Genomic DNA, 288,358 nt, shown 5'->3' on the forward strand with positions numbered 1-288,358 from the left:
CCTATACGTAAATACTTAAAACATCTATATTCATAATTGCAAAACCTGGAAGAAATTCATCTGTCCTTCAGCTGGGGAATGGACAAAAATAATGTGGCATCTCCATAAAATGGAAAAATATTTAGTAATAAAAACGAACTCCTGACATATGCAACAACATGAATGAATCTCAGATGCATCAGGCTGAGCAAAAGAAGCTACACTCAAAGGCTATACACACCATATAACTTCATTTACATGACAGTCTGGAAAAACCAAAACTGCTGGGACAAAAAACAGATCAGTTGTTATCAGGGCCTGGGGTTGAAAGGAGGGGCTGACTACAAAGGAGGATCTGGAAAATATTTGGAGGCAAAGGAACTATTTTATATCTTGCTTATGTTAGTGGTGGCTACACAGCTGTACATATTTGCCAAAACTTGTAGAACTGTATGCCAAAAAGAGTGAATTTTACTGCCATCAACTATAATTTACAAATTTTTAGAATTCCCACTCTCTTGTCATACTGTCTTACTTAAACTTTATGTTTTCTCTTCTTTCTGTTATGTCCCTTGCATTTTTGACATACTTATATTAAAATCTCTTTATGTTATGATTTCTACTTCTTGAGATATTTTATCTTCAGCAGTGGTTCAATTTTTCTTAATGACTTTACCTATGGTTCTACCACCTAATGTAATGTAATGTAGTCAGTGTGAATTTGGACCCCATAGTCATTCAAAACACAGACAGGGTTTGTATATTCTAGCGCTTGACTTTTCCCACCAAAGGCACTAGAAAATGCTGGTTTATCATTGCTTCTCAGCTAGCAGATTTTTCCTGTGTTCAACTTCCTGAGCACAGCAACCCTTTGTAGCTCAGTTTCAGTACCCCAGTTTGCACAGATTCAATTCTCATCACCTTTGCCTATAGATATTAAAACCCAGGCATCAAGGTCCTGAGACCTCCCGTGAGACATTCAGTTTCAGTAACCACTTACTATTCTACCTGATTTCAGTCTTTGTTTCTGACAGCTAAGTTTTCCATTTCTTGGATTCACATTGAAATATGCTTTTAAATTATTTTATTTTTTTCCTAACATTGTCTGTGCTTGGAATAGAAAGTGATTGGGTGGTATGTCACATCACTTACGGCTGTCATCTTGACTGAAAGTCTTACAGGAATATTTCCTAACATACAATTCTAGCATCACCTTTTTTTTTCTTTTTCATACACAAAAAAATGAGTTGGAACACTGAGTTAGTTGTACATTTTGAAAAAGAAATGTTCACCTTGATTTTAGATATTTTATATTTTAATTACCTGTTACATGACCTGAATTTTCTACTAAATACTTCATGTTTTAGTAAAAGTTTTATTGTTGTTTACATATTGAATGTTATATTATCTGTAATATATTAGTAACCCATTCAGGTAGATTCATGACTTAACCAATAGGGTCACTGATTTAATCAATAAACAGCTAAGACGGCTTTATAACCCACCCTCAGAGCTCAAGAAAACCTGAAAGTTGAGATATATGAAGTATCCACATAATGAATGCATTCTTATTTCTTTCAGAGAGTTCAGATTTGTAAATAAAATTATCCAATTTTAAATAGAAAGCAGTTTTAAACAATGTTTATCTCCTGTTTGTTTTAAGAAAAATGTTATACTTCTGAAATAATTTATAGAGCTGCCAAAGGATAGATAAGTTAATAATACTGTATAATAGATCACTGGATTTAGAACATCTAACTGGAAAAGCTGGAAATGAGAAGTTTAAAGTTCAAGGAGGTCTGAAATCTAACAAGCTTAATCAAAGGAAAAGATGTGAAATGTTCACAAAAAGGAGTCTGCAAAGCCACACACACAGAAAGACTCTGCCAGTGTGGGAAAAGAATGGCAACTTTTTCCTATTAAGAAAAAATAAAAATAGGTCACATTGTTGACCTTGGCCATCCTCTAGCATAGTCATGTCACAGTCACAACACAGAGCATAACATAAATGGCCAAGGGGCTCTCAACATGTGAGAACAATTTCTGAAAAGGGGGTAGGAAATCAATTCATACTAATTTTAACTCCCTCTTGTTTCTGCAAAGCCTCATCTTGATTTCTTGGTGAACTTTAACACTCTTAGACTCCTTGACACTGTTCAGTTTTCACACAGTTCCCCTTAGACTACAAAAGAGATCACTGGACCATAGACAGTGCAACAGATAAACATGACCTATCTTGTACTAAAAATGAGTATCTCATACTGAGCTGAAAAGAGAGAATTATACAGGGTAAATATGTGCCAGGTGATAGGACTAGAGCACAGGCAGAAGGGCATTAAGATTTACCTTTCAAAATGGCACAGCAACTCTTTATACTCATCATCAAAAACTTCCATCAGAAGACATCTCTAAGTCTAATATTAAAGTAAACTTCACTCCAATATATCATATATCACTGACTAGGGTTGCACAATAGCTCACACATCTACCAACCACTCAGTCAGTCAAAGAAAAAACACTCATTAACTATAAAATCTTATCTGTATTTTACTGAGCACTATTGTGAAAATAAGAAATGTATGGAGAATATCTTACATTTCAATAACACTTTGTTATTTATAAAATACTTTGATTGCTGTTAGCATGGGAGAAACTCACAGTATCTAGTATCTTCCTCGCATTTTTTCCTCATTGTAATAGATACACGCACACCAGATTAAACAAAAGAGAAGTAGAGAACACAAACCATATGCTAAGTGTATGAAGAGGGAAGAGTTGGAAAGAGGAATTTTATGAATTTTTCTGTCTGTAGGGATGGATGGAAAAAAAAATACATGCTTGACTATCCCAAAATCCACTTCCTGAAACAGCATAGCATAGATTACCTGAAAAAAGACTTTACCTCCTATTCTCAGATTCTAACATAAAGACACAGAGCCTGTATTTACCAGTAAACTGGTGAACATTCTTCAACTGTAAGAGGCAAGCCTTCTGAGTTTGACAAATTTTACCAGTAACCCTTCCCTTCACCAGTGCCTCTGTTTACACATTCATTTAGGCGCTTGAGTTTTTTAATATTCGCTATAGTTCTACATTTTTATTGTAGTGGTAGTTACGTTACTATATGCATTTGCCAAATAAAGAACCATACCTTTTTTTTTTTAAAGGGTGAATTTTAATCTATGTATATTATATCTTAGTTAAAAAATAAAATATGTACAATATGATAAGGAGTGACGGGAGGCGGGGCACTGATATGTAAAATCTGGATAGACTTACCTGAGAAAAAGCACTATAAATAAGTATAGAGACAGATGAACGCTGGGGAGCCAACAAAGTCTACGGAAGTAAACTCTACTCATCCCATAGCATTTACCAAAGTAGCGCCCAAAGAGTGTGAATAGACATATAAAAATAACATATTCCTTGAAAGTAAGTTTAGCAAAGTCTGATTTTAAGAAGAGAGATTAACAAGCTTCTTTGTTCCAGGACCTTTCCAGGTGCTTCATAGTGCACTTCCAGGCGGAGAAAGTAGTACATTTTATTTTCTAAAATTATTTAACCTTTGAACACTTTTAACATGTGTGAAATTCTCTCGCAGTCCAATGGCCACCAGAGATTGATTTGACCCTCCAAAATAGTTAAAGGCCCTGAAATTAAAACTGCTGTGGAACAACAGACCGGTTTAGAGACTGTAAAATACTGACTTTCAAATCATGGACAGATCTAGGTGCAAATTTTCTCAGAGCTAAAATATCCAGTTAAGAGGACTAAAGATACAGATGTGTGTAGGCGTGCACACCTGTCTAGATGTCCCTGAGTTCAAGGATAGACAACAAATATATATGTAAATATATGTTACATTAAAATACATAAATATTTATATGTATAAAAAATACTGAAACATAAGAAAAAACTTGGAATAAAAGCATATCACTGAAATTGCTTCCTACACAAAACATGAGAATACTTTTTTAAACATTTATTTGATGTAGCAAAAAAAATCTAAGCTGAGTTCTATGAAGCAGAAGCAGGGAGTTATGAGAGAGCGATATTGTGAGGCGTAACTGGGCAAAAGAATGGGCCTGGCTACAAAATAAGCAAAGAAACAAATAACTTTAAAAAGTGACAACAGAATAAAAATTAATGATTGCATCAGGAAAGCCAAGATTGTCATAAGAGAAAACCAAATCAATAAAATGAGGACAAACTCAAAAGGTTCTCTAAGCATTAGAAGGAATGGATAATGAGACGTATTGGCGTAGCATCCAAAATTCATTACAAGCTGACCTCTGCCTGACTCCTCCTTTTACCACCATCTCAACCCCTTCACTTACCACTGCCCACACTTTAGCCTTAAATGATTACTTACAACTCCCTGAGTGTGATGCCACCCTTTCATTACCCTAATTTAAGAACTACGGAGTGAAAATGCCAACTCAAATTTCAGTTCTAATTACTAGCCTTATGATCTTGAAAAAATTATTTTTCTATGCCTCAGGTACTCCGACTGTAAAATAGGGATCATTCCTCAGCTTTTAATGTTTGTCCTCTTCTGTTCCAAATAGCTAAATCCTACTCTTTCTTTAAATCTCAACTCAGGGTTTACTGTCATTCCCTGGTCTTCTAGTCTGCATTACTAAAAGGCACCTGGTTTTCTAAAACAAGGTCTATGTCGCTACTATTTTATCTTCTAGCATCTAAAAGAGAGTACATGAAAAGCTCCAATAAATATCTATTGAAAGTGCAAATATATGAATAAATGAGATTAACAAAATAGCAGAAGAATGCTAAATTTCAGTCAAAACAACAAGACATTAGTCTAGCTTAAGACAGTAAGAATTACTAGCTAAGGAGAAGTTTATGAAGAAAAGATATTGGGCACCCTTTAAGAGCCTGTTTTCAATCAAAAGCTAATGGTCTCAGGGTTGCTCAGTAATTTCTTGATTTAGATAAAAATTGTACTAGAAATCCTCCGTGTTCCATTCCAACTCTTAAATTTTGGGAGACTCTGGTTTTTAACAGATTTGGTTTTATGGAGAAAATGAAATTTGAAATGAGCATTAGAGAATGGGTTGCATTTGAATAGTAAAAGGAGGAAGGGCCTTCCAGCTTAGGGAACAACACGCACGGAGGCACGACTATGTCAGTTGTCTTACAGTGAAAGGGAGATGAGTCAGTGAAGTTAAATACAAAAAATAGTTAAAATTCCATAGCTGCTGACAGAATTCACTACTGTTTATTTATGATCTGCTATGTTTTGACTACCTGGAGAGACATCATAGTGTGATAGTTAAATTCATATTCTCTGAAGCCAGTCTGCCTGCTTTCTGATCTCACTTCTGACACTTACACAAATAGTCTTGGACAAAGTTTTAAGACTCTTAGTGCCTTAATTTACTCATCTACAAAATGAGTACAGTAAAAGTACTGACCTCACAAAGTGATTCTAATAGTTAATTTAGTACACGCAAGTCACTTGGAACAGTGACTAGCACATTTAAGTGCTTGATAAATATTATCATTTAATTTAAGAACATGAGACATTCCCATGAAAGTTAGATACATGTCTTTCAACATTTAGCATAATTAAACTCAATCTTTTCTAATTCAGAATTATAGTGGCTCACTGTCATTTTAAGACAGGGTCCAGCAATAACAACACAATCTTATTTAGGATAGCATGGTGCTTAACATCATGAAAGTCAAAGGAAGACTAATTCCTCTGAGAACACCCCATTTGTTCTCATCGACAGCATTCAGAAATCCCCAAGACCATTGCATTAGAATTAGATTGTGTTAATCAATGGATTATTCCTGAAAGCAATAAATCCCTAGAAGAAGTGAGAAGGAAGGAAGGGAGGGAGGATGGGAGGAAGAGGAAAAAGAAAACAGAAAGAGGAAAAGGAGTTTAGACCTTATCCCTCCTCAACCTGGAAATAAACATGAAGCAGGAACTGTTTAAACACTCTAAAAACTTCTCTCTAAATCACACTGCACATGAGTCATTGCTTTTGTTTGTTGCCTTAGACCAGACTCATTCAGCGAAGTTACTGAAATATTAATCTGATCTGTGATTTGGAAAATGTTTCTCAATAAAAATATTCAAAAGCCTGACTGCTTCTCAGCTCTCAGATGAATTAAGATTTAACTCTGACATGAATTGAACCTCTCTCTGGGGATGCTTCTCTTTACGGGGGCTGAGATCACAGAGTTCATCCTTCCCGCACTGGCGGCTCTTTGATTTTTGTCGGGGAGGCCTGACACCAGAGCGCAATGCATAGCAACGTGAGGGTACATCTCCCATGTTCCCTAATGAAAAGCTAGCCTGGAGAGTGGGGGTAGGTTGGAGGGTAAATTTCAAAGAGGGGAAAGGTCAGTTCTTGGTCAAAGTCTGAAGAGCTTATGGAAGAAAGAAAACTTCGAAAATAAAGCATTAACATAAATTACTGAGCACAGGCTTTCAAGTTCTATAGAAAGAGATGAAGCAATGCTACCACGATAAAGGCTCTCCTTTTTAAAGGATGTGTCCATCTTTGTCCTCTTCTTATTGCTTCAGAAAATTATCAGAAATGTCGGTAGATGATTCTGTTTGAGTTTCTTAAAGATAACTTTACAGGCATTGAAATTTAAAGAGATCCCACCTCTTTAAATCAGAAAGGTGTTAAGGTCATGGTTAGCTTTCTGGAAAGAAAATAAAATCTAACTTTCCCAGGAGAGTAGCTTTTACTAATTGAGGGGGAAATAGTTAAGTTGACATAACGTAAAACGCCTCAGTTCAAAGATATAAGGACAAAAGTCAGTTTCAGTTATCTGGTAAATTTAATAATCTGTAAGTAAACTAGATCATTATTTTCCCAAAGTAAATACTGGGGGAGGGGCTGTAGTCTACATAGTTTGAAGGGATGAAATAAATGGCCAGTCTCCATTTTCTACTATTGTCCCACCAGGATGTGTGATAGAAGGCCAAAAATACTCAGAAGGATCAGAAACAAAAACTCAGCTAAGCAGAAAAGATGTGGCAAATACTTCAGATCTTTGCAGGCGAGAAGTCAGGCGTAGTGGCTTTGGTCTCCAGACCCCTTTTGAAGACCCCTTCCAAAGACCATGTATATGGATTACATATTTCAATATTTGTTCTTTTAGAAATTAAACCTGAAAAATGTCTGTATAGTTATTCATTTAAAAACAATAGCAGTAAACTTATCTATGTTAATATAACATGCATTTTTACCAAAATTCCCTATATTTTCCCACACACAAAAAAATTTTTGAGAAGAGTGACATTATCTTACACTTCTGCAAATCTCTTTTAATATCTGGCTTAATAAAGGCAGCTGAATTCTCTCTGCTTCTGTATTCCATCTGTTGTGATATCTTAATTTTAATTAAAAATATCAAGAAAATCTGGTCTCACACAGAAATGTAGTAGGAAAAGGGTGAAGCATTTTAACAACCTTTTCAGATAAATTTGAGTACTCTTCTCTGATAGTACACTAATATCTGACAAGTCATAGCTTCTCAAAGTTAAGCTGCAATGTAAAATCTGAGACCACATCAATGGACTTTCCACACTCTGCTACTGATATGCCACAGATATGCCACTATCTGCCACACTGATATGAAACTTCGAATGGGTCTTTCATCCATGTATGATTTGTAACATCACGCATTTGTCATTTGGAAAATATTAGTTTGCTGAGTTATGCAGATCTTCCATTACAAAATACATTTTAACAGTCACATTCATTAATATCACCCCTAATCTCAGCAAAAAAATACTTCAACTATTGAGAAGCTGTCAAGCTCACAGTAGTGGAAAGGAGTTTTCCAAAAACTTAATTTGTGCTTGAAAGTTTAAATTTTATTATTGGTGACAAATACTAGAAGTGGTTTCCTTAAAGAGATACTTTCACTCCATTCATTATCGAGAAAATAATTGCCAAATACCCAAGTCTACATAATCATGGTTTTTCTGTCAATCATTCTTTCAAATAAAAATGAAGCTCCGTGAAAAATAAGTGTCTAGTTCAGCTCACTCAAATACTCACATAAGTTCTTTTGCCCAAGAGAAGTTTCAGTATGTAGCAAAAATGCTTTATGCATACTTCCTGCCTTGTCATACAATATTAAAAAGAGGTGTACTCAAGGGTCAAGATTTAATACTGTAGTTAGTTTTATTTTTCATCAGTAACATGCTATGTGAAATTAGCTTTTTTAAAAACTGTGAGTCTAGCTTGGCACTACTGCCTAGATTCATGCTAAGGTCCCAACAGTTTTATCCACCGTCTTTGCTTTTTCACCCTCCGTGCAAATGCCAATACAAGGAAACAAGCAAAGTAATGTCTTAGTGTTGTTACAAAATATTTTCTTTTATTATATGTTTCAGGTATAGAGCATTAAAATTCGACATCTGTACACACTACAAAGTGATCATAAGCACAAGTCTAGTTACCATTCATCAACAGACAGCTGACCCCCTTCATCCATTTTGACCAGCCCCCAACTCCTTTCCTCTCTAGTGAACATTAATCTTATTCTCTGAGTCTGTGAGTTTGTTTTTGTTTTATTCGTTTGGTTGGTTTATTGGTTTTTTTTGGTTCCATATATGGGTGAAATCATAAGGTATTTGTCATTCTCTGACCGATTTATTTCATTTAGCATAATAAACTTCAAGTTCCATGCATGTTGTTGCAAGTGAAGGATTTTATTCTTTTTTATGGCTGGGTAATATTCTATTGCATGCACACACACACACACACACACACACACACACACACACACACACATATATCATATCTTCTTTATCCATTCATCTATCAATGGATACTTAGGTTGTTTCCATCTCTTGACTATTACCTCACAAAGCATCTAAAATGTCTTGTGGACTCTAAAAGGTCCAGAAATCATACTTTAAAAACTGATGAAATAAAAGTTGGCTAAAGCCCAGAGAATAAGCAAGTACTATGAGAGGCTGTAATAAGAGCAGGGGGAAAATCTCCTGACTTTCTTCTTTTAATACAGATCAATTAGGGAGGGAAATTGGGGGATGATAGGAGTTTGTCACATCCTACGGGAAGGCAAACATGTGCAGCCAACCTTTTTAAATCTGTGTCTTAAGTGGAAAGAGGAAGAATTGGCTACAACTGATTGGATATAACTATATCCACAAGGTCTAGGAAGAATTTAAGCCCAAATTAGAACAGGAAATCTCTGAACTCTAGGAGGAATGTCTTTTAAAAAAGAGAGAGAAATTCTAAGCAACAGACAGAATGAAAAACAAGCTAGTAATATGATAAAGATGGCTAGCATGTTCTTGACTCAATAAGAAAAGAAAGACAACTCCAGGCTTTAGACAACAAACAAACAAATAAACGATACAGGAAATCCTGATCCAAATAAGATGCAAACAAAGTAAGATATGATTTGAGCAATCGATGGAAGGAAAGGAGAAAGAAGCCATTTTATTGATGCCAGGAAATTCCTCTTTTAAGTTGCTCAGAGATTCTGACTTTGGATTTGTAGAGAAGGAAATATTTGCATAGCTATAATGATATAAATACTGTTTACTCATTATAATATATGTATATAGCTATATATAATTTTGTCTTTAGGTTAATTATACATATATATTTCACCTAAATATATAATTATATATATGTTATTTACACACATATGTGAAAATATATATATATATTTTCACATATATATATATATGTATAACTGAAAGACAAAACACAGATTTCAATATGGTTGCAGAACAAGATGTAAATGTTATCAATATTATGGAGGGAGGGCAGAAGAATGGTAGAAGCCTTAAGAATATCTTCAGTAATGGGGAGTCAAGAGATGCAATTGAACATTAACAGAATGAGAAATACAGGGAGACTTTAAGTATCTAAGTAAAGTATTATTCAACATTATAAAATTAAAGTTAAGAGATTTAGAAAATCATACAACTATCACAAGTTGGGAAAAGTAGGAGAGACAGGTATTGTGAATGAGCTAAATTTTCTTTGGTAGTGCTGACTCAAGAGATAATGACTGGGACATTGTGCTATAAACCAGAAATTGACATATTGTAATAGACTATACTTCAATAATAAAAAAAGATAATATTTAACTATGACAAATCCAAAGAATAGGATATAAATTATATTTAGACAACCTTACTATTAAAAATATTTGATAATTAATATGGCATGGACACATAATGATCAGATCAGAATTCTATATATTCACGATGGAGGCTGACTAGGACACACTGACTATGTATCATCTCTGTTTTTAAAAAAGAATTAAGGAAGTAACAACTGGAAGAAATAAAGATAGAAGCAGGCCAGGTAGGAAATTATTGCTTTTTATTAAAAGCCTTTCTGTGCTATTTTAATTTTTACTGTATGCATGCATTACTTTGATGAGAAATAATATTAATATATAAAAAAGATTTTTTCATCCTATTACTAGTTAGGACCATTTAAATATTCTGTTATTCTCTTTAAAGTCTATCAGCAGTTGATATCCAGTAGAAATAAACTTAATAAAACATAATGGTAAACATTTCCGTGGTTTGGTAACGGATTTTTTAATGTATCCTCATATATTTTCTCAAGGATATATAATGGAGTTACTTCAAGTTTTAATTTAGGAGATAATTCATAATTTTATTTCTTTTTCATGATGACGGGGAAGCAATGGCAAGTATCCTAAAACATACAGCTTATCTCTAGGGCACATTCCTTTAAAAGTTATCAATGCTTTTAAACAGTAGGAGATTCCCTTACCAAAATTAAAGATGATGTTGGGAATTTTACTTTACTTTAATGAATGGGCCCCAAAGAACCATAACTTATATCTATATGGCACAATTAACTACTCTTTCTGTTCTTTAGATCACCACAGAGAACAGGAGGCCTACAATAATTACTAGAAGATGTATTTCGAGGACATTGCTTTACTTGAATTTATGAGTAGTACAATTAGTCACAGATATTGTTGGCTACAAGAAATAAGTCCATGAAAAATAGTCTCCCAAATAACATAGATGCCTGTGCTAAGAATTATTTGCATGTTGGACTAATTCAGTCTTCAGGTATATAAAGTCAGTAAAGGAAATTATGTAGGTAAAAGTTATCAAAAAAAAAAATTACGTGCAATTTCCATGCTTCAAAACTTAGAATTTTGTAAACTTTTGTGTACATCAATCAATATGAAAGAATGTTTATATTATTGGTCAGTTGTTACATTACAAGGCATGAGAGATGTGGGAAATGGACAAGTCAGGGTCCCAGAATGCTTGGGTTCATTGGAGGAGGACCTGACACAGAACAGTTTTGAAGTTATAGTCCATTTAACCAACACCTCCATCTTAAATCAACTTCCTCACTGTAATATAGCAATATCTTTATGTAGTATTTTGGATCTCCAGGGTCAAATAAAATAGCATTTCGGGTCACATGGCATTCTCCTTTTGTATGTTTCAAGCATTCAAGTTGTAGTTCCTTCTTTACTTTTGTTTATTATTTAATGTTTATAGATCCTATGCAATATAAATGTAATATTTATCCACAGTTTAGTCATACATATCAGAAATAGTGGAATTTCTGCATGTATGCATGTAATGTAACTCTGTCAGAAATGGAAACGAAGTCTTACTAAAGTGAGCAATGTTGAATTATTCAAATCAAATAGCTTCCTGTTTGTACACATATGTCTACAACAATCTAATCAACAGCACAGATACAAAGTTAATAATTCAAAGCTTTGGTTATCTTTAATCAAATAGGTGGACTTTGGAGGCTATAAATGTCATATATACGTAAATGTATAAAGTATATAGATATATAAAAGTCTGAGGGAATATTAGTAGAGGCCTGTATGTTATTTAAAGTACTGATTAAGTCTTGTTGTATGTTAAAACCATGAGTTCTAGCAAGCATCTGGAGGAAGGTACCAAAATTAGTCTTTAAATTTAGTATAAGTAGTTAAAGCAACGAGGTTACATAAGTCATCTGTACTGAAGCATTTGTTTCTCTCCTATAGTATTAAAGTATTTGAAGCAGAGTTCTTAAGGGTCTTAGGACATAACAAATGAACGTGTATTAAAAACTGTTTTAAGCCGTATTATTTCTACCTAAGAAAGCAAATTTAATGCACTAGCTTCTTCCCCATTCATTCAATTATTTATTCATCCTTCATCTTATAAATATTTATTGAGCTCCCTGCTCTTAAACTACTGTAGAGAAGGCAGAGACATAAAACCTACGGCCATAATACTGGGTGGTAAGTGCTCTGGGTTATTTACCAAGTTAGGCCACTCATGAGAACAAATAAGTTAATTACAAAAAGTCCCTCAATAATATTACTTCCAAAGTAACTGGGTTTAAAAATAAAAAGTTGCCTACATTAGGCTTCATTATACCGTAAAAGAACTGGCGAGTGGAAAACTCTAGAATTATTATATTTACATTAACGAAAATTAGGCAAGATGCCTATCTTCTTAACGTTATATTCTTTTAATGGACACCCATTCTTCATCTTTTCTCTTCAGTTATAGAAATACTTGAAAGGCATTATAACAGGTTCATTTTAATAAGAGAGAGGACAATCATACAGAAAATGACTAAATTATTCTCAGTTTAGGATTTCGCTCTTTATTTATTTATTTATTTATTTATTTATTTATTTATTTATTTATTTTTGCCTCAGGCTTTGGGGACATTAAGGCCATGTTATAAATCCTGGTCACTGCTTTTTCTAAAGAGCAAAAATGAGAGTTTATTAGCATCTCAGTGGTTGCCTCAATAATGACAAAACAGTTGCTCATTACTGCTCATTAGTTTCATATTAGATTCATTTGCAATAGCAATACATCTTCTATTCATAGTCGATTGCAAAACACCCGATATGATTTGACACCTGCTGTACAATAGAATTCATTAGATAGTAATAATACAAATAGAAATTCAGGAGCTGGATTTCTATTGCCTCTCTGATGGCTCTGTACAGGAAAGGGCCTCTGAAATCATCTTGGCTAGAATAAGATAAATATGCACAGCAGATAATCAAGGTTTTCAAATACTGAATTCTCTGTTTTTCTGCTACAACGACGTTCCATATACACAACGTAATATTTTAATGAGTGGCATAATTTCCAAAATAATAAAGCACTTCCTATTACGCAGATGAAATGAAATGTTATTCTAAAGAACCATATTGAATAAGAAACAAGCCTGAAATCTCTGTTTTAAAGCTGCAAGATAAACTAAATTTGTTTTTATATATTTCATATTTTTCATACATTTATGCCTTAATCCATGAAAGGAATCAAGTTTCAAAATGTACCTAATCATTATTTCTGATATTCAATTATATCTGTTTACTTGAACTCCTGTGGCTATTGCTATGTCACTGCATATAGTAAAGGAAGAGACTTTCAAATATTATTCTTTTGTTTAGATACATGTCACCTAAATCACCTGAATGCAGCGCACAAATTAGAAATGAAATGACTGCTCCTGCTTACCAGAAGTGCTTCAGGGAAATCTAAAGTGCTTTGCTTCAGGTAAGAAAGTCAATTGTTAATTTTGTTATATTTCCATAGAAAAAAATTTTAAAAAGCTACATTAACCAATTCCTAAAATATATAAATCATGAGAGATCTTATACTGTTCCATTTCACAACCATTTTGAGATATCCACAATATTCCAGGGGTTATGAGGCCATGATATGCATACTTTTTTGCAACTAGAATTTAACAATGCTTTGCAAATTTCCATCAGATTATAAACTCCGAAGAATCTCAATAATGGCTGAATTGCTACCACATGGCATAGACCTGGAACGTGGTGGGAACCCAATAAATATTTGTTGAATGAATTAATAAATGAGTACTGTGAGAAATATAACAGAGGACAAGAATATTTAATTGCCCCTTAGTTGCTTATAACTCTGGTAGAGAACCAAGAGAATTGAGACATTTTTAAGTAAAATAAATCAGTATTTTACAATGTGTGAGAATGGATTATGGGGACCATACCTACTTAGAGAAGACAAAAAAATGAGAGATCAACATAGGTCGATATCACAGGGGATTCTTTTGTTAGTTAATTATAGCTTCCAAGATCTGAAGGATGAGCTGAATTTGGATAGGTGGAAGCTGGGAAGCAAATACTTTAGGGCAGGGAAAAAAATTGGCCTAAGTTTAGAGGCAGAAGTGAGCATAGGAAAAAATATTGATTCTACAATAGCTATTTTACAATCTATTTAAAGTTTGTAAATAAGGTATTTTGACATGCGCGCTGCCTCTTCAGACATCAGAATACAGTGGTCCCCCTTATTCAAGGTTTTGCTTTCCATAGTTTTAGTTACCTGCTGATCTGAAAATATTAAGATGGAAAATTTCAGAAATAAACAATTCATAGGTTTTAAATTGCATGTCATTCTGTGTAGCATGATGAAATCTCACACTGTCCCACTCCATCCAGCCCAGGCTGTGAATCATACCTCTGTCCAGTGTATCCCACCAGTTAGTCTCTTAGTAACTACCTGGATTAGCAGATTGACTGTCAAGGTATCACAGTGCCTGTGTTGAAGTAACCCTTATTTTATTAAATAATGGCCCCAACGTGCAAGAGTAGTGACACTGGCAATCCCAACTTGGCAAAGAGAAGCCTGTAAAAGTGCTTCCTTTAAGTGAAAACGTGAAAGTTCTTGACTTAATGAGGAGAGAAAAATGATTTTATGCTGAGATTGATAAAATCTACAGTAAAAACGAATCTTCTATCTGTTAAATTATAAGAAGAAAAAAGAAATTTGTGCCAGTTTCGCTATAACATCTCAAAATGCAAGTTACAGGCACAGTGTGTGATAAGTGCTTGGTAAAGATGGAAAAGGCATGGAATTTGTACAATAAGATTTCTTGAGAGAGAGAGAGGGAGATGCCACATTCGCATAACTTTTATTACAGTATATTATTATAATTGTTTTCTTTTCTTATTAGTTATTGTGTTAATCTCTTGCTGTGCCTAATTTATGAATTATGTATGTAGGGTTCAGTACTATCCGTGGTTTCAAGGCATCCACAGTGGGTCTTAGAACATATCCCCTGTGGATAAGGGGGTTCTACTGTAAGGTTGTTTCAGTTGTTGAAACATGCTTCATTTTGTATCCTGAAATGAGTCTACTAGAATCACAAAATAGAAGGTTTTCAAGCAGACCTGTAGGAAGAAAGCCAAGTCAAAGAGTCATAATGCAAGTAAACTCACACCACTTAAATACAATAGCCTTAGAGATTAAGTAAATTAGAATGCATAAAATGAGTTAATAATCATAGTTCTTGTAACATGTTTACAATTTTCCATAGCAAATGTATGTAAACAAATTTTATAATAATCAAAGCCTTGAGCGTTACTTCTTATAAAAGACAATACAGTTCTTTTACAATAAAGAGCAATAGATCACGGAAGACCTTGTTTTGTAAAAAGCAAAAACTACCCAGAAATTCACTTTTATAATGACTAAATACAGACTGTGTATAACTACTAGTTATGTAACCTCACTGTCTAATAACTATTTATACTTTATGTCTTAATTCTAACTGATTAGAAACTATATTTCAACACTTTTTCTGATCTGGCCTTCACACGACCTGGCTAATTCTTTTTTTTTTTAATTCATGGATATCTTTCAATATTCTCCATTATTCTTTAAAATATTAGTTATAGAAATACAGAGATTCCAGATTTAGCAAATACAAATATAGGATCCCCACTCTAATTTAAATTTCAGATAAACAACAAATAATTTTAGCATAACTACAATTTGGTGTAAGTATAACAATAATTTTATAGTGTTAATTTTATAGTGTTGAATATATGTCCCAGATATTGCATGGGACATTCTTATGCTAAAAATTATTTGTTGTTTACCTGAAATTCAAATTTAACTGAATGTTCTATATTTTATCTAGAGATGCTAGTCTAAATCAGTCTAAATCATCAACATCAATTGTTTCAGCAAACTTCTTTTCTTCTTATCAAATACCATGTTGTCTTGTGGTTTGTGATTTCAGCTATAATTCTAATCCAGGCTAAATCAAGATAATTGGGACTTACACGTTTCTATTTGCACAAAATTATGTTACACAATAAATTGTTAACTTTAACAGGTTAGATCATGTCACTGAGCCCTTCTTTGTAGATTGGATTCTTAGGGCTACTTTTATCTTTGCCCTATTTAGACCAGATATTCAACATTCCTAATTCTAGACTGCCATCTTTCATACGTGTGAAAAGACATTTTCTCTTCATGTTACTTCAAAGATTAAAAGCTTTTGTAACCTACTCAGAAGTGTATGTTTAATAGTCAAAAAATTAACTGTCCTCTTTTCTTCTGTTCATTTTCAGTCTCTCTTTCTGTCTCGCTCTCTCTCTTTTTCTTTCACACACACATGAACACACACATTTCCTGACCCACCACATACCTATGGGAATACAATAAACTTGTGACAATTTCAACCATGTTAGTGTTTGAAGCCACAGAAGTATTAAGTTACTGTGTATATTATCTGAAGATAAGATATGATTTTATAAATTGATTTTAAAAAATTTTATTACTCAGCAGATCAATGGAAAATGAGTGAATCTGTTTTTCAAGATTTGCAAATGAATCCTTTACCAAAGATTTTATTAGGATGGCAATTGACTCTTTTCAAATTTGCAATTGTAATGATTTTGGCCTGTGAAACAAAAGTGAGCGACATTTGAAGTAAAGAAGTTAGAACATGAGCTTCACAAACAACCAGAGAGATATACTCTTGATTAGGCATGTGTCATTTGTACTGAATTTTATTCATAAAAAATATTTTATTCCTTTAATATTCCTCAATAATGGTTGATTGCCTTTAATTTTGTCTTCTATCCCAAAAAAAGTAATATTCAAAGCAAAGAATGTAAATGTTTCTAACTCTTTTACATATGTGATTGTGATAGGCTAAATTTTAATAGGCTACACAAAGTTTCTTTTACCTAAACATTTATCTGGGTGCTTTCACTGAATCAAACAAGTAAAACAAACATTTTACTTTGGGAAACATCAAAATATCTGAAGCTGACCAGGGACTATTGGGACATATACTAGTTCTTCCAGTCCAGTGGAAGACTGTTTCAAAACCGTGTTAAATAATCGCCTGTCAAGTTCTCAGCAGTTACAGTGAATGTAAAGACTTAAAGACTAGTTAGCTGGTCACTATTCTAATTCTGGAGACCAGTTAGTTGGCCATTTAGTCTCATTTCACAGTTGAAAGGCAAAGAAACGTATAAACATTCAAGCATTAACATTCATTCGGTGAATAAAAGGTTTGCAGTTTTACTGGTCATCTAGAAAATATTCAGCAAGAACTGTCTAATATATTGTATTATGTTTGAGATGTCTTTATAATTAGCCAGATCAGTGTATAGGGATTTAGATGCAAAAACTATTTTGACAGAAAATTGGGCTTACATAGGGATTAATTTAATAAGAGAAACAATATCTAAGAAGATAAAGATATTAATGTATTCAAAATGGATTGCTTTTCATTAAAATATGGATTTTTTTTTCCTTGCAAAGGTAATAAAAACCCATGGTAGGAAATTTGAAAACCATAGAAAATGTACAGATTAAAATTAAAATAATTTCTTACTCCAACATTTTTTTAGAAAGCTTTTACCTTTTGATATATTTGTTACTAGTCTTTGAAACATTAATTTTTTTTGCAAAATTGAGGTCATATTGGATGTTGTTTTTCATAATAGGATAATTAAATGTAAAAATCAATAGGTGAAATTAAAAGCAAATTAACTGAATAAAAGTTAAGATGCAAAATAATCTAGTGAAATGATATAAACATCTAGTAAGAAGAAAAAATATAAAACATACAAAAGAGGAATTTAAAAACTTGGAAGAACAACTGAAAAGGTCAATAACAACATTCAAAAAGATAGAAGGCAAACATTCTTCCAGAGTTGTTGCAAACATCAAAACGCAGTTTAAGAATGCCAGTCAATCTTAAACAGAATTAAAATTCATACTCACAACCCTATATATCATAGGTAAACAAAAGAAAAACATATTTTAAGAGAAGATTTCAAAATTATCTGGGGATGGTACTGAAAAAATTGATTAGGGAGTTCCATTTCCAGTAATTGGGAAGTTGGATTTTTTGACCAGTCTTCCTCTGAGAACAACTAGGAAATTTGAACAAAAGGAAAAATCTGTTTCAAATCATTAGAAGCTAGCAGGCATTGAAAATTTATGTGACAAAGATAGAAAACTAAAAAGAAATTTAGAGAGCGGAACCAGGCATTTGGGGCTGCTTTCCCCTGAGACGTTTATACTGATTCTAGAAAAACTGATCCAGCTGAGTAACTGGGCAGAGCTTTCATTGGACTTGTGAAGACATAGAGAAAAATTGGTACATGTGGTCTGCAAAAATAGGGAAGCTGGGGAACTGGAAAGTTTACTGGGCCACAAACAAGGAGTAAGGATGAGTCAGATCAATCTTCCTTTATAGAAACTGAAGCTCAGTTTTGAATAAGCCTAACATTTGACTGACGTGAGGTAATCCAAGATTGTTATTTATTTCTACTAGCTTCCTACCAGAAGCAAATATAAATCCTCTGCAGAATATAGCAACATTTTTTCCTATATCTCAAATTATCTTAATATTTGTCACTCAATCAATAACAGGTATATATATGAAGAAATAGGTAGGATTGGGCAGAGAAGGGGATTTTCACTTCAGTCACAGCAAAGCCTCTAGGACTGGTGCAGCGCATGGAAGTTGTGCACACTGAGGCAAAGGGGCCAGGTCTTTGTGTTCCCACATGAGCTGGTTATGTGATGTAGGCTGTCCCCAAAAGGGAGCATGGTCTTAGGTGAGATTGCATCCTTTGACTGAGAAATTCCAGGAGTTGTGAGCCATCATCAACCAAAAGTGCCAGCAACTGGTGAACTGCATCCCTCTGTCCTAAAGGAAAGATATAGAGAGTCTCCCATAGCATCCATTACACCCAGTCCCCAGACTGTCCTTTGTTGAAACTGACCTAGAATTTTAGCTTTAAAGTTTATATAAAATTGACCTCATATGACCTTTAGCTCACAAGATGGATTGTAATTAGACTAAACCTGTCAGCAGAATCCCAGCAAACTTCCTTGCCACTATATTTAGTCATAGGATGGACATATCAGCAAATAGTATTACCTGACCAAAATAATTTCTTTGAGGTGACCAAAGTCACCACAGATGGTTCAATCAGAGCAAAGACCAAAACTATCTTTCAATCAGTCTCTCTCCTTCTCTCAACATAAACAAGGAAACACATATCCCTCTGAGCTGCTGGCAGCCATAGATATATATATATATATATATACATACATACATCAGTATCTATCTATCTATCTATCTATCTATCTATCTATCTATCTATCTATCTATCTGTCATCTATCTATCTATATTTGGATTAGGAAAACTAGCCATGGGGGCACTAAAGTATATAAGCTTTAGTTAGTTAGCAGTAGAGAGCAGGGATCAGGATAAAGCTGACACCTCAGAAAGAAGCAGAGATGTGGAAAAAGTCAGGTTCTGAGGTGCCGGTGGACTTCTGGATAAAAACAATACTCTCACTATGAAGACTATTTCTGCCCTTAGGTGAGCTAAAAATTTCTCATATTGTTTAAGCCAGTTTGAACTGTTCTTTGATCACTTGGAAAGTAAAGGGTTACTGAGACATCTGACATGGAGACACCTATTCATATTTCTTGCTAAAGTTTCTGTTAATGTGCAACCATGTCTTTCTGTAAAAATACTTTTTCAGCTCGTTCTTGTAAACTTCTATAGAGTCAAATATTTCCTTGTTTTCATTTGTCTTGTCCTCTATTCTAATGCTATCCACACTTATACATTATACCCCGTTAGTAAAAAAAAAAAAAAAAAAAAAAAAAAAAAAGAGCTAACAGCTTACTAAGTGGATTGAACTGTCAAACTGGACTCTGGCTAATAATGGATATTAACCAAGTTATAACCAAACTTTACTAATGCTTCAAAGGATACAGGCAAGAGCTGGCACAGAGGTAGCACATCTTTCTAGAAAAGGCCAAATCCTTTAGCTTACAGTTTTCAAAAGTATCACTTTTTCCTGAATTAGCAACATTTGGGTTAAGATAACAAATTCTGAAGAATGCATGTGGAAACATCTTTCTCAAAGAAGCCATTTCAATTTTTGTTGTTCTCCAGTTTTATACTCAGTTGCACAGATAAAGCATATCTATGTTACCATATCCCATTTTCTGGCAAGCCAAATTACAGGTTGATTATAATAAATAGTCTGCACAGATATAGCATTTTCCAGATAGGCATTCTTCAGTATCTTTCCCCTAATAAATATCATGAGCAGGTTTTACAAGGAGTTCTGGCCAAAGTGGTCAGAGTAGGTTAGGAGTAAGTCACAGCTGGGCTTGCTTTACATCACAAAATACCTCTATTTATTTATTAAAATCATGTATATGTACTATATCATAAGTGTATGCAAAGGCAAAAAATTAGAAGGCACAAATAAGGATGTAATAAACATTTAAAATACTATTTTTACAAATTTAGAGCAAAAGTTTTTATGCCCAGTCTAAAATATTATTTATAAAATTTACAATAATGAGACATTTTTAGTGCAGCAATATCATTGATTATGTCTCACTGATTTGGAAATTTTTGATTTAAGACTTTCTGATACAGTGTCTCTAAGATCTAAGTTTTGAATACTTGCTGTCAATGGCTAACATAACTAAAAATAATTACATTCAAAGATAGACGATCCAAGTGGGTAAGTGCTGAATTAGCTGTGCTTACTGCTCTGTAATATTCACTTTCAAATTCCCGTCAACTAACAGTTTTTCTTTTGTTAAAATTTGGTTTCAGTTAAAATGTTAACAGATTTCAAAATGCACTGAAACGCCTCAGATGGAAGATTTTTAACTAGGATAGAAAATTTTGTTTCCAAGTTTTTTGAGTATGGAGACATGTGAGTTTTTATCAATAATACGTTTACATCATTATCAACCACACACAAACACACAACACATCATGATGGAAATATTTCCATATATTCATATTCAAAATCTTTTCTCCTTATCGTGAGTTTAAAAAAAACCTTACTTTTTCACTTGTTGAGAGAAGTCACTTCCATGAAGGAACAAGTTAAGAGGATTATTTTTTCTGGAATATATACCAACTAGCAGTCCTCTGACAGCCATTTGTCTTCATAGAAAATCTGGAATGCTTGTCTTTTTATAAAAGAAAAATCTCTAGCTCGTGTTCAAAACCAACAGTTCTCTTCAGTATTCTGTCAGAAGGTAACCAGTACGAAAGTTTATCATAGCGACTTCTCAAGTCCTGAAAAAAATAGCCTATGATTTAGGAAAATGCAATCTGTGAGTCTATTTAACTGGGCACGTAATACATTGTGTGGGCACATATACACATTGCTATATGCAAAAATAAAAACAAAAACAAAAAACCTGCCAATCTCTCAGGCTGTACATGGAGCTTTCTCTCCTCCTTTCTCTTTGTACCACTTGTACTGAATGTCATCCGTGATTGTGTGCTATACTAACAGATAGAAGCCACCAGTGTCATCTGTACAGTAACTATTGGTAACGATTGATTTATTATTTATTTTTAGTTTGAAAATAATATAATTAATAGATCTACTATGTCTTCTTACACCTCAGTTGATCGTTTTGTTTTCACATCGCCTGTGATGTTCCCACCTTGAGTTATATGCACGTCTTATATAATTGCTAATTTGATTTCCTGCAGGGTCAGTTTTGATCACTGCTGCTCTTTGTGTGTCATCTGACAGACCACTCCATTTTCATCTCATTCCTGTAGGCCATAGTTTATTGAAATTGTAAAGAGTACAACAGAGATACTTACTAAAATATTTTTCCTTAAGTAAGTAGTGTTTAGATATGCTTTGCCCATTGTGTTTAGGTTCATGTTTTACTTATACTGTATGAGAGAGTATGTTCATTGATTCCTCATGTTGATTTTTTTTTCTTTCTGAGTCACTCCTCCTTTAATGAGGAGCAACCAGTCTATCCAGGACTACAGGTTGTTGACAATGTGACTACGTATAGTAAATTTTCTCCTACTTAGTGTCCACTGGGATGCTGCCAAAATTCTCCTCTCATATCTTAATCTGGAGAACAATAGATATATGCAGAGTACCCTAAAATTTGTGGTTTCTAGCAGATGCTTATCTGGTCCAACTGAGACAGGACTGTTTTGTTTACCTCCACTAGCTGGTTCCTTTACAATAAGGAGGCAGTCTGGTGGCTAGTGTAATAGTGGACTGTCTTAAATAATACTGCCTGGGTTCAAATCCAGCTTTACAACCTATCAGAGGTGTGACCTTGGCCAAATCACTTTACTCGTCTCTGCCTTAGTGTCTCTAAAATAGAGATGATAATCTTTACCTCAGTGTTGCAATTCTGTGGCAAATGAGTGAGTGAGTGTTCATTTATGTTTGGATCTACTTTTTTACTAAAAATGCCAGATGAAAATAAAAATCTCTATAGAGTACCAATTCCCTGTTTTTCCTATGTCTACTCTTACAGCTGACTTAATATCCAGGCATTATGGGCCCCACCTATCCCTGTTCATCCCTGGGCTATTTTACATTAGTCTGTAACTTTCAGACACTCAATGCATAATGGAATTTAGAGTGTTGGTCAACTTTGCTTGCCCCAGCAGGGGAATAACGACCACTCTTTGATTGAACATAGACCTGTGTTTCTGATATGGGGATAGGGGACACGGGTAGGGGGCCCTCTCCCATCTCCTACCTGCCTGTCCAAGCAGTCCTTCTGGAGGCCCAGACGTGGTGCCCATCTTTCTCAGTCTGAGACTTTTGCATAATTAATACTTTCAGAGTTTGCCAACTCTATGTATCCCTCCCATTCACACCTTCTAACATATTATGTTAATTGTGTCCTGTCTGCCTCTGCCCTAGCTAGAATATCTCTAAAAAGGCAGGACATTTTCTCTGTATGTTTACCTAAACAGTGCCTGGCCCAGAATAGGCCCTCAAGGGGCCTATTTAACACATTAATCACTTTATTTGCAGTATAATGGTGACTCTACAAGTCTTCCTTTGTTTTCAGTGGGGAACTCCATCACACAAAGCTTAGCTGACCATCATAACTTGGAAGTCAAGTGCATTATTTTAAGAGCCAATCATGTAGTCTTTCTCCAATGCGTATCAGTGTTTTAAAATATATATTTAACAGCCCAGGGCATTTCTTTGGTAATGTCAGAGGAGACAATTGAAGTCACTGAATTTGCATTAAGAGCGGCAACTTTCTGTCAAACGACAGCTGCCTTAGGGCAAGGACAAGCCTTCAGCAATGTTGGCTAGACCCGATGAAAAACCTGATTGGGCTCAGACCTTGCTCTACGTATATCATCCAATGAAATTGGCTTTGGTTAGTGGTATTCAGGGCGTTCCTTTTTTGGATTTCTTCCAATTCCTTTCAGTTCTAAAGTTCTGCCTCTATTTATGATGATTCCAACTGCCAGTCAAAAAGCTTCTATCTAAAGCTGCTAGCTGAGAAGATACCTGAGCTTGAATTTCTTTTAATAAGTTTCATAAACAATGATTTAATGTCATTCATCTAATACGTCATATTAAATATGGAAGAAAGACACAATGTGCTTTTCCCTCTTGATACATTTTTTCCTTCCTAATACTAGCCCTTAAATTGCTAAGATAGTAAGAGAGGTGTTCATGGCATTCATGCCTCCTGATATTTCACTTTTGGGCCTTGTTCCTATACTGGGAGATTAAAACCAGTTCAACAAAATGAAGTTGTAATAGTTGAAATCCAGAGGTTCTCATTGCTATGCCACAGATTCAAATCCACAATGTCATTTGCTGTTACATAAATGCTATTACTTGAACTAAATATTGCTTGCTACATGGAGAAGAATATTTGTCTGTGATTTTCCAACAGCAATTTTCTAATTCTCTGATACCAACTGGGTGTCATACAATTCAATCCTATTCTGACACTAACTACCCAGAGTTAGCATCAGACTTCATAGGTTTAAGGGCTGCACTCACTGCAGACACCAGTCACAATTACTGGGTCCCACGGTTCCCTGCACTTCTGTCAGACTTGGCTAAAAATCAAGAGCTCTCACAACCCACCCCCACCCTCATCTTCAATAATTATTAGAACGATTTATAGAACTCAGGAAATCAGTGTACTTGGGAATACTAGTTTATTATAAAGGATACAACTCAGCCAGATGGATGAGATGCACAGGGCAAGGTATGAGGAGGCAGAGCTTTCATGCCTTCCCCAGGAGTGCCACCCTCCCAGCACGCTGATGCGTTTACCAACACGAAGCTCCCTGAATCTCCTGTTTGTGAGTTTTTTAAGGTCTCATTCCTTAGACCTGCTTGATTAAATTGTAGGTCATTGGTGATTGAGCTCTATTCCCAGCCACTCTCCCCTCCAACATGGTGGCCAGTCTCTCCCTTAAAATTCTCTATGGGCCACCTTGAGTCACCTCATTAACATAAACTCACAGTGGAAAAGAACTCATTATTATCAATAACAAAATACACTCTAGTCACCTAGAAAATTCAAAGGGTTTTAGGAGGTCCGTACCAGGAACCAGGGATAAAAACCAAATATATTTTCATTATACAATACTAGGTAAGTCATATTTACTGACAAAGATATTTTGCATATTATATCTAAGTAATATGAAGTATTGTAGCTAACATTAGGTATCCAGGTACTTTTAATGAGAAAAATAAGGTTTAAGTCTTCTGGTATATTTTAAAGTGTCAATAACTTCGTTAAACATTCCAGTATCTGAAAATTCAAACTGTGAAAGGTTTTCAGATCATTTAGGGGGACATAGGCTTATGGAGAAGAATAATCTTTCAAAAAAAAAAATAAATTTTTTATTTAGAATGGTGTCTGTTTTCTATTTTTTAAAATAAATTATTTTAATTCCAGTTTTAGATGAATAAAATTAACAACCCCCAAAAAAATCAAGAAGCAAAAAAATTATTAAAAAAATTTTTTTTTGGTGGGGGAGGTAATTAAGTTTATATTATTTATTTTTAGAGGAAGTACTGGGGATTGAACCTAGGACCTCATGCATGCTAAGCACATTCTCTACTACCGAGCAAAACCCTCCCTTCCCCCCCAAAAATTAGAACCCCTGTTCTTTAAATGTCAACACATTTGAATGGTGAAATATGAAAATAGACATAGTATAAAAAAATCTTTAAATATAATAATCAAAGTTTGATCATCACCACAAGATAACCTGTGTAAATGCACTTACAGAAGGCATTTATGTAACTTCCAGCCACATTTACTTGTATCTGTTCTTTGCATTTACTAAGGCATTAAAGATGCATAATGAGAGAGCAGTGGCAGAATACTTGGTTTGGATAATATATTTACATATTGTGGTTGCTAATACACTATGTGATGTGAAATAAACAAATAGGTTAAAATGTTCTTCCAGTGGTAAACTTGTAAAGAATTTAATTTCAATTATCTAAACATTTTTTAATATGTAATTCCCCTCCAATATGTTAAAAATAAGTAATGGTTGCTAAAGAATTTTTTTTTTTATTCTTATTTTGTACTGAAGTGTAGTCGATTTACAATGTTAGTATCAGGTAGACAGCAAAGTGATTCAGTTATACATATACATACATATGTATATATTTTTTCATTTTCTTTTCCATTATGGCTCAGTACAAGAAACTGAACATAGTTCTCTGTGCTATACAGCAGGTCCTTGTTGTTTATCTATTTTATATATAATAATGTGTATCTGTTAACTCAAACTCCTAATTTGTCCGTCTCCTGCCCTTTCTCCCTTGATAATCATAGTTTTTTTTTTTTCCTATGTCCGTGAGTCTATTTCTGGTTTATAGCTAAAATTTGTACTTTTTTTTTTCGGATTCCACATATAAGTGACATCATATGATATTTGTATTTCTCTGTCTGATTTATTTCACTTGATATGATAATGTCTAGGTCCATCCATGTTACTGAAAATGGCATTATTTCATTCTTTTTTATGGCTGAGTAATATTCCATTGTGTATATATACCCCATCTTCTTTATCCATTCATCTGTCAATGGACAGTTACATTGTGTCCACACATCTTGGCTATTGTAAATAGTGCTGCTGTGAACATTGGGGTGAATGTATTTTTTTGGATTATATATGCCCAGAGTGGGATTGCTGGATCCTATGGTAAGCATATTTTTAGTTTTTTTTAAAGAACCTCCATACTGTCCTCCATAGTGGCTGCACCAATTTACATTCCCACCAACAGTGTAGGAGGAACCTTTTTTTCCACACCCTCTCCAGCATTTATTATTGTATTGATGGCCTTTTAAGTGATGGCCTTTCGACTGGTGTGAGGTGATACTTCATTTGTAGTTTTGATTTGCATTTCTCTAATACTTAGCGGTACTGAACATCTTTTCATGTGCCTTTTGGCCATCTGTAAGTCATCTTTGAAGAAATGTCTATTTAGGTCTGCCCAATTTTTTATTAGGTTGCTTGTTTTTTGATATTAAGCTGTATGAGCTGTTTGTATATTTTGGATATTAGTCCCTTGTCAGTTGCATCATTTGCAAATATTTTCTCCCATTCTGTAGGTTGTCTTTCTGTTTTGTTGATGGTATCCTTAGCTGTGCAAAAGCTTTTAAGTTTAATTAGGTTCCATTTGTTTATTTTTGCTTTTATTCCTGTTACTCTAGAGGCTGGACAACCACATGTAAAAGAATGAAATTAGAACATTCTCTAACACCATGCACAAAATTAAACTCAAAATGGATTAAAGACCTAAATGTAAGACAGGATACTATAAAGCTCCTAGAGGAAAACACAGGCAGAACATTCTTTGACATAAATCAGAGCAATATCTTTTTTCAAACCACTACCTAGAGTAATGGAAATTGTTTTGTAAAAAGAGACAGGTACAATACTTTGCTCAGTACAAACTGATAAAATTTTTCATATTATTTTTATATTGAACTGCAGTATTTTCTCAAACTACTCAAATTTCGCACATATTATAGGTTAATCCTTTATCAATACTTCCATAAGTTAGTAGAAATATCACCTAGAAAATAACATCCCAATGTTTCTGTTTTCTCATAGCAGGGATTTAATAGCAGCTCTTCTTAGCAGAGATAATTCTTTGCTAATTGGTTCATCTTATCAGTTTTTAAATTGATATATATACTAAAAATTTGCACACAAACTTGGGAACATACTACTTTGCAGTTGCTCTAACCAGTGTCCTTTTCTATCTACTTAAAGAGATAAACCATCAAATCTATACAACATATATTGGACAACAGCCATTCAAATTATCAATACTACGTGGTCAAGGATAATTCCAATTAATACAGTGTCCTTTCTGCTGTATTTAAATATCTATCTCAATTCCTGTTATGAGATTTTCTTTGATTACTGGTTCTCTGTTTACTCCTTTTTCCTTTTCTAGAATTACTCTGTGGGTTCTTGGGTTACATTGCCTAGCTCTACCATTTACAAATCTTTGATCTTTGGGCAAGTTGCTTAAATGTTTTGTACTTCTGTTTCCTCAACTGTAAAATGGAGAGCATACTGGCATTCATCTTATAGTGTTGTTGTAAGGATACCATCTCTTATTGCACATAAAGGATTAAAACTCTGGCACATAATGAGTTCAACTTACATTAATTATTACTAATAGTATTTTAATCATTGTCCTGTAGAACTTCTAATTTACAGATTCTCCATTGGGTTTTAATTTTGAGTAGAGTTTGCACCTAAATGCAATCTTTTTAAAATTTCTCAATTGCTGCATTTGTAGAGATGCCACATTTTCTAGACTCTTGTAGGGAGTACAAACTAGAGAGTTTTAAAAATTTGCTCCTGTTTCTTGGAAAAAAGTCTGTTTTATTTCCCCCGGAGGACATTTGTTTTATTTCCTCACAATAGTTTTCCTCCCCTGAACTACTAAATATTTCCTTTCACCTGGTGATTTTTTTTTGTTTGTTTGTTCAGCTTTATAGAGTGAGACACATTCAGTTGGGGAAGTTGATATGGGATCAGCCAGCAATTATGTGGGTTTCATTTCTAAGTTTTAATTCTAGTCAAAGGAGAAAAGAAAACCTCTTCATTTCCTGTAGTTTTATTTTGCTGGACCTGAGAGTCCCAAGTGCCTGCTGTGAGCAGTACAAGAGCTTCTGGGGAGGCAGGCACCTGACAGAAAATTTTCTGGTTTGGTAAGAGGGTTTCTTTTCCACAGTTGTTGAACGACCCCAAATTAGCTGAGCACCCGTCCCTGCCTTCTCCACCTGACATAACGGATCTCGCCGGTGGTCTGCTGTGTCAGTGCCGACCCCAGCCAGCTCTCTGGCCCTCTAGTTTTTGCCCTCTGTTCACTACCAGAGGGGACTCAATCCCCAGCTTCTGTTCAGAGATTGGATTTTGCAGAGGAGGCATAAGGCAATCCTGTCTTCCGATTTCACAGGTGGACTTTTTTCGTCATAAGTGCGTTAGCAGAGACTAGTTTTTCTGGCTCTCCATTTGCTCCCGTCTGCAAGAGATTTTGTTGGGTCATTCCTTTAGCATGGGTCTCTTACGGCCTTCTTTCTTGTTATACAACACTGTTAATGATTTTTTAAAAAAAATTATCCCATCATTTACATTTCTTTGATCAATTCCTTGGAATTTAGGGAAATGTTAAATATATGGGCTCACATTACTGTCCTGAAATGCAAATCTCCTGTTTGTTTGTTTGTTTTTAATGGAAGATCCTTACTTTTTCAAAGCACTAACATTAGTGGATAAATGAAGCCAGATTTGAAGTATGTGATTAAATACGTAATACACCTCCTCGAAAAAAATCAGTTACTTTATTTCTTGTTAATTATAGTAAAGCCACTCTCTTGGGTTTGTTGTTGAATTTCTGTTAAACAAATAAATAAGCCAGATAACGTGAAATTTTAAAGCTGCTACTTGATAATTATATGAAAATATTCATAGAACATGTTTCCTCAGGGTAGATGAGAGACAACAAATATGTAGAAGAAGATAATCTCCCTTGAATATTAGAAAATATATTTTTAAGACTAAAACCTTTAAACTCATTAAGTCCAGTTCTTCAATGAGAAAAAAATTTTACTTGGTCCATCTTACTTTGTAAATTCTAAAAGATTTTCATTTTATAAATCATGTATATTAGTGTTTTTCTTCTGTCTAAAATTCATGTTCCATTTTCCAACAAATATTTGTCAGGATCTTATGTTTCTAAAATTTACATTTCAAAAGGTTTTTTTTTCATTTATGAATATAACACAATATTGTAATGTTGAACTATACTTTTTTCCCCCCCAGATTATAACACTCCTGCAGAAATTCTGATATGCCCTCCAGGCTACTTAAGTGTATACAACTGACTTCTTTCTAATTCCTCTGAATAAAAATCCTGGTCTACATGGAGACACTGCATCTAAACCTTTGTTATGTTTATTTATTTTTATAGCAGAAATACAGTCTGGCTAAGAATCAAACTCTGATATTTCCTTTTAATTCTCCTCTGTGTGATCTAGGCGTCGCTGACCACTTCCAGACCTGAGGGTACAGATGAGAGGTCCTCCCTATTCTGCAGGTTTTATTCCATCTGCCTGAAATGTAGGACTTCAGCCCTGCCTAGTCTACACCCTCATTCAATCCCAATAACCTCTACTTATCCACAGGTTATGTGCCCCCTTGTGTGGGAAGCTTTCCTGAACCACCAAGCTGGGCTTCTATTACCTGTATATGCTCATATATGCTCATCACTGTTACAGTCCTTTTCACACAGTGTTGAAAATGCCTCTTTAAATGCCTTTCCTGCCAAATAAATAAACTCAGAAGACAAGAGCTATGCCTTCCTCAAATTGTATTTAAAATACCAAGCATAACATCCACGCTCAAAAATATTTATGGAATTAATGACTAGATAATGTTACCGTGTTAAACATGAGGACACTAAAGAGAAAATTTGAACACTGCTATCATAAAGCTGGCAACATGAAGAATATCACTATTAGTACTTTAAGTGTGGGAGTAATATATGCTTTAAGGCTAATCAGTAAGTATCTCTGAGTTTATTTTCTAAGACTTCAGCAGTCGTCATGTAAATGACAACATTATGTAATGATGACATGAGTTAAAATTTAGCCATGACTCCTGTTCATACTAGGTTTTCACAGCAAATGTGCCATAGAGAAATGAGACAATTATCCAGGAAACTGAGGTATGTGATGGGGATGGAAAGCTTTGACCTAAATGACAATGAGTATATGATTTAATCCAGCTTTGATTTTTTCAATTGTGACAGAAAAAAGAAGTAGCATTCTTGTTATTCCAGAATCTTTCAGGCTTCCTAGCCTCCTAGTTCTAGTGCAGACTCTCCTTTTAAACAAGTGCTTTGCAGTCTTGGCAGCAGATAAGCATGACCTGTGGGATTCTGTTCATAAAGCCACACCTCTGAGGAGGACCGGGCATCTAAGGGCTCCTCAAAAGTACACTAATTCCTTTAATACTTAAAGAGTAAATGGATATTATTTTAAGAAATAGAAAATTGAGTATATTATACAAAATTATAGTTACAGAGGAATAACCAGAGGAACTGGCAAAACTGTATGCCTTCAACTTTTCAAACAGCTCAAACTTTCAGAATGAAAAGACAAATATACATGCAAAACAAAGAAACACAGCTCACTAGGGGTGGATTAAAAAGAAACATTAAAAATAAACCAAACAAGCATCAAACAAGGTGACATAACTAAGAGTAAACATGTCAAAACATGTGGAAGGTCTATACACAGAAAATATTAAAATGCTACTTAAGGGCATTGTTTGAAATAGTAAAACACAGAAGGCTAATTAAGTAATGATCAACAAAGACCTGGTCAAATTAGGTGAGGTACTTCCATATAACTGAATGCTACATAGCCATTACAAACAGCAAATTCACCTTTTTCTTTGTACTGATATGGAGCAATTGCCAGGATATACTGTTAAGTGACAAAGCTAAGGTACAGAGTATTGTGCAAAGTATACTATTATTGGTGTGATGAGCAGAAAAGTTAACGTCCTATGTAATTATATGTTTGTAAAGTACAATATAAATATATTACATATATTATATGCTTAAATTTGAATAGAATTTTGGGAAAGGCTCATAGGAACTGGTGGTTGCTTCTGAGGAGTAGCGTTTGGAGCAAGAGTTAAGAGTGGCTTTCCTTTGTATAATTTGTTGTACAACTGAATGTTTTTTTTAATGTGCATGTATTATCTTTTCAGTTTTTTTAAATAATAAGGTAAAATCTCTGAAGTAATTCTGCTACTTAAGGTTAAAAACCACTGGTCTAGTATAAACATTTTAGACCTTAAAAATCCACTGTGTAGCAGAAGTTCTTAACCTTTTCTGTGCCATAGACCTCTTTGACAGTCCAGAAGAGTTTTGGACCCATTCCTCATAAATTTTTTTATATTTTTAAGTAGATAAAATAAAATAAAGCACACAGGAGCAGCAAGGAAATAAGATCTATTAAAAGTAGTTATCAAATATTTTAAAACTTAGAACTCACAGTGGATCAGACTTTTGTGGGAGTGATGAACATAAATGGTATTTTGAGATGTCTATAACTGCTCTATTATGATATGAAAACATCTTTAATTTCTTTTGGTGGAAAAATCGTAAGTAATGCTAATACTACTTAGTTTGTTATATAATTACAGGATATCCTAGATTCCAGTGAAAATAAAGATGTGATTTTTTCCCCTCCCTTCCAAGTTCTCGGATTGCTCCTAAGGTCTATCCAGGAATTCACTGAGTGTCTATGGACTCTAAATTAGGAACCTTTTCTTTATAAATATTCCCTGGGCTTACCTTCTTTCAGATTCAAAAAAAAACCCTTAATACAGATCTTTGTCATAGGGGTTTCAGATGAGTAGCTAATGTGTTAACTGTAACATTTTTCTTAATTCCAACTTATAAATATGCTTGGAATAGTAATTTTTCCCTAAGATATTGCAGTCAACAAGTTAGAGATATTGCAAAAATTTTGTTTGAGTTTATGCTAATGTATGAAATGAAAAATACATCATCAGATACCCAGTGACTCCTTTGCATGTAGACATCTGTTAATATTGATTGTAGCCTTTTTTTTTAAATAATTGAACTTCTTCTCTTTTATCTAACCTATCCTAAAATTAGTGAGTGTAAGTTTTTAACATTTACTTTACTTTTAAGCATAGGACTCAGCCAGTAACAGCTTGTATACCTCTCCACACCATGACGGATGGCTACTGAAACCTACATTTTCATTTGACTTTATGTAGCATCACATTTTTCAGCCTGGGGTATGTGATTGAAAGAAATTGCTCAAATTTCAATGCCTGTGCCTTTTAAACAATCGTTGCTTCTTCCTTTTGTCTCGGCTGTCAAAGCTATTAATACTTCGAAGCCTCTTTAAGTTGCAAAATGTCCACTTGAAAACCTTAATCAGTCAGAAAGTGTGTAAATTATACCTTCATGCTATCCATATTGAGTACCCATTACTCCTGGACATAGCACATTAACTGACTCATTAGCTACTGCAAACCATATGGACGTGGGTTTGGGTGGGTCATTTCAATAATATCCTGAGGTGAGTTTCCTAATTATTGCAATTATGTGATCTCAATCATGAGGCCAGGCTCACAAAATAGTGTCAGTGCCTTTAGAATGAGTGTCAGTGCACCCAGACAATGACTGAGAGGAGCAACAAGCTCTTTGGTTGTTATAAGTCCCTTGATACCCAAAAAGTAATTACTTGAAAAGTTCTGAGAAAATGCCAGAAACTGTCTGAGAATCAAGTAAGCATGGAATGTTGCAGTGGGCTTGACAATCATGACTAGATGGGCCACAGCCGGAAGTGGGAAAACTTGAATAGCTTAATGTTGATGCTGTTTAGACATTATGTTCCTAATACAAATCTCAAATAGTATTTTAAGCAATGGGTAGATTTTTTTTTTTTTTTAAAAAGGAGTGAGAAAAGAGCAAGTGTAAAAATTATGTTGTCTATAAGAAATTCTGTGATGATATCAGAAACCAAAGGTTGGAGGTTAGAAGTTCATATACTGGAGGTGGAGGGAGAGAGCAAGAGTTTTTTTTTTCAAATAACTGAAAGATTTTTATTGCAAAATATACATGAGTTATTATTTTAAAGTGTACAGTTTTGTGGCACTTAAGTGCATTCACGTTGTTCTGCAACCATCACCACCATCCACCTCCAGAACTTTTCATCTTGCAAAACTGAAACTCTGTACCCATTAAACAATGACTCCCCATTCCCTCTTCCTCTGGGCCTCTGGCAACTCCCCTTCTACTTTCTGCCTCTATGAATTTGACTATGCTAGGTACCTCATGTAAGTGTAATCATACAATAATCTTCATTTGTGACTGGCCTATGTCACTTGGCATATCTTCAAGGTTCATTTGTGTCAAAATTTTCCTCCTTTTTTAAGGCTGAATAATATTCCTGTATATATATGTAATATTCCTGTGATACATATATATATATTATCACTGGAGATATATATATATATATATATATATCACATTGTTTATTCATTCATCTGTTAATGGACACTTGGGTTACTTCCACCTTTTAGCTATTAAATATGAAACAGAGGAAATCCCCAAAGCTTATCACTTCCTTTCATCTTTTTGGTTTCTTTACATAGCAGCCAAACATTAGAAGTCAGAAGTTTCTGTTCCTAGGGCTCTAAGCTATATATGAAAAAATTAGCACAATCAGAGCTGCTCAGGTGGGAAACCTGGGGACAATGCCTCAACACTGCAACAAAATCAGCACAGAAGCTTTGGAGGGGAGTGGTCATGCTCAGGTGGATATAAATAAACAAACTGTTGAAATATGGAGGTTTACTGGCAAAAGGAAAGAAGTCTGTAATCCCACAGTTGAATACAAATGATGAACAGATAACTAGTTAGTAAGAAATATTTTAAATACTTAAAATCTAGAGACACAAGAGCAATTTCTGAAATAAACATACATTTAGGCTGAAAGTGTGGTCAGTGTGAGGAAGTCAGATTTGGCAAGCACCATTGATACTTGTGAATAGCTTAACAATTCTGGACAGATATTTCCAGTTTAGAGGTTGAAATAACAGGCTTAGAAATCAGAATAAATCAGAGGAGTCAGAGGTGAGTATAGCTCAGTAGTAGAGTGCATGCTTAGCATGCATGAGGTTTTAGGTTCAATCCCCAGTATCTCCATTAAAACAAACAAACCGAATTACCTCTCCCCCCAAAAAAATTTTTAAAAAAAGAAATTAGAATAAGTCAGGAATTAGTAGTAATTTCTGTGTGTGTGTGTTTCATTTTTCATTCTGTTAGAAGAATTAAAGCACTTGATAGAGTGTAATATCACTTGGCAGTGGGAATCTCAATTCAGTGGATGTATGTTTTCAATAGTTGGTACATGGAGAAGACTCTCCCATTGGCATTAACCATTCTAAGTTTATTTTGGTCAGGAAGATAATCATGGCCTTCTTAATATTTTATTTGGGATTGTTTGTTCTTCTAAAATTACACCTGTCCAACTTTATTCCTAGCTAGCCTATTCATAGATCCCACTGATGCAATTTATTACCTAAGTAAGGGCCAAATACCCTGAAGACGTTTTATTTCAAGGTTTTGATGCTCTCATAAAGACCTGACTCATAAAATACTAACTAAGCTCTGATGATGTTACACAGTATTTGGGTAATGGTGCATGCTGACGGTGCTGAATTTAGTTGCTTAATATGACAGTAATTCCATGAAAAGGATCAATAATTTTTGGAAATACGGGTTATCTAAAGAGCTTCAAATATAAGGGGAAAAACCTTTACTAGGAACTAAATGTAAGGCGATGGACCTTGTTTTATCTACCAAAGAGTTAGTTTGTAGAATAAAGGCAGAAAGACTGGGTAGTAAGCCCTCTCTTCTGGACAAAAGTCACCTCATATGGCCACAGTCTAACTGAGCCACCCTTGTCCTTAACCCCATGTTGCACAGAACGTTGTATGAAGTGTGGTAGAGTGGTGAAGAGTACAGTGCAGCTAGACTGCCCGGGTTCAAATTCTGCCTCTGCTGCTTTCAAGTTCTGTGTTCTTAGGCAAGTAACTAAACTGCTCAGATCCTCAGGTCCACTTACTGTAAAATAGGAACAATAATATACATAATCTCATTTTTTAAACTAGTAAATGAGTTAATACCTATAAAGCAATTAGAAGAGGGTCCAGGGCATATTAATAGCTCAGTATGTGGTTAAGCCATTACTATTGCTCTCACTGTGGCTTCCTTCATTCATTTGACTTTCCAACAAGAATTCAAAAACCAGTTTTTAGAGAAAGCCCACATTGAAGAATCAGACAAAGGAAGAAAATCAGAGGCTAATTTTTTAATTAAAATATTTGTATATTTCAATCACTTCTAAATCTTTTATCTAACTTCACGTTCATTGCTCAGGGCTGTTATGTGAATTCTGCTCATGCATAAGTCATGCTTTATCTTATTACCTGTCTTAGAGCAGAGGGACAGCCAGGAACAGTGGCATGAGCTTTTCTTCCAGGGACAGAATGAATCTTCTAACTGGACTAAAGATGCCCTTCTACTTTGGAATCTTTATTGTGGCATTTTTCGAGGTTGGTTCAGTTTACCAGAGCAGGGATGCCAGTTGGGTGGCTTTTGTGGAAAAGGTAAGCTTCTGCTGGAGACACTCAAAAATCTTTCACCTGACCTTTGCGGATCACTGGTTGCTGTATTAGCCTTTCCAAGTAGTGCCTCCTTTATCTAGCTTTTGCTCCCATACTTCTAGTCCCTTTTCATCTAATTTATAAGGGGTACAAAGCATTCATCAGTTTGTAATGGTCCCTGTGATTTCAGCATAGATGACTACTTTTCATGCATTAAATAGTGTTCTGTAAAACTATGTGTAAATGAAATAAAATGTGACTCTGCTGGGGGATTTTAATACTTCAGCTATTGCAAGTCTTCCTTCTTTCAATGTACTCTATCTCACTTGTTCCATTACATCATGGAGATGTGCTTAGCACGTTTTCGCTTCCAAGAGAATAATGGAAAGTCTTTCAATTAATTGCTGAGAGTATTGGAGTGTCTATTACGTAAAACTGAGTGTTGCCAGTGAGACCAGTGGCATGTATGTGAAAGAGAAAGGGGGAGGGGAGGGAAGGAGGGGGACAGTTTAATATGTAATTTAATATGTAATTAATTTCTTTAGCATGAAAATGTTTTATATATTTAGCTCAGGAAAGTTGATATGACTGCTGAACACTATAGATCCACAGCACTCTTTCTATGGATATGAAACCATGAAAAATAGATTTTTAAAGTATTTGAAGGTCATGAATGAAGCTTGTCAGTATTGGCATGTGCTATATGTAGAAGAGTGAGTATGGTTCTGTTTAATTTGTAGAATGCATTGACCTTAATGGAATAAAAAAGACCATTTAGTAATTTTTTATAGACTTGTGACAAAAGGGAAATATTTCTTTGTTGACTGCTGAAGAAATATAAATATAAAAATTTTAGTGGATTTCAGCTAACCTATGGCTGATAGTTTTAAACTTTTATTTAAATAAAGTTATAATTAGATAATAACATTCTGTTAAAATTAAAGGTGCCTTTCCCTTTTTCATCTTTTCCCTTCCTAATTGTCTAGTACCTCTATCGCCTTATATTCCAAAATTAAGGACACCAGTTCAGAATGCCCAGTAAGGCAGCAGAATGAGAAAAACCTACTAGAGGCCAGTGAGAACCCAGGGTATGATATAAGGAAGGACAAATACCTCCCCATCCAGCTCCATGAACGTAAATCAAATCCCACAGGATTTAAATTGCACCCAGGGAAAGACAACAGGAATGGGTAGTGGTGAGACAACTTCTGTACAGTGAGAACAGCAGCTATGGTTGATAGTGTCACCTCAAAAATGACAGAATGTAAATCCAAAGGAGTCTTTTAAACAGCAGGAGACTAGGTTTCCCCTACTTAACAAACTTATGGTTTTTGTTTGGGTCATGTGTTAGTTATTAGTGGCAGTGATGGAGGGATTGGTAGAGAGGGTATAAAAGGGATTGGTGGATTTGTACATCTGAGTCAATGTGTACAAATATTGATTCTAATATAGACAGAAATATTGACAGAATTTTCTTACCGGTGTTTCAGATTAGAAAAATTATATTGGCTCCACCTACAAAACTGATAGATATAAGTATCCAACATGAGACCAAAAGAGAGGATAGTAGAAATGGTCACCTAAATAAAGAGGGAAAAACCCACGCTGTCTGTCCTCTGAACAAAAAATGTGCTTGTATTTCCATGATTTTGGCCAGTATTTTAAGAGAAGTCAGGGGCTGGGGGAGGGTATAGGTCAGTGGTAGAGCACATGCTTAGCATGCATGAGGTCCTGGGTTCAATCCCCAGTACCTCCATTAAAATAAACAAACAAACAAACAAACAAACCTAATTACCCCCTCCTCAAAAAATAAATAAATACAAAGTAAAAGAGAAGTCTTATGAAGAAGAATTTGATTTGGCTAACTGACATAGTTTTAGCAAAATGTGATCAATACTACAGTATTCATCTATCTGGAGGAGAAGGGAAATCCCATGGCTGGGGTTTGGTTCAAATGAAGAACTGCCCAGTAAGGAAGACACTGACTGTCTGTTATTAAGCGGAGCTTGAACAGTCTCATAATCTGGGTCTTAAATCTAGATGCAAAATGTCTCAATACTGCATCTGGACTCACCAATTATTTTTAAGATTCAGAGCAGAGGAAATTGTTTTTATCTTGGGACTTCTATTGATTTGGGTTTAGTACTTTGTACTCCAGGGTTCCCATAAAGAGGGGACTCTTTTAAGAGCAACAACCAGTAATATCATTTCCTGGTCTTGTCTGTAGTTCCTGTTTACCATAGCTCTATAACGAGGGTTAGGAATATACAAAAAGGGAAGCAGCTCCTTCCAAATAGTAATCCAATAGAATAGTTTCTGGGTTCTTGAAACTCTTGACAGTTACACTGAAACACTTAGCAATTTGATCTCTTTTGAAAAATACCTGCAGACCTTCTGGAAGATGAAAGACCTAACTGCAGTTTAGTCATTCAGTAATTCCAAACATGCTAGCTGAGAAGTCTATTCAGTAAATTCCCTTAAAAGCCTAAAGAGCTCTATGGAAACGGATTAACTATTTTCTATTTCTTTTACAAACCAAACAGAGGGAAAAAATAAAAGGCAAACCTCCAGACATGAAGTGATCTACGTAATCTGCATCTCCAATTTTCCTCCACCTTCAATATTTTTTTTAACCTATTTTGCCCACTTCTACCATTATTGTCTGTCTTAGGCCAGTTTCCTCACCACTGGACTTAAGCTCTCAGAGGTCTCTGATTTTCCCCTCTGATGTTGCATTTTGTTTTGCATTGATTCAAGTAGAAACTCACTTTTACAAAACAGACTTTTACTAACCTTTAAGGGAAAGTTAAATGATTATATATTAACCAATGGAGACTTAACCAAGAGCTAGTAGTATGGCGGGCACAGCTTGCAAGATCTTCTCCTATTTCTTTTCTTAGCCACAATCTTTTCTCATGACCAGATTTAATTATTCAGATTGCTAGCCTAAGGCAGACATAGGCTGCTTCCCTTGTCATATTGATGTTCTTACGAGGTTTTGTTTGTTTATTTGTTTTTGATTTTGTATCAGAATGGCCACTTTAGCTCTGGGCTCTGTTGATCTCTTGATCTATAGTTATCGTTGACTATTGACTGTTACCTTTTATAGTCATCTAACTTTTCTTGAGTATCTGGATGAAGAAGTCATCTTCCTATGTGGCCCCTAACGATGCTCCTGATGTTCTGAAAAAAACATCCCACACAGCACTTTTCATTGTTATTTGCCCTTATTTGAATATTATTTGAGCTGTAGTCATTAGTCTGGTCCTCTAGTCCAAACATGTGAGTGATCAGACCTTCAGATGGTTCTAGCCCTCAGGCTGTCAGTCATCCCCAGCCTGCAAATCATCCTAGCAGGGGCAGGCCATCCTCTCTAAGCTCCTGACACACAGAATATGTGAACCTAAAAGTTTAGCCATGGTTTTCTGCCCTGAAGTTTGGAGTGTTTGTCATTGTAAATGGTAACTGAAGCAACTGGGGTTATAAATTTTGGAGTTCACAACACATACATTGCATTTAAAACTTTGGGACCAGATGGAATAAAAGATGCTCAGTGTCTGTACCCTGAGTAGAGGCTTAGCTGAGACAGATTAAGCAAAGTAGATTTAGGAGAAATAGCCAGTGGTCTAGAAGGAGCACCAGGAGAGTGTTGGTGTCATGAAAGTCCAAGAAAGAGGACTGAGATTGGAAGGGAAACAGTTTTTGGTGATGCAACCAAGAGTATGGTTGCTGATTTGCTCTCTTTCCTCAGAGTGACTGACTTCAGTTGATTTGACTTCAACAATGGACTTCAGTAGGAATGGAGAAAAAAAAAACATTGAAATTGAGACATCAAATAAAGAAAAATTTTAAATACATTTTGAAATGATATTTAAAACAATTATTTAGACTTCATATCATTAATGGTTACCACCAGTATCTTCCTAACTGTAATTCCATAATTTACATGCAATCCAAATGGTAACCAGGCGCTTCCGACTCTTTCAAGAAAACAAAAAGAACTCAAGGCCTGTTCCTAAAATTTCTATGGATTTTCAGGGGCTTGTGTTCTCATGGCTGCATCTGGTCTGTTGTTTCTTCATTTGCCATTTCAGTTTTGAGTCACATCTACTCAGGTATGGAACATGGACTCTTCAGTTTACATACTCACTCAAACAAACTAAAAAAAAAAAAAAAAATGGGAAGAAGGTAGAAGAGGAGTTGAAATCATAGCAACCCAAGCAACATTGAGTGAAACCGTGGACATTATCATTCTTGAGTGGTCCGTGGTCCATCCTACAACCAGTGTCTCCACAGTGATCTCTTACCCCATCCAACATCTAGCTTCATACCATTTCTCTTGTTGATCTCTTTTCCACATTTTGTCTTGCTTCTCCTCTTTTACTCTTGGAAAACTCCAAGAACTTAACATTTTTCTTAATTCTATAGAGCAATTTTTCCCTTCAAGTTGTCCAGCAAATGAAGTTCTCTTCCAAAGGAGGTGGTATGGTTATGAATAGATAGAAATGAAACTCTGTTCTTACTTTTGACTTATTTTTAATGTTTTTTTTTTCTTCCAGGTTTTTAGTTACTTTATTCAAGAAGGTTTGTTGGTATATGTTCTGACTTTTACATATTTGAAGGTATCTCTATTCTTGTCATCATACATAAGAATAACTTGGCTGTGTTTCGCATTCTTAAGTCACAGTCATTTTATTTACAACTCTGTGGTTGACACTCTTTTTTCTTCTTTTATTTAGCGTCTTAGAGAAGAATCTTTGAGGCCCATTTAATTTTTCAGGTGAGTAGATTTTTGTCCTGCTATATTAGGCTGGTTTCCCCTGTCTTTAAATTTTTTAATGTTTGTTTTGAATTCTAAAATATTTATGTTTATCTTCTACATAACTAATGTTGCCTTTTCTCATGTAACAAATTGGGTTACTTTCATCTTTGGTTTATAACTTAGAATTATGTTATTTATTTCTTTTTCTTTGGTCCAAAATTAAATTTTTCTTTATTCTCAGAAAGCTTTGTGGTAATCAGAATAAGGACACACTACCCCCACATCTCACCTAAGATGTTCCCATTCTCATCCCTGGAAACTGGGAATATGTTACTTTACATGCAAAAGGAACTTTGCATATGTGATGATGTTAAGGATCCTGAGAAGGGATCATCTTGGATTGTCTGGGTGAGCTCAGTGTATAACCAAGGGTCTCTATGAAAGTGATAGAAGGGTCAGAGCCAGAGAGAGATACTGGAAGATGCTTCACTACTCGCTTTGAAGATGGAGCATGGGACCACAAGCCAAAGACTGCAGACAGCCTGTAGAAGCTAGAAAAGTCAAGAAATGGATTCTCCCCTACAGTGTCTAAAGGAGCACACCCAACTGTCATCTTGATTTTAGGATTCTAATCTCCAGCCCTGCTGGAGAATAAATTTGTATTGTTTAAGTCACAATTTTGTGGTTCTGTATTAAACAGTAACAGGAAATTAATACACACTGTCCTTAGCTTCATAATTTAAAATGTCCTCTTTAATTTTTATCGTACATATGAATCAAAATTTTGTAGAATGGTTTTCTGTTTATTGTAGTAATTTCATTTTTTTAAAAAAGGTAGTTTTGATTTGGCAAAAAAAGGGATGTAGTCTAAAGTATAGGCTCTTTCCTTAAGGATGGTAATTTTTCTTAGTTTGGTCATCCACAGAGGGCTAGTTTTGTTTTATGGCTAAATCGAAATAAATATGGTTCTGTTAACTGGACAGGATTTTCTTACTAGTATCTCTCCTGTCTAGATCAAGTGATAAATGGAAAAAGTTAAAATCTAATAGTGTAACTCTGATGTCGTCCCAAATCTCAAGATTTTTGAAATAATTCTTACCTGTATCATAGAAATGAAGTAACTCAGGCTCCTATCCAATGCAAGTGAAGATAGTGTAGTTGTTTCCCAAATAATTTCTGAGGTCTAGGTAAGTGCTTACAGATTTTAGTAACTGTTTGCCATTTCCCACCAGGGATCATTTAGAGTATGATTACTTAGTATCAAGAGTAATTTTAAAATGTAGATAATATCATGTCATTCTCTTGTTTAAATTCTGCAGTGGCTCCTCATTTCACTTAGGAAAAAGACAAAAATCTTTAAACTCACAAACTTTGGCTTTATCTGTCCTGTGCCTACCTCTCTAGGATCATCTGTTGCTGTCATCTCTCACTGTCCTTTTAGGACCTTAAATACATCAAGTTTTTTCCTACCTCAGGACTTTGCATAAATCCTTTCCTCCATGAAATGTTTTTTTTTCCCCACCCCTTCTGCCTACTAACAACGCTTCATCCTTCAGGTCTCATTTAAAGTGTCATTCCCGCAAAGGTTTCCCGTGACCTTGCCTGCCAGTTAAAATTAGCTCCTACTGTTACAGCTTCTAATAGAATCCTATAAATTTTCTCAGTGATTATTTAATGCCTGTCCCTCCAAAAGGCTATAAGTTTGGAGAAGGCAAAGACTATGTCTTTTGTTACAGTCTGTCTCCAGAGCCAAGCCCGAGTCATATTTGAGTAAGTGAATGAATCTGAATTGCTGTTTCTGGCTTCTCCATGGTGATTTCTGGCCATTTCATTTCACTCTCTGTTCTATTCCATTAATCTGTCTTAGCCTCAGAGCATGAACAGCATCTCTCATTCTTGTTTTTCAGTCCCTGAGTCAGTGCTAAAGGAAGGCTGATGGCAGGTTTGTTTTTATTTTTAAACTTCATTTATTCATTCAAAATATTTGTGCTAGGCACTATTCTAAATATTTAGCAGTTCCTTCTTGGTGTGGAGAACACGATGCCAGCTCATTGCTCCATGAGGCTTGTGGTACCCTTAATATGCTCCAGATTTTTTTGGTCCATATACTTGAGGTTATGCTCCTGAAGATGTAATGCCTGGGTTTCAGGTTTAACCCTAATACCTCCAAAGTCCAGAGGGTGGTCGTATTCATTGGCCAGTGTTTGCTTTAGTGCATCGTGGGTATATTGCCCTTTGCCTTCCTTTAATACAATTCTACCTGTACTACTTTTAACAGAAAGGCATCAATGTTTCTTGCATATGGCCAGTATTCATCTTTGCTTTCTGGTGCTAAAGTGGATTTTTTTTTCCTTCTTTCCCATTTAAAAAATATTGCATTGGGCATTGCAGTCAGAATTGGAATGCCGGGAGATAAAAGTCTGCCCTTGTCATTATCTTGTGCAGAAGCTGCCAATGATTTCTTCACCAGACTATGGTCTCCTTACTTGCTATCCTGTCTGTTGTATATTTATCAGTTTATTTTTGTTATGGGTAGGAGCTGCATTCTAGGAAATTATTATGTATATTAAAAACTCAGGAGTATTCATATAGTATGAAATATCCTGTAATAGATTGTCCAGATAGCTTCAGAGGAAGGATTTCATGACTCCAGTCACATTTGCATTTCATAGTTGATTGAGTACCTTGTGAAATGAATGAGCACTGTCATGAATACTTCACACTGCTGATTCACTCCAGTGTATTGGCATTTGAATGTTCATCACCCCTATCAAATCAATTCAGCATTACTAACTTCACTTCTAAGGAATGGGTTTTTGCAGGCTCCTTCTCTGTAACTTGGAGGAAGAGAAGAGAGAAAGCTCCATGAGGTATGAAAGAGTGCTAGAATCCCTCCATTGTATAAGTGAATTCCAGCGGTATCAGATGAAGCCCAACCGCATACGTGTGCAAATATGAAACACTAAGGTGTGGATAACATTCAGATATAAAATGAGATCACTGTCCTCACACAGAGTTTTTTTGAACTATATCATTGGAGAATAATCTTGGAAAGAAGAACTTCGAACACTAGTTATGGCTGTAATCCATTAGAATGACTTCGTAAGAGTGGCTTATAAATATCCTCTTAAACATACTTGAATAAGAATAATTTTTCTCTTATATGCCGGAGACAGCTAAATAAAGCATAGTCTTTCCAGAGCTGAGGCAACACAATATATCATTAATTTTATCCAATTGTTTCCTGAAGAGGCCCCAATTAAATGAGTTTTTTTCACCTAATATTTTTATTAACAGAACGTAGAATATAAGCAACATTATAGTTCATCTTCCACCAAGAAAAGGGAGTTTATTTTATATAATAGTATTATGTTGGACCCTTTATATTTAAAAAAAAGAGAATGTATATCCCTTAAAACTATAAAGTCTCTACATTCAACTGGGTGTCTAATTACCTTCCCTTAGGACTTTTTTTAAAAGAACAAATATGATCAGGCAATGAATGTATCATTAGTTTCATTTTATAGAAGTAACACTTATGCATTTTTCTTTGTCATGGAAAGTAAAACATTTCAGAGGTCTAAAACAAAATATTAATCTACTCCCACCTTTCTTAGTCTACATCCTGAGATAACCCAGTGTAATCAGTATCAGGGTGATGTCTATCTTTTACATCATTTTCTATGTTTATACAAATAAAATTAATATAACAATATATTGTGATGTGAAAATATCCAAGACAGTATTAAAATAAATTAAATCTATTATAAGATCACTGTAATCAAAAGAATATGGTATTGGCTGAGGAAAAGACCTTTTATATACACACTACCTATATTCTGTGAGGCTATAATACATGGGCAGTTAGTGTTAGCCAGGTCTCCAGTGAGTATCCATTGTCTATAGCAGTGCTGTCCAACATAAAAACTGTCTACGGTAATGGAAATATTCTGTAACCTGTTCTATCCAATAGCGTAGCTACTAGTTACCTGTAGCTATTGGGCACTTGAAACATGGCTCATGAAACTAAGGGACTGAATTGTTAATTGTACTTAATTTCAATTAATTAAAGTGTAAATGTTCACAAGTGGTTTGTGGCTACCATATGGAACATGCACAGCTCTCTAATGTAAAATCCAAACTCCTTATCAAGCATTTAAGATCCTCCATAATTTTATCTCAGACAACCTGAGATCAAGGCCTCTAGAGCCTTAGAATAAAAACTGTAAGAGTCGGGGCTGGGAATACTTGAAAGGAACGCCTGAAAGCATGGCCCATGCGACACAGGGGAAAACCTTTCTTACCTCTGCTTTCAATACGTCATCAGTTCCCTTCTTCCTGAAAGCACAGCTTCTGCTTAAAAATCATTGGGCCAGTTCCTCTTCCTCCTTTTCCAGCTCATATTTTTGATTATTGCAGGCATGTCAGTTAGGGAGGAAGAGGATGTAAAATGTGAATACAGTCTTATGATTAATTAACCTTTTATGTTGCTTGTGTTAGGGAACGGACAGGGTAGGACTAACACAACTTTTGGCTAACTAGTATTAGATTTTACCATGCTCAGTCGTTTGGGAGATAATTTGATACATATTTACTGCCAATTGTTTGGCCTCAGGGCCAATTATTATCTCTGGGAAAGATTTTATGGAGCCTGTTGACATACTGACAAGTGAAATAAAAAATTTTTTTTTGTATCCTTGTCTTTCATTTATATGGACAATCAAGAATTAGGTCTTTTAGACAAAGAAGTTCATACTGGGTAATGGTCTTGTATGTAAAGAATGCAAAGAGCATAGCTATTTCCTCTGATTGTTTATCTGATAGCTTTGAGGTTCCATTTATCTGAATACTATTATTTTCAAAATTTCTATGTCAGTAACTGCTTAGCTGTCCAGGGATTGTGCGTTTATGAGTGCAAATGGCCTCCTGATTTTTATAAAACAAAACCAGCTTCTTTGGCAGGGAAAATGTTTCCAATGAAGTGATCTCCCTTTCTCACATTAAATAACAAAGATTGGATTTTTCTGAATGTTTTGTCTATGCAACATCTTTAACACTTTAATTGATTTGAAATGATCTTGGCCTTGTGAAGTATGCTTACTCAATGGTTAGGTTTTTTCCTCTTTCCTTTGAACCAGCATAAGCATTTCTACAGCACCTATTTCTTTGAAAAGCAGAACCCATACCATACCTACAAGTTGGCACACGGCCAAGAAAGTCCTTTTGTGTGTGTGTGTTTGTGGTGTATCATTCATGGTTTGTAAGATCTATCAAAATAGTGTTGTTTGAAAATCTTGTTTTCCCTATTTTTTTTCTTCTGATGCCTCATACTTCAGTGCTTTCATGTCTAGATTCTCTTTTCTTTCTTGTTTCTCATCCTGTTCATTCAGAAGTTGTTCTTTCACTAGTTCCAAAATTTGTATTTCTATATTCTGTCAGTTTTCATCTTGAAACATACACACAGCAATATGCTCTGAATCATAAAATTCTGCATTAAATCCCAACCCTTAAGAAAACCCATGTATTCTCAATACAGATTTACCTGTACTTCTGTTGCCATTTTTATTTATTACAAATTTATTAACATTTTAAATTCATTAGTGCTTGAAACTTTATCTGTTAGGAACATTTTGGCTGTAAGAAACATAAAAACTGATGCTAAATGGCGTAAACAATAAGGATACCTGACACCCCATGGATGACTATGAAAGGTAAGGTGGCTGAATGAATAGTTCAATAAGGGTCTCAAGGACTCAAGTTCCTATCTTTCTCTTCAGCCATTCTTTTCTTTTAAGTCAGTTTTATTGAGGCATGACTTACAAATAATACAATTCATAAATTTTAATTGTATAATTAAATGAGTTTTTACAAATGTATAATCATGTAATCACTGCCACAGTTGAAGAATGAAACATTTCTGTCATTCTGAAAAGTTCCATTAATGTCTTTGTAGCCAATCCCATCCTCCCAGCCCAGTCCCTGGCAATTTCAATGGAATTATACAGTATGTACTCTTTTGTGTCTTCTTTCCTTCAAGAAGCATCATGCTTTTGAGATTCATCAAGGTTGTTGCTTGTATCAATACTTTGTTCCTTTTTATTGCTGAGTGGTAGTCCATTGCATAGGAGATATGTTGCATACCACAATGTGTACACCCATTCGCTAGCTGATGGAAATTTGAGTTCTTTCCAGCTGTTGGCTATTACATAGGAATATGTTAGAAACATTTACATCATTCACATACAAGTCCTTGTGTAGACATAGGTTTACATTTCTCTTGGGTAAATACTTAGAACATGAATACTGGGTCATATGCTAATTATATGTTTAACATTATAAGAAACTGACAGTTTTCCAAAGTAGCTGTACCATTTTGGATCCCCATCAGCAGTGTAATAGAGTTCCAGTTACTCCACATACTTACTAAAACTTGATATGCAAGTGCTTTGTGAAGAGCAAAAAATTTTACTTTTTATGAAATTAATTACCAATTTTTTCTTTTGGGCTTTCAGCTCCGCCCCTCCCCCAGGTACATTCTAATTACACAAACTCAAAGATTACCAAGACTTGCCAAATCCAAGATCATAAAGACTTTATTCTAGATTTTCTTCCAAAAATTTTATAGTTTAAACTCTTACATTTAGATTTAGGTTTATGATCAATTTTAAGTTAATTTTTATGTGGGTATGAGTTAAGGGTTGAGGTTCTGTTCTTTCTTTCTACATATATATAATAGACAGACAGACAGACAAATAGATCGATAGTTTAAGTGTTCTAACTTTATTTGTTGGATGTTCTGCAGTTTCTGGTGTATTAGATTTGTACTTTGTTCTATATTCATGATCACAAGATGACTGAGGAAATTCTAGGCAGAAGAGACCATCTCTTTATAGAAGTGTACAGGAAACTTTTTTCACCTCTTATTACCTACACTTCATACATGCCTACTTCATACATCTAAACCAATCACTGGAAAAGGGAATGGTACCACCATGATTCATTTATTCTTTTAAAAAGAAAATAGTATGTTTTCTATATGCATTCTAGGGGCTGGGACTACAGTAGTGATTAAAACAGTAAAATATGTTGACTGCTCTCATGGAGCATACAATTTACTGAGGAATATTGTGTGTCTATTTTCAGAATAAATACGTAATCTATATAATATGTTGTTTTACAGTATTAAGCACTAGGAGGGAAAAAGGAAAAGGGGCTAGGAAGTATTGTGGGTATAAAATTTTAGATAGGATAAGGAAAGGTCTCACTGACTTGACTTTTGAATAGAGACCTGAAGAAGGTGATAAAGCAGGAGATACAGATATGGGATTGAAGAGTGGTCCAGGCAGAATGAAAAGTGCTGAAGTCCTGAGAACAGCAAGGAGGCCCCAGTGGTTGGAAAGAATAATAGGAATGGGGGAGGTGCAGAACATTTGGATTATTGTAGGCAAGTCAGTCTCAACCAGCAATGATTTTTAGCAAAATTTACAAATTTTAGTAATGTCTGGGGGACATTTCTGGTTGTCATAACTTGGGAGGAGTGGTACTGCAGAGGCCCAGGGTTCTGGTAAATAACCTATAATGCACAGGAGAATCCACCTTTTGACCATCCTTCCCTTCTCAACAAGGAATTATCTGGCCCAAATGTTAATAGTGCCAAGGTTGAAAAACACTGTTTTAGGTTATAGTAAAGACCGGCTAACAGTGAGTGAATTAGTATTTTGAGTTTGTGAAGTATTTTGAGCAGAGGAGAGATCTAAGCTTTTAAAAGAGGTCATGTGGCTATTTTTTACAGATAGACTGAAGATAGGCAGAAGGGTAGGAAATAGGATAGCATTTAGGAGGGTACTACGAGTATCTAGAAAAGATGTGGGTTTTAGACCAGGATGATAGCAGTAGGGGTGGTAGAAAGTGATGGATTCTGGATATATTTTGAAGGTTGACCTAACAGGATTTACCAGATTCCATGGACTAAATATTTGTGGCCTCCTAAAACGTGTATGTTGAAATGTAATCCCCAATGTGATGGTATTTGGAGGTAGGGACATTGGGAGGTAACTGAGTCATGAACTTCCCAGCCTCAGAACTGTGTGAAATACACTTCTGCTGTTGATAAATGACCTGGCCTATGGTATTCTGGTATAGCAGCCAGAAAGGGCTATGACGCTAACATATTGGTATAGGTATGAAAGAGAGGAGCCACGTACGACCCTTGAAAAGTAATGTTCTGCCTGATGCTGGAGCTGCATCTTCCCAAAGAAAGTAACCTGGGGAAGTGGGTAGAAACCTGAACCAATTTGGTATGGGAGATTTAATGCCCATATAAATGTTTGGATAGGCAATCAATAGCGTTTATTATACACACACACACACATCCTATGGAAATAAGAATGAATGTTGTTAGGTTAGTAAATGACAACTTTAAGGGTGGGATTATTCTATATATAGACTGTTGAGTTTCTTTAAAATGCTTTTATATCCACAGCATGAGTGCTTTTTAAGAAATGTCTTCTCATGCCATCTTTCATTTGGTGACATTTTGATAGATGTAGGAAATCCTAAAACCTTATTCTGTCAAAGTCATTACAGGATTTTGATTTTCTTCTCAGCATTTGCATCCCAAGCAATTACTGACTTCCTATATAAGATGTTGATGTATTGTTTAATAATTGCTTTCTGAACATTTGTTTTCTCTACCCTGAAATATTATAAGCTCATTACGAGTCCTTATTATATATTTGAAAACTACTTATTTCTTTCAGTTATCATAGTATTCTTATAACTAATAACTTGATGGAGACGCCTCCCCTTAACCGAACTCTACTTAGGCTCCCCTGAACTCTTTTTAAATAGGCCTTGACTTTTGGACTTCCATGTTCTTTCTACATTGTCCAGTTTTAGCAAATATCCTTTTAAGTTTAGCCAGAGTTCACCATCCTCCATCTCTAATCCAGTTCCTCATCCTCCACCTCCCCTAGTATGACATATGATTAGCCTGGCCTGCCTTCAACAAGAATTCTGTTAGCTCAATTTAGCCAGAATTCTCTCCTCACCCCTGATATTTCTTCTTAGTAATTTTCCATCTACTGGCCCCCAACCTACTCCTTGAGTATAAACTCCTACTTTTCTTTGTTGTCTTTGGAGTTGAGCATAGCTCTTTTTCCTATTGTTAAGTTTGTAATAAAGTCTTCCCTACCATTTTGAAAAATGTCACAATAATGTTTTTCCTTAACAGAGCTTATAACCTAAATAGGTTTATTTCCGTTTCACAAACAAAAATTTGAAGTTTTGTAAAGTAATTAACGTTTAGTCAAGATTATTAGACTAATAAATGTGTTTTGAGCCAGTGTGCCTCTGAGAACGTAAACGCTGGGTCACAGGCCTTCCTGCTCACACCAGGCTTCTGGCTCTAGAGGCCTGGCTAGATGACTAGTTGCCGGGTAAATGCTCAGCAAGGGCCGGCCATTGATTTGGAAACTCTAGGTACTGAGATCATGGTACCAGAGACCTGGAATTTCTTCTACGCAAATGCACCCGAGACTGATCTGATGGCTCATCCTCCAGGCTCCGGCGGGCCAGGGTGGATGGTAAAAAACACAGCTCCCATTCCAGATGTAGACCCGCCGCTGCCTCTTCTCGGCGTCCGCGAGCGCAGACAGCGTGCTGGGAGGAGAGCGCCGACTGCGGCCTGTGCGAGGCTCCGCGGGCCCCGAGGCCGGCGTCTCCGCCCTCAGCGAGCGGGGCCGGGCGTGCCCTGCGCCGCGGGCCCAGGTGCAGACAGTTAGTGTAGCCTCTTCCGAGGGCCGGCTCGGCTCCGGGCCCGCCTCCCCGCGGGATTGGAGGCCCGCCGCCCCGCCCGGCCCAGTGAAGGCCCGGGAGGCAGCGCGCGCGGCCTGGCGGCCGGGACGCCGAGGGTCTGGTCAGCCTTCTCTCGCTCCCGAGCCCCGGGCGTCGCGGCGGGCCTCCGCACTTCCTCGCCCGGCTCTCCGCCTGCCCGGCCCTCGCGGCGCCCCAAGCCCGGGGAGGAGCTGCCGTCGGAGACAGACGCCCGGGCCTCCGGGCAGCGCCCCAGCCCCCCGCCGGCGGGGTCCAGTCTTCCGCGGTTGGGTCTGACTTTTTCCTAACTCGGAGCGAGAGCCCGGCGCCCCTTTGCCTCGCGTTCTCCCGAAGCGCCGGGCGGAGGAGGTAGGCGGGGGAGGGGGTCGGGTTTCTCTCCGCCGGTCTGGGGAGAGTTTGAGGCGGGAAGTGAGTCCCAGACGCCGGCCGGCTTCGCGGTGTTTCGGGCCGGCCTGGCGGGGGTCCCGGGACGCCGAGGGGGGACGGGCGGGCGGTCGGCTGCGCGGTCCCCGCCCCTGCCTCCGCCCTCACGGTCCGTCGCCGCGGCCACTCCAAGCCCGGGCGTGGCTCGTTCAGGCCTCTGGGTACCAGTTTGTTCCCGGAAACTCGAGCGGTTTTCATCGTAGCTCTGGGAAGGAACCCCGGAGCGGCAGGGCAGAGACGCTCAAGTCGGGCTGGCGCTTCCTCCTGTGAACTTAAACTCGGTACCCGTGCCCAGGATGTGCGTTTTATAGTTAGAGTCGCCTTTCAGGGCTCAAGTTCTGATAATGCTATGGACTTGACCCCAAACTGAGTTTATCTTTATACTGATTTAGAATTTAGACTCCACTGCAAAGTTGAAGACTTAAGGTTTTAAATCAGCAAATATGTGTTGGATACCAGTTTATATGAAGTATTGGTCAAGGTACTGGTCGATATATATAAAGTAGCGGTCAAAACTTCCTATTTTAGGCGTCGTTCATCTAAATTCCTGGCCTCCCTTGTGTTCTCATTAGGAGGAGGACAGGTGAATACTGTTAAAGATTTCAGCTGTGTTCCTTTGCTCTATCACGGGTGGTGCTAAGTAAAAACAGGGCGTTGGATTAAAGTTAAGTGAAGGAGGGAAAACCTGATAAAGGAACCGAAACCTTCTCATTCAGAAATGGATAGCTTACACAATGAACACTAACTTTCATTTCAAAAGTACTCATCAGTTTTTAAAATGGGATAGGCTATAGAGAAACAGAAAGAAGCTGAAAGAGTAATGTGCCAGCCCTGAAACTGCCCAGTGCTCTGATGAGTTACACATCTGTGAAAATCCTGGGCTCATTTACGAAGTACTTACTGAGTACCTACTCTATGTCAGCTGCTGACCTTGGTAATGATGTATATTGCTATCATCCATGTCTTTCCAATCCAAAGCTGTATTTTTTCTAGTGACGGAAGACCTCACTTTGACACTTAGCATTCTCAATGAAAGTATTTTCATATACATGAAATTTATTTTCTCTTTGTAATTGGGAATTGTTAACTCATTTCTTAAGGTGTATTCTGCACTGTTAATAGGTATTTTGACCCCCTAATTGAATTTTGCAATGTTAAGTGAGGTTCAATAGGATCATTGTTTTGTTTTTTGACATCAGTGACTCTTAGATTTCAATATTGTATTGTCGGTGACTCTCCAGTTTGAATGTAGTGTGTGAGTTTTCCCAAACCCAGTTGACTTTAGAATTCTAATATCTGGAAACCCGGGAAAGTGCCCCACAGAAGACATTTTGAGAAATGTGTTTTAGCTGGAATTTTCTTTCTTGTTTTGTTCCTAATCACCATCTCATCCCTTATGCCCGCAGAAGTGATGCCACCAAGAAAAAATGAGAAATACAAGCTTCCTGTTCCACTTCCAGAAGGCCAGGTTCTAGATGATACTGAAGGAAAACAGTGGATACTGGGCAAGATGATTGGCTCTGGAGGATTTGGTTTGATATATTTAGGTAAAGTATAACTATAAATTACCAAATAGTCTCATATATGTGTCTGTGATTACTTAATAATTTAAAAATTAAAACTTTGAAATAAAATAGAATTCATAAATGTATGTTATTAAGTACTATGAAGATAGTTAAGTAGAATATCCAGGTTCAAGACATGACTGACCTCAGTCCCTGTTGTTCAGGTCTTTCTTAAGGACTCTTAGAAGTGTTCTCAGAGCATAATTAGTTTTCAGCCAGGCAGAATGTTAATGTTCTTTCTAGAGAGTGTATTTTCCTGGAAACACTGCTTTTTACAGCTCAGGGGACACAATTGTATGAATATAAACACTTTCCATTTGTGAATCTTAATCATTAATGTTTAAGTAGTACAGGGTTCTGGTCATTTCTTGACTAGGCGCCACTAGAGAATTTAGTCTTGAATACTTCAATGCATTTATTGCATGGAGTGAATTCACTTCTCTCCTATACATTTAGAGTGGTACTAGTTATGTATCATCCTTGGGATAATTAAGAAAATAGACAGTCAAATTTGTTTTCTGTGTTCTTTGGTTCAGGGAAGGAACCTGACCTGAGTATACTTTCACAGTACATTTAAAAATTTAAAAATTATCCTACATTTAAAAGGATAATTCAGAGCTACCTTAAAAAATCTGTAGTTTAATGACCAGGGCATATCCATTATAAGACTAGATTTAATAAATAAAATAAGCTAAATATTAGTGATTTTAAAAAAAGTTTCCTCCAGGTTAAGTTCCGCCAAATGTACTGGCTCATTGCATCTGTTAATGTAGCAGTTTAAGAAGTTGGTAAAAGACCTTCACTGGGGGAATCTTGGTTTCCTTATTAAACATTTCAAACTGTAGGGGAGGAAAGACTTTCCTTCTACCCTCCTAAATTTCATAGCTGAGTTTATGAAATAAACTGCCAACAAGCAGATTCACAGGAGAAAAGGTATATAAATTTATTAATTTTTTTAATGTTACTTGCACAGTGATATCACAGGGAGAAAAGTGAATGCTCCAAAACATGGTGAGATTTGGGAGCTTATATACCTTCTTAGCAGGGAAAGGGGAAAGTGGATATAGGCCACTTAAGGGACAGTAAATGATTTTTAGGGAAGATGAACGGGCCTTTGGAAGGATAGATGGGGGATGATAGTTTGTGACAGAGTTTGTCTGGGAGTGGTGTCAACCTCTAACGGCTTCTTCTTCTGCGATGAGTCAGTCTTTCCTGGTTAATGAAATTCCCCTAGAGGGGATTTATAACAATTGAGGTTTTTTTTTTTTTTTTTTTTGGTGGGGGAAGGGCAATCTGTCTTTAGGCAAATAAAGGGATTTCAGAGAAGGCCTGTCCCTGCATTTGCTATTTTTCCAGTGCCTTTAGTTCAAAATAATCCTTATGTCAAAGAGGCATATTTAGGGTGGCATGTTTTGCCACCCTTCTCAAACAAACATGGATCATGAAGGATAAAGCTCCTTTTCTGATACAATTAAGATTGTAGTTTTGAACAAATGGATGAAATTCAGTCAATAAGTGACTTCTTTTTAATCACCTCAGTGTCTAATCTAGTTGGAAAGATAAGACCAACATAAAAACATTTTATGTGTTAAATAAAGAACAACTTCTCTATTTAAAAAGTTTGAAGTGCTGTGACTCTGAGGACTAGTTTGAATGACATAGGCAGCACTTTGAGTAGAAATGTAATGCAAGCCACATGTGTAATTTAAAGTTTTCTAGGAGCTGCATTAAAAAAGATAAAAAGGTGAAATTTAAATAATAAATATTTAGTCCAATATATCTGAAGTATTATAATTCTAACATGTTATCAATATAAAAAAGGGAATATTTCATTTTTTTAGTTTTTAAAATCTGGGATGTATCTAGTGAGATTTCAGGGGCTTAACAGCTACATATAGGCAGTGGCTACCATATTGGATAATGCAGATAAAGACCTTGAGAGTACTTAGAATCCATAGACAGTAGAATTCTTTGTAGAATAAGTGTTGGTTGAGACTCTGAATTAGTGATTTCTCTAATATAGCAAAGAGCTAAGATCTCTAGTATATTGTCTTGACTCAAGGTCAGGGAACTGAGGTTGAATAAATTATGTCTGATGTGGCTGAGCTACAGCTTTGGATCCCACAGCTTATTAGTTATACTTTAGTTTTCTGATGTTTGACCTATTTGAGTAATTTCAAAGATTATAATGATCTTATTGCTTTTCTCTTTTCAAATGTAAATAGTATATGTGTTAATATGTATTTAAATTTAAGTGCATGTTTAAATACATGTCTATACACATATACATATATGTATATATACGTATATGTGTGCACATACCTACTACTTGTGTGGTTCCTTTTGTGAAAAAGGAATTTATTTGCTTAGGTGTGTGATTTATTTGTGCCTATTCAAATACAGAAAAATCTCCTTTCAGTCTAAGTACTACACATATTTTTTTACTTATTTCTTCTCATTACCAAAATAATATTTATTTTACAATTTTCAACATTTCATATATTATGCAGTCCCCCTACTATCTGAATTTTAGCAAGTGTACACCATTGAGGAAGGACTTTAAAAAAATGTTCAGCTATTTTGAGGAAAAGTCTCCATGCTTCAGAATATATGATAAAGCTGTGTGTTCCAAATGTTGTCATTGTTCCACCAAAAGTGGCATTCATAAATCATAAAATCAGCTCTCTAGTGAGATGCCATCAGCAATAACTTCATTAAACTTGGTTTTTACTTATTATTTTCAAAGCTAAGCAAATCTGTATGAAATTATATCACGTTTTTACATTTTACCATAGTTCTCATCACTTCCTGTATGTAAATGAAGTAGATAAAGTCAAGTTTCCTTAATACCTTTATGTCCAGCCCTTTTAAGCATGATTTTTTCCAAATATGCTCACTCTTTCAGCAGACACTTGAGCATTTGCTACTTAAGGCTAGGAAGAAACCAGCCGCTGTGTGGAACTCATTGTGCGTGTACAGCTGTCTTCTAGCTCTGAGACCTATGGCCAGGGCCTTTCAGTAATCAGCGAAATATAAAGGGGAAGTAGCAGAGATGTTTTGTATTTACTCTTGACCTGGAGAAATAATGTGCCTGTGGCATTAATAGGAATATTTAGGAGAGGGAAAAAAAAAGGCTGAATACAAAATAAAGTTCTTTCTTTGATTATGAAAAGAGCGGGAAGAAAAGGATGAAAGGAAACTGGTTTAGGGAGTGGAAAAAGTTGCTGTCGTATTAGTATCAAATGAGTGAAAAACTTTCTAAAACTCCAGGAAATGAGAGAGAACTAAGAGTTTGAGTTCTGTGTGCTAGGTATAACATAGGACCAAGCAAACTAGGGGAGAAATGCATAAATAAAAGCATGGGTTTTGGTATTAGGCAAATCTGAGTTGAATTCTTACCTAAACCATTTACAAATGGAGTGACTTTCACCTGGTCATGAGTTGCTTCTATTGGTGTAATTGGGACAATTGTGAGGATTAAATGAGATAATGTTTTTAAAGAACTTGAAACTTGGTAAGCATTTCAGTGTAATTTATTTATTTAGAGCTTACCATCCTCAGTGTTAGCTGAGTTCAGTGTCTCGTGCTGCAGGAGATTAGGATGGTAACAAAGACATTTATTGGAGGGTTTTTCTGTTTGTCTTGCCGTGGACTGTGATGGATTTAGCTAATGTGGTAAAACTAAGAACAAAGAGAATGTCAGTGGAAGACTATGACATTTTACTTACCAACCTATATTTGTATTTCCCACTAAAATTTGCAATAGTGGCCATGATGACATAGTGAAAACTTCTCACTTAAGCAGTATGTATCTTATCTACTACAGACATAAAAGATACCGTGTTTCAGAAATTACTCAAAAATCTAGAAAAACAGAATTATAGGTAATAAACTTCAGCAAAATTCCTTTGAAGGCTTATTATATGAGTACAAATAGAAATGATTTATCTGTGGAAGTTTTAGTTTTTTGAAGTTGGGCATAGCTATGATCATTTAGCATCTTTGAAATATCAAGCACAGACTAGATGTTCCACAGTTATTTGCCTGAGAAATTGAGGCTGAAGTTGGGATTCTTAACACACACAAGCCAGGTTGCTTTATTCTCTTCCATAATTATGGATGTTACCCTTAATCCCAGTTTGAAATCTTAGAGATATACTCTTAGTCACAGGAAAAACAGACAAATTAACTATTATGATGTCATCTAAAAGCATCCATATATGCTTTTTTTTTTTAACATTTTTTATTGATTTATAATCATTTTACAATGTTGTGTCAAATTCCAGTGTTCACAATTTTTCAGTCATTGATGGACATATACACACTCATTGTCACATTTTTTTCTCTGTGAGTTATCATAACATTTTGTGTATATTTCCCTGTGATATACAGTGTAATCTTGTTTATCTATTCTACAATTTTGAAATCCCAGTCTGTCCCTTCCCACCCTCCACCCCCCTGGTAACCACAAGTCTGTATTCTCTGTCTGTGAGTCTATTTCTGTCCTGTATTTACGCTTTGTTTTTGTTTGTTTGTTTTTGTTTTTGTTTTTTAGATTCCACATATGAGCGATCTCATATGGTATTTTTCTTTCTCTTTCTGGCTTACTTCACTTAGAATGACATTCTCCAGGAGCATCCGTGTTGCTGCAAATGGCATTATGTTGTCGGTTTTTATGGCTGAGTAGTATTCCATTGCATAAATATACCACATCTTCTTTATCCAGTCACCTGTTGATGGACATTTAGGCTGTTTCCATGTTTTGGCTATTGTAAATAGTGCTGCTATGAACATTGGGGTGCAGGTGTCATCCTGAAGTAGATTTCCTTCTGGATACAAGCCCAGGAGTGGGATTCCTGGGTCATATGGTAAGTCTCTTCCTAGTCTTTTGAGGAATCTCCACACTGTTTTCCATAGTGGCTGCACCAAACTGCATTCCCACCAGCAGTGTAGAAGGGTTCCCCTTTCTCCACAGCCTCTCCAGCATGTGTCATTTGTGGATTTTTGAATGACGGCCATTCTGACTGGTGTGAGGTGATACCTCATTGTAGTTTTGATTTGCATTTCTCTGATAATTAGTGATATTGAGCATTTTTTCATGTGCTTTTTGATCATTTGTATGTCTTCCTTGGAGAATTGCTTGTTTAGGTCTTCTGCCCATTTTTGGATTGGGTTGTTTATTTTTTTCTTATTGAGTCGTATGAGCTGCTTGTATATTCTGGAGATCAAGCCTTTGTTGGTTTCACTTGCAAAAATTTTCTCCTATTCCGTAGGTTTTCTTCTTGTTTTACTTCTGGTTTTCTTTGCTGTGCTAAGCATATATGCTTTATTGACAATAAATCAATAACATTATCTTCTAAAGAATAATATGTTGTTTAAGTAAAATGAACTCTGGTGAAGCCTTAAGATCAATCATTTATCCATGGATAAATGTTTAGACTTCATCCAAGCTACTGCCATGCATTTTTTGGATCATGTTCTCAGATTAGCTCAGTTTTGCTCTTTAGAAACTGAAGAACTATGTATGTGTGTGTATATGTATATATACATATATATACAGAAAAATGTATGTAATTTTTTTTTTTGGCAAGGTCCAGAGGAAGAGGATAGAATAACTAGGAGTTTTAGAAATCATCAAAGTTTAGCTCACTTATTTTATCAATGAAGGAACAGACTTCTGTTTATGAAGAAATAGAAAAGATTATTTAAACATTTGAAATTTTTACTTATTTTACTTTCTGTGCAGCTGTACTGGATTAATACTTTAAGGTACGCAGAATAATGTTCAGAAGAGCCTAAGGATAATGCTAGCAACAAAGTGGAGTTATTTGAACATTTATTGCTTTATTACCTATTGCTGTGTTAAATGTTGTTTTGACAATGTTTTACAGAGAAGGCTTTGAGATAAGCAGTTGCTCTTATCTGACAAAATACAACATTATGGTGCCACCACACTTGTTACTAGGAAAGTTTGCAGATAATACTGTGGGGGTGAAAAGAAGAAGGGAATAAATATGAAGTAAGAATAACTTGTGCTAGAAACTGTAGCATATAGGATAAGTTAGTTCTCAGTTGAAGATGTTAAAGAGATAGTAGGTGATATAAACTCAACAGAGGAAGGGATCACTTGGGATTTTTGTGAATTTGATACACTTGTACCTTTCACAAGAATTAAAAGCCCCTAGAAGTTGTATTTTAATTTTGTATGTGCTGTACATAGGTTATTAATTTTGAATTTTTAAAGAGAGAGCAGTGTTTATTTACTTATCAGTTAAGAAATCTAAGTATCTACAAAAGTTTGAATTATTTATATAAAAAAGAAGAGTTATTCTAAGGCTGACTTAGCCTTTGCTTGTCTTTTTCATTTTTTTAAGTGTCTGATCTTCTTTTCAACATATATTATAGATCTTCATTTTCAACATTTTTACTGTCAAACTCTCATGCCTTAAGGGAAGATTTACAAATGGCTCTGTTCTTCAATGATTTATATGTTGTGTCTCTTCTATTGCACCTGTTACTATCTTGTAACTGTTTACGGTGGTCAAGGTTTTTAAATTTGAAACCTATCGCTATAGGGAAATTTCATCTTCATGAAATAAGCTCACCTCTACTGCCACACAGTAAAAGAATTCTCAGCTTTGAGAGCTTCTGGCTTCCTTATGAAATATGGATAGACTTTTGCTTCTGAAGTGTCTTTTTTTTTCTTTAGATATGGAAGAAGGGGAATAAATAGGAGGAGGTATGGTCCTCCTTTTAAGGAACAGGACTATTTATCTTTGTGAAATAAATGAAATGAAAATTAAGAAACTCTAAAGCTCTAAGTGGGAGAATTCACTAGAAATTAGCTATTTGGATGATGAAAATTTGTCCACCATCCACAATTAACAATGATTCAAAAGTTTGTGGATCTTATGCTGCTTTGGTACTTGGTTTTGCCGTTCGTGCTTCTTCGGAACATTTGTCCTTTGTAACTCCATTACATGAACAGAGTACACTATATAGTATTCTATGTGAAAGTGTATTATAGGAGAAAAGACACAAAACTCAGCAATTATTTGAAGAAAATTGCTGAAGATTTCCATTGTTTGTTTTAAAAGGATGTACTTCAGTAAGTCAGGTAGACTTCTCTTAAGCTTCTCCAATCAAGTAATATTTGGAGAAAAAGATTCTGTAGAAAGACATCCATTGAAGGCCAGAAACATCTACAGATGCAATGTGATCCCAGGCAATGAAGCATGTGGCCCTTCATTGGCATTATATGATAACAGGAGGATCTTCTGGCAGAAAAGCTGACTTTTGCTGCGTTCTGCATGCTGCCCCTCCAAACCCATCTTTGATTGGCACCTATGCCCTATTGAAACTGGCATCACACCTTCTGAATGGGCACTGTGCCAGGCTAGCAGATGGGTATGGGCAAAAGCATGCCAGAAACCCAGTATGTGCATCAAGTTTAAGTATCAGGGGCCCAAACTCCCATCCAGGGATATAAAAATTGCAGTCTGTTGAGAGCTTTTTGTGCTTTAAGGTTAAAGGACATGCCATTTCTACTCCAGCTTAGAGGCTGATTAATTTTGAAAGTCAAACAGGAGCTCCTGTGGCTGTGTCAGGCAAAATTCTATCTTTGGTGAATGAGAATTACTACTTCATGTAGGGAAGAGAAAGTATTGTAATGAAGTTTCCAGTGAGAGTTACTCTCCTGCAAGTGCCTCTAGCACTCAAGCAGCATGCATTCAGTGGAGATGAATATTTCTATTCTCCAGCAGAGCCAGGTGCACTCAAAGCCAGATCTTCAACCTGCTGCAGTAAAGAACCCTAAATTTAGAAAGGGCAGGCAAAGTTTGGAAGAACTCCTTGGTGGCAGCACTCACCATGAGCTGATGAGGCTCTACAAAAGTGGATAAAGGGGATGAAGGAAAAACTCCAAACCAAAAACCTTCCAAATACTTCAGCCTAAAACAGAAAGATCTTTAACAAACCAAAGGAAAAGTTTAGTCCTTTCTCGTCACTGCAGAAATTCTTCTGAATTTTATATCAATAAAAAGTTAGTTTACCAAAATGTTAGAACCAACTTAATGCATAAGTAACAAAGCTTCCTATTCTAACATTTATTTCATTGCATGTCTATCATGTATATAAACTTCACTTCTTGAATAATGGATTTTGCATAAAATTGAGTTCTAAATATCATATTCCTTATGATCGTCTCACACCAACTACAGCACTGGCCAAAAAAGAAAAAAACAGAGGGCATCATTCCTCGTGATCACTTTAATCATATCCCCTAAATGCTCTTAAATTTACAGGAATGCCTGTAAGACCAGCTGTGGCCAAGAGAAGCTTTTCGTAATCGCCTTATAGCCATTGCTTTTTCTTTTCCACTGTGTAAACTTTATCTATGGAGCAGATTCCATGAGACCATTGTGAATACTTCAACGTATTCAAAACATATAACTGCCACAAATTAAACTACTAAAACTAAAGCTGGTGCGTTGTAACTGCCAAGTAAAACTGGCACGTCCCTCTGTCAGACTGCGGGAGAGTATGCCATGCAGTCCTCAGAAAACACAATTCATCCAGAAGCACTCTTGTCACTTGCTCTGATATTAAACCAGAGAAAGTGACATTAATTAAAGAAGTGACATGAGCCAACAAAGGCAATGAAATTCTAAGCTTTGGCTCATGTGCAGACCTTACTCCAACTTGCTCTGCTTAGGTACTGTGGCCATTTCTGAAGAGCGGTGTGGCTACATCCACCCCTTCCTCCTCATCTCTCCACTCTGAAACATCATTTTCAAGCAACTAAAATTTCATATGTAGGTTTGGACTAGCCATTTGGTACGCTAGTGGTTGTTGCAAGGTTTCCGAAAATAGTCGTGTGATGTCATGTGATGCATTTACTGCACTTGGTAACTGCAAGACATGGACAACTAGAGGCTGAGGAGTGTGGGTCTTACTGAAAGGCAGGCGACAGCCAGATGGAGCCGAGTACCTAGATTTGGGAGGCTGGGAGCTAGGGTAGTCTCTTGCTAGGATCTCTGGTGGAAACATGGTGGCTGGTGGGCCTTATGAAAATTTGGACATGCTAATGAGGCAAGCGGGGAGTATCCACAACTTTGCTCACGCTCTCCTTGTTCCTGCCCATGGTGTGCTCTCAGCAAGCGCTTACCTTGTTGTGCACGATCGGTGTTTGTATCCTACTCACCCCCTACCAACACTAGATTATAAACTCCTTGTAGGCCTTGCATGTGATAGCTTTAAAAAAAAAATAATTGGTTAAATTAACTCAGAAACTAGTCTATTAGGGAAAAATAATTTTCCTAGCAACTAGGTTACTGAGATGAAATTTTGTGCCCCATATAATATAACATGTGGTATGTGTGTAAGGTGCTGTCCTTTTAGACTTAGAGACATTATGTTGTATATTTGGGGGAGTTTGGGAGTGGGGAGAAGTATCTGTTCATTCTCTTTTCAAGTACATTTTTAAATACAGGAAGCCCTGAACTTAATCCACAGATGACCAGAATTCATGGGAAAAGTCTACTTTGCTAATACATAGTGCAGGGAGGGTTAAAAAATGGACATTATATTAAGACTAACCAGTTTTGTATTTAGAATAAAACAATTCTACTGAGTAGCACTTCATTTAAGTAGGCTTAACAGCAAGTATAAACTTCTGTGGAGGAAATAGATGGGGTTTAACGTTAAATGGATTGGCTTGTAGGCATGTAACATGCCTAGGAAATCTACTTTTCAAAGACTTGTAAACACAACTTTAACAGAAAATAAATTATTGGAATTTCTTTTAATCCAAGTGAATGAAAGTCTTGATTTAGAGTTTTATACTTAGTCTGAAGCTTTTGTTATGGTTTCTAGGCATGAGTATTTTATATTTGAGATCAGGAATTTTCTATCTGTGTAATTAGTCGTGAAGTTTAATGTACATTTTTCATATCGGGCAGAAACAATGGCTTCAAAGAGACAGCAGCACTGCAAAGGAGCAAGAAAAGAAGGCCAAAGTTGACACACACAGAGGCAAAACAGTGTAGGAAAAATCAACACGTTTTGCAAAATCAATCATGGAAAATGTGTCAGTGTTCAGGAGACTGTCTTTAATTTGCAATCCAAGTGAAAAAGAGTATTTAAATATGAGAGGCAGTATTATTGAGCCCAGCATGCCTGCTACCACTTGTTTGACTAGCTCAGAATAGAACACTGAGAGGCAAGGGCTCAAAGTTAAATGAACATTTATACATTTTAAAATCAAATGAAAGATTCAGAGTATATTCATGAATTAAATTTTTTTCCAGAACCCTAAATTTAATCAGCTGGAATTACTTTTAAAGTGTCATTCTATTTAACTTTTGGGAATGATGAATTTGCCTTTTAATAGGGATGCTGTATTTTATCATGAAGATGAAACAAACTGTCTTTTGTTAATTATTCCCCAGAGACACTGGCCATTTTTCTCTCCTATGCTTAGTTTGGAGAAAAGGCAGCTTCCCGCAAATTTATATCAAGCAAGAGCAATCAGAAGCTACAACATGTGTGAAAGAGGCTCATGGAGGGCATAGCTTCCATTGTAGGTGTTCTGAGTGCCACCTAATGAAATTCTTAGAGGTAGTATTCCCAAAGGCTCACTGTGGAGGCCATGAACATGGGACATAGAAAAGCAAAAAGGAATGAAAGGGAGCATCTCTGGTAAAGGGTAAGTGTCTATCTGGGGCACACTGCTAGGGACAGTTCTTGAAATGGTTTTCAGGAAATCATCATCAACTACTACTAAAATCTTTCCCTTAGTGTGTGCCAAGCTTCGTGTTAAATGCGTTATATGCATTATTTCATTTAAACCTAGGCCTAGGGGTGTTAAGTAATTTGCCTCCATGCCGCAGTTTTAATAATCTTCTCCACCTACATTTCAACTCAGGTCTCATTTGCTCTCCTGATTGATGTCCTTTGTCAAAGAACACTTTGAATTTATTGCTTGCCAGAGAAAATAGTGGCAAATGACATGCTAATGACACGCTCATTTCTAAAATAACAGTGAAATGTCTAATTGATGGTATTGGCAGCTAATTTAAGAAATATGTTAGTGATGATGCTGGTAGTGGTGTCATTTTCATTTAAATTGACAACTCGAGGTGTGGAGCATCCATGATATGTTTTTAATGTTAAGTTCACAAAATCTGTGAAAGAACATCTGATATTTATAGTAAATCTAATGTTAAGAACTGGAAAAAATACATTAAAAATGTACTATACCTAGATTAAACAATATTTTTATGGGAAAAAAGTGAGAATAGTCAGTAGTGCATACAAACTGTTGAGAAAGATTTGGTAGATTTTTCTGCTTTTTAATAAAATGAATAAATCTGTCTCATCTATACGGATTTTATGCATTTGTTTTGAGGCTAATAACCAACAGGAGGATTAAAAGAAGCCTCTTTAAATCCCTATGATACAATTTTGATGAACATCATATAAAAATAAATATTTTTACAAGTATTGAATTATTTTTGACCATGTCTTTTTCTCATTGGATAATAATTTAAAGATGCACTATTAAGAAAACTAGATCTTTTAAGAATAAAACAAAAATAAATACTTGGGTTAGTAGAATCTTGATAAAGAATATGTTTCCTTAGAGAATTTGTTCAGATACCAAACTATTTTATTTATAATAGAGATACAGTTTTTGAAAAAATTATTCAGGTTTATCAACATTTTATTACATAATAGTCATTATTATGTACCCATAGATGATTTTATGAAAAATAATAACATTTCATATAAAGGTAATTCTTTAGGTATTTTTGTTGGAGAAGAGATTTGTCTGACATTGCGTGCTAGTTTTTATGCTATGATACTTTTTTCTTTGGAGTATATACATAGCAAGGAAAAGAGTGAATAAAATATAATAATATATTAGAATACCTGTTTTTGAGCACTTAACGGTGATACAAAGTTATTAATTGCAATTTCTGGAGAATGTGAAGAAAAGCTATTATACTATACTTGATCTTGCTTCTATTCAAAGATCATATGTTACAATTCTAACATAGATCTCCAGTGTCAAATGTGAGTATTACAGTTGACAATTGAGTATTAGTTATGTAAACCTTCTATGGTACAAAGTGTTAGGAGGGTGGTAGAAGAAAAAGTAATAACACCAACTCAAAAATCCCCACACAATAAAACATTTCAAGAAAAGTGAAAAGAAAGCAAAACAAAATTGCATATATAGTAAACATTTATTCCTGTGTGATGAAAAGGAGAAGAAAACAATTGTAAGTCTTCTGTAATATCAGAGTTTCTACTCCAGCAGAAAACTTTTGAACAAGTACACATGTTCTGAAATTAACTAGTTTAATGTAAATTGAATGCATTATGAATCAAAACTACAATGAGGTTATCACTTCACACCAGTCAGAATGGCTCTTAGAGAGTCTACACATAAATGTTGGAGAGGATGTGGAGAAAAGTGAACCCTTCTACATTGTTGGTGGAAATATAAATTGGTGCAGCCACTATGGAGAACATTATGGAGGTATCTTACAGAACTAAAAATAGAGTTACCAGATGACCCAGCAATCCCACTCATGGGTATATATCTGGAGAAAACTCTAATTCGAAAAGTACATGCACTTCAATGTTCATAGCAGCACTATTTACAATAGCCAAGACGTGGAAACAACCTAAGTGTCCATCAAGAGGTGAGTAGATAAAGAAGATGTGGTATATATATGCAATGGACTATCACTCAGCCATAAAAAATAATGAAGTAATGCCATTTGCAGCAATGTGGATGGATGGACCTAGAGATTGTCGTGCTAAGTGAAGTAAGGCAGACAAAGAAAAATACCATATGATATCACTTATATGTGGAATCTAAAAAAAATGATACAAATGAACTTATTTACAAAATAGAAACAGACTCACAGACATAGAAAACAAACTTATGGTTACTAAAGGGGGAAGGAGAGTGAGGGATAGATTAGGAATTTAGGATTAACAGATACACACTACTATATATAAAATAGATAAACAAGCAAAGCGAACTGTATTCAATATCTGTAATAACTCATAATGGAAAAGAATCTGAAAAAGAATATATATATATATAAAATAATTATTATATATAATATATATATAAAACTGAATTACTTTCCTGTAAACCAGAAACTAACACAACATTGTAAATCAACTATACTTCAATTAAAAAAATAAACTGAATGCACTATGGAATCTCTTAAAAATAAGAGGCTTTTATTGTGGGAAGCGTTTTTAATTTCCATCGGACCCTGAAAATCTGTGAGGTCCAGAAGATGAGAGATAGTGAAACATGGATAGAGGCTTTAAGGAAAGAATTGACCCAGCTGAACAAAGAATTAGTTATATTAATAATTAGTAAGCAAAACAAATCTAAATCATGGGAAAATGACATAAAGAGGCCAGCAAGAAGAAAAAATAATGGTTCTATTATCTGTTTATATAGTATATTTTTGGATAATAAGAATATTACATGAAAAGGTAAAAACTTGCAAAATAGACACCATAATGAAAGATGTAAGAAGGATTTATATTATGTTTTTTATTTTTTAGATTCTTAATATGGTAGATGACACTGATTTTTTTTTTTATCAATATCATGAGGGGAGCATATTGGTGTTTATCATTCTTTTTTTTTTTTTTTTTTTCTCCATACTGTTGTTGTCTGGTTCTGGTTTCAGGGTAATGCTGGCTTCATAAAATGAGTTGCAAGGTATTCCCTCTTTTTCTGCTTTCTCGAAGTGATTACGTAGAATTGGTATTTTGTCTTTTCAATATGTTTTGTAGAATTCTACAGTGAAGCCATCTGGGCTTAGAGGTACCTTTTTCAGAAGAGTGTGTGTTTGTTTAGAACTTGATTTCACCTTCTTTAGTAGTTATGGGACGTATCTGGTTATTTGTTTCATCTTAGTTAACTTTCAGTTTGTAGTTTTTAAGGAGTTGCTGCATTCCATTTGAGTTGTCAAATTTATATGTATAGAGTTGTTAATTGTATTAGTTTATTATACTTTTAGTGTTAGCAGGTTCTATAGTTATATTCCTTTTTCATTCTTGATTTTTTTATCCTTTTTTTGTCAGTCTTGACATGGGTTTATCAATTTTATTGATAGTTTCGAGGAAATTTATTGATAGTTTCGAGGAAGTAGCTCTTGGTTTTGTGGATTTACTGAATTTTTCTGTTTTCAATTTCACTGATTTCTGCTTTGGGTTTAGTTTGCTCCTTTTCCTCTAGTTTCCTTAGGTGGAAACTTATTTGAACCTTTCTTCTTGGTAGTTTAAGTATTCAATGCTGAAATTTCTAAGATTTTCTTTGGAAGCCTACACATTTTGTTGTAGTTGTCTTATATAGTACATCTATATTAAAGTGTCTCAAAACATGTTGTAATTTTTACTTTCACTATTAAATACATTTTAACTGAAAAAGAAAAGCATAATACATTACATTTTCCCATATATTTACCATTTTTTCTCTCCTTTTATTCCTGATAGTTCATATTCCCTTGTATGATTTTTTTCTTTTTGGAATATCTTTCTTTAGCAATTCTTATATAGCAGCTCTGCTGGCTGTGGATTCTCTTAGGTTTTTTTTTTTTTTTTTTTTTTTTTTTTTTTTCCGCTTGAGAATGTCTTAATTCAGCTTTAATTCCAGAAGGATATTTTCGCTGGATATTGGATTGATAGTTCTTTTTTTCAGCACTTCAAACATGACTCTTCCCTCTGGTCTTCTTGGTTTCTGTTGAGAAATCCACAGTCATTTGAGTCATGTTCCCTTTTAGTTAATTTATAGTTTTACTCAGGCTCCTTTCAAGATTTTTCTGTGTTTTTAGCCTTCAGCAGTTTATATGTGTCTGGGCATTGAATTCTTTGGGCTTATCCCATTGGGGATTCACTGAACTGTAGGCTTATGTGTATATAAAATTTGGGACCTTCTAGCCATTACTTCATCAAATATTTTTTTTTCAGTACCACACTCTTAGTTCTCTACTTCTAGAACTCCAACATTATGAGTGTTAAATGTCTCATTATTGCCTACAGGATCCTGAGGCTCTGTTCAGTTTTTTCACATTCTCTTGCTGGTTTTCAGGTTAGATACATTTTTATAGATCCATCATCAAGTTCAGTGGCTCTTTCAGATGTCATCTCCATAATCCTGAGCCCAATCATGGATTTTTAAGAAAAAATTTTGTCGTTGTATTTTTCACTTTCAAAAGTGTTATTTGATTTTTTTGTATCTTCTGTGTCTTTGCTGCATTGGTCTATCTGTTTGTTACAAAAGTATTTGTCTTTTCTTGCAGGAGCATTTTTATAATAGTTGGTTTAATGTCTTAATCAGTTTCAAATCTGTATAATTTTGGCACTGGTGTCTTGAATTAGTATGGTGCATTTGTTACAATTTATTATCTGAAGTCTAGTTTACATTAATGTTCACTTATATAGTACAGTTTCATGGGTTTTTACAAATGCATGATGTCATGTATCCACCATTATAGCATCATACAGAGTAGTTTCACTGCCCTGAATTTCCCCTGTGTTCCATCTATTTATCTCTCTGCCCTCTGTCCCTAAACCCCTGGCAACTACTGGTCGTTATACTTTTTCCAGAATGGCATAGAGTTGGCATCATACATTATGTAGCCATTTCAAACTGTCTCCTTTCATTGAGTAACATGCATTTAAGTTTCTTCTATGTCTTTTCATGGCTTAATGTCATATTTATTTTTATTGTTGAATAATGTTTTATTGTGTGATTAGACCATGGATTGCTTATCCACTCACCTGTTGAAGGCATCTGCATTTTTCTAGTTTTTGACAATTATGAATAAAGCTGATATAAACATCCATGTGTAGATTATTGTGTGGACATAGAACCTAGGAGTGTGAATCCTGGGTCACATAGTAAGACTGTATTTAGCTTTTTAAGAAACTGCTAAACTGTCTTCCAAAGTGGCTGTACCATTTTACATTTCCACCAGCAATTAATGAGTTTCTATTGCTCCACATCCTTGTCAGCATTTGGTTTTGTCAGGGTTTTGGATTTTAGCCATTGTAATAAATATGTAATTGTATCTTGTTTTAATTTGCAATTCCCTGATGACATATGATGTTGAGCATCTTTTCATATGCTTATTTGCCATCTGTATATCATCTTTGAGGAGGAGTCTGTTTAGATCTTTTGCTTGTTTTTAAGTAGGTTAATTTTCTTATGATTGAATTTTAAGAATTCTTTGTATATTTATACAAGTCTTATTTATCAGGTATGTGTTTTGCAAATATTTTCCCCCAGACTGTGGGGGAAAATGACTGGGGTCATTTTTTTCATTCTCTGTATGGTATCTTTTGCAAAACAGAAATATTTAATTTTAATGAAGTCCAGTTTTCTTTTTCATAGATTATGCTTTTGATGTTGTATCAAAAATTAGTGATACATGATGTTGTATTTAGAAACACATCACATCTAGGTCACCTAGATTTTCACCTATGTTATATTCTAGAAGTTCTATAATTTTGTGTTTTACATTTAGGTCTGTGAACCATATTGAATTAATATTTACTAAGCTCAGTGTCAACTTTCATTTTTTGCATATGGATTTTCAATTCCAGTACTGTTTGCTAAGGAGACTATCCTTGTGTTGAATTGCCTTTGCTCCTTTGTAAAGATCAATTGACTGTATTTTTGCAGGTCTGTTTCTGGACTCTATTCTGATCTGGTGATCTATTTATCTATTCTTTTGAAACTATTACACTTTCTTAATTATTGTATCTTTGTAGAACGTGTTGAAGTTGGGTGTTGTCAGTCCTCTGAATTTGTTCTCCTTCAGTATTGTGTTGACTGTTTTGGGTCTTTTTCCTTTCCACGTAAACTTTAGGATCAGTATAGTATGTTGATATCCACAAAATAAACTTATTGGTATTTTGACTAGAATTGTGTTGAGTCTATAGAAGCTGGGAAGAACTGACATCTTAAGAATATGAGTCTTCTTTCCATGAATGGGATATATCTATCGACATATTTAGATCTTTGATATCTTTCACAAGACTTTAATAGTTTTAGTCATATAGATACTGGACATATTTTGTTAGATTTATACATATTTTTTGCTGCTTTTTTCCATCTTTGTTGGGGTACAGTTAACAGAAAATTGTAGTATATATAAAGTGGAGAATGTAATGATTTGATATAATTTGAAATTGTGAAAGGGTTCCTGCAATTTAGTTAATTAACACAGCCATCACTTCACATATTTACTTTGTCCTTTTTTGTGTGAGAACACTCAAGTTCAACTCTCTTAATACATTTCAATTATACAGCACAGTATTATCAACCTTAGTCACTATGTTATACATTAGATCCTCAGACCTTATTCATCTTACAACTGAAAGCTTATATCCTTTTACCAACCCATCCCTGTTCTACTTTCTAGCAGCCCCTGGTAACAACTACCATGTTGCTTTGTTTCTATGAGTTCAACCTTTTTTTTTTTTTTTTTAAGATTCCATGTATCAGTGATACCATGTAGTATTTATCTTACTCTGACTTATTTCAGTTAGCATAATGCTCTCCAGGTTCATCCATGTTGTCACAATGGCAGGGTTTCCTTCTTTTTAAAGACTAAATAGTATTCCATAGTGTGTGTGTATCATTCATCCATTTACACATATGTTGTTTCCATATGTTGGCTATTGTTAAAAATGCTGTAAGGAACAAGAAAGTGTAGATGTCTCTTCAGGATAATGATTTTGTTTCTTTGAATATATACCAAGAAGTGGGATTGCTAGATCATTTGGTAGTTCTATTTTTAATTTCTTGAAGAACCTCTACATTGTTTTCCATCATGTTTATTCCAGTTTACATTCCTACTTGAGAGTGTACAAAGGGTTCCTGTTTGTTACCTCTTGTCTTTTTGATAAGAGCCTTGCTAACAGGTGTGAGGTAATAGGTCATTGTGGCCTAATTTGCATTGCCTGGTGATTGGTGATGGTGAGTGCTGTTTCACGCACCTGTTGGCCATTTGGATGTCTTATTTGGGAAAAAAAATCTGTCAGATCCTTTGCCCATTTAAAATTTTGGTTATTTATTCTTCTGCTGTTAGGTTGTATGATCCTTGAATATTTTGATACTGAATATGTGGTTTGCAGATGTTTTCTCTCATTGCATAGGCTGCCTTCTCATTTTATTGACGGTGTTCCTTTGCTGTGTAGAAGTTTTTTAGTTTGACATAGTCTCAGTTACATAATTTTGCTTTTATTGCCTTTGCTTTTTGGTGTTAAATCCAAAAGAAATTATTATGAGGGAAAATATGAAGGATCTTACCTGCTATGTTTTCTCTAGGTCTTTTATGGTTTTAGGTCTTACCCTCAAGTCTTTAAATCCATTCTGAGTTGATTTTTCTGTACAGTATAATACAGGGGTCCAATTATACAATACAATTAATTATTTTTTATGTGGCTATCTAATGTTCCCAGCACCATTTATTGAAGAGCCTGTTCTTTCCCTATTGTATATTCTTGGCTCCTTTGTCAAAACTTAATTGACCATGAATGCATGGATTTGTTTCTGGGCTGTCTATTTTGTACCATTGATTTATGTGTCTGTTTTTATGCCAATATCATACTATTTTGATTATTATAGCTTTGTAGTACAGTTTGAAATTGGAAAGTATGATTCCTCCAGCTTGGTTCTTCTTTCGCAGTATACTTTGGCCATTCAGGGGTTTTTGTGGTTCCATACTAACTTTAGGATTTTTTTTTTTTTTCTGTGAAAGATGCCATTGGAATTTTGATAGGGATTACATTGAATCCATAGATTGCTTTGGGTAGTATGAACATTTTAACACTGTTAATTTTTCTGATCCACGAGCATATACTATCTTTCTATTTACTGTGTCTTCTTCCATTTCTTTCATCAATGTTTTAAGGTTTCCAGTGTACAGATCTTTCACATCCTTGGTTAAATTAATTCCTAAATAATGCATTTTTGATACTATTGTAAATGATATTGTTTTCTAAATTTTTTTTCTAATACCTCATTGCTATTGTATAGAAACATATTGATTCTTTGTATATTGATTTTGTATCCTGGAGTCTTAAGGGTTTTCTCTATAGAAAGTCATCGACAAACAGAGATAATTTTACTTTCTTCCCAATTTGGATGTCTTTTATTTCTTTTTATTGCCTAATTTTTCTGGCTAGGACTTCAATACTATGTTGAATAAAAGTGGCGAGAGTGGGCATCCTTGTCTTGTTCTTGATCTTAAAGGAAAAGCTTTCAACTTTTCACTATTGAGTATGATATTGGATGGGGGCTTCTCATACTTAGTCTTTATTATGTTGGGATATGTTCCTTTTATACAGTTTTTTTGAGTTCTTGATCATAAAAGGATTTTTGAATTTTGTTGAATGCTTTTTCTGCATCTATTGAGATGATTGTATGATTTTTATTCACTTTGTTAATGTAGTTTATCATATTGATTGATTTACATATGTTGAACCAGCTTTGCATCCCCAAGATAAATCCCACTTGATCATACTGTATGATCCTTTAATATACTGTGGAATTTAATTTGCTAAATAGTCTGTTCAGTATGTTTATCAGGGATATTGGTCTGTAATTTTCTTGTAGTGTCTTTGTCTGGCTTGATCTTTTCTGTTGTCTGTCTAGTCTGTTTCATTTATTTCCACTCTGATCTTTACTTACTTTTTCTAATGATTTTGAGTTTCCTTTGTTCTTTTTCTTGTTCTGTGAGTTGTAAAGTTAGGACATGCTGAATTTTTTCTTTTTTCTTAGTGTAGAAGAAAATTATTATGAACTTCCTTCTTGGAACTACTTTTGTTGTAACTCATAAGTATTGATATATTGTGTTTCCATTTTCATTTGTTTCAAGTTACTTTTTGGCTTTTAAAAATTTTCTTCTTTGAGCCATTGGCTGTTCAGGAGTATGTTGAATCTCTACATATTTGTGAATTTTACAATTTTTCTTTTGTAATTGATATTTCATACCATTGTGGTCAGAAAGGATACTTGATATGATTTCAGTTTCTTAAATTTAAGACTTGTCACCTAACATGATCTGTCCTAAAGAATGTTCTATGTGTGGTTGAGAAGAATGTGTATTCTGCTGCTTTTGATGGACTGTTCTGTGTATGTCTGTTTGGTCCCTCTTGTATAACATATAATGTAAATCCTATATTTCCTCATTGATTTTCTATGCAAATGATCTATCTGTTGTTGAAAGTAAGGCATTGAAACCCCCTACTATTATTGTATTGCTGACTATTTCTTCCTTTAGATCTGTTAATATTTACCTTATATATTTAGGTGCACATATGGATTTATACATATTTACAATTGTTACATCCTCTTAGTGAACTGATCCCTTTATCATTATATAATGATCTTCATTGTCTCTTGTTACAGTTTTTGGTGTAAAGTATATTTTGTCTGAGATAAATGTAGCTTCCCCTGCTTTCTTTTGGTTCCCATTTATGTAGAACATCTTTTTCCACTCCTTCACTTTCAATCTTGTATGTCCTTGAAGCAGACGCAAATCTCTTGTAGACATCATATGGTTGGGTCTTATTTTTTCATCCATTCAACCATTCTGTCTTTTGATTGAAGATCTTAATGCATTTACATTTAAAGTAAATTGATAGATATGAAAGTTTTTGGTAATTGTTTTCTGGTTGTTTTGTAGTTTCTTTGTTGCTTTCTTCTCTTGCTCTCCTCCCTTGTGATTTGATGATTTTTTCATAGTCATGTGCTTTAATTTCTTTATCTTTTGTGTTTTTGCTTTGGAGTTATCATAGAGCTTACATGAAGCATCTTATGCTTCTAACAGGCTATTTTAAGCTGATAACTTAAATTTGAAAACAGACAAAGACTCTGCATTTTTACACTTCCCTTCTACGCATTTTATGTTTTTGTCAAAATTTACATGGTTTTGTCTCAGATATTCATTGACAAGTTATGTTATAGTTTTTAATACTTTTGACTTTTAACTTTTATACTAGAGTTATAAGTGATTTATCCACTGCTATTGCAATATTAGGATATTCTGAATTTAACTATATATTTACCTTTACCTGCTAGTCTTATACTTTTATATATTTTATATATTTTCATTTAATTTTATTTTCATATTTCATTTAATTTATTTTCATATAATTTTCATTTAATAATTAGCATTCTTTTGTTTTTGCTTGAGAACTCCCTACCTTAGCTAGTTTCTGAATCTCTTTCAGAAGGAATTACTCTGTGTGGCTGTACACTTGGTCGATCCTTGAGTGGAGGGGAGTGCAGGAATTTCTTATGCCATCTTAGGTACTCCCTTGGTTTCTTAAAATAAAAATTTTAATAATATAATTTTTTTTCATGTACTAATTCATTATTCATTCATCAAATTTTTAATGACTGCCTACTAGGCCCTATTATAGGTGCTTGGGATACATCTAAATAAAATATTTCTGTCTTTGTGAAGATTACATTCTATCAGAGAAAAATGAGCAATAAATATGCACTTTAACTGCATCCTAACTAATTTAAATACTATATTTTAAATATTATTTAGTCCTTTGTATTTTCTAATTTCCATTGTGATTTCTTCTTTGACATAGGGACAAGGCATTAAGGCCACAGAATGTAGCCTTAATAACCCTAATTCCTTGATATTTGATGAAACCTGCTTTCTAGGTAAAACTATGGGCAGTTAAAAAATGTTTTATGTTAGTTTGAAAAGAATGTATATTCTTTCATTGTTATTTTTAATGTGGCCTTTAGATAAAAACTGTGTTGTTTCAATTTGTTTTTGTCTGTTTGCCTATACATTATGGAGTTGCATTTAAAGTCTTTCATAATTTTTATTACTCTGCCATTTTTTTCTTGGAATTCTGCTGGTTTGGGACATATATTATGAAGGTACATTATCAGATGCTTTAAAGTTCATAATTTTTGTTTTTCTTTTGAATCATTTCTTTTATGATTGTGCTAAACTAACTTTATATCTAATTCTTCTTTCTTAGATTTACGTAATTTTGAAAATATATATTACAGCCTTCTTTCAGCTAATTTTGGGTAGTTTTTTATTTTTATCTTTTTATTTTGTTTCTCTTCACCACCAAGTTTTAGTTGTCTTATAGTTTACATTTATTTATTTATTTATTTTAACAACCTTACAGTTTCTTTCCTTAGCTGGTGAGCTTAGTCTACTCAAATTTATTATGATTACTGGCATATTTTTTCAAATGTAAGATGCTACTGATTATAAGGTATATCATTTTATATATGTATATTAAGTCTCCATTAGGTGCTTAAAAGTTCAAAATTATCTTCCTCTTGAACTATTCCTTTTATGTTTATGTAAGACCTGCATTATATGTAATACCTAATACTAGCCATTAAACTATGACACTATACCTGTAAAATAGTCTTACATATGGAACACCTAGTTTCATCTCATTCATATCTAATGAATATTTTTTCCACTAATAGCTAATTTATACTCCATTCCTCTGTTTTGGGCTGGTTAATTAGTTAATTTTTCTATATATACAAATCATATGACAATTAAACTTAACATGTAATACTACCAGCAGTGTACATGGTTCAGTTGAAGTGAAGGAAAATAGACACCTGGGACTGAGTTTGTATCTGCACAGGCAGTGTCAACTGTCGTAACTATTAACAGCAACTGTAAGATGTCTTCAGTTATAAGATGCATTCAAATTTCAGAGATATTAAAATATGAAAAAATATAGTTAAAATTGATATATTCAAGTATTTTATTTCTATTATATTTTCTGTTTTCTATTTATTCTGCCTTTTTTTTTTTTTTTGAATCTGTTCTTTCCCTGTTTTCTATTAGATTTTTTGGATTTTCTTTTTTCTTTTTTTATCTACTGATTTTGAATTTTATGTCTATTATTTTAGCGGTTACTTTTAACCTATCAATATACTCTCTTGGTTTAACCAACTGTGAAACTAATTGAGGTCTTTCCTTTTCTCCTGGATAAATACTTGGGCATTGCAACACTTTTAACTCTAGTCGCTATACTCCTATCTCATACATTATTTTTGTCAATGTTTTCCATGCACCTTCTAGATTGTTCTAGATTGATAATTGTTTTCTCTCAACATATGAACATAATAGTATTCAATTGTTTTCTGATTCCCTTGTTGCTATTGAGAAATCTGTTGTCACTTCATCTATCTTTTGTATGTAATCTAATCTTTCCTATTGACTTCCTTCTTAGAACTTTGTCATTAATGTTCTTTGACTGTGGTGGGCTGAAGTTCAGATTTATTACTTATCTTGTTGGGGGCTTGAAATTCTTAAATCTGAAAATTCATGACTTCCAATTCATGATTTGAAAGTTATCAAACATTTATTCAAAAGTACCTGTACTTCATTCTTTCTCTTCTCTAGCTCTGGAACTTTTGTTAGGAAATTGTTTTTCTGTCACATATTCCCTTCGTGTTTCATAATCTCTTCTTCATATTTTATGTCTCTTTATTTCTGTGTGCTGAATTCTGGGTTATTTCCTCAGGTCTAATCTGGTTCCCTAATTCTCTTTATAGCTTTATCTAATCTTTTTTTTTTTCCTGTTCATTAGGTTTGAAATATTAATTATTATATATGTATTGCATATATTGATATAAAGAAAAGTGCATATAACATATATGTATTTTGTCAAAAAGCTATAACTGATAACAAAACACTCACAATCCCATCCAGGCCAAACATACAATATATCATAACATAATCAGCACTCCAGTAGTTCCAGCACCTCTTTGCTCCCTTGTAGTAGTAACACACCGTCTAGACTATTTATGGTTTTTATTTTATTATTTTTCACTATAGTATATATATGTACCCATAAATGAGTATAATTTGTGAGTTTTAAATTTATATAGATAGAATCGTAAGTATGCCTTCTGTTTTACATGGTTCCTTTCATTCAACAATATGTCTTCAATATATATCTATGTTACTATAGTGTCTGTAGTTCATTCATTTTCTTTGCTGCAAAGTATTCAATACTGTGACTGTAATACATTTTGTTAAACATTCTACTGGAGATTTGGTTAGTTTCCATTATTTGGCTGTTCCAAATTCAAGTTTACTCCCAGATTTCCACTTGAAGTTCTTAACGTATTCCCTGTTCTTGGTCAATATCTCTTAGATCTCTGATGCTTTTTGAATTACAACCAATTTGTTTACTTGTCTTCATACTGCATTTCATATTATTTCTTGTGTTATTGATACCTTTCTTTGTGTCTTTTATCACTTTAAGCATACATTCAATCTGTATGGGAGGTTTTAAGTTTCTTGGGGTTTATGCCTTTTGTTTTCTCTCCTGTTTGTAATTTTGGATCATTAACTCATCTTTAGCCATGCTTTATCTCTGATAATCCTGTGGGTCCAGTATGTCCCTTGAAGGAGATTAGTTTTTTGCTTTTGCCAGGTGCTCTGGATTATTAATTGACTTTGAGTTCCTGTACCACACTGGTGTAAATTTAAGCCTCAAATTCTTGATGGCTGCTTTGGGATGATAAATTATCAGGACTCTACTTTTTCTTATACTTAGGGTTTCTGCTAAGACAAGATTTGTTTGTTTGTTTTCTTTTTTCTTTGTGTGGTAGATTTTTTCCGTCTCTCTCTCTCTCCCTACTCTGCACCCCTCTCTCCCTCTCTCCCGCTTTCCCTGTCTCCCTCCTGTCTTTCCTCCCCCTTTCTCCTGCTCCATCTCCCTATTTCTTTCTCTCTCTTTTTTTTTTTTTTTAATGCTCCACACTACTAAGGATGTAGCACTTTGAAAATTCTGACTTTGTGTGTCCATCTTAACTTCAAATTTCTGCCTCTTGCAGGTCCAAAGACTTGTCATTTTGCCAAGAGAGTTTTAGCACTCAAATCCTTGGTTACGCAGCGTGGGCACCCTCCTCCAGGGCTGCAGCATGGCCTCGAACATCAGTGCTCACTTACATCTCCTTCTTGGTTTTAGGCTTCTCTGGTCTTTGGCTTCCTCGCCTTTTTGTTTGTTTGTTTTTTTACAGATCAACTCTGCATTTGTAAGAAAGTTTGGTTTATTATATTCAGTATTCTGATTATTTTATAGAGGAAGTTTTTTGGTTTAGCTAGTATGCTAGTCTATTGACATTCTTTTAGACTCCATCATATTATAGTTTTTCCAGTTGCCTTCTATGAAAGTCTTTGGTTGCCAGTGTTAGAAACTCAAATGAACTTAAACAAAAGGGGGATTTATTAACTCTTGTAACTGAGAAGTGCGGGCCTTTTCTGGCTTTAGATATGGGCAGATCCAGGGCTTCTGCAGTGTCACTAGGGCTCTTTCTCTCTCTCTGCCTTAACCCTACATTCCTCAGTTCTGGATTTTATTTTCAGGCTTTATTTTCCATTTATCTGGGGAAAATTATCTGCTATTTCTAGAACTTTGGTATCCTTACAGCTTATGGTCTGTCTTGTGTTACTTAGCACTTAACATTAAATGCTAGGGAAGACTTTTATATGCCTAGTTGGGGCACTTTTCCCTTTGTGAACTGGTTATGGTGGCCAGTGGGCTTATACATTCCAGTTAGGCAGGCTTGGTCATGTGCCCGACTCTGGAATGTAAGGGAGAGTACACTGTGATAGGCAGGCCTACCAGGTCTACAGGATAGAGGGAGGTTTCATTCCTCAAAGAAAAACTCAGATGAGGTTCCCAATGCATAGAAAAGAAATGCTAGGAAGGTAAGTATCATATATGTGTACAGTTCTTTCCTTACCGGGTCTTCAGACCTCTAATCAAAAATTTAATTGAAGATGTGAGACTACTGTACTTTCAACACTATCACTGTCTGTGATTGATCATTCTTCTCAACCCCCAGTAGGTAAGTCAGCTGTAACCTACCAGACTAGATCCCTTTCCCTCCATGGTTAAGTCCTATCAGTTTCACTTTCCGAAATCTCTGGAATTGCTCATTTTCCTTTATGTACCGTTGATACTGTAGTCCAATCTATAGTCCTCTCTTCTCTGATCTTTCAAAATTAAATCCTTACTGATATGTCTCTGTCTACTCTGGTTCCCCTTCTGTCTGTTCACACTGTAGTATAACAATCTGCTCAGAATGCACATCTAATTATGTGTTTCTTATCCTACAACTACACCTCAAGCTTTTAAAACCTTTCATGGACAGAAATTATTAGTCAGATTTGCATCTGGCCCTTCACCATGTCTCTATTCTTGCTCAAGCATTGCCTTTCACATAGATTAAATTATACATTCTCATAGTACCATCTACCTCTCCCTTTAACATTTATTATAATTACAGTTTTACACTCCTGTATGAGTATTTGATGAATGTCTGATTTTTCTACTAGACTATGAAAGCAGATAGCACGTCTGTTTTCTGTCATCATTTAATTTCACTAGCTAGGATATGATTTGGCTTACAGTAGAAAATAAATATTTGTTTAATTAATTAACTGATTGATTACTATAAAGAGACCTCCGTGGTAACTAGGGCAATTTATTTGTTCAAGATCCATCTCCAAGAGCTTTCTAGTCAATTGATTTTAGATTTAGGCCCTCCAATATAATCTGACTTGAAAGTTTATACAGAATATTGTGTAGCTATCAAGTGACAAGTGTGGGGATATTTCAAGTATATGTCCACACACGATTATGTTCATTTGAAATAATATGAAAGGAAGATTCAGATTATAAAGTGGTAAAGATATACTGATTGAAATCAGCAAGGAATAGGACATTGGACTGATTGTATATCTTTTTTCCCATTTGCAACATAGTAAGTTATTTAGCTAGTTGAAACCCCCATTTCCTTTTTGTGCTTTTCTGTTTCTTATGTACTGTTGGGTTTAAAAATTTATTTGCTGCTATGGCTACTTGCTTTCAGACAAGAAGCAGGGAGTTTCTACCAACTTCTACTTTAGGAAGCAAAGACCATTGCCTAGAGTCAGTACTGACTGAGTTGACCAGAGTTAGGGCAGCCCTGTTTCTTTCCAGCCTTGGGTACCATACTGATAAAAATAGTTTGCAAGGGGTGCAAATAGGGTGCAAGGAGGGGCTTTTCTCTTCCTTTCTTCTATACTAGGATTGGACCTCTTCCTCTTTATATACTTTCTTTAGTTTTTCCTTCCTTAGACATGGATAATCCACTCTTCCTGAAGTTTCCTTGGGACTACTGCATGGGTGAAAATGAAATGACTTTATATGAATAAAGATGAAAAGAAAAATTTAATTGATATAAATAAGTTGAGTTTCTTTCTTACTGTAAAATGGTCTGGGTTCACAGTTTATATCTAATAGCAACTAAAATTGAAGTGATCTCTTCAACTGGCTAACAGCATTGCTTACATCAAAGTTTTGGAGATTGGTTAACAGAATTGTGCATGAGTTGGCTTAACTGTCAAATAGAATTTATATACTTTAGTAAATTTATAATGTATTTTTTATATCTATTAAGAGAATTAACAAGAGAAAATAAAAATTGATAGAGTTAGGAGGAAAAGAAAAATGTTAGAAGTAGCAATAAGAAGACAGCATTTTGATAAGTATACTGAAAATATACCTGGAGAATTTGATCTTCTTAATCTAAGTGCTGGTTTTCAATACTAGTTTGACCCTTTTTTTTTCCCCTTTCGCTTTCCTTTAAACATCATTCTAACACTTAACTCAGTGCCTTGCCTATTCTGGCCTCTTGATAAATAAATACCGGCTAATTGAATGATAAAGGAATAAATGGATGAAGATTGAATAGAAGAGTGACAAAATTATAGACTTTCACAACACAGTAGACACGTTAACTTCTCTTAATTAAGATTTGAAAATTAATCTTTAATAATTTAGATAATGTAGATGAAAGAATTGATTTGATTTAAGAATTTGAACCATGGAATTTTCAGAAGTTGGATTACAGTATCTAAAATGCAAGTGGTAAATAATAAGATGAAGTATGATAACTTGAAATTTAAATGAGCTGATGTTATGAGATACACAATCTTTAATTTAGGAATAATTGATTTTAATTTAGCAAAATTGAATCAGTGGATTTTTACTATATATTATTTATTGGATTCAAGACAATATATCTAGAAAATATTTTCCCCTACATTTGGATCTATATGATTAATATCATCTATTGGTGTCTATGTTTAAATACGGTTTATGGTAAAAAGTATGGGCTGTGGTGTCAGATTTGAGTTTCAAATCCCAATCTGCTACTTCTTAGCAAATTATTCAACTTGTTAAACTTTAGAAGGATCTTGTATAAAATGGATGAGACCTACTGTAAGAGGTTCTTAGCACAGGATCTGGGATATTGTAGACATTCAGTATGTGAGAACAGCTATTTTTTTTACTCACTGTCTCTTGTTCTGCAGCTTTCCCCACAAATAAACCAGATAAAGATGCAAGACATGTAATAAAAGTGGTAAGTGTTGCTTTTAAATTTGTGTTTCACATATATTTGACTTTTTTATTTTCTGCTTTATTCATATTATTTTTGTGAAAAAATGTTTTTCACCTTAGTTTTACTTATCAATACACCTAATATTTTCATATTATTAAAATGTAAAGGCTGGAGAATCTTGTCCTTCTGTGTTGACATTTATCATCCTTGTATCTTACCTACCTGTCTTATCACTCTCCCTCTTATTTCCTCTCTGCTCTAGATGGTGAAGTCCTTAAAGGCAGGGATGAGGTTTTATTTTTGTTTGTATCCCCTCTGCCTAGTACAATGAATGAAATATAGGAGATACTCATTAAAGGTATCATGTATGAATGAACCACCAGGGTAGTTTGCAGTGTACCCACCCTGATGTACATGTTGGTACACGTTGGGTGTCTGTGTATGTGTATAATTCACAGTGCTTTTAGGAAGTTCTTTCCATAAGATTGCTTTCATGTGTAAAACTGTATAGAGGTAGCTTTATAGTATGTGAAATTTAAAACTGAGTTTCTTCAAGTTTATTTAATACTTTCCTGAGTTTTTTTTTAGTGGAAATCTGGTGCCTGTGTTTTATGATAAATGATTCAAGTACTATTATATATTGCATATGTATACATATTTTCACAGTTGAAATACCAATTCTGCCTTTAAGATTTTTTTCTAATAAAATTAGTTGTTCTTTTCTTTTATAGGAATATCAAGAAAATGGCCCATTATTTTCAGAACTTAAATTTTATCAAAGAGCAGCAAAAAAAGACTCTAGTAAGTAGAATTAGCAAAGTTAGCTACTTCCATATATATGTTTACTAAAATGGGTGTTAATATTTTTGTCTTTTTCTGGCCTTATGGAAAATTCTTTTCAATTAGAAATTTTTATTGTAAAATGATACAGTTAACTTATATAAAAACAAGACAGATGAAAACTTGAAGTTAGTTGTAGATGGATATCAGATGTAAAAACTACCAGTTAGAGGATTTCAATGTGAAATAAATATAAGCAGAGCTAAGAAGAATAAAAACATTTTATAAATACTACGTGATACAGGTGGACTAAGTAAAAGTTAAAGGAAGCTGATATGAGTAACGACTATATAGTCAAAGTCCTTTACATTATGTTTAGGAAAAAGAATGATGAGTCTAGCCTCAATAATTGACTTTGTTTTCTTTAATAAAACCTTCTAAACATTAAGACTGTAGTCTTTACTAACTGCTTAAACTATGCCAAGGTGACAAGTAGAATGCATTAAACTCATTGTTTATCAGTAGAGCTGTCTTCAACATTAAACATATATGGAAGAAAGGTGAAAAATTAAATAAGCTACTTGATTGTTTAAGTGAATTTGATCTTTTAAAATGAAATTTAATCAAAACAATTTCCATGTAATGTAATTTCAGAGTAAGATGATTTTTCTGCCCAATTTTTACTTTCTTTTTCACTACTGTAGCTTTAGATTTTTAGTAATAGGGAAGAAAAAGCCACCTTTTTACTGGTCCTTTAGTAGTTAATATATTTTATATTCAAAAATTTAACAAGCATATAAGAGAATGAATTTCTTAATGAATGAAAACATTTGTGTAAATGATAGCAATGCATTTTATGACTATGACTTTTTGTTTTGGTTATAACTGATTTAATTTAAAATTTAAAAATGTTAGAAATCTGTATATGTTTTTATGTTAATTATAGTGATAAATAGAATTTGAAACTATTAGCTAGATATATTTGACTTTTAAATTTTTTAAGAAGGTCTAATTTCTATTTAGTTTAGCTAAGTAAGTTTAAGTGTCTATTCAAAAGTAAGAAATATCTTCCTAAAAATGTGTCTTTTTTTCCTGTTTAATTTGCCTTTGTAGTCAAAAAATGGATAGCACTCAAACAACTTGATTATTTGGGAATTCCTCTGTTTTATGGATCTGGTATTACTGAATTCAAGGGAAGAAGGTAAAATGGAATTGTTATAATTGATTATTGTCCTTAACTATTTCTTAAGTGGTCTGTTAGTTATTTGTTGCTATATAACTAATTACCTAAAATGTGATGGTTTATAATGACAAACTGATATTATCTCAGTTTCTGTGGATCAGCTATCCATGTACAAAAGGCTTCCCTAGATGGTCTGGCTTAGGACTTCTCAGGAGGATGTGGTCAGATGTCTTTGGGGCTGCAGTAATCACAAGGCTGGACTGGGGAAGGATCTGCTTTCAAGATCACTCTTGTGGCTGTTGGGAGGCGTAAGAAGTTCTGCTTCTAAATTCACTCATGTGATTGTTGGCAGGCCTCACTTCCTCACCAGGTAGATCTCTCCATAGGCTGCCTGAGTGTCACAAAGACATGGCAGCTCGCTTCCCATAGAGCAATTAATTGAAAGAGAGGAAGAAAGACAACACACACTAGAGCATGCAACCAGGAAGAACATCACAGTCTTGTTATGATCTGATCTGAGACATGATATCCCATCATTTCTACTCTGTTCTCTTTGCTAGAAGCAGGTCACTAAGTCTACCCCATATTCAAGATGGAAACGTTAATCAAGTTCCATCTCTTGAGAGAAGCAAAGAATTTGTAGAAATATTTTAAAACTCATCAAACATGGCTAATCATCACATATAAATAATTCACTAATAGTAATTTTTAAAAAGAAAAAATTCTGTCATTTGTTAGGTACCCATTTTTATTCTTTCAATAGCCTTTTAAGACAGGTGATAATATTTTTTTTTTCTAGCTGGGAAGATAGGCTTAGAGGTCAGTGCTTTGCTCAGATGGTCTTTAAATGCTATAAATAAAAACACAATGAATCTTGAAACAAAGTAAAGGGCTACCAATAGGGAACTGAAGTGTCTGAATAAATCATAATACATCCAAACCATGTAATACTATGCAGCATTTTAGAAATCAGTTAGAGCTCTACCAGTTGATCTGGAAGGATTTCAGTGAGATTATTGAAAAAAGTATGATGCAAAAAAGAGCATGTAGTAAGGTCGCATTTTTGTAAAACAGTCAGAAATTCCCCTATGTCTGTGTTTGTGTGTGTATACATAGATAGATACAGAGTAGGGGCTGATGTGGGTGTGTAAGTGAAGGGAAGAAAAGAAGGGGAGGAGGTCCTAAACAGACAAGAAAAGGAAGAGCTGCATTTAAAAAAACACATGTTTATAAGTGTATAGAGAAAGTAAATATGATTTATAAGGTCAAGAAACAAATAGAAATAAAATTTCCTGTATGGACAAATAATTTATTCAAGGCCATAAGGTGAGAGAGAATGTGATGGAGTCAAAATGAATTAAATTCAAGACTATTTAATTTAGAAAGACTCTTCTCTCTTCATGATCTAAGACAGTGTGGGTAGTTCAGCACAGCATGTTCTTCTTTTAGAAAAGTAACTGCAAAGTAAATACTTAGTATGCTTTTGCAAAATAACAAGATTATTCATGTACATTCGTTCTCTTATGGTTGGGATTGCGTCATTCCTTATTGTTAAGTCAGGGGTGTTTTCCCTTGTTTCAAATTCATAAATAGACAGTTTCAGCATTGCTGTCTTAACATCTGTTTTTGACTTCTCCTTCTTACAGTTACAGATTTATGGTAATGGAAAGACTAGGAATAGATTTGCAGAAGATCTCAGACCAGAATGGTACTTTTAAAAAGTCAACTGTCCTGCAGCTAGGTATCCGAATGGTAAGAAGGAATGACTTATTTCCCATGCTCCATTTTCAGATTATTTACTTGTTACAACATACAAATTGTTGCCCTTTGTGGAATTATCAGAGAATGAAGGATTATTGCCCTAGAAATGTCAGTTATTGAGAGTAGCTGCTATTTTGGTGAAATTGATAACCGTGGGCTCTGTAAGTGACAGAATGTGCTGCGTTTGGCACTACAAACTCAATTAGGCTTTGGTTCTACAGTCTGATTTTTTTTTTCTCTCTCAGTTTTGTTTTACACATCAGAACAAGCTTGCATTGCTATAAGAATAACCTCTCTTTTGTCAGTTATATTTATAACAATGCAAACTGTGGCAAAATATATTATTTTCCATACTACACACATGATGATAAGGAGGGTGCTATAAAGTTTTTATTATGAGTTTGGGATGGTGGCAGTAATTAGTGTGGCAATGAATAATATATACTTTGCCAAATAAGAAGCAATGAAATCTTAATAGCACCCATGCACACATTTTGTTTATACCACATATTTGTCTTATCTTGTTTGTGTTTGGTTTGCCTAAGCTCCATTTTATTTTTTTCCATTTTAGATAAAGTGCAACTACTCATGCCAGGTTGGGATGTGGCAAATAGAACTCATTAATTTTCCCATTCATCCTCTAGCCAGCCAGCAAATGTTTATTGAGCGCTAGGTACAGGTAATATGCAGGTCTCCTGGGTTTCACAGATGAAGCATAGGTGTTTTCTGTTACTCCACAGAGAGAGAATGTGTTTCTCTGTGCTTGTGAACATGGGGTTTTGTTATGGGGTCCCCAGAACTTACTTATAATTATTTCTTGAGTGAGGAGTTGCTGAGTGGGCGTCATGATTACTTCACTTTACTGTGTTTTTCCTCTTTGCACAGTGTGATTTGGCTCCCAGGCTGTCGGGAGCATAGGCATAGGCATTGTTGAAGCTTGGCTTCCTCTTCATCAGAGGTTCAGTTAAAACACTTGATATATGAGGATAATTTTATTCAACTTTTTCCCAGGATGAGTGACCAGCACATGTGATAATTTTAGAATATGTAAGTGCATAATTGTGAAATACATCACCTTGTTGTTGTTAATATGGAAAAATAGATGTTATTCTCTATTTAAAATGTTCGGGTTGATCATGAATTCCAAATAGACATCAGTATAATCTTATATGTCTCCTTCCACAGTTGGATGTACTGGAATATATACATGAAAATGAATATGTTCATGGTGATATAAAAGCAGCAAACCTACTTTTGGGTTACAGAAATCCAGATCGGGTAAGTACAGTATTAAGCTTTTGCTGCTTTAAAGTACCATACTGAGACATTCGAAAGACAAATTCGTAACCTGGAAGAGTTTGCAGATGAGGATGTAACATGATGAGTGTTCTAATTTATCGTATCTTGCTTATACAATTTAATGCGCTGAACTAATAAGTGATTAGGATAAGGAAACTGAGACTCAGAGAGGTTAAATAATATGTTGATGAATATGTAATTAAGAAGTGCTGAGCAGGAATTTGAACTTCTGAGCAAATATAAACAAAGAATCATCAAAATCCAATGAAAGATGGGATGGATTTATGCAGAGATTTTAAAAAAGCTGTCACATTAGTTCCTTTTCCATTGTATAAACAAGTTTTAAACAGAGCAGCATTTCCAATAGAACTTTCTGTGATGATGGAAATATCTATGTGTTACTGTGCAGTATGGTAGTCGTTAGTCACACATGGCTATGAAGCACTGGAAATGTGGGCAGTGTACCACCAAATGCTGATGAGAATGTGGAGCAACAGAAACTTCCATTCATCGCTGGTGGGAATGCAAAATAGTATGGCCACTGTGGAAGACAGTTTGTCAGTTTCTTACAAAACTGAACATATTCTAACATGATCTTGGCAGTTATATTCCTTCGTATTACCCAGAGGAGTTGAAAACTTGCATCCACACAAATACCTACACACAGATGTTTATAGCAGTTTTATTCCTAATTGCCAAAACTTGAAGCAGCCAAGATGTCCTTAAATAGGTGACTGGATAAATAAACAGTGGTTCATCCAGACAATGCAGTAGTACTCAGCATTAAAAAGAAATGAGCGGTTAAGACATGAAAAGACATGAAGAAAACTTAGATGCATATTACTAAGTGAAAATCTGTGTGATTCCAATTATGTAACTTTTGGAAAAGACAAAACTATGGAGACACTAGAAAGAACAGTGATTGCCAAGAGTTAGAGGTAAGGGAGGGGTGAACAGGCAGAGTACAGAGGACTTTTAGGGAAGTGAAATAATCATGGATACATGTCATTATACATTTGTCAAAACCCATAGAATTTTCAACACCAAAAGTGAGCCCTATGTAAACTATGGACATTTGATAATAACGGATTTATCAGTGTATGTTCATCCATTGTAACAGATGTGATACTGTGTCATGGGATATTGATAGCGTGGGAGGCTGCATTTGGGGGCTGGGAACAATGGTATATAAAAACTTACAGATTTAATGCAATTCCTATCAAAATTCCAATGATATTTTTCATAGTAATAGAAAAAAATAAAATTTGTATTGAACCACAAAAGACCCTGAATGGCCAAAGCAATCTTGAGAAAGAACAAAGCTAGAGGTATTACACTTCCTGATTTCCAACTATATCACAACAGTGTAGTAATCAAAACAGTATAGCATTGGCATAAAAACAAACACAGCCTAATGGAACAAGATAGAGAGCAATGCATATGTGATCAGCTAATCTTTGGCAAGGGTGCCAAGGATATTCAGTGTGACAAAGATAGTTTCATCAATAAATGGTGATGGGAAAATGGGATATCCACATGCAAAAGAATGAAATTGGACTCTTACAAAAATAAACTCAAAATGGATTAAAGAGTGAAATTTAACACCTGAAACCATACAACTAGAAGAAACCTAGGGGAAAAGCTTAATTTTAATTGATTTAAATTTCAACAACCACACTGTATCAGCAGAGATTTAAAAAGTTAAAAAATTGAATCTATAAAAAATTAAAAAAGATTTAGCTGAATATTTAACTGACCTGTACATGAGGAAAGAAATTTCTAAATAAAAATACTCCCCATCTTAGAAAATATTGAGAAATTTCAAATTTTAAGATGTCTGTATATTTTAAAAAATTGAAAAGTGAAAGGCACGTGAAAAACTGGAAAATATATTTATTTATTTTTAATATTTTTATTGAAGTATAGTCAGTTTATAATGTGTCAATTTCTGGTGTACGGCACAATGCTTCAGTCATATATGAAAATACATATATTCACTTTCATCTTTTTAATCATGTTACTACAAAATATTTAATATAGTTACCTGTGCTATATAGTATAAACTTGTTGTTTATCTATTTTATATATATTAGTTAGTATCTGCAAATCTCAAACTCCCAATTTATCCCTTCCCACCCCTTCCCCCTCTAGTAACCATAAGTTTGTTTTCTATGTCTGTGAGTCTGTTTCTGTTTTATAAATAAATTCGTTTGTCTTTTGTTTGTTTGTTTGTTTTAGATTCCACACATAAGTGATGTGGTATTTTTCTTTTTCTTTCTGGCTTACTTCACTTAGAATGACGTTCTCCACGTCTATCCGTGTTGCTGCAAATGGCATTATTTTATTACTTTCTATGGATGAGTAGTATTGCATTGTATAAATATAGCACAGCTGCTTTATCCAGTCATCTGTGGATGGACATTTAGATTGTTTCCATGTCTTGGCTATTGTAAAGAGTGCTGGTGTGAACATTGGGGTGCATGTATCTTTTTGAATTAAGGTTCCCTTTGGATATATGCCTAGGAGTGGGACTGCTGGATCATATGGTAAGTCTATGTTTAGTCTTTTGAGGAATCTCCGTACTGTATTCCTTAACAGCTGCACCAAACTACATTCCCACCAGAAGCGTAGGAGGGTTCCCTTTTCTCCACACCCTCTCCAGCATTTATTGTTTGTGGACTTTTGATGATGGCCATTCTGACTGGTGTGAGGTGATACCTCAGTTATAGTTTTGATTTGCATTTCTCTGATAATTAATGATATTGAGCATTTTTTCATGTGCCTATAGGCCATTTGTATGTCTTCATTGAAGAATTGCTTGTTTAGGTGTTCTGCCAATTTTTGGATTGGATTGTTTGTTTTTTTCTTATTAAGGTGTATGAGCTGTTTATATATTCTGGAAATTAAGCCCTTGTCTCACTTTTTGCAAATATTTTCTCCCATTCTGTAGGTTGTCTTTTTGTTTCATTTATGGTTTCCTTTGCTGTTCAAAAGCTTGTAAGTTTAATTAGGTCTCATTTGTTTATTTTTGATTTATTTCTATTGCTTGGGTAGACTGCCCTAGGAGAACACTGCTGAGATTTATGTCAGAGAATGTTTTGCCTATTTTTTCTTTTGAGAAGTTTATAGTTTCTTGTCTTATGTTTAAGTCTTTAAGCTATTTTGAGTTTATTTTTGTGTATGGTGTGAGGGAATATTCTAACTTCACTGATTTACATGCAGCTGGCCAGCTAGGAAATCTATTTATGACAAATATTTTAGGATATATAGCAAGCTCTAAAAAATTAGTAAGAAAAACAAATACTTTCTTAAAACAATGATTAAATAGAATAAATAGAACAGAGAAGAAATATGACTGTCTGAGAAATAGATGAAAAAAGTCCCCCATCACTAGAAACTAAGAGATATGCAGATCAAAACAGTTAAGCAACATTTTAAAAGAACTTATCAAATAGGAAAAGTCTAAAATAATAATCTGACAATATTGAGGCTGCTGTGGGTGCAGGTACTTGTAGAATGCCAGTGGGAACGTAAATTAAATGGGAGTAGGAGAAGAAATTAAGTTAATGGCAGGGCAATTTGCCAATATATATTAAAAGCCTTTAAAAGTCTGCATACTTTTTTAAGGTTAGGTTTATTGAAGTACAATTTACAAACAGTAAAATTCTTCCTTTTAAATGTATAGTTTGATGTGTTTTGACACGTTTCCTGTAACCACCACTACAATCAAGACAGCATTTCTATCATCCTCAAAATTCTCTCATCACCCTTTCTAGTCAGTCCCCTTCTCTTGCCCCCTGACGATTAATTCTCTCGTATTTTTTTTTGTGTGTGTGTGTATGCATTTTTAGGAATGTCATGTAAATGAAATTATAGATATGTATTCTTTGTATCTGGCTTCCTTCACTTAGCATAATGTTTTGGAGAATTATCTGTGCTGTATTTCATAAGTAGTTCATTTCCCTTTAATGGTAGATAGTGGTCCTTTGAAAACTACTACAATTTCTTTATCTGTTTACCTTTGGATGGGTATTTGTGTTCCTAGTTTTGGGCAATTAAGAATAAAGTTACTGTAAACATTCATTTACAGGTTTTTGTGTAGGTGTGTTTTAACTTCTTCTGGGTAAATTACTAAGAGTAGAGTTGGAAGTGTATGTTTAATTTTAAAAGAGCCAAACTGTTCTCCGGAGTGATTGTACCGTTACACATATCCACCAGCAACATGTGATAATTCCAGTTGCTGCACATCATACCATCACTTGGTTTCATTCATTTAAAAAATTTAGGCCGTTATAATAGATGTGTAGTCATATATAGTAGTGGGTTTTTTAAGTTATTTTATTTGTCTAGTTTTCTACGGGCAGCAGGAACGTAAATCCAGCCATTGTGTTCCCTCATTGCTAAAAGTAAAATAGACCAGTTTTTAAAATTTCTTTATTTAATTTGAATTGTCTGCTCATGTCTTGTGCCCATTTCTCTAGCTTTTTTTTTTTTTTTTTGGTTTTTATTCCCTTGATTTTGAGGAGTTCTTTAGCTATGAATTATATTAGCCCTTCACCTATTGCATATTGTGCAAATATTTTCCCCAAATTTGACTCTTGTTTTTTGATTATACTTATGGTGTTTCATTGCCATGTAGAAGGTGAATTTTTAAATTTTTAATGTGGTCAAATTTATCAATCTTTTATTAACTGTGAATATTGAGTCATGGTTAGTAACCTTGTACTACAGATAGGTTTTATATGAATTTTATTATATAATACTATTTTTTACATTTAAACCTCTTATTCATTTAGAGTTCTTTTACAAGAGGTATTGCCCAATTTTGTCTTTTTCTGAAATGGTTTTCCAGTTTATAACACTATTTAAAAAAAAAAAAACTTTGCGTCAGTGATATTAGATGCCACTTTTATCATATATTTAAATTTCCTTATGTACTTGAGTTTATTTGTGTACTTCCTATTGGACCCTTCTGGTTTAACTGTTTGTGCTTCATTGTCATACTAGTGCATTAATTTCTGAGGCTTTGTAATGTACTCTAACATCTGGTAAGGCTGGTAGTGTCTTGTAGATTTTCTTTTTCAGTATTTTATAGCTATTCAAATTTTTCTATATTCTGTTGTCTGGCTTCATTTTAAAAAGTACTGCTGATATTTCCATTGGAATTTTGTTAATTTTTTTTCATTATTTAGAGAATATTTATGTAATCAAACCTATGTAGATAAGACTTTACATAGTTAATACAGTGCATTACCCCTTTTAAAATTAATTTAGGGACGACCTGACATCTTTATGGTGTGTAGATGTGTTCTGTTCAACAACAAGGAATGTTTTTGTTTCCACCAGTTATTACTCTTGTATCTTCTGGAATATTTTAAAGCTTTGCTTATTTTAGTTTTGCACATTTCTTGTTACACTTAAATATTAAACCATTTTTGTTTGTGTTGTCAGTGTGGTTTTACTCTACCATTTTATCTTCTGAGTGATTGAGTTTGTGTATATGAAAGTTATTTATTTTTAATACATTCATTTTATATCCTGTTAATTTACTGAATTTGTTTGAGGTACTTTTCATAATGATTCTTTGGAGTTTTCTTAGGAAACTGTCATATTTTATGCAAGTAGATACAGTTTTCCTTCTTTTCCAGTTCTTATATTTCTGATTTGTTTTGTCTAAGGTGCATCCAGTACATAGTAAGTAGAGGTGAAGATAGTGATCATTCTTGCCTCTTCTTGATCTTAGTGGAAATGTCTGTGGTAGTACCTCTTTAAATGTGATGCTGTCTTTAGGACTAGTGTGTCTGCATATGTGTGAATGTGTGTATGTGAGTGTGTGTGTCTTTATATGAAGGAAATAGCCATCAATTCCTTTGTTCCTGAGCTCATGCTTTGTTTTTATGGAATGGATATTGAGTTTTGTCAAGTGATTGTTTAGCACCTATGGAAATGATCATGTTTTTCTCAGATCACCTAATTATTGCTATGCCTCTAATATTGAACCAACCTTATTTCCTGGAATAATCTGACTTTGTTATGGTATATTATTTACTTATTATGATACTGAAGTGTGTTCACTACTATTTTATGTAGTATTTTCATACTAGTATTTATAAGTGATGCTGGTCTGTAAGTATCTATTTTTGTACAATTTTTATCAGATTCAAGTATCAACATTCTAATTGCTTCATAAAAAGAATTTGCAGGTTTCCCTTCATTTTCTGTGTTCCATACCTATTTCTGTTATGTTGGCACCATTTGGTTTTTAAATGTGAAAGTTTTTTGGTTCTGCTGCTTTTCTGTAGGGAAGTTCCTTGTAACTCTTATTTTTTCCTATGGAAATTGGTTACAGCTCTTTAGCTGTATTTGGGTCAGTTTTAGTTGTTATCTCTTGTCTAGTTTTTCAAATTTATTTGTGTGGTGGTCTGAACTATAGTCTTTTATGACTTTTAAATTTCTTCTACTTTAGTGGTTGTTTCCTTCTATAGTTTTCACTTTATTTTTGCTTTTTCCCTTTTTTCTTTTCTGATGAAAGCGGCTAGTTTGTTGTTAATTTTTCAGCAAACTTGGATTTTGAGTTATTAATGAGATATATTGTTTTTCTCTTTTCTATTTCACTTCTGATTTTGCCTTTATTATATCTTTTCATCTGCTCTTTTAATTTTACCTTTTTATTCTTTTTCTTGGTCTTCTATTTGGGATCTAATTAATTTATTTTCATTTTTAATCTTTTCTACTTCCATAGGTATTTAAGGCCGTGATATTTCTTCTGGTCACTGTTTTATATTGTACCTTATGGATTTTCATTGCACCGTTTTTATTATCTTTATTTTTTAGAAGGTTTGTATTTCTCCTTCACTCAAAAGTAGTGCAATAGAAGGTCTTAAAATTTTCATGTAGAAGGACCTTTTAAAAATTGTTATTAAAATCTAGACTTGTGACAAGATGGTCAGAGAACTGCTATAATAATTTTACTCTTTGGAATGCACTGAAGCTTTTATTATGACTTAGGATCAATTTTTGTCAGTCTTCCATGTTTTCTTGAGAAAAAGGTAGTCTATATTTTCATAATGTAAAGTTTAAAATCTGTCCAAAAGATCTACTTTATTGACTATATTATTTATGTCATCTATACCTTCACTTAGTTTTTGTCCACTTAATCTATTTTGTACCAACTTAAGCCTTCAGTGATTAATGTGTTTTTGTTTGTCTCCTTGATTCTCCTGTAGTTTCTGTTTTATAAAGTCCACTGCTGTACTATTTGGTGAATAGTCATAATTATATTGGCTGTGTTTCTTATGTCTTTTCTTTACGCTTATTATATTCACTCAGTTTTTTGGAGGGAGGAGGAGTCTGTTAAAGTTTATATTTTTGTTTGTAGTGATTATCTTGGTATTTATACCTTTTAAAGATGCTTTGAGCCCACTCTTCTGTATTTAACCTTCTAGTATTACTGTAATAGTCTTTTATGGTTTTTTTTTTTTTTTACCACAACTTTAATCAGTTCACTGTTACTGCACTTACTTTCTTTTCCTCCTTTCCTTACCATTGTCTCATTTTTCAGTCATACTACTGTGTCAGAACATGCATATTTATATATTCTTCATTCATCCCTAGCCTTGTTTTTTAATCTTAGATCATTAAGTATTTTAAATGCTCACCCTTCTGTCCTTTTGCCTAAGTTACTCATCTTTTGATTGGATGAAACTAATCTTCTAGTAGTTTGTTCAAGAAGTGCCCATGGGTATAGTATTCCTTTGTATGTGTAAAACTTTTTCAATAGCCTTTGATGCTTGAGGGAAAGCTTGGGTGGATTTAAAATACTTAGTTCATAATTTTTTCCATTGAATTTCTTGAAAATGCTGATGTATTTTTGCCTTGTTTTGCAGTTTGCTTTTAAGAAGTTTGCTGCCAGTTTACTCCTCTTACTATTGTATTGTATTTGTCCTTTTTGCCATGCTGTCTTTAGGATTTTTTTCCTTTATTACCAGGATATGTTTTAGAATAGATCATCATGTGTCGGTTTCCCCAGATATCTTATGGGGCCTTTTGATATATAATCAAGCCTTTTATTTCCAGAAAGTTTTCTTGTTTATAGTTTTAAATATTAGCTCTCCCTTCATGTATGTTTTGAATTAGAACTATGGAGAAAGAAATTTTAGCAGTAAAGTATTTAAGGAGCAGAAAAAAGTGAGAGAAAAGATCCAAAATTAGAGAAGATGCTGAATGGTTTGGCAAGAGAAAAAAGCAAGAAAAGTTGACGTTTATATAGCTTGTATCAAAGGAATAGGGCTGTAAGGATTGAGGTAAAATTGGGAAGTAGATAAAAAAAAGAGGTACTGGGTAAGAGTAGCTGCTGTGTTAACTAAGGTGGGATGGAAAGGTCCTGGCGGAGATAATAAAGTCATGGCCTGGATAGCCCATTGAGGACACAGTTGATGTTCTGGGTTGCTTTTATTTTATTGGCTTTTTTTGAGAAAAAAAAATTTCCCCAAATAATATTTATAGTGGGATCAAACAATGTTTTTCTTTAAAAATAGTCAGATAGCCTCATTGAGAGTTTGAATGGCCGATTATAGATATTGTGAGTCTTCTCATCTCTCTCCCTGTATCTTAACAGCATTTTGGCCTTTTCTTACTAATTCATCTCATACTATCCAAATTTAGAATTTTTAAGACTCTCAAAGTGTACACATTTTACCTTCTTTCATGATTTTCAGCATTTTTATTAAAAGAAAGAAATCCCAATTTCACCTGTGGAAAAATCTCATTAAAAAAATCTGGAATTTCTTGTGTACTTCTTTACATCCTCTGTGTTTTAGTAAGATATTAAAAAAAAACTTTATTTTAGGCAAAAGTTTAAAGAAAATGCTTTAGTGCTAATATTGTATTTGGTAGGAGAAATAGAAATCAAGTGTACTGGTTTGCTTAAAAAAATTCTTTAAATTAAAATGATGTTACCAGAAATAATACCGAGTAGTGGTTTTGCTAATGAGTACCACCCATTTGGCTGCATCTCCCAGTGTCACTAGTGAAGGAAGTTGAAGCATTTTAACTAAAATCAGGGTTTGTACCCATCTTTTTATTTCAGTGGTGCTGATGCTCTCCTCACGTATGGAAGCCCGGGCCTTTGTTTATCAGAAAGAAGCACATTGTTTTTTCAGGCAAAGATTACATTCGTACTCTTCCAGAAAGCCTTTCTTGATGATTGTGGTCTGTACTGATCTCCATTTCTAATTTCCTTTAGCTTCTAATGTGTGTTTGAAACACATGAGCACTCAAGTCTCACTTGTCTTGTGTTGTCTTATATTCTGAACTAGAAGGAACTCCCTGAGGCTTACAGGTAGGTATATTCTCTTCCTTCTTTTGTGTTCCTCACAGCATCTAGGTTAGTGTTCCTTTTGTAATAAGCACTCAAAAAATTCTTTGTTGGCTTCTCAGATCATGAGGCTAATACCCCTCACTTAGAACCAGGACCACCTTGATTGTTCTGCCTCTTGACCCCACCATGCTCCCTGTGTTTCTGCCCCAGAGTTGCCTGCTAAGTCAAAGAGGAATGCCCTCGCAGTTAGAGAAGAGCAGTTCATGTCAACATCGGGAGTGATAAGTAGACTGTGATTTTTACAAATTCTTGTTTGATTCCTGGGATTGTGTTGGACTCAAAGTTGAGAAACCAGGTTCTAGTCTCAGCTCTGACATTGAGCAGAATTGCAGCTTTCAGCAAATCATTTAACCTGTGTGGACTTTGGCTTTCTGGTCCATAAAACGTGGGACTCTAAGTGATCTCAAAAGTTCCTTCTTGCTGTAAAAGTCTGTGATTCTCTGACAATATGTTTTCCAAGTACTTAATGCTTATTGCTGAAGGTAATATTTCTTATGTTTCCAAAGTGTCTTGTTTATTGTGCATAGTTAGAGAAGTTTAAATTCAGAAAAAAATTTAATGATCTGGGAGCAGGAATTGTAGTACCTGACCTGTGTCTGGTGGCAAAATACTCACTTTCAGATTCCCTAGAATATCCATCGGGTAGGGTCATAAGCCTCATTAAAGCTGCTTGTTCACTGTTTGCTAGAGGGAATTCTAACATAATCTATTTATCAATCACAGTTACTTGTAAGATGGAGTGACTTTGTGTTAGTAAGAATTTTGCATGGTATGTGCACATAATATGGTTACCATTTAGAGAGAGCATTTCCTTTGTTGAACATATATAGCCCTGGTAACATACTTCTGTATTTTATTAGCTCCAGAGTAGCACTGATGGTCTTAGCTTGAGGATGCCATAATATTACTACATGGTGCAGATGACAAGGCTATTTTAAAATACTTTGATATCGCATGTACAGCTTATATTGTAGGTTAAGTAACATGGTGCTGTTTATATTCACTTAAAGCATGCAGCAACATACGTGTTATTTTCTTTCTTCCTAGTAAGATTCTGCTATATTTTTTCAATTAAGCAAAGAGACTTTGAAAATTCCCCCTATGATTTTTTGTTACTTGAACTTTTAAAATTAGTATTTTATGAGTTTTATATTAATAGAATTATTTTTAAAATATATACTTTCACTGAATTTTTTATCTCAATATAATTATTTATCATATGACTGTTTATGAGATTCAATAGATTGTATGTATCTGGTATTCATAGATCAGTTCTACAAACTTACTGTTTTGGGATTGTTTCAGAATGATTTGTCCAGTAAAACTAAAGTCAGCTCCAAATTTTGTTTCCATCTAACATTCTGTAATGTGTTAGTACTACTGTGTTTTACTACACTCCAATTTATTACTTTAAAATTATTATAAGTAATTAAACATATTATTAGCTCTGTATCTGATACTTCATAGTGTTCCTATCATTAAAATTTATTCTTAACATGTATATATTAAGATGTCTGATTTTGAATCAGATTAGGTCCATATAAAAATTCTTATTTCAGAGCACTATGCAAATGACAGCTATATGAATATGGGCTACTACAGTCTTATTATTGGAGGGTGGTGATGGGGGGAAAATACTGAAGAAAACATCATAATAATTATAATTTGGAAGCCATGCTTTCCATGTTTAAAATTAATATTTCATGAAGTTTATTTCCCAGTGCAGAGACTCTGAGAACCTGTGAAGTATGTAATTTTGCCTCTTGGAGGACAGTTTTTTTAACCTTTATTAAAAAAAATTTCAAACAACAACTTTCAATACTGAAAAACAGAGAACTCTGTATACTTATCACTTTGATTTAAAATTTAACATTTTGGAAATTTATTTTATCTATCTTTTGGCTAAAATGCTTTAAAATGGAGATATGGCATTCTGCCTCAAAATACTTAAGTATGTATGCAAATAGGATAATTCACTATATTATCACAATGCTTTTACCACACTTAACAAAATTAACAGTCATTACTTAGTATCAGGTATAGTTTTACTTCTACTCTCTTCTTTTCCCTAAAATTTAAGAGAAAATGGGAATACAGACATTTTTGAATTCCAGTTATACTTACTCTTTTTTCTTCTTACTGTTTATCGCAGTAGACTTCTCTGCCACAGGCTCCTTTTCTGTGAAGTGAGTAGCCTAGATCATATGATCTCTTTGGTCCCTTTTAGTTCTGAGTCTCTACCTGGATAGAACTGGTTGTTAGCTACGAATCTGATTTAGGAAACTGCTGTTACAGAACCAAGTGAGCATGATTTTTTTTCAGTTAAATGTCCATCAGGAGAGCATGTTCGTGGTCTTGTAAATAGGAAAGCAGGAATTATGTTTTATTCACTGATGTGTATCCAGCAGCTGGCACAAAGCATGGCATATAAGCACTCAGTAAATAAACGGTGGGTGAACAATGAGTAATCGAATAGGCTAATGCACAAATGAATTGATTAATTAGTCTTTTAATGTTCAGGAGTAACAGGTAAAGCCAACCAAGTATAGTTGGATATAGTTTAACAAGTACAGCAGCTAAGCTATTTGTACATTTCTTAAATTCCTGTTGGGAGAAGTCTAACCACTGTGTCAAGAGATCTTTACTACTTAATATAGTCATTATGAGTGTTTTCTTACAGACAGAGTTCTGTCAGCATATTCACAAAAAGAAATGAGAATGGGGACTGTTCCGGGTTGAATTGTATCCCCTTCAAAAGATGTTAAAATCCCAACGCACCAGTACCTGTAGATGTGACCTTATTTGGAAATAAGATCTTTGCAGATGATCAAGTTAAGATGAGGTCATTAGGGAGGGCCCTAATCCAATATGACTGGTGTTCTTATTAAAAAATTTGGACATAGAGACAGACATGCATAGGGGAAAGAAGATGTGAAGAGACAGGGAGAATTCCTTCTAGGAGCCAAGGAACACCTGAGACTATCAGAAGCCAGGAGAGAAGCATGAAGAAGATTACCCCTCACAGCCCTCAGGAGGAGCCAGCCCTACCAGTACCTTGATTTCAGACTTCTAGCCTCCAGAACTCTGAGACAATACATTTCTGTTGTTGAAGTCATCCAGTATGTGATACCTTGTTATAGCAGCCACGCAGAACTGATTCAGGGACCTAGACATAAAGCTTTGAATGGAGGTTGAGATAACCAGTTTTCTAAATAATTTTAATAAAAACCCCAGGGTAATGTTCTGTTCCATATAAGTTGCTAAACACGTTAACATGGATGCCAGCGTATTTTGGCAATATATGAGCTTTGGGTACTAGGATAAGGAAAGAAAAAGAAAAGGGGAAAAGTAAGAACAGAAAGCACTTTTATTTTACGTAGAGCCGCTCCAGGCAGGGCCAAATTGGTAGTGTGTCTACCATGACTTGTTCTTACACATGGGATCTCCAAGCAGTTAGTTCCTGAACACGTGTGGTGGAATCTCCATTTAATGATATACACAGTGTGCTTGTTGTCCTTGTTCTGGATCAGAAGAAGATATTAAAAGAGGGGTATTTACCGCCTCCTATTCCCAGGCAAAAGTTTGTTAGAAGTTTGAGACTATTTGCATAACTTTCAATTATAATGGGGATTCAGTGTAGAATAGTTAAGGTTGTGAGCTGTGGAATTCTCAGGTTTGAGTTCTGGCTCTACCCCCTTGTTAGTTCCGTATTCTTAGCCATATTATTTTACCTCTCTGTGCTTCCATTTTTAAATTGAAAAAAAGGATAATAGTACTTGTTTAAAAAGGTACTATAAAGATCAAATGATTTAAACATACGAAAGGTTTAGACCAGTATCAGGCACATAGTAGAGGCTAGAAAATAATTTTTTAGATTGTATTATTTTTAAGCTTATGACAAAAGAACCTTTATCCATGCTCCCTCGAAATTGTTTAGATTTATGAAGAAGGACATTTGATGTTCTGGTTAGTTGTTAAGAAAATGGTAATGAATTGGATTTAAGAAGAGTAATTCTCCCTGGTGTGCAGGTTGATGATAGATATCTCTTAAGTTGTAGAGAACAGCATTCAGGGTCTGTTTTCTATATAAGGGAGAAAGATTCCCATTTTAGGAATTTAGATGCTCTGTAAGTAAAGGGTGGTCTATTTAACAAATCACCTATCCCCAAGAATATAGTTCCAAAGGAGTTAATGCTGTTGAAAAATTAGTGTTTGACTGTTCATAATCAATACATATTTATTGATGCCTACTGGGTCCCACTGGTCATATTATTTATATTTCTAAAGGCCAGATGCATACATGACTAAAGAACTGTGTATGACAGATATATTTGAGCATTTTAATTTATAAAGGGCTATGTATTTTTTTTTCTAGTTAGTATGGGTAAAATGGTATTTCTGAATTTAGAATCAACTCACTGAGCTGTATAAATCGGATGGATTAAGAGGTACATATGTTTAGGGGTGCTTAAAAGAACTGTAGATCCCCAAGTGGCTGTGTGTTTAAGAATGGCATGATTGCTGGCAACCTCAAACATTATTTTTGAAATCAAAAGAGTTTGTAGTTAATGTAGAGCAAGGAGACCTTTTTTATTTTATGTTGGATAACTGTTTTATGTAGAGAAAACTTACATGTGGTGAAACTTCATATATGACAGTCAAATTTTATCAGCTAACGTTTTGTGAGTACCTGTTGCTTCCAGACATACCAAGCTTGGATTAATGCTTATTGACATATTGAAAAGTCTTAAGCTCCGATTTGATTTAGACAAGAAGACCATAAGTTGGATGCAATTCAGATTATCCTCTTCCATTGCCTATTTATTTTGTTGAAGGACAGACACACGTTAGGCCTCTCATACAACGTTGGAAATTATAAAGAAAGTATTGTAGCTTCTTTCATGTAATCTTGGAGAACTTTTGTCAAGAGGACAAATGGGAAGTTGACTATAGCTGGAAAGGTTTTTTTCTTTTGTAGGTGAAGGCATTTTTAGTAAAGAAGCAGTTGCTGGCCTGTGAGTTACTGAGGGGCTTTTCCCGCGAAGTCTGGGAAGCATGTTAAGTCGCAGCCATGTTGGGCCACATAGGCTTTCACGTACTGCTGAGGGAACCAGGGTGGAATAGAAGAGCAGGTCATGGGGTCAAAATGCTAGTAGCATTTGGAAGACGGCTAAAGATAACTCAGTGTTTGGTTATGATGCTTGAATTTATGGTGCTATTTAAGGGAGTTGTAGACTTGGGCCTGAGGGTGTGAAGAGAGATGAGGTGCAGCTTTCTGCTATTTCTTCATATGATAAGTTCCTGGGTATGTCTTCAAGTCTCACTCCCAATGAGCATTAAATGTGAAGGAAAAAAAGGATAAAGTTCCAGATTTGAAATGTGAGTAGGTAGTTGTGAGGTCCAGGAGGGAAAAAAAAAATCCAACATATAAAGCATGTTTAAAAAAATGTAAGACCAAACTATATTTTTGAAAAATATATTTTCATGCTTATTTGAATAAACATCGTATTTTAAAAGTGACCTGGCACCTTTTAAAAGTTGTATTCTTTTCTCCAGGCTGAAGAGCAGTAATGAACACATAAAATCCTCAGGCACTGTGTCACTGGCAAAAAGGTCGAGAAGTTGAGGAGAAACAAAAAAGTACCGTATAATAAAAGAGTAAAAAGCACAGATTTATATCAGAATGTAGTAGCATCTATGAGGCTACAAGGTTTTAAATAGATATGAATGACTTTTGTGAACATAAACATGCTGCTTATTCACTCCATGCTTCGTTCCTCTTTTGGCAGGTAGTGATTTCCATTAGTCAGTAAGCGTTTGGTTTATTGTGAAGATTTTCACATTACAGTATCTTGTTGAAAGAATAGGAAAATATTACGTGCTATTCAGTAAGATAGATGCTGGCTTTTTAAAAATAAGAGCCTTTAAAGTTGCTGAATAAGTCTATATATTTTTCCTAGAGTTTTTAAAGTGTTTTCTAAATTACCATTAAACAAAGTCATGAATAGTGACTGTCTCTCTGTAGTATAATTTCCATCAGTCTCTGATGAGAGTTTAAGACACATTTCTTGCTACAACAGGGTATGCTGATTAAAAGGGTTTAATTGTATAAAATAGTCTAAATGATGATAAGGTGATTAGATTATACAACAGGAAAGATTGAAATGCTTTAAAAGTGAATCACATTTTTGGGCTGTATATGCTTCTGTTCTCTAATGTGAATCTGCAAAACAGAGGTAAAGTAGTAATGTCGTTTAGTGGGGGATCACATCCTAGTGGGCAATGACATTTGTCCATATTAGCATCTTCTTTCTCTTCCAGCTCCATCATCTCTTGCACCCCTTCTCCAGCTCACATTTTCCTGTCCATCATATCCAGTGTTGAGAAATGCTTCCATTTGAGCCATTCTGGCTGCTCCATACTTAGGGTTCCTGGTTCCTTGAGGAGCAGGAAGGCAGCAGATTTGACTCTTGATGGGAAGGAGGGCCTGCCTTTACTTTTTCTGTCAACTTTGAGTCTGTCACTCAGTTCTGTATAAACTGAGAGAAGCAGGAACTGGTTGGGCTAGAGTGTTAGCCATCAATCAACCAGTATGCTTTTGGTACAAAAATGAGTAAGTCATTTTCTTTCCAAATTTCCTCCTCTTCCTCTTTTTGTCTATTTATTGACTCCTCACTTACCCAGCCAGCAACACTGTTTTCAGAGTTATCTTTGACTCTTGTCTCTCAACCCTCCTGTCCAATGACTGGTGGCTCTCTTCTTAGTCTCCCCTCTTTTGTTCCCAGTGTCCTAGTCCAGCCTGCCGTTGCCTCCTGCCTGGACTATCATCATCTTCTCCTAAGTGGACTCTCCACTTTCATTTCCTCATTGTGATGCTGCCAGAGCTGATAATATTCCTTGCCAAAAACTTTTGGTGACTTCTTTTTGCCTACAGAAGTTATGTTCCTGCTTCTTAGCGTGGTTTTCTATAAACTTAAGCTAGCCAGCTTTTCTGGCTTGTGTTGTTTCCAATTACCCCTTCACTCATGACACACACTGACCCATGCCCTGGTTTTCCTTGTGTATCTCTTCTTCACTTTCTCTGTTTGTGGAAATCTCATATTTTTCAAGGTCCAACTCAAATGTCATTTTGTTCTCTGGGTCCTCCAATTTAGAAACAACCTCCCCCTACTCTAAAGTGTTATTAAACTTAAATCTGTATACTTTTGTCGGAGGAGACGTTCCCTCTCCATGTGCTGTGTCATCTCTCCAGCCTCTCTGTGGGACACACGTGGAAAAAGCTCAGCCCTCTGGTCACACTGATTTAAGTTGGGTGGGATCTCAGCTTTGCCAGTTACTATAAGCATATTTGTTTTGCACAGAGCGCCTAACCTCACTCGTCATATTTTCTCATCCTTAGTATATATTAAAATAACATCCTCTTAGGGTCATGAGGGTTAAATGATTTGACTTCTATAAAGCGTTTAATGCCTTCACATAGCAAGTATTCAGTAATGTGCATTTGTTTTTCTTTTTTTCTTTCCTTTTTAAAATGTATGATTCTTGATATTTTATCATATTTGGCACTTAGGTGTCTGTTGAATGGAATTTACTTCAGTTTGTCCAGTTACTACCATCAAGTCAAATCAATAAAATTTTATTTAAGCCTACTGTGCAGAAGGCCTCAGAGTAGATGTTGTAATGGATACAAAAATGTCCATATATCATCCTAGCCCTTTGTCCCATAGGAGTTTACAGCCTGTAAATGTGAAGCCAAGACGTAAATATAAGCTAAGTAAGTTAGTACATTTTAAAATGGTAGATCCATCTGAACACAAATGAAAATCCAATGAGTTGTCTTGTGGTTAAAGGATCTACTCAGGTATGAGTAGTCAGTCTAGGAAGTGAGAAGTGTGAATCCAGGAGGTGTGGTAGGAAGGGGAGAAGAGCGCTTGGAGTATCCCTGGAGTGGTGCTGAACCAAAGGCAAAGGCCCTCCTAATGGGATTCACTGCAAAGCAGAATTATCACAGGGTGCTCTTTAATCATTCCTTTCACTCATCCATTTGGAAAAACAAAGTGGTGTAAACCTACAAGCATAAGAAAGCAAGGAGAAGGGAAGTAAAAGTTTCATTAAATGCAGAACTTGAGAATGTGGCCTATGTGGTTGTAAATCTGGCTAGGTGAAATAGGAAGTTGATTTTTTGAGACAGATCTGTTAGTATAGGAAAGCTGTATTTTCATGATCATCAAAGGCTAATTTGTTTTTCATCTTTATTAGTTTAGTGCTTTTAATCAAGGCTATGATTTACTGACCACCTGTGTCAAATTTGTTTTTCAGAGAGGGAGCTGCTGAGACAGCATTAGGAGTGCAAGGGCTTTACTGGGGGAAGTATAGTACCTGTATAACAGAGACATAAAAGGAAAGGAGACAGGTTTGGACAAGGGAAGCTTTCAGAGTGGGATGTTGTAATGATGCTTTTGGAAGGAAAGAGGGCAAAGAAGGATTGACCAAGGAGAGCTCAAACCATGATGCAGTTCTGAGAAGTCTCAGCCAGTCTGTTAGGAAGCACCAGAGCAAAAGGGTCCCAGTAGTAGAGTCCCCAGTTGGGCAGAAATAGCCACACAGTATTCCTGCCATGATCATTCTTTAGTAGAAGCTGCCCAGGAAGAGTGTTTCCTTGGCTCACATACTTCAGTGGTTCCTAATGGCCCTGCCCCTGGAGACTGTTAGCTTAGTGCACTTCTCACAAGTGAAAGGCTAGTTCTTTCTTCATGGGATTGTACCTCAATGGCTACTACACTGCCTTTTCAGTAATAAAATATTAAAATTCAAAGCCCTTGAAAGCATTAGTTCAAATTAGGTGGGTTTTGGGGGGAGATTGGCGGAGGGTAGGCAGCTGAAAAATTTATTAAAACAATAAATACTTTTGTAAAAGCTGAACTTAGTGTTGGAATAACTTGCATTATTTGGGTATATCATTTTTTTCGTCTGTTAAATGTGTATAATGACACATCTTCCCTGCCTACCTTGTGAAGTCATAAAAAAAAAAAAAAAGAAAACCAAAAAAAAAAAACAATCATAGTACATAATTAAGAAAGATAAGAAAAGAATGAGTACCACGTGGAAATGTGAGAGGCATTATAATGTGATTGAAAGATCTATGGGATTGAAGTAAAGAGAAGAGGGCAGGGCTGTTCTATTCATGGAGAAAGGAAATGGTTACTAAATTCAGAAAAATTGCATAAAATTTATTTAAAATATATTAGCTAAATATTTAAATTTTCCTGTAACTAGTCTTGTTATAATGTAAATAATAACCCTCTACCTGATCTTGGTGTTCTTGAGTTTCCCACTATAGGCTTGTCTAAAATAGGGATATTATATATATTTATCCTTAAAGTGAAAAATATTAATGAGTTGTTCTTTTTGATTCCACAGAAAAAAAAGGTTATTGAAAAAAAGTTAATTGAAACTAAGTTTTACTTTAGAGGTCAGCAAACTTTCTCTGTAAAGAGCCAGATAGTAAATACTTAGGTTATGTTGGCCACATATGGATCTCTTTCTCATTCTTCTGTCTTTCTTCTTTTCTTTTTCTCCAATCATATAAAAATCAGTCTTAGCTCAGCAAAATTTCAGAAATGGATAGAACCCCAAGTTTGGTACTGTATTAAAAAAAAAAAATAGAATGGACACAGTCATATTTGTATAAGTTTGAATCCTGCTTCCATTCTTTGCTAGCTTTGTGACTTGTGCAAGTTATTTAACTACTGGAATGTTCAATTTGCTCACTTGTAAAGTGAGACCAGTGCTACCTGGCTGGGTGATTGCCTGGATTTAATGAAATAATTTCTGAAAGGTACTTTGCCTAGTGATTATCACATAATTTAAACCTCAAATGTCCCAGCTCCCTTTCCTTCCTTCCTTATCTTGTTTGACAACAGTTCCTAGCCATTTTTTTTCTTTCTTTGAGTTGTCCTGACAAAATTCTAGACTGTATATTTCTCTTAAGTTACCTTAGTAGAAACTCTGATTTTGACCTCATTTGAGTTGAATTGATTTTTCAGTATTTTAATTACTTGGATAAATTTTGACTTTGCTTCCCCTTACATCAAATGTCTACTCACCAAAGGTAATTCCTCCTAAGTTTCGTCAGTAGTACACGCAGTCTGTAATTTTAAAATATATTTATAGATGCTAGTGGTAAAACTTTCATTAGAATTTTGGAGAATGTACCCAATTCTCATAGAATCTATAAGAATATAAATATTTGAACCATTTGCTACACTAGTAGATAAAAATCCAAACTAAAAATAAAAATTTATATAGGTGGGTGGAGATAGATTGTTGTTCATTTTTCTATAATATTCAGTAGCTTTACAATAATATAGGGGGCCTTAACAGCGGATAGGTCATCTAGACAGAAAATAAGGAAACACTGGACTTAAACTATGCATTAGATCAGATGGACCTAACACATATAGACAGTCCATCAACAGTAGCAGAATACATATTCTTCTCAAGCACACATGGAACATTCTCTAGATCATATGTAAAGTTAGAGAACAGCTCAATAAATGTAAGAAGATTGAAATATTAGGCATCTTTTCTAACCACAGTGTTATGAAACTAGAAATCAATAACAAAAAGGAAACTGGAAAATTCACAAATATGTGGAGATTAAACAGTATGTTCCTGAACAACCAATGGGTCAAGAAGAAATCAAAAGGGAAATAAAAAATATCTTCAGACAAATGAAAATGGAAATACAACACATTAAAACTTATGAGATACAGCAAAAACTTACGAGATACAGCAAAAAGCAGTTCTAAGAGGATAGTATATAGTGATAAACATCTATATTAAGAAACAAAAATCTCAAAACAACCTAACTTTACACCTGCAGGAACTAGAAAAAGAAGAACAAACTAAGTGCAAATTAGTAGAAGGAAGTAAATGATAAATTTCGGAGTGTAACTAAGTGAAATAGAGACTAAAAGTACAATAGAAAAGATCAATGTAATTGAGAGTTGGTTTTTTGAAAATATAAACAAAATTGACAAACATTTAACTAAAGTAAGAAAAAGAAAAGACCCAACTAAGTGAAAATAGAAATGAAAGAAGAGATTTTACAACTGATAACACAGATATACTAAGAATCATAAGAAATTGCTATGAACAATTACATGCCAACAAATTAGATAACCTACAGAAATAAATTCCTACAAATATGCAACCTTCCAAGATTGAATCATGAAGGAATAGGAAATCTAAACAGACCAATTAATTGCTAGTAAGGTGATTTAACCGATAATCAAAAACCCCTTGACAAAGTCAAGTCCAGGACAGGATGGCTCCACTGGTAAATTCTACCAGATATTTAAAGATACCCAGTCCTTTTCAAATTCTTCCAAAAAATAGAAGAGGAAGGAATACTTCCAAACTCATTTTAAGAGTCCAGCATTACTGTGGTACCAAAGCCAAACAAGGACACAAAAGGAAAAAAAATTACCAATATTCCTGATCACCATAGGTGCAGAAATTCTCAACCAAAAATTTGCAAACTGATGTCAACAGTACATTCAAGGTGTAATATACCATGTTCAAGTAGGACTTGTTCCTGGAATGCAAGGATGGTTCAAGATATGCATGCCACTCAGTGTGAATCACCATATGAACAAAATGAAAGCCTAGAATCATGATCATGTCAGTAATGTAGAAGAAACTTTTGACAGAATTCAACATCCTTTCATGATTAAAAACACAAAAAAATAAGGTATGGAAATAAAGTACCTCAACATAAAAAAGGCCAGTTATGACAAGCCCACAGCCAACATCATAATCAACAGTGAAAAGCTGAAAGCTTTTCGTCTGATATCAAGAATAAAACAAGTATACCCACTTGCATCACTTTTATCCACTGTAGTACTGGAAGTCCTAGCCAGAGCAATTAGGTAAGAAAGAGAAATAAAAGATATCTAAATTGGAAAGGAATAAGTAAAATGGTCTCTGTTTGTGGATGACTCTATATTATATAGAGAAAACCATAAAGACTCCACCAAAAAAATTGCTAGAATGAATGAATTCAGTAAAGTTGCAGGATACAAAATCAATATATAAAAGTCAGTTGCATTTCTATACCCTAACAATGAGCTATTGGAAGAAAATTAAAACCATTCAATTTACAATGGCATCAAAAAAAAATGAAATATTTAGGAATAAATTTAACCAAGAACATGGAAGATATATACACTGAAATCCACAAAACACTGGTGAAAGAAATTCAGGAAGACACAAATAAATGGAAAGATATCCCATGCTCATGGATTAGAAGAATTAATAATGCTAAACTGTCCATACTACCCAAAGCAATCTATGGATTCAGTTTAGTCCCTATCAAAATTCCAGTGGCATTTTTCACAGAAATATGTAAAAAACATATTCTAAAATTTGTATGGAGCCATAAAAGGCCCTGAATAGCCAAAGCAATCCTGCAAAGGACAAAACCAGAGGCATCACACTTTTTGATTCAAACTATATTACAAAGCTAGAGTAATCAAAACAGTATGATATTGACATAAAAACAGACACACAGATCACCTGAGCAGATTAGAGAGCAGAAATAAACTCACACATGTATGGTCAATTTTTGATAAAAGAGCCAAGAATATACACGGGGAAATGTTAGTCTCTTAGTCTCTTAAATAAATGCATCCATATGGTAAAAAAAATAAGTAAAATTGGGTGGAAAACTGAGCATCCACATGGTAAAAAAAATAAGTAAAATTGGGTGCCCCCTTATTTGACACAAAAATTAACTCAAAATGGATTAAAACCTTGGACATAAAACTTGAAACCATAAAATTCCTATAGGAAAACATAGGCAGTACACATTTTGACATTAGTCTTAGCATAATCTTTTTAGGTATATCTCCTCAGGCAAGGGGGACAAGGCAAAAATAAATAAGTGGGACTACATCAAACTAAAAAGCTTCTGCACAGCAGGGAAACCATCAACAAAACAAAAAGACAACCTACTAAATGGGAGAAGGTATTTTCAAATCACATATCCAATAAGGGGTTAATATCCAAAATATATAAAGAACTCATACTACTCAGCAAAACAAAACAATTTAAAACATGGGTAAAGGTCCTAAACAGACAGATTTCCAAAGAAGACATCCAGATGGCTGACAGGCACATAAAAGGGTGCTCAGCATCACTAATCATCAAGGAAGTGCAGATCAAAGCCACAATGAGATATCAACTCAACACCTGTTAGCAAGGCTATTATCAGAAAGGCAAGCGATAACCACTGCTGGTGAGGATGTGGAGAAAAGGGAGCCCTTAGCTACTATGGAAACCTGTATGGAGGTTGCTCGAGTAATTAAAAATAGAACTACTGTATCATCTATCAGTCTAACTTCTCAGTATATATCCAAAGGAAATAAAATCATTATCTCAAAGAGCTCTGTACTCCCATGTTCACTGCGGCGTTATTCAAATGAGTTAGTGTATTCTGAGTCACATGGTTAGTGCATGTTTTCTTTACTATATTGTTAACTTCTTGTCTTTATATTAAATGTATATCCTGCATTGCCCTTCAAAGTTGGACTAACCCAGCACTACCTTGAGTTCCATAGCTCAGTGATGACCAAGAAGGCCTTAAAGTTCTGCTCAGCTTGACTAAGCTTTGGTCAGGTTTCCTCCTAACTATAGCCCCCTGTCCTCCCGTTTCTTACTGCATTTACCCAAGAAAATTTGAAATTGTAATTTCTTTCTCTGCCCCTTTGAGATGTGATTCTTTTAGTGTCTTGCCAGTTTTACAACCCCGGAATGTCTTTCTCAAGGACCTCTAGCACCTAGGAGTCAGGAGTCATCTCTTTAAAATGTAATCTTTAAGAAAGAGTGTGCTCCTTTCTCTTCAGTCTTTGAGGGAGGCTAGGAGCCTAAGCACCAATTATCAAACATAGATGACCTAGTCACGTTGACCAGCCTCCCCTTGATGTTCTCCAGTACTTTTCACTAGCTCAACCTCAGCACTTAAAAACTCCCACATTTTGTTTCGGTTGAGTTGGGTTCACTCTTCTCTATTGCAATAGCTTTGAATAAAGTCTTCCTTATCTATTTAAATCGGATCTAGTGCAATTTCAGTTTAATAGTCATTAAGATGAAGATTCTGAAGTTAGACTCTGGCTCCATTTTACTGCACAAGTTACATAATGTCACTAAGCCTCAGTTTGCTTAAGGGTAAAATGGAGATAATGGTACCTACCTACAGGATTTCTGTTCGTGGGCTGATAAACCTTAAGCTCTTGGCATGCTGTCTGGTGCATATTAGGCATAACCATATTAGAGCCATAAAATAATCCATAAATTTTAGGGGTTTGTTGTTGTTAGTGACTGCATGAAAAGCTTCTTGATAGCTGTCTTTTAAATAGTGAACTACTGTAATGTATTTAAAATGTTGCTGATTATCAGTATGTACATTTTTGGGATACCTGTTTTGCAAAGTGAAATCTATTGAGTGCTTGAAATAAAGATAAAAATGCATCATAAATAGTGAAGGCAAGCAACCAGTTATACATATGATCCTGAAGTCTAGTTCCTTTGGGGAGTTACTTCTGAGGCCATGTTGAGAATTGGCATCTGTGAGTGGGAGACAAAACTGAAATACCATGTTTTCAGACACTAGCAAGCTATGTTCTCCAACCAATGAAGAAAACTGTGCTGTTTATATTTTGAAGTTCAAGATATCTCCTACTTAGGCTATCCTGGAACCAAACACTTAAGCTAAAATTTAATTTTTCTTTAATAGATATATGTTAAAATACAAGTTGTATTGCAACACTTCATTGCCTGAAGCTATATCATGAAACGTTGCCTCAGTCCCTAAATTTTAAGAAATGCATGTGAAACAACACATGCTTTAACGCTGAAACTGCTTTCTTTAGGTGGGGGAGCATGGTAACATACAGCTGGGAACTATGGTAGTGTGGCTACATGTCAGTATAAATGTCCTGTCATAATAGTTCCCTGTTCAGTGTGTGCTCTATCTGTAAAACTGCTTCTCCCCCTTCTTTCTCTCTCCAAAAGTAATCTGAGAAAAATTCACTTGAATTGCTATCTGACTTTTAACAATCTATATTCTGTTTGGAAACCCTGCTTGCAATTCTGACTGACTTACAAAGATAACAGTGATGATATGGATCGGTCTGAAAGGCTAAAAGTACTGCATTGATATTCCATTCTTAAATACAGACAACGTGATGGTGTGTTTGTTTTGTTTTTGTTTTTGTTTTTGTTTTAAAGAGTGGTTACCTCTTATAGTATGTTCATTGTTTTTGTACTGCCCGTTAAAGGAGACTCCTCTAACATTTGGTTAATATTTTTAGATTGTTTGCTCTCATCTCCCCTCCCTGTTTGAAACAGTTTTATGTTACAGGAAGGGGTTATAAGAAAAGGCAGAGCTCATCTTATAAGCTGTATGAATACAGATAAAAAGACACATTGTGGTTTATGATGTCTTCATGCCCACCTGGAGGAAAGGGAATTTAAGAGCAAAATAAAAAGACTGGAAATCGAAGTCAACTCAGAAACAAGCTATGCCTGTGATGAAGTTGGAAAGTTATTTGTTATGGCCCCCTAGTTGTATATATTTTATCCTAAGGCACCATTTGGGTTACTAAAATGTAGGTCTGTTGCTTTCTTAACCTATCAGTTTCTTAAGACTTAATTATAAAGGTTATATTTTCAGAGGACAAAAGCATTATTATAATCATTTGTCTGTTCATGTCTTCCAGGTTTATCTTGCAGATTATGGACTTTCCTACAGATACTGTCCCAGTGGGAACCACAAGCAGTATCAGGAAAATCCGAGGAAAGGCCATAATGGGACAATAGAGTTTACCAGCTTGGATGCCCACAAGGGAGTAGGTAGGTCTCTCTTTTTTTCCCTTATTTTTGTTTTAGAAGAGTAATTAGAGCAAAGAGTCCTAGGCGCCATGAAGTGACTTTGCATAGTTAGTTTGAAGAGTGAGAACATTGGTGAGATTTTTATCAAAAGTAGTGAATTCCTGTATGCCAGTGAGTATTTCTTCTAACAGAGGGAGGAGATAGAGACTTTGACAAGTGAGTAATGAATAAAAGGGTGTCTAGTAAGCAAAACTTGATACTCATTTGGGGCAGGAAAGTACTAGTTTGTTTAGGTTAAACTTGGAGGTCAGCAACTGAATGTTTATGCTATAGTGCGTATTGCAGATTTGGTACAGATACATGTGTGAGGAAACACGTTATTCCCGTTTTTCATGGTGCCCTTGTCAGGGCTTTAGAAGATACCATCTCTCAATAAGGAAATCTTTTCTGAAACTATAAAGTGTTAACTTGTGGAAGTCTCTCCTAGTCGCCTTTCATATATCTTACTTATTTAAACTTGCTTTGATGGTATTGGAAACACATTTGCAGGTAAATTACATACATAGTCCTTTTATTGGATATTGATTGTACTGCCTTGCATTCCAAGGCAGACTTAATTCAACAATTCCCTAATTAGTTAAAGTCATAACCTATGTCTTGTATTCATTTACCATTAATTAAACCTTAGCTGTTTATTACACTGCAGTCCAAATCCAATAGCTGACCCGGGAAGCCATGGAAAAGGAAGTAGGAGGTCAATATTGAAAATATATGGTGCAGCGTCCCACTGATGGTTGCTTTGTTCACAATCAATATGGTCAATGCAACTGTACTTTCTTAGTTGCTCTGTCAGCAAGACAAAAAGTCAATTCTAATGTTATGCTAGTAAAAAAAATGGTGATTATTGAAAAACTTCGGCTTTCAAAATTATATTTTTTGTAAAGTTTGTTTGTAAAAGTATTTTCAAGTATGCTAAACCATAGAAATAATTTTTAAGCAGCTTCGAAAGGACCACATTGTCACTAAAAGGCAATTAGACATTTGCACGTGTTAATGGCTGTTGAACTGTTACCCTAAACTGATACTTTCTAACGAGTTTTAGTTGGTGCAAACAACTGTATATTATTGCCTTTTCTATTAAAAGGGCCATTGACCATGTAATGTAGAGGGTCTTGATCATTTTCCAGAGCAATTAAAACCCACACTAGTTTAAGGTAAGCCAATGAAAAAGTGAAACAAGTGTGTCGGTTATATACCTTGTTCCTTTCCGGAAGAAACATATGTTACGTTTTCTGGAATGGAAATTAACTTTTATACTCCTGATCAGAGTAAAAGAAATTACTACATTTTTTTTTTTCAAGGATAGTTTGGTTAGAAAAGTAATGGTCACTCAGAAATTTAGTAATATTGTGTAGTTTTTCACTATTAACATTGTTAATGAATCAATGAGCATTTTAAAAAGATATAAATGGGACATGGCTTTAATTAAATTAAGAAATGTAAGAGTCAAATAGTCACTAATAGTGGGTTTTCTTTTTCAATGTAAAGTTCTCAATGAATTTTATTCTTTACTTTTGCCAGATTTATTAGTATGAAGGAATTTTTAGAAACCTGCAAGTACTGTTTGATACTGGCATAACTGGAAGCTCATCACACAGATTCTTCAGCATTGGTCCAGCTACGTTCATAATGTTCCTAGCTTACGGTTGGGCCACTTAGTTCACCTGGTAGCGCCAATACTGGTCCAGCTGGGTTTTGACTACTAGCATAGCTAGGAACCACCGCGATTGTGGAGTGGGAAGGTAGGCTTGTTACATGTCGGTCTGCTGAATGCTGGCACTGCGGTAAATCTGAAAAGTCCTCCTCAGTTATTGCATAGTTTGGGGCAGTATTTTCGTTGTGCTGTCTTCATGAAAAATTTGAACAAATTTTTATTCTACACTGCATTTAAGTTTTTTTCTCCCTAAATAATAATAATACATGTTGAAGAGTTGGGTAGATCTCACTATGCTGGGTCTCTGGGGAGAAGATTGAACTGAGAATGATGGTAGAAAGATACTATCTCTTTGGAAGGACTCTTCAGGGGAGCGCCTACATTATATATTTTTGGTATTTGCTAGAAAGTTATATGCTGGCGTGAATATTTATTTTTATCACAGGTTTCACAAGATTGCTGTAAAAATTAGATTCCCTTAATACATTTGAATATACACTAAACTTCTAGATATATCTATATTTACATATAGATATACATATATGTATATATGCATATATACACACATACTTAGATAGGTAGACTTACAGTCATAAATACATATGTATGCTGAGAATTTAATATGCAGTTTTAGTCTAGTGTAAAAAGTAAAGAGTTTGGTATCCTCAAATGTTTGAATACTGTTCATTCCTAATATTTTACATTTAATTTTCCAAAATAAAACATTTCACTTGAGGATTTTATTAGAAATGAAATAATTGTTTTGTCATATCTAGAAAATAGGATAAACAGGGCCATAAATCCTGTAGGTAAATACAGAAGGTCAGATTCATAAATATTCACATGTTTACTTTCAGTACAGTCACTATGTAGTTTAATCTCAGAAAAATCTTTTCTATACCAGTCTAGCCATGAGATCAAATAAATACGGAGGGAGATAATGCAAGGGGAAAACATAAAGAGCAAAACAAGGAAGAAGAACCTCTAGCTGTCAAAGCATTTGCTATGTTTTAGGTTTATCTGTCTGATGAGGCCCAGAAAAATATTCAGCCTTCAGTGTAAAACTGACTGTGAATTACCCACTTAACAGAGGTTGTTAACCCAGTCGGACTGCATGGTCGCTGCTTCCTTTGTTGTGGTTATTCAGAAACTGGAGCTAACTCTCGTGTTTCTGTGAATTAGTTAGGTTTTTGTAGTGAAGGAACTTGTATGAGGGGCCAGGTAGTTTCACCTAAGCATCTTCTGGTTCAACTTTAAAAAGGAGCGTAGCTTATATTATTACAAACCGAAAACTATGAATAGAGGTAGAGAGAGATGGATGGACGGATCACTGAGTGGGTGGATAACTGTTCCTGGAACTGCTGTACATCTATGTATCTGTAGTTTTTTAATTGCAGTTATTCTTCCAAACTCAGTTCTCTTATATGACCTTTCTGAGTAGCTACAATGCTTTATATAGTGTACAAGTAGAGTAATATATTGTTGGGCTTATCTTGTCTATTATTAATTTTTTATTCCTCATAAAAACCAACATGTATAAACATTGACATGTTTTGGGCTTGTTGCCTGATAATTAAAGAGAATTATATCTGTGTCAAACACACTATTTTAAAATTTGTTACATTCTTAGTAATGTTAAAAAGCAATATTTGGATCAATGTGTGGTATAGATTTTTGTAGATTTTTCTACTCACTGAGGCATGCAGTCAATACCTAATTTCTCTAGGGATGTACTGCGCTTAACAAATGGAGCTTTTTTAAATACTTCAGACCTGTGCATTGAGTGTATAATACCTGTTTTAATTTGACATCATAGATGACCATAGAATATATCTAAACTGCATTTCAAATGTCTATTTGTTTATATAATATATTCATTGTCAAGGAAAGAAATGTATTACATCCCTTTTTTTTTATTTTTGCCAATTGCTACAGTATATGAAATCCAAGTCTTGTGTTATTTCTTGCATGGCTTCATTTCACTCTAATTTAGCGCTCCAACTTACAAAATATTTGCGAAATAAACTGAGAATGTATTTTCATGCTACCAAACTTGGGGGAAATGACATGGTTTACACAATATTTACCTTCTTAAACAACAATTCATGAAAGGGAACCCACTTTTCAATTGTAAGGTATTAAGGTAAACCATCAAATTATTGACATGCTCTATTGAATCTGTTAGTAGTCAGAAAAACATACTATTGATTTTTATTTTTAGGTAAATTTCACTGCTATAAATGTCTTTGGTTGATGTATAAATAGATAATAATGAAGACATTATTCCTTCTATGTGGCATAACTCAATTTTGACATTAGACATGATTTTCAAAGTCTTGACACAGATCTTGAGCTATTTGGTTGGGTTAAGAATCCACATTGGCCAAATGTAAGATACCTTTGCTGTGTTGAATAACTTTTCCTAAGCCTCACACGGTAGTATTTCATAAAAAAAAAAACAACTAAGGCTTAGAATATATAAAGTACTGAAAAAATAAGAGAGACCTATTTGAAATGTGATAAATTGCATTCTAGTTTTCTAGCATCCCTTTTGAAATTGCAGTGAATTGCGGCCAACATAAAATTTGGTAGCTCTTTATACATCTGAATTCACAAAATTGCTGAATAACATAGGTTACTAGTTAGAAAAGATAAAAAGAAACTTTAAATTTGTTCTGCAGATAGCCACCACTCACTTCTCAAATGAGCATCTTATTCAGATGTTTTCTGCTTTCTTATTGTCATTTCTAAGTATTTAAACTAGTATTTTGAGCATTTAAACCCTGTCTGCTTGAGGCAAAAGTTTTCAAGTTTATTATTTCCTACCAAATCTTATTTTTCTTCATACTTCATAATGTTACTGTATATCAGAAATAAAACTAAACAGAAGACACTTCAGACAGATAAGCAGATCTGTTTGGGGTTTAACACATACACTTTTCTTTTTCTCCCAATTCTACTTTCATTGCATTTGGTGAATCACACCCAGATAATTTTACTGCTCTCTGATTTGAGAATAAGGACCAGTTCTCCAGTGTAACTTCTCTGTTGTTCTCTTACCAGATTGGAAGGACCATTTAACACTTTATGAATTAATGTTTTAACTAGACTAACTCTTCTTTATCAGAATGAAGTAGTTTGAAAGAAACAGCTTCATGAAAGGACAGTTGGATGAAAAATTTTGGTAGTGCTGCAACTAAGACCTCAATATCTGCTGCTTACTTATTCCTTGCCAAAACAACTGTCTCTGCATCAGTTTGTCTTTGGGTGTTTTAAGTGAAAATGCCTGCTTGAAGTACTTCTCTAACTATAGAAGTAGCATATGTGATGTTGTTTAAATAACAGTAAAACTAACAATGGAGGCAAAGTAATTAGATTGAGTGTTAGCTTTGGATTCTGAAAGACTTGGATTTCAATACAGAGCTCTGTGAATTTTTGCTCTGTGATACTGAACAAGTTACTTAACCTCTCTGAGCCTCTATTTTCTTATTGATCAGCAGGGTTAATGATACTTATATTATTGTTAGGATAATTAACTTAGATAATATAAAAGCAGCTAGAGTGTCTGGCACAGTAGCAGCTCCATAAATCATAGCAATTGTTTTCATTTTAATTATGCATTCTAGTGTCAGCTGTTTCTGGAATCTGCTTTCTAGTGTAATAGAATTCAGGTCTCACTCTACCTGTGCCTTTTTTTTTTTCTCTTACTCTTGGCAATACTTTATCATTTACAGTTGTTGAGCAACTGAGAGCACCACAGGCTTTCAATGGAAAGAGTCATTTACATTGCTCCATATTAATAAGCTAAATAAAAATTAGATGCTAAATTTTATTTAGGAACTAACAAGAGAATGTAGAAGAAAAATATTAGTAATGAAATCTTGCTATATTTCTAAGCAGTAGTACTGTAAAAAATGATTTTTGTTTTAAGGAAATCTATATGAAAATGCACTGTTAATAATTATGTTAATTATCAAATACAACTGAAAAACCTTATACATTATAATAAATTAAACAGAAATACAAATTACACAGAAGCAAAATAATCCACAACTTTCCACAAAATATAATCCACAAAATATTTCAACTTTCCAATTAAAAAGAATTATAGATATTAATAGTCTTCTTCAACTATGATCAATTCTTATTTTTTATTTTCATCATTTTATTTAATTGTTTTCAAATATACAGGAAATAATAGAATAATATAGTAAATATCCAAATATTCTATCCTCGATTCAACACTTACCATTTTTCATATCATCTATATTTTGATGATGTATTTTAAAGATACACGATCAGTTCATTGTGTTAATTACATACCCACACAGAGATGCTAATATTGTCATCTAGAATATTTATTTTTAATTAATTTAACAGATGTTAAAATTACTCTTCTGTATACAGTGGACAGAAGGAAGACATAATCACTGGGAGAGTCTTTGAGTTAAACTCCGAAACACATCGAACTTTGCACTTTGTTTCTGCAGAAGGGAATTTCAGGGAGAGGTATTTACTTGGAAACATTTTTAGTCCTTTCATCTCACTGTTTAATGGCGGGAAAGAGTCACTACAGGATATTTTTTTAACATTACATGTATTTCTTTAGAACTTAGTGGAAACAGTGGTGAAAGGTTTACCTAATCATAGTTATTAATGTACATGTGCAGCGAAAGGAAATAAGTAAAAGGTTGAAAAATGTGATAGTGTATTTTAATTAGGTAAGACCAAACTAGAATAGCGAAATGAAGTTAACTCTCGAAGGGCTATTTCAAATGAAGACCAGTTTATGAAAAGATGGACTTCAGAAATCTAAATGACTTGTCATTACTTACAGCTTCGTATCAATTAATCCCTCAGTTGGGGGGTGGAGGGAAGTGGCTGGGAAGGTTCATTCCATTTTAATTCTGATTGTTTTTCCTGAAAGGGCCTCTTGTGTGTAGCTCATGTTGTCCACACAGGTACCAGAATATAATTTTTCTAAAATTAGAGGATATGAATTTTTTTTAAGTGGTGGTAATCAGAAACTGCCATAATGGAAAAGGGACTTGTGAACACATCCGTACAAATGGAACCATTCCGTTATTGATGGGAGATTTATTACTGATGATACCACTCCAAAACAGTGTGGTAGAGATTGTGTTTTTATTTTAATAGGAGAGCCAGGTCTTGCATTAGGACACTGTTGAAGCTTGTGCAGAAATTAGACGGCACCCACGGGACTGTGGCATCTTACTAGATTGAAGGGCCTGTAATAATCCCATACTTTGATAGCGCTCAAGATGGAGTATGTGCAAGAGCTGGCCTTGTCTCCTGCTTTTACAATAACTTAAGTACAGTGACCAAAAGTAGTTATGATCTGCTAGCAGCATTGTTCTCAGTAGATGACTTTTTAAATTAAAAATAAGTTTACTGAGTGACTTTTCTGAGTTTATTTAATGAAACATAATAAAACAAGATACCTGTTTACAGCAGGTTTAACAGCTACATATTGCACTTAGGAGATTTTATATCCCTACACAGATGAAAGTTCAGCTAATGGTAGAAATGTAAATACCAGCCTGTTGTTTTATAACAGTTTGGGAATGGTTATAAAAATGAGTTTATTTTGTTGGATTTTGTTTGGTGTTTTCATCATTATTTCAGTAGTATTTGTTATATTTGACATGTTTCTTACATTTCATTGTCCATGCTTTGAAATCAGTTACTTTAAAAAATACATAAAGTTATGATAAAATTAGTCTTGACATTTAATAGCTTTATATAAATGATATTTATATTGGCCTAAAAATATTCTTTTACTGCATTTTTTTGTGAAAAGCCATGTTATACTAAATTCTGAAAGCCTCTCTTTGACTTTAAAATCGACTTCCCACCACCTCCGCCCCATCCTGTGCACTGTTGCCTCACCTTTATCTTTTTATTCAGGATATTTGACCAGAATTTCAGCTTAGTGTTGCTTAGTTCTGAAAAGAGTATTTTTACAATTTTAGATCCGTGTACCCAAAACAGGAGGCGTACTTTATCCTGTACTTTGATCTGTGTTTTAATACTGCACACTAGATGGCAGTTTTGTCATATTCTTCCAATTTCAAATGCTACTAGTATGCGTGGAGCAGGAAAGGCCATCAGTGTTTAGTCTGCACTCAAAGGGTCTCTGCATGACCAATGCAGACCCCATGGACTTCCTGGAACATATGTTAGCAATTTAGCTGCAGACATTTATTTCTTTGTTTTACTGCTTGGCTCTTTGAGAAAGTGTTGGTGCCAGGTTATGGGTTGTCTGGATCATGTCAGAGGCCATGGAGATCAAGTTCATGTGACAGGCCAGACTAAGGAAGGATGAAGTTGGAGGAGGTGAGGAAACTGACCCTTACTTTCAACAGCAACAAGTCACTGCCTGTCTGTGGACTGGGGCCAAATGCCTGGGCGTTTAAGTTTTACTCCAGCTGAACAAACAAAACACATCGCCCATTTGGCTTTTTCATATTTCATCAGTGGTGGTTCATTCAATGATTTCTCTATTTCTCAAAACTCGCTTATCCCTCCTCTTTCTCTCTTAATGCTTATTCCTATAGCCCTGTCCAGACGAAGTGACCTTGAAATCCTCGGCTACTGCCTGCTGCGGTGGTTATGTGGGAAACTGCCCTGGGAACGGAACCTGAAGGACCCTGTGGCTGTCCAGACTGCTAAAACAAAGTACAGATTTTCAAGTATTCCATCATGTACAGCAGCAGGTCTGAAGGAACACACTAAAGGGAGTTAACCTCCCAGAGAAGATTGCCATTCAACCAAATGATAGCTAAAGCAAATTTCTTAACTTTGAAAAATATTTTTTACAAAACCAAACAGCTTACAGACATAAAACAGTTTACAGACATGAATATAACACCTATGAAATCACATGTACGTGAGTTGTAATACAGAATTTGAAGTGAAATATTTGTTCCTTTACATGGTGTTTTCCAAAGCTTAGATTCTAGGTGGTGGTATTTTCAAGGAGGAGTATTTTCAAATTAGCATTGTACAAGTAGACGGAGGTGGTGTGAGCTTGGTGTGATTGATACTAACCGTGCAGAGCCACAGTGTGAAATGGGACAAATAGGGCTTATATTTTTCAAGTGAAAGAAACATACCTTTTTCTTAATCCTGTGTGTTGGTGGGAGTATGTTTTGTTTCTTAGGGAAGAAACAAACAAAATTTGTTTATGAGGTGTTTATATAAGAGATCATCTTGTAGCCACAAAAAACACTTTTAGTATTCCACATTCAATTTTTATCACCTAAACTCCATTAGCATGAGAATTAGATTAGACTGAGAGCAGAATGGGTTACTATTTCACTGTTTTTCTCACTGATCAGGCCTAAGGAGAAGTCAGTTGCACGCAGCACAGCATAGCCAGTTTTTCATTCTGTGCCGAGATATGTCCAACAGTAGTTATCCACAGATACAGTATCACAGTGGGAAAAAGCAGCTATGTTTTAAGTAGGGCGAGTCACCACAGAAGTTTCCAAAAGAGGTGGCTGATCCATAGAAATGTCTTCAAATTCAGTGTGGTATCAGTTCTTAACAGAAAAGCTAGCTTGCAGATACAGAATAATACAGATTACATTTGTAAATACTGACATATATTATATTGAAATAGTTCTCCACTTGGAATCTTGATCATCCCAGTCCCTTTCCCAAAATGAACTACATTTACATGTCAGTTTATTAGAGCTACCTCACCACGTGTTTACTGCAGGGATCGATGTGTCCGTACAACCCTCGTGTAACTAACATGTTTCCATATATGGGTCAGATCAAAGCACAGTAATGGGCATATGTAAACAGTCTTGGCATCCAAATTTTCCACCTTAGTTTACCTACTTTGAATAAAAGACTTTATCTAAAAGAATAGCATTTTACTTCTAATGATCATATGTATGTTTTTCTTTTAATAAGACTTAACTAATATTATTTTACTCTTTCATCAATATGAGTATGTAGATGCATTCATTGTAGACATCTCTAATGAACAGGCCCACATGGTGTATAGGGTATCATGTAAATAATAAAATGGTAATAAATATAACCCTCATTTATATTTTGGGGATCTTTACATATATTAATATCTTCATTTTTACTTGACTACTAATATAACCCTATAGATCAGTAAAGCTAATATTGTACCATAAAGCTTATAATTAAGACATATGTATAAGACATATTTTATATGTGTATATAACTGAGGTGTAGACATTTCCAAACTTCTTATGTAATACATAATCATAATTTATTCAACTTGCTGAGAAGCCATAACACTGAGACTTCCCATACAGGCATGCATGCGTATTCAACCATAATACTGTATCTCTCTCACGCCCTTTGTTTTCCTGACATGGGGTGATATTAGATCAGCGCATTTATTGCTGCAGTTCTGCCTGTGCCTGAGTTTGTGAATCAGACATTCATGTCAGTAATTGTAGTTGAGTGTTTATGTATTTGTAGCTGAAGCAACTTAAGAGATTTGTACTTGTTCAGTCTAAAACACTGGAAAGTGCTAAAATAATGGGATTTTTTGTTTTGTGTTGGGGATATTTCTTGTTAACTTGTGAAATCATAGGATGGCATAAAACACTGTCCAATGGAGAACAGTATACATAAATAATTAAATGATTTGCCCACCCCAGTGGTAACCAGGTGAGGAAAAATCCTGAAAGTCCAGATACAATTTTCTGTGTATTTTTTCTTGTTTTTAAGGGGGTGGGGGAACCATGTGTCCCTACTTGTACATTTCTACGTGTACAAACTCTGTGTTAAAGCATTTATACTGTAATTCTCATTTAGTTTCTAGGCGATGGATATAAAATTGGTCAGTGAGACTTGAGGGATTGCTTCCCTCCACTTACCCTCTTAGCCATTCCAGGTGGGTGAAGAGAAGTATGGCAAGTGACCCACCAACACAGAACTTGAGTTTTGTTTTCTAATCAAAACAGCGATTTACAAGATTGCAAACAAATTAATTGTGCTTTACTCTATTTCTTTTTAGTCTGCTGGATGAGCTCCCTGAGTCAGTGCTTAAATGGGCTCCTTCCGGAAGCAGTAAGTCAAATGATAACTTCCACCTTCTGTGTGATTTACAAGCCGTCACATGTGTCACTCCTGTTTTGTAGCTTTTGCTGCACCCATTCCCACAGAGGTGGGAGGAATGTCTTCAGGGTTATGGATAGGTTGTTAGAGAGGAGAATGTTTAGATCCTGTTTCCATCAGGACACAAGAATGCTGCAAGAACATATTCAGGCAGAGTTCTCAGCTCTGTTGAATGCACTGTTTTCTTTTAGACACACATTTTGGGACCCATGCACAGATTTAATGGTCAGCCATATCTGGTATTTCTAGAGCTGACTTTTTGTTTTTGTTCCTCCATATATTGTTGAAAGAAGATAAAGTTTATCTAATAAGAAAAGACTAGAGATAAGATTTGAGTGATAGAAGAAATGATGGGAGGAGTACCAGGTTCCTCTTTTTCAGTACAAGCCATTTGAGTCTATACTATTATTTATAAAATGCAGATTTCTATTTCTAAAGCACAAAATTTCAACTGACAATTTAAAAAACCAAACCATTCAATGCTGTTCTGACCTGGGTTACACTCTGACTGAACAGCCATCAAAAAAACGGGATTGGCAAAGGCATATGTCCTTGGGAATCGGAGGTCTATTTCGTTAAACGGTTTTCTCTTACATGTTAGTATGGACCATTTTGGAATTCTTTAATTGACAGTATTTTCAGTAAGAATAGTAAGTCAGTTCAGAACTGCCCAGTGCCGTGTGGCATGTTGTTCAGCACCAATGTAACAGCCGAGTTAGACTGTCTTGCAGAAAGAGCCCGCCTCTGCTGTCAGGCTTGCTTTCTCCTGGAGACAGAGAAGCAGAGTGTCTTGTTCTCCACTTACAGCAGGCATTTTCAGAGTTAGCTTTTACCTGACTTCTGAGAGTAAATATGTAACTGACCCTCTAGCTAAGGTCAAATAGTGTCAGTTTCTACCTGAGAGTTTCAAAGTAGAGTTAAGTCATCTTAAACATATTTACAGCCCTTCTTTGACAAGAAACCACAATTTTCATTTCCTTAGGAGAAGAAAGAGGAACCACCCCGTTCTGCTTTCCCACCTCCGTTTCCCAAGCCCCATAAGTCCGCCCAGCGTGAGCCTTCTCCTTCCCACTCTCTGTTGTCCCTTTCCTTATGACCGAGCGAGGCAGACGGGAGAGCAGTGTTCTCACCTGGGGGCATGGGTTGCAAGATGAAAGTTTTTCATTTATGTAACTGCACTGAGTAACTCTGTCAATATGCCAGTACCCTTTTTGGCTAACATTCTCATTGGTGTTTTTACCAAGTCATACAGCTTATGCTTCACTCAATAGGACAGCAAAAACGAGAGGAAAGATGTTTAAAAATTTTTTTTAATCACGTATTTCTCTTACTTTTCCTGTCCTTCCTGCACGAAAGGTAACTGTTCAGTTTAGGATTAGAAAAAAAGACCTGAAGCCCTGGATTGTATAAGATGATTGCTCATGGGCCCGTGTATATTCTGGGGCACTGCTGTTGCTAGAGATAAGAAAATTTGAGTGATGGAAGAAATGACGGAAGGAGTACCAGGCTCCTCTTTTTCAGTACAAACCATTTGAGTCTATACTATTATTTATAAAATGCAGATTTCTATTTCTAAAGCACAAAATGCCAAAACTTTATTAACTGAGGATCTCAAGTTAGTTGGCTGTGCTTAGAGTGGGTACTGCTAACATGAAAATTAATCTGACTTACAAAAGGTCTGTTACTGAGATATTTTATGAAATAGAACAGCTGAGAAGTTTGCAACATACACATCCAACTCAGTGTAGTAAGTTTCAGAAGTTTGTGTCTCTTGAAAGGATAGTCAGTGATGATACTTGGCATTTCACTAGCTTAAAAAGCAGGGGATTCAAGAATATCCTAATTTTGTACTACTCAAAGCATTTTGTTTTATAGCTCTGGAAATAAGTTAGTAAATTAAAAGGTGTACCTCATTAATAAATCCAGATCTTGAAAGGCTGACATTTAAACCAGTACTGTATCCCGATAGTCTAAGCTTCAGGCTTATAATAATAAATTTATAACAGAGGTGGCTCTTGTCTTTTTCTGCCTCTCCCACCTCACTGGTACCTTGGTTTTTCAAGGCCCAGCCCCACGAAGGCTTTGCCGCACGGCTGCTAGAGTGCCAGGAGTTTGCCGTCGTCTTCTAACAGGGATTTGTGAAAAGTGTACCCAGCAAATTCAGCTCTCTTCTCCATTTGGGAGATTTGGGTTAATAGAAATGTCATATATGCCAAACTGGGCTTACCAGTCTTGCAAGAGACAGAGAACAACAGAGTGTTTATATTAAAATTGTAAAGTGGAATTTAATCTTTTTTTTGATCGTCTCTTCAGGAATTGGATGCCCCAAAAAGGGCTCCTGGAAGCATGAGTTATAATGTGATGAAGCAGCAGCACTTGCTAGTTAATAGAGATCTGGTTGAGCGAATGCTTGATAACAAATTCGTCTTGTACCTCAGAGAGGACAAAAGGAGGTTGCAGAATCACAACACCATCCAACACAATAAAAAAACTCTGGAGCCAAGAGTTTTCATCTTAGCCACAACAGCCTTATGTTCCTAGAAGACAGCTGTGGACAGCGTAAACTGTCACTCTCTGACTTTCCTCGGGGGGAGAGATGATGACTGCTTCCTGTGGGGTTTTTCCTGGAGGGAGTGAAAGCCAGTGTGTCTGCTGTTGCCCACTCAAGTGGAGGTCGGCCTGGAGGGGAAGTGAAGGCTTAGGAAGCCACTGTGCCAGCCCAGGAAGCTTCGCAGGTTTCCCCGCCGTAGGACATAAACAACTCAGTGAGACAGAGGAACTTGTGTCTGGGTCAGGAATAAGCTTTTGAAGAGGAAAGGCTTGTAAAAACTAGGTTATGACGTATCTAAATGTCTCTGTGAACAAATGAAAACAGGCCAGTTTTTAAACAGTGTACAGTATGATCACTTACTTGTATCTCAGATTGAACCTCCACCTGAAAAAAAAACGTCAACTATGCTTTAAGCGGCTGTTTGTAAGTTTTGGTTACTGATTCCACTTGTACTGTATTAAAGTTTCTCATTCACAACTTTTTCATGGGGCGAGAGTTAATATATCATTCTAGGGAAGGGATTATGTTAGAGAAAAAAAGGTGGCAGCTTTTCATCCTTGTGCTCTAAATCAGGAAGACTGTGTGGTCATTGCACTGGGCTAGCTACGTATGGAGGATTTGAGTGAGGTTTGGCAAATTCTAAAGTCAGTCACAGCTAAAAATGTAGAATTCAAGGTCATTTCTAAATATACTGTTGTAATCTCTAAATCAAAGCCTTAATTAAAATTTACAATGATTTTTTTTCCTTTAAGGAGGTTTATAATAAGTAACACTTGTTTTTAACTGAATTTTAAAAACTTCAACATGAAAAGTTATGAAGCATGATTAGTCTATTATATTATTCATGTAGTTCTTAGTTGTTGCACCCCATAAATCAAAATCACTATGATTTTAAATATTTGCTTCCCTTGATAAGATTAATGAATTGTAAACATATCAACAAAGATATGTGGGGGAAAAAAAGAAACCCACCAGTTTCCCCCATCTTATCAAATCTGTAGGTCACTGTATTCCAGTCCTTTGAGGGTATTATTTAAAAAGTGCTTTTCATCGAATTGTTCATTCTTAGTTTCTTCAAGGTGTGTGTGTGGATGTGAGTGCACGCATGTGTAAGAGAAAAAACAACCGAGATTTTGCGGATATTGGAGTCTTGACAATTCTTGCCAATTATGAATGACATACTGAAAAAATGTGATACTTCACAGGTGAAATAGCGCAGTATTTGCTGTGTGCTCGTGATTTAGCATACGATGAAAAGCCAAACTATCAAATGCTCAGGAAAATTCTGAATCCAGATGGAATGCCATTAGGACCACTGGAGTTTTCCACTAAAGAAGAGAGCTTAAATATGCCTGCTCCAAACAATCCAAAGGTAAGTAACTGTCCCTGGAATTACCTTCTGTGAAGCTTTTCTACCAAATGAAGTTTTTTAGGTGTCAAAACGAGTCTGACAACCCTGTTTCTTGCTTAGTATATTTAATTCGCATATCTCCTAACTCAGCTTCAAGAAATTTTGTGGAAAGTTCTTTTGACCTATTGTCTCTTAGAAAAAAAAAGGATCTGTGTCCTCTTGTGCATCTGAAAGAACTAAAGGACTCTCTGATGTCAGAGAGGCAGGTCTCAGGTAAGATCAAAGGCCAACCCGACCGACTTCATTCATGAAAGCCTTTTCTTGCTGCTTTTCTTCGGATTTTCTTTAGTCACTCCTCTGTTTTTGCATACTCGTTTGGCCATAATTTGGTGGTGGTAGTAATATTCTTAGATTTAACCAATTATTTGTATGTGCAGATATTTCAATCTATAGAAACAATTCTTTTTTTTAAAAAAAGTTACTTTCAATTTACTTCTCCTTTACTCTGTCTTCCAACTGACTCCCTCACAGCAACATTAAGAAAAAAAAGAATTAGAACTTGAAACAATACGAAATAATTAAGAGGAAACATTTTTTTAGGAGGGTGGGGGAAACCTGAGACTGCTCTCAGCAACATTACTGGACAGGCAGCTAAATATCCAACCCCACCTTGACACTGCTCATATGTTTAAAAAAAAAAAATAGGGCTTTTTTCCCTGATGCTTGTACAATAAGGTAGGGTCAGGATGCCATTCATTTTTAATATTTCTTATGAACTTTGGATCATCACAAGTGTTCACGAGCCAAGAATGCAGGATGCAAACTAATGTGACTGATAGGCTGCTAGATGAATGGTGAGTCAAGTATCAGTGCACAGATGGTTCTGATTTGCTGAATTTTGTAGCTGCTGCAACTGAAGACATAAAATATCCTTCTAGTCATAAATTAGCTCTTTGGAAGCAAAACCTTGGCACCAGAGCTTTACAACCTTCAATTAGTAGGGAAAGAAGTATTTGAATGACTGTGGTATTGACATCTGTAGGCCTGCATAGTAATCATTCCTAATAGAAGAGAATATCTGTTTGAGGAGGTTTTGCATGGCTAATTAACTACCAGTGAGAATATGTAATTTTTTCATGATCTCCTGATTGTCACCTTTCTCTCATGATACAATTACATTTTATTGTAGCAAGTGCCTCACAAACCAATTGTCAGCACTATTTACGTATTGCAGAAGGCAGAACAAAAGTTCATGTTTAATAAAAAGCCACTGGATTTTGATCTTGGTAATTACTGAGACTTATTTTAACAGTTTTATTGACTTTTGTGTTTTTATCACTTTTGCAACAAAACAAAGAGCTATTTCCTTGACGTCGTATTCCCCTTGCAATAATGGTCATCACTTAATCTGCGCTAATTTAAGTAGATTTTTCCTTCTTTGTAGTTTTTCAGTTTCATAAACTTAATTGAAATATAAAAGAAGCCATTTTAAAAACCGATAGCTATATCCTCTGATATAAAATTCTAATTATTATCCACCAGAATTTTCAGTTTCATCAAATTCAAAGGATGTTTGTTGTGAAAACATTTTTATATGCAGAGATAGAAAGTAAAACATTTTTCCAATGAGATTCAGTCGAAAATATTTTATTTTTCCCTTTTGATTGCAGCACTTTAACACTAAGAATAATATGCACTCCTAAGACCTTAATATCTGTTAACCATATGATCAACCTCAGTATTATAGACAGTAAGATGAACTGGGGATATTTTTCAAAGCAGATTGATATTTATTGAATAATGACTTTATTTCTTGAGTATTTTGAGTACACTAATATATTTAATAATTACAGTATAAAATATAGGCTTACCATATGTGAACAAACCTCTTAAATATCTTAATTTTTATTTTAAAAGTTTACAGATTTTGTAATGCTGCAAAAACCAAACTTGAAAATGATCAAAAGCAAAGTATGGCAGTATAAACTGTCCTAAATGATACAAGTACAGGATAGTTTCCACAACTAATTACTTCCATAACAAAATCATTTTTAAGTCCAGAATGAGTTTCACTCACATAGCCACACATTTCTCTCTTTTTAGACAGACTCCCTTTGTTAGTAGCTAAAGACGTTTCTAATTACTCTGTACATGGATCTAGTTATTTAAGAGAATAAAGAATGAACTCTGGACTTGTACTTTATGGATAAAGATACTTAAAAAGAAGTCAGTGGGCCTGAAAACATTTAGCCTCTAATAAAATGTTTCTACAATTGAGTATTCAAAGGAAAGTCTTAAATGTTTAATTTTTTTAGTGTTATTTTCCTAAGTATAAGTGTTTTGTGCCTTTTAAATTTAGCAGTTATAACAAAAATATGTTTTGGTTAGGTATTAGAAAATAGCATATCACCATAAGAATCTCAACAAACAGCATCTTTTCACAAAAGAAAAATGAGGTATTTTTCCAACACCGGGCTTTACTTACTGGGCACCATGAACTGTTCCCTATTACTGAGCCTTCTTCTTGAAGTCCTCAAATACATTATTGATGTTAAACTCTCCAGATGGTAGAGACATTGTTTTTTTTTTTTCTGAAAAGCAAATCTTTGGGGGTATTTGCCTCAATTGAAATGAGCGGTGTAGCTGAGTGTAGCTGCAGTTACTTGCCAGTGGTTCTGACGGCTCCTGAGGTAGCTTTGCCAAATTACAGGAATCTGTCGTCAGGGCCACCACAGTCCAGCTATCCCATCCACTGGATTTAATGTCCAGAATTCACTGAAGGAAACCATATTCAGTAAGAATGCTTATCGAGGTGAGCCAAAGCTCTAGGATTCCCAGAGGAAAATGCTGAAGCCATGCTGGGAACTAGCATTCCTGGAGGCCCCAGCTGAACCCTTGAATAAGGTGTTTCCTCCACGGTGCTGGATCCCTTTATCAGTTTATCAGTATCTCCCTCCTTGTATTGATACCTGAATCCATAGCATAATGGTTATCGACAGCCGCATGATGAGCCATCCTCCCTACATGCTTTACCTGGCAGAGGAGTAGCTGCGGGGTCATGGTTAAAGTGTTCAAGCTGTCCTATGTTTCAGGCGGAAAGTTAGTTCACCCTAGATCTGAGGGTTCACATGGCAAGTCCAAGGGTGAATATATTATTATCGGTAGTAGTAATCTTTGTATTGAACTTAAAAATTTACAGAATTCTTTCTTGAGCTTTAATTCTCAAAAATAGTTCTGTTAAACTTGTTTTTATATTTATTTTCTATGTGTGAGAAAGAGGATATAAATTCTTAATTATAAGCACATTTTTGCTTTAGGAGTCCAAAAATATTGCTTATTTTGTAGAACAGGGTGGCATGCCAATGGAAAATTAAATGAAAAGTACCTTATTTGAATAGCCACTGTCTTGAAAATGACACAGGTTTGGAGAGTATCTTTCTATTTGATGATGTGGGGTGCCTGGCGTGTTTTCTATATTTACTTTTATATCTTTAAGAACAAGTTTTACTCTGTTCACAATTAAGAGTTAAACTTCATCATCACACTTCACTTACCATTTTAAAAGTTTCCCTAGAAATAGAAATTTTCCATAAACTGGGTATCATTTTGGTTATTAGCTAGAAGTGCTCATGGCAGCACAACTTAACCATCCAGCCAACTGACAGGAGATCCAGGAGGCCTCAAAGAGGACTGAATACATTAGACCAAATTTTGTTTGTATATCAGAAGCTCCTAGGCCAAAAAACTGTTATGCCTCAAGTGCCTCGCATATAGGAGGCTCTAAAAACCTCAATTAATATCTCAACGAATCCTTTATATCGCAGAACACATTTCATAGTGATTGGCAAGCCAGCATTTGATTAGGGTAGAACCGTGTACTGCAGCCTTGGGAAACCCTTTGTTTCACACTAGCGGTATGATGGGCATTTATTACCAAGATGACTTCAGTGGAAAACTGGCTCAGAAGGTGGTTACACATGGATTTTCCTAGGAGTTGAGAGGTAGAAATAAAGAACCCCTGAGTGATCAGAAAGCAATTCCAATTTTCAGGTTACTGAGAAGCAGTGGCTTTGCTATCCTTTGAGAAGCTTGGATCAGGGAGGAGGGGTGGATAAAGAATGGTGTTGTGACAACTTAGACCTAGCCACAAAACACCAGCATATTTTAAAGGGAAGGAGTGAACACACTTGGCAATAGAAGCTAAAAATTGAGACTACAAATTAAGGCTCTGCTTGCCCCGCCGATGTAATTCATTCTCCAGTTTGGCACTGGCTACTCCATTATTTCCCCTCGTGCTGTTCCTGTCTTCTGCCCCCTATTTAACCCATGAAAAAAGGTGATGGCACTTCCAGCTGCTGTAAACATGAAGCTGCTGAACAAATAGTTCACATAAGGATCTTCACTGTGGCTTTCAATCTTCCAACTGTATTGTGGGATCTGCCCTCCTATTTCTGTGTCTACTTCAAGGTTATTGAGAGTCAGTCATCCCCCAGATAACACCATGGTGTGAAAAAGAAACCTTAGAGACAGCAAGCTCATAGAATTTAACCTCTGATACTGGTACACAGTATTAGATGACATGGACTGTTATCCATCTGCTCAAAGGTTAAATTACCTGTGTAAGAAAGTAAGCAACATTGTAAGCTCCTTTCATATGTTCACATTAATTAGGCTCACTGCAGTGATAGAAGACTAAGATTCTAATTAATAAGAATTTAAACTAAAAAGATGTACTGGATCTACTCCCAGCAAAGGTTAATAATGAATTCATGTGCAGTTTTAAAATGTGACAGTTTTCTGTAAAAATGCCGTTTTCAATAAGCAAGTTATCTGTAGAGATAATTTCTAAGGAGTGCACAACAGTGACACTAATTTTAATTGGTCTTGTCCTACTGATGAGAAAAGGCTTGGATCTTGCCAACGACTATATTTTTCTCTGACTTCCATTTGTTGGTTTCCTCTTTACTTCTTCCTTTTTTTTTTTTTTTTCAAAGCTTGGCAAGTACAGAATTTTCAAGAATCTGGACATGAATGCATTTTTTTTTATAAGTGTCGAAAGTTTTCATTATATACTACTACTTACTCTGTATCAACAGGTTGATTCACGAAAGGCTACAACAAAGCAAGTCAATCAGATGCAAAATAGGTTAATAGGAAAACAAGGCCCCAGTGAGAGAAGTGCCGAGTCCTGCGCAGCGCGGAGAAGAGTGCAGGGAGAGGAGGAGCCTTCGGGGCTGCCCAGCCGTGACCCGCCGCAGGTGAGAGGTGTGCTGCTGTCGCTGCCGACTTCTCCCGTAGTGTTAAATTCGGATATGCCCTTTGGGAGTGAGGACGTTTTATTTTCTCTTGGGGGCCAAGGTTTTGTTAAATGAGAAAGGACAGAAAATACCCTATCCAGTGGATAAAATCAAAGCAGCCAAGTTATCATAGAAACAGAATGACAGTGAGCACATCTGCATACAGATCTGATTTCTTTCTTTAGCCTGAGAATGTAATGTGCGCTGAAATTGTTAATGCCTCCTTTGATCCATAAGTGACTCCTCATATTCCATACTTTTGCATTAGACTTTTACATTAGACTGGTTCTTCCAGTCTAACTCATAATCCAATGTGAGAGTGTCTCTGTCAGTATGGCTGTATTTTTAAATGATGTATTTTTTATATTATTCCATCATTTGTCTGGTGACTCACCTTTAGCAGATGACTCATTCAAGCAACACCAAAAGCCTTTCTTAATCTAACCCTTTTTGACAAGAAAGAGAAGCATGCAAGGTATTTATACCTGCAATGAAAAAAATGTTTTTCCAAAATGGCCAACATTTTATATATAATTTACACATCATTTTCCCCAAATGATTTGAGGTCATTTACAATATGGAACAAGATAATTTAATGCCCCCACCTTCTATCTCCCAAGCCTCTCTAACCACCCCCTGAAAAAAAACTGGTTAATCAAGCAGTTGGGATGTTAATCACTAAACTGAGCATTGAATTTGGCTCTGAACTTCTGGGCAGCCAAGGCAAAAACTAGAAGCATACAAGTTAGACATGTCTCCTCTAACCAGCAAGCATACAAGTTTATCTAGAGAGAAATGCTTTTTTTAGTACTAACAGGAATCTTGCATTTACTCTGATACAGAACAACTGTAGCATCATTTGTTTTGTTTTTATTTTTTAAGTTGATATGAAGGAATCCACTTCAAATGGACACTTTTTATAGTTCCCATTTATAAAATCAAAGTCAGATATCACTTCGTGACAAAATTTAGATTGAGTGCCCTTTTTCAGCCTTTAATGTGCACCAGTATCACCTGTGTGTGGAGGGAGGCAGGACTATAAAAATACTGATGACCGGGTTGCAAGCAAAGAAATGGATTCATTTTCATTGGGGTGGCAATGCAATAGGTGTGTGTAGATTTTATTACTCCAGAAGGTTCTTTGTTCCTTTTCTGTCATGTCAGTCCCCTTCTCCCGGAAACAACCACTTTTCTGATATTCTGACTTTACCACTAGATTAGTTTTGCCTCTTCATATAGTCTGTGTCTGGCTTCCTCCTCTCAGCATGTTATTTTTGAAATTTACCCACACTCTTGCATTTGTTCTTTTTCTTGTTGAGTAGTACTCCGTGGTATAACTACATCATAATTTGCATATCCATTCTCCTGTTAGTGGACACCTGGGCTGCACCTGGCTGTAGCCACCATGAATATAGTTGCTATGAATATTCTGATGCATGTCCTTCTATGGACATGTTTTGTTTGTCCTGAGAAGTGGAATTGCTGGGTCATAGGGCAGATGTATGTTTAACTTTGTAAAAAGCTGACAAATACTTCCCATTTTATATTCCCACCAGTAATGTATGTGAGTTCCAGGCACTCCACATCCTCCCCATTATTTGGAGTTTGTCAGTCGTTATTTTAATTTTAGCCACTCCAGTGTGTGTGTATTAGTGTCTCATGGTGATTCCAATTATCATTTGCCTGATGACTAATAATTGTGAGCACCTTTTCCTGCTGACTGCCCATTCATATATCTTCTTTTGTGAAATATCTTTTCAAGTGTTTTGTCCATTGTTGTTTGGATGATTGTCTTTTTATTAAGCTGTAGAAATTCTCTCTATATTCCACATGTAAGTCTCCTGTCCAGTATCTATATTGTGGAAATGTTCTCCTAGTGTGCAGCCTGCCTATTTGTTTATTTAAGTGTCTTTGATGAGCAGAAATTTTTTTATTTGAAGTTCAGCTTATCAGTTTTTTTTTTCCTTAGGTTTCTTTACAGAAAAAAAAAATTAAGAAATCTTTGCCTACCTCAGGGTCACAGAGTTATTTTGCTGTATACTTTTTAGAAGGTTTATAGTTTTAGCTTTCATGTCTGGGTCAATGAGCCATCTCAAACAAGCTGGGTATGATGTGAGGTAAGGGTTGATATTCATTCTTTTGCATAGAGAAAAGCCAGTTACCCCAGCTCTGTTTGTTTAAAAGATTTTCCTTTTCCTAATTAAATTTCTTTGGGGCCTTTTTCAAAAATCAGCTGACTGTATAAGCATGGAACTATTTCTGGATTCTCTTTTCTATCAATCTATTTGTCTGTCCTTAAACCCAAACCGTACTGCACCAATTACTATAGCTTTATAGCAGGTTGTGAAATTAGGTAGTTTAATTGGGTAGTTTAAGTCCTTCAGCCCCTTTTTTTTCTTCAAAGGTGCCATAGCCATTTTAGGTCCTGGTCCCCTCCATAAAACTTAGGAATCATCTTGTCAATTTCTACTGAGCAGCACAATGAGATCTTAATTGATACTATACCACATCTAAAGATCAGTATCAGGGGAAGAAATTCCAACAACACTGAATCCTCCAATGCATAACCCTAATACTTTTCTCCATTTATGTAGATCTTCTTTAATTTATTTCAACGTTTTGTAGCTTTTAGTGTAGATATCCTACACATTAAAAGTTATCTCCAGATATTTTGGTTTTTAATCCTATTGTAAATGTCATTTTAAAAAAATTCATATTCCATTTATTTATTGGTATATAGAAATACACTGATTTTGTATGCTGACCTCGTGTCTTGGGACCTTCCTAAAATTCACTTGTTAGTTCTAGTAGTTCTTTTGTATTCTTAGGATTTTCTGCATGGTCAGTCATGTTGTCTGTCAATAGAATCTTCTTCCTTTCCAAGATGTATGCCTTTCATTTACTTCTTTTATGTCTTATTACAGCTGCTGGGACCCCTGATGCTATATTCAATACAAGTAATGAGAGTGGGCATCCTTGTTATGTTCCTGATCTCAGGGATCTCTCTTCTTTCCTTCACCATTAAGTGTGATGTTAGCTGTAGGTTTTTCCTAAATGCTCTTTCTCACACTGAGGAAATTTCAGTGTATTTGTAGTTTGCTGGAGAATAATTTTAAGTCATAAATGGGTAATAAGTTGTTTTTTGTGATCTGTTGAGATGATCATATGATTTTTCTCCTTTACTATTATAAGGAGTTACATTGATTTTTGAATGTTAACCTTTTATTTCTGGAATAAAGCCCACTTAGTCATTATGTGTTGTCATACTGAATGCAATTTGCTATTTTTCTATTATGGATTTTTATATCTATATTGATAGATATTGGTCTGTAGTTCTCTTCTCATAGTATCCTTGTATGGTTTTGTTTTCTGGTCTCTATATAAGTTACATGAGAGGGAAGTGCCTTTTCAGAAGATGTTTTTATAAGACTTGTTTTTCATAAGTGACAGTATTTAGCAAGAAAACCATCTAGGTCTAGAGTTTTGTTGGAATAAAATTTTAAATTATGAATTTACTCTCTATCACAGATAGTAGTGATAATTAGATTTTCTTGAGTCAGGATTGGTAATTTGATCTTCCAAGAAATTTGTCATTTCATCTAAGTTGTCAAATTTGTCAGCTCTATATAGTTCATGATATTCTCTTATTTTGCATTTAACATCTTCAGTATTCATTCCCGATACTGGTAACTTTTCATTCCTGATAATGGTAACTTGATATTCATATTGCTTTATAGTGACACCATCTCCCCAGTTCTAAATCCTGGCAAGCATCGGTCTGTTTGCATCACTAATCTTGCCATTTGGGGCACGTCAGTATAAATCAAATTATAGACTGTGTAACTTGTTGAGACTGGCTTTCTTTCACCATAACACCTGTCACAGCCACCCAAATTTTGAATGTACTGATAGTTGATTCCTTTTTATTGCTAAGTTGCATTCTGAGGTATGGACGTAGTGTTGAAGAACACATGTGAGTTGTTTCCAGTTTTTGGCCTCTCACTGTTTAGTGTGATGTTAACTGTAGATTTTTGGTAGATATTCTTTGATAAAGCTGTTGATGAAGCTCCTCTCCATTCCTAGTGTATTAAGAGTTACCATGAATGGGTGTTGAATATTGTCAAATGCTTTTTCTGTATCAATTAATATGATCATCTGATGTTTCGTCTTTATGGTATTACCATGGTGGATGACACTGATCAGTGTTTGAATATTGAACTAATCTTACATTCCTTGAATCAACCCCACTTGGCTATGGTGTATTATTCTTTTCATATGTCATTGCATTCAGTTGGCTGGTATTTTGTTGAGAACGTTTGCATATCTAATGAAGACTACTGGTCTGTAGTTTTCATTTTATTGTCTTCGTCTGGTTTTGTAACCAGGTATTGCTGGCCTCACAGATTAGTTGAGAGATCTTCTAATTTCTGGAAGAGAATGAATAGAATTTCTTTTTAGATATTTTAGAGAATTCTCCAGTAAAACCATCTGGACCTGGAAATTTCTTTTCCTTTTTAACTATGAATTGAATTTTTTTGCTAAGACTATTCAGATCATCTATTTCAAGAGTGGGCAGACTCTCCTGTAAAGAGCCAGACAGTAAATATTTAGGTTTTACAGATCCCATATGGTCTCTGTTTTATTCAACTCTGCATTGTAGTGCAAAAGCATCATGTACAGTAGGTAAACAAGTGAGTATGGCTGAGTTTCAACAAAACTATTTATGGCACAAAAATTTGAATTCCATGTAATTTTCTAGTGTCACAAAATTGGCCTGCAGACCACAGTTTACCAACCCCTAATCTATTTCATCTTGAGGTAGTTTTGATAATTTGTGGCTTTCTAAGAATTGGTCAATTTTTGTCTAAGTCATTATATTGTTATGTGTAGAACTGTTCATAATATTCCTTTATATAAATCCTCTAAGTGAGATTGAAGCTTATAGTAATATGCTTACAAATATCAGTAGTTTATTATGTTTTCTCTCTTTTTTGGCCAGGTTTATCAATTTTATTGGTCTTTTCATAGAACTAGCTTTTTTGGGGTTTTTTTTGTTTTTGTTTTTTTTTTTACTATTTTTCTTTTGTCAGTTTCATTGATTTCTGCTCTTGTTTTTATTTCCTTCATTCTGCTATGTATTTATTTTCTCTTTCTAATTGCTTGAGGTGGAAACAAGCCTCAGTTACTGAACTGAGACTCTTCTAATATAAGTACTTAGTATTACAGATTCCCCTTCTAACACTGTGTTAGCCATGTCCCATATATTTTGATATATTATGTTTTCATTTTCATTTAGTTTTAAGTTCCTCTTGGGTTCTTTGACCCAGTCAGAAGAGTTTTTAAATTTTTTTCATATATTTGGAGATTTTCCTTTTCTTTCTTTTAGCTTGATTTATTTATTTTCCTTTTTCTATTTCAGGTGAAAAGTTTAGGCTACTGATGTGAAACTTTTTTTTTCCTAATAAAATTACTTAACACTATAAAGGGCCTACTAAATTCCATTTTAACTGCATCCCATAAATCATTATATATTGTATTTTAATTTTGTACTCTCCTGTGAGACTTCTTTTGATGCTTTAGTTATTAGAAGTGTGCTGCCTAATTTCCAAGTGTTTAAAGGTTTTTCTGTTATTGATTTCTAATTTATATTATTGTCTGAGAACATACTTTGTATAACTTTGTTTTAAATTTGTTAAGGTTTATTTCATAACCCGGGGTAAGGTCTATCTTGGTGAATATTCCAATTGCAATTGAAAAGAACATGTATTCTATTTTGGGGTGGAGTGCTCTATAAATAATGGTTAAATCCCATTGGTTTGTGTGACCTAACCTTGTTGTCCGTCTATCCAGTAATTACTGACAGCAAGGTTTTCTAGTTAGGAGGATGTGGAATGCCGCCTCTTTGCAGTCCTTAATGCATGGTAGTGATGGTCAGTAGGGCTCCTCCCTGCAGTATTTGAGGCCAGTGGGAAGCAGAGGTTTACTTTCTCTTTGCCGATGTCTGCTTAATGCAGCGTGGGCACTGTCGGTGTAGGGCTCTGCTGCACAGTACAGAGTCTGGGGTGAGGGATGGAGGCACTGTTTCTGCTTGTGTTAATGCAGGGAAGGATAGTCTACAGGGTGCTGCCCTTTGGTCTCCATAGTACGTGGTAAGGAGGGAAGTGTGCCACCTCAGTAGTACAGTTTTGGAATGGTTGACAGGGCTGTCTCATAATTTCCATAACACCCTGGGGCAGGGTACCACCTTGTTAGTGCGGGGATGGTCTGGTTGACAGGGTTCCACTCTAGTCTCCTTAGTGCTTGGTGGGGAGGAGTAAGTGCACATCCTGATTATTAGCACAGGGCGGTGTACTTGATAGGACTCACCCCAGTTTCCACAGCACCTGGTCAGAAGTGGGAGGGGTGCGGTTTCTTTCATGGTGTGCACCTAGAGTAGAGCAGGTGTAGTCAGAGCGTTCTGTACTGTAGACCTGGCTTCTCCCTGGTCCACTGTTTGGAGAGAGCAGCCTTTTTTCTTTTTCTTTTTGTCTATGCATGTTGTTTTCAGGGCTGCTTTATGGCCCAGGTTTGGATGCACAGGGGGATTAGGGAAGACTCATGATTAGTTCATTTCAAGTCCTGATGTCCCTATCCAGTCCGCCTTCTATTAAACAACTTTGAGGATGTTCTATTAGTTCCTTTTTGTCAAAAGTCATTAGTTATAATTAGCAGAAAGTATAGAGTAGAATATTTCTCTTGTCTGGAACCAGATGCCCCTCACCTTCATTTTGAAGGCTTCGCTGGGTATGGAATTTTTCATTCCGAACTTTAAATATGTTGTTCTCCTGTCTTCTTGGGTGTGTTTTTTAGAAGTTAGTAGGTATTCTTATCATTAATCCTCTGTCTCTCTTCTGGCTGCTTTTAAAATTTATTTTTTAATCTTTAGATTTTCTAGATCTTTGGTTGTCTTTGTGTTTATCCTGCTTTGAGTTCATTGAGCTTCTTTTATCTGTGGGTTGACATTTGTCATCAAATTGAAAATTTCAGCCACAAGTTGTGGCTCATACTTCTGAAATCCCAATACATGCAAGTTAGACTGCTTTACCTTTTCTTACAGACTCTGAGGTTCTGTTCACTTTTAAGATCAGTCTTTTTTATCTTGCTGTACTCCAGTTTGGATATCTTCTTTTGTCTGGCCTCTACTTGATTGTTGAACTGGTGGTTAAGCCTAGCCAGAGAATTTTTCATTTCAAATATTGTGTTTTTTCACTACCAGAAGTGCACTGTTTTTCCATTTCTCTGTTCACTTATTATGTTTAACTTTTCCTTTAAGTCCTTGAACATATTTATGTAGATATTTTATCCCTGTTTGATAATTCTGCCATCTGGTACATATATATGTCCATTTCTGTTCTTCTAGTTATGGGTCACATTTTCCTGCTCCTTATGTGTAGTAAAGTTTTATTGTGTGGTGAACAGTGTAGATGCTAAGTTCTTAAGATTCCAGGTTTTATAGTATTCTTTGAAAGAGTATTGTGTTTTGTCCTGGCAAGCAGTTAACTTATTGGTGGTTCAACTTGATCATATCCTGATTTCTGTTTAGGCATTTTTGGACTGGTCTAAAATAAGTATCTTAAAGTATGGCCTTTCTGGGGTCTGGGTTGTTTGCCTTTTCGTAAGAATCACAGCCCTGGTTGTTCGCTATACCTGACAAATTGCTTCATAAATTCTGTGCAGCTGTATTGTTTTGTATTCAATTTATAGGCTTTTATAGCAGGAGGGGAGATCTGATACCCATTATTAATGGCCAGAACTAGAAATTCTGAACTGGAGTGTTGATAATTTCATAGCTTCCTAATTTATTCTAATGTGCATTCAAGACTAATAACCACTCCCAATGCAGGATTTCTTGACAGCAACACTATTGGCATATTGGTTAAAAACCAACGCTCTGACAGAATAGACTAATTTATGCCTTATGCTGTTGCTACTCAAAATGAGCTGTGCCAGCCAGTTGCACAGGCATCACCTGGAGCTTCTTAGAAACAGAATCTCAGGTCTTACCTCAGACCTTGTGAATGAGATCTGCATTTTAACAAAACCCAAAAATGATTTGTATGCTTTTTCTAATGTTTGTAAAATGATGCCATAGACCAGGGGCCAGCAAACTTTCTCTTAAAAGGTCAGGTAGTAAATATTTTAAGCTTAAGGTCCCATCTTTGTTAGAAAATTCAGTGCTGCCATCATAGTGTAAAAGGAGCCATGGACAGTACATAAACAAATGGGTGTGATTGTGGCTGTGTTCCTGTAGAACTATTCACAAAACAGGTAGCCAGCCAATGAGCCACAGTCTTCTAACCCAAGCCATAGATCTTTCCCAGTCGGAGCTCTCAGTAAACTGAAGACAGCTAAATCCCTTGACGAGTGCCTTCCCATTAGACATCATTTGTTGTTGCTTAGAGACAAGGTGTTCAGATTACATAGGAGATGATTCTATCTTGAAATTTTAGTAGTTTTTCTGTTCTCACCTAGATAGGGATTACCAAAGATGGTCCACTTCCACTTCCAGTTACATGTAAATGCAGCTTAAGTTAGTTTACCTGTGGCTGGTAATCAGCCTTCAGAATTATGATTTGATGGTTTCTTTCTTTTTTCTTTGTGGAAGAACAATGCTTTATGGGCCTACTGGAATAACCATTAATTCATTTTACCTTTAGTGAAAAGAGCCGACAGAATTTTAGGAAAATTGCATTAGTGTGACTTTGTTAGCTCTCAGGAAATAAAGAGTAGTTTATAGTTACCTGACTCTCAATTTCTTTTTAATAGAAAAGCTAAAAAGCCTTTAAGACATCTCTTTTGACATAGTGAAACTAATTTGTATAGACTGCTTGATTTCTTTTTGCCTAGATTAGTGTGAGCATCTTTTCCTGGATCAAATTTGTTTAACTAGAACCCATTTGTTTGTTTTTGCTTTTATATACATTACTCCAGCAGCTGGCTTCTTGTACTTTTTCAAGATTTTTTTTTGGCTATTTGGGTTCTTTTGTGTTTCCATACAAATTTTAACATTTTTTGTTCCAACTCTGTGAAGAATGTTGTTGGTAATTTGGATAGGGACTACACTGAATCTGTATGTTGCCTTAGAAAGTATGGCCATTTTAACAATATTGATTCTTCCAATCCAAGAACACGGTGTATCTTTCCCTTTGTTTATGTCATCTTTAATTTCCTTCATCAGTGTCTTACAGTCTTCAGTGTAAGGGTCTTTTACCTCCTTGGGTAGGTTTACTGCTAGGTATTTTGTTCTTTTTGGTGCAATGGTAAATGGTATTGTTTCCTTTATTTCCCTTTCTGCTATTTTGTTGTTAGTGTATAGAAATGCAACTGATTTCTGTATGTTAATTTTGTATCCTGCAACTTTACCAAATTCATTGATAAACTCTAGTAGTTTTCTGGTCACTTCTTTAGGGTTTTCTATGCATAGTATATCATGTCATCTGCAGTGACAGTTTCACTTGTTTCCAGTTTGGATTCCTTTTATTTTTTTTCTTCTGATTGCCATAGCTAGGACTTCCAAGACAATGTTGAATAAAAGTGGCAAAGGTGGGCATCCTTGTCTTGCTCCTGATCTCACAGGAAATGCCTTTAGCATTCCCCATTAAGTGTGATGTTAGCTGTGGGTCTGTCATACATGGCCTTTATTATGTTGAGGTATGTTCTGTCTATGCCCACTTTCTAGAGAGTTTATCATAAATGGATGTTGAATTTTGCAAAACCTTTTTCTGCATCTGTTGAGATGATCATATGGTTTTTATTCTTCAATTTGTTAATGTTGAGTATCACATTGATTGATTTGCAGATATTGAAAATCCCTGCATCCCTGGGATAAATCCCACTTGATCATAGCGTATGGTCCTTTTAATGCATTGTTGGAGTTTATTTGCCAATATTTTGTTGAGGATTTTTGCATCTTTATTCATAAGTGTTATTGGCCTGTAATTGTCTTTTTTTTTGTGCTATCTTTGTATGGTTTTGGTATCAGGGTGATGGTGGCCTCATGGAACAAGTTTGGAAGTGTTCCTTCCTCTGCAATTTTTTGGAATAGTTTCAGAAGCACAGGTGTTAACTCTTCCCTAAATGTTTGGTAGAATTCACCTGTGAAGCCATCTGGTCCTGGACTTTTGTTTGCTGGGAGGTTTTTAATTATTGATTCAATTTCTGTACTGGTAATTAGTACCTTTCTAAGAAATTGTCCATTTCTTCTATGTTGTCCTTTTTGTTGACGTACAGTTGCTTATAGTAGCCTCTTATAACCCCTTGTATTCCTGTGGTGTGAGTTGTTAACTTCTCCTTTTTTATTTCTGACTGTAGTAATTTGAGCCCTCTTTTTTTCTTGATCAGCCTGACTAAGGGTTTATCAAATATTGTTTATCTTTTCAAAGAACCAGCTTTTAGTTTCATTGCTCTTTTTTTTTTTTTTAAGTCTCTATTTCATTTATTACTGCTCTAATCTTTGTGACTTCTACTAACTTTGGGGTTTGTTCTTTCTCCAGCTGCTTCAGGTGTAAGGTTAGGTTGTTTGAGACTTTTCTTGTTTCCTGAGGAAGGCTTGTTTCACTATAATCTTCCCTTTGAGAACAGCTTTTGCTGTGTCCCAGAGGTTTTGGATTATTGTGTTTTTCATTTTCATTGGTCTCAAAGTATTTTTTGATTTCCTCTTTGATTTCTTCAGTGATCCATTGGTTGTTTAATAGTATATTGTTTAGCCTCCGTGTGTTTGCATTTTTTTTTTCTTGTAGTTGACTTCTAACCTTGTAGCTTTGCGGTCAATTCAGGAGAATGTTCCATGTGCCCTTAAGAAGAATGTGTATTCTGCTGGTTTCAGATGGAGTGCTCTATAGATATCAATTAAGTCCATCTGGTCTAATGTGTTATTTAGGGCCTGTATTTCCTTATTGATTTCCTGTCTGGATAATCTGTCCATTGATGTAAGTGGGGTGTTGAGTTCCTCCACTATTGTGACTGTTGATTTCTCCTTTTATGTCTGTTAACTGCCTTATATATTGAGGTGCTCCTATGTTGGGTGCATATATATTTACAATTGATATATCCTCTTTTTGGATTGATCCCTTAAGCATTATGTAGTGTCCTTCTTTGGCTCTTACAACAGTCTTTTAAGATCTATTTTGTCTACTCCGGCTTTCCTTTGGTTTCCACTTGCATGGAGTATCTTTTTCCATCCCCTTTCTGCTTGCATGTTCTCTAGCTCTGAAGTGGGTCTCTTGTAGACAGCATATATATGGGTTTGTTTTCATATCCATTCAGTCTGTGTCTTTTGGGTGGAGCATTTAATCCATTTTCATTTAAGGTAATTATCAATAGGTATATTCTTACTGCCATTTTGTTAAATGTTTTGGGTTTGTTTTTGTAGTTTTTTTTTAAGTATATTTTTATTGAAGTATAGTCAGTTTACAATGTATCAATTTCTGGTGTAAAGCATAATTTTTCAGTCAGACATGAACATACATATATATATTCATCTTCATATTCTTTTTAACCATAAGTTACAAGATATTGAATATAGTTCCCTGTGCTACACAGTATGAACTTATTGTTTATCTATTTTATATAGTAGTTTGTTTTATATAGTAGTTAGTATCTGCAAATCTCCAATTCCCAATTTGTCCCTTCCCACCCCATTCCCTCCCCTGGTAACCATAAGTTTGTTTTCTATGTCTGTGAGTCTGTTTCTGTTTTGTAAATAAGTTTCTTTTCTTTTCTTTTCTTTTTTTAAAGATTTCACATATAAGTGATACCATGTATTTTTCTTTCTGGCTTACTTCACTTAGAATGACATTTTCTACGTCTATCCATGTCACACTGCAAATTGCATTATTTCATTATTTTTCACGGCTCAGTAGTATTCCATTGTATAAATATACCACAACTTCTTTATCCAGTCATCTGTCAGTGGACATTTAGGTCGTTTCCATGTCTTGGCTATTGTATATAGTGCTGCTGTGAACACTGGGGTGCATGTGTCTTTTTGAATTAAGGTTCCCTCTGGATATATGCCCAGGGGTAGGACTGCATATGGTAAGTCTATTTACAAGTCTTTTGAGGAATCTCCATACTGTTTTCCATAATGGCTGCACCAAACTACACTCCTGCCAACAGTGTAAGGAGGGTTCCCTTATTTATTGTTTGTAGTTCTGATTTGCATTTCTCTGATGATATTGAGCATTTTTTCATTTGTCTATTGGCCATTTGTATGTCTTCATTGGAGAATTGCTTGTTTAGGTCTTCTGCTTATTTTTAGATTGGTGTTTTTTTGGTTTTTTTTTTCTTATTAAGTTGTATGAGTTCTTTGTTCTTTTCTCATGCTTTGATGACTAGAGAAGTTCCTTTAAAATTTACTGTAAAGCGAGTTTGGAGGTGCTGAATTCTTTTTCAGCTTTTCTTTATCTGTGTAGCTTTTGATTTCTCCATCCTGGATAGAGTATTCTTAGTGGTAAGTTTTTCCCTTTCATCACTTTAAATATATCATGCCACTCCCTTCTGGCCTGAAAGGTTTCTGCTGAAAAATCAGCTGATAACATACAAGGTTGCTTTTCTCTTACTGATTTTAATATTCTCTCCTTATCTTTAATTTTTGTCAATTTGATTACTATGGGCCTTGGTGTGTTCCTCTTTGGGTTGATCCTCTTTGAGACTCTGTGCTTCCTGGACTTGGGTAAGTTTTCAGTTATTATGTCTTCAGAAATTTTCTCAGGTCCTTTCTCTCTCTCTTTGCTTTCTGGGACCTCTATAATGTGAATATTAGTGCTCTTAATGTTGTCCCAAAGTCCTCTGAAACCATCCTCATTTCTTTTCATTCTTTTTTCTTTTTTTCTGTTCTGCAGTAGTGATTTCCACTAATCTCTCTTCTAGCTCACTAATCCATTCTTCTGCCTCATTTAGTCAATTCTTGATTCCTTCTAGTGTGATATTTATTTAAGTAATTCTATTCTTTAACTCTATTTGGGTATTCTTTATATTTTCCAACTCTTTGCTAAAAACTTTGCTCTGTGCATCTATACTCCTCCTGATTTCTCTGATCATCTTCACCATCATTATTCTAAACTCAGGTAAATTGCCTATCTCCTCATCATTTATTTCTTCTTCTGGGATTTTATCTTATGCCTTGTTCTGCAAGACATCCCTCTGCCACCTCATCTTGTCTGTCTTTGTATTTTTAGGTAGGTTAGTTACGTTTCTCGACCTTGGAGAAGTGGCCCTCTGGGATATGTCCTATGAATCCCAGCAGTACACTCCTCTCTTGTCACCCAAGGGTCAGGGGACTGTTGTTTTCTTATTTCTGGTGGATGAGGCTGCACTAGAGGCTTATGCAGGTTTCCTGGCTGGAGAAGCTTGGACCTAGACCTCCGGTGAGTAGGGCCATGACTAGAGGTGTTTGTGGCTTAGGAAGTCTGCTCACAGGTGGGGCTGTGTTGTTTGGCCTGAGGCTTCGCCTACAGGCTGTCAGGTGGGGCTAGGTCTTGTTGCTAATGATCCAATCAAGATGTCAGCCTCTAGGAAAGCTCGTGTAGGTGAACATTCCTGGAATACCCACCTGGGTGAGCTGCAGCCATCCCCTACCTCCCCAGGAGAACTTCCAAAACCAGCAGGCAGGTCTGACCCAGGTTCCTATGAAATCACTGTCTCTGGATCTGGCGCATGTGAGATCCTGTTCTCCCCTCCCCAGTCCCATGGGGCTCCTGAAGTTAAGCCCCACTGGCCATCAAAACCAGATGTCCTGGGGTGTCTTCCTCCCAATGCTGGAACCCTGGACTGTGGAGCCTGACATGGGGCTCAGAACTCTCACTCCTGTGGGAGTGCCTCTGCAACTTAATTGTTCTTCAGCTTGTGGTTGCCCACCCGAGGGGTATGGGGCCTGATTATATCGTGAGCACGCCCCTTCCTACCTTCCTGCTGTGGTTCCCTCTCTGTTTCCAGTTGAAGATCTTTTTTCTTGATGGCTGTTCAATAGTTGGTTGTGGTCGTGTTATAGTTCTGTTGTAGTCGCAAGGTGAGGCAAGCTTATGGTCCCAATACTCCACCATCCAAATAGTTTTACCGGGTCACTGGTTGGCGCCACTCTGTGGGCACAGAATACTTGCACCAGTACCTCTAGCATTATTCATTATTACTGACCAAAAAGCCTTCTAATTGTATGACAGTCTTATCCCTAAGCCTGGTTTTATTTTTGTCTTCCAAAAAATTCATTTTTTTAATATTCTGTCCTATTTTTAGATTGTAAATTATTTAAGAAATGGCCTACTTACTTACTGGTTTCAAAGAACCAGTCAAATTAACCAGATTTGGTTGTTTGATGTTGGTAAGTACTTTTATATATACACTTGAACATAGTAACTTCAGGAAAAATAAAAAGCACTCAAAAACTTAATCTTGTACAATTTGATCTTGTATAAAAAGTTTTACTTAGCATTCTTATAGAGTACACAAAATAAATACTTTGATAACTCAAACCTTACACAGCTCAAATTTAACACACAATGTATGTATTTGCCCATAGGAAAGCACAAGGAGAAGACAAAAATACTGTGAGTCTCAAGAATGTCTGAATGCAGTAAAAAATTCTCCACAAATATCCAGCTGTGTACAACTCCCAAATTCATTTTATGAACCCCATCAATATTTTACCAGTCCAGATATGTTCAGTAAGTCAAGATCTCCATCTTGGTACACAGACGCTTCTACAACTGATATGGAGGTCACAGAATTAGAAAGTTCTACAGGACTCTGGCATACTCTTAGTGAAGAGACAAAATCAGATGTATATTATTATGGCATCACCATTGTTTTTCTTTTCATATTAGTATGTCTTGCTTTATACTTTCTCTGAAGATACCAAATAAAATCCTTTTTAAGGTTTCCAGTTTTTCACAGAAATGTTGCATTCTTATTTCAGGGTTTTCTCCCAGACATTTTCAAGGTAATTGGCTTATAAAAAGAGAATGTTTTATATTAGAAATGGTGTAATGATACAGTTTGGAAAATACTTTTTAAGTTTCATATCACCTAAGAAATCTAGATAAGGGGTTAACCTTTTTTTGATCAAAGGAGAAATCTGAAAATTAAAATGTTGATAGGGACAATTAGACATTTTCTGTTTTTTAAAAATACATAGATTAACAAATGTTTCAAGAAATTTTATATAAGCTGACATACTATATAGATATCATCTAAAACACATTACTAAAAGCTAGGCACATTTTATGAAATGTAATAATTTGCTTACCTTACTACAGTATGGACATTCACCAAATATGATGTTAAAACTCTGTCTACTAGTCAGCAGTCCTCTTAACCACTGAAGATTTTTAAAAATAAAGGGAGCAGTGTCAGCATGATTTCAAAATTACAGAAATTCCAAATATCATTTCCTTTCTGAGCACATTATATTTTTATGCCAGATTTGCCTTCTTTATTCTTTTACAAGAAATAAGGGAGACATTTCCTGAGCCAATACCTAACTACTAAAATTCTGAATAAAAAGGGAAAACCAGTATGGATGTCAAGGTCTATGCCACTATTTATAGGCCCTTTTAAGAATCTGATGAAAATAAAGCCATCTTCTCTACCTCAAAACAGATATACACAAAAATAACGCATTTAAGTCCATGGCGTTCACAAACCCTACTCAAATCCGTTAATCACAAATTAAGAACTCCTGCTGTAAAATATAACATAGGCTCTTGAAAATTTAGGTCTTAATTCTGGTCTTAATCACCAATAGTGGGTTAATTCTCAATTCATTAATTATAAGCATGAGACAGTCCATTTTTAAAAATTAAATGAATATTCATTATTACAAAAGAAAGTACATGCTCCCTTAAGAGTATCTCTATAATTAGACTTGGTATTTTATGATTTTATATAAAGTAAATTGACATCTCTACCTAAGTTCTCCATTGTTACACTGCAGATAGCACCGGCTGCTATCTTCAATCACAAAAATCAAGAGGTGATATTAAGGAAGTCTCTGAAAACTGAAAACACTATATATAACTGCAAGGTGTTTTGTACATAGATGCACATATAGTTAATCATAAGTCAACTCTGGCCCAAGATGAGTACTACAGAGAGCAAATGACTATAGACAGGAATGAAAGCAGATTTTACGGGTAATCAATAGTAAATAAAATATCACTGACTTAGTGTTGTCAGATATTCAGATCACAAAATGCTTTCTTCTCAATACCAAAAGTAGGACTATTACGTTTATTCTATACATACATAAAGCCTGAAAATTAGTAAGTACTCCATAGTGCTAGCTCCCTTTACCTTACTGCCACCGTTAATCTCACCTGGATGAATATACAGCGTTTACATGAGACACTTACTGAAAGATTCCAATTACCATCAATTTAATTTTCTATGCATCAATAAACAGTCCATGAATATATTCTAGATACATTTTCCCCCTTCTTGGATACTTTAGGACACTTCAAAACTCATTAGTAACCATGATGAAGAAATGAAGCACACGGCATTTGGAATAAACCGGTAAAGGAGCTAAATCACTACTGACAACATGATTTAGATTCTGTATATTTCAAATACGCATACTTCCTATGCCACATTAGTCTTGCTGGTATTTTTAGTTTTACCTCATATAAGCATATTTGATGGAAAGACTGTCCACACTGTGAATTATCACACACGTGATCAGGAATGGCACCATCAAGTTGATAGGCATAACAAATTCCGCAATCCATAGAAAAATCCTTCAAAAGAAATACTTATAAGCATATGTGTTCAAAATTTACAAGGTGAAATTTTAAAGAAACGAATATGGTATTAGATATTACATTTTTATAAAATATTTATAAAGGTTAACTATATTGCTAAATTATAGAAAATACAGTCTATTTAACACCTTAGAAAAGCTACTTGTAGAAGAGTGCTTCCTTTTTCATCCAGTAAATAATATAGATGTACTAAAAAAGTCTATTTTTGGCTCACAAGATGCTTGGGCTTAAGTAACGTTCCCAATTCGTACATCAATATAATGCCACTATAGTACGTAAAGACAGGAAATGACATTCCCTAGTGACTAGTTACAGAATTTTGAAGTTTGGTATAAAGGCAAAGGAAGAAAACATCCCCACCACTTCAGTAGTCTACATCCTCAGCAGCTTTGTCAAAAATCAGTTCTAAGTTTGTTTTGCTGTGTAGTGGTGTCTATTCAATTTTTAAAAACTGTACTGCCATCCTTCACAAACACTTCTATCAAGCTAATTAAAACTTTATTTCAGTCACCCATAAGCTGACAGTATAGAAAATCCAAACATCTCATTAGCTACATTGGACCTTTCCCCCTATTTTTAATACAGATGTCTGTCATTAATCACTTCACTGCTACGAAGACCATGAAAAAATACTTATAACCACCAATGAAGGTTAACAAGTTCTTCGATGCAACTGTTGCTTACAGTTCAGAAGTCTGTAACAATATTCTTCCAGTTCCTTTCCTTTCAGCCCCATTTTTCCTCTAGTGTCTAAAATAACACTTAACTTTCATTATGCAACACTGTTTGGAGTATCAAAGCACTGATAAAACTTACAGATTTTTCCAGGATAGCACGAGCTGGAAAATCAATTTCTAAAACATCTTTCAAATTTTGTAACAGACTATTTTCTGGATCCCTAAAAGCATGAAAAAAATTGTTACTGATTTGTAAAATCATTAAAAAGTAAGAATTATATGGCAAAGATACCTACCACAAATGTATGTTTCTGCTCAGCTTAATTCCCAGGGGTTTTATCACTTAAAATATTAAAAAAAAAAAAAGTTTAATAATTTAGGGTTTGCTGCTCATTTTGTAAGTCACATTTGGCACAGAATTTCTTTTTATTGAGCTTAACTGACAATACTGTATTACAGTTTTAGGTGTACAGCAGAATGATTTTGGCATATGTGTACACTGCAAAATGATTACCACACATTCACAACTATCACCATGCAGTTAAATTTTTTACATGGGATAACTTATAAGATCTACTCTCTCAGCAACTTTGAAATATATGTAATATTGTTAATTACAGGATTTGTTTCCTAACCACCTCAATAAAATACCTAAATCATATATATTATATATTCTAAAAACACAGAAATACACAGTTCAAAATTAGACATTTTCATTTAAAATAATTACCATTAATACGTTAATAGAACACTATTTAATTACAGTGGTAGACAAAGATTTTGTGATCTGTTAAAAACGTTTAAGCCTGAGGTCTCATACCATGGTCAGCTCCAAGAAAGCAGCACTCAGGAAGCATAGTAGGATGTCTGGGGTCTACCTCTATATTTATCGAAGCATTATTCCCTAGAATAAAAGAAAAGTAAAGCTTTTAGGAGTAGTATAGTGATGTCATAAAACAAAAACTAAAGGAGTATCTGGGTACTTATTTCACTGTATACCCAAGGAAAGATTAATCAATTGTTTAATGTACAGTTTTTTATAAAGGTAAAATGTATTACTAATTCAATTTAACTAAAAGAAGTAAATTTTAAAATTTTGATCATGACTAAAGACTTGGGAATCCTAAGTTTCAAAAAACAGCCAATCCATAAGTTAATATAGATTGAAATTCTGGGCAGAATTCTATTGAAGTTTAAATTAAAAATTTCTATAGAGTGACAAAAGAAGTCTTTAATATAAAAATTCCAAATCACAAGTTTAAGAAATAAAGATCTAAATGACATCATGACTTTCTTGAAAAGTAACAGAAGAAACATAAAAGACTAAAAATACAACAAATGGTAAAAATAAATGTTTAGGATTTGAGTTTTATGAAGTTTTATGAAAACATTTTCTGAATTTTTTTTATCACCATGTGAAGCTTTCCTATATAAGTTCAGAGTTCAATTCATGTTAATTTTTTTGGAAACTATTCTTTTAATAACAAAAACAACTTAGTTTGCAGAATCTAAGAAAAAGCTATTTCTACTTGGCACTAAATTCTTTCATAAATTTTAACTGTAGTATAGTACAAATTTCGTAAATTTTACTGCTGTTTTTTGAAGGCACATCGTATAAGGTTAGCACATGTAGTTTAAGGTTAATCTGGATTTCATTTTTATGGTAAAAATGTCTTAATAAGTTCTATACACCACAGCGTAAGCCTTTGGCCAAAGTTGGCAACAATATAAATAGAATTATTACAGATCTAGCAAGAAGGTAATCAAAGTAAAACAGAAAATGAGTACAAGTAATTCAATGAGAAAAACAAAATTACAAAAAGTTAACTTATGATCTCATTGGTTAATGCATTTTTTACCATAAATATAAATTCCATGTTAGCCTTCAGCAATGTCATCTTCTAATGGCTCCAGAAAGTACTTTCACTTAACAACAATAACTGTATTAACTAATTAATTAATAAATTAACTATTAATTAACTGTATTAACTAATTAATTAATTAATTAATTAATTTGCTGAAAACTTGGTCCTAAAAAGGCTAATCAATGCCTGAAGGAAAAGAGGTAAATATTGAAAGAGTGACTAAAAACCAGGTTGTTTATGCTGAAGGATGAGAAATATAGTAAAAAGTATATTTAATCATAACCTGATAAAAGTAATTGGTTTAACGGGACCATTAAGATAATAAATTACACTTCTTTGAAGAAAATGTTTTCATTTTAGTATCTACTTGTTCACAAATATCCTGTAATTTGGTTAATTATTCCAAATTAAATACTGTTAAGACTTCCTCAAACTGGGTGAGGAGCAGCACTATCTGCAGAACTGCTGCACAGTGACACTTCACTCTTCTCGTAAGAACATGCCACACTTTTCCCCCGGATCATCTATCATGCCTGAGTAGAAACTATAAAAACTGCTAATTTGGATATGACTGACATCAGAATTCCAAAATATCCTTCATAACTATGGTATTTACTGTGAACTCAAATATAGTCTAAGACATCTAAAATCTTGAGAGGCTAAATTCTAAAACTGACTTCATGTACTGCCTGCTCATAATGAGAATACACAGAACAAGCATTTCATAGTAAAGAGTATGGTAATACTGCAAGGAATGTATTTATGGTTATTCCACATCTTACTAATTTCATGTATTTAAAGAAAATACTTAAAACATATTCACTTATTGTTTTGCAGTTTTCTGTTTACTCTTCGGTGGGTGCACAGCCCACTTCAGGTTCTTTTACACTCCTCTATATTTTTGTCAGAAAATATCGCCAGACTTGTTCATACTAATCTTAACTAGTTTCACAGGTAAGAAGACTTAAGTATTTCTAACATAGTTTTTTCCCCTAAGTAATCAAAGTTTAGAAAAACCTGTCCGACTATTTCTGTGCTAATTAAAAGCTAATTAAACACTATCTCTGAATGCTACTTGCATTGATTGGATCATCACCTTTTATAATGAAACACCTCAGTACTTGCCCTTTCTACCTGAAATATTTACATTTAAATGCATGGTAATAAAAGAAATCACAGTTCATCCCCAAAAGTTTTAATAGTTGACTTCATACAAAAAAAATTTCACCAAGAGTCCAATGTTATCTTAGATTCATTTTCATATGTAATACAAAATATAATCAAACACCTAAAAAAAAAAAATACCTCCTTAATCCTCTTTTCCCCTACCTAATGCAATTCTGCGTGCAGTCGCACCCCGCGTAGGTCTTTCTGGCTCAAGTACCCAAGTCTTCTCATCAATTTCATCCATAACATCCCAGAATGCCTTCAGTGATTCTAATGCTGCCAAAAACTGACTATGAATGCTTATTAAGGAGCTCTGTGAAAAGACAGGTGAGAGCTGAGTGAGTTGTTTGACACTCTATCAACAGCAGATAATCTTTCACTTAAAATACAACTCAATTTACAAGTTTTAAGCTCTATTTCAGGTAAAACTAGTACACAGCTGTCAACTCTCCCAACTTCATCTCTCTTCACCACTACCAGTGTTGACAGTATTCTTTTTGATTATCACTGGACTGTGCACCTTATCAAGAAAGAACTTTTTAAAAAACTGTATTTATTTTTATTCTGATGTATTTTGTACCATTATGTATGGAAAAATAACAAGAAGGTATGTATATACAACTTTCTTAACATATATAATATATATATTTAGCATAGTGCCCATAAATTTTATTATGAAAATATTTTTGCCCAGTTATCAAGTTAAATGCAGTGCTAGTTGTAATTTCATTAAATTTCTTTTAAACATTATTAATAAATGCAGACTTAACTAGGCAAAGAGTATGAAAAGGTTTTACACATTTTTTTAAAGAATTCAAACAAATTACAAACAAGATTTGTTCACACGTTAAACTTTTAGCCAATCTCTGAATTTAGCATTTCAGACATTAATCCTTTATGGGAGTTAAATACATTTTCACTAAATGGTAAGAACTAAAGCCATCACCGATTTTAAAAATCAATTCATAATTACTTTCAAAGTAAACAGCTTCTCATAAAATAATGTGATACAGTTAAAAGATACAACTAAATATATAAAAAGCAAGCAAAACTTTAACAGTTTAAAAAAGAATTAAAGAATTTATTTATTGTTTCAAATAAGCAAAATATATTTAAAAAGTCACTGAAAATACTACAAATATATTCATCCAAAAGAACTGATACAAACCAACAATGCAAGAATATGATACACCCTGAGTAAGATGAAAATAGTGAACTCACTTCCTTACTGTATTTTGTACTTAAATTCTTAAAACCCAGTCAGGGTTTATATGTAGATGGATTCATTGCTCAGTTTCACAAAGCTAGTTTCAACTCTTCTAACCTATACACAGAAAAAAGTTGAGTAGGAACTAGCGCATAATGTCTGAAAATAACCTTTTAGGACACTGAGGGTAGAAGATTCTCTTCTGATATACCATCCTTCTCTACAAGTTTAGGTGCCAGAATCCAGAAATCAGAAAACTAAATTTCCAAGTTTTTTTTTAAACTATGAGCTGCACTTTATTTCCTCTTTCACTGAATGCACCACCATTCTCTAGATACCTAAATAAGAAACAAGTTTTGATCCCTGTAGATTTCCTCTTATACCTAATAAATTCAGTAAGTTAACATAAGGCCTAAGTCTATATTTAACATATTTCTTAATAACTCTTTATTCTAGTATTATTACATGTTATTAAAATAATCCCCTATTCTTATTGCCATATTCACACTTTCCATCCTTGAGTTCAACTACCTTACTGCAGAGTACTCTATCTAAAATATAAAACCAAACATAACAGTCGCCCTCTTAAAACCATTCAAACCAACATTGGAACTGGATTTTTTCCCCTGTAGTCATAGGCCCCTGAGGCCCATTATTTACATTGTGATTACGTTGATTTTTTTTGTATTCCGCAAACCTTATAATCATAATTTTCTGCTTTACAATAAACAGTTGAAGTGCAGTTGTTCTCAAAGCGGTATTTTCTTTTTTGTGATGCTACCATGTAATGAAAACAACACAAGTACCAGAGGCTATTCAATAAATTTAAGTAAACTGAACTATTTGACATAAAAAAATAATCACTGATGACCTGCATCATTCTATTTATTAAGGCCACCATTATTTACAAGTAGCTTGCAAATTATGTTTTGTTATTAGTGATTAAAACCACAGTTCTCTATCATGACTTGCAATTAATATTGTTTAATATGTATGCATAGATATGTTTACATAAAGTAAATTGAAATACTTTCTGTGGGTAGATCTACTAGTCCAAGGTTCAGTAAACATCTCTCTCTGACCATTCCCAAATTTGTTTAGGCCAGATGGAGAAGTCCAAAACTACTCAGCCATCTCTATACAGATGATAACTCTATGGCTGTCTAACCCACACAGCATACTCGGATTGCTCCAAGCTGATCTCATCATCTTCCCAGAGAAATAACCCCTTCCAGCTGGTTTTTTTCTTAGTGAAAGGGGATACTACTTGCCCTATTACTCAAACCAGGAATCTAAGTACAGTTTCAAGTAGATTACTAAGTTAACTTTCTGACTGAATTTCCTTCCTTTCGTCATAGCCCCCTAAAATGTATTATTTACATTGTAATTAAATTGACTTTTGTATTCTGTAAATCTAATACTACAATTTATTTGCTTATAATAAAATAGTCATTGATTATTAGATGCAAACATAATCATCAAATTTCTGGGTAGTATGTTGGGATTTTTTTAGTAGCTTTATTCAGGTATAACTGATAAAGAACAGCACATATTTAATGTGTACAAGTTGACGGGTAGAAAAGAGGTATAAATGGAAAGATAAGTGTTAAAGCAAGTATGGTAAATGTTAACTATAGAATCTGGGTGATGTATATATGAATATTCACCATAAACCTTTTTAATGTTTCTGTATGTCTGAAAACTTAAAATATTGGGAGGAATTATATAACTCATGTGAGTTACTTATTATAACCAAGAAAGTTAATTAAAATTATTTTTTCTGAATTAGGTTATGGACTAATTTTTTTTTTCAAATATTCAATAACTGATCTCTTTACATAAATCTTTAAATCTATATATATTTAAAACCATCTCCAAAACAAAACACAAATATGTCTTCTGAGAAAAGCAGCTCACTGTATAAGGCGAGTTATAATCTTTGCAATGTCTGTGATAGGCATTCTTAACCAGAGAATCATAAGGTTGGGTTAAAAAAATGCATCTTTATATTCTCTAAGTAAAATTTAGTATTTCCTTCAACTATGGATATAGATACCAAACTACAGAAATGGTATCAGTACCTGTAACTTTCTCTACAATAAAAATCATATTGCATTCACTTTAACTTAGAGAACTTAAACACTAATATTGAGATTTGATTCTCAGCCATTCCTTTTTTTCTTTCTGGTGGTGTTTTTTTGTTTCTCTCTTTTTTTTTTAATTGGCATATAGTCAGTTTACAATGTTTTGTCAATTTTTGATGTGCAGCATAATGTTTCAGCCATACATATACACACACAGATTCCTTTTTTAATTGATCTTTTCAATGCAGCATTGGCATTGGGAATTTTAAAAGCTCCCCAAGTGATTCTAACGTGCCGACAAAGTTAAGAACCACAAGTGGAACAATGAAGAACAGCCATCCTTGTTACAGTCTAAATGTTACCAGAGTCACATTTCTAAGATTCAAGCTAATGAGGGAAAATAAAGGTATCCTTAAGAATGTTTACATCATAACATTAATTTCAGTGTTTTTTCACTATTAACATTTAAAATATTTTGTTTTTGCAACCAATTTTGAAATTTTGAGGGAGTATACAATAAATCTGTAAAAATGGAATGTATTTTATAAAATTAGACCTATGGAAAAAGTTTTATTTTGTTGTACATGGTTTTAAGTGGAAGCTGTCTGGGTCAAGAATCAAAGAATGCATGTCCTCATTTACATATACTAAGTTACGCAAAATCAAATTAAGTAAATACTACAAAAATGAATTATGTCTTAATTCAATCCAGCAAATATATATAAAGTGTCTAGTAAGTGTTATGCTCTATAGCAGATACTTTTTCTAATCTAAGAAAATATAAGATGCAATACAGTATGTTAATTAAGATCATAGACTTGTAGTCAAATCTTAAATCTCATTCCTAGCTTCACTGCTTCAAACCAGTTGCATCTTTCTCAGCAAATTAATCTCACTTGGCATCTGTAATATAGAAATACTGTTAATCCTTATAAGATTTGAGTGAGATAATGTATATGAAATGCTAAGTGCTCAGCGTACTGTGTATGTTTAAAAATTGACAGCATTATTAAAAGACGTATGATCCCCACAGAGTAATTCACAGCCCATGAAAAAAATCTGTATCATATTAGACAAAGGATTAACACCCTTAATATAAAAGGGTTAGTGAAAATCAATAAAAAATTCATATATATTTAAAAATGGAGGACAGAGTTTCCTAGAGAAAAAATTCACATAATAAAAAATACTCAGCCTAAGTTCAGACATTATACCTCTAATGCAAAATTTCAGGGTAAGAGAAAGAGAAAAGGTGAGCAAAGCCTCAAAGTTGCAGGATGGTGAGAAAAATGAGGTCTACTGGACGGGAGTCTGCTTTCCGACAGTAGCTTTTCCTTCAATACCTGACGTAGCTCAGTTCCACGGTACAGCTTCTCTCTTATAGCACTCCCGTTCCCAGTCACTGCTCTATCACTAACGAGGTGAGCATTCAGTAGGTCATACAGGACTATGATACATTCTCTTAACCCATCCCAGAATAATCAAAAGTGGGTTTGTTCTGATTCAGGCCCAATGATTTTGTTCCAAGACTTCACTGATTCCTGGGGAGTATGGTTTTAAAACAACCCTTTTTATGACAACTTTTATTTTCTTCTTTGTACTTTTCCATACTTCCAACAATAACAATTATTTGTATAATCATAAAAGTATATGTAGAAATAGGAATAAATGGTCTGTTAGTCATCCTTTCATTTCATGCCATGTACAGTATAGTGAAAAATACACTAAACTTAACTCAATGAAACTAGTATTTCAGCTGTGTATCAGGACTGTGTTAGGATCTCTCATACAAAGACAGAAGAATCCAGTTCACCAAAAGGTCACCATTCTAATCTTGATGGGTAACAAAGCATTTGATCAAGACATACTGTCTCTTGAAGTTTTAACACTGTATAAATGGGAATGTGAGGAAGATTAAGTTCTAAGGTGACCACCAGCTCTAAAAGTTGATAACTCTGACTTTGAAAATCCATAAAGTAGGTGATTCCATCCACTTAAAAATACGTATTTCCTCTCAAGATGCCAAGTACTGTAACATACTCCCATGTATTTCTAAATCAAGTTTATAAACATTTCTCATTCAAATTATATAAATATAAATAATTTATATGATTCACTGTAGAGCAATCATTTCCTCTTGAATCAAAAGAACTTTCATACCAGAATCAAAATATTTGGATTACATTACATTTTATATTCCCATGTATTTAAGGGGAGAAGCCAAAGATGCATTACACAACTACTATTATTTTCTAAAATATAGGGGAAAAATTTCAGTCTTCCAAAACTTTTGGAATAGGTTTGAAACCACAGATTTCTAGTAGGAATAGCAAGGTAATTATATAGCTTGAATATGATGAAAATCTAAAAAGTAGATCCAGAATACTGCAACTGGTTAATTCATTAATCAAAGGAAAATGCCATTCTTTTTTGCATATACACATAATACCATGATTGAAAGAAATAAAATGGAGAAAAAAAGATGTAAGACAGAAAAGAAACTGCAACTGCAGAAGGAAAACAATCAGCAGCAAAACAAAACAAAAATTAACTAATTTAAAAAAATAACACACAGAAAAGGTTTAGTGCTCCAAAAGCAATGAACTGTCTTGCAGAGAAGAAAAGTATCCCAGTAACCAAGATAATGATGCAGAAGCCTCTCATCTAAGCTGTGCTGTGGTGAGAAGGGGTAGGATGGAATGCCAACCCCTTATCCTTAAAGCATCAAAAAAAAAAAAAAAAAAAAAAAGAGAGAGAGAGAGACATTCTGAGAAAGGTAGAAAACATAAAACAAGGTGAAAAGAGTACATTCCATTCTACCTACTCCAAAGATTTGCCACACAACATGTTGAAGGCATACTAATCACAACATTATTTTATCTATGTTTCTTTCAGTCTAGCTGACTATTTTTATATGGGGTAGGGCAGTGACAGGAAAAAAAGGCACAGACTAACCACTAGACATTGGAAAACTACATCTATAACATTACATGCACTGTGAGCACAAGAGCTAAGTTTAACGGGAGATATTCACTAAATAAAATGATGTACAATCTTCCTCTGCGAAATACAAAGGTCAGAAGAATAAAAATGTATTAATCTCAAAGAAAAAAATTGGCATCTCGACATGATTTGAAAACAGTAGGCATAAAGATATGAAGAGATCAATTTAATGTTAGGTTCACCTAAGGCATTTAATGAAATTCTCGGCACTGAAATCAGGACACCTGGGCTGTTCTGTATATAGGCTTCTCAGTCAGCAGAACTGATGAGATCTGGTGAGATCCCTGCATTGGTTCACTGAAAATTTCTGAACACAACTGAAAAGATTTCTGAACAGTCTGCTCAGTATGATAGACTTGGCATTTAAACCCTGAGATCTTGAACCATAAGAAAGTTATCCACTCAAATGTCACCAAATCATGACCTTACCAAAAAATTAAAAGGCATATTCTATTTCCTAACTAGTTTTAAAATGCAGAAATACAGTCTGTTTTGGAAATGCTTGCCAATTTTTATTGCTGTAAAGTGTGATGAATGAAGTACCCCAATATTTGAGCAGGAGAAGAGCAAGTTGGTTATTCTTGTTCATGCTTAATAAACAATCAGAAAACTATGTTATATCAGCATTCTATAAAAATCTCGAAGGGTATCACATTTTCTTATGAAACATAGCCAATAGGGAAGCAGATGAAAATGTTCTTACTAGCTCCATGGCTGAGAGGATGTATATTAAGTGAAAGAAATGAGTGGTCTGGTTTCCACTGTCACCACCCACTGATGAATTTTTTATACGCTTAAGCCTAAAAACTCTTTTCAACTCATTCAGTACATTACTGAAATGTTAAAAAAAAAAATTTATATTTGACAAAGAAACTAGGTAAATAAGTACAAGCTAAGAAGTTAGTGGCTATAGTCCACTGTTACATAGAAGCTGCATAAAATTGTTCAAATGGTGGTGCTAAGTCAAAGGAAGCTGATGGCAACTCTTTGTTTTATAAGTTGAGTTCTAAAAGGGCCCGCTAAGTTATAATGCTTTTAGATCACATATAGCTTGCACAGGGTTTGTTCAATCTCGAAAAAAACAAATCAAGCAAAAGGCAACTATCAGGATTTTTTTTAAGAAGGTAAATTTCAATAAGAAGCACAAAGTCTACACAGGAACACATCCTCTTTAAAAATAAAGTGTGCCAATCTACACATGGCAAGGGTCCCAGAGGGAGAAGAAAGAGCAAAGGGGATTGAAAAGGTATTTGAAGAAATCATGACCGAAAACTTCCCCAAACTAACGTTTCATTGTTTAGATTTTACGTTAAGTGTATGATTCATTTTGAGTTGATTTTTATAATGAGCTGAATTTCATCATTTTTTGCATACAGCAAATTACTTCAGTCCTATTTACTGAAAAGACTATCTTTCCTCCACTGAACTGTTTTTACACCTTCACTGAAAACAGTTATATGTATATACAGTTCTATGGGTATATTTCTAAATTCTCTATTCCAGTGATCTATTTGTCATATTTTATATTAATACTACATTGTCTTGATAGATAGGTTAGTCTTAAAGGTAAATTTGTAAGTCTTGAAATCAGGTGTTATTAGTTCTCCAATTTTCTCCTTTTTCAGTTTTTTGGACTATTTAAGCTCTTTGCATTTCCAAATTAATTTCAGAATCATTTTTTCAATTAAAAAAATCAGCTGGGATTTTGATCAGGATTGCACTGAATCCATAGATCAATATAGAGAGAAGTGACTGACAACAATGTGGTCTTCTAATCCATGAATATGGTTTATCTCTCCATTAACTCAGGTCTTTATTCAACAGATTTGCAGACACTTCACAAAGATACATGGATGACAAGCATTTAATATGTTCAACGTCACTGGTCATTAAAGAAATACGAATTAAAATCATAATGAGCTACCTGTTATAATGGCTAAGATGAAAATGATAGGACATACCACATGCCAGCAAGGATGCAGAAAAACAGGAACTCTCAAGCACTATTCTGGAGAATGTTAAAGGGCACAACCACTTTGGAAAACTGTTAACAGTTTCTCAAAAAGTTAAATACACCCTTCCTATATGACCTAGCCATTCCACCCCTAGGTATTTGCCAAAGAGAAATGAAAGCCTATGTTCATATAATGGCATTCACACAATGTTCACAGTAGCTTTATTTATAACAGTCAAATCCTGAAAATAAGTCATGTGTCCATCAACAGGTAAATGAACAATACCTGGCACATTCATACAAAGGAGTACTACTCAGCATAAAACAATGAACTATGACTGCATGCTACAACACTGACAAATCTCTAAGTATGCTGAGGAAAGAAGCCTCACATAGAAAGGTTCATAGAATTATGTAAAATTCCAGAAGACATCGGTGGTTGCCTAGGCATCAAGGGGCACAAGAGGGCCAGAATGGTGGGATAAAAAAGGGGAAGACGGAAACCTGGTTGATGTGGAAATGTTTATTATCTTGATTGTGGGATTGATTTCATGGGGGTAAACATTTGTCAAAGCTCATCAGATTGTGCACTTTAAATATGTTCAGTTTATCGTATATCAATTATACCTCAATAAAGCTGTTTAAAAAAAACACTCATTCTGATTTCTGGACAGTAATGGATCTACATAGCAGTACCTTCTCTGAAGTAGATTTCTCAACATTTAGAAGCTTAAAAAATTACTAAATAGCAGCATTCCTAATAGAAAGGACAAAGGCAGAAGAGTAACTTCATAAACCCACCACTTAGAGAATAACACTTTATCACTTTTACATGTATACACAGATATATAAAATGTGTATATATTGGAGAAGGAAGGAGGAAGGATATATCTGGGAACTAAGATGTTAGCTATTCCCCCATAAATGTTATTAAATTATGTTAAACTAGGAAAGCACTTAAGCAGAGAAGTGTGAACACTGCCAATCTCAAAATGTAACGCTTATTATCTTTAAGAGCATTTTGTTACTTTTATAATACCTGAAGTGATATAATAATGTCAGTCACTTAACCAGATCTTAGAGCATAATATCTTCATCTTAAGTACTATTATTTCCAGTATTTTAATAATTTTCTTGCAGTCCCGGAATGTGATCTTTTGTGCTCTGATGACACTTAAATTAATAGCATAATTTTCTGGTACTTGCAACAGTTGCTTTCCATTCTGATTTTTTTATACTTTCCTATAATATGTGCAGATAAATCCTCTAATAATCATTTTTGTCTTTATCTCTGAGGAATTCAAAAGGCTTCAATAGAATAAGGGAATATCAAGAGATTAAACTTTTACAGAAATGTAATTTTAATATTAATTGCAATATTCCCAATCAGATATCTTTAAAGAGATATATCTCTTAAATACAGTTCATTTCATCTTATTTGCAAGCTTCATTAATGTTCTCAACTCTTTCTATAGGTATCTCAATAAATAAATCTATTTAATCAAAGGTTGTTCTGTCACACAATCCATAAAGAATGCATCACCTCTTCTTCTTTTTTTTTGTACTATTACTGACCACTGATGATTTAAAAGATTTGCTACTATTTTTAAGTCATGTGGAGAGTATATCTGCCCACAAAGTTAAATGAAATACATTCAATGTGTAGCCATCACAGAATGACTACAGCAATTCTATTAACAAAAAAGATAAGGGACGGAGGGAAAGAGAAAGGAAGGGAGGGAGAGAGGAAAGAAAGGAGGGAGGAATAAATAAATACCTGTCAAGTTTATGCAGAGAATGAGTAGGCACTTCCAGTTCAGTCCTAAGCTATCCTATATTGTAGACCATTAAAAAAAAAAAAAAATCAAGCCAATCAGTAGAGGATTCTGGGTAGATGCCTGAGTAGAAAGCACCAATGACCTGTATCCCAATGTAGACAACAAATGTGCTGACAGAAATCTGTCCGATGTAACTACTCTGGAACTCTGGAGTCTACGGAAGGCTTGCAACTTTGGTCAATTTCAGCTCTGAGCTTCCCAGGGGCTACCCATCACCCAGCTCCCAGCCCCATGACAGGCAGCCCTGCACACACACACAGCTTATAGGAGCCGGAGTGCGCAAAAAGGACCTGTCTTTCAAATATCAGGGATCTGTGCTCTGATGGCGGAATATTGCTTCTAATCTCAGAGAAATGAACAAAACGGCAGTTGGACATTGTTGCTGAACCTCCTCCCACCACTGCAAGTCCCTCCCTCTCCTGCAGAAATGTCTGGCAGAGTATTTAGGAAGACGGGGCTCTTTTTTTTCTTTTCTACCCTCGTCTTCATTTTCCCCTTTTGAGTGTCAGACATTAAAGACTAACATTCAAAAGCTGCTCAACTGGGATGAGTGAAACGGATGAGGAATGTTAAGAAGTACAAACGTCCAGTTACAAAATAAGTGAGTCATGAGGATAAAATGTACAGTGCGGAGAATATAGTCAATAATATTGTAATATCTTTGTATGGTGATAGACAGTGACTAAACTTACAGTGATCATTTTGCAATGCACAGAAATGCTGAATGACTATGTTGTGTATAATAGTGTTGTAGGTCAATTACACTTCAAACAAACTCATAGAAAAAGAGATCATATTTGTGGTTACTAGAGGGGAGGGGTGGGTGGAGGAGGAAATAGACGAAGGTGGTCAAAAGGTATAAACTTCTAGTGATAAGAAAAGTAAGTATTAGAGATGTAACGTACATGATTGATACAGTTAACACTGCTGTATGTTATATGTGAAAATTGTTAAGAAAGTAAATCCAGGAGTTATCATCACAAGAAAATATTTTTTACTTTCTTTCATTTTGTAAATATATGAGATGATGGATATTCACTGAACTTAACTGAGATAATCATTTGATAACGCATACAACTCAAATCATTACGCTGCACAGCTTACATGTACACAATGCTGTATGTCAACTCAGTATCTCAATAAAACTGGAAGAAAAAAAAAAAAAAAGCAACTGCCTATACAGGAAAAATCTGGAAGTCACTCTGCATGCCCAGGGAAAGGTATGGGCTCAAAAAGGCCAGAAGACCCAACGCTTACACCTTGGACTGATACTGGACACAGAGAAAGCCTACAACAACAAAACACACACACACACACACAAAATGGGAGATCTCGATCTTCCTTCACTGGGGAGAGGAGAGAATCCAATTTCTAGAGTTACATTATATAATTAAAATGCCCAGTTTTCAACAATAGCAAAAAAAAAAAAAAAATTACAGGGCATTAAAAACAAAACAAAACAAAGTAATTATTATGTCTAAGAAACAAAGGAAAAAAACTGAAGAAAAGTACACAGAGCCTAAGGGAACTGTGGGACACATCAAGTTGACCAATATATGGACTGTGGAGGTCCCAGAATAAGAGAGGGAAAATGGCAAAGAGAACATCTGGAAGCATGGCTGAAAAACTCCCAAATTTGCTGAAATACATAAATATATACACGCAAGAGGCTCAATGAACTCCAAGTAAGATGAACTCAAAGGGACACACACTACAACACTATAATCAAGTTTTCAAAAGACAAGGAGAATCTTGAAAGAAGTGAGAAGTGACTCATCACATACAAGGGATCTTCAAAGACTATTAGCAGATTTTTCATCAGAAACTTTGATGACCAGAAGACAGTGGGTTAATACTAATATTCACAATTTCTAAAAGAAAAAAAAAAGTCAACCAAAAATCCCATCACTGGCAAAATTACCATTCATCGGTGTTGGAGAAATAAAGACATCTTTATACAAACAAAAGGAGTCTATTACCATTAGATCTGCCCTGCAAGAAATGTTAAAGGAAGTTTCGCAAGTTAAAATGCAAGGACACTAGACAGTAGCATATAGCCCTATGAAAAATAAAGATCTCAGTAAAGGTAAATACATGTGCAGTTATGAAAGTTAGTATTATTATAAAAATGTTTTTACTACACTTGTTTTCTAAATGATTTAAGAGACTATAACATTTTTTAAAACTAAGAATTACTTATCTCAAAGCTGGTTTGACTAACTTTGGTTTGTAACTCCACACCTTGGTTTCCACATAATTTAAAAGACAAATGCATTTAAAATACATCAGTTTGTGAATCTGAGCACATACTATAAAAATAAAATTAAGTGACATCAACAACTGAGGAGAGTGGGTATAGAGCTGTAAAGGACCACAGCTTGTGTATCTTACTGAAGTTAAGCTGGTATAAATTAGAGGGTTATAACTACAGGATGTTAAATGTAATCCTGATGGTAACTACAGAGAAAATAGCTACAGAATATACACAAAAATAATTAACATAGGAATTTAAATGTTTCACTCCAAAAAACCAACTGGAACACTAAATAAAATAGTAATGCAGGAAATAAGCGTCAAAATAACTGTAAGATATAAAGAAACAGTAGCAAAATGACAGATTAAATCCCTCCTTATCAGTAATAACTATAAATGGACTAAATTGTAATTAAAAGACAGATTGGCAGGATAGATTAAAAACACATGATCCAACTATATGCTGTCTACAAAAGACTCACTTTAGATCCACAGACACAAAGAGGTTGAAAGTGAAAGACTGGAAAAAAGACATTCCATGCATATAATAACCAAAGAAAGTAGGAGTGGCTATGCTAATGTCAGACAAAATAGACTTTAAATCAAGATAGGTTGTAAGAGACAAAGGACATTATATATTAATAAAAGGTTCAATCCAGCAAGAAGATATAACAACTAAATCTTTCATGCAGGTAATAACAGATCAGCAAAACATGAAACAAAAATTAACAGAACTGAAGAGAAATAGCTGTACAGTACTAGTTAGGAGACAGTGATACCCTACTCTCAATAATAGAATAAGCAGACAGAAGTAAAGAAATAGAGGACCTAAACAACACAACAAATCAACAAGATCTAATAGACATAAATAGAACTCTCTACCCAATAACAGAATATACATGTTTCTCAAATGCACATGGAATATTTTCCAGGACACACCATGTTTTAGGCTACAAAATATTTATCAATAAATTTGAAAAGATAGACATCATATAAAGTATCTTTTCTAACCACAAGATGTAGTTAGAAATCAATAAAAGAAAGAAAACTAGAAAACTCACAAATACATGAAAATTAAATAACATACTCTTAAACAAGCAATGGATCAAAGAAGAAATCACAGGAAAATAAGAAAATACTTAGAGACAAAGGTGAAAACATTCTATAGAATGTAGAAAAAGCAGTACTAAAGAGAAAATTTATAACTAAATGCACATACTAACAAACAAGAAAGATCTCACATCAACAACCTAACTTAACAACTAAAGGATCAAACTAAGCTTAAAACTAGCAGAAGGAAGGAAATTATAAAGATTACAGAAGAGATAAGTAAAATAGAGAACTGAAAGACAATAAAGAAAAATCAAGAAAACCAAAGGTCGGTTCGTTATAAAGTTCAACAAGTTGACAAATTTTTAGATAATGGTCTAAGAAAAAATGAAAGAATTCGAATTACTAGAATCAGATATCAAAGTGGGGATATTACTACCATTCTACAGAATTAAGAATTATAAGAGAGAACTATGAAAACCTGTATGTCAACAAATTGGGTAACCTAGATGAAATGAACAAATCCTGAGAAACACAAAACTTTCCAAGACTAAATCACAAAGAAACAGAAAATTTTAACAGAGTAGGGAGATTGAATCATTAATCAAAATATCTTAAAAGAGAAAGCCCTGGACCTGACAGTGTCACTGGTGAATTATACCAAACGTGAAAAAGAATAACACCAATTCTTCTCAAACTTTTCCAAAAAGCTGAAGAGGGGAAAATACTTTCTAACTTATTTTATAAGGCTTTATTTACCCTGATACTAAAGCCCCAGGAAAACTGAAAAAACATGATCCCTTATGAATACTGATATAAAAATTCTCAACAAAATACCAGCAAACCAAATTTAGCAGCATATTAAGAAGATTATACACAGGAATCAAGTGGGATTCATTCTCATAATGCAAGGATGGCTCCATATATGCAAATCAATAGAATGTAATATACTATACTAACAGAATAAGGAAAAAAATCCCCACAATCATCTCACTTGATACAGAAAAAGCATCTGACAATGTTTAACACCCTCTCTTGGTAAAACTCAACAAACTAGGATTGAAGAAAATTACTGCAACATAATAAAAGCCACATTATGAAAAACAGCAGCAAACACCATACTCAATGTTCACAGACCGAAAGTTTTTCCTCTAAGATCAGGAACAAGACAAGGATATCTACTTTTACTACTTCTGTTCAACACAGTTCTAGCCAGATCAGGTAGCCAAGAAAAATAAATTAGAAGTATTCAAACTGGAAAGGAGTAAGTAAAATTATCCTTGCTTGCAGAAGATGTAATCTTACAGGTAAAAAACTCAAATATTCCTCCCCAAATTGTTAAAACTAAGAAACTAATTCAGCAAAGTAGCAGGATACCACTTTGACCACCAGTAAAGTCAAAACACAAAAATTAGTTGTGTTTCTGAAGAACAATAACGAGCAATCCAAAAAAGAAATTAAGAAAAGTATTCCATTTACAACAGCATCAAAAAGAGTAAAATACTTAGTAGTTAACTTAACCAAGGAAGTTAAGAACTTACAAATTGAAAACTAAAAAATATTTGTGAAAAAAATTAAAGAAGACATCAATAAATGGAATCTCAATCCACTCATGAACTGGAAGACAATGCAATCCTTATCAAAATCCAATGACATTTTTGAGTAGAAATAGAAAATCCCATCTTAAAATTTATACAGAATCTTAAGAGACCCTGTATAGTCACACAATCTTGAAAAATAACAAAGCTGGAGAAAAAAGTGGAAAGGACAAAGTGGTAATCACATTTCCTGATTTCAAAACTTACTACAAAGCTCAGTAATCAAAACAGTGTGGTACTAGCATACAGACTTGACTTGCTATTTTAAAAGCTCACCAATTCATAAATTGTGTTACCTCCCTATACACTTTATACATTTGTATAGCACTTTACAATTCAAAAGGACTATCATAAACAGTATCTCAATTTACTCTTACATGCAATCCATGACTTAAGTATTACTTCCCTCTTTTTTTACAGATAAAGTTAAAAGAGTTGCCCAAGGTCATGCACTCTAAGGATAAAGCCAGAATTTGGCCCAGATTTTAAGATTCTATGTTCTCTTTTCACTATGTTACAGTGGTCCAGCGGAATTAAGCCTATCATGAAGGTCTACAACAAAGTCAGATTTATTAATATCAACAGGTAAATTATTTAATGTACCTTAGACTGGTATTGAAGACATCTGATTAAAAAACCCTGGTTTGTTTTTGGTTTTGTTTTTTTGAGGGCTTTTCTTCCTTTGGTTGGTTGGTTTTTGTTTGTTTTTTTACTATTTATGACTAGTCTCATTAATAAGTGTTTAAATTCATGGAAGAATTTTACCATTCCATAAAAGTATCTCATATGCTCACAATGCACATATCTCAAAATTTCTGCAAAGCTTAAATTAACCTTGATAAACTTAGAAATCAACTGAAATTATGATATATCTTCTTCCTTAATTTGGCAAGTAACTGACTGTATGAGATTCAAAGTCATATATCCAACTGCCCACTAAACACATTTATTTTGACATACCATAGGCATACCAAACTCATCAAATTCCCAACTGAATATGCCTCTAATAGACCTCTTCTTACTGCATTCTCTGCCTTACTTGGTAGTACAACCATCTATCTAATCTAATCACCCACACCAGAAGCAGTGAGAGTACTCCATGAGATCTCATGCCCAATCCATCACCAAGTTCTACCAACATAACCTGTGGAATTTTCCCAATCTACTTTCCTCTTTCCCTGCAACCATTAACCTCGAACAGACCCTAATCGTTGCCTATGTGGGTAAGTACATAGTAGTCTCTCGGTTTTCTTCACTGTAGTCTTGCCATCCTCTATTAGAACCCTCCTCTACAATGACAGAGTGACCTACTAAAAAACAAGTTTTGCTGAAAACTAATCTATAAAGGCATTCTGAGAGGAAGAGAAAAAAAAGAGTAATGCTAGAGACTTATAATACATCTTGGTGTACCAAGAAAGGTGAGAAGTCCTAAAGAAATAGCAGAAATTAAATCTAGGATTTCATAAATTTATTAGATCAGAGTCCTTTCTCCACCTTAATCCTATTAATAGCCAAAAACGAAACAAAACAAAAAAACACTCTGAAAAATGCTATCATAAAACAAAATTCTGGCCACGTTGTGCTTTTTCCTTATAATCCCATCACTTTGGGGATAAAGTCCAAGATTATCAGAATTATTAGTACAGGAGACCCCGCCTAACTCTAAGCAAAAGCTCAGTCCTATCACTGACTAAAGAGTACAAAATGATGTATGATTTACATGTTATCTCCCACAATGTCATGCCTTTGTTCTCTGGCTAAGGTAGTTCTCTCCTCAAGTATCATATATCCTCCCAAGCCTCATCCCTCATTCCTCAAGATTCATTCAAGTAACATCTTAACCAGAAAATTTGCTTGACCACATCAGGTTAAATTATGTGCCTCTTCTCTACATTATCAAAATGGCTCTTCATATCACTTAACACATTTTACTGAAATTATCTTTTAAATGCCTGTCTCCTGATGAGATTGAAAGTTACACCTGAAACCCAAACATCCTAGGATGTTAGAACCTGGTTAATTCACCTCAAATTCCTTAGGATCCAGCTCAGTGCTCCATATATAGTACAATTCTTACTCAATTTATGATGGGGTTATATCCAGATAAACAGTTAGAAGTACATTTAATACACCGAATCTACTGAACATCATCACAGCTTAGCCAAGCCTACCTTAAAACATGCTCAGAACAGTTACATTAACCTACAGTTGGGCAAAGTCATCCAACACAAAGCCTGTTGTATAGTAAGTGTTGAATATCTCATATAACTTATTCAATACTGTGAAAGTGAAAAACAGAATGGTTGTCTTGGTGCAGAATGGTTGTACATGGTTGTTTCCCCTTATGCTCACGTGGCTGACTGGGAGCTGCGGCTGCTGCTGTTGTCCAGAAACACGGACAGTACCATTCAGCATATCACTAATCCAGGAAAAGATCAAAATTCAAAATGTTTCTACTGAACGTGTACCGCTTTTGGACCACTGTAAAGTTGAAAAATCATTAAGTCAAATTAGGTCAGGGACCATCTGTAGATATTAAATGTCTGTTGCATTTAAATTGTTTCCCACTGAAAAATCCTGCTTTTTGCTTTTCTGTTCATGTACTTTTTCAAGGTAAACACGAAAAGAAAGACTTGACCGTGACAAATACACCATTTCATCTAACAAAGCACTAAAATAGGATATAACTTCCGTAGTAGATCTTGTGGGTCAGTTCTCTTCCTTATTGTACCTAAGTTCTATGACTGTTCAAAGAACTCCGACCTATCCACACGAAACTCCACCCCCAAATTATTCAAGTGGGCAGGAAAATAAGTCAAAGAATTTCCTCACTTGCCTCTAGCTGGAAAGGTGGAACCCCAACATATTTAGCATACTTATTTAAAACTTTCAATACTTCATTTTAACTAGCAGCCCATTAAGTGAAAGCAATGAAAAAATTTTCAGCATTACGTTCACAACTAGTTTATACCTCAGAATTCAAATAAAGTAAAAACCACACATTTAATATTATATAAAAAGAAGGTTATAGCTACTAGATAAAGAAGGTGGATTAAATACATAGATCCAATTTCACTCCCTCCCCCAAACTTACTATGTTATTGTTTTTTTTAGGAAATCAAACAATATAATTCACCACAATGACAGATTAAAGGAAAAAAAATTTGATTATCTTAATATAAAGAAAGGATATATTTGAAAAAAATTTGACTTTCACTCATAATGAAACACTTAGCAAACTGGAAATAGAAGTAAATTCCATTAATTATTGATAAAGGATTTTAGTACAAGAACTATAAGCATAAATCTACCTAATGATGAAAACGAAGTTTTTCCTTTGAGATCAGGAAAAAGACAAGAATGCTTCTATCTACTATTTATATTTCTGAGGTTATTAGATATCCTAGTCAGAACAGTAAGGAAAAAACAGAGAGAGAGAGAGAAAAGTAAAGGAAAAGAAAGGGGAGGGGAGAGAAGAGGGGAAGGGATTTTACATTTTCTTAATTTTGCTTATTTTTATTTCCTTTTTTTTTTTTTTTTTAGAATCAACATGGGGTACTTTTAAAATAAATGATGTTACTGAAAGAGAAAAGAGAAACAAAGAAAGGCAGTTAATAAGTTACTGAGTCCAACAGATCACACCACCATGTCTCATGGGTCTACCATATCACCTACTCTCAATAATGAATTAGCTTCCTTTGTTTTGATCCCTCTGATGTCTTTTCACCCATACCACTGTGGCAACAATGAGACTACCAAGATGGCAAGAGCATAACCAATTTAAGAGTGAACAAAAATCCAGTACTATGAGTTCTTCAACACAGACAGCAGAGAGAAAAATGGAAAGAAAGATAACCTAGTAGGTCAAAAAGAGAACTTCCACAGGATCCATACAATGGATATTGATGGTTTTTCCACCTAATGTGGTTTTAAATCAAATTTGTTTTTCTTAAGATCGCTGTGAAAGAAAGAGTTCACTATTTCCATATACATATGAACTGAGGCAAAGGGCACTCATGTGACTTGTCTGAAATTATACAATTAAGGCAATGGCTGAACTGTAAACAGAACCTAGGATACCCAACTGCTAGTCTGCTGCTCTAACTAATGGATCATGCTCCCTGCTATGCAATAGGACTGTTTCCTTTAATTACAATTTCTTCATTCATCATCAGATTATCAGCCAGAGGCTTTATCATTAGTTTTGCTCTTCCTGCATTCATGGCATTACTCCAAGAATATGAGATTTACATGATAAAAAATATAAAGACCACTGCTTACTGTATCATACCAAATGTGAAATTCTAACCAGTGTGGCGAGGACAGTTCACTAAGCCTGCACATAATGGCAGAGCCGCAATTTTAGCATCCATTTTGGGTTGGTCAGAGACCTGGAGAAAATTAATTTTGTGTTTATAGAATCACAAATGTCGGCACACTTAAAAGTTTTACATTAGAGCATTCTATGGTTTTATGAGTCAGCAATATTCACATATATGACCTGTATGTAAAAGCCCAAAGGGTAGCAGAGTAGATACATTTTAGAGCATCTGTGATGTTGGGAAGTGGAATAAGATAAAAACCATGACATGCTCTTACATTCTATGCTGAAAACTATGTAAGAAAATTCACTGGGTAAACAAAGTATCTGTAAAGAGGTGTGCAGTCACTTGTCTTTGAGAAGCACTTTGTGTTTCTTTGGCACATATCACGGCAGCAGTAGTAGCAGCAGCCTTGCCCTTGGTGCTGATTTCTTACTACTCTAAATGTCTCCTCTGAGCCAGAATACACTGGCTGTTGCTGATCATGCTGTGAGACACCTGCACTGGCTACTAGGCTTGTCATGACGCACAAAACCCTACCATCTTCAGCTTGACATTGTGCAAGTTATAATTATTCATCCAAATGAATATGTCAGAGCAGCAGCAGCAGACCTCTCATCAGAGCAAAAGAAAAATACATCAAAACATTATCAACCCAGCAGGAAGACAGGGACCATAAGGAAAATTACCCATTTTTAATATGGATGCCACAAAGCCATGCTATTATTTTACAAAAAGAAAGGAAAATAAAGATCTTCCAAGTTTAAAGTCCAGAAACACCGTTTCCAAAGAGGAAATGTACAAAAAGCAGGCAAGGAATATTAAAAATCAACTATCTGGAACCTATTTACAGTCTCTTATATATAGTTTCCTATTAGACTACAATAGTAACATTTATTTTGCTTAAGAACTACAATTGTTTAAAAATTGTTAAAAATAAAAAAGAAAAAACATAGTAAATCCCACAAGCAGAACTGTTTCCAACAGGTCAACTGAAAAAAGACCATACACAGCAAAGAAATCTGATGTTGCTTCATACTTTCAAAACATAAACTAATACTGCCAACACTTTTACCACGTCTAAAAGACTCAAGAGTTCCTACTGCTAGCAGTATAACCAAAGTGCTTACAATGTCAACTAGACTCTAAAACAATAGGTAAATAATATATTTTGAAAAATTTCTAAATTTTAATGGTATTTGTGGAAAAAAAAAAAAAAAAAAACTGAAATCACCCCAGACCTCTACAAATGAAGACACATTCAAATTCAATGAGGATATATAAAACAGGCAAGCGTAAATACGGATTCTTACTTCATACTGAAATACTTACGGAAATAGGGAAAAAATGTGTAACTAGAGCAAACTGTAGAATATCTCTTCAGAACAAGATAATGGAAGATTTTCTCATTCAAGACACAAAAAGCAAAACTCACAAAGAAGAGACTGATAAATATGACCACAGTGAAAGTTAAACCTCTGACGAAGTATATCATATACAAGTTAAAAAAACATGCCTCAGAGAGTAGATACTTATATCCCATGTAACCAACAAATATGCATCCAAAATATATAAGAAATGCTTGTAACAAAAAAAAATCTAAGGTAAGGATTATAAACAATAATAATGATTATCAGTTCTTGATAAGAATTAAGGTCACATTAAAATCAGACTAAGATGGAAAGGATTTGGGAAAATAGGAATTACTATGCATTGCAGGGCAGGAGTATAAACTTACACAACCAATTTGGGAAGGCAATTTGGCGATGTTTAGTAATCTCCCAGAGGTGCATTTCCTATAATCCAGCATTTTCACTTCTAGGCATAAACCACACTAAGTCTCACGTGTGTACAAGGAAACAAAGAAGATGTTCTGTTTAAGTAAGAAATTGTGAACTACCGTATCACTAGGGCAATGGATAAATTAACTGTTAGATTCATACAATGGAATGATATAAACCATTTAAAATAAACGTATTACACATGCATAGATCAAGGGTAAACCTCAGAAACAACATTATATAAAAAAGTCAGACTCTGTATGTTACAGGATATGGCATAAACAAATGCATGGATAGCATACACATCAATTCCAGGCAAGTGGTTTACTTCTAGAAAGGGAAAGAAAGCAAGGGAGAGAAGGAAAAGGGAGGTAAAGTTTTAGGTCCTGGAACATTTTATTCCTAGGAGAGAGACAGAAGGAGAGTTATCTAAAGAAAATATGACAAAATATTAACATGTCAAATTTGAGTTGTGGATAAAAAGGTGTCCAAATTTTTATCTGTACTATGCTAAAATTTTCAGTATGTTCTTTAATTTAAAAAAAGAATTTATGACATTCCAGTTACTACTAATTAATTTTGTATTCTTGGAACTAATACAAAATAGAAAACTTGCTGTATGACCCAATTAAATCTAAACCTGAATTTGAACTAATATTATAAGCACTTATCCCAAGCTTATGTGTGCAAGACACTGAGCTAGTGTTAAGCAGGGATACAAAATTTTAAAGAAATTGTCCTCCAAGATTTTTTACTGTTAGAGTCACAAACTAATTTAGCTAAATAGCAAGATAAGGAAAGTGCTAAACAGTCTTTTGGTGGAGATGGAAATATTTTCACAGATTAAAGTCTGGGGAAAACTTATATGGTTATATACATTAAAAACACTAAGAAACTCATTAAAAACATATTCTTCAATCTTGGCATTTTGATAAATGCTGAATTATAATTTAGAGACAGTATATCTGGAAAGAGTAATACAACTATGTACAGTGTTATCTCATGATCTCACATAAAACATAAAGGTGAAACTTACAGAGCCAAACAAAATGTGTATTTAAAAAACAAGAAAGGTTTGTAGTAGCTTATAGTAGTAGGTAAAGATGTTTACTTTTATTCCTATTTCATTAAGTATTTGTATCATGAATAAGTATTGAGTTAAATGTTTAATAAATTTGCTTTAAGGAGAAAAAAACACAAAGGTACACAATTTATATGTAGTTCCAATTCTTTCCATACAAGTTAACAGTATTTCTTACACATTTATAACACACAGAATACCAAAAGCAAATCAAAGCGTTTTTCCTCCCCTTTATTTTGCTGTCTTTTCTTGATTTCTAATGGAAGGAGGGAGACTTTTTTGTTGTTGTTTTTAAAGAATAAAATGAGAAAAATATTTTTTGAATATATATGCATGATTAAAGTAGTATTTGAAACTTCATGAGACTATTTAAATCCCAATATGTCTTTTTTTTTCCCCCAAACTAACTTCATATACAAGATGATTACTTTATATATTATAATTTAAAATGAAAGCATAAATTTTCACTTGAGCCTACCAAAATTTCATAACAAAAATAAGAGTAGCCTCTTTTTAGTGAGTATCTGTAAAATGTCACCAGGAAGTTTTTCTCTTTGCATAACAAGAGAAGTTGTTCATTCCATTTTGGAATCAACTGCCACAATTCACTGAGTGAAAGATGGACTATGCCTGTCATCATTAGACTGTTCTTTGAATCTAACCACCATTCTGCCAGATCTTTAAAAATCACACAAATAAATGTTGATGATGGAACTATTGATAATCATAACCAATTTTATCTATATAATATTATAATTTACAATGCACATCTGAATACAGTAACTTATCAGATACCACCAATGTATGGAGAAATTAAATTGACAGGAGCAGAAGAAAGACTCTTCTATATTCTTTACTCAGTCTGAATGTTCCAAAGCACATACAAAAAGAGTATCATCTAAATTCAAGGATAAACTAAGGATAAACACTTTAAAACAATAAAAACTGAATAAAAATGGCAGGGTTTATATTTTCAGTCATAACTCATTCTCTTGATATTATGTCTGAAAAATTCCACCCAATTTTTAACCTGCTGCTCACTGCTTTATAAAGAGTTTCTTAGGATTTAAATTTAAAGGAAAATTTCTGTCAATAGAGCTTCCTCATATTTACTTAAAATGAAACATAAAGATTTAAAGGCTGGAGAGTGTGTTTGTGTGGGGTGGGGGTGGGGAGTAAGAGAGAGAGAAAGAGAATGGACTTAACGACTAGGAAACATGAAAGCAGCACTCAGAAGTGTGTTTATACATAAATGCTTAAAGAAAACTGAAAAAAATCACTTTGTAACCTATAATGGGCACTTATGAGTAAACAGAATATGCTTTTAGCTACTTAAAATAAATTTAAGAATTTACCTGTGGTGTCCACGAAACAGAAAATGAAACAGGAAAATCCACAATACAATCTGGTGATTCTGCAGGGTACTAGGAAAAGGCATAAAATTAGGTCATTTTGCTTCTGTGTGACAATTTCACAGAAAGTATTTTAAAACAACTGAATATATTAGGAAAAGTAGTATTATAAATGCAAATGTACTATATATAAACATTTTGATTCTACTATTACAGAGATGTCAAGAGTGGATTAACAGTCAAGCTATGCTTAGGAGGTACAAAGTCTGGTGATTTGTGGGTGCCAAACCAATTAGTTTTAAACAAAGAGTAATGACTTAAGTCAGTGTCAGGTCAGCTGCTAATGTGATCTGAGGGGTGAACCACATCAAATCTCAGTGTCTTTACTTTTAAAATAAGAGTTCAAACTGGTTGATATTTAATTTCCTTTCAGTCTAAAATTTAATCTCAACCTCAGTCGCTATTTAAAGAGGCAATGCTTGTTAAAAGAATCAAGAAATGCATAAAAATGAATTCATATAATTATCAACAAAAAAGTATTTTCCACAATAAAGCAATTAATTTTAGCAAGATAAATAAAAGAAATAATGGTGTGCCTTCTGGCTTATTAAAGGAAAACAAAGTAACAGGTTTAAGAAAAACCTTTTCACGGTTGATAAATAGAAATTTAATTTCTCAATACTTTTATACAAAAATTGACAGTCATAGGACTAACCAGGTTTCTAAGTTAATGAAGACAAAAGGTAGTTTTTCTTCAATTTCGTTATTAGAGAATTGTACTACACGATTTCTCTAAAATTCAATTCTGGACTCTTGAAAGTCATATATAATTTTTAAAATGCTCATTTCATTCCATTAAAAAGCTAAATATACTAAAAGAAAATTAGTTTTAGGAAAACTCCTTTCTCTCATTGGACAAAATGTTTATAATAAGTTTTAAATTTTCACTTTTTTCAACCTCCTATTTTTAACTACTTTGTTGCATAGCAAAAGAGGACAAAAATTACCACTACAGTATTTAAAAAACATCAGCCACTTGAAATCAATGCTTTGAAAAGAATTAACATTTAGTTATAGGGGAAGGGTACAGCTCAAGTGGTAGCGCACATACTTAGCATACACAAGGTCCTGGGTTCAATCCCCAGTACCTCCTCTAAAAAAAATAAATAAGCCTAATTACCTCACCCTGCCAAAAAAACACAAAACAAAACAAAAACCCAACATTTAGTTATAACGACTGGCTGGCTAAAAATAAACTTATCAATGTATACTCCTATGGTATCAGTTCTCTAGAACTGATAACACAAAGGCAAATATACAGGAAACCACATGAAAATGTAACAGTGCTCCAATTTGGAGGAAAAAAAGAAAAGTCAGGCTGAGATTAAGGAGGGAGCCCTATTTCAGACAATTCAAACTAGAAGATGACATACTTCAGATTATAACTGCTGCAATCACTGGAAAACAATTTGTACACCATTTTTCTAAGTCATGTGATTATCTCAAAGTAAATGCAGGCAGAGATCTTAGCTTTCTCTGGTTCTGCTAACTCTGTGACTCTGGACAAGTCATTTAACTTCTCTCGCTGTTTTATATGTAAAAATGATGGAACTCAACTAAAAGCATTAAAAAAAAAACTCTTCCCTCTAAAATGTTGATATTCTGTAAAAATAATAATGCACACTTAAAACCTCCATGGGTCAAAAATGGAGTATTTAGTTCACTTTGAGTTGCTGCTATCTGTCTCCTACTGATGCTAACAATGAACATATACCAACTCTCCTACTTAAACAAATTATTCTAGGTAAGAATATGAACTTAACGAAATGACTACTGTATAGAGTACATAAACCAAGTAAAGTACCTGTGACTTTGTAAGTCACTATGCACACAGAACGCGTGATGTTAAAAGAGATTATGATCCTACATTCAAATGCAGGATAGTAAACGATACGTATGTACTGATATAGAAAGAGATCCACAAAGAGTTTAAGGAAAAGCAGGTTATAATAAATATAATATAGTCCCGCACATATAAATGAGACTTCCTCAGAGTTTCTGAGATGATAATGTTCAAACATATATTTTAGGTGTAATTTTGCAAATATAAAAATATGTACATAATAAATTAGACTGATCTATATGTAGGTGGCGTCACTGTGTATCTATTGAGTTAAATGCATATATACTGTGTTAATTATATTCACATTCAAGATCAATTCTGTTTATATAATAAACTTTACATAACTGTATTGAGCCTAAAAAGTACAAATTTACACACTCCTGGATGATTAACATGAATTATGAAGTAGCATCCTAGATATTCATTTTCAGAACTGTTTGTACTGTAGTACTAACTACAGCATAGATATCTAAATACAGTATTATAAAATGACTATCAAAATTCAGACAGTTTTCAATAGTAAGTTGGAGGCATATATAAAACCACCAGAGACTAACTGCCAAAAGTTTTACTTTAGAAGTCTAATTGACAACAAAAGCTCCACATAAAACAATATTAATTGAGAAATAGGTACAGTAATTATTTTTAATTAAAATATCATTTTTCAAATCTCATAACAAATCAAATCAATAACTATAAGGGGAATACAATTATTATATAATATTCAGTATGTATTTTGTCACAAACATATTTTTTTAGACTCCATAGTATACTTTTCCAAGAAAAAATTTAACCCGTGTTTATAAATTGGACCATCTAAGCAGTAAGGCCCCCTAGCAACTGAATACATGCAAATTGCAGCAGATTACAAAAACAGGCATCGGACAGAGCGCCCAGCCTCTGAAACACATCTGTGATTTGTTTTTCAAGTAGTTTTGATCTTGGCCAAAGCTACGGAGGCCCTACTTCTTTTTTAAGAAGGTAAAGAAAAGATAATAATTTAATCTCATGGTTTAGGATGAACTGTTAATACTGCATAAAAATACTTACAAAAATGACAATATTCAACTGTTTCCCTTATTATATTTCTTTTTGACTTATATATTTACTTTTATTATGAGATGTCTAGACAAAATTGGTATTGTTTTCTTTGTGGGTTTTTGGGGACAGTGAGGTAAAGTTGAGAGAAAGGCAGAATTGGGAGAGTATATACTCAAGAAGAAAAATAAAACAAATGTATGTCTTTACTATGTATCAAAAAATATCAAAAGAAATAGAAATTTGAGTATTTACATAAATAAGGCTAATGTAAGGTTATTTTTTAAGAAATCAGCTTGATCCTTAAAAATTTAGTTTAGACTACGATTTTTACATTATGTACTCTTAATGTGTAAGTTTTAGCTTTCACTGTTTTTAACTGACAATCCCAAATATTCATAAGAAAGAAATTACCACATCTAAAAGATAACTCTGGCCTCTATGAAAATTGAACTAAATGGATAATCCACGACTTGAACAAATCACACCAACATAAGATTCATTCAGGTCTAGTCTGTCTTGTTTTGTTTTTTGCTTTTTGGTAAAATTTTTTTCTTTCTAATTTCTTCCTAACTCAAATAGATCTTTCTCTTCCCTCTTGCAAAGGCATCCATAATAGTGCTTCACAGCTATCGACACTGCAAAAACTTGACACTTGAAAATATTCTCTAGAGAAATATTCAAAGTGTCACCTTATCTACCTTGAAAAGTTATAAGAAAAAGCAAATGGAATGGACTATATTAGTGGCTACACATCCTCCCTCTCAATACTACCAATGATGTCATTAACCAGAATTAATAATGAAATCTTATAGGTGCAATTACAGGCAGCACAGACAATAAATCATCATTATCTCTTAGTAAAGCAGAAACGGTTGTAAACACGAGGCTATTAAACAAACAGAATCAGGACAGGATATATTTAATTTTTTTTCCATTTTAGTATTCACACCAAAACAACTTTTATCAATGTACAAAATACAAACAAACAAAAAATTTTGAAGAAGATGACAGAACCCTTGCCACTGGCAGCATATGACCTTTGGAAGGGTAAAGGCAGATTTCTCCTTGATCCTAAAAAAAAAATCTTTAAAAACTAAAAAGGAAAACAAATTTTTTCCATTTTCATTTAATAAATATATCCACGTAATTTATTTTACAAATAAGATTGTTAGCCCAATTTTTTTCAACACTTATCCCATATGAATCTTAAAATTATACCTAAAACATTCTCTGTGTAGGAGAGTCATTTCTCAACTTGTCTGATATAGAGGCACTATAAGATAATCAACTTTTCTGTGTCACCCAGTACAACTTTATGTATTAACGTTCTCTCATGAAAAGCTTAAATGCCAGACATTTTTAAAAAGGACAAACACAATTGATCTTTTCATCACTACAATCTTCTGAAATAGAGTTGATTGATGACTCCTAGGGATCAGGAAAAAAGTCAGACGTCCTGGTTTTCTCAAATTCTAATGTTTGCCTAGTGATTACTAAGTAAATGATGAATACCCTGAACTGGCTTATTCTACTTATGTCTCAAAATTCACAATCCCTAATTAAAAAATAAAAGATGAAACAGCTATGTTTTGTGCCAATAAAATTAGTCAGTAGTTACAGATCACTAGCCTGTAAGGCTATAAATAGAGGTACATACAACCTTTGCAAATTTTTAAAATATAGAAGTAAAAAAATTTCAGCCAAAACAATGAAAAGCATGCATATTTGTGTGTCTGTGTTTGGGGGTTGGGGCAGAAATAAGAACAAAGGTAATTCATAGTAAGACTGAAGACAAAAGACTTCTGCAGTAGAACTTTACTTGGGATAATAGAAACTTCCAAGTCTTTTCTACATAGGATGTTACAAAAATAACATGATGGTACTTTGAGGCTGACAAACCTAATTTGTAATATTTCTTTACTATAAAGTCTATATTTTGATCAAATTTGAACTAAAATAGTGACATGAAATTGTACGCAGGCTTTGGGAAACTTAGTGAATAAATTCTCTGAGGTGTTCCAAAATAAAAATTTTTATAGTATCATATGTATTTGTTAGAAGCAACTAGCACACTGTTTACATTGAAAACATTCACAGAGTTCATTTCACACAGTACTTCCTGACCACAGTAACAGTTTAATGAAGCACGTACCTTTGCCTTCAACTTGACAGTGATTAGATGCTCTCTACCAGAAGCATCTTCGGCTTTTAACTTGATGGTACTAAAGCCAGTATCCACATATACCAGCCTGGTGAGTAGAAGGGAATAAAGAATGATCACAATGGGGAGGGTAGGGCTGGGGAGAGAGGGAGGTTGGAGGATGGTAGGATTCAAGATGAAAATATTTGCTATATTCCTATTAATCCATTACAAAAATTAATCAGAGGAATTTCTACATGCCATCCCATTATGCTGGTATAGATTTACTGCCGTTAATACACCAGCCCAGCGCTTAATGCAGTCATAGATCTCTGGATTATTTACAATGTGTGTCAAGGCTCATGCTGTGGTCAGTGAGCACTATGTTTCGGTTTTCCATCACCGGAACCTTTGGCACACACAGCATGTTCCTGTCAGACTCTACTTATGTACACATTAAACTTCCTGTCAAACTCTTTGATCCATTTCTGTAGTTTCATACAGTATGAGACTTTTATGCTTCCTTTATTTGTTTTTCTCCTCAATGAACTTCTGCTTTATTATCAATAATGTTACTGTACAAAAATCAGGCTGATATTAGTTCATATACTCAAATTGATCCTCGAAGGAACAGGCTGCATAAGCACAGGTACTGCTGGTCTCCTAACAATAAATTTTCTTTTTGTGCAATATATAGCTTCTGACACTTAACCTGGGCATGTATTCAAGATGACTAATATTTTAAACATATAGCACAAGTGCAATTGTTTTGGTTTAAAGTTGCTCTAAATGCATGAATTTTCTACAATGGAAACCAATACACTTTGAAATACATCATTCTGTAAAAATATGGTCCCTTGAGTAGCATAAACTACTGCCAAAAAGGTTCAAATTTAGCAGTATATTTACTAGTGAACTGGGCATGTGGGTATTTTTTTTGACATTTTTACAATACCATTCTCTTGTAAAGATAAAAAGTAGCCTAAGAGTATTGTACAACTTATCACCCAGACTGATGGTAAGATCTATTAAAGTTCAAAACTAACATTAGCCTTCCAACTTAGGAAACTTTTTTTTTTAACATCACTATATACTCTTTAGTCACTGGCCAGATATAATGGTAAAATGGGTCAATTTCAAGAAATGCTGGGCAATACATTTGTGAAGATACATAAACTCAATAGAATAAAAAGTAAAACACAACAATCTTTATCAAACGAAAAAAATTATAAAATTATCATAATCTATAAAAAGTTGAATCTTAGAAAACAAAAGTAAAACTATTCTAGAAATAATGTTTATTTACATAAAAATATCAGACTTTATACAGTTAACCATGATTTTCTTTTAGCTGTATCTGTAAACATCTCAAACGCCCCTCCCTCCAAAAATTAGAACATGAGATTTAATCAAATGTTTTATCAATATGACTCAAAGGTTTAGATACATGGGCATCTGATTCTTTGAAAATATCAACACTTCAGATTCAAGATGCTGAGATGAGTACACCCGTTTATATCCTCTCTCTCTACACACACACACATATATACAGACAAAGGAATTTTTAAAAAGATATAAATAAACCCACAGTTATAAAAAGCACAAGGAATAGAATCAACCAAAGCAAATTTTCAACAAATTTTATAAAAAGGTAAAGTGGTTAGAAGAATACTGGCTGACAAAACAGATTAGAAGACAGAAAGAAGGCTTCAGGAGGGAGACAGCTGGCAAAAAAAACCGAATGTTTTTTAGAGTACGACTTATATGTGGGAAGAAATTAAAGAATTTTTTAAAAAAAAACACAGGAAACCAAAATGGAAAGAGGAAATTTTTTAACTAAATTATAAACAATAAAGCTATGTTAAAATTGTAATTGTTCGATCACTAGCTTTTCAGTGGAAAATATTTATGTAGTCATAAAAAAAAATCAAACTGTTTACTAATAACAATTTTTAGAATTCAGCAACAGACAAAACTAGAAGGCTTAATCATAGTTACAGAAACTAATGTAAGTGTATTTGATCAATGCAATTTAAAAGAAACAACAAAAACTGAGCAGTAGAAAAGGGAAATTATGAGGAAGGAAGATTAGAAATATTAAAATTTGTAATTGCTAATTTGAGAGTAAGAGATGCCATCTTTAATTGAACAGACATGAAAGAAGTTTAAGAAATATTAAAGCTAATATAAGAAAAATGTGATGAAGGAAGAGAGAAGGTAGTATACGAGCTAAATCTATTTTCATTATAGTAGTAAATGTTATTCCAGATAAATCAAGCCATGTTGAACACAGGCATATTTTTTAGAAATATGGAGGTTGTAAACATGAAAATTTCAGAGTATTTGTTTCAAAGAGTAAGACCAGGGATGGGAAATGGTGTGGAAAAAGCCTGCTGCTTTTCATTATAAGCCCTAAATAGTTTAGAACCATGATAAATATATACAGAGAGCAAGAAGGAACAGGGAGAGAGAAGGAACAACTAAATCACCAACTAGTACTTTTCATACTTCACACTGCTGCTCAGCATCAACATGTTCAAAATCATCACAGAACATCTATAAAATAAGACAGAAAGAAACTCAAGTTCTAGTCCTTTGTTTGCAGGCACACAAACAAAAGAATATCTTTCCACAAAGTTTAAGACGTAAAACTAATGTATTAGAGAAAAACAGGCTCGTGCTCAAAATACTGCCTTGCAGTCAAAATGATTACAAGATTAATTTTGTTAAACCTTAAGACGTAATTCAAATTTTTTAAAAAATTATAATTTCAGGTTAATCTCCACATGGCCATTTAAAATTAAATATCTTACCCTGTTGATTCCTGTCTACTTTAGGGATTAGGGAGAAACCTAATTGTGATTATTAACATGTTGAGTACTTGTGACCTAGACTGGCAGATGTCCTCTAATATATACTCTCACCTTCTCCCTTTTGGTAATTGGATCCCTGCCTCCATGGCACTCCTGGCTAAACTGAGTTTAAGCTGGGTCCAATCCATCCAGACAGCAACTCTTACAATTGCCCTTGGGTGTTAGCATATCACCAAATTTTGGCCAATGTGCTGTAAGCAGAAGTGATATATGCATCCTTTGGATCATTTATAACAAAACTGTGGCTGCCCCTCTCCCTGACCCTCCCATTTTCCCTTCCTGTAGACTACAACTTAGGCCAGTTTGAGCCAGCAAAGACTGTGCAGACAACAACAACTCTCTTAGTGCAGATCTGACCAACAGAACTTGCTGCAGTGATGTGGGTATTCTACATCTGCACTGTCCAAAACAGTAGTCACCAGCCAGGTGTAGCTATGGAGGACTTTAACTACAATGAACGTTAAATTTCTAATTTAAGTTAATTTAAATATAAATGTCAATAGTTACATGTGGCTACTATGCTGAACAATGCAGACAGTGGATGGTTGAAAAGCAAATAAAAGAAACCCGGGCTCTTGGATGACCTTGTGAAACAAAGCCACCAACTCACTCTTGACCACCTGCCTACCTCTGAGCTGTTGAATGATGAATAAAATTCTATCTTGTTTAAAACACTGAGAATTTGGTGTTCTCTTTGTTAACAACAGCTCAGCCTGTACCTTAACTAATAAGCATATTTCTATCTATTTATGATAGAAAATAATACCTTTAGTAGAAAAGAATACCTTAATGTTTGGTCGATGGAAGAGCTATTAAAGGGGAAAAACAGTAATAAGCTCTCACAAGTAATATCAAAATCAATTTTTCTTAAAAAAAGGCTATTTCAAATGTTCTGTTTTATTGTTAAGTTGGATATCTCAATTCAGACAATATGAAATAATTTCTATTCATTTAAATAATACATTTAGAAAAATTTCATCATTGGAAAGTTTAAATTTTTGAAAAATCACATTTTAAATTTATATTTAGAAGGAATTTAGGTATTATTACTTAGCTAGACATATTCTAAATTTGACTAAGAAAATATAAAACTATAAATAAAAAATCTGAAGAAATAAAATAGAATACTTTTTGTACTTTACTTCACATTTATCATTTACCGCATTTCTTTACTGCCTACAATAACTAAAATGGCACTAAACTTCAACAGCTATTTTTTTAAACATCTGAAAAGGGTATTAATACTTAAGCTTCAGAGAGGTTTTTGTTGTTCCTGTTAATAGGTGAATGTTATCAGTACAGAAGAACAGAATGAATGTGCTTTATATCTCTTGAGATATTGTACTTATTTTGACCAAAAGCTTAAGTTACACAGCTTTTCTTCTCTTTAAATATCTAGATGCATTTATGTAGTAATAATGTCAAAAGTCAGACTGAAGACCTTCATGTTTTACTAAAGTATCAAAGTTTCCATTTCTACTCTCAAGTCTGAAGCATTAACTACTTCAAAAAACCTAACTGACATTTTTACTTCCTGTCTCTTCTGTATACCAACCTAGCCTGCTTTCTATTAACTAATCTTCCTAAGCATATTTTTAATCATATCAACCCCTTGTTCAAAAATATTCAGTGAGTCCCCATCACCTGAATATAAAGAATCCCTAGTATACCAGTCAAGACCTTCCAGTCTGGCTCTGATACTTATCCTCTTATGAGAGCAACTGATCCACTCCAAAGTCCAAGAATGAACTGCACGTTTCCATCACTACAGTCCTGCCCCCACCATTCCCTTTAAGGCTTTCCACATTCCTTCCAAGCTTTCCCAATATCCACCTCCTCTAAGAACCTTCCTAAATTATCTTTAGCCTAAAAGGACCATCTTTCTCAAAATTCTCATACTGCTTTTTTTTTTATGAAAGTTTCTGCCTCCCAATCAAGTAAGTTTTAAGGTAAATGAAAGTTTTATGTATCTATGAAAGTGTTAGTGCTCTATATATATTATATGAACATAGACAAGCTACTGGCAGACTGGTTCATTTACTGATTCACATGTTAAGTTTTAAATAACTAAATGCAAATTCTGTTTAGATACTATAAACATCACCAATTTAGAAACACAATTTTTCCACTATTAGATAATCTGCATTCAATGATTTGGATATATGCATGAGGAAAAAGCACTCTATTTATAAAGGTAATTTAGAATGAAAATCATACTTTCATTATCTATGTTCTTATGCATTTATACAACAAAAATTATCATTACTGGTTATAATGAAATCATAACACTAATTAAGTGCTGTAAAACTCACATATAGTCTGACATTTTTTGGTGAACTAATGTCTTAATAACTTTATACTTACTTTACAGAAGGGATTATCTGAGTCACATAACTCATGTTTCTTTTCAACCCTCATTACTAAGTATCTGAAAAATGAAGAAAATGTGGCCCTGAGAGGTTACGTTACTTACTCCAGGTCACATAGCTGAAAAGCCATCATTAAAAACCCTTGTCTAGTTACTGGAATTAATTTATTAAAAAGTATCTCCATTTTCCCCAATATGCTATATAGTTCCTTGAAATGCATTGAGAATTACTTCATTGATGGTGACAATTTCTGTAAGTCCAATACCAAAATAATGGACTTAATTAAAAATCTAATTTAATAAATACTGACAATCTTTCAGCAACACAACAAATTTAGTAAAACTCAGCCCTTTCTCTCACAAATTTGAAAGACCAAATAGCTTAATTCTACTCACTCTAACTGATAAATATGCTATCTAAAAAGGACAAAACCATCAGATTACTACCCCCTATTAGAACCATTTAATCTCTGAATTATCTTAGGCCACATGACTATTAAAATAAACAGAAGATATCCTATAAGTGGCTACGCATTTCTTTCAAACTGGGACACTTTTGAGGCTGAAAGGGGCCAGAATAAGGCACAAGACAGGACTAACCTAGTTAAAGTGGGATATAGATCAGCCATTCTATAAAGCAAACACTACTTTCAACCTCAGGATATTATTAATACCAAACAGAAAATCCTGTTAAACCTCAAGGATTCTGTTTAATTCTTATTGTTTTAATGAGCCATTCTGTAAAACACCACAAACAGAAATTAACAGAAATCCATCAAGACACATTTTTGCATCACTCACTTTTGTGAGCCAGTGTAACACGAAAATCATCGACAACTTCATATTACCCTTAGGACAACTTGTTTTTACAGAAGTTGAAACAAGTATAGAAACTACAATAATACTAATCAAACTTAAGGTCAGCTACTAATTCATTTCAGTTTTTAAAAAAAGTCATTTCTGTTTTTTTAAAAGAAGTATGTGAATATAGGGGAAAATGCAAAGATTTCGATCATATTTTACATATTTCTTTTTTCTAACTTAATTTTTGATAATGCCTGATCCTATAGAGTTAATTAGATATGTCAAGTATGTAATTTAAAAACACAGCAAGGTCTTCCTTATCTTAGAGATTTTTCTTTTATTATCAGATTTTTACTATTACACTATCAAACCTACAAGATTACTATTTAGAGTGTAAGTAAAATATAGACATATTGACATGGTCTAGGAATTATGAAGATTCTGAAAATCCATTTAAATCAATTTGTCACACAAATCATAATGTGTGTCATTTTAAAAGATAATTTAAATTAAGAAGCTAGGCAGCTGCTCAGGCAGGGCCTCAAAAGGTAGCAATTCTAATATGGGGACAGCAGAGTTCAGGTCTCATTTTCAGCTTTGATGGTCCTGAAATCTAGTATTATCAGTGTATCAGTATACCAGACCTGATTTAAGAATTAAGTCAAAAATAAAATTGAAAGAAGATTTTCTTAACTTTGCCAGTGTTGGATAAATACTAACATAATCTTATTTGGCTTCTCACAATCCATGTAGACAACTTTTCTGCTAACATATTATTTATTTGTAAAAACTACAAACAAATAATTAGGTAACAGCAAGTATATTCTAATTTGATTATGCACTCTATCACTATAATTAAACTATGATCTTTCACAAATCTAAGCAACAGATTCTGAAGGTATCATTTTGCATTTGGCCAATTTTATCCATAATGATATTTGGTTACCCCTCGAAGTATGACTATGTCCGAGTACTTGAGGGAACTTTACAAAGAGTCCATATCAGAGTTATCCTGATAGCACAACTCCAGGGAGCATCATTCACACCAAATGCATGAGCACCGTTACACAGCCAGCTTGGTAATATACACTCATCTCATACACAAAGTTGGGAATAAACATATTTATCTTGAAACTTATTCTAATAAGAATTCTATAAAGTGGCTAGCAGTCAGTGGTATACAACAGAAACTTATACATGGAAGTTCCTACATATAATAATCTGAGTCTAAGAGGCAGACAAACATTTATATTGCGGCGAAAGCTACAGCAGAGGTGTTTATATCCTTACCTTTGGCTTTCATCTATTACCTAAGTTAGAGATGCGTTCCTTTCTCTCCCACATCAGAACAATGTGTACAAAGCAAAAGTCAATACGCTCTATCTATAAAAGCATTTATTCCATAAAATATTCCATAAAATATTTCATACACTTGCACTATTTCTCTTATAACTTTGTTACTAACAGTTCTCAAAAAATCCAATGAGTATATTCCATAGTACTTATCACAGTTAGAAGTAAGTACTACTGGGACCATCTACTTAAATTCTGACTCGACTATTTAAGTTTCTTGAGGAATCTTGTCTTGTTTGTGTATCTTCAATATCTTACACTGCAGGCATTCAATAAGTAATAGGTGGAAAAAAATAAATGATTTAAAAATCTGGTATCTACATACTCAGTGCTTCAATTAATTTTCATTACTAGAGTTCTCCGAATCATGTCACATCTACTTAGAAAACTGCCTCAAATTCATTGTATCAAAATAACAGAAATAAAACTAGAAGAACACTTCTTCCCTTCTCAAACCCTTCCTACATTCTTAACTATCCTCTAAACACCAAAATCTTCACATTTAACCATTTGAAAATAAGACAAAATAACCTTTCTCTTTTCTATCACTTTAAATTCAAAGAATGACCAGGTCCATGACATCAATGCCTCAAAACAAATCTTAATAACCTCAGCAGAACTGTGACTTGGGCATCTCAATTCATTACTTGTCTTCTGTCTCTCCCCTCCAGGGTTTTGCTAAATTTTATTAAAAAGATTTCATCCATCTCAAATCCTATTCAGGAATGATGCCTTATCAAATAAAGCATAAGCTCATGAATAAACATTAACCAGTCCTCAATAAAATCTTAAATAGCACATTTAAAACTATATGCATCATCCATTTCTGGCTAAAATGGAGTACCTTACTACAGAACAAAACTCCCACTGAGAACAACTAGAGTGGTCTGATAAAATGGAAAAGGAAGAAAAAAAAAAGTTTGAAGGCATCAAAGAACTGCTAAGGCAACCAGGACTTGAAGTGCCAAGGTCCTGAAGAAGGGGGAACAAAGAAGAGGTAAGCCAACACTTCAGCCATTTTTCCCTCAGGGTATTTACCAATTCTGGGCACAGGGCAAGGCAAGGAGGATCTGGGCAAACAGTGCAGACAGAGAGCTATGAGTTAAGTAGCAAAAAAACCCAAAACACATAAAAAACCAAATCTAACAGCATTTCTGACAATCTCTTGAAGACAGAGAAATAAAAATAACAGACTTAAAAGGCCAGAATCTAGTGGAAAAATAGCAGACTTTAAGGACCAGAATCTTGTGAAAATGTAGGGTCAGAGACCTTGGCCTAAAAACATTCTGGCAATTCTCCATCAAAACTTTTGATAAATCCTTAAATTGCAAGAGATAAGAGGATAAAAAGTCAAGCAGAAAGCCAATGAAAAACAAAGGATAATATTTAGAAATCTCATAATACTGAGGAGAAAATAATTAGAATTTAGAGCCCACCAGTGGAAAAAAGTCCCCATGAAAACAAAGAAAAACCCTTTACTGTTTACTGTTAAAAAAAAGAAAAGTCCAGGCCTTGGTATTTATTCAACAGAGTTGAAAAATTACATCCACAGGAAAAACCTGTACAGAGATGTTTACAGCAGCTTTATTCATAACTGCCAAAACTTGGAAGCAACCAAGATGTTCTTCAGCAGGTGAATGGATAAACCGGGGATAATCTAGACAATGGAATACTACTCAGTGCTAAAAACAAATGAGCTAATGAGCCATGAAAAGACTGAGAGGAAATTTAAAAACATATCATTAAGTAAAATGAGTCAATCTGAAAAAGGCTTCATAATGTGTGATTCCAACCACATGATATTCTGGAAAAGGCAAAACTTTGGAGACAGTTAAAAAGAGCAGTGGTTGCCAGGGGTTAGGGGAGAGAGAGGGATGAACAGGTGGAACATAAATGACTTTCAGGGCAGTGAAACTGCTGTGTATGACACTATAATGGCGGATACACGCCATGTCCAAACCCAAAAAAGTACATCGTCAAGAGTAAATCCTAATGCAAACTTTGGTTCTGGGGCGATAACAGCGTGTCAGTGTAGGTGCAGCCATTGCAACAAATGTACCACTCTGACAGGGGATACCAATAAGGAGAGTCTATGCATGTATTTGGGGGCAGAAAGTATATGGAAAATCTAGGTACCTCCTCTCAGTTTTGCTGTGAACTTAAAACCACTCTAAAAAAAAAAATTAAATCTATTTTTAAAAAATTAATAAAACTCCTAGGAATGCCAAGATCCGTGACTACATGACAGAAAACCACAAGGAAAAAAAAAAAACAAAAAAAACCAAACAAGACTTCAGGGGATCTAGACTACAAGAGTAGGTAGAAAATTATCCTAAGATAATTACAAAAAAATAGAGAAAACGATGGAGAATTTCAACATAGCATTAAAATCTAGCAAAGTTATACCAATATCTCACAAAGTAGACATCAAGGCAAGACATATTACTAGACACAAAAAGAAACATTAAAATTGTAAGAGAAAAAATCCAGAAGGAAGATGCAAATCTGTATGCACTCTAAAACTAAAACTGGAACTTCCATATATCCAGTAATTCCACTTCTGGGTATATAACCGAAGGAAACAAAATCACAATGTCACAGAGGTATCTGCATACCTATGTTCACTGTAGCATGATTTACAATACCCAAAACATGGGAACAACCTAACTGTCCACTGATAAAAAAATGGATAAAGAAAACACAGACACATATATATACACAATGGAATACTTTTCACCCATTAAAAAAGAAAACAACATGGATAGATCTTGAGGGCATTAAGCTAAGAGAAATAAGTCAGACAGAAAAACACAAATACTGGGTGATCTCACTTATATGTGACATCTTAAAAAAAAAAAAAACAACTGAATTCATAGATACAGAGACAGACTGGTGGTTGGCATAGGTGGTGGATGAAATGAGTGAAGGTCAAAAGGTATGGACTTCCAGTTAGAAAATAAATAATTAATACAGATGTAATGTACAGCATAGTGACTTAGTTAATAATATTGAACAGTTGATTCTTGAACAACTTGGGGGTTAGGGGCACCAACTCCCCCCACAACGGAGTCAGAAACCTACCTATAATTTTACAGCTAGCCCTCCATATCTGCAGTTCCACACTCACAGATTCAACCGACTGTATACTGTATAGCACTGTAGTACATATTCATTGAAAAAGAAAAAAAAAATCCACACATAAGGACCTGTGTTGTTCAAAGGTCAGTGCTATTGTATATCCGAAAGTTGCTAAGAGAGCAATAAATTTTCAAAATTACCATCACAAGAAAAAAAAATATAACTATGTGTGGTTATGGATGTTAACTATTAATTAGACTTGTTGTGGTGATGCTTTCATAATACATATATATCTAATAATTACGTTCTACACCTGAAACTAATATAATGTTATACGTCAATCATACCTCCATAAAAAATACTAAAAAGAATTCTTTATCCAGGAGGAAAATTATTCTAGACAGAAGGATAGAAATGCAGGAGGGAAGGAATGAAGAACCCTGGGAATAATAATTATTTGTGTATGTATAAAAATACTGCTTTAAGAATAACAAAAAAGTTTGTCAAATTTAAATATAGAGTTAAAATGCATTATAACAATAACACAGCCAAGTGAAAGGGAAGAAAATGCATTAAAGAGTTTTAGATCCTCGCAATATAAGAAAATTGGTAAAGGTAACAACATAGGTTTTGCCATATGTATGGCAAATGTATTACAACGTTGTAATCTCTAAGGTAACCTCTAATAGTAAAAAAAAAAAAAAAAAAAAAAAAAGTATACCTAACAAATCAAGAGAAAGAAAAATATAATAAAACTGTGTGATTAATTCTAAGGCATATGAAAAGAAAAAATACAAAATTAGTGAAATAAATAGAAAACATATAGCAAGATGGTAGGTATAAAACTAAATATACTGGGTGATGTCAATGCAAATGGCAATCAGAAGTCCCTAAAATTCTCCCCTCCATAACAGCAACAAGAAAACTGACCCCAAAAAAGTCAGGCAGTTGCACTTCTTTATACTAACAACAGCAGGAAAAGAAAGTAAAGAAACCATCCATTTAAAAATTGCATCCAAAACAATAAATACTGAGGAATAAATCGGACCAAAGAGGTGAAAGACTTATACAAGGAGAACTATGAAATACTGATTAAGGAAATTAAAGATGATTTAGAGAACTGAAAAAAGATATCACATGTTCTTGGACTGGAAGAATCAATATCGTTAAAATGGTCATAGTGCCCAAGGCAATCTACAGATTTAATGTGATCCCTATCAAATTACCCAGGACATTTTTCACGGAACCAGAACAAATAATCCTAAAATTTACATAGAATCTCAAAAGACCCAAAACTGCTAAAGCGATATTGAAGAAAAGGAAAAAAGCTGGAGGAATAACCCTCCTAGACTTCAGACAATAGTACAGAGCTACTGAAATCAAAACAGTGTAGTACTGACATAAAAGCAGACATACAGATCAATGGAACAGAATAGAGCCCAGAAATAAACCCACAGACCTATGATCAATTCATCTTTGACAAAGGGGGCAAGAATACACAATGGAGTGAAAACAGTCTCTTCAGCAAGTGGTGTTGGAAAAGCTGTATAGTTGCATGTAAGTCAACGAAGTCAGAACACTTCACACCACACACAAAAATAAACTCAAAATGGCTTAAAGACTTCAATATATAAGAAAAGGCACAATAAACCTCCTAGAAGAAAACACAGGCAAACATTCTCTGGTATAAATCTTAGCTATGTTCTCCTAGGGCAGTCTACCCAGGCAATAGAAATAAGAGCAAAAATAAACAAATGGGACCTAATTACACTTACAAGCTTTTGCATAGAAAGGAAACTGTTTAAGTAAAACAAAACAACAACCTACGGAATGGGAGAAAATGCTTGCAAATGATGCAACTGACAAAGGTTTAATTTCCAGAACATATAAACAGCTCATACAACAACAACAACAAAAACCCAATCCGAAAATGGGCAGAAGACCTAAACAAGCAATTCTCCAATGAACACATACAAATGGCCAATAGGCACATGAAAAAATGCTCAATATCACTATCAGAGTAATGAAAATCAAAACTACAATAAGGTATCACTGCACACCAGTCAGAATGGCCATCATTCAGAAGTCCACAAATGATAAATGCTGGAGAGGCTATAGAGAAGAAAACCCTCCTACACTGTTGGTGGCAATGTAGTTTGGAGCAGCTGTTACGGAAAACAGTATGGAGAGTCCTCAAAAAACTAAAAATAGACTTACTATATGATCCAGCAATCTCACTCCTGGGCATATATCTGAAGGGAACTCTAATTCGAAAAGATAGAGCACCCCAATGTTCATAGAAGCACTATATACAGTAGCCAAGACATGGAAGCAACCTAAATGTCCATCGACAGATGACTACATAAAGAAGTTCTGGTATATTTATACAATGGAATACTACTCAGTCACAAAAAAAGAATAAAATAATGCCATTTACAGCAACACAGATGGACCTAGAGATCGTCATTCTAAGTGAAGTAAGCCAGAAAGAGAAAGAAAAATACCTTATGATATCACTCATATGTGGAATATAAAAAAAAAAGAAAAAAAGAGGGCACTAATGAACTCATCTACAAAACAGGAACAGACTCGCAGACAGATAGTAAACAATCTTACGTTTACCGGGGGAAAGGGGGTGGGAAGGATAAATTTGAGTGATATTTGCAAATGTTAACCACTGTATATAAAAATAGATATAAAAAAACCAAATTTCTTCCGTATAGCATAGGGAACTAAACTCAATACTTTGTAATAATCTTTTACAAAAAAAGAGTATGAAAACAAATATATGTATGTATATACATGACTGGGACATTGTGCAGTACACCAGAAATTGGCACATTGTAACTTACTGTACTTCAATAAAAAAATTTTTTTTTAAATTCTGTAAAGTTAAAAAAAAAAAAGGTCAAAAAAAGGCAAATAATGAGATATTGGATATACTGATTACTGCAATTGTAGGAATCCTTTCACAACGTATAGGTATATCAAATCGTCACATTGTACACTTTAGATATGATATAATTTTGTCAATTATGTATCACTAAAAGTGAAAGAGAAAAGAAAATGTTACATGTTCAGTGAAAATATGGTAATATCTTACTGTGTATATAAAAACATTACTTTTTCCAAGTTACATTTAGTAGTTTACCTTGTAGGTCAATTTTTTTTATGATGATACACCTTAATTCATAGCCATAATAAGGATCAGATACTCTAATTACAATGAAACACTTTGACTAAAAATAGGTACAAAATAAATTGCTAAAACTATAAATACACTAAATTATAACGTGTAAGAGAGAGGCTTTTCTAAATCATATTTTAAAATAGACATACTTATCCCAACCAAGAGCTCCTATCTCTTCAATGAGGCTTGAGTAGTACTGGGGAGGAGGAGGTAGGACAGGTAGCTCTTGTTTATTCTTTAAAGCAACCTCCTATTTAAAAGAAAAAGCCTGAATCAGTTCTGGAATGCTAGCCAATGAATTATTAGTACCTGATTACAAAATACAATTTTATAATCGTTGTGCCTAACTAAAGTGGCCATTATTTTTATAGAAAATCCAGCTAATTCATTTCCTTCCTTATAAAAAAAGAGACATGAAAAAGTTAAAGGACTGCACTAAAGGTCATGTAAAAATGTCAATTATTATACCATATAAACTTAAGACTTTAATATTCTCCTAGATTACTATGCCTATCAGAGATGAGAAAAGTTCAAAAAGAAAAAACTCATCCTCAAGGCTTCACTATTTTTCTACCCCTGTAGATAGAGCGTTTGATAGACAAAACACATACTGTTAAAGAATTAAAGCCTGAACTCTATGTACACTGCCTAGACTGATATATTTGTACACAGTTATGAATCACTTTCTTACAAACAAAACCTCTTCATTATCACAGTAAGTACTTACCTGTTAATTTTCTTTTACTGACTTACATTCTGTATTGCTCCCAGATGAGCTAAGTGTTTTGCCATCTATCTGGCTAGATCACAGTTCATTTCCCTGCTAAGCCCACCTATGATATCTTTAAGATGGTTTATGTTCCCCCAAACAAAACTAAAATTTACATTTTTTTTAATAAGCAATACAAACATCACTAGAATTGCCGAGGCTAAAAATTACCAATTACTTCAAAGGTGCTAACCTAGACAAATATCTTATTTGGGAACTAAAAATAAATGTATCTATGAATTACACAGATGTTCATATGGTCTGGATTATCAAACGGTGTTGTAAAAAGTAAAGAAATAAAATTTTAAAAAATCAGATATAACAAAACCATGTGGGAACAAGTATAAAAAGCTTTAAATATTTCTGGCAACCCTAATAAAAAGTATAGATTTTTATTCATTTGAGTATATGTTTAATCTATTAGTCCTTATCCTTTTCTTAAACAAGGACTGGACACTATTAAATTAAGATAACACTAGAAAGAATACATTTTTATAAAACAGCATTTCAAAATCAGAACTATTTACTGAAACTACTTTAATACAGTTCTAAATCTGCTTTAGGTTAAAAATAAACAAAATTGTGAAGCAGGTTTGTGAAGCTCAGAATGTCAGCTTGAATTAGAAGGGAAGTCATATACGGCCCTTTTTTATAAACTTAAATACCTAATGCTATATGTAAATACCCTGATGGTCTTTAAAAATAAATTTGTACTTAAAATTATCCTGTTACTAAAAATGATAGTGATAGTCAGTCTAGTTCCTGTACTTATACTTGTAACAGCTACATGGTATTTCATTTGAAAATTTTTTCAATTCAAAAATATTAATTACAGCTATCCACATATAATGAAGGTAAAAGTAAATTTAGATAATACTAAAAATGTATTTTAATCTGGTTTATGACACTTGTAAACTCTGCCTTCAACCTTGGGTTAGACAAGTTATTCCTATTCTAAAACCGTAAGAGAGATGGGCAAAGGAGAAGCAAAGCCTTCTTTGTGGAGAAGTAAGCAAAGGAACACAGAAGAAAGAATACAGGCTTTACAAACAGGTTTTAAATCCTAACTTTAAACACTTCCTAGTTTTAAGGCCTTAAGCACTCAGTGACTCAGCTCCAAAAAAATTAATCTACCTCACAGAGTTTTTTTTTAAATACAATTGTTCATTTATTAAATATATACCAAACTCCTACTATATGCCTACTTATTACTAGAAAACTCCATGCAAGATTTACAGTTTCCTAAATTCAGCAGTTACTGATTTCATTTGGGCAACATTCTCAATACTTGCACCAGTGATTATATTAAATGAACCTATTACTGACAACACAATCTAATAAACTAATAATTCTTATATTTTTAGGTACAGTCATAAATGTGCAATAACATCATTAACTCTGTCCATAATTTCTAAGAAAGCTAAAAACACAGGATCTCATTTTATTCAGAAATGCAATAACAAATGTACTAATTAGAACACTGTGAATCAGACATCAATCTCAATATTTTATTTTAGTTTTAAATTAAGGAGTATTACTTCAAAATTAAATGGCCAATAGAGCCATCCTTGCAACCTAATAAAGCTAGCTTCAGTAACAAAGCTTGATGGGTCACAGTATATGTAGTTTTACCCTGGTTCCCTTAGTCCTTCTATTTGTATAGCTTATTAAAATTATAATAAAAAGATACAAGAAACTTTTCAAACTTTTGTCCAATGTCAAGGGGATATAAACCACAATAACTTCACTTCATCGTATCTTCTGTAAGTAAGGTTATCGTATTTTGGCCTTTGACAAAATTTATAACCAGTTTTGATAATCCTTATTAGGGTTTACAAATTTATAAGTCAAAATTAAGCTTCAGAAGTTGATTTTATACTCTTTATTTTGATCCCAAACATTTTACCAAAGTCCCACCTTAGAGGGTTGTTCTGAGGATTAAGAAGAGGACTCAAATCTAGCAGCTCAATACGTGACAGCTGCTGCTAACAATAGAAAGTCTTCAAAAAGAACCACAAAAAAAATCAAACTGCTTTCAGTTGTTAGTTCAATATATTGCTAGTAGGAATTATTGGTATTGTAATTTTGTATAACAAATATGAAGAAATATTTTATAGATACAAGAAAAGTGTAAGTAAAACGTAACAAGTAAAAACGTAATAAAATGTTAATATTAGAAACGAAGATTTTCAGATTTAAGAGAAAAGAGACATAAGCATAAAATCAAAGTAAAATCCCTATAATGCCAAATTTGAACTGAAAATACTGAAACAAACTCTTAATTATTTTCTTAAACAGTACTTTTTTCCAGCTTTGTCTGCTGAAAAGGCCTAGAAGTAATAGCAATGAACACTCCAGTTTCAGACTGTGGGATCCAAATACCATTTTCTACAAAGAAACTATGGGTGTTTGGAAGAGTGACTGATCACAGTTCTGCAATAGGATGAGTTAATGAAACTGGGGCAACCAGTGTCATAAAGCAAAGCTTGGGTTGTGTTAAAAGAACTCAGGAGCCAACATGAAGGCGCTTACACTGACCAAAAATGGTACAATTTAAGCACTGAAAATAATAATGATTGCAATGGATTAAAGTTAGTCAAGTATATAAAAACCCATGAGTTCATAATAATACTAAAAAAAGAAAATAATCACTAGTTCCCTTTGACAGTTGCTAAGCACCAACTCATTATTCTAAAAATTGACTTTAAAGAAAGGGAGGGGACAAGAAACAAGCACTTATTCTCTCTCTCCAGTGAAAGCTACACCTCAAATTAACCAAATAACTGATGAGAGTAAGTTGTTCTCTGTAAAAGATTTTCAGCTAATAAACGTAGGCAACAGATTTTATAAAATCACCACTTGGAGCCCTAATGAAATACTGGATATAGGCAATGACCATCATTGGATGCTAAAATCATCAGGTGACAGGCTGATGGGAAACTTTGTACTGGATGCACCTAAACCTATTGATCAATCTTAACCCTACTACAAGAGGAGCTATCAGACACTATATGCCTCCTGATGCAAAGTTAGAAATACAGCACACAAAGTAGTCTTGCCAGAACAAATAAATCCAACTCTGTTGAGACTCTCTAGATCTAACTGCCAGATTATGAAAAAAGGTAGACAAATAAGTTAAAAGGTACCATGAATATCTAATATATCAAATCTAGAATGTAGGAAATTTTATAAGACACAAAATCTGGTTTACTCAGTAAGTAGGTGGCATGGGAAAAAAAAAGGATAAGGAGAAAAGGAGGAGCTGCTATACAGGAGGTACATAGAGACTTAAGAGACGTATCAACTGAATGTAACGTGTGTACCTTGTTTGTATGCTGATACAAACAAAGCAGTTATAAGGAATTAACACTAATTTTGCTGGGGTTATAACAGCATTTTTTAAATTGAAACTTTACTTGTTTAAAATTTTACTTTGTTTTTTTTAATGGATCAGGTCCTGGGGATTGAACTCAGGACACTGTGCACGCTTAACACGAGCTCTACCACTGAGCTACCCACCTCCCTTCATGACAGCACATTTTAAAACAGACAAAAAGCACTTAGGTGTTAAAGTATACACTGACGTATTTATGGAGGTATGGATACAAAATCCAGAGTTTCCTTTAAAATACTCCACTCTCTTTGTTCTAAGAGTAGGGGAAGAAATATGACTGGCAAAATTTAGAAGTTAGGTCATAGGCCCATGAATAGTCACTAAAGTCTTCCCTCTTTTGTTTATGTTGAAAACTTGCATAATAAAATTCTGTTCTAAATAATAAAATGTCCATAGGATAAACTAAATAATCAAGTATTTTACGCATAATTAATCAAATGATCAATTATGATATGTAACATATGTGTGTAATTAAGCCTAACAAACTTTTCAGAAATCTTCAGTTGTATACAAAAGTTATATATCATAACAGGGTTAGAAAACAAATCCTTACCAAAACCATCTTCAACTCCATCATAAAGCTCATTAGATCAGGAGAGTGCTGCATTCTCTAGATCAAAACAACATTTCCAATTAATTTTCATATGTACAATGAATATTCCATGCACTGAAGTTGAAGTAAAATCCTAGTCCATGTGAATATGAAAAAAAACTAGCTCTAACTGTCTTAAAATGGTAAGAACTGAAGTATTGATCATTATCCCTACTATTCCTACCAATTTCATTCTTAAAGAGAAATAAAGCCCTCAAATCTGTTTTGGTGAGATATACTGAATTATATAAGAATGTCACTTAAAATCTCACACACTCATTTCTTCAGCACTAATTATTGCCAAGTTTAATAAATCTAGCAAACCACATCACTATTAAGGGGGAAAAAGACAGTATGAATGAAAGCAGTGTCAAGAGGAGCATAAAACATAAAAATCAGGCAAGTCTATACAATTAAAAAATCTAGTTAGAGCAATGAATTAGCAGTCAAAGTATTGTCTATTTTAATGTTTTCCTTGACCTTAAAGGCTACCTATAATTGTTAATTTTGTCCTTTTACAACCAACCCATATTAATTCAAAAGGAATCAATCTTTCAATAAGGTAAAATCATTATAATAAAATGGTAAAAAGGAAGTAATTTCTGAAGTAGAATGAATATTCAAGTCATGGTTCCATTTCCTAGAAATCTTTGATTCTTCAAAGAAAATAACTACAGAATAAAAGAAGGCAAAAATAAATCTCATTTAAAATTGCTTTCTTAGACAAATCTCTACATCATTCCTCTACTTGAAATCAAAATAATGTATTTGTTACTTTTTCTGAGGCCCTGGACTACCACCACGGTTCTGAACAAAGTTGATATGTAAATTCACTGTTTTTAGATGAGAAAAATAGTAATCTCAGATATTTCAACAATACATGAAATATATGATTCACATCTTAACACAGCTTTGGGTGGGCACACGTTTGTAGAACCAATCTTTGACTTTCCCTTCTTCTATACAGTATTTTCCCCATAGTTTACTAGAGATGGTAATACATTATATCAAAGATGTGCAAACTACAGCCCAGAGACTGAGTCCAGATCAAGAGCTGTTTCTGTAAATAGAGTTGTAATGAAATGCAACCACGCCTACTCATTTACCTCTTGTCAAGACTGCTTCGGTGCTACAAGGGCAGAGCTGAGTGATTATGACAGACCTTAGGATCCACAAAACCTGACAAATTTACTATCTGGCCCATCAAAGAAAAAGGCTGTTGACCCCCCCCCCCCCGACCCATAATTACTAAAGTTAAAAATGATACCAGGAAAGAATAGTAATATTCACCAGGACTTCGGAATAAAACAAAGACTCAAACTAACACTGGGTTCTATGTGACCAACTGGAAGACAGGGAGGAATTAAGTAACTGCAACTTTTTCTAGGAACCCTCTTGGTGAACTGGTGGAGAAAAACTGTTATAGAGCTGATTATTATTCTTAGTCTTTATTAACAAGTTTTCTTCAAGCTATTCACACAGCTCATTAGATTTATTTCTTAAACTTTAGTATTTGATACAGTCACAGTGGATGCGGTGGGGGCAGTGGAGAGAAAACAGAGAGAAATAATTTAAACATTCCCTTAAAAATCTGCTGTAATTATACTGCCAGCAAAGACAGCCTACATTCTACAAATCAAATAGTTTATCTCCTGTATTTTTTTGTGGTTCAGTAAAGCTTTAAGTGAGTATGAATGTCACTGTCAGTTACCAAAGATAATAACCTGCTTTAAGATAAGAGAAAATAAAGGAAATCAGGAAAAACATACAAATGAATAAAGCATCAAAAGAAAGGCAGTTCTACTTACATTTATTTTTCTACAAGAGGCATTTCATTATTTTCAGTTGTTCAGTAACTATTTTTTGTTTGTTTCTCTAATCTTTAAAGGCATTTTCAGGTAGACGAAACTAAATGTTAAGAATTTTAACAAATTTTGAATTGGAGTGGGCAGGTGGGTGGAGTGTGTGAAGGATGACAAAAGTACAAACTTAGTTACAAAATTTTAAAAAATAAAGAATAACTAAATTAATCCTATTTCACCAATCCTGCCTTTACATCTACTCTCAATACGTAGGCATACATGATCCTAAGTGATTTCCACCCCACCTTTCTGTTGCTAATCTTGAATTACAATCAAATTTTTGCCACTGCTACCCTACAACTCCTAAATGGGTCCTGGGATTTTTAGGTACCATCTCTACTCAGTTCCAACAGAAAAATCACTCAAAAAGTGATGGATATGGATAGGGTATATGCATTTGAAGACCCTAAAAAATCAAGGATGGAAATCAGTTTCGACACAAATGCTGCCTGGAAATGTGATGAGGAGTCTGAGACAGGAAACATTTTATGTAAAACATGGATCCTTAAAATATTTGGTAGAGATGAAACTTACAGAATTCAGCAATTATGAAACTAGTTTATTACAATAGTCCGCAAAATAGGTCTTTTAAAAAGAGATTTAGTAATTTCTTACCCTCGCTTAAAACATAAATCTTTTAAAGGACTTACCTGTTGTACTACTTGATGATATCCATTGAGTATTGTTCTCAGCTGCCAACTACATAGTAATCTAAAATTTTAATGGAACAAAATGGTTTGTTCATTGTTCAGAATTAAGAGAAAAAACATTTATATGCTAACACAAACATGTACATTACATAGAAAAGAATGACATAAATGTAATTCTGACAAGTTAATAAAATTTTTACCACTGGTACTGTTGAAAATCATGTCTTCAAACTGTCAGTACTAATTTTATTTCAAAATATAACTGCAGTCAGCAAACGACATGTAAACAAAACAGTACTTTTTTTTTTAAACTTTACCATACCCATAGCAAGGTTTTCTACTGAATTGAATTCTTCTCCAAGGTAGGTTAAATAAAACCAACAGTTTTGATCATAATATACAGAACTGTATTTGAGAAAGCATATGTAGCAATATAGTCTTCAAATTCCAGATTAAGGATACACACTTTTATTTGTATAGTGGTAAATTTAAGTTCATTTATTCACTTCAGCTGTGCACCCGATATTGTTAGGTAAGTAACTCTTCTAGGAATTGCTTCTACTTATCTAGAAGGAGAAAGTCTGAGTTTTCCCAAGCAAGACCTTTTCAAACATCCCACGACCCTCTCTACTCTTGGTGTGCTAACCCCTACTGACACACTATCTACTCTCAAGAGTGGCAGAGTAGCTCATTCAATTGCTCTTGGGAAATCCCCTCATCAAACATACTTTCCCACCCCTTGCCACCAACAGTCACACCAATTCACTATGATTATTCCTTCACTGTGGTATCCTTATTTTCTGCCAGTTTTTTCCTCCATAATATTAACTTACTCAAGCAAATCTCATTAAAAATTTCCACAACAACACATAATAACTCTTGTTGACTACACACCCTCCACTAAAGCCACTCCTGTTCTTCAAAGTAATTTATACTATTTACATTTCCTATTCCAAAAACCCAACCAAGCTAGCTTCCACCACTACATGAAGCCTATTCAATCTAACCTGATCCCTTTGCAGCACTCAGCACTGTTAACCATCCTCCCTTTAAGCTTCTCTTTATCTGGCTTCAGAGACAACTGTCCAGGTTTTCCTGTTACTTCTCTTGTCAATCTTTAGACTTCTTCCAAGGTCCTCTTTACTTACTAGTCCTTTAAATGTTGGTATGCCCTCGAGATGCTGTCATTGGCTTTCTCTTCTCACTCCATACGTGCAGGCACTGGCAAGTCTACCCATATTTATGGCCGCAAATCCCATGCCTACTGTGATTTCCTCATGTATCTCCACTCCAAGTCTTACGCTCAAGTTCCACACCAAAACACTACTACCTACGGAAAGTCTCCTCTTGGTATTTCACATCTGACATGTCTTAAAACAATTCCTCTTCTACTTCTTCCATCCGTGACCTCTTCTCCAGCTTAGTGACAGGAGTTAAGAACCTGAAAACATGCCTTCCCTGCTCTTTCCCTCTTACCTCCCACTGCTGATCAGTCACAAAATCCTATCAGTTTTACTCCTAACTCTCTGGATTCTCCCTCCTCTTTTAGGATCAGAAATGAGATTTCAGCACTACCTACGTTTCTAGTCTCTTGACATTCCCTGAAGGGCTGTCCATCCCAACAACCATGTTGATACTTAATTTCTCAACATGTCCTGTTGGATAGAACTGATAATGAGGGTTGTCCCAGAGACTGCATATTCACAAAATTGACATCAGTCAAAAGAGAAGCAAAGTTTTCCAATTTCTTTGAATTCTCCAAATATTCTCACTTGTTAATGAAGTTTACACAATTGCCTTTTACTGTTTTAAATTTAAAAAAAAAAAATTAGAGAATGTTACCTTTGCAAAGCACTTCAGCACTAGGGAATACCATTTACAAAGCACATTGATTTGGAAAAACCAGAAATGTTTCAGTTGATTGATTAATAAGCACTTTACCCAAAACTCTAATGACTACAATCAGTTCATACCAGATAAATGACTGCCCAACCCAACCCGCCAAGATCCATGTACAGTAAATAACAACACCCCACATCACCTTGCATTCCTCAGTTGTAAATCTTTAGGCAACAATATTCTAAGGTGGAAATCTCTTCCCTGTGGAGAATAGTAAAAAAAAAAGTTCAAATTTTCATCTTTCACTTAATGTTAAGTTAAAGAGAATCACGTAGAAAAGGCAATGTTTTCATTTACTTTCTAAAAGGTATCAACTTTACCCAAATATTTGATAAAAAATAAGCAACAGAATATTGCATTTAAGGGAAAATAACTCAAAAACGTCAGAAACTTTGTAATTATTGGGTAATCAAAACACGAAGATAGGACTGTTTCTAAAGAGAAATTCATTCACATAAACACAATACTAAGAAATGGTTAATGCAGACGTAAAGAAGAAATTTAAATGTCATTTCTTAGGAAATAAATTTATGAAAAAGGTAACTCCATCAAACTGCTTTGATATGGAAAAAATAATGTAAAATGAGAATATACAATACATTATAGGCTTCATATCTAATTTTCCAGATTTTAATAAAATGTAATATATTTAAATAATCTAAATATAGACATGAGAAATATTTTCATAAATCAGTGTATTTAATTCTCCCACATTCAGACCTTTAATAAATAAAATCACTAAAATATTGTTACTTAAATTACTTATTTTAACTTAAATATTCACTAGCTATACGTTTGAAAATACCAAGTTTTACTCAAGAGTCTTTCTAAGGAGAAAAGGACAGTTCTCTGAGAAATATTTTCAATTTTACTTTCTTGAGAAAGTGAATGGGTAAGCAGCTTAAACTTTGTAACTTAAACAGGATAATACACATGAAATCTGAGCAAAGGTAAGCAGAAAAAGACAAACAGAAATATAATCTTTTACTCCAACAGTATAAAATGAAAAAGAGTAATAAAATTCTTGAAAAACAATTACCACGAGAATTTTAGCAGACTCCCTCAAAGCAGTTTCAAAAATAGAGGAACACAATTAAATGTACCCCATAACCTTTACTTTCATGGTAATATTGCAGTTTTGACTTTCATTACATTTAAATGTCCTTTAAAAAAATGAAACAAAATGTACTACTGACCTTTTCAAAAGGTCAAGTAACAATAATTCACTATTTCATTAAAGCACCAAAAGGTATGATGTAGTAACTTTAACCTAATTTTATAGACATCCCACACATAGGTGTAAGAACAATCTGGAATTCAAAATTTACATGAAAAATAGTAAAACGACTCTGCTGATCTGTTATGTGAAAGAATAAAATTCCAAAGCCCCTTATTTGCAAAATCCAACCATTTTAAAAGGTCAAATGCCATGTCATGTGCCATAATATTTTTCTGATTCAAGAAAATGTCCAAAATTATCTTTTTTTAGTTAAAGCATAGAAAAAAATGTTAATTGCTCTCATGAAGCAGATTTTCCAGGCTTACAGAGAACAAAAGTACTGACAGTTGCCTAAACCTGAACCTCTCTACATATCGTCCCAGAAAACGATATACATCAAAATTAGAACAAATATCACCACAAAAATCCCATGTCTTAGGCAGAATGAAAAGAAAGAGAACACTATAAAACTTCAAAATTACCTGTAAGAAGAAAAATATAAACCACTTTTCAGTGATTTCCACTTTCGGGCTCCCACATCAAGTCCTTTTAGAGAGCTAGGTGATTCAGAAAAAAATGCACAGAAGACAGAAGAGGGGATTGGATTATGTGCAAAAAATAATAATAAACACTTCTGGCAGATCAGAGCACTGACTATAGGGAGAGAACTTAATATGAACACAAAAGTCAAGGAGCTCATTTTGGAAAAGAAATGCAGTAGAAGATGGTAACAGGCAGGTAGAGATAGTCTTTGGAAACTGGGTGTTAGGAAAAAGAGTGGGAAATTTAGATCTTATATAAGAAAATTAAAAGACTCAAGTCTTCCTTCAGCACTACTAAAAAATTTATCCACTAAATAAATTGCACTTTGCTTCAGTGACAAAAGAGGGTATTCTTGAATGAGGAATTTAATAAACTATTGCAAAAAGCCACTGTTCACAAACACAAAGATAGTGTCTTCATCAATACCAAGCTACTATTAGACAAAAACAGTACAAATAAGAGAATCAAAACATTTCAGGTGAAGACAATCTCCCATGCAAACAAAAACCACATATGTATAAACAAACTACAATTCTGAATTATATATTATTTGGTGAGTATTTGCATTGAGATTCAGAAATTTTAAAACTAAGAACAGAAATTGAATAAAAAGAAAAAGAAAAAATATTAAAATATAAAGATAAGTTAAAATAGGCACTCAGAGAGAGTAAAATAAAAACTTTCTAAGAGATAAAAAGGGCAAGTAAATCACTAAATGAGAAAAAATAAAAGGCAATCTAAGAAAAGCAACTGAAGTGGAAACCAAGTCCCCCAAAATCCAATATACAAATAACTGGAGACCTTGAAAAAGAAAACAAAATAGTAGGAAATATTTTAAATTATAATCCAAGTATACTTTCTGGAAATTCACATACTAAAAATGACAACTGGACACATGAGAAAAGTGACTCATTACTACCCACTCTTGAGAAAAAGAACAAATAATATATGGGAAAAGGAAAAATATTGGCATCATACATCTTAAAGAGTTTTTTAAAAAAGCAACCATGGACTAGAACTTTCAAGAATCTGAGTGCAAATACTCACTAAGTAATATATAATTCAGTATTCCTTTTAAGAAACTGAAAGGTAACTTCTGCTTTTAGCCATGATGGAACAACAGGGAAGGATTTACCTTCCCACATTAACTAAAAAATTGGACAAAATATATGAAACGATTTTCAGACATCAAACAACAGGCAGCATAGGACAGTGATCCTTGAAAGAAGGGGAACAAATGAGAAAAATCTCCGTAATTGGCCAGCCTAGAGAATTTTTAGGCTGTATAACGCAAAGATGGAGAACCAAATAGAGCCTAACATTTTCTCTGATTTGAGAAGACTGGGGTGGGTTAGGGCAGGCCAAAGTTTACAGAATTCAATTAACTGACTCAAGTATTAACTGACTCAAACAAGAGTCGGGGGAGGGGGGGCAGTGTATGTGTGTGAAAGTCTGATGCCTCAGAGTAGCTCCCTGAAAGTACTTAACAATTACAAGAGGAAAATCTGGCAGATGCCACCTTAAGTAGGTGATCAGAGGTACATCACCAATAATGAGACCCACTGAAATTACTTTCTGCAGTTATCTCTGCCAAAAATTGCATAATTTGAATTCAATGATGAGGAAACATCAGTAAAATCTAAATTGAGGGACATTCTACCTAATGACCAACCTGTACCCCAAAAATACCAAGTTTATAGAAAAAAAAAGAACTATCCACATTGAAGAGACAACAAAAATATAATGTTGTATCAGATGGTAGGGGGCTTGGAAGGGGTATAAAACATGTAATTACAACACTAACAAAAGTTGAATTTGGACTCCAGATTAGGCAGTGGTATTGTATCACAATTAAATTTCCTGATTTTGTTAATTGTAGTGTGATTATGCATGAGTGTGCCCTTGTTCTCATAAAACATACACTGAAGTACTTAGGAATAAAGGCACACTATATCTATAATTTAATCTGGAACTGTTCAGGGCAATAATGTGGGTACACACCCACTCACATACACACACTCAGAATAATAAATCAAATAGGGCAAATGTAAAATGGTGAATCTTGTTAAAGAGTACATTCAAATTCTTCCTACATCCTTGCTATTTTTCTGTTAGTTTGAAATTACACACAAGCAAACATTTTTAGAAAGCTAGCTCCACCAAATAAAACAACGTTAAATCAAGTGTTTAGGTTAAGATTTCAATAAGCCACTTAGCAGGTACAAATTAGAATTGTAGCAAAGCAAGGGTCATAAGAAAATGTCACCTAATCTCAATTGTGATGGCTACGTATGTTTTCTAAGAGGCTTTAGCAGATACAGACACATATAATACAAAACACTTTTCTTAAAATGCCTGTAAGTAGGTAAAAATGATGCTGGATAAAAATGTAATTTAGTAATCTCTCTTCAATTTTTCTAAATGTTGTTAAAGTTTTCAAGTATGTAGCTTAAGACCAATACTTCCAATTGGGGAAGGAAATGGTGGATTAACTTTTCTCCAGCAAGTAACAATAAATTATAACGTATACTTTTTGTGATGGTCACAATGAATTTGAAGGCAAATGAATTTCTAAAATATGGCCCCCTCATCCTCATAAGCCTGAGTTTAGGGGAGTCTGTTGCGATCATGGACAAGAAATCTAATCTCTCCACTTTCTCATGTCTTGATTTACTCAACTATAAAGTGAGAATACAGACTTAAATTTCTTTTTCTGCCTCAAAGGGCTGAGGATTAAGTGAGATATTGTACTCGGAAAGCAGTTTGTACATTTCAAAGCCAGTTTACCGTGTGAAATATACTCCACAAGAGAGGCCACTTGGAATCAGCAAACGTAATCAACCCGGTTGTCAAGATTTCCTACAAAATACCGCAACTGGATGTGCTCGGGTACCCACGACTCGGTACAGCCAAAATGAGGTTTTCCTCCAAAATGTCCTTTCTACAGGACACACGAATATAACGAGCAGAGATTCCCCCGTGAACGGTCTCCAAACTTCATGGGGGTGGGGAACGTTCGAATAGAGGAAACCAAAAGATTGACTTAGAAAAAAAAGTTTAAATCTGGGACAGACGCGGAATTAGGAGGGAGGCAAACTCTGAGAGGCGGGAACGAGGGGGCGTGGCTCTCCACCCCTCCTCAGGCCGCGCGCGCGGGTCTCCCAGCGCCCCAGCCCGGGCGGCGACCCCGGCCCAGGCGCGGAGGTGGCGGCGAGGATCGGCTTTCCAGCCGCCGCCGCAGTTCTCAAACCTCCAGTCTCCCAGGAGCCCTGACGGGCTGCTCCTCTTCACCCCAACAAGTCCGAGCCCCTAACCCCTCCGGTCAGACTTGCAGGAGTGGGGCCGCCCCGCCAGAGGGAGGCTCTCCCAGCGAGAGAGCCCACCCGGGCGAGTACCTGAGCCGAAATGAATCCTTCATACACGGTTTTCGCCCGGTTCTGGGGCAGAAGCAGCGGGCACTGGCGTAACAGGCTGGCTTCCGTCCCCGCCATGGCTCGCCGGCCGTGGTTCGCCCGCCGTGCAAGCGCCGGGAACTTGCGGCCGCCGAGCCCGCACATGCGCAGTCCCGCCTGCGTCTCGGGCGCCGAGGCGGAAACCGGCGCGTGGGCGGAAAAAGCCTCGAGGATTCCGCAGGAGAACATGAAGGTTTGGTGCTAGTGGGAACACCTGGGCTCAGAGCCCGCCTAAGAAACGCGGCTCGGCAGGAGGCGGCATTGGGAGGCAGGAGGGAAGATTGCTCTCAGGTTCACGGGCCTGACCAAGCAAAATCAATCTAGCCTTGATTGCCCCAAGAACACTTGGAAACATGTTAATCCAGACTCAAATCAACACCAGATTCAGGTCTGGTGCGCTGCACTCACAAATGTCTAAGGATAAACAGGAGGAGAAATTGCTGATGAACGTGATGAACCAAAGTTAACTGTCCTTTAACAACCCTTTCTATACATTTTTTTTTTTAATTCAAGAAGGGGAGGGGGAGGTAGTGCTTAGCACGCACAAGATGCCAGGTTCAATTCCCCAGTACCTTCATTAAAACAAACAAGAGTCAATCTAATTCAAGAACGATAATTTTACATTCCCTTTTACTAAAGGTTAGGGAACTTACTAATATTTACTGGACTACATTTTATTCCTATCTGTATTCAACCCATTACATTTTTGAACCCTAGAATTTGCAAAACATTGTAATATACTACAGGCTCTGCAAAAAAATGAATAAGATATACACTCTCCCATCTTTATTGCCCTCAAAATGAAATTAAACTTCTTGAAGATTCTTAAAGTTTGATGAGAATTATCAGAGTATTCTGGGTGCGTAGGGGAAAACAAGATTGTTGCAGCAGTGGTAAATTACAGCAAAGCAGTGGTTCTCAAAATGTAATCCTGGAACCATCAACATCACCTGGGAACTTTATAGAAAGTTAGATTTTTCACCCCTCTACCTCAGACCTAATAATCAGGCTACATAGCATTATTATAGACTTCATGGGATTTATTTAAGTTATAAAACAGCTAGCATGTGTAAAGCACTTTCACATTTTATTTTATTTAGTTTTGATGGCAGTGTTCTTTAGGTAGGTATTTTTTAGAATGTCTGTTCTGTATATAAGGAAACTGAGATTCAGAGACATTAAATTGTTCAAGATAGTGATTTAGTGACCTGTACAATGAAGATGAAACTCAAATCTTTTAAATTCTAGATTCAATAACCTTTCCATTAAAGCATGGTAGAGATGAACTTCCCATGAAACTCAGGGGAAGTTTATCTAAAGTTGTTACTGACTCATGCTAACAGTGGGGTTTCAAGAATTTAATTTGAAAGTTTGATAACAGATTTACCAACATAATAAACTTCTTAATATAATCCTAGCATGTTCTACCTAAGATCCACGTATTATGAGGAAAGAGCCTAAGAACATTTTACCCAATAGATTCCTCAGGAACTAGAGGTTTTCCATGACAGTAACTGCAGAGCACCCTCATTACATAGATTGGAGGAATGAAATCCAGAAAAGAAAGTAATTTTCTCAAAGTGCTAGAGTTGTGTATGGGTGTGGGTGTATATACATATATGAACATACAGGAAGGCCAAACTAATACAGTTCTGGGGACACTTAGAAGCTTCTGGAAACTTCCTAAATATCAGTTTAGTCTTCTATGAACAGATATGCACCCCTGTCCAGACAAGCCATCTTCATCACACTCATACCCACTACCACTGGTATACTGGACTATGTAACTTATAGCCAAACTAACAGCCAGCCTCTGAATCCTCATAACTAACTTATTAGATGTAGAGATTGTCACAAAACATATTGCCAGATATCACCTTAGCCCCTAAGGGGAAGATATCCAAATCACCATTCATAGAAGTTGGATTTGTAAATGAGCATTCATTATGGATAAAGTGTGTAATCTAAGGAATCCAACCATCAGAGAACAAAGGGAGATCCCATATAAAGACTTTTTAATTCAGTGATTCAACCATTCTCCTTAGGTTTCCAAGATTGAGTGATGGATCTCACTGCCATCATCAACTCATATGTGATATGCTGGGGCCATTGTTCACATCTAGCCCAGTCAAAGACAGCCACCGTCAGATTCACAGAGAATATTCAATGTGTTTAAAAGTCAGAAAGCCAATGAGCTATTACCACCACCAGCATTATTTTAATTTTGGAATCACTCTGACAAACTACATGCCTATCTGCACCAAAGTTCAAAGTCTTCAAGGAATCCTAGGCATGACTTCTTTTATATATCCTATGGTAAATGCTATTTCTTGAGGAAGAACTATGTGTTCTAACATGGAAGACTCTCAAAACATTTTCATGAAAGAAAAATACAAGTTCCAGAATAGTATGTTTACTACTATACCATTTATGTTAAAATAAATAAATAAATAAATAAACTCACGGTATTTTACTAGTAGTGGTTACTTTTGGGGAGAAAAATGGAGGACAAGAAATGGGGGGAATAGTCAGAGGAGACTTTCACCTTATCTGTTATATTTTAAAATTTTAAAAGGAGACTATTAGTCTTAAGAGTTTAAAATTATAAGTACTAATACCATTCCAGTTAGCATCTATCACTATTTTATTGCCTACATTTTCAACTTTGTCTCAGGTGTTTCTTCTCCCAGTTCCCATCAGTAATGGAAGAAGATAGGATGTCAGCCATTAACATTAATGAGAATAATAAGGGAGAGACTGCTAGGGAGTACTGAAAGATATGGGAACAATGTTGGAAAATGCCAACATTAAGGAAAAATGGAGGGAGAACAGCCTTTTAAGGGTCTTCTAGGTTTATGGCAAAGATGGTGGAGTAGGAAGACCCTGAGCTCATATCCTCCCAGTAGCATACAAAAACTACAGTTTACAGAACAATTATCTATGAGAACAACCTGAAGACTAGCAGAAAAGATTTTCTACAAGAAAAAATATAGAGAAGGAACCACAGCGAGACAAGTAGGAGGGATACATCCATGTGGTATAGTCAATACACACACCCCTGAGTAGAGGGTAGTTACCACACACAAATGGGAAGATAATCACAATGGCAGAGGTTCTCTGCAAAGATCAAGGGGTCTGAGTCCCACTTTGAGCTCCCCAGCCCAGGGATCCTGCACTGGGAAGATGAAACCCCAGAACATCTGGCACTGAAGACCAATGAAGCATGAGTTCCAAAGTGCTAGAGGACTGTAGGAAACAGAGACTCTGCTCTTAAAGGGTGCACACAAAATCTCGTATGTTTTGAGTTCTGGCTCAGAGGAAGTAAGGATCCTGAATCAGACCCATTGCTGATCTTGGAGAGCCTCCCAGAGAGGCAGGAGGCAATTGGAACTCACCCTGGAGACAAGGATGGTGGAGGCAGCCATTCTGGGTGCTCATTCTATCACAAGGATGCTGCTGCTGGTAAGCACCATTTTAAAGTCCTCCCTCTAGCCTATTAGTGCCGGGACTTAAGTGCCCACCAGTAGGCCAGCACCAGTACTGGGATACCCTTAGCCGAGCAGTCACCATGCAGGGACCCAGCACTGCCCATTAGTGGGTCAGCAGCCACTGCACAAGGCAGGCCTGGGTGCTGGGTGATGACAATCGTGCCCAGAATAGTTGGCCCCATCACAAATAGGGGCCCACACAGCCCACATAGGGGGTGCCATAGAGCATGTAGCTCTAGTAACCAGAGGGAAGTGAGCTGCTGGGCCCTATAAAGTGGCTTCAAAAGAAATGTTAAAGAGACTTCTCTAAGCAGAAAGAAAAGAGCACAACTAGAATTATAAAAGGAAAAATCTCATTGGTAAAGGCAAACATAGAGTAAAGGTAGTAGCTCAACCATTTACAAAACTAGTAGGGAGTTTAAAAGACAAGTAAAAGTTTAAAAGTTTTTAAAGTTTAAAAGATAAGTAGTTAATGGATGCATAAAACAAGAAGGTGTAACACATGCCGTCAAAAACATTAAACGTGGAGGAAGAGATAACAAAAAGCAGAGTTGATAGAATGCAGCTGAACTTAAGAGAATATTCATCAACTTAACCCTTACTCACTATTGGCACAGCCATTATGGAAAACAGAATGGAGGGTCCTCAAAACATTAAAAATGGAACTACCATACAATTTAGCAATTCCACTACTGGATATTTTTCCCCCAAAAAACAAAAACATTAATTCAAAAAGATAAATGTACCATTTTGTTCATTACATCACTATTTATAAGTTAAGATATGGAAGCCACTTAAGTGTCTGTTGGTAGATGAATGGATAAAGATGTAGTATATATACACAATGGAATATTACTCAACCATAAAAAAGAATGAAATCTCGCCATTTGTAACAACACAAATAGACCTTGAGGGTATTATGCAAGTGACATAAGTTAGACAGAGAATGACAAATACCATATGATTTCTCTTATGTGTGAAATCTAAAAACCAATAACATAACAAAACAAAGAAATTCACAGATACAGAGAAGAATTGGTGGTTGCAGTGGAGAAAGGAGTGGGGTAATTGTCAAAATTAAGTGAAGGGGATTAAGAGGTACAGACTGTCAGTCATGAAATAAGTCATGGGGATGTAGTGTACAGCATAGAGAATACAGTGAACAATATTTTAACAACTTTGTATGGTAACAGATGGTTACTAGACTTATTGTAGTGACCATTTCAAGGTGTATAAATGTCCAGCCACTATGTTACACACTTGAAACTAATATAATGTTGAACGTCAACTATATTTTAAAAAATGAAACTGATAAAAGATGAACTTCAACTTACCAAATTACAAAAAAAAAAAAAAAAAGATTAAGGCATGGTCAGCAGTGTGGAATGCTACATAAAGTTTGAAAAAGTTAAGAATTACATGGGGGCCTTTGGATTGGTTTGGTAAAAGTATTGATTAACTTTAAAGAGCGGTTTGCTCTTGCCCATTTTTTTCTATCCAAACAGAAAAATGCAATTCATAAATGGTGATGTAGTAATTTTGGCATTACTTTTAAGTGTAAAGCCTTGAGAAGCATATGTTCATGATAAATAGTCCATAAAGACTTAGTTATGTGGCCACAGTTTGGTAGGTGATATAAGGAGGAATCCTAGTTCTTACAGCCCTATCTAAACTCCCCCAGAGAAACCCCCTTATTAGGTTGGTTTGACCAATAAAGAGTCTAGATCCAGGGCAGGTTCAGAATAATAATTTCCACCTCAATCCAGGCAATAAACTCAAGGAACAATGAGGCCCACAATCCAACCTCTCAGGTCAACAAAAGAACATTTAAGGGTTAAGTCTGCTGTAAGTGTTAGTGGGTTACAGGGGTGGACTGGAATCCAGAGAATATGAGGTCATCATCTAAAGTAACATAGGAAGTAAATGGATTGTTCAAAAAGTCTCTGAAGACTCTTGAATCCTGGAGAAAAGGAGAATCTAGGTTATTAGACAATCTTCTTCTTCAGCAAAGCACAATGAGACCCTCTTCCCTGGAAACATCACCCCACCCCAAAACCACCAATAGAAAGATTAATAACTCCTATTTTTTGGTGAGCAACTGGAAGAAATGTACTCAAATAGCTAACACGTAACAAAGATTACAACTCAGGTAATGAGTGCTGCAGTTAAGCCTGGGAGCATAGATGAGAACTATTCACAGCAGGTGCAAAGTTAGAAAGGCCACACAGTAGAGGTTGTGGGAGGAAGAGCCTAATAAGTACTTAGGGATAAGAAAGACTAGCTGTTAAGAGAAGGATGAAGGATGCAGAAAGAAAAATTGAAGGGAAAAATGATTTTATTTTGAAATTTTGCCTTAAGCTAGTCAACAACATTTACCCCAAGACACTAAAAGGAAAGCAAGAGAAAAGTGCATACAAAGAGAAGATGCACAAAGCCCTCACTTATATTCTGGAAAACTGAAGCTGGGAAATAAAGAGCTTAGAGGGAACAGCTGTAATCTTACCAGTTCTCAATTATGGGTTTCCGATACTGCCTTCAACCTTTATACTCATGTTAAGGTATTTTAATACCTGGGTGTCCAGGTTGTTCCCTTGACCAGTGTTTCTCAAAGTGTGGACCTTGGACCTGCCGCATCAGCATCACCTGGGAACAGGTCACTCCAGATCTGCTGAATCTCTTAATTCTGGGAGACGAGCTCAACAATCCATGTTTTACCAAGCATCTCGTTACCAAATCTATGTTTTAAGAAGGGATTCTGATGCGAGCTAAAGTTTGAAAACCATTATCTTCAATTTAGTAAATCTACATTTTTATATCTGATTCTTTTGTGTAGCCAGGTGAAGTCATTGCACTAATCAAATGAATAATTGTTCAAATAGTTCCAAGTTCAGAGTTAGCTGGCCACATAGGTAAGGCTTAGAGGATCCTAGCTAAAGGAATAAACATAGTTGATTAGTGGCAAACCAATATTTAGATGATTCTCAATACAGAGATCATTTTACTTATAAAAAGAGAAACATATGTATTTTTTAAGCTGAAAGATTAATCCCAATATTAGGTACCTGAAATTTTTCTGGCTTTTCTGTCATGGCCCCAAGATTACTGCTGGGGCTGTAGCCATCATTAGATGGAAGAGCAACGACAGCTTTCCCAGAGGCCTGTTTGAACAAGTCTTATGTTACATGAGGCATCCTATATACAAAAGGTCTGGGAAATGCAGTTTTTCAGCTAAATATGTTGCCTAGAATTCTGTTAGAATAAGGGAAAGGATGGTTGAGATGAGTCATTCCCCCTTCCTGCAACACTGTGAACTCCCCTCCCCCAACAACAGAAAAGATTTGAACTCAATTGGCATAGCATTATTAATAAAATGCGTACTTTATATGACAAATTTTCAGACTAAAGATCCATTGTAAATACATGTACTTCCAAAGATATTAGTATGTTTTCCTCTATTTTCTATTTTTTCAAGATGATTTTTCCTTTCAAAAGAATAGTAAAATTAATTTATATTTTATTGACTAACTGAATATCATCTCTAAAAGTATTAAGACTTAGAAATCAGATGGATAGGTAACATTTTAAGAGGCAATAAAGAACCAATTTCACATTTTGGAAATTTATGTGTGATCTATATAGTAATGAAATATGCTACAAATAGAATGAGGAAGCCATGAAATTATATTTTCCACCTGAAAATGTCCTTCAGCTATGAAAGATAAATAAGATATGGTTGTGGTTTATGCCATTCTTTTAAAGAATCCTTTGCAGATAAAATTGGATTTACTAAAATAGTAATTTGGTTTCTATTTAATGTTGCTTGTTTTATCAATAGACAAATAGAGCAAGTAAAGTTACGAATTATCTGTAATGTGAAAATAGCTAAACTTACAAAATGTTGAGAAATAACTAAATTTAACAAAAATTAAAATTCACTCTAAAATTCAGAAGAGACTTTATACACAAAATAAAGCCATTTCAAATATTTTAGTAAAAAATGAGTAACTGTATTTTTATTCTTCAAAACCTTAAATATGTAAAGTCAAAGTTAACAGGTCTATGGGGAAACAGATACAATCATACATTGCTGATAGTTATGTGTAATTCACAAAACGCTTCTAAAAATCAATCTACTTATACATAGCAGGAACCATAAAAATTATTTTCTTTTGAGCAAGTACTACTTATGACAGTATATCCAAGAAAATAATCCAAAAAAGTTTATAAAACTAGGAGACAACCTAACATCCAATTTGGTGGAAATGGTCAAGCTATATAACATGACAGAATGTCTAAAAGCCATGAAAGTTACATAGATATGTATGTGTGCACTCAATATTGGGACATAAAATGTGTATAAAATCCCAATATATGAAAAGAGCAAGTCAATGTCAAGCGAAAGAAAAGGAACTTATATAATTAGTTGATATTTATTTAAGAGAAGGAACTTATATTAGTTGGTGATGGATTTTTTATTTTTCTTTGTAAAGCAAGGTACTTAACAGTACCATGAATGTTTTAAATTAAGGCATTAGCAAAGATTTTTATAAATGTAAATGATGTCAGACTTAAAATCATCTATTGAGTTGAAGGAAATGCAACATAATGAAGAGAGTCAAGAATCTTCAGTTAAGGGTGGTGGGTATAGCTCAATGGCAGAGCACTTGCTTAGCATGCACAAGATCCTGGGTTCAATCCCCATTACCTCCATTAAAAAAAAGAAAAAGAAATTTTAGTTCAAACACTTGACTTGATATAAATCACATAATGATCTCTAAGGTCCTTTGCAATTCTAAAAATGGATTCATAAGAAATGAATGGGTTCAAAAATAAAAACTATAGTTAAATATAGATTATCTGAATAATAAATCTAAAAAAAACCTAACTTTGAAAATCTTATTCATATTGTCAGTTATCTGCCTAATAAGAAATGTGTTTGTGAAATCTAAAGTGGAACAGTTATTTTGGATATTTTTACTATTTGGTCAACAATTAGGAAGATAGTTTTGTACACTTTTAGTGAGACAATAAATGCTTTCAGGAAACATTATGAACTAATTACTGCAGCAGGAGGTGAATTTCATGTTCAGTATAGAGTGAGCAGCAACAAAGAAATGAAGCAAAACACCTTTATATAAGGTTTTATTATTTTATCTGATGAATTAAGAATTCCCAAAATCCTGAAGATGCTCATGTTCAAATTATGAGCTATAAACCCTATCAACCCAGATATAGTTAATTTCCCTACTGTAGGTGCCTATCATAAGAGATAATCACATATCATCATTCCAAAATTCAAGGTAATTTTATATATACACATATATAGACATTTCAAAATGACAAAAACATTTTAAGTATCGAAAGTTAGCAGAACTTTTAAAATATAGTCTCAAAATCTTCTTAAGTATATAAAATTTTTTCTTGTAAAATAGTTATAATCTTCAAATAGTCCATTCGAGGAGGATTCATTTTAATCTCGTTTTCCTTTATAGCTTAACAAAGGTACAAAGGAAAAGACTTTGTGAAAGGAAAAAGGCACAAAGGAAAGAATATCACATGTCGGGGTTGGCTAGTCAAAGTTTTATAGCTGGGACTTCATATGAAAACCTGACTGACAAAGATAAAAGATGAAATCATGCAAGTCTGCAGGCCTCTTTAGTGTATTATTCACTATACATTAACATAAATATGTTTATAGTTTTGTCCTAGTACATTTCATATAAGTTGTAGTAGTGTGAAGGTATTTTCTATATATACAATTTGTTCAATTCTCCTGAAAAACAGTATGTTACCTTAGTGTGCATAAGTTCGTAGAAGTCACAACCTAAATTATACTCTCTTCCTCAGCTGTCCCGAGACTTGGAAAAACAGATGTAAACTCAGGAGAATATGAAAACTGAATAGTCTCATTGGATAAGCAAACAGGTTCATCCAACAAAGGTAAAACCCCACGGATAACCCCTCTGCCAGAATAGTCTTTAGTTAATTGTCAGCTAACCTAATTTCAGTCAAATACAACTTTATATACTGTACAGAATATATTGAGCTAAAAGCCATAGTCTTTAGACCATCTAAAGGAAGCCATGCCCATGTCAGAGGTGACTATGGGTGAACATGGACAGGGATGAATCTGTGTAGAGCCAGAGGCCACAGAGAACAATGGACTTCTTCATGGTGAGAAGAATCAAAACCCAATCAAGAAACATTTTCTGCTGCCAGAGTAGGGGCTCTTCATAGTACTGACCCTGCAAGATTTCCTAACCTCTATAAACACAGTAACTGCTCTTATCTTCTACTATTCCCTTTGTCAAATGGGTGAACTTATATTTATCTTGTCCCTGCTCCACCATTTTATTGTTTGTGCTCGTGTGTGTTTGTGTGTGTGCTGAGGTGAGAAGGGGTGGTGGCAGTGACCAGAGGAATCTAAATCCAGATTCTAATAGAGGGGATGTGTACCACTGAGAGGTCCTGGAATTCGAGATGAATGCAGTGACAGATGAAACTTTGGGTCGTCTACTTGGGAAAGGGGGTGAGTAGGTTTCCTGTGTGAGAAGAGGAAGGATACTCAGTAATCGGAGGAGTTAACTACAGTGGATACTGCTGTGTGTTCACCAAACCCATTTCCTCCTTCTCCTGGGCCCATAACTAAACTACATTTCCAGCAGCTCTTGTGGTTTGATGTGATCAAGTGACTGAATCAGTCAATGGAATGTGAATGGCTCATAAAAACCTTCTATGCATGGTTCAACATTCTCTTTTCCTGTCCACTAGCTTGAATCAAAGGATTCTGAAACCCTCAGGAATGATGGAGGCATGATGTAGGAAGAAGCTCTGTCTGAAATGCCTTCTCATTGAGTTGATATGGAGGAGAAATAAACTTTATTATATCAAGGCACTGAAGTTGTGCGGTTCATTTGTTACACTAGCATGTAGCGTGCATTACTCTAATATAGCGAGTATCAAATTGCTATGATATTTACATTCCATTTAATCATTTAAAAGAATGAAGTATGAGCAATATTGCAAAAAGTCCAATATTTACAACATGCCAAAATTATATCCTTTGGAACTATTTAAACTTATAATGAAAAATCTTAGATGTCAACAGAAGTATGTGAAATTAAAATTTTTAATTTGGCAGATATTTGAGTTGAAAATGTGAAGACTACTTCTCTGAGGCTCCAGTATTATTATTCAGTATATTTGTAGATAAAGCCCAGGTGATATTACACAGATTGAGAATCACATTCAACAAATCTGAAACAGCTACCTTGGGATAAACAATTATAAATCAGTTTATCTACTTATCAAAGATTTTTTTTTCCTGTTGAATGTCTGTTTGAAAGCGTTTTATCAGCCTCTTCTTACTTAGGAGTAATAAAATTGAATACCTTTAAGAATAGCTGGTATTTTAACTAGTAACAAATTCATACTGAATTTCAGTAACATTTTATTGTACATAAAATTTTTCTTATCTTTCTTTCTCTTATTTTGAAAGTCCATAATTTTGAACATTAAAAAAATCTCAGAAGGAAAAAAAAGTCATTAAAAAGTGAAAAACTTCACGAATTAAGTTTTTAAGCTTTCAGGAAAAACATATTTTAAACAGACTTTTAAAATCTTTCAAATAGCAATTACAATGTATGATTCCAACAGACCAAATTGTCAGCATATTTTCACTGTTTAAGAAATTTGGAAAAAGACTTTTGTGTCAAAAGTAAATTAATTTTTCTCATGATATAATCAAATTTTCCCATGTGCTTCAAATGGGTTTGGTTGATTATCAAAATATTTTGAAACCTGCATTGTTTTGCTCTTATAATGATTTTAGAGATTATTTTGTTAGTGAATGAATTATAGAGACTATTGTACAAAGTTTTAACATCAAAGTAACCTTAATGGCAATATAATATAAATTTGATGCAATCAATAATTCCTTTGTCCTCAACCTTCCTAAGATACTTACTCCATGAAAGAAAATTCTTTTTTAGCAAATAAAATTATTTAATGATTACATTTAGATATTCTGATTACTTATCTTCTCAATAATCCTGATTACCAAAAGCCTTTTCCACTAGAAATTGTTAATTATGGACACAGCTGAATTATCTTAGTCATTGAATCAAAAAGAAAAGATTGGGGTTTTTTCCTCAATAAATAATAATAGAGGCAAAAACAATACAACTGGCCTGATTTATCCAAACTGGAAATCTTTTGGTAGAATATACCCAGTGACTACCAACTCTCTACTTAACTCTATTGTTATTGGGGGTGGTGTGCTGCATTAGCCAAATTTCCCTACAGGGCTGACTGACATCCTCCCACCTGCTGAGATGGGTGGCCACTGACAGCTCTGGGCTGTCAGCCCTTTATGTTAATTGCCCCTCCGCTGAAAAATGAGCTGACTGGCCCAAAGTTACGACTTGTCCCCAGGGCAGCACTCACCTAATGATTGCCAATGCAGGGGTATAAAGTATAAAGGCTTCTTTCCCTCCCTGCTAAGGGACACTCTGAAGGGCTACTTCAGCTTCAGAGCTCTTCACGTCATTCGCTGAGGCCCCCTTGTACCTGAATTACACCCCATCTTCTCCCCCACCCTGCACTGCTTCCTTCCATCCCCCACAGGTGTTGATCCCCAGACAACTCCCTCAAAAACTTCCTCCTGATAAACATTTCCTCTCCAGGTCTGCTTCACGGAGAACTCAACCTGTGATGATCGTCCATTAATATTTGAATAAATATATGTGCAGCTTAGCTGCTGCTACTGTCTAGAACTAATAATTTAGTAAGGAGCATTACTTTCACTGGCATAGCTTTCAAAACCCATTTATATTTGTTTTATCATTTGGGCTTTCCATTAACTCTGTAAGGTGGCTGAGACAAGGATTACTCTCCACATTTTATAGCTTTGTAAACTGAGCCTTGGAGAGAAATGGCTTCTTGATTCCAGACAGAAGTTACTATTCACCTTTTCTTCCAGTTTGCTTCCTTGCCTGTAACACACTTCTCTAAAAGATTCTTATTCACAATTGGTAAAAAACTCCACCTCAGAAGTTTTAATATATTACCCAACTCGAGAATATCTAGTAACTTCCTAGTCATCCTGGCAGTTTGAAATTCAACACCATAAACATATTCAGATTTTTTTTCAAGCTCTTATCCCCAAGCCCTATTGCCTATGCGTATATTAGATTACCTTCTTTCCTCTGTCCTTTCAACGTATGTTTTTAAAGCACCTGCTATAAATGAGACATAACATTTCTTGAGAACTCACTATGTGCCAGGCATTACAATAATTGTTTTTCATGCATTATCTCACTGACTCCCTGTGACAACTCTATGATATTAGTTCTATCATTTCCATCACGCAGGTGAGGAAACTGATGCTTAGCAAACTAACATAATTCTCCAAAGGCTACAAAACTCATATTGTCCTAATTCCAAAATCCACACTCTTTGCGTCTGCACTAGACCTCTCTGATAAATGGAGTAAAAAGAGAAATGAATGAGACATGGCTCCTACTCTCAAGGATTTACAACCTAGTACAGGAAAACACTATAACTTGATTGTATTTTTATAACAACTTTATTGAGATATAATTCATGTATAACTCATTCATTTAAATCGTGCAATTTCATACCCATTAGCAGTTACTACTTATTTCTCCCACTCCCAACCCCAGGTGGAGGCAACCACTAATCGACTTTCTGTCTCTATATATTTACCTGTTCTGAGCATTTCATATAAATGAAATCATACAGTAAATAGGTGGTCTTTTGTAACTGGCTTTTTCCACTTAACCTAATTTTTCAAGGTTTATCCATGTTGTCGCATCTTTCAGTACTTCAGTTATGGCTGAATATTATTCCATTGTATGGATATACCACATTTTGTTTATTTACCCAATTATCAGTTGATGGGCACTTGGGTTGTTTCCATTTTTTGACTACTAAGCATAGTGCTGCTATAAACATTCATGTATAAGATTTCACGTGGTTATATGGTCTCATTTCTCTCTAGTACATACCCAAGTGGAATTGCTGAGTCACGGTAATTCTAGAGATGTTTAACCTTTTAAATAACTTCCAGCCTGTTTTCCAAAATGCACCATTTTACATTCTCACCAGCAGCATATGAGGGTTTCAATTTCTCCACATTCTGCCCAACACTTGTTATTATGTTCCTATTTCACTATAGTCATCTTAGTGGATGTGAAGTGGTATCTTATTGTTATTTATCTGCATTTGCTCTATAACTAATGATATTGTCCATTTTTTTCATGTGCTTATTGGCCATTCATATTTCTTTTTTTTTTCATTTTGTGGTTTCCAGCATGGGACCTCTACACTACAAGCATGCTGGGGTGAGGGTGATTGGGGCCCCAGTATTCTGGGCCATGCTGTGCCTAGAGTAAAACCTCTACCCTGTGAGTAGGGGCAGGATGGAAGAAGGGGGCTTGTGACTTCTCAGCTATACTTGCCAGAATTTAGCCTCTGCAACTCAAAGCTGGAGGGAATAAGAAATGCTGGTGGCCTGACCCCACAGTGAGATATTATATCCCTTGACTATGAGCAGAGAGAGAAAAGGAGCCCCATCTTCTAACAACACCCATCCAAGGTGGAAATTCCATCATGTTGAGCTGGAAAGTTGGGACAGAGAGAGCAAGGGTTTCATGGCTGAAGTAGATTGTTTTGAATAACTTCTTTTGCTATATTCCCTTAGGACAATTTCCAGAGACATTAAATGTTTTTTTTTTTTTAATAATTTTCACAAGTTGTGATTGTTTCACTGGGGAATGGTCTCCACTGGGTCATTTTGCCTCTTTTCCAGAAGTGGAACTCTCACTTGATTACATTTTCAATGTAAGTAGTTAAGAGCAAGGGGTCTTAGGTGTCAGTCAAACAGAATAGATTGAAGTCCAGACTTTAAAAATTACCAGTGCACAGTAAAACTTTGGGCAAGTTACATAATTCCTCTTGTGCCCCTATTTCCTTAACTATAAAGTATGGAATTAAAAAATCTATCTTTACAATTATTGTGAGGATTAATGAGATATATGTAACACAACTTAGCACATAGCTCTCAATAGATGTTAGCAATTATTAGTAATGATAATGTTAATAACAACTGTTGACATTAGGATGTTCCACCAAGAATTAAACTGGTTTTTTTCCTCTCACTGTTTTAGTGACAGAGATTTCCATAGAGGACAAGTTACTCTGATGGCATTGAAGTTAGTTCCCCTTCCCAAAGGGAAGTGTGTCTCTGGAGTACCATCAGGTTAGCTGGGCCAAAAGGGGCTTGTTCAATCCATTGTCCTGGAAATGGTATGTATAAATTATACACACACACACACACACACATACGTACATACATACATACATACATACATATACATATACACACACATACTTATATCTATATATATTTTTTTCAGGATCAAAAAGTGATAGCTACCTCATCTCTGATGGCACTGACATCCAAGGATAGCAGATCCAAGATCACAAGAAACAGACATCTGAACCAGCTATGCTTCTGGGGTTGCCAGAGGGAGGTGTTTTGAGCCCTGTGGCCTTGGAAGAGTCAAAATGTAAAAGCCATGACTCTGGGAACCCATCAAAGGCACACTGGCAAAATTCAGCTCTGACAGAGTGACATTTCTGTCTCAAAGCTATAGCAGCCTAAGTAAAGAGTTGCATCAAAAGCAGATATGTATTGCCTAAAGCAGTGGTTTTCCATTGGGAGCAGTGTCGACCTCCAGGGGATATTTGGCAATGCTTGGTACATTTTGGTTGTTAAAACAACTTGGGGTGGAGGGCACTACTGGCATCTAGCAGGTAGAAGCCAGGGATGTTACTAACCATCCTACAATACATACAATGACCTCCTTCAACAAAGATTTTTTTCAGACCAAAATATCAAACATGCCAAGGTTGAGAAACTCTCTTCTGTAGGGATGTGCAAGAAGACTGCTCAGCAGCCAGGCTTGGTTGCCACCTTACTTACTAGCATCATCAGACTCTACACTCTCTCCCCACTTAGTGTATATGTCAGCCTGAATTGGCTATATTATTCTGTGGAAAAATAATTTCAAAATCTCAGTGGCTGAATACCGAAAAAAAAAAAAAGGTTATTTCCTGTTCCTGCTACATTCCAACACAGGTTGAGATGCTCATCACAACAGGGATCCAGGCTGTAAAGACTCCATCTCAACACATGCTTCCACAACCCACTGCCACAGAGGGAAGGGAAGGACAAACCAAATACCAAGCCTTAAAGGCTCCCACAAGGAGTGAAATGTGTCATTTCTACATACATTTCATTGGTTCAAGCAAATAACATGGACAATTCTTCCAAGGGAGCAGAAAAATATATACCCACTATGTGTTTAGAAGGAGAACCAGGACTTTTTGGACCAATTCTAATGACTATCACACAGTGAATATCCTTCTGATTATTCTCTTTGGATTATGTAAGCCTCTAGAATCTTGGAAAATTTTAGAAAGGAAGCAAAGAGGGAAATTTTTTTTTGTCCTCTAGTATGGCAATTAAGTTCTACTCTATGTAATTAACTGGAAATAAAATAAGTTATCATATTTGTACTCATTTTGTGGAACAGTGCATTAAGGTCACATTTTGAGATACACACACACACTACAGTAGGGGCAGAATAATGGTGGTCAGTTCCACCTCACTGGAGTCAAGAAAGGTTTAATAAGTGAGTTGACTTTAGCTCAGTCCTAAACTATGATCTAGGTGTTCACCAAGTGAAATAAATTATCCCACAAAGAAGCTGAATAAAAGTTACAGAAACATTAAGCAGCTTAGAATGTTTGAGGAAACTGCCATAAGGTACTTACAGGTAAGGGATGGGGATTGGCAAGATGTGAGGCTGAGCAGGTAGGAAAGAAATACATCAGAAAGAGTCTCATATGACAGAAGACATTTGGGTTTTATCCTAAAGACAATGCATAACTATTTAAGGGTTTTAATCTGGGAACTGATCTCATGGATTTAACTTTTAGAAAAATTTATCAGGAGATCTCTGTGGAGCATGAATTAGAAGAGGCAAAACTAGGTAAGATCCATTAAGAGGTGATTATCATAGTCCAGGGACGATGCTGGGGAAAAGGCTATGAGAACTGATATTAATGAGGTAGAGTCTGCCTCGTAGCGCTCTTTCTTAGCTCTTTCTCTTCATCCAGTTGTAATGGTTGGGGTGACTTATTGCTCACTACTGGACCCTCTTCCATCTACTTTCTCCCCTTAGTGATCTCATCCTGTCTATAGATATTAAATGTCATTCCATGTACTGATAACTTCTAAATTTATCTTTCTCACCCCAGCTTTCAGAGCTGATGCCTAACTACTACATGATATATCCACTTTAGATGTCTAATTATCACCTCAAATTATTGTGCCAAAAATAGACCTCCAGAAAATGACCATTTATAACTCTTAAATAAATACCTGACTTAGTAAGATCAGTAGATACTTAAACCATTATCTGAAAAGTTATAGTGAAATAGATATTCACCTGATGCAAAAATTATCAACTCTACAATGGTGGAATGAGGCCGAGACCACCTGATATCTCTTTAGCTAAAAGCCATACATGCAGACATTGTGTTAACTGATGTACTGCAACATGAAGTACAGGACCAAAAATGTTTGATACAAATTAAACAGGGATAGAGGACCAAGCTGAATGCGGTCAGAAGTAAACAATCAGGCAAACCCAGAACGTCAAGTATGCTATAGGACAATAGAACCAATTTCTTCACCCAGACAAAGGCACGGGGAAAGAAAGGCAAGAGGGGAAATATTGGTTCAATTTTAAAAGAGACTTAGAAAGATAACACTTGAGAGCATTTAAAATTTTGGTTGAATACTGATTTCAATGACCCAATTAGGCAAGCTTACGCAATGGCCCTGAGAGAGAGAGCTTTCTGAATTGGTGAAGTCTTGATAATGTTACGAATATCCAAAACTAGGAACAATGAAAAGAAAATTAGTAGATTTAGTATATAACATGTTAAAATGTAAGTTCTTGTGAAACTTTTATGTACAGATCATCACAGATCAATGGTTTTCAACCAAGAGCAATTTTGACCCATAGGTGGCATTTGGCAATATCTGGAGACATTTTTGGTTGTCTCATGGTGGAGGGTGTAGGACAGTACTGGAATCTAGTGGGTAGAGGCTGAGAATGCTCCTGAACACCCTACCATGCACAAGACAGTTGCCCACAACAAAGAAGGATTCAGCTCAAAATGCCAACAGAGCTGAGATTACGAAACTTTGTAATAGGCAATCAAATGTCTACACAAAGAAGGTAGGGACCAGGGTTGATTTGTTTACTTTGATCTATGCACAACTCCTGGCATATGGTAAGCTCTAATTTTGATAATCCCTTTTATATTATGTAAGCCTCCAGGTTCTAGGAAAATTGGGGAGAGAGGCAAAGAGAGAAATGTTGTTTTGGATGGGCTAAAGCTTAAATCACAGGTCTTAGAAAAGGATTTATAAATTTATATGAGTGTATATAGGTGGTGTTAGAAACCTTGGGAATGAATGATAACTTCTACAGCAGTGGTCCTTGAACCTCACTGTGAATCAAAATGACTTAGGCAATTTTGCGCAGACGCTTGGTCTAAACCAGAGATTCTGATTTAAAAGTCTGGGAATCAGGGAGCAGTGATAAGCACCATATTTTTAAAAAACTCTTCATATTATTTTATTTTAATGTTTCGCTACTACTGGAAATCTGAGATTTTTTCTGAACACAAATGAACTCATTACAATCAGTTTATTCATAAGACATATTGCATCAGTGTGGTAGCTCAAGCAGTTAGCTGTAGTTTTAACAGGTTTTCTGGGTTTGCTAAAGCAAATAGGAACCCACTGTTGGTCTCTTTTGATAAAATAAAAGGCCAGAAAGTCACTGGCACAACATAGAGGAAAGAATATAAAGACTTTGGGAGATAAGAAAGTAGATTAAGTGGATCATGTGTCTCACCCCTATATCTTGACAGGGCCCAGAAGACTTCTCTTCCTTGCCAATAAAAATACCCAAATATTTAAAAGTGCTTTGCTGGCTTTTTTTTTCCCCCTGGGCTGGGAATGCTTGTGGAAGGAGCTACAATAGAAATGGTATTCCTGATCTCAATGGGGATGTGAGAAGCCAGCTGAGGCCTGGCCCAGGTGATGACTGTTAACAGTCTGAAGCAAAGTGGGTATTGTTTTAATAGCCAGATGCTACACTCAGGGATCAGGGAATGACTTCAACAGCAGAAATCTCTGGCTGTGGTTAATTAATCATGGGGTCCCCAGGAATGAAATAGACAGACAGTCAATTAAGGTGTGTCTTGATTTATTTAACCAAAGCTATTCTAGGTCTGGTGAACAGAGGCCTCACTGGAGCCAACGTGCTAGAGGATTTTGGGTTCACAGACCCAGCATCACTCGATGACAGGGAAGCTGGTACCTATGAGGAAAGATCTGCTGTAACACTACACTGGCATCCTGTGACCCTCCGGCCTTGTCTTTCCTAATGGGGCTGGCAGTCATTAACCTGAATACTTGTACACTGAGGAAAAGGAAATCCTGAAACTGGGGAAATATTGGATGTTGGCTCAAGGTTGTCACTGATTTCGTGGGACTTGTAGTCCCACTGTAGTCAGCTGATTAGAGTTGGGGGATCATTATGGAGCCCAGGTGATAAATGGAGTTCTGACCTGAGTTTATTTCACGGTAGGCCAAGTGGGACTCCCAAAACTATCTTGGGGTTGTTTTCTCAGATCCTGAGTGAATTGTGGGAGTGGATATTTTAGGACCATACCAGACCCTACACAGTTTCTCACTTATACCCATAAAGTAAGGGCTATTATTTTAGGAAGGGCCAAGCGGAGGCCACTTGGCACTTTCTTTTCCTGCAAAAATAAGGTATGAACAGAACCTCTACAACCTTTCCTGGAAGATGTAGATTTGATGATTAATTTCATAGGTAGATTTGGCTTTTGCAATCTCATAGGTCTTAAGAGAGTGACAGTGGATTATTGTAAACAAAATCAGTTGAGGCCCCAGTTGTAGCTCTGCTATGGCAGTTTTTCTCTCCTTTCTAGAACAAATTAATGTGTCTATTAGCGTTTATGGTGCAGTTGCTCATCTTGTCAAAACACTTTTTATGTATTTTGATTATAGGCACCACCAGAAATTTGTCTTCATTGACATAAATACCACTAAATCTCTACTGTCTTGCCTCAGGGATACATCAGTTTTCTGGCTTTATCTAGTCTGGTTTGCTGGGACCTTGATCATGTTACCATTTTGATCCAATGCCCACAAGGCATCATGGTGATAGGGTATGAAGATCAGAAAGTAGAAGTGCTTCCAGATGCTTTTGTAAGTCATAGGTATGACTGTGAATTGTGTAAGAATAAAGAGCTCTGACATGACAGTAAAGGGCCTGGGTGTTTGAGGATGCGTGACATTCCAGGCTACTCCTTTCAAAACGGGTAACTAAACTTTAGAGGCAGCATATTTTTATGCCTTACTCTGACCATTAACAAAATGATCCACATCTTATCCATCTATAATTAGAATCCATAATGAAAGAAAACTTAGCGCCTGGTCCAGAGTTTCAGTGCAGGTAACTGTCAACTGGTCCTTATGATCTAGAAGTTCCCATGGCACTTGAACTTTCTCTAGCCAAGATACTGAATGGTCTTGCTAACTCTAGATAAATGATACACAGAGAAGGATCCTCAAGTTTGGACAAAGGCCATGCCATCTTCAGTAACTACATTTTGTGGGAAAGTTTCTGACTTAATATTAGTTCTAGAGGAGACTGACTAGGGGGATTCCATTTGGCTCAAGCTGCCAGTAATAAACTGTATACTATTCAGTCAACCTGGCCATGAAGTTTGCGGTATCTAATAATTTAATGATGGAACAGGTCCTACATTCTTATGCCTCTTGCAAATTGCCACACTTATTTCAACTTACATGTGTAGCCCAGAGGGAGTTTCCTTTAAGCAATTGACTGATGTTGTAAAAGTAAATTTTACATCCTGATTTAGGAAGAGGAGGTAGTGGAATGTCTTGGTTTAAGAATGGCTCCATACAATATTTCCATACCAGATGTAGGAAGATTATTAGCTCTTAGGACAATGGAGAATAGAAAATAGAATAGAATAGAAATCTCTTTAATAGGCAGAACTTGTGTTTCCATGTTAGACTCTTTTCATGGAAGAAGACCTGGCCTGAGGTCAAGATATATATTGGTCCTGGGCAGGGGCTAATGGTATGAATCTTCTAGGACTTTGAAGGAACAAGATCAAAGGAAAAGCAAGCTTATGGAATGGGTTTATGTTTGGAATGAATCTCTTAAAATAATCCCAGAGCCTGGAAATGTTTGTGCCTCAAGCAAATACTCAGCAGAAGGCTCACAATGAAAGAGAGGCTCCTTAATAATCAAGTGGACAGGATGACCTTCTGGCTCAGTAGTTGGTCAATGATCTCATCAACAGAGTGCTGTTGCGGTAGGAGATCTGAGGAGAGTAGTTAGAAGGGGGAGAATGGAAAATGGGAAAGGACACTGCAAAAGACAGGAGACGTAGAATTTTTGCTACATGGTTCTGAAAGCCCAGATGGCTCTGAAAGCCCATGAGCAGGCCTGAGTTTTTCTTCAACATCTTAGATTTGAGAACAGAAAAGCTAAATTGATCCAAATTTGGAGGTTTACTAGTGGTTATAACTGGAAGTACAGCTTGTAGGGGGTGTTGGATAGGGAAGAGGAGAACTGTTGCTCTTCCTGAGAAAATTCTATGCTTTCAACATTGGTAACTTTTCCAATTTTTTTTTTTTTAACAGAGGTAACAGTTTGACATGAAAGTTGTTAAGATTATGGTGAAAAGACAGAAGAGGAAGCAGTGTGAGACCATGACTGTGAGTCACATTAGAAAGATAACCCAAATTTGACCATCCATGTTCAATTCACTAGCAACCACTATGCAGGCGTGGCTACAAAGCTTGTTCCTGGGATTTCTGAAACTAACCATGCCAGGGTGGGTAATGGAACAAAACAGAATCTAAACCTTTGAGTGTTCTGGCGACTGAGTGGTTGTAGTGATGTACTGGAGGGTCAATACTGAATAGGTAAAGAAATGGTAAGTGATGGACTGAAAGAGAAGGGATTAAAAGATTAAAGGGGGCATGGGTCTATAGTGGTACATTCTTGCATCCCTCCTTGGCTCTGACCATTAGTATTTTCTTGGACAAAGGCCATGCCATCTTCAGTAACTACATTTTGTGAGAAAGTTTCTGACTTAATATTGGAGATAGTCACAGTCATAGTCATCACCTCATAGTCATCCTTTCCATGTCTTTGCCCTCTTATCTCACTGGAAATCACTGTCCCCACCTGCCAATTCAAAACTTATCTCTGAGAAGTGTCTTTTGAATCACCCTAAGTACACCTTAATTTTAATCCACTCTTAATCCACACCTCAGTTTTGTGCTATTTGAAGACCCTGCATTATAGTAATTTGCCGTTGTTGATGCTTCCCTGAAAGTGTTTTCACTTATTTCAAGTGCATTTGCTCATTTCCCTACCCAAGCTAAAAAAATGCTAGCAAGTACTCTATCTTTTCTTTTGGACTTTGACATGGTGGTTTTACCAGTAACCCAACCAATGTAAAGAGAGTTAGAAAGAGTTAAGAATGTTTAATTTCATTTCACTCTCATGGATAGGTTATGAATTGTTAAATCCAAGACTTTACTAATAAATCTAAATTTCATATTTTAATATATTTTATATATTTATATTTTCAACTGGATACGAAAAGTAGAAGTTTGAATTTCAATTTTGTATTTCTGTTTTTTTAAAAACATAAACTAAATCATATTGCAGAGGCATTTTTTGCCAGGATCCAAAGACAGTGAACTTTAAAACCCAGAAGAATCAGCAACCATAAAATACACTTTTAGAATGCTTTATTTTAATGTGGAATTCAGCAGAGGGGCATGAGAAATACACAATTAAGATTATAGTGGAGAAGTAATAGTAATCATGTTTTTAGAGAAAATTTCATCCACAATTGAAAATTATATGGAAAAAATGCTGAAATTGTCACTAAAGAGGATGTGTAAATTAATCTATGTGTTGATGGGATAGTTCTTGTACCATAAATTATTTTATTCTTTTAATAACAACACTGTTAATTTACTATTAGCATTTTTTCCATGGGGTTCTCTTACAAACTGAATCTTGTGGTCAAATGGATTTCATTTTGACAAATGCTGCTTTATAATGTCACAGAAAATATTTCCCTTAGAAAAACAACATTTTGTTTACTCCATTCATAAAAGATTTTGGCAGGGTTTGATACACTCTATTTTTTTCAAACAACCCTCAAAATACCATGCTGTTTGCTCTAGGCTTATATGTCTCATAAGCTGTGTCATAGATTCCGAGCCTCACAAGTCTTACTTGTCCACCGAAAACACATATGAATCTGAAAATGATCTGGCACGGAAAAAACTGGCCCATTTTAACCTGTGCCAAGTAAGATCATTTAAGTCTGGTCTAGAATAACAGTTAAAAAAATTTTTTTATTTAATATAGTTTCAATGGCCACTTAGAGATGGTGGATGGATTACTCATTTGTGCTGAGTTGTATAGAGGGAACTCTCCATTAAGGGCAAGATCGACAATTCTCCTGATCCCTTTGTTCTCTGAGTCTATAAATGAGTGAGACAAAGCATCAGGAAAGGGATCATGAGACCCAGGTTAAGCTATGATCTTTCACATGTAAATAAGTATGTATTTTATATATACAAATATATACATGTATATGTGTGGCACATGCATTGATTTTTATGACATGGTGTGGTGCTTATTATGAAATTTTTTTTATCATAACAAATTCTAAAACTAAGATTAACAAGTCACTATAATAACAGACCACTGACCAAAGCTTAGAAATTTTCATTATTTGGCATCTATTAAAATTGACTTTTATATCAAATTTTAACTATTTTAAGTTATTTTAGGACTTCAGTTTTAAGTCTGGAAATTCAGGATAAATTGCTTCAGGTTGTTAGTAGAGATGCTGTTTGTTTTTTATTTAACCTTTAAGAAAATATCCCAAAGAGCATTTCTAATCTCACCTACTAGCAACAGACACTCCTTAACTGCTGTGTCTTTTACTTTGCAAGAGCAATCTCTATATTGAAGGTCATATTCTGTTGCTACATATAATGACTAATTAGGCATGAAATCTGGTTAAATTATTTCTTGAAACACAATCTGATTATAGTAACTTAAATATAAAATTTTAGGAAACAGGACTACATGAGAACATAAATATGCAATATGTTATAAGTTAGGTAGTAAGTTTTATTCCCTATATAAAAACTATACTTATTCCATTATAATCTTACCTCATGAGATTAACTACATTATAAATAAATTCCTTAAGGCTAGGACCATGTATATTACTTTTTATCTCCTAAATCAACTGATTATGCATTAGCTATGTTGTGCAATATTAGGAATTAAGGAAATAACTGTGTAATTAATTTATGAATGAGTACCACATGTTTCCAGATTATCTGAAGCCCATAGTAAGAAAAGTGCAGAGAGACTTTCTGCACTCTGAAAACACAACTAGGTGCTTTTGTACCCAGCAGTACCCTATCTCTATCTGCCAAGGAACTTCCCTTAACATTTCTCAGGTTCCACAAGGAAACTCTACCACTTTTAGAAAGGTAAGAGTAGTTATGTTGAGCCTACTTTATTTTTAATGCATCTCCACCAGGTCCATTACTATATGAAAACTAAGGCTTAAAATTCATAACCTTTACACAGCTCATTTAGAATTATCACTGGAGACATACAATAGCCTAGTTAGGATGTGTGCAAAACTAGTCCTCCAACTAGTCTCCTAACTGATCCCTGCTTTCACCCTTGGCCTTCTATTACCAACACAGAAACCTTTAAGATCCTTTTTAAATGGAAATCGTATCATGTCCCTGTAAGGCTCAAATCCCTCCAGCAGCTTCCCATTTCAATCAAGTAAAAACCAAAGTCCTCACAATGGTTTATAAGGCCATATAGGATCTCTCCTGCCAACTCATTTTCCTCTCTGATCCCATCCCCTACTATTCTCCTTGCTCACTGCTCCAGGCTCATTAATCTTCTTGCTTTCCTTGAACACATCAGGCATGCTCCTGTCTGAGTCTTGGACTGGTATTCCTGCTGCCTGGAATGTTTATTTCCCACATGGCTTCTCCCTTTCTCCCCATCTTCAGGTCTTTGCCCAAATGTCATATTTTCAGTAAAACTCCTTGGTCAAATCTATTTAAAATTGTAGCCTACAACCGTCATATCCTGTATCCCTAAGCATTTTTTCCCTTAAACTTTTATCTTCTAGCAACTACAAATTTAACTTGTGTATTTTGCTTATTGTCTGTCTCTCCCCTCAACAGTGTATATAGTCCCCAGGGAAAAGAATATTTTTTTCTGTCTTATTTTCTGTCATAGCTACAGCATCTAGACTAGTCCCTTGAACATAATAGAAACTCGAGCAATTATTTCTTGAAAGAACTATTACATATACAGATTTTGCCTGAATTTGATCAGTTTTCAGTCATGTTAGAGCCATAAAGTTACTAATGAAAAGATGAATAAATAAGCTACATAATTTGAAATCTGAAAATGATCTGATACAAATGTCATACTTTACAAATGATACACATTTACCAACGAAATACACATGACAAAAGTGAAGATCACATTTTTCTATAAATTATAATTATTGAGACCTTAAACATATTTGAGGACTATATTCAACAGAATGAACCCCATAAGCAAACACCCATTCCGAGCAGGACCTAGGGCTGGATCTATCCCCACACTGCCCCATAATACAGCTTAAGTGGAAACTGTTCTGACTATAGGATGAACCATCAGAGTCAGACCAATGTGAATTTAAGAAGCCTAAGTTAGTTTGGTAGATCAGGTAGGTCTAATGGTTACTACCTGAACCCAGGCCATCAATCCTGGGGAGGAGTGCTATACGATGGTGACCACTGCTGAGGAGTTCATCTCTTGTAGGCCTAGGACATTTCCTAGTCTTGCCTTTCTTGAGTCATGGGTGAGGGGTTGGAGCAATAGGCATTCGCCAGTCAGACATAATTAGGTATGACGTATTCTTAGGGAATACTGGCAATTGGCTTTACTGTACTAACTTGATAAAGTACTAACTTTAGGTAGTGGGATGACAAAGGTCAAAGCAATCTCGCTCTGTCAGATTCTTCTGCATTCCCAGCACCTGGCATCCTCATTCATTCCTTCCGTACTCTATTTCTTTGTTAAGAAATATTTATTGAAAACCTACCTGTATACGGCACTGTTAGAGCTAAAGTGAATAAGGACCAACACAGTCCTTGCAAGGATGGAGCTTATATCTAATTGGAGGGGCAGATATAGCATAAAAAATTATATAACCTGTTACACAGGAGAAGTAGAAGTTGATAAGAGGGCATATAACCTAGGTCTGACCTAGTTTGAGGTGTAAGATATAAAGTCTCATAGGAAGTGATTAATCTGAGAACTGAAGGATGGATGGGAGTTTTTCAGGCAAAACAGAGGAGGACAATATGAACTGAGGTGCCAGTTTCAAGGTAGAAAAATGCCTGGTACTTTCAAGAAACTGGAGCATAAAGAGTAGGAATGTGGAGAGGACTAAAATGACGTGTGGGGCAGGACATAGTTCTTAGAATGCCTTAAAGTCAATGTAAGAAATTTTATATTTTATCGTAAAATTATTAGGAAGAGTTTGTGGGATTTTTAAGCAAGAGATTGACATGATTAGACTTAATTAAAACCTAGTTTTTAGGGAAAAAAATTACTCTGAGTATCACACATAACATTGCATGGTATATAAAATCTTAGTGGCTATAGTTCTGTTGATAATAGAAGGGTGAAGGCAGGGATCAGTTAAGAGACTAGTTGGATAACTGCTTTTGCTAACTTCTAACTAGGGCTGTTGGCTGTCTCTAGTGAGATTTCCTAGGATCATCTTTTAAATCATGCTTTTCATACATTAGAGTTGATAGGGAAAGACCAGTGGAGAGACTATTGAAGTAACCTGGGTAATCTATAATGATGCTTGGACCAGAGTGTTGGTGATAGAAATGGGAAGAAGGGAAGAATTCTAAATACAGAAAGTAAAATCAGTAAGGCCTGATGATTAATTGGCTATGACATAAGATGACTTAACTGGAAGCACATCTGAGTTACTTACTAAGCACAGGAACAGAGAAAGAACTGGTTAGTTGTGGGAAATGGTAGGTTCAGTATTGAACATATTGAGATTGAGATGCCTGTGAGATATCCAAGTGATATGCAGAATGGGCACTAGATATATAGGTTGGAAGCACAGAGGAGAGAGCGGGACTAGAGATAAAAATAGGAGTAGTTTACACATAGATGGTAATTGAAGCCACTGGAATGGACAGAGAATGGGGTCTAGACAGTAGATACTGAGTGAGAAAAGACGAGGTTGTCTCAAGGAGCTCAAACATTTCAAGGTTAGACAGAAGGAAAAGGGCCATCAAGAGATACTGAAAATAAGTTATAGAGAGGTGGAATGAAAGCCAGTAAGGATAAGCCTACATGCTTATGGAATGGATAAATGTAGGGGAGTTCTGAGTGGATGATGCTAGCTTCCTTGTCATCAGCAGAACGCAGTGGTCCTTGGCAGTGTACCTGGATATCACAGATGACACAGAGGTAACTATGCTGGCTGGGAGCATCCATCCTGGGCTGCAGGAAACAGAAGTAAACTACCCCAGATCCCAAATACATGTCCTCACTGCCCTCGTGCTTGGTCTTGGGTGTGGCTGGCTCATGCTGGTCTCTTATCTAGGAGGCAGGCGCTGACGTTGACAAGTTGGCTCCTAGTTGACAAACCATCATTGTCACCTAAGTCTGGCCACAGGCTTTAGGTATTCCATCTAGCTGGCTTATCAGGAAAGGACCCTGGCCATGGGAAATGACATCCTAGGCTAGGTCCTATGCTGACAAGGCTTGAAAGCCAGTCCCTTCCATTCTTACCTTCGACATTATACATTCATCACTCATGGGTCGGGGTGGAAGGGGTGCAGAGGGACAAAGAAGGAGCAGTCACACATGGAGAGTGCTCACAGGTGATTGCTTCAAAGAGGACCTCTTAACTTTAATGTGCACATGAATGACCGGAGGTTCTTGTTAAGACAAAGATTCTGATTCAGGACATCTAATTTGCTCCCTGAGATTCTGCATTTTCAACAAGGTCCCAGGCTATGGGAATGCTGCTGCCCATTCTTTAAGTAGTTTAACTTATGTATGCAGGCTATCAAGCTGGAAAATAAAATAGTCACCTAAGCAGCTCGAGCAGAAACAGATCAAGAGAGGGCTGGGATCTGCATAAAGCCCAGATCTGACCTCTGGGTTTAGGAACAAGTCCTCCAACAAAGTGTATGGATGGTGGGGCTTGATTAATGTGTATTAAATCTTGTTACTTAAATAAAGGGTCACCATTATGAGCTTCATGCTCTTTGGGTGCTTTTTTATTTCCTGCGTCCCCGAACACTTATTCCAGGAGAGTTTGAAGCATAATATATTTGTAAAGGGGAGATATGAAGCAACATTTCCAAAGATTGGCAGCATCTTTAGCTGTGATTTCACTTGGCAATATAAAGAATACTCCTGGTGGCAAAAGCAATGAAGAAATAGTTCTGGTAAGAAAACTGAATCCACTTAATTTTTGAAAGTGTAATTTTACAAGGTATATTTTATGTAACAAGTCATTATTCCTTTGTGTGTGAGGCAGCCTCAAAGAGTTGTATTTGGATCAGCAGTTAAGTTCAGAAATAAAATAATACAACCTCTATACCTATACAACTTTTGCCTTCTGTGAAGTATGTTCAAAATAAAGGAAAAAGCTGAAAGAATATGGCACAAAGAGAGGCAGAGAAAAAAGAACTAGAGAATATACGATATAAAAAGAAGCAGATAAGGAAAATTAAAAGGAGGATTTTTACAGGGGAAAAACAATTTTATTTTATTGTGAAAACCTAAATGAATAAAAGAAGACTTTGAATGTGAAGATGATTAAAAAGACAAAATCATTAGCTGAAGATTTTTCCAAGTTTAGACTCTTTCATGGTGATTGTAATTTTAATTAGCTGGACACTGGGGGGGAAGAAAATGAAAGCCTACATCATCTACTTACTTTTTAAATTGCATTCCACCTTAATTTTCTGCTTTTCAGTTCTTAATTTTCCCTATTTTTGTTCTAAGTAATCCGGTTATCAGGCTAAAGTGACTTTTCCCTCAGCCAGGTTTAGCGTTCAGTATTTGCGTCTGTGAACCAAAAGTTCACCCATTGCTTTAGTTTTTATTCTTTCAACAGCAAAAACTCTCTGCAGGTAACTTTGTTCTAGTCCTTTGTCTCTGCAGCGGGATGCTTTGTATACTTATGACAGTTAGATGACTAATAACAAAGGCTTCTATTTTTAAAATAATTATGCTCTATTTACATAGTTTTCCACAAAATTTACTCATAAAGTTTCGAAGGCAGCAAAGCTTGAAAAAAATCTGGTTACACTGTTCATTAAAAACATTTTTTCCTGTGTGCAAGCAAGTTGCTTGTTTCCATTTTTCTGATAAAATAGAAATCAACAAAAATCAGTATTAATCATGTCTGGGATTTATGTCTGTGTGAAGAAAATTTTTAAAAATAACATTGATATGAAACAAAGCACATCTGTTTAGCACAACCTACTTTAGAAAGGGTTTGTCTTCAAGATACTATCTGGCTGTTTAGTAGGCTATTTATTTTGCATTTGTTAAGGGAAACAGAATTAGCATAGCTAACCATGTATTATGTGTCTCTCAATTTGCCCCGTCTTCCAAAAGAAATTCACTCAAATAATGTGAAGTAACAATGTTGGAGTGCCTTGAGGTCCCAGGATGAAAGGCACGATTTAAGTGGTGCCAATTATTATTATTATTCTGCCACGTATAAAAAGTAACAATTGGCTTTTAAAACCACTGTGGATAATTTCATTTTGCTCCCCCATACCTCAGAGCATAGAGTTCTCAGCACAGGTTATACACTCAAACTGGGACAACACATATACAGTGTTGGGGAGTAGAAAAGTAATTATCCTAGTAATTAGACACTCCACATAAACATTCATTATAATCATTAGAAAGTGTTATCATGGAATGCTACAGAATCCTTTTACCTGAAAGTCTTCTACAATAAGGTACTCAGTTCTTTCTGGCCTGGTTTATGAGTACTACTGAACAGAAGGTGATGACATTGATTAATTGTCCTGTCTAGGATAAATATGTCTTTGAAATGCATCATACCTGAAAGCTCTTCTTTAATGCACTATTGGAATGATATACCAGTTTGTTTACAATTTGGATATACTGCAGCAGCACTGGGATTTTATTCCAGGATTTCTTGCCTGGCCTCTTTTGCCTGAGACTTGTTGCAAAGCGTCTTCAGACTCTTGCATCAAAATCAGTTGGAGTGCTTTCTAACTACCTAGGTCCCCGAGGCCCTATTCTTTTTTGGGGTCAGATAAATCCAATTTGTGAATCTGCAGACACCTATTTAGGCGAGGAAGTGATGTTTTAGGACTTAGAGAGTGGCAAGGCATGGTATTCTCCAACACGCTGGGGCTCCCCACCAGGCGCTTTCCCAACCTGGGTTGGGTGTACACCTTTGGCTCCATACACCCCCACCCCAGCACTGCTACTGTCATAATAGCACTATGCTGTAATTGCTTGTTTAATTGGGAAGCCCCTTCTTGACTCTCAAGTCTGAAAATAGGGCTTTGTGTTTCTTGTTTACTCTTAAGGTCCCAGAATCTAGTACAGTTCCTGGAACATGGCAAGTACTCAAAAAATACTTGCTGAAGAAAAGAACGAATTAATGAATAAACTACTTAAAGGAGAGCAGCTTGGGTGCATTAAGTACATTTTTTTTTTTTTAAGAAGAAGAAATTTACCTTTCCAGCAAAATGAAACAGGGGAACAATAATAATATTACTGATGCAGGAAAACAGATGTGGGGCGTGAGGAGGGCTGTGTCCCAGGTCTTGGTTGAGCCCCTGGGACGTGCCCCGCCAAGTGTGGGTGGGTCATTGGCTTCACGCAGGAAAGAATTCAGGAGCGAGCCACAGTTGAGTGAAGGTAGGTTTATTCAGAGAGATACACTGAAAGGCAAGAGAAAGGCCACAAGGTGTGGGTGTTGAGTGCTCAGATTAAAAGTAGGTACACACTCCATAGACACACTCTGTCTCCAAAGAGGGAGAGAGAGAGAGGCGGCCACGAGGCGCCGTGTTGCTGGTTTTTATGGGCTTGGTGGCTTCATATGCTAGTAAGTGGAAGGACCAGTCTGAGTAGCCTGGGGAAGGGGCTGGGATTCCCAGGAAGTTGGCCATTTCCCACTCTTTGACCTTTTGTGGCTAGCCTTGGGACTGCCATGGTGCCGCTGGGCGTGTTATTCACCATGTTAATACATTACAATGGGCGTATAATGAAGCTCAAGATCTGCTAGGAGTTAAATCTCTCATCATCCTGAGCCTCAAGGCCTACTGGGGGTTGAATCTTTCACCATTTTGATGTTAATTGCTGTAGCATTCCTTGAATGGCTGCGCCCTGCCCCCTTCCTGTCTCACTACTAACAATGATTAAATTCTTACCATGTATTAGAAATAGTTCTAAATGCCTGAACTGTAGCATTTATTTCATATAACCCGGTAGGTGAAATACTACTAGTAGTAGTATTATATTTCAAGATAAAGGAAGGTCCAGTAACTTGTCCAAAGTCACATAAGACACGGCCAGGACTGAAATCAAGGCATCTGGACTCCAGAACCCATGCTTTCAGCTATTGCTCTGCATAGTGTAAGCAATGATAAAGGCATTGTGTTGCGGGTGGTGGGGAGGGGTCTGCTAAAAATGGGCTCTAGCTTTCAAGGGAGCTTACCTGAATAACTTGCTAACCTCTTTTTCTCTGACATTTAAGAGAAGAGGGAAATAGAGAAGGAAAGGACAAGGGTATGGGGGTGGTAGGTGGGAAACTGCCTAACTCTCCATCAACAGGCTTATGGACCCTTTGTATAAAATGGTTTGATTCTGTTCCAGACAAGAAGCAATGAGTGAAATACTCTCAAACTAGCACTTCATCCAAAAACATTTTTTTAACCATTCTTTGAGCATTAAAGAATATGATAATTAATCTTTATTAGAAAAAGAAATCTTTCCTTTGAAAGTAACTTGACATTTTTTTCTACTGTCAAACTAACCAACCCATTCTTTACAGATATGTAGGTCTCCCTATAAATTTATATATATATATGTACTTTTTTCTTAGACCTTCAATCTCATGCTACCAATTTCGATACTACCACCATAGCGTTTATGTGTTTTCTAAAACTAGCCAATGATGTGGTAAAATAGCTAATTTATTTTTACTGATGATCATGAAACCTTAGAAGGATTTAGGCTTATCATGTCCCTAAGCAAAAAGCGCAGAAATAATATAAGGCAGCAAGAGAGAAATGTCTTTTGATTTGTTGGGGAACAGGGTTCAGGTACAAGATGAAGCATAGCAAAGTCATATGAAATGGCATTCCTTTGAAAAGAAATAAAAGAATAACAAGTTTAGAAAATTAACTATCAAATTGCATTTTTTTAAAGAGGGGCAGTTAAAATGTTGATGAACAAATATAAGATGATGACTCAGGGGCACTAAAAATACAAAATGCATGGGTTCTACTAGATAATACAATAAGTACTGGGAGTTCCACTTTATAACCCATTGTGATTAAACAGCGTATTGCTGAAGATGCAGAAGTGATACTACCATAGTAAAACCAGCCTTTTAAAAGATGTTTCTAATTAAATCATGAAAAATCAAAAAGAAAATGTTGAGAGAAGCCATTTTGCGGATTTTATTAATGATGCATTCATGGAGAAGGCTTTATTAGATTTGAACTAGTAAATGATAATGTTTGTGCACAAAAAGATAAGCAAAAAAAGTTCTTTCAGGGCAAAACGTTTTTTGTAATACAAACACCTTTAGGTTCAGTTTAAGTTCTAGTTTTGAGAGACTTTGATATTCGAGTTAATAATGCTTTAATTCATCCATATCTGTCTGTGACAGATTTTGATTTCTGCCATTTCTCACACAACGTTCTACCTTTAAACAGAGGATTCCGTTTAATATTCAAATACTTTTTCTCAGGAGGTCCAGACGATATTGACTTTACTTGGAAATTGATATCAAAATATCAAGTGTAAGTTGTTCTATTGCAGAAGCTCTTGTTAAATGTTTTCTGAGGAAACCTGGGGAAGGCTCAATTAGGATTACTCTGTGAAATGTACTCATAATTTCTAAAGCACATTTCTTGTTATTTTAAACACTATTACCTCCTCATTCACTGGCTAATTGCTCACTATCTTTTAAAACTCAGCTCAAGATTTATCTTAACTGAGAAAGTTTTCCTAATTTCTCCCTTTCTTTGTGGGCTCTTAGGTGATCCCCTATTAACCTGTGGACAGCTTGCTCCTTACACAGTAATCCCTTATCTGCAATTATAAATCTAAAAAGCTCGGAAAAACAAAAGCCTTTTGTGTCTGCTGCAAATTCATTGGCAGGCAAAGCCTGACGAATGAAGTTCTCTGCAAAAATAGTACTGTTTGTTGATGATGGCTGTGCGTCCGCAGACCAGACTAGGGGGTTGGCATGATTTATGGCACACATACCATACTGCTTCTCTAGAATCTGAGGAATATTTTGAAACACATCTGGCCCCAGGAGGAGAATGCTCCTGATTTGCCTGGGACTAAAGGGTTTCCTGAGATGCATGATTTTCGGTGTGAAAACTGAATGAGTCCCGGGCCCACAGGGACCTTTGATTCTCAGGCCCTAGCAATATCGAGTATATTCTAGACATTCAAAACATGCTTGATGAGTGAATGAACAAAGGAATGAACAAATGAATGAATAAACTGCCTCATGTACTCTCTGGTCAGTAACAGAAAGTCTGAAAACATCCCATGTATGAGGAAAAAAATCACCAAAGTCAATTTAGATGGCTCCCTACCCAATGATGCCAGTAATGTGTTATTTTAAGTGTTCTAACATATACTTTTTAATTAATTCTTATAATTTTTCCTATTCATTTAGTTAAAACCAAAAACACACGGCCCAAGGTGAACCAAAAGCCCTTATTGGTGTGTGCTGAAAATTACTCATATTCACTTTGATACTTACAGTAACTCTGTCACCTAGGTGGAAATGTATGATTATTAAAATGAATTTGTTGGAAAGCTTCTTTTTTTTTTTTTTTTTTTTGGTCTGAGGCAAATAATAAAGTGGTACATATTTCATGTGTGAAGGAAAAACCGGGCTGGTCTGACAAGATAACTCACAGGTCTAGGAATGTGAAGGAGAGGCTGGGCTGGGCTAACAAGTCTAAGTATTGGAATACTGATCTGAGTTCTGCTGGACTAACTTGTAAATCTAGGTTAATTAGTGTTGGTTTGCTGTTCATGTTTTTTTGCTAGCCAGCTGGATTTTCAAAGATACATATCTGGCTTTGGAATGTTGGTTTGCTGCCTCCCCGCCTCCACTTTTGTGATGCTGCTGCTGCTAAAGCTGTTCCATGCCTATTGGCCAAATACCCCAAGCTTGTACTTTACCCTATAAAACCTCATGTGCACATCTTGAAGGTGCTCAGAGCTTTGGAGCAGAAGCCCCTCTGAGCCCGCCGGCGTAATACATCTGAGTACTCCAACCCTCGGAGTGGTGCTTGTTTCTTGACTGGCCTGTCGTTTCCGTAACACATGAACATCAGAAAGTTGTTTCTCTATATCATGAATTGTTATTCTCTATTTAATACTAGTTTATCTTTTTAGTATAACCTGCAAATGGTATGTTTTAATTCTTGCATGCTGTGTAAATATAAGGTACTTCTATACTTATAATTGATGGTAGAAAACTGCTTTTTCTACCATCAATTAAAAAAAAAAACTCTGCAAATTATTTTTCTTATAATAGTGATACAAATCTACTGCAGATAAAGGCTCACTTTAATGCTTTTTTACTTGATAAAAGTCCTTTGTCTGATGAATTTTTCCCTAATTTATTAGCCCCTCTCTGGCCTAAGCTACATGGTTCGGCACCTGAACTATTTTCTCTCCAAGCTCTTCAGCCACTATTCTAGCACATCCACTCAGGAACATCTCACCCTGGTCAATTGGACAGACAGCTTTCCCTGCTACACTTGGGATTCTGAGAATAACTAGAGAAGAACCTCAGGACCATACACACTGGCACTATTACACACTTCTGGCTTCCAATCTTGGGGCTCACTGCCATTCCACAATCCTTAAATTATACCCTGTCAGCTCCCTTTCCCATTTGGACTCAGTGATGCTCCAATCTTACCATATTCTTCCATTTCTTTACCCAACTGAGCTTATCTCCTACTTCACAAAAAAATTAAGTCTATAAGGTGTGAGACCTCAGCTTATTTCCTGTTCTCCCCACCTTGACACTCCCCCACCCAACTCTAAAACACACACTCTGGTTGTTCTATACACACATTTACATTTACTTGGTTTTTGCAAGACTCAAAGGTTACAGTCTATATCTTCCTGGTAAGACCCTTGCTTTCTGTGCTTTAGATTTCAGTGCTTGCAGTCTACTCCAAGATTGCACCCTCTTCTTTTATTTTCATGCTTTATTTTCTCTTGCTTGTTTTTCTTATCCTAGAAATATATTCATGGGTCTCCCAGTTTTAAATGAACAAAGCAGTAACAAAAGCCCCTCTCCCACCCCCACCCCCCCACATACATCCCCTATATTCTTTTCTACACTCTTTTACTCTCCTGGTTTGCTCAATCAGTTGCCTTTGAAGAGGAGGTGACTCTTGCTTCCTATAACTCACTAATAATCAAATTTCCTATCATGAGGCTCTGCAGAGACTTGTTGGGGAAAAAAATTATCAACGACTTTCAGGTAACCAAGTCTAATGGCCGTGTTTTGCTCCTTAGCCTAATAAATCTCCCTATTCCATTGAACACTATTGACATTTTTTTTGCAACTCTCCACCCCAGTGTTGTTTCATTCTCCTCTCCCACCTCTGTTCATTTGTTTTTAATTTTTATGTAGACTCTTTCTCCTTGCCTGACTCTTTTATATTGGTGCCACATAGGGTTCCATTTTTAACTCACTGTTACTTTTTCTTCTTTTACACACTCTTATACAATCTCATCATTGCCATGGTTTTAACTCCCACTTATAATGCTAATGACTTCAAAAAACGTTGTCTTCAGCCCTAACCTATTCCCTCTCCTCTATGTTTATATATCCAACTTCCTACTAGACATAGCCCTTTAGATGTCTTGTAATAACCATATAAGTAACATACCCTAAACCGAACCCAGCATCTCCCACGCCCCACTTATTTTTTACCATTTTTCTAGTGTAATACTGTGACTTAGGTGGATGAAAAATACTGCAAACCGTATCAGTAAACAAAGAATACTGAAGCCTTCAAGTCATTAGTGGCTGCCGCTATCCCCCAGGGAAGACAAGCCTGCAGCCCAGCCTCTGCAGCCACTCACAATGGTGCACTCTGAGGGCACTCAGAATAAGAAAGGACAGGACACTGGCCCTAGATAGCTAGATGCTTGTCAAAGGAATGAATTCAATGAGCCCAATTGTTTGCTTCCTCCCATACATAGAAAAGTGCTAAATTCTTTAATTTGAGATGTCTGGTTTTCTTTAGTTAACAAGTAATCTTTTAATGTTCCAACTACCTGGTCTTTGTTGTAAAGCTCTTATATATCCTGGCTCCTCCCCTACCTCTTTGGAGCAGTCCCTCAGAGCGATCTGAGAGGCTGTCATCCTGGGCTCAAGTTCTCAGAATTGTCCACAGAGTAAAACATAACTCTCAGCTTTTAGGTTGTGCATTTATTTCAGTCGACACTTAGAATAAGAAATACATATTTGGTCTGGTAGAGCTCCTAAAACCATTGGAATTTACTAAGTCATAAGAGCAAAGAAAGCCTTTTGTCATTCATAACAAACCCCTTTCTGCCACACCTGAGTTTATGTTAATGAGGTGTCCTTTGAAAATTCCCTAAGAATGGGCATCTGGTTGCCAAGGGAACCAACCACATGATTAACCTGGTGATGTAGTAAGTAAACTGAGTTTTCCTGAGTTCTTTGAGCCATTCTTGCAAATTATTGAACTTGAGGAGTGGAGATGGGAACCTCCAATTCATAGCCCAATTCATTCATTTATGTTAGAAGCATAAATGACAACCTGGGCTTCCAATGGGTGTCTGAGGTGGGGGGAAGGCAGTCTTGTGGGACTGAGCCCTCAATCTGTGAGATATGATGCTATCTCCAGGTAGATGGTGTCAGAGTAAGATACCCAATCAGTTTCCACTGGAGAGTTAAATTGTTTGGTGTGGGAAAAATCCCCACACATTTGGTATTGGAGAGTATTGAGTACAGAGAGAGGAAATACAGTTTTTTCCTTTCAGGTAGCAACACTGATACATCAAAACACAATCTGAAGCTGTCACTCCTCTGCTTAAACTCTTTCATGGCTCTCCAGTACCTAAGGTCAAAACTTCTTAGTCTGGAATATGATGAGGCCATCCTTGACCTGGCACTCCCCATCTACCTCCCCGGCCTCATCTCTCGCCACGCCCAGCTGAATGGTGTAAGCCTTAGGAACTCCAAGCTGCTTAGAGATTTTCATGCACTTTATATCATCTTATGCTCTGCATACTTGCTCATGCTTTTTCTGTGGTCTGAAATGCTATTCTTTTTTTTGTACTCTGTTTAGCTCTTACTTATCTTTCAAAACCTATCCCAGGCATTATTTTGTCTAGCAACAACTTTTATTAACTAGTAATTGTGAGAAGAAAAGACAAAACAATTCACTTCCAAAAGTAGACTCTGTAAGAGGACTGTTGGGTGAGATTTTTAAACACCCTCAGTGCTCGTGGATATTCTGAAAGTGCCTGCTGAACAGAGGGCTCACTCAGGAACAGCTATTCTGAGAGCAATATTTTACTTTTCTAAATACCACTGTGGTAATACATTGGGGCACCTCATTGTTTCTATATTTTGTTTAAATTTCCTTATATCTTCCACCCAGATGGAAACAAAACAAAACACCTAGGCCAAAAGTTAGTTATGTCTCTTTTTATATACATATTGCCAAATTATTTTCAAAGAGTTTTACAAATATATCATACCATAAGCAGAGATTTATGACATCTTCCCGAGCATCGAGTATTTCTATATTAAAACTTTAATTTGCGTTTGTTAATAATGAAACAAAAAATGGCATTTTGGTGTCAATTTGCATAATTTGCATCTTGTAATGCTGTTTATTTTCCCATATATTTGTGTACTAGTGATAGTTCTTTGTTTAGCCATCCTATTTTTATTTCCACGAGTTTTTCTTGTTCTCTGCTTGACCCCTCCTTTTAATAGCAACCTGTTCATACTTTACAGATACAGTATTTTATGAAATATTCATGAAGTATTATTAGACATTATTTTTCTTAATTTATTTTTGTTAGCCTTAATTCTGTCTTTCTTTGATGGACATTTCTGTTTCTACTTCATGATCATTCTCCTTCATGTTGTGAAGGAAAAACCGGGCTGGTCTGACAAGATAACTCATAAGTCTAGGAATGTGAAGGAGAGGCTGGGCTGGGCTAACAAGTCTAAGTATTGGAATACTGATCTGAGTTCTGCTGGACTAACTTATAAATCTAAGTTAATTAGTGTTGGTTTGCTGTTTATGTTTTTTGCTAGCCAGCTGGATTTTCAAAGATACATATCTGGCTTTGGAATGTTGGTTTGCTGCCTCCCCGCCTCCACTTTTGTGATCATAATGCTGCTAAAGCTGTTCCATGCCTATTGGCCAAATACCCCAAGCTTGTACTTTACCCTATAAAACCTCATGTGCACATCTTGAAGGTGCTCAGAGCTTTGGAGCAGAAGCCCCTCTGAGCCCGCCGGCGTAATACATCTGAGTACTCCAACCCTCGGAGTGGTGCTTGTTTCTTGACTGGCCTGTCGTTTACGTAACAATGTTACAGGCTTCCCTCAATGCCAATTGTTCCCTTTTTACCTATTTATATTTAAGACTGTGACAACAGAATTAAATGACTGTGCTTTGTGTACAGGAGCAGAGTATATCCACCAACATGCTCTGCTTTGGGGTGAGTAGGGTGGGAGGCAGCCATCATGCCAGGGAGGCCCTAAAGCAAGGAAAGAAAGCTTTGCTCTGGGGCGGCTTCCTCACACTCTTGAGTTCTCCCTCAGAGAAGTGGTTCATTTTCTTTGGAAAAGGCAGCTCTGATCTTGTTTACTTTTGTAACTTGGGTAATAAATGCTTGACTTCTGGGGATTCTGCCTGTGTGTGCGGGTGCAGGTGTGCGCGCGAGGGAATGAGACAGGGTGGAGAGAGACAGCAGTGACTGAATTTTGTGTCCAAGCTGCCGATAAACCTTTTCTTTCCGGCTCCCGGTCTCACTCCCTGATGTTTCAGAGTCCAACTGTGGGGCTCTGTAGGGCAGATCAGTCAGCGCCCCTGTCCCCTTCCTCTATGCTCAGTCTACACTCCTTTACCCACCTTCCGTTTTGCAAAAATTGGTTGAAATTTCTCACCCTCTATCTCTTTATTGTTGTGGTATTTATCCGGGTTTTCCATTTTGGACATTGCTATCCAAACAAAATTTTTTTATGAACTTTGAGATCTTTGTATTTTTAATTCATCTATACAAAAGCTTTCCAAAATTAAATTAATTTTCTAAAATTAATAACACTTAAAATTCACTTATAATAGAAATACTTTCTTACTATCTTTTTTTTTACTTTGGTTTAGTTTGATGTAAAGAAAGTTTCACATTTTTATCTAGTCATCTCAGCCCTTCCTATGTTTTTATTCTATTGCATCTATATTTGGAAAGTTCTACTCATTTTAGATATTTACTGTAATGAGTTATATGTTCCCTTGGATTTTCAGTGTTTTGTTCTCAATAACATTTCATTCCTCTAAATGCCGTTTGGTGTATGGTAAATTTTCAAACTTTCGTTTTCTTTTTTGGTGAAAAACTATTTCTTTAAACAAAATCTGACATGGAAATTTGATTTATAAAAGTGAGAATACAGAATGGTTTGGGTGGCTTGGTGTTGGGCAGTTGAATGGGTGGGGGTCAGTTCACTCTGTCCCATCTCCCTTTCCTGCTTTCATCCTTGGTCCTATAGTTGGGGATATATCCTTTTTTGAGAAGTAAGTTAAAAAGCACTGGTATATGGTGTAAAGTGAAAGTCAAAACTGATCCTTCCTAAGTTGCCAACCAATTATCTAAAAACTGTCATTGGCAAGTCTTTTTTTTTTTTTTTTTTGCTATTGGCTTATAAAACCTTCATGATATATTAACTTATTACATATATATAATACACTATTTGAAGGCTCTCTTTCTGTTCCATTGACCTATTTTTACACCAGAACTCTACTATTTTAACTAATATGGGAATGATTTGATTTGTAGTAAGTCTGAAATCTATCCATTATACTTCTCCCCAGAATTAAAAAAAAAATAATACTTTCATCAATGTACTATTCTAGAGGATCCTGACAAAAAATTATATTGCCCTTGAGGGGGGTATGATTCTCAATACATTGAAATTCTAAGCTATTAGTTTTTGTCTTGATTCTCTAAGACCTTATTTATTTTAGCCAAGTTGCCTTGTCTTAGACTGATAGCACTACGTTAAAATACCTTCAAATAATTTTGTTTCTGTTAATGTCTCTTTGTTTTGGCAACGGTTTTTTCCCTTAGGTATTTTGTCATCCTGGCTCTGTTATTTGGCACTTAATATCAGTCCCCAAGCGATGGCTGGCCTCAGGTAGGTCCAAACCCATCTGTGCGGCCAGTCCACAGGGAGCTCAGAAAGAATACAATCAGCAGCTGAAGATCAGGAAGAAGATCTTCTGACGAGGAAAGAATGACATTGCCAACAGCCCTGGTAGACGCCCAGGCTATTAGAACAAAAGGGGCTCAGTGCCGGACAGCCAAAGAGGAAGGCAGGGATAAAGTAGCGGGTCGGAGTGGGTGACTGGTGGGTACAAAAGAATAAACAGCCTTGGACGAGAGTTGGGTACATGTGGTGAGAGAAAATATGAGGATAGGAAGGTTGAGTAGCTTCAGAAGTACGTATCTTGTCCTACTGATCTCAGGAGGATAGCTTGGGGTGCACTGGACAATGAGGCAAGGGCGAAAGTTTAGGCTCTCCACTTGGCCTTTGCTGGATAGGATGAGGGGGTTTTTGTCTGTGGTGTTTGCTATTACAAAGCATTGTCTAAAAATTTCTGTCCTGCTAAGCTACCTCCTTCTGTTCCTGCAAGACAGAACAGGCTTTTGCTGGGGCTTTAGCTCTGCACCCACTGGTGTTTTCTGACATTTCTCTTGCATCCAGTCTGGAATGTATGAGGCATCAAGAAAACCCAGAACTCACCACTGGGTTGTTCCTTTGGTTCCTAGCTCCCTACCTAGGCTGCTTTCTTGTCCACCTTTCAGAGCCTTCTTATGTTTGTTTTATATGTAATGTCCAGGGCTTTTAGTTGTACTTAGTGGGAGAAATAGGGAAAAGGCCATTTAGTCCATATTTCAGGAAGCAGAAGTCTTTAGCTGAAAATTTAAAGATAAATAGGGACTAATGGGGAGGCAATTAATTATATGCACTTTTCCCATTCTTCAGCCAAATCATCATAATTTATATTTTCAAAAGAATAGCCTTAGTATTCCGGTTTGCTCTACTCGAACTAGTCAGACACACTGGGAAAGCCAGGTCACCTCCACAAATGTAGTGAACCCCCATACATTCTTAGAACAGTTGATATTTTAATTCTACAGTTAATTTCAGAATCATTTTTACTGCTTTCCCTACATTATAGCATTTGACTCATTTGTCTTTCAAAGGACTAGTAAACCTTAATTTGCTTTAGCAGCTTTGAATGGATTTTTATTGTTTCTTGCCATTGCCTTTCAACTCATGTAATTTGAAAACTAAATGCAAACTGTAAAACTCAATCAATCTGCTAGTATTCTTTTAATATCAATTTTTATATAATTAGCCCCCAAACTGTGTTCAATTACTAACAATTAATCTTATGCACTTTGAGGGACAACACTAATTTCACACTTAGTAGCATTTGAAAGGAAGGTGGTGCAAATACTACGGGGAAAAATCCCTCCCTAAGGAGTTATGCTTTATTATCACCGGCTAGAGAATTAAAGTTCTATTTTCATTGCAATCCACTGTAGGGTCCCATGTTTCTTTAACTCTAGACTAGTAGAACTGTGTAACAAACACACAAGCAAAATCATTTACACTTTAATTACAGTTTCCAGTGAGACTACCAGCCTTTTCAAAAAAGATCTTGAATTTCCTGTTCTTTTGACAATTTTATGAACTTTCTATCCTTATCAATGCTATATGGTTAATTGTTCCATTGATAAACTGACTGTGAGATGCCAAACAACGAAGTCGTAACAGGGCAAAGAATGAGAACAACAGCTGAAAGTAGAAAATTGTGGACATTTTTTTATTACAGAGGAAATGCCCATAGAAATCAAGAAATTCCCAAACCAGAATGTATTATGTCAGTGCTTAATACATGTTATACTGCTATATGACTCTTTTTATATATTACTGGCTTTTTAAAAAACTGTACTGATTTTCAGTAGACAGATTACATTATATCTTATTAGTGACTTGTATGTTCACAAGTATTTTCCCCTAATACTTTGTATTTAAAGATGATATCATTAATCTTAATCATATTAGAATAATTTTAATTTCATCTAATAATTCATGTTCAACTACTATGAATAAGCCAAGGTTTGAACTATTTCCTAGTGTCAAAAAAAAAAAAATAAGGAAATACCAAAATCAGACGAAGACACTACTAAAAAAGAAAATTATAGCCCAATATCATCGATGAATATAGATGTAAAGAAAGTAAAGAAACAATCCCTTTTAAAATCACATCCAAAACAATAAAATACTTAGGAATAAATCTGACCAAGGAGATGATAGACTTATACATGGAGAATTACAAAAATTTCCTGATTAAGGAAATTAAAGATGACTTGGAACAAATGGCAAAATATCCCATGCTCTTGGATTGGAAGAATCAATACTGTTAAAATGGTCATTGTGCCCAAGGCAATTTACAGGTTTAATGCGATCCCTATCAAATTACCCAGGACATTTTTCACAGAACTAGAACAAATAATCCTAAAATTTATATGGAATCATAAAAGACCCAGAACTTGCCAAAGCAATACTGAAGAAAAAGAACAAAGCTGGAGGAATAACCCTCCCACACTTCAGACAATACTACAGAGCTACAGTAATCAAAACAGTGTGGTATTGGCATAAAAACAGACCTATGGGTCAATGGAACAGAATAGAGAGCCCAGAAATAAACCCACAGACCTACGAGCAATTAATCTTTAACAAAGGAGGCAAGAACATACAATGAAGAAGACAGTCTCTTCAGCAAGTGGTGTTGGGAAAACTGGACAGCAACATGTAAATCAATGAAGTTAGAACAGTTTCTCACAACATACACAAAAATAAACTCAAAATGGCTAAATACTTAAACATAAGACAAGACACGCTAAACTTCCTAGAAGAAAACATAGTCAAAACATTCTCTGACATAAATCTTAGCAACGTTCTCCTAGGGCAGTCTACCTAGGCAATAGAAATAAAAGCAAAAATTAAAAAATGGGACCTAATTAAACTTACAAGCTTTTGCATTCAAAGGAAACTGTAAGTAAAACAAAACAACAACCTACAACATGGGAGAAAATATTTGCAAATGATGCAACTGACAAAGATTTAATTTCCAGAATATATAAACAGCTCATACAACTTAATAACAAAAACAAACAAACAAACAACACAATTTGAAAATGGGCAGAAGATCTAAGATAAGCAATTCTCCAGTAAAGACATACAAATGGCCAAAAGGCAAATGAAAAAATGCTCAATATTGCTAATTACCAGAGAAATGCAAATCAAAATTACAATGAAGTTATCACCTCACACCAGTCAGGATAGCCATCATTCAAAAGTCCACAAATGATAAATGCTGGAGAGGCAGTGAAGAAAAGGGAACTTTCCTACACTGTTGGTGGGAATGTAGTTCGGTGCAGCCATTATGGAAAATAGTATGGAGATTCCTCAAAAAACTAAAAATAGGCTTACCATATGATCCAGCAATCCCACTCCTGGGCATATATCTAGAGGGAACTCTACTTTGAACAGATATGTGCACCCCAATGTTTATAAGCACTGTATACAATAGCCAAGACATGGAAGCAACCTAAATGTCCATCGACAGATGACTGGATAAAGAAGTTGTGGTTTATTTATACACTGGAATACTACTCAGCCATAAAAAAGAATAAAATAATGCCATTTGCAGCAACATGGATGGACCTGGAAATGGCCATTCTAAGTGAAGTAAGCCAGAAAGAGAAAGAAAAATACCATATGGTATCACTCATGTGGAATCTTAAAAAAAAAAGAAAAAAGAGGACACTAATGAACTCATCTACAAAACAGAAACAGATTTGTAGACATAGTAAATTTATGGTTACCAGGGGACAGTGGGAAGGGATAAATTTGGGAGTTTGAGATTTTCAAATGTTAATCACTATATATGAAAATAGATAAAAAAACAAATTTCTTCCATATAGCACAGGGAACTATATTCAATACCTTGTAATAACCTTTAATGAAAAAGAATATGAAAAAATATGTGTATATATATATATGCATGACTTGGACATTATGCTGTATACTAGAAAGTGACACATTGTAACTGACTATATAGTTCAATTAAAAAAAAAATAAGGAATACATGTTGCATGATATGTAAGGTGTTTAGCAAAAGGTGCACACATATCATTTACTTTGGTCTCTCATGACTTTGACCTTTCAGGTGCTTCTTGTTAGTAACTGGGTGATGAGGAATTGTAGCCAATTTTAATGTTTGTAATTCATACTCAGATACGCAAATCGATGAGCACATTATAAATTTTTTAAGTTATAGGGACAATTTATAGCATAAAGTGTCATTGCTCCAGGGGCTGAGCAGTGCCCTGGGAACTCAGAGCTGTACATTTTAATTTTAATTAATTTTCAGGGTGACCACAGGCACAATATCTTAATCTCCCTGTGTCTTGGATTAACCATCTATAATATGTGTGTAACAATTTTCTTCCTGTAGTTGAGGTGAAGAGTAACTATAAAACAGAAAGTGGCTTAAAACAACAACAATCACAACAACAACAAGAAAAATATATCTATCTCTCACCTAAAAGAACAATATGAGGCTAAAGATTTTATGGGTTTAATAAACATTGTGTTGTATCACTCACACAAAGGTAAGACAAATGGCCCATTGTAATGAGAAGAGTGGAAATCGCCATAACCCAATTTAGGAATTTTATTCACGTGCATGTAACATAAGAAATAAAAATTTTGTAATAGCATTCAAATACTTAAGTGGACATTCATTATTCAATTAGCTTTTTCCTTATTCCGTGTTTCCTTCAATGCTATATATATACATCTTCCAAATGTACAATAATGAATTTTTAAATACTCTATTGGTATACTCTTTAAAGGAAGCCTTCCCCCCGCCCCCAACAATGTCTAGGTTTTCATTAGGCACTCAAACTTCACACCAGGAAAACAAAAATCACACAAAGGAATTCAAGTGAAAAATAGGACAAATCAAAATACCACTCAAATTCACGGTAATTTACAGCCAAGAGTAAATCTGTACGTTTAAATTCACCTGGTTGTCCTACCCGTTAAATGATATACTGTATCCTGAGAGTCACACAGTACACAGGCGCAACTGGTGAGTGGATTTTGGAATTTGAGTCTCTTTAATTTCCATATATTGAGATCTCCATCTTTTTAGCTTAATAAATTGCTCTGCAACACTGAACTTCAGCAGGGAGGCCACTCTCCAGTTGTGGAGCAATACAGTTTTGAGTCCTTGGGTCTTCCAAAGCCTCCCCTGCATTGTGAAGCTGATATTTAGAAAGCTCTAGCAAAGTAACACCTGCTAAACATAAATCACACACAGAAATCTACAACTGGACTAGCTCAGGAAGATATAATAGATTATATCCATGAAGAACCTCACAGTGAATTAAGAAAACCTTAAACTTAATCCTATTACCTGACAGGCAGTCAGCAGACTGACTTATGGAGAACTGTAATATGGGAATTAGACTGAATACCAGATGGCTTCTAGAAGTCAAATTTAAAAAAAAAAAGAGAGAGAGAGAATAAACTGCAGTCAATGATAAGCACAGGTAGGGAGCCTGACAAGGGAAACACAGTAACTACATTTTGAAATAACACACAAGGATGAGCTAATGTTTTACACTATGTTCTCTTTCTTTTGTTTCTCCCAGCCAGCTTGACAGAAAGTAGTAATGTTTGACTAGTTACAAGTGTAATACCAGGTGCCAGTTTGAACAGGTGCAAAAACAAAGAACAGAACACTTCCATTTGGAACATCACCAGCTTTCCCTCTTTATGGACTCCCTGATACGCTTTGTGGGAACTCACCTATTAGGTTTCTTACTGTTATTCCCCTGCTTGGGAGAAGGTCTATTTGATGCATACATAGCATGTTCACTTGGTCAAGGGAAAGGGTTAAATAGAGGAAGGACCAGTCAATTCACCTGGTACCCGGGCTGATTCCAACAGGTCACCATGGTGAGAGGACACAGTGCTGGAATTTTGAGCTCACCCTCAGTGGAAATGTGCCTATTACCAGTTACCATCACCCCATAATTGGAAAGTACTATGACCTACTTCTACCAGTGAAAGGCAATGGCAACTGGCGCTGCCCATTACAGACGTTAAATGTATGGTCAGGCAGCACCGGGGCCTCAAACAAACAGGCAGCTTGCTCTCTACAGCCGGTTGGTAAATTGGATGCAGGCAGACAGAGGAACACAATATCCCTCCTCCATAGGTGGTCTCTGTTTCATTAGGTTTCCAATTGATGTTGCTGCACGGTAATCCCAAAACATGTGATGGGGACATCACTCTCATTTTTCATTAACGCTCCTTCACAAATGTATTGGAGGCAGGGAGTGAAACGAAGATTTTTGCCAGGCTTACTTTTATCCTTTTGGAGACCGCTGCATATCCATCACAGCTGCTAGGTGCTTAGTTTCTCCTCTTTTAGAGTCTCTGTTTGATATGAGGAACTTCCTGAAGGATGGTGTGGAAATAGGGGAAGGCTGCTAATCTTTAAAAGACAGGTGATTTAGGAAAATCAGCTTCTATATAATAATGAATAGTAACATGGCTACTGAAGTTAGGTGGGACAAGAGAAAAAAAAGTAGAGACGACACCTATTGTCTCAGGAAATCTATCAGAAATGTGTAAACCACGAAATGTATTCGAGAAATCTTAGAGATCATCCCGGTTGATTGCCTCATTTTCATTTTATAAGTGAGGAAATGGAGGCTTACACTGGTTCTGACTTCCCCACCAATGCAGTTATTGGCAACAGCTCAGACTAAAAAACTTGTGTTCTACTCAGTATACCATGTTCAGTTTGTACTATGTGGGTAAAGATAACTACTAAGAACTACATAATTCATCTCTCCTGCTTCCATGAGCCTGCATCATGGATTCTACTTACAAAGTTATATCAAGACATCTTCTAAAATAGTCCCCAGTCTGTAGCTTTTGGAGAAATCTTTCAGGATGATGCTGTGAGTAGCAGTGTTAATTTCCTGGTGTAAAATGTTACACATTTCCTGTACCTTTCCTGGAACAATAGAGACCATCTCTGTTTTCCCTTGTATCACCCAACCTCAGTTCCTGTGATACTATTGGTTGGAAAGCCTGCCCTGAATCCCCTCCAGTGATGCAGATGGAGCCACCCTGCCTGGCTTATATCCAGAAGCCTCATTCCAAGGATGAGAGTGGATATCTCTCAGATGACCAACCGCTTCATCTAATTCCAGAAAAATGGCAGCTTCCTGCTTTCCTGGCAACCATGCTTTGTCTATGTGATCAGACTCTGGTTGCAGTGCTTTCTGAAGTAATGAAGGAGACCTAGTGCACAGGGCTTAAACCACCTGGCACAATCTAAGAGCCAACTCTGGCTACGTGGTTCCCATATTTTTCTCTTCTGCTCTCATTGAACCATATCTATATTCCCTGTGCTCCTGGGAATTGCTTGCTTCAGTAAGTGGGGAATCACCATCCCTTAGTCATAGGCTTTGCCATATACCCGGAATGTTTATTTATATTTGCTGAGGATATTCATCTAGGTAAAGACTAATACAATCATTCCAGAGCATGAATGTCAAGAAAAAGGATGACTGATCTCAAACTTTGAATTTCTTTGATTTGAAATTCTTCAGAATACTCCATGCGTGTAAATACAGAATACTTTATATGTATCACAGAGTTTGCTCCAATTTTCCAGGATGTGCTGTATTCACTTCTTTGCCACAAATGTTAGGAGTGAATTCATACTACCCACTGTGGTTCATCTTTGTTCTATTTTCAGAGCATCCAATCCTTGTCACCAAAGAGAGTGTTATATAGGTAAAAGTATGAGATAAAAGAAAAATAGATTTTAGATTTTAGTTACATTATTTTATTGTAATTAAAAGTCATGTAGTTAACCATACCCGATTTCTTATAGTACGAGTAAGAACATGCTAATCACATAATTAAAACAAATGGTAAGTATACCAAGTGCATCACAGTGCCTCCAGACATACATTAATTTCATTTGTAAAATTCAGCTGTCTTAAAGTCTCTTGCAAATTTATCAGCAAAAACAAACAAAAATGATTTGTAAACTGAGAAACTAAAAAATATATGTAATAGCCACCCAGGTTTTTTGGAAAACGATTTCCTTGATTCATATCAATATAAATATTATCTGTCTGATACAGTTCAATGGAAGTATTTAATCATGGTTATTTGTTATTATGACATTTTGTTTAATGTCAGGTAATGTAGAGTTTTAAATTCACCTTAATGAGATTATATTAAAAGCACGGTTTCATGATAATGTTCAAATAATGTTATTTTGCTCATGCTTTTTGCTTAAGTGAAAAAGATCTGTTGGGTTTCACCAGTGTGTGCACGGTATGGATGAAACCCTCTGTTTCCGTTAGTGGGTTTCTCCATCTGTTTTTACTCATGAAACTTTCATATCCCCAGGTTTGGAGTCACTCAGGAGGTAGTCAGGCCCACCCAACTTTAAAATTTGATTTCTAGATTGAATATACGTTAGATATAATGAAAACTCCATTGAGAAAATGAATTAGAAATTGAAATACCCAAACAATAGAATTTGGAGCATGGCTATGTTGTCACAAGGAAACCACATCATTTGCCACAAATGAGCTACGTTCCTTGTGGCAAGGACACAGTGGGAAAGGAAATATACTAAAAATGGAAAGTTAGAGTATCAGTTAGGACCTGTAATGCTACAAATAACAGAAAACCCAGCTCGAGATAGCCTAAATGATAGAGGAGACTGATTGCTCAAGCAAGAAAAATCAAGAGCAGGGCAGACTTCAGGGCTACTTGGTCCAGAGGCTGTCAAGGACTCAGTGTCTTTTTGCCTCCCTGGTCATTCTCTGTGGATTACAGTAAGGGCCTCATCCCAAGCCTTCTCCCTGTGGTGGGGTGAAGGGGCCCGGCCTCAGTGGAGTTCAGGCTTTCTTCACAGTTCATGGGAGAAATGTTTTTAAGCAAGTTGATAAGATTTTCCTGGAGCTGGGAGGCTGGGAGTAGGCTCAACTTTCCCTCGAAAGATGAATGATGTAAGGAAGAAGTAAATACATAGCCCCTCTCCTGCCCCTCTCAATTCTAGTGTCTGAAAGGATGGGGAATGTGGGTGGGAAAAGAATATTTCTGCATTATAAAGTCAGACAGAATTTTCAAATTAGACATGACATGTGTCAATGAGATACACCAGTTCAGTGCCCAGGATTTTACTTAGGAAAAATACCCAGAAATTTTAAACCTTAAATGTTAGCATATGGTAGGACCTTCTATTACAAGAGATAATGTAAATTGAACCTTACAAAACACTAGGTTTTGGGGAAAAGTAGAGCATTTTTATTAACAATAATATTGAGGAAAGCTATATGAAATACTTTGTATTTCTTGCTGGTATCACTCTAAATTTTCACATCCAATAACTCTCACTGCTTTTGTCTTTTTTATTTTTTCTTGTTAGACCACGAGAGAGAAAAAAAAAAAAGGACACTCTCAAAAACTAACAATCAGCACTGCCTGGTTGACAAGGGAGGCTTGGGTTGCAAGAAGACCCTGAAGCAAGGATTCTAAATCAAAGATTCAGGGGCAATTTGAGTTTGTATTTAAGATCCTTCTGCCTATAGCAGTTGCTTATGTGTTATGTTCAATTGATGTAGTGCTGTGAAGAAATACTCTATTACAATCTCTGATACAATCTCTGATGACATTAGTATTGTGTATTTCATAATGTAACTGTAGCTAGAAATTTGGTTTACTTTATTCAAATTATGGCTGTTCCTTAAAAAGCAGACCTTGAAGATTATTAAGTTTATCTACATAACTGATCAACTTAAGTATTTATTATGTGTACTGTTCTACACCTAGCAGTCAGCAAGGTGTGATAAAATAAAACATATCAAAAACTCAGTCCCTTTTCACAGCCTAATTATTTCCCATTTCAAGGGAGAAATGTGATTGGATGCCCTGAATAGCTGTTGGATTTATACGGCAAATTTTATTACTTGGATTAGGTGATTTTTACCAACATAGAAGGAAGCTGTGGGGAACTGTTATTAAAAAACAAACAACAACAAAAGAAACTAAACTGAGTGTAATCCTCCCATCTCAGAATAGGAGAATTGATTTGTCTTGACCTGTGGAAAAGAAATCCTTTGGAGTCTGCAGTCCTGAGGAGCTGCAGTTGGCTTTGCTCGTAGTTGGTTACTCCCCTTTTTAAAATGAGCTTGTGTATTCGAATCAGTGGCTAGGCAAAAGCAAATTTCTCCTTCAGTCACACAAAAGTTCAACGATAGGAAAGAAAGTGGAAGGAACTGGTGAGTATCCTCTCTTTCTTGTGCTGAGGGAATGCATGTGCATTTCTGTAGCAAAGGAAAAAATTCTCCTTAAGAATATTTCTTTGAATTTCCTGTGTAGACTTAGAAACCGATGTTGCTAGCATTGTTTACTCTGAATAATACTTTTCGTTATGTGGAAGCTGTTTTATTTGGGGAAGAGCTGTTAATTTTGATAAAGCTGTAAAAAGAAAAAACAATGATTATACTGACACATGCTTCTGAACTAATTTTTTTGTTTGTATGATCAGATACTATATGGATGGAATTTTTTTCTCCAATCTCCATTTTTCCTTTGTATAGATCTTTGCAAAACCAGTACAGTTTGTGAAAAGATCTTTTATTTATCAATCTAACTAGACACAACTCAAGTTCTAATCTGTGTCTATCTCAGCCTTTTAATTTCTATTCGTTTCATATTTGATGATACACGGGCATTCTTGTTTAATTAGTGGTATGAGTGGTAGAATCTGAGGTCTCAAATTATTTGCCAAAGTCACTGGGTTATCTCCTTAAAGCTGATCAGATAGGCTTCCTTTCAACCATCCTATTATAGGAGGTTTTTGTAAACTAGTGTTATAAACGATTATTTTTAGTTAAGAGAAGCCCCAGGAAAGATTAAAAAAATGGGTATAAAGACATTCCAGTTCTTGATCTTATCTTTTTCTCATCTCAACCTTTAGAGAGTCTTGCTGGAAGAACACAAGGAAAGGCAGGAAGGCTTCTTACAGATCTTTGAGACCTCCTTCCACTCAAATCCCAGGGGAGCTAGAACGCTATACCTCTGTGGTTCAAAAAGTCTTTGGACCAGAAAAGGGGCCTTTATCTGCCAACATTTCAAACATATTCAATCAAATATTGATCTAGAAAATCAGCTACTTTTTCCTCTAGCAAAGAAATTAAATTAGTACTACCTACTGAAGGCCTATACATGGTCCTCGGGAAGATAATGATGGTACCCTAGGCTATTCCGAGGATCAAAAGTTGATATGGACACCAAACTGATTTAACATTTTCTGTAATGCATGGAGACAAAAGGGTGAAAGATCTGCTTGCCAATAGTAATGTGCTGGAGATTATCTCATGTGGCGAGTCCTTGCATCAAGAAGCCAGGTTATGGTTTTCAAATCCATCTCATCTCTGAAAATAAAAGGAATGGAACGTGGCCTGTTTCACCTCACTGAACGGTTTTCATCACCAGAAATATCTGATGGCTCTTATTCAAGTTGACAGTAGCACATGTTTCTCTGACTCATAAACACTCCCTCTCTCTATTGTGTCCTGTTTCCAAGAAGTACCTGATGTTAGGTTATTAAAGAGCAGGAGGTTTGTCTGCCTATTCTTCCATAAATATGAGAACACACACAAAAAAAAACAAACAAAAAAAACCCCAAAACAATAAAAAGCTTCCCAAATTCTAACATCTTTGGGAATTTTAAGTGTAATTTATGAAATAATGTGGTCAAGTTGGTGTGTAATATAAAAGAGAATCTTTAGCCTCCATATACTGTAAAAAAGTGACAGCCTAATTTTAATTAGAAATCTTAGGTTGCTTGTCTTTTCCAATAGTATCTACAATTTATTTAGAAATTCCATTTACTTATACTCTGAAACCGTTCTTTGTCTTGAGATGTCTTTGAATTTTTTCTTTACTTTTTCAAGGAAACAAAAATGGATTATATACCTTACAAACTGTACATGCTCAAATCAAAAATTTCATGAGTTAGTAAAACTAGGAAAATGAACTCTCCTTGAACCTGACACGCGGTAGCTGAGGCCATCAGCCTTGTGAACCTACTAATTACAAGGCAGCGTTGTAGAGACTAAGTACGTGGACGCCACTGTGCTCAGTAAATTAATGCTTTTCAGGCTGTGGGATTGTTAGTCTTTGACACAAAGACTGGATTCTTCAGTAAGAATGAGGCATATTTTGGAAAGCCGGCACTAACTTTGGGTTTTTAATGGTACTGACCCTATATTGGGAAGGTCATTTCAAACACTGTCACCATGAGGTCACTCAGTTAACTGTTTTGACCGAACTGACTGATGATGCAACCAAACTATTTATCTGAATTGACTTGTTTTAGGCCACGTGGCAATGCAGTCAAAGAATTATGGAAAGAAATAGTGTTCGAGAGTGACTGCTCTGTCAGTCACTGTGCTAAGTGATGAGGATACAGTGCTGATCAAAACTTCACATGGGTCCAGCCCTCAAATGACTGCATAGTAAATAGAACATTACTTCTGTGGTAAGAGATGTGAAAGAGAGGTACAGACATTTGTTAAGCACCTAGTTTGTGTAGAGCATTTTGTTTATTTGTAAATCACTATGGTCTTGTGTGAAGGTTAACAAGATGGACTGCTAGTGTAAGAACGAAGGAGATCGACTTAACAGGATTCATATAGAAAAAATATGTAAGAAGAGTTCAGTTTATGACAAGCTTATTAGTAGGAGACTGTGGCGTGATGTGACTTGCAAAATAACTCAAGCAGTTTTAGAAAGATTAACAGAAGCCCTGGGTACAGATTAAGGAAGGAAAAAGGCATCTGTATATTTGACACTGATCACTTGATTTAGGCTTCTTTTCTGGGAAGCACAACTTAACTGGGATATTGAAAATCTGGTGGTGTCCCAAGGAGTTGACTCCATACAGTGAAAGGTCCAGAAACCAGGTCTATGAGAAACATTTGAATAAAGTGGGAAGCTTGGCAAAGAGAAGACAAGGGAGATTATGATAGTGTCTTTAAATAATTAATATGCTGTCATGGAAGATGAATTAGATAATGTTGTACAGCCATATGTGACAGATCTTAGACCAACCAAAGGGTGAAAGTTACAAGATTAGGTTTAACATTAATGATGAACCTTTCAACAATAAAAGCTAGTTAAAAATGTAATAAGCCCCTTGTGAGGTACAGATTCTGCGGCATTAGAAATGTTCAAATAGTGGCTTGAATAAAGCATTTTTCAGGAATGCTATGAAAAGATTTATTAACATCTATTGAGACACTAGACCAAATCTTTTCTAAGGCCTCAACTCTGAATTTCTATGGTTTTGTACTATATTTGATAGAAAAGCCCGTCTTTTGGAATGCCCAAATGTAAAAAATTCATTCCCTCTGCAGAAATTAGGTGGGAGAATAAATCACACATAGTCTCTGACCTCCAGGTGCCGCAGCCTAGTAGACATAACAAGCATTCGAAACAAAGTGACTTGGGATGAAATCAGTGCTGGGACACAGTTATATATGCAAGCTTCTCTGAGAAGACACAATAGTATTCAATTCTGATGGAGGTGGTAATAAATGAGAAGTAGAAAAGCTTAACAGAGAAGGCAGGAGATAATTCTTCCAATTTTTGTTTTCTTTTAAAGGTATGGGTAAAACGTAAAAAGTCAACAACCCAAAGCAAAGCGTACTTTTTATCACTTTCTGCCAAGGTACTTCAATCTGCCCTGTGATACACTCATACAAGATTAGTCAAGTATGGTCCTGTGTCTGTCCAATATTGAGTCTGTTGTTTAACTACTTGGAGATATATAATTTCCTTTCTCTATAGCAGCTTTAAGGAAAAAACAGCTTTATTGACATTTAATGCAAATGCCATACATTTATACCCACTTAAAGTACCTAATTCAGTTGTTTTTAGTATATTCACAGATATGTGTCACTATGACCACAGTTAGTTTTAGAATAATTTCATCACCTCAAACCCCATTCACTTAGTTACGACTCCTTACCCTTCTAACCCCCTCAGCTCTAAGCAACCATTAGTCTACTTTCTGTCTATGTTTGTTTATTCTGGACATTGCATGTAGATTCATATAATATGTTGTATTTTATGATTGGCATTTTTCACTTAGCACAAAGTTTTCAAGGTTTGTGAATGTATCAATACGTCTTTCTTTTTGTGGCCAAATAATATTTCATTGGATGGATATACCACATTTTGTTTATTTACCCATTCATCAGCTGATGGGCATTTGGGGTGTTTCTACATTTTGGTTACTATGAATAATGCTGCTATGAACATTTGTGTGCAAGCTTTTGTGTAGAAATATGTTTTCATTTATCCCGAGCACGTAACTAGGAGTAGAATTGCTGGATCATATAGTATATCAATGCTTAACTGTTTGAGAAACTTCCAGACTGTTTTCCAAAGAGGGTGCACTGTACACTGCCATCAGGGGTGATGAGGGTTCCAATCTCTCCACATCTTTGTCAACCATTGTTGTTACCTGAGTTTTTGATTCTTGTTGTCCTAGTGGGTGTGATGTGGTGCCTCATTGTGTTTTTTTTTTTCTCATTGTGGTTTTGACTTAATTTCCCTGATGGCAAATGAAGTCAAACATCTTTCCATGTGATTATTGACTATTTGCTTATGTTCTTTGCAGAAATGTCTTTTCAGATACTCTGTCCATTTTAAAACTTGGCTATTTGTCTTTATATTATTACTTGTAAGAGTTCTTTACATATTCTAGATGAAAGTTACTTATCATATATATGATTTGTAAATAATTTCTTCCATTCTGTGGGTTGTCTGCATTCTTTCAATATTGTCTTTTGAAGCACAAAACTTCTAATTTTAGTGAAGTTCAGTCTATTTTTTTCTTATGTTGCTTGTACTTTTGTGTCATATATAAGAATCTAGTGCCAGATCTGAAGTCATGAAGATTTACCCCTCTGTTTTCTTCTAAAAAATTTATGGTGTTAGCTCTTACATTTAGGTCTTTGATCCATTTTGCATTACTGTCTGTATATGGTGGGAAGTAAGCATTCAACTTCATTCTTCTGCATTCATTCAATTCAGTTGTCCCAGCATCATTTGTTGAAAAGGCTGCTATTTTCCCATTAAATGGTCTTGGAACTCTTGTCAAAAACCAGTTGACTGTAGATACACGAGTTTATTTCTGAACTCTTAATTCTAATCCATTGACTTACATGTTTATTTCTGTACCAATACACACATTGATCACTGCTTGCTTTGTAGTAAGTTTTGAAATCTGGAAATGTATGTTTTCCAATTATGTTATTTTTCAAGATTTTTTTGGTTACACTGGGTCCCATGCAATTCCCTAATAATTTTACAAGCAGCTTGCTAATTTCTACCAAAAAAAAAAACCCACCCCACTGGGATTTTCATAGGGATTGTATTGAATCTGTAGATCAATACTGGGGGTGTTGCCATCTTAGCAATATTAAGTCTTCTAATCCATAAATATGGGATATTTTCTCATGTATTTAGATCTTCTTTAATCTCAACAATGCTTTGTAATTTTCAGAGTATACACTTTGCACGTCTTTTGTTAAATTTATTTGCAGATTTTTTTTGATACTATCTTAACTAGAATTGTTTTCTTAATTTCATTTTCAGATAGGTTATCGCAAGTGTATAGCAACACAACTGATTTTTGTTTATCGGCTTCGTATTCTCCAACCTTGCTAAACTCATTTATTAGTTCTAATAGTTTTTTAGTAAGAGTCTTAAGATTTTCTATATACAAGATAATGTCATCTGCAAACAGAAATAGTTTTACTTTCTCCTTTCCCATCTGGATGCCTCTATTGTAGCTTATTTTTTAAAAAAAAATATAATAGAGAGGAAAAACAAGTGGAGTAAACAGGCAGATACCATCCTGAAACATGTATATTTATGTTGCTATGAATTCACAGTGGAAGAATAATATTCCAGCCAAAAATAGGTAACAGTTTTATAATACTTGCTTTGCACCAGTCACTTTACACTTGCTAACTTACTGAATAATAACAACAGCTCTCTGAGGTTGTTGTTTTTCATTTTACATATGAGGATTCTGAGGGACACAAATGAAAATGTTCCCACAGCTCATGAGTGGCCAAGCTGGAACGAAGGAGTTAATAACAATAGCTAACAGTTGGATTATACATCACAACTTACAAGGGATTTTCGAATAATTTATATTTCAATGAATGCTCAACATAACTAAGCAGGAAATGTGTCTCCACTTTACAAATGACAAAACTGATGTTCAGAGATATTAAATGATTTGAAAAAGGTCCAGAATTAATAAGGCAAAATCAGAACTGAAGTTCTTTGACTGAGGCTTTATTTATTATATCACAGGTATACTTCTGAAAGTCTTTCTTCATATTAGAAATGGGAAATTTTCTGGAGCAGCCCAATGGCTTGTGCACAGGATAGAAAATACTGCTAACTATTTCAGCTAGAGCTCTTTGGATGCATGAGACAAAGCTATCCTGGCTAATCCAAACAAAAAGACAAAAAAGGAATTTGTTGAACATGATTAGGGCAGCTCACGGCGCTGGAGGAAAACAATGGCTATCAAGCCTTGGAAAGTCAGACCTCAGGGCAGATGCTTGGATCTGGTTTACAGAGTTATTGAACAATTTTTCCAGAGCTTTGTGACCCAGAAGAGTCAGATCCAGCTATTGCCTATTCCGGTGACATTGCTCAAGATTCTAATTCCAAGAAAAGTCTGACTTGATTGACTTAGCTTGATCCAATCTCCTGCTCATTGGTTTCCAAGTCCCCTGAAGACTAAGTTCAATGGAGGATGGCAAAGAGAGGGGATGTTGTTTTCAAGAGAAAATGGATATTGTAACAGCTGGGCTCGACTATCTACTATGCTAATATGTGTAAACTACTTTTTCTTTCTCTAGCACAGGTCACAAATCTCTAAAATAAGGAAAGTAAAAAGTGATCAGAGGGCATGTTTTGTAGATTAACCTGTCAAAGGATTTCTTGAGATTCATGCAGGGAAAGTATTTCATTATTCCAAGAATACGAACCCTATGCTTATGGCATCTTCTCTTAGAATCTCCCCCAAGGTACTATATGTATATATGTGTATATATACACATATATATATATACACACACTATAAATATATAGTGTGTGTAATGTGTGTATATTTCATATGTATAATATAAAGTATATAATGTAAAAGACATAATATATTATATAAATTATGTATGTATGCATATATACATGCATATATGTGAGTATATACATTATATACATGGACAAACTTACACACAATATATGTATGCATATAAACACACAATAAAGAAGTAAAATGACAATTTTTTTTAGTGTCCTAAAAGGATATAAATTCTCCACTTTTCAGTCGGAGAAAAGTATTAAAAGTATTATCAATTTACTTAGATTTTTATTTTTCACTTTTATCCTCACCTCAGGACATAGAATGTAGTTGTATTATGGGAAAACCATTATGAGGGCACTCTAGGTTCCATAGTTTATCAGAATGAAAATGTGCCTTAGCACAGCAAAAGCTTTTCCTACAGGTAGGACCAATGTTGGACATTGCCTCCGTTGCTTCATGCAGAAATGTGCCGTGGACTGCTTAATTATCATTTTTCCCTATTAGTTTTGCTTTTCTTCATTATTGTGCCCTCACTGTAAGGTTCTATAATGCAACTTACAAAAGAAAAGCCACAAGATACTGGGGATAAAATGAGAAAAGTCGAGAGGAGGTAAAGAGACAGGCAACGGAAATTATTATTATGAATGGTGCATTGCAAGATTTCTGCCCTGCACTTTTGTGTATAAAGGAACAGAGCAACTTTTAAGGGGGACATTTTACCTGTGGTGAAAGAGCAGTTTAACTGGTGATAAGTGAGTGTGCATGACACAGTACAGTCGGATTGCTCCTGGTGAAATCAATTTGTATTCCAGCATTCCTTAAGAAAGACCTTTGTTCTTCTGAATGGGCACTTTTATTGGTTAATCCATGAAAATATTTGTGAATCTGGTTGCAGAAGATGTATAGCGACCAGCGAGCAAGGTGCAAAGAATGTGGACTTTAATAAATAGGAATTCCAAAGGATTTTGCAGGTTTGGTTGAGTGGTGACACCTGCTCTCTTCCCTGCTGCCGGAGCGTGGAATGTGATTTTTGTGCTGCCATGTCACATTGGCCCATGATAAACAAAGCTATTTATTTTATAAGAAACAATAGCAACATGATATGACAACTTGAGCTGGCCCAGTGCAATTCAATTGTGTTATTTTCTGATAACAGGAGTATAGCTTGTGTCATCGCTGTATATCACTTTCTCTGTGTAAATTTGGTGGGGTTTTTTTCAAGCCTAAAAGACAAATCCAGCTTTTATTATCTTTGATAAGTTATGTAGCAAGAGCTGCTGCTCCTTGCATTAAACTTACATTAAAAAATGATATAAAGAGACTTGAATTAAGAATTAATATGACTGTAGTTTATAATAATTAGACTGCTTTCAGATGATAAAATTGTCTACCACTTGGCTTCTTTTGTTTTTGGAGGACAGGGCATGGGTCTACATCCAAAGAAACAATAGTTTCCAGTTGTATCCTTTCTTTCAAAGCTGTTACCAGTTGAGATGCTTCTGTTTTAGATAATCTAGAATAATAGTTTACTTATACAGAAAGCACAGAAAGCTTTTGTATTGTCATAAATATCACAAGTAAGCACACCCAGACTTTCAAATAAAACGGGATGCATTTAAATTTCATGCAACAAATTTAAAAATAATTTTTACTGTGACATTTCCACGATAGAAAAGTAGAATTACCAGTAAAGAACTCGTTTTAATCTTTTTTGCCCCCCACCTGCAGAAAAGACAAGCATGTATACTAAACTTTGAAAATATTACAGCATGCTTATTTCATTTTCAAATTCTGCTATAAATTCTCCTCACCCCTGTACTGAGAAAATCCAGGTGCTCCTAAAAATCAGGAAATAATCTGTCTTTGATACGAACAGACATTGTAAAGTGCACAGAACAGCTACAGAAACTTGAAAAGTGGAAATAAAACACAAAGCAAACCCATATTTTTGCTGAGTGTTTAACAATGAATAATTCTTTACAATTATTGTAACCTAGTCATGAGTGGTAATGAACTTTGCAAATGAGTTGTGAGCATGATATTGCCTTTTCATTTACAGTTGTCTTATTTAGTAATACACATTTACACTTCAGGGCTTCAGTTCTGGGTATTCTTTTCTCTCTGACATTACTTATATCCTCTCTTGATCATTTCCATGGATTTATGCTGGGTTAAAAGTTTTGACTCTGATTTTGACAGGGGTTGCATTGGATCTGTAGATTGTTTTGGGTAGTGTGGCCATTTTGATAATGTTGATTTTTCCAATCCAAGAGCACAAGATATTTTTCCATTTCTTTGTATCATCTTCAGTTTCCTTCATCGGTGTTTTATAGTTTTCAGAGTATAGGTAACCTTGTTGGTGACGTTTATTTCTGGGTATTTTTGTTGTTTTTGATGCAATGGAAATATTTATGCCAGTTATAAAATTCTGGTTTTTGAAGTGAAAAGAAAAAAAAAGTGAATGAAGGGCTGCAAATGGCAAAATATCCTTTCTTAGGGGTGAGTTGTATTCCATTACATATATATGCTGCATCTTCTTTATCCATTCATCTATTGGTGCGCACTTACGATGCTTTCGTATCTTGGCAATTGTAAGGAATGTTGCTGTTAATAGCAGGGTGTATATATCTTTTTAAATTAATTCTTATTTTGTGGTTTGCTTTATTCCTTTGATAACTAAGTTTAAAAAGCTAAAGCTCTAAATGTTCTTAGAAACAATGAACAGTACATATACATAAATTTTAAAAATATGTGCAGTATATGTATATGTATTTACATGCAATATATTGTATATGTGCAGTCAAATACCTAATAAAACTGAAAAATGAAAAAAGAAAGTTTTTACTCTAACCATCACACCCTGTATGACTGGGCTAGAGCTGTGATGACAGTGGGTAAGGAAACATGAAACAAGAGCAAAATCTAAAACAAAACAACACTAACAGTAAAAACTAGCCCCTATGACAACATCCTTTATTCTTGGGGAGGTGCTTGACTGTATCTGAGTGGTAGAGGTGATATGGATAAAGGTGAGAAGGTGCTTCCCATTGTCTCTCCTTTGATACAGGCAGCAACCGGAGATGAATGAGTAGTACAGCGTGGTCGGTGTGTCACTTTACGCTTGCCTCCCAGGCTCACTGACGACAGGCTGACCTGCCACTTGGCTGACACTCCTTAAGTCAGAGGGCTGCTCTTACGAGCTCATTCAGTGTGTGGAAGGGTGGGACTATCAAAATCTCCCAGGCAGGACCCCCCCCCCCCCGCCCCCATATCATGCTTGGGGAATGGGGAGGGAGTGGCTGAGAGAAAGATTCCCTTCTTAACATCCAAATCCAAAGGAGAAGGATGCCACATTGTAAGGAATTTATAACCTTGAGAAGTGCATTGTACTTGCTCCTAAGGCTTCTGTGAGGCAAAAGGGTAGCTATTTGCAGGTGCGGAGAAGTGACACTGGAGACAAAGATACCAATTGCTCAGATGAAATATGAATGATGTAGATGATGCTTGTCTTATGGGAGGAATAATCACTCTCATTATAAGGGAGTAGATTATACATGATTTCTAAGGTTCTTTCTTGCTCTATGCCTTATTGTGTTACAACTTAGCTCAGAGTGTGTGGGTGTATGTGTGTGTTAAGGAAAGTATACAAGGTTTAAAAAGAAGAATGGAATGAAAATCTGAAACGTGGAATATAAGCTCTTTCAAGACACCACATTCTAGCTCCATCTCTGTTACTAACCAGCTCTAGGACCCTCAACCTTTCAGTGCCTATTTCCTCATCCCTCCAGTATGAAATGGAAATAATACTTGTTCTGCTCTCGTCACCAATTATTGTAAGGCTCAAGATAAAAATAAAGAGGTATATGAAAGTGCACTTTCAAGACTATCATATATAAGCAACCTGGATTTGCATGCAAGCAAAAATCCTCCACTTCCTGGACACGTTCTCCTTTAGTCTGACATCAGTTACTGGAACTTCTTTCCCCAAAGGCTTGAGCTGAAAGGGTGCCTTCAAACTTCATTCATTTATTCCCTCATTCATTCAACAACTGCTTATTGGGCAGCCCCTTTTTTGCAGGGCACTGTGATCCATGATGGGGATATAGAGAAGAAAAGATTCCTATTTCCGCCCTCAAGAAACTGATGTCACGAGGAGGCAAAATATGAACACTGATGAAATGATATCACGTGACAGTTACTGGAAGGGAGGTGTGCATAAGCTGCAATGGAAGCCATGAGAAAAAAAGTGCCTAAGTGTGGACAGGAAAACTGGAAAATCTTCACAGAGGAGGAAACAACTGAACTGACTCTTAAAGAGCATGTAGAAATCTGCATGTGGTCAGAGGTGAGAGTAAATTTCAGGGGACAGGACTACTGTGTGCTAAGATGTGGAAGTAAGAAAAAGCACAATCCATTCAAGGAATAGCCCTTATGTATTATAGTCTGAAAAAGCAGAGGGTAAGAGGAGGAAATGGTTATAGACAACACTAGAGAGTTTGGCAAAATCGCAGTCAACAAGGACCTTCTAGGAATTTGAACCTTATCCAGTAGGTGATAAGTACAGTTACTACTATAACTATTGAATATTAAGTAAGAAAATGGTTGCATTTGCACTTTGGAAAACTAACTTTGGGGCTGTAACTCCTAGAAATAGTAAGAGTGAAGGATAAAAACTCTGTATGAAAGGTATAAAAGGAATGCAGGGTGTGGGTTGTTTTTTTTTAAGGGAAAAAGACAGTAAAGGAGAGTAATACTGTCTTGAGATAGTTATTTAGAGGTTGTTTAAAGGTTGTTCTAGAATGCGAAAAAGGGTAATGAAGGACAAAAACTTGAAGGGATCTGTAAAGTTGTAAAGGGTCTGCAAAAAAGAAAGAAAGGGGGAAAAAGGAGGGAGGTGGAGAGAGAGGGAATCTTATCTCGTGGTCAAGTTGACCAAGATTGAATTTATTATAAGGTTTAAAATGAGCTTTAAAATCAACAGTGTACTGATGTAAAACTAGAGTTTGTTTTTCTCTCTCAAAAGGACAGAGTTTCTTAGATAACTGGCGAACTCTTAGCGTAAGATTGTAAAAGGTTTTTCTTTACATTTTGAATAATCCACTTAGGAAACAAAGATTATGTGTCTCTCTGTTGTAGTGTATTGTCTTTATCGTGTCTTCCATTATTTAAGAGAACTGAATCTTCTCACCATTAAATGACCTAAGTTTTTTCTTTTTCTTTTTATAATCATGTTACCTCTTATATTTACTATAAAAAATCCTTTATTGTTTCATAGTCATCTGTGATCTTATGTAATTTACTGTTTAAACTTTTTGTCATTTTTGACAACTTCTGATATTTTATCTTCCCAAAATCAAATCCTAAATGAAATCTTCATCTCAAACTGACTTTGAGATTTCCCAGAGGGCTCCTAGGAAATCTCAAAGGATTTGTTCTTTCACCTTGGAAAAAGAGAGGTATTAAAAAATAATTAGGTTTATTTCATGTGTTTAATTTCATAAACACATTGTCAAATAAGAAGAGATATTTAACTTTCCCTGGGTTATATTTGCCTGGGTACATATTGTTAATATAGGTGTTTCAGAGTTATATAAAATCCACAGAGATTTGTCAGTGTTCTAGCTGTTCATGGTATCTCCTGGTATGTTATCAGTCATAATTCTAATTATTACCCTTAAATGTATGTCACAGAAACAACCAAATTCTCTTATCAGTTATGTTACAGTAGTTTCCCCTTCTCTTTCATTTCACTTTCTATGGCTTCAGCTACCTGAGGTCAACCATGGTCTGAAAATATTACATGGAAAATTCCAGAAATAAATAATTTATCAGTTTTAAATTGTGTGTCCTTCTGAGTAGCGTGATGAAATCTTGCACCATCCTGCTCCATCCTGCTTGAGATCCCCAACCACTGACATCATCTTCCCCTGACACACAACCATTGAAATTGTCATGGCTCTGTGATCCATGATCGTCCAAAGCAGATGATCCTTCTTCTGACATTGTCAGAAGGTCAGCAGTAGCCTAACGCTACATCATAACGCCTGTTCCACTCACCTCCCTTCCTCTCATCACATAGGCATTTTATCATCTCATGTCATCCCGAGAAGAAGGGTGAGTACAGTACAAAAAGATATTTTGAGAGAGGGCAAGAGACAATCCACATTTACATGATTTTGATTACAATATACTGTTACAGTTGTTCTTTTTTATTATTAGTTATTGTTGATAATCTCTTACTGTGCCTAATGTATAAGTTAAACTTTATCATAGGTATGTATAGGAAAAAAAAAAGCATATTTAGGGTTCAGGACTATCTGCAATTTCTGGCATCTACTGGGGGTCTGGGAAAGTGTCACCTGTGGATAAAGGGAGGACTACTGTACTTTTATAATGAAATCGCCATAAATCTTTAATGATGGCCATTTTAAGTCTTTTGCTGTTCACAGTTACTGTTTTATTCTGATGCTTTCCTGAAAGATGTTATAATCAGCAATAAGACAGAATACTTCATCCTCAACAAAAGGGAATGTCTCAGAGATCCTTGGGAAGGATTATGAGAGGTGCCCTGGGCTATAGGCTTCTGATGGCATTGCGTAAATAACTTTGAGATCATATCACTGGACTGAGTAAGGATTTCTAGAATTTTAGTGGAGAAGCTGACGGGTTCATAAAACAGCTAACCCAAGATCAAGCAGAACAAGAGTTAACCACATGGGAATGAATGAACTGATGAAGAATGATTATAATTTTTATGGCCTGATGTTTGGAGCATTGCCAGTTCTTTAATATTCTGGGTGTAACAAACCCTTTTCTGTTTTCTCTTAAGCTATCTATAACTCACAATTTAGTAAACTGTACCTTTCTAAACAAAGATGAAACATTTTTTTCCCCTCCTTCCCTGATCCCTCCAGAATTTGGAAACCCTTATTGGGTATTCTTATTTTCATGGCCATATAGTTACTTGCTTAAGTTCAGTAAGAATCTGTTCTCCTTGTAACAGGACATAATTGGGAAAATTGATTATATTACCAAGGTTTTGGCTGGAATGTCATATTTGAGAGTGATGGCATGGCATCAGATATGAGCAGACACGTCTTAAGCTACTACAGTTGACTTAATGGGACTTTATAAAGGCCTCTTTAAAAAATGGGCCTGGTACTGACTTACAGGGTTCCCAGTATTACAGATGAGTAAGAAACGTTGCTTCCTGGCAGGTCCAGGAAACTTAAGCTGTTTTGGCAACCCTGAGAAAAGAGGAATTCACCCAAATCTACAGGTAATGCAGGTGAAGTCTGATGGCAAGTTGTTAGCTTGATGTCCTAGCCCTGAGAGATGTTTAAAAGTCCAATCTGAGATTCTTTAGGAAAGTTCCAACAAAGCAAAGTTACAAAGGCCTATGTGAATAATTATTATTTTTCCTGCAGTTATGTAAATGACCAGGCTTATGTAAATGAGACCACACTTATTTTGTAAACAAGGGCTATTTTCCTTTGATTATATTTGATCAAAAAGAGGGTGACTGTACAAGAAATTCTGTGTCCCAATGGAAAACTATAACCCAACCCTTGGGAGTTATCAGAGTCTAGTCTTTTCCATTGTCTTTGAGCTATTTTTTTACCCTTTCATAAACCAGCTCCTGCCATCTTGCACTTTTTACCAGTAATTCATATTTCCAGTTTTTCTCCCACACTCGTGGCTCAGCACCACTGAAAACACAAGCTGCCTCTTCCCCAAATCCCTGTAAGCTGAAGTTGGATGACTTGACGGAACTTCAAAGGCTTTATCACCAAAACAGTGTGGGCCGCTCAGAAATTTCACAGGAGCACTTGCATCTCCCAGTCTCTGCTCCAGGAAATGACCATGATGGTGACATTACCACCACCATTCTCACTAAAGATGCTTCGAGTCCAACGTCAAGAAATCATCTTGACTATCTGCCCTCTGGATTTAAAAACTGGGTTTATTGTCTGCTCCAACCATTAATCTTTGTGTTTCTCTCCCTTTGCAGACCTCCCACCTCACAAATTTCTAGCCTGAACCTTTCTCCACAGCAATCAACCTGACTTCTTTTTTTGTCGAACTTCTGGGGAAGTTTTAGATAGGGAAATATGGAGACCCACTCAGACCCCCAGAGTGGGTATAAAGTTTATTTTAAACTGAAGACATTTGCACTAAAAAGATGCAGAAAGAAATCTTATCTGAACTTCCCTTATCTGACTAAAGCAGAACCTCCAGAAAATTCAGCTGCCATTAACCCGCTCCAGGGAGTTTTCTGTGAATTCAGCTGCCACAGAAATAGACTGCCCATTTCTACCAACATCAGAAAGCCCAACAGAACCTTTCATACCTTCCTATTGAAATCTGAAACATCCCCCCACCTTTAAAAAAATTTTTTTTTAATATAAACTTTCAATCTTTGGCTTTTGTATGAGTTACTCCTGGCTAAGCACTCCTGCAGGTAGACAGCACACATATAAATAAACCCTGTCTGTTCTCCTGTGAATCTGTTTCTTGGTCAGTTAATCTGCAGGCCCCCAGTCATTGGACCCAAGTTGGAAGAGGAGAAGATTTTCTCCCAACAGTGACACGGTGACTGGTGGAATGTAGGTAGGAGTGTGACACGCAGAAGTGTGACACGGGCAGGCAGAACAGTTAAAATGTACACAGCTTCAAATGAAAACATACATGGTCCATGGTGGGACAGAGGAGAATCATGGTGTGAAGGCCAGCTAGTGTCTAGAAACAGCTCCTCCTGAGACCTTTCCACGATGAATTCATCACAAGTCATGATTGCCCTCCAGTCTTAGAAGCCCTATTTGTCATTATGCTTAGAGGGGCTCCAACTCTCACAGGTGAACTTAAACTTAAGTAAACTCACGAGACTGATTTATAAAACCTGAGGGTCATGGATAATTTATTATAAGAACCAGATACCACGTGAATCAGCAACCAAATCTGAAGACTCAAGAGAAATGAAAACGTATGCCCACAAAAAGACTTGTACATGAATGTTCACAACGGATTTAATCCTAAGAGCAAAAAACTCAAAACAACCCAAATGTTAGGTCATGTATCCATACAACGGAACACTATTCTACTGTAAGAAGAATGAACTACCGATACAAACAACAACATAGACACATCTTGAAAACATTATACTGAGCTAAAGAAGTCAGACCAAAGAATTCACTTGATGTTATAAATCAGGCAAAACTAATCTTCGGTGATAAAAATTTGTAAATGGTTGCTTAGAAGGAAAGGTGAGCAATTGACCGGAAAGATCCTTATGGGAACTTTCTGGAATGAAGGAAATGTCTTATATCTTGATTGGAGATGTGATCAAAGTCTTTATAGCTTGTGGAACTATACATTTAAAATCTGGGATTTCTATTAAATGTAAATTTACCTTAATAAGAAAATTATTGCAAACCAATAGAAACAAGGGAAGGAGACACGACCATGGAGTGAATGTGAGAAAGCTGATAATGTAGGAGAGTTGATCAGAAATATTTATATATATATAAACATAAATCACTATACCGTACACCAGAAATTAACATAACATTGTATTGGGCCAACTGATATCCTTCAAAGTCCAAAGACCCCGACTCCTGGGCTCTCAGATGTCTGATATTCTTTACTGGGCGTGTTTCCCCAAACAAATAGCCCCAGGGAGTGCCTACCTTATCAGAGTCAAACCCCACAGGACCTTCACTGACCCTAAACCTACTACCTCACCTACAGACAATCTGAGACTTGTGCACAAGCAGATAAGGCACCTTGTGACCCAACCTTATAAAAGACCCCAACAACCAGCACTCGGGGCTCACACAGGCACCTCTCATCCGTGGCCTGCTGTTGTCTATGGCAGCATACCCTAATAAACTCCTTTCTATCCCCATATGTCTTTAGCTCTAGTAAATTCTTTTCCCAACCCGTGTGTCACCATGCCACTGCCCACGTTGTCCCACAACACACTGTAAATTGACTATAATTCAATTTTTTAAAAAAAGTTTCAAAGAACAAATACACTGAATTGACAGAAAAAAAAAAAAAAAGGTAGGTGTATCACAGTAGGAAAACAACAAAAAGAAAAGGAAGCACAAACCAGATATTGAAGAATTAGGTGACTGGAGTAATTTGCATATTGTTCACTGTCCTAAGATTATAAGCATGAGAGACTGAACGGAATTAACTGGCCCTTAGGGTGCCAGACGTGGCTGAGGATTCCTGGCAGCGTCCATCTGGGGTCCCTGCTGATTTGTCTTTAGTGTCCAGATGACACTGTACAAAATGATAGGGGCTGCTCGGAATTATAATAAATTCAGTCCAGGATGTGGGGTCCTAGGACCTTGGTGGCCTGGATCCTGGGTGCAGACCAGAGGAAGTACTCTGGTGAAGCCACCGCAGACTCAGCCTCATTTAAGTTGTAAGATGTCACCCTTCAGCCAGAGTCACAGCAGACTTGGCCTGGAGATTCTGGAGATTTAAAGGCATTTGAATAAACATAATTCGCATTCTTGTCCAAAATCCGATCTGAACACTCCAAACATTTCATGTCTGCCATGCTCAGTTAGAAATCCCTGGAGATGTACTCTATTTCTGGTTCCCAATTAAGCTGAAACAAGAACAGCTTTTGCATCGCATTTTGGCATATTCACTCAACCCAGGTAGGGCAGAGATTAGTGAAAATGGAAACTAACAAAGGAATGAAATTGCCTTATCGAAAAAAGTGAGAAATTTGTTTTTGTGGTCCTGGGTACGTGTTGTGTGGTTCTGATTTTTCTAAATGAATAGTATGATTTTTATTTTCATTTTTATGCTGAAAACAGCTACCATCCTAGCTAACCCCTCTGTGTACAGCACGTGAATCTATATGATTAAATTCTGACATTTCTGTCATGGCACTTGAAAATCTTAAGTCATTACTTTTTAAAAAGACCTACTCCACATAACATTTCTTTTCAAATTCCCTGGAACTCTCATAAAGAACTATACTATTGCCTACTTCAATTTACAAAATGAATTTCATGTTAGCTGGGTTTTTCCCAATATATTTTCACATGTATAACTACATATGTAATATATATTTTCATAGATTCACGTGTCATGTCAGAATTTATGATTGGAAGCCATTGTGCCCCCTAAAATTTGTGGCCCTTGAAAAACATGTTTGATAAACAAAATTCATACTGGTGTTAATACATACAGAATGTCAATTTTCAGCACACAAAAATCTAATGGTTAAAATTTATAACCTATACAATTCTTAACCTGTAGTTTAAGTTCCTTTAGTTTAAACAGTTTTCATACCTGTACTTCCCTAAGCTTCATTAACATTTAATTTCAATTTATTTCACATATGGGTATTTTTTGTTTGACTTAAATGGTATATTTCATATGCTTAGTGTCATGTGTGGTGTGAGCTGGTTTTAACGTAACTCATTTCACCACTTTAAAATATATTACATTTTCTGATGTCATTACATTATTGTATATCACTTGTCTATCTGAAATTTTAGTATTACATCTACAGTTTTGAGAGCATATAGCTGAGTTACTTAGATGCAATCAAATAACCTATGTAAGAATTTAGTTTTTTTCCCATATAGTTTCCATATAAAACATGTTTACTCTTTGAATTCCCCTTGAACATGTACATACATAAAAATGTTTTTGTATATGTAATGTATATACTAAGTGCAATGGGTAATTATAAGTTATGCAGATAATTCCACTCTGAAAAACGGTGAGATACATTAGCAATTAAGGTTCTTTACACTTATTTGCCATTGTCCACACTAAGTAATCATCGTCATCAGGGATGTCTGGTTACTTTTTTCCCCTTCATCACTAAAAGGGATGTTTGAAATTCTGTTCAGACTTGATTTGAGGGTACTTCCCAGCCACAACCATGTCTCTGAGAACTGTCCCTTACTATAGAGATGGTCATGATGTTTCATTGTGGCCATCGACTATGGCAACAGTTGATGGGACAGAAGTAAGGAAATCTGGTTGGAGTGAAACCAATCCAGAGGCTTGGTGTGGCCAGAACTATTCTCCCTCTGAATAATTCAGGATTAAGAATTGAGACATGGTGAGAACGGGTCCATTATAACAGAGCGTTTGCCTAGAAAGTCATGTTAAATTGGTGCTGATGGGTTGATAGTAGATGGGAAGATGTATGTTTTGACCCTGGGCATGAGAAGTAGAGAAAAGCTGGTCTGCACAGAGAGAGAGAAAAATTAGAAAAGAGAGCTCCAGTGCCCCAGAGACTCCTATGTGATGGCACATGTAAGTTCCTGATAGATTTTTAACTCCTGGCTTTAGACCCTTATTTAGTCACACAGTGTGCTCTGCTTTTCTGTTCCAGGGGATTCCCCATTCCTTCTAATAAATTCATCTTTTTCCTTTAGTTTAAATGGAGTTCAAATAGGGGTTTTTTTCCCCCCTTTGTCTTCAGGAGATCCTACTTAAGTTACCTGGCTAAATATAGCTCTATTAGACAGAACATAGCAGAATTACCAATACTACTCACCAAAGTCTGGGGTTCTGGGAATAGAAGTATGCGTGAAATAAGAAGGAGGAAACAGTTTCACTTTTCTCATGAGTTTCAGGCTAGCTTTAGACAAAATTTCAAAATAGGCAAAACATGACCTTGTTACTTCTTTTCTGCACTCCAGTCTTCCATTGTTCTTTCTGATATCCTAAGCCCTCTGCCACAACATTCCTATTCTGAGGAGAATAAAAGAATAAATCTATGTCATTTCTCCAAGTGTCTAACACCCCAATACTACTTACTGTTTCCATTCAACAAAATAGATATAGCATTAAATGGAAGGCATATAATCCCTGGAATGTGAAATTACAACTATGTCACATACCTGCAATTTACCCTGTGGTTTTGGTAGTTTTTTTTTTTTTTAACCTTTTGGACCTCAGTTATCACATCTCTAAATCAGGGATCTAACTCGTTCATATGTATTGTGATTTCAGTTAGCACTAACCAAAAACTCTGACTCAATTATCTTAAGCAATAAGGCAGATGAATTCATTCCTATAACACAAACTTCTAAGGGGATGTAGTTACTGGAATATTTAAATTAGCAGCTGAATAACAAGACCAAGGACCCTAGAACTTTTTCTTCTGTCAGCCATTTTCAGCATGATAACTTAGTAACCTCCTGGAAATAAGATGACTTCTGCAGTTCTGGCTTGATTCCCTTTGAAGCATGGCCTCACCTACAAATACAGGTATCCCTTGCTTTTTGAAAGTTCACTGTACACCACTTGTCTTTTATAAAAAAACTACATTAGATTAGAAAGGTTTCATGGGAACACTCTCCTCTGGGATAGTGGAGGAATCTGTATAAGAACATCTGATGGAAGAAAGGGGACTGATTCCTTCCTGTGCATCCTTTTCCTTCCTCCCCTCACCACACCAGATCAAAGTAACCTTTTCTGGAAGCCCTTCAACATGCCTTCCCCTTATCTCATTGTCCAGAAGAGAGTTACATGCCCACCCCAAACAGATCATCAGTAAGGGAAATGATAAACCATAATTGGTTTATATTTTTCTTGCTTTAGCCCTGGGTCACAATGAGGTGTGGGAAGTACCCCAAATTAAAGTTTTACATGCAAGCAACTGACAGTGGGCAATCAACAGTGTCTTTAGGTCGCATGACATTTAGGAGCATCAAAGTAGATAATGAATGTCACAGATCTTTTAAAATTTTTAAGATCTGAAAAAAATGTATACGTATTCATTGTTTTATAACTACTCTAATAAATAAAAACTACCATTCCTACTATGTAGTTGCTTAAATTTATTAGGAGGGAAGCAATTATATTAAACATTTTCAAACTAATTTCCACTAACTTGTGAATAACTATTAGCCTTTTTATTCTCTTGAAAGTTATTTGTATTTTGTGAAGAGTATGATTAGTAAGTCAATTAATTCACTAATGAGTAGATTTTTCCTGGATAAATTAGAGTGACCTGAAAAATCTTGGCAGTACAGGTGAAATTATCAAGGGTCCTGGTGAAAACACATCTTCCAGTTGCCTGCAGAACCCACGTGCAATCCAGAGTCAGCCCTCCTGAACCGTGTTCCTCCGTACCACTGCTGCATATCTTCCTCTTGTTCAGAATTCAGAGCTTCTGCACAATGTCAGCGTTGTCCTGCAACCTTCACACATGTGGTAGAGGAGTCATCAGTGATCTTAGGAATTCCTCTAGGTATAACTCATTTTGAAATTGTATTTGGATTTGGTGACTTGTATCAAATTTGGCACAGTTTGAAAAATTGTGGAAATTTTATCATGCAGAGCTTCAAGGTTATCGTGGAAAATTTAGAGCTACTTGGGTTATATTTAGTGTTGCCTAGAGGATCCTTTCTATCTGAAGACTTAATTGTTCAGTCTAGTGAGAAAATAGGTACCATAACTAATCCTTGCACAATTTGAAGTTTGGGCCCAAAAGATATGCAGGCAATGCTATGACTGGCACGCTTTACAACACAACTGTATTTTGCTGAGTGCCAACTGAGCAGAAATTCCCCTGTTACATTTAATTCATTTACTTACATGGCCTACTACATTGCCTATGGCTCTGGCATAGTGGTTTTCACATAATAAACTTTCAATAAATACTTGTGGATTTGAATAGAAAAGAACTGAACTGAAAAAAAAAGGGTCATATTTTTATAGCCCCCTTACCACTGACTTAGTAACAAAGCTCCATTTTGAATCTTTTTTTAAATTTTATTTTTTACTGAAGTGCAGTTGATTGGCAATGTTAGTTTCAGATGTATAGCAAGGCGATTCAATTGTACATATACATACATCTATACATCTATTCTTCAGATTCTTTTCCATTGCATGTTATTATAAGAAATTGAATATAGTTCCTTGTGCTATATATACAGTAGGTCCTTGTTGTTTATCTATTTAATACATATAGTAATGTACATCTGTTAAAACTCCATTTTTTAAGATATGACCAGAGCTTTGCCTGTTACCATTTCATGATCCAACTTTATAGTCTATCATGTACTTACAAAAAACTTCTAAAGTTTATCTCCTCTCTGAAAATTTCCTGATTACTGAAAGAGTAAGTACTTTTGCTCATCCTACCTCGCCTGCAGTGCAATTCAAATATCTTTCTTCCAATTAAAAAATGATTTTAATTCTATCACTGCATGGTCTCTCTATAGTATAGGCTCTTTAGTATGTATTTGTTAATGAATGTATGTAGAGTGATATGATAATTCTTAATCTCCATGAAAGAAAGATTTTACTATCCAGTGAAATCATTTAGAGCATCTGTATAAGCAGGCTGGAAAGATATGGGAGAGTTCCTGATATTAGGCCTATAACTCACCCCGTACAGTCTCATTACTTTTTTCCAAGTAGTTAATTAGTAATATAGACGTCTACATGGCCAGTAAGGAGTAACCCCTCCTGCAAGGCCAACAAGGTTGATGAGGCAGATGTCTTTACTAAACAGGTCTGAAATCTACCTTTCAAAGGCCACCTTTTTACTACCTGTGGTGTCCAGGTTGTGTATAATCATGCCGGGAAATTGGCCCTCGCCCTCAATGACTTTATACTGAGATCTTTTTGCTTTAAAGTTTAAAATTTTAGCTGGAATAATTGTATATTTTGTAAAATTTGGGAAGGTGTGCAGGGAAAACTGTCTATTCAAGATAAAAATTTTTAAATAAAAATCAATGAGTTAAAAAAATGTTTAAAAGTGAATTTTAAAAAAATCTATACATTTCAATTATGCTTAAAGAAATAGTTTAAATGCATTTTTATTGAGTGTAAATTAGGGATAAACAGAAGCAGCCTAAGTAACTTGCTGGCTCCACTTCTTAGATCTTTCTTCCAAAATAATTTAGAACTAAACAGTGTCAATTGATTTTATGCAAAATAAATAAACAAATAAATAACTCTGGGGGAGGCACTGAACTTCAAAAGCCCATTTAGTTTGAGGTGAATTTTGGTTTTGATTTGTTAATTTTAGTCCCTTGGCTGGCTGACTTATCTAAAGAGTAGATAATGGAGGAGAGTTGGATCATTTTTAAGAAAAAAAATTTTTCTCCTTAAAATTTGGTGCTGAGGCTGAGGGTGGGAACAGGAAGTGATTGAAAATGAAAGATCTTTGGGGACAATGAAGATGTTTAAAGATTGGACTGTGGTGATGGTTACACAATTATGACTATTTACTTGTATACCTAAAAAAAGGTATTATTTTATGGTATGTAATTTATACTTCATTAAAGTTATTAAACATACATCTACATAAATAAAATAATAAATAAGCCTCACACAAAGCAAAAAAAGCCTGCTTCTGGAGAGGTAATATGAATTAGACATTTGTTAATGAGCTAGATTTATAGCATACTCAGTTACATAGTAAGTATATCAGCTGGCTTTAGTGAGAACATAATTAAAACTAAACAGAAAAGCAAAACCTATTTTAGAAAATAGTCAATATTAAATGGTCACTGTTTCAGAGTCATTGACAGGTATCTTTTTTTCCACTTGGGTAGAGTATTCCTTTTACAAGATTCCAGCAAGGACCAAAGAAAAGCAAAAATTTGATCTTCAAAATAAGCTTTTATCAAAGTAAAATATAGCCTCACATATTCTTAAATTTTAATTATCCATGTAATAGGAAAACCTCTTCTTTCACCAACTGGGAGAAGGAGTAAAATCTGGAACTAAAAACAAAACAAAAACCCAACTCCTTTCCTAACAGCTTAAGTCAGATTTAGGGGACAATTTTTTTTCTTTTTCTCTTTTATTCCTGGAGTTGCAAAATATATAAATATCATTTGGTTAAACTTAAAAATATGCTATGTAGATTCTAGAGCTAGAGATTCTAGATCTCCTGGATCTGAAACCTGTGTGTGTATCACTACATCGTGGTCATTCATACAGCTACAGGTATGTGTGCAGACGGAGTCTTCAAGATGAACCCCTGGGATTTTTTTTTCCTGACCAAAATCGATTGAGGCTTATACAATTTGTCCATTGTTTCTATGAGCAAGAGATTGTAAGAAGATGGTTCTGAGGAGGAAATTAATAGTAGTAATGAGATGTGGGAAGAACAATGGACAGAGTTGAATTGAAGCTTTCCATTCAAGAATCCTGGTTCAGTGAACCAGGAACAGTCCACCCTCAGCTGCTGTGCTCAGGGTGGGAATGTTAATGTTGTCACTGTGGAGGTAACAGTAAATGAATTCAGCTCCAAGGTGGGAGGACTTTATACTATTTCCACTCTTCCAAAAAAACCCACCAGAGATAATACAAATTTTCCCTTCTAGTCACAGGGAACAGAAGGTTAGAATTGAGTCAGATACAGATAATTAATTTTCAAGATAAAATAGCCAGTCATTTGATGTGAGCAGTTTGAAACATCACACATCCTCCTATGTTCCAGGATTACAGGGATACCTATAGCAGCTAATGATCACAGACCTAGTTGAAGAGCGAGAAATACAGTTGATTAATACTGAATCTAAAATGAGAGCCTTTAGCAGTTACCTAAAGGAGAATAAATGAATAAATCCTTTTGGCAATTAACAGCTAAGTTCTGAAAGTAAGAAAATGGCCATTGCAGTATGGAGATCATTATGATGTGAACAGCATGGGCTACGGACGGTCAGCTAAGGTGAAAAACAAAAACCAATAGGACAGGACGATCAGTCTGAAAGAGATCTCGAACTAGGGAGAAACAGAAATATTTCCTTAGGACACAGCTGGCTGAGAGATTCTTTTCTATTTCTTAGTCAAGAGATTTTTGCAATTAATACCAGAATCACTTATCATTTTGCATAACGTGTCCAAATAATAAACTGTAGATTGTCTTCATTCTATGAATTCTAAACCTCTCATTCTAAATCTACTATTTTGTGGTTTTATAAAGTTTAGCAGCATGGTTTAGCAGGAAAAGGACAGACTTTGGGTCAGAAAGAGAAGAGTTCTCTTATAAACTCTCCCTCTCACTAACTGTGCCTTTCCGGGTTTCCTTCATCTTTTCTCATCTGTAAAATAAAGATAATAATATCTATGGTGGTATCTACATACCTACAAATCATCTTTGTAGGAGGGCCCTAGATATGGAAGTCTTGTTGGTAAGGGGTGAAGCGATTTGTCTCGAAGCTGCATTTGGAGAGTAAGTACACTGCTTTTACTTAAATTTATTTGAAGTGATAGAAATTATAGGGAAGTTAAAGATCACTCTATTAATTTTCCTTGGCATTCTTTGGCACCAACATGGGATGCAGGGTTAGTGAGAAGATTTTTGGCATAACCGAGCATCAAATTCACTAGGTAGTCAGCAAATATTAGTTCTCGCCACCGTAATTCTCCTGTCGGTTTAGCTTTTACATGAGTAAATACTAGAGTAAAAATTCTGATAACTGGAGGGGAAAAAATTCAGGTAGGCTGCACATCTGACAGGCTAGGACTTGGAGAAGACCTATTTCTATCTTGATTGGCCACACATACAAAAGCACCAATTATTAGGAGCACGTGGAATTACAGAAGAGAACAAAGAGGTTCCTAATATCAGAATATCTTTGTTCCTCTCCCTTGATCTCTATAGACTGTGAATTTATGAAAATAACACCACTAGTACAAATTTCAAAAATTTAGAAAGGACTGAAGAATGCAAAGAAAGAAATAACACTCATAGATAATCCCACTCCATAAACATAACCACCATTAACATTTCATCCATTCAGCAATTCCTAGGAATGCCTGCGGCATGCCATCTACTCCTCTGGCAGGGTGGTTACAAAATGACTAATACAATCTGTCCTCGAGGAGGGGTGGAGAAAGGGATTTTGCCAGCTTTGTGCTTTTAATATGTAATGTGCAGATTCAGAATTTATTTTATATTCTCTCTGCTGTTCTAAGTCTTTTTATAAAGCCCAATACCAACATAGTAAGATAGAGAAAGTGATGTCTCATCTCTCTGCTGTTCCTGTAGGTGGCAGTTAGGAAATAAAAGCACACTGCCCAACCGGGGTCCTCAGAAAAGGTGGGTCTGAGGTGAAGGTGACTTACAGCGACCTTTCCCTGCCCTGCAAACCTGGCATTTCTCATCCGAGTTCATCTTTAAAGATGTCAGAGAGCTTTTGCAATGTTTTACAGTATTTTCCATTAAAAGTGTGTCATGTAAATCAATCACAGCTTCAATTTTTCTGTCAAGACTCCGATAACCTTAAACCAAAGCTTTCAAAATTAATCAAAAGAGTAAGTCAATTTAATTTTTCATGAGAGAATAGCAGTGTGGGGTTTGTCTTCAGCAATCTCAATTATAAATATTTATTAATAAATTTTGGTTAATACATTTTTACAAAGGGAGTTTAAATGATGGATTATTTTTAAAAGTCTAGTCTCAATTTCCATATAAAGAGTCTATTGCTTTTTAAACATAATTTTCCCACTTCTGTACAAAATACAGAAAACCATTACAAAAGTTAGATGCTAACTATCCTACATTCTTGATACATCCCTGGTTAAGATTCCTTCATTTACTCATTTAACCACCCACCCATGCAGTCTATAAATATTTATAGAGCATCTATACAATGCTAGACCTACGTGCATTACAAATGCACAGCTAAATAAGAATCAGTTACTCCCTGTCTAATGGTAAAGAAAGACACATCATCAGAGAGTTAAAACCCTGTCAGTTAGAGAAATGATAACCACAAATATGATGAGTTCATAGAGGAGGGACTAGTTCCAGGCTGGGGAGCAAGGAAGTTAGAGTTATGGGAAGGTTTCCGGGAGGAGGTGTTCCTGGGATGAATTTTAAAGGGGAAGTAGAATGAAAAGTTGGAAGATTTTTGAAGCATTCTATTCAGAGAAAACCATGTGTGGCAAAGCAAACAGATGAGACTGGAATCTGGACAGAGAGTACTCAGTGCTAACCAAGGCGAGAGAGATGATAAGGAGCTAACTGTTCATTAAAAACTACTTGATAACATCAACTTGAACAGCTACTGAATATTCCATCGTATCAGTGAGTCATAATCTATGTACCTGTTTCCCTAATATTCAGTATCTTCATCATTTATATTTTTTCACTCTTATAAAACAGTTCTGATGACCATTATTGTGCATAAGTCTTGGTCTACATTCCTAATTATTCACTTAAGAAAAATACATCCGCAAGATGCCTTCAATGGCAACTAACAGAAAAAGCAACTCAAGACAACTTAAGTAATATAGGGAATTTATTGCATCCGTAACTGGAAACTCAGCATAGGGAAGGTTTCAGGGTTGTTCAATCCATCAGCTCTGAGACATCACCAAACACCCCATTTCTCTCTGTCTCTCTGCCCTGCAACCTCGGATTCAGCTTCATCTGAAGGCTAGCTCCTCTGGGGTTGTCCAGTGGCTGCCAGCAGCACAGTTGTGTGATTTCTCAATTTTGTCCAGTGGGAGAGTCAAGCAACTATTAGACAAGAGGCTGAGGCTGCGCAGCTACCAAGAGCCAGCTCTGAATCCACACACAACGCCACGCACGGATCATCTGCTCAGGTTGGGGTATGTGGACCAATATTGGTTTCTGTTTCATCAGTTGTTAGTGTTCCAATAGGCGACCAAAGAATATGAAACAAGTAATTTCCAAATGTGGAAATGAAATGAAATAGCAAATATAGATAGAAAAAAATAGCTCATAAACAAACTGAAGATTTTCCTTTTTGTTTGTTTGTTTGCAAACAAGTAAAGGAATTATGTCTTTCTTGAAGTTTGATAGAAATTTTCTGAGACTCTCTGGTGTTTGTACCATAGAAATAGTTTAAAAATATGTGTTGTGATAGTTAAAATAATACAAATAAATTGTGACTGTTTCCTTCCCCCAGAGAGACATACATCTATGTTGACTCTTTTCTATGAATATACAAATATATGTATTTTTACCAAAAAATGGCACCATACTTTACATATATTATGTAATTTTCTTTTTTAACTTAAAATATTTTACTTCACAATAATATAACCTATTTGATTGTCAATTCATAGAGAACTACCTCATTCTTCTTAATAGCAATATAATATTCCATTACCTGGAATTACCATAATTTATTCAGCTGTTTCCCTTTTGATAGACTTCTAGACTTTCTAAAAATTTAAGTACTTGGAAGAGGCAATCTCAAAATCTAGTTCTGGTCCTTATGTAGCTAAAGAAGATAATAATGTAGAGTTTTACATTGTTTTCACAGGGAACCAAGGGATTGGTTCCTCAGTTCTAGGACCCCCTGCAGATACCAAAATCCACAAATGCTCAAGCCCCTATATAAAATGGTGTAGTATTTGCATATAACCTATGCACATCCTCCCATATACTTAATTTTTTAATTGAAGTATCTTTGATTTACAATGTTTTGTGCTAGTTTCTGGTATATAGCATAGTGATTCACTCCCATATACCTTAAATCATTTCTAGATTGCTCACGATACCTAATAGAATGTAAATGCTATGTATAATTTTATAACAAATAGTTGTAAATACAATGTAAATGCTATGTAAATAGTTGCTGGTGTGTGGCAAATTCAAGTTTTGGTTGCTGGAATTTTTTGTAATTGAAAAAATAATTTTTGATCTGCACTTGTGAAAATACTTTTCCAAGACAGATTTCTAGAAGTGAGGTTGCTGGGGCAAATCATATAAACCGTGACAATGGTGGCCTGGGACTAAATTCGGTGGCTGATACACATGCTGCTTTGAGGACTCTGTGAGAGGCTGACCCACAAGGCACATGCCCTATATGTGAATGTGTGTATATATAAATGTTCTTTTTGGAAGGTTTCCTTTTCTCTTTCCTATGACTTGCAGGCATTTTATAATCAAATGGAATAAATGGAAAGATATCCTGTGCTCATGGATTGGAAGAATTAATGTTGTTAAAGTGTCCATTCTTTCCAAAGCAATGTACACATTCAGTGTAATCCCTATCAAAATTCTAATGGCATTTTTCACATAAATAGAAAAAATAATCCTAATGTTGGTATGAAACCACAAAATACCCCAAATAATTAAAGTAATGTTGAACAAGAATAAAGCTGGAGGTATCATACTTTCTAATCTCAAAATATGTTACATAGCTATAGTAATCAAAACCCTATGGAACTGGCATAAAAACAGACACCTAGACCAATGGAACAGAATAGAGAGCCCAGAAATAAACACACACATATGCAGTCAACTAGTTTTCTAGGATAGAATGTAAAA

General features: G+C 35.2%; 2 protein-coding genes across 7 annotated transcripts; one reads left to right on the forward strand and one right to left on the reverse strand.

Moving 5' to 3' along the window:
* Window positions 1-50,411: 50,411 nt before the first annotated feature.
* VRK2 (VRK serine/threonine kinase 2) lies at window positions 50,412-146,159 on the forward strand. 5 transcript variants are annotated; one of them, XM_074341167.1, is made up of 14 exons: window positions 50,431-50,800; window positions 52,282-52,422; window positions 80,877-80,926; window positions 81,637-81,706; window positions 82,799-82,886; window positions 84,515-84,620; window positions 85,815-85,907; window positions 111,090-111,222; window positions 119,494-119,614; window positions 121,947-121,999; window positions 125,804-125,970; window positions 131,046-131,207; window positions 145,518-145,602; window positions 145,801-145,936. In XM_074341167.1, the coding sequence occupies exons 2-14, from the start codon at window positions 52,287-52,289 to the stop codon at window positions 145,830-145,832; spliced, it is 1,296 nt and encodes a 431-aa protein (XP_074197268.1). In that variant the 5' UTR covers window positions 50,431-50,800; window positions 52,282-52,286; the 3' UTR covers window positions 145,833-145,936. The 5 variants fall into 5 exon arrangements, 4 of the variants coding, with proteins under 4 accessions (XP_074197271.1, XP_074197268.1, XP_074197270.1 ...); XM_074341169.1 differs by lacking the exon at window positions 145,518-145,602 and having other exon boundaries at window positions 50,435-50,800; window positions 131,046-131,214; window positions 145,801-145,937; XM_074341166.1 differs by lacking the exon at window positions 145,518-145,602 and having other exon boundaries at window positions 50,448-50,800; window positions 145,801-146,159.
* FANCL (FA complementation group L) lies at window positions 135,590-208,509 on the reverse strand. 2 transcript variants are annotated; one of them, XM_074341171.1, is made up of 15 exons: window positions 208,345-208,509; window positions 203,330-203,388; window positions 201,289-201,349; window positions 198,738-198,794; window positions 194,171-194,271; window positions 180,368-180,464; window positions 175,275-175,343; window positions 151,911-152,061; window positions 149,537-149,620; window positions 149,013-149,058; window positions 148,856-148,937; window positions 147,899-148,015; window positions 146,527-146,598; window positions 145,190-146,228; window positions 135,590-135,673 (listed from the first exon to the last, which is right to left on the reverse strand). In XM_074341171.1, the coding sequence occupies exons 1-14, from the start codon at window positions 208,504-208,506 to the stop codon at window positions 146,193-146,195; spliced, it is 1,194 nt and encodes a 397-aa protein (XP_074197272.1). In that variant the 5' UTR covers window positions 208,507-208,509; the 3' UTR covers window positions 135,590-135,673; window positions 145,190-146,192. The 2 variants fall into 2 exon arrangements, with proteins under 2 accessions (XP_074197272.1, XP_074197273.1); XM_074341172.1 differs by having other exon boundaries at window positions 135,590-137,673; window positions 145,190-146,598.
* Window positions 208,510-288,358: the final 79,849 nt, after the last annotated feature.

This window comes from Camelus bactrianus, chromosome 15 (assembly GCF_048773025.1).
Source record: "Camelus bactrianus isolate YW-2024 breed Bactrian camel chromosome 15, ASM4877302v1, whole genome shotgun sequence".
In the NCBI taxonomy this organism is placed as follows: Eukaryota; Metazoa; Chordata; class Mammalia; order Artiodactyla; family Camelidae; genus Camelus; species Camelus bactrianus.

Coding starts and splice junctions, on each gene's coding strand:
- VRK2 (XM_074341166.1), top strand. CDS start 52,287: ATGCCACCAAGAAAAAATGAGAAATACAAGCTTCCTGTTCCACTTCCA. Junction 80,927..81,636: donor CAAGACATGTAATAAAAGTG/GTAAGTGTTGCT, acceptor TTTCTTTTATAG/GAATATCAAGAAAATGGCCC. Junction 84,621..85,814: donor TGCAGCTAGGTATCCGAATG/GTAAGAAGGAAT, acceptor CTCCTTCCACAG/TTGGATGTACTGGAATATAT.
- FANCL (XM_074341171.1), bottom strand. CDS start 208,506: ATGTGCGGGCTCGGCGGCCGCAAGTTCCCGGCGCTTGCACGGCGGGCG. Junction 175,344..180,367: donor CTGTCAAGTTGAAGGCAAAG/GTACGTGCTTCA, acceptor GCCTTTTCCTAG/TACCCTGCAGAATCACCAGA. Junction 148,938..149,012: donor AGCAGAAACATACATTTGTG/GTAGGTATCTTT, acceptor TCATGCTTTTAG/GGATCCAGAAAATAGTCTGT.